The 251,760-nt window shown below is 52.5% G+C and overlaps 7 protein-coding genes and 3 long non-coding RNA genes across 25 annotated transcripts; 6 read left to right on the top strand and 4 right to left on the bottom strand.

Annotated features, from left to right (window-relative positions):
- Positions 1 to 8,320: 8,320 nt before the first annotated feature.
- Positions 8,321 to 19,690, top strand: ASPHD2 (aspartate beta-hydroxylase domain containing 2). Its single transcript, XM_003994756.6, is given in 5 exon segments — positions 8,321 to 8,451; positions 10,771 to 11,059; positions 11,062 to 11,878; positions 16,872 to 16,985; positions 17,782 to 19,690. Coding segments are annotated over 4 exon segments (1,113 nt in total). The 5' UTR covers positions 8,321 to 8,451; positions 10,771 to 10,987; the 3' UTR covers positions 17,892 to 19,690.
- A 6,893-nt stretch (positions 19,691 to 26,583) lies between these two features.
- On the bottom strand, positions 26,584 to 54,192 carry HPS4 (HPS4 biogenesis of lysosomal organelles complex 3 subunit 2). Of its 3 annotated transcripts, none has more exons than XM_019814859.3 (15): positions 54,063 to 54,192; positions 52,097 to 52,598; positions 50,317 to 50,407; positions 48,184 to 48,327; positions 44,531 to 44,638; positions 43,779 to 43,895; positions 41,835 to 41,929; positions 39,590 to 39,662; positions 38,647 to 38,683; positions 37,611 to 37,707; positions 36,201 to 37,092; positions 30,851 to 30,983; positions 30,250 to 30,358; positions 29,545 to 29,555; positions 27,691 to 27,818 (listed from the first exon to the last, which is right to left on the bottom strand). In XM_019814859.3, the coding sequence occupies exons 2-14, from the start codon at positions 52,135 to 52,137 to the stop codon at positions 29,546 to 29,548; spliced, it is 1,947 nt and encodes a 648-aa protein (XP_019670418.3). In that variant the 5' UTR covers positions 52,138 to 52,598; positions 54,063 to 54,192; the 3' UTR covers positions 27,691 to 27,818; position 29,545. The 3 variants fall into 3 exon arrangements, with proteins under 3 accessions (XP_003994806.4, XP_019670418.3, XP_019670417.3); XM_019814858.3 differs by lacking the exon at positions 27,691 to 27,818 and adding an exon at positions 27,916 to 28,321; XM_003994757.6 differs by lacking the exon at positions 29,545 to 29,555 and having other exon boundaries at positions 26,584 to 27,818.
- On the top strand, positions 54,166 to 70,317 carry SRRD (SRR1 domain containing). The gene is made up of 7 exons (XM_045042017.1): positions 54,166 to 54,348; positions 65,124 to 65,164; positions 66,488 to 66,747; positions 66,836 to 66,934; positions 68,876 to 69,030; positions 69,474 to 69,519; positions 69,906 to 70,317. Exons 1-7 carry the CDS (start codon positions 54,185 to 54,187, stop codon positions 70,125 to 70,127), a joined length of 987 nt encoding a protein of 328 aa, XP_044897952.1. The 5' UTR covers positions 54,166 to 54,184; the 3' UTR covers positions 70,128 to 70,317.
- TFIP11 (tuftelin interacting protein 11) lies at positions 69,779 to 85,907 on the bottom strand. Of its 3 annotated transcripts, none has more exons than XM_003994758.6 (13): positions 85,777 to 85,907; positions 83,546 to 83,763; positions 81,356 to 81,509; positions 80,890 to 81,046; positions 79,077 to 79,204; positions 77,475 to 77,627; positions 74,907 to 75,437; positions 74,719 to 74,825; positions 73,948 to 74,116; positions 73,365 to 73,608; positions 72,753 to 72,895; positions 72,120 to 72,285; positions 69,779 to 70,820 (listed from the first exon to the last, which is right to left on the bottom strand). In XM_003994758.6, exons 2-13 carry the CDS (start codon positions 83,752 to 83,754, stop codon positions 70,465 to 70,467), a joined length of 2,517 nt encoding a protein of 838 aa, XP_003994807.2. In that variant the 5' UTR covers positions 83,755 to 83,763; positions 85,777 to 85,907; the 3' UTR covers positions 69,779 to 70,464. The 3 variants fall into 3 exon arrangements, with proteins under 3 accessions (XP_003994807.2, XP_019670412.2, XP_019670411.2); XM_019814853.3 differs by having other exon boundaries at positions 77,481 to 77,627; XM_019814852.3 differs by lacking the exon at positions 85,777 to 85,907 and adding an exon at positions 84,318 to 84,443.
- Positions 85,908 to 96,207: 10,300 nt separating this feature from the next.
- On the bottom strand, positions 96,208 to 148,409 carry TPST2 (tyrosylprotein sulfotransferase 2). 2 transcript variants are annotated; one of them, XM_023241625.2, is made up of 8 exons: positions 148,319 to 148,388; positions 145,938 to 146,157; positions 113,943 to 114,014; positions 109,464 to 110,369; positions 106,393 to 106,591; positions 101,478 to 101,528; positions 98,678 to 98,726; positions 96,208 to 96,724 (listed from the first exon to the last, which is right to left on the bottom strand). In XM_023241625.2, exons 4-7 carry the CDS (start codon positions 110,303 to 110,305, stop codon positions 98,685 to 98,687), a joined length of 1,134 nt encoding a protein of 377 aa, XP_023097393.1. In that variant the 5' UTR covers positions 110,306 to 110,369; positions 113,943 to 114,014; positions 145,938 to 146,157; positions 148,319 to 148,388; the 3' UTR covers positions 96,208 to 96,724; positions 98,678 to 98,684. The 2 variants fall into 2 exon arrangements, with proteins under 2 accessions (XP_023097393.1, XP_023097394.1); XM_023241626.2 differs by lacking the exon at positions 145,938 to 146,157 and having other exon boundaries at positions 148,319 to 148,409.
- A 116-nt stretch (positions 148,410 to 148,525) lies between these two features.
- On the top strand, positions 148,526 to 153,732 carry LOC109493040. 2 transcript variants are annotated; one of them, XR_002147055.3, is made up of 3 exons: positions 148,526 to 148,646; positions 152,115 to 152,167; positions 152,571 to 153,732. It is a non-coding gene; the product is annotated as an uncharacterized LOC109493040 (long non-coding RNA). The 2 variants fall into 2 exon arrangements; XR_002147054.3 differs by having other exon boundaries at positions 148,526 to 148,725.
- Positions 153,733 to 154,610: 878 nt separating this feature from the next.
- Positions 154,611 to 165,595, bottom strand: CRYBB1 (crystallin beta B1). Of its 3 annotated transcripts, none has more exons than XM_011287721.4 (6): positions 165,442 to 165,595; positions 163,753 to 163,951; positions 161,817 to 161,935; positions 158,041 to 158,173; positions 155,657 to 155,799; positions 154,611 to 154,889 (listed from the first exon to the last, which is right to left on the bottom strand). In XM_011287721.4, exons 2-6 carry the CDS (start codon positions 163,918 to 163,920, stop codon positions 154,706 to 154,708), a joined length of 747 nt encoding a protein of 248 aa, XP_011286023.1. In that variant the 5' UTR covers positions 163,921 to 163,951; positions 165,442 to 165,595; the 3' UTR covers positions 154,611 to 154,705. The 3 variants fall into 3 exon arrangements, with proteins under 3 accessions (XP_011286023.1, XP_019670410.1, XP_019670409.1); XM_019814851.3 differs by having other exon boundaries at positions 163,753 to 163,939; positions 165,442 to 165,592; XM_019814850.3 differs by having other exon boundaries at positions 163,753 to 163,958; positions 165,442 to 165,582.
- A 4,066-nt stretch (positions 165,596 to 169,661) lies between these two features.
- CRYBA4 (crystallin beta A4) lies at positions 169,662 to 177,470 on the top strand. 2 transcript variants are annotated; one of them, XM_019814849.2, is made up of 6 exons: positions 169,662 to 169,751; positions 170,328 to 170,378; positions 171,005 to 171,123; positions 172,749 to 172,890; positions 175,442 to 175,584; positions 177,139 to 177,470. In XM_019814849.2, exons 2-6 carry the CDS (start codon positions 170,340 to 170,342, stop codon positions 177,284 to 177,286), a joined length of 591 nt encoding a protein of 196 aa, XP_019670408.1. In that variant the 5' UTR covers positions 169,662 to 169,751; positions 170,328 to 170,339; the 3' UTR covers positions 177,287 to 177,470. The 2 variants fall into 2 exon arrangements, with proteins under 2 accessions (XP_019670408.1, XP_006938605.2); XM_006938543.3 differs by having other exon boundaries at positions 169,719 to 169,751; positions 170,332 to 170,378.
- A 7,492-nt stretch (positions 177,471 to 184,962) lies between these two features.
- Positions 184,963 to 192,178, top strand: LOC123381204. Its single transcript, XR_006587932.1, has 2 exons — positions 184,963 to 185,647; positions 191,883 to 192,178. It is a non-coding gene; the product is annotated as an uncharacterized LOC123381204 (long non-coding RNA).
- Positions 192,179 to 197,895: 5,717 nt separating this feature from the next.
- On the top strand, positions 197,896 to 207,433 carry LOC123381203. 7 transcript variants are annotated; one of them, XR_006587929.1, is made up of 6 exons: positions 197,900 to 198,073; positions 198,700 to 198,758; positions 201,881 to 202,061; positions 202,672 to 202,831; positions 204,243 to 205,542; positions 206,563 to 207,433. It is a non-coding gene; the product is annotated as an uncharacterized LOC123381203 (long non-coding RNA). The 7 variants fall into 7 exon arrangements; XR_006587928.1 differs by having other exon boundaries at positions 201,878 to 202,061; XR_006587931.1 differs by lacking the exon at positions 198,700 to 198,758 and having other exon boundaries at positions 197,896 to 198,073; positions 201,878 to 202,101.
- Positions 207,434 to 251,760: the final 44,327 nt, after the last annotated feature.

The following is a 251,760-nucleotide window of genomic DNA, read 5'->3' as shown; positions in this document are numbered from 1 at the left end:
CAGCTTCACGAGCAGCAGGCTCACGCCTGGTTCTAGCTATTTGCACAGTAAGCAGGAAGTTCACCGTCTGTTCAAAGGCTAAATAGGTGTTAGCTTGGCCCTTTATTGAATCAGCTCAAGGTGATTTAGATTTGTTCTGGAACACATTCAACATTTGATAACATGCAAGGGTGGTTCTGTTTTCTCGACAGATAGAATCACTCAGTGTATTTTCTAACCAAGCAAAGTGCACCATCCAGTGTGATAAATCTATTTCAATCTATAAACTCATTCCCTACAATTTCTGATGCAGGCTTATCCTGATATTTCCCAGAGCAAAGCTTCCCAACTTTTATTTGCCCTACAGGGGCTACTGGGAGCTTCACAGTTAGTTGGAACACAGTTGAAACAGCTGTGTTCTTGCAAATCTTCAAATAGCTCAAGTCATGTTGGAAACCCACAACCCAAACTTTCAAAGCCAAAGTTCATCTTACCTGATCAAATTGCCTTTTCTTTTTTTTTAATAATTTTTTTACTGTTTATTTATTCTTGAGAGAAAAACAGACAGAGACAGAGTGTGAGCAGGGGAGGGTCAGAGAGAGAGGGAGACAGAATCTGAAGCAAGCTCCAGGCTCTGAGCTGTCAGCACAGAACCCGATGCGGGGCTCAAACCCACAAACTGTGAGATCGTGACCTGAACTGAAGTTGGACACTTAACCAACTGAGCCACCCAGGTGCCCCTCAAATTGCCTTTTCTAATGTATAAATGTGTCATAATTCAGACATTCATAGAGAATAATAGCACACACATTTATGTGCCTGCCACCCACCTTCAGCTAATCTTAACATTTTGCTTTTTTCCTTTTATCTTTATAAAGGAATAAAATATCACAATATGCCCCTCCCTAATTCCATTCCCCTCCCCTCTTGCCTCCTTCCCCCAAAATAACCACTACCCTGAATTTGTATCAATCATTGCCACACAAGACTTCAGTATCAATACATTTATTAACACACGTTAATGTATATATTTCCCCCAAATATATATGTATATATGCATGCATATGGAATATAGTTCTATATTATATATATATATATATATATATATATATATATGTATATATATATATATGTATACACACACACACACACACATAATATTCCCTCAACGGTATACTGTATTATTTGCACGAGTTCACACTTTATGTTATGTTTCACATGCCAATCTGCAGTTTGCTTTTCCAGCTCAATATTGTATTTTGGAGATTCATCCACGTTGATACATTTAGCTCTGCCTCATACCGTAACTGCTGTCACATTGTGCTTTGTTCGAATTTTTGTCTGCATTTTCCTCTTGAATGTTTGTCGCCTCCAATTTTGCACATGTCCCAATGTGCCTTCTTGTCCCACTCTGAAAACGTCTCTAGGGCAAAGGCTTTCAGACTTACCTGCCTGCCACCCACTATCAGAAATGGATTTCACAGAGGCAGCTGTGCAGCACACACATGCACACAAACATACAGTATAAGACACTGTCAGAAATACTCTCATAGGGGTGCCTGGCTGTCTCAGTTTGGTAAGGCATGTGATTCTTGATCTCAGAGTCATGAGTTTGAGCCCCACACTGGGCACAGAGTTTACTTGGGAAAAAAAAAAACAACACATAAGAAATAAACTTAAGAGACACCTGGGTGGCTCAGTCAGTTAAGCATCTGACTCTTGATTTCGGCTCAGGTCATGATCTCACAGTTCATGAGTTCAAGCCCCATGCTGGGCTCTGTGCTGACCGTGGAGGCTGCTTGGGATTCTCTCTCTCTCTCTCTCTCTCTCTCTCTGCTCCTCCCCAGCTCGTGCATGCACATGTGTGCCCTCTCTCTCGCAAAAATAAACAAATCAACATTTTTTTAAATGAAACAAACTTAAAAAAAAAGAAATACTCTCATAATTTCTACTGTAATTCATTCTGTTTCATTGTCTTCAATCGCGGTCATGACTTACTTTATTCATTTTAGACCCATCAGTGAGACCCCCCCAGTCTGAAAATCCGTGCCCTAGAACCAATGCCAGGAAGCTGGATGGCAGGGACGAGTGTGTGTGCTCACCTGTTGTGCTCATTTATACTTGCCCAGTGTGCAAGAGCACCTGGTACTCCAGTCTCTCTGACACTTGGCATCAGTTGGCGTTTTAACATTTGCCAGCATGATGAATGCAAGATGGCATCCCCCGGGACTTACTCTGTATTCCCCTGATGAACGGGCGTCACAGCACCTTGCCCTGGGTTTCTTGGCCATTTTGTTCCCTCTTGCATGCCTTGCCTGCTTGTACCTTTTGCTCAATTTTTATTAGGTAGCTTCATTTGATCTTTAGCCTTCTTGGCCCTTTGCTTTTCTATACAAACTTGGTGACCAATGTATCTTGTTGCACTGAAAACACTGGGATTTTCATTAAAAATTGTTTCAATTTTAAAGATCACTAGGGGAATCTGTCACCTTTATGATGTTGTCTCTTCACATCCATGAATTTTGCATACGTTGTCATTATTCGCGATTTATTCTGGGCCCCTCAATATTTTTATTTCACTTTTTCCATCTTCCCCATTTTAGTTAAATTCTTTCCTGAGTTCTTTACAATTTTGTGGCTATTGGGAAGAGTTTTTTCTGCACCTCTTTCAAATGCCTCGTATTTCTTTTTCTTGCCTTATTGCCTTGGCAGAAAATCCAATACAGTGTTGGATAGGAGTGGCAAGAGTGAACATCCTTGTCTTGGGTCTGATCTTTGAGGGAAAGCATTTAATCTCTAACCGTCAATATAATATCGGTTGCAACTTTTTCATCAATGCTCTTTAAAAATATTGTTTTTAATTTTTTAAGTCTATTTATTTATTTTGGGAGACAGCGAGGATGAGTGGGGTAGGGTCAGAGAGAGGGAGAAAGAATCCCAAGCAGGATCCACACTGACACAGCACAGAGCCCGATGTGGGGCTCGAAGTCACAAACTGTGAGATCGTAACCTGAGCTGAAATGAAGAGTAGGATGCTTAGCCAACTGAGCTACCCAGGTGCTCCTCATAAATGGTCTTTATCAAACTGACAGAGTTCCCTTCTCTTCCTACTTTGCTGAGAGTCTTTCCTCACGAATGGATGTTGAATTTTGTCAAATGCTTTTTCTGCACCTATTTTGTAGTATTTTACTTTAACTTGTTAATCTGATGAATTGTATCAAAAGATTTTTCTGGTGTTGAGCACTTGTTCGTTCCTGAAAAATAATTTTTAATGTAATCTTGAAATGTATTTTAAAAATCCATTTTTAAGACCGCCAACAACATACTAATATTTCCTTTTCGAAAGCTAAAGTGTTTCTGTATAGTATTTGCAAACACACAGCATTTTCCTAGAGGATGCATGAAAAATTGGTTATAATGATTGTCTCAAGGAAAGGGAACTGGGTGGTTGTGGGATAAGGGAGAGAGGTACTCCTAGTAACCTTTTATTTATTTATTTATTTATTTATTTATTTATTTATTTATTTATTTATTTAATCCTTTTTGCATTTTGTTCCAGGGGCATTTAAATCCTTTTGAATCAAATTACAACATTCCAGAAAATGCTGGAGTTCCTTGTGTCCTTTGTGCCTAATGGTTTTTCCATCTTGACCTCCTCCCGAAGTTACAACTCATGAATTTAGGGTGCTTCCTCTGCGGGATATTCTTCGCATTTGCCAACATTGTAATATTTTAAGTTTTAAAAAGGAGGACATACTAGTGTATTCCTCTAGTGCTTTTCTCCTGCTTTTGTATAAATATATGTATATTTATATAAAGTAGAGTAATGTTTTATGTTGTGTGTGTTATGTAGATGTAATCATACTGCAAGCATAATTCAGAATTTTTTGCTCTATTATTTGTTGAGGAGCACTATATATATATATATGTATGTATATATGTATATATGTGTATATATATACATGTATATACACACATGTATATGTGTATATATATACATGTATATACACACATGTATATATGTGTGTATATATGTATGTGTGTATATGTATATGTATATATGTGTACATATATTTTTTTAAGATTTTATTTTTTTAAGGAATCTCTACACCCAACATGGGGCTCGAAACCACAGCCCCATGATCAAGAGTCACATGCTCTATGGGGTGCCTTCATGGCTCAGTTGGTGAAGCCACCAACTCGCTTTCCAAACAGGTCATGATCTCCCGGTTCATGAGTTCAAGCCCCGCATCAGGCTCCATGCTGGCAGTGTGTAGCCTGCTTAGGATTCTCTCTCCCCGCCCCTCTCCCCCTACCCCACTTGTGCTCTCTTGCTCTCTCTCAAAATAAATAAATAAACTTAAAAAAAAAAGTGCTCTACCAACAGAGCCAGCCAGGCACCCCAGGAGCTTTACGTTGTTACATATACATCTAAGCTCCTCCTTTTAAACAGTTGTACAGGATTATATAATAGAAAACCACCACTACTTTGTAATCTATTCTAGAGTCTCTCCAGGATGGATATAGAGCAGTGAAATTGTTGGTTTTTAAGGTATACACATTTCTTGTGTGTTTGTTTGTTTTTAACAAATACTACTCAATTTCTCTCTAAAGGGACCATATTCGTTTCTTTAATGCACCAAGCAAGCATTTTCTTGAGTGACCTCGAATGAGCAAGGCATGTTTTCTCTCTGGACCCCCAGTGACTCCATCCGCAGGAGGAGGGAGCTGGGTGGACTCCATGAGTGTATGAGATGGCATAATGATAGGTTGTGCAACCTCAGAGTGGGTCGGGAAGGACTGCCCTGAGGAGACAGCCGGAGGAGGAGGGCGCGGGCGGCAGCCAAGCTGGAGGCAGGCAATTTAGACTCACTTGGCCCTTATCGTGGCTCCTCCATTAGTGCAATGACAATTTATGTGGAGTTCTCATCCAAAAGCCCCCCCGGAAGGCCTGAATACCGTTTTTCTCTGGGAGAACTCCCCTCCCCTCCCCACATCCCAGTATCTCCCACAGGCAGAAATGGCAAGCAGGGTTAGCAAAATGCATAAATGGTAACACTGCCATTGAACAAATAAATACTTTTAACAAATACGGAGCAATATAATTGCGCCGGTCACAGATAATTACAGGATTTATAGATGATATTAATTCGTAATGCACTACAGATGGTGTGATCCAGGAATGGAACACACATTTACAAGTCTATGAAGAATGCTTTCCTTTTCAACCCTGTCGGGGTGATGCTCTGACTCAACGTATAAGCACCTTTGGAGAAGTCTTCGTTTGAGCAACTTCCTGAAAGTGAGATGGACCAAATTCCCTCCCCCTTTCTCTTCCCTACCCAGGTTCAACTACTCTGAGGCTGGCAGTGAAAAGAGAGATCTTGTTTAATGTTTCTAAATCGGATGACTGTGTTGATTACCCACACGTTGAACAAATCTGGATGTATTTTATGGTTTCCCAATGTATCCATTCTGGTTATTTTAGTAGAATAAGAGAAGGGGAAAAAGGTTCTTCCTCCTTTGGAGTAAACACAAGGGAAGAGATGACAGGGATGAAATGGATTCTAAGATGTGGTAGAAAAGGGTTCGGGGCCACAGCAGATGTGGATTCTGAGCCACAGTCGAGGTGGGCTCCGGGGAACAGACAAGATGGACTCTGGGACATGGGAGAGGTGAGTTGTCAGGTCAGGGACCAAGTGGGTTCCGGGACAAGGATGAGAGAGATATGTTCTGGGACAGGGATGAGGTGCATTCTGGAACATGGTGGAGGTGGGTTGTTAGGTCAGGGATGAGAAGTGGGTTCCTGACGGGGACGAGGTGGATTCTGGGACATGGTGGATGTTGGTTCGGGACAAGGGTAAGGTGGATTCTGGGATGTGGTAACGGGAAGGTCTTAGGTCAGGGATCAGATGGGTTGTAGGACATGTGTGAGAGGGGGATTCTGGGACATGATTGAGGTGGGTTCTGGGACAAGTACAAAGTGGATGCTGGGACAGCCACCAGTAGATTCTGGGTCAGGACCCGTGGACTGTGGGCCAGCCATCCCACTCCCGAGTTCCCAGAACCTACCCATGCAGAGTCCCCCTGGAGCCCCGAACATGTCCCATGGCCGTTGTTAGCTCATCCGTCTCCCACAGGCCCGAGCTCAAACATCACTTCCTCGTGGAGTCCTCCGCGGCGACCCTCCCCGCCATCACGTTGCCCTTTTGCTTCACATGCTCATTCTCCCTGTACTTTCTCTTCTGCTACTCTGCGGGCCAGGTGATGGTGCATTTACACACCTGTGATTCCTTGGGTACCCTTGACTCCTGGCCAGACTGTGACTTCTCACGGGCAGGCGCCGCGTGTGCGCCGCCCCCCACGGAGCACAGGGCCAGGCACAGAGAGGCTGCCCAACAGTCCCTTGGAAGGAGTCTTCCATGACACTAGGGATCCTGTGTGATTTACGGTTTCTTTCAAAGTGCCTGAGCGGCCTTCTAAGTGCGCGGCGAATCAACAAATAAAGGAAAGAAGGGTGTCGGGCGAGAGGAAGTGAGGGAGGAAAGAAGAGGGAGGGAAAGTGAAAGAGACTGGAAGGAGGAAGTGTAGGAGGGGAAGCCGGGGCAGGGACGGAGCCCGGGGGAGGGGGAACAGATTGGGGCACAGAGGGAGAAACGCACAGCGAATGAATGAACGCCCGCCCGGCCGCGCGCACCACCCCCCGGCCCCGCAGGCCAGTGCGTCCTGCGCGCCCGGCCCCCGCAAAGCCGCGCGAGCAGCCCCGCGCGCGGCCAGCGCTCCCCGCGCCTGGGGGTCCGGGCTCCGCCCCGCCCGCCCCGCCCCCGCGCCGGCCCCGCCCCGCCCGCGCCCGCGCCCGCGCCCGCGCCCGCGCCCGCGCCCCCTCCCCGCGCCGGCCCGGCCGCGCACGGCATTGTGGGAGTTGTGGTCCGCGCGGCCCCGCGGAGCGCAGCGCGGCGTCGGCACCGGCGGGGGCACCGGCTCGCCTCCGGCTCGGGCTCCCGCGGCGTGGGCCGGGCGGTGGCCCACGGCGCGGGCAGGGGGCGTCTGCGCGTCCGCGCCCTCGGGCGACGGCGTCGCCCCGGCCCCAGCGTCCGCCCCCGCCGCCCGCGCGCAGGTAAGCGGCGTCTCCGGGGGGCTGCGGGGAGGCGGGGGGACGGCGCGGCGCCCACCGCCCTCCCCCCGGGGAGAGGGGGAGGAGGCGGGGGACGGGCGGCTGCAGGCCCGCGGTCCCCACGCCCGGCGGCGGCGCGGCGGCTGGGGATGCTAGCGGACGCCGGCGCCCTCCCGCGCCCCGCATCCCGGCCGGGCCGAGGGGCCCCGCCGCCCCGCGTTCGCTACGTGCTTAGCGCCGCCGCCGGGGCTGGCTGTGTTTGCGGCGTGCCAGGCATCACCCTCCTCGAAGCCCCTGCCCCGTAGCGGCGCCTTCCCCGGTGTTACCCGCGCCCCCCCCCCAACCCTCCTCCTCGTGACCCTCCTCCCCGGTCTCTTTCCCAGCCTGCTCTCCCCCCTCCTCCCAGCCCTGAGCGTCACCCACTTCCCAGATTTCCCGCGGTGACCCTCCTCCCGTCCCATGAGCCATCACCATAAGCCACTTTCCCTAATCTTTAGTTGATTGCCCACTTTTCCAGTCAATAGTCACCTTTCCGTGGCCCCATCCCCCTCCGCCCCTGACCTCCTGGTGGTCACCATCTGTGTTAACCCATCCGCTGCTCCCCCGTTTGCCCCCACTCTCCAGAGTGGGTGGATGCTGAAAAAGGTGGCCCGGAAAGTGAGGAGGAGAGGTCTCCTTTGCCCACGGGGAAGGGCTGGTCCTGGGCAGCTCAGTGGGTCCTGGGTGGAGAGAGAGTGACCTGCATGGCACGCATTGCTTGGGGTTGCTTTCCTCCTTGGGGGGCTTCTGGGGTGGCCTGGCCACACCCTGGGAGTGACCAGAAGCCCTTTAGCACAGGGCAACCACTTAGGTTGTAAGGTAAACTGCGTTAGCCAGGTTAGAGCTGAGTCTGTCCCCCAGATGTTCATCATATCAGAAGTTATATTTCATTGGACTCGCTCACCAGCTGGCAATGAATTTGGACCCTGTTCCCCAGAGCTGACTGACCTTTAAGATCTGGAGTTCTTAAAGTGCAGGACTGCAGTACAGGTCCCCGTCCCTAACGAGGACAGACATGAAACAGATGTGTGAGGAAACTGAAAGTCACTGTGGTCGCTGAGCTGGGAACTGGGGGGGGGGGGGGGGAAATCCGTGCCCTTCCCACTGGAGCCTTGGGGGTTGTTCCTGTGTCCTATTGAGTGTCAAACGTTTGAACCAGTGCTTAATACACTGTCAGTCACCCTGCAAATGTAAGGTGGTTTTTTTGGGTTTTTTTTTTTTTTTTTTTTTTAGTGTCACATTTCAGCGGTGAGCTTTTTAATCCATCTTTGGGCTCAGGGGCCTGCCAGCATAATTTGGCTAAAAGTAACTGGCAGCAGGTAAGACAAGTCCTAACTCGGCTCTCAGTGCTGTCTATGAGGACAGAGTCCGAAGCGGGGTTGGTTCGGGGTATCTGGATCTTTTGCTGCCTTTTGTTTATAGCTCAGCCCAGGGAGCGCTCATGGCTGATGTTGTGTAGAATGACGCTGGAGAGGGTAAGCGGCCCGTATGTCCAGTGGAGAGATCCCCTCATCACCCGCCCTGTCTTCCAAGTCTTCCCTGTGCTTGGGTTAAGTGATTAGCAGGGCTGATGGGAACTGACACGTAACAGGTGTTTGTTAAATTATCACCATCTCACTTCTCATTTAAGAAAAGCCTCTTCTCCTGAGAGACTCAGTTTAAAAGTTCCAATTAGAGGTTTAGCTCAGTGAAGGGGGAAATCCTTTTAGTAAAAGTGCTGGTTTATCACGCAGATGACAGTTTCCTGCTGAATTGCAGGAACCCCGGGGTTCTGTTTGGGAGACAGGCTTGCAAACAAAACAGAGGAAAACCATCCAGATTTTCTTTCCCTTTTCCTTGAGAGGAAACGTGCCAGTTATGGCTGGGACAGAAGCACGGACACGGAGGGGTCTGTTTTCATCCCGTGGGGCCCAGACCTGGGAAGAAATTGAGAACGGGTGCCAAAGAAAATTGAGCTGCTTGCCTCCCCACTCTTGTATTTTTCCTAGAAACATACAAATGGCCCCGAATATTTGGCCCCGAATATTTAGCATGTGTGTTTTTTGACTTAGGAAACCTTATAGTCAAGTGATCCTTAATTCGACCTAGGCAGGGAAAGTGCAAGTAGGCAGTTATATGAGCACCTGAGGTTTGTTCTTTTTCATTTTTAGTTTTGCAAGTCTGGGACCGAAAAAAAAAAAAAAAAATCAGATGTGTGGCGGTGAGAATGTCCAGAATTGGCCTTCAGGGTTGCTAGTCCTGAGATACCTTTCCCCAGTGCCCCACCTTTGCCTTGGGGGTGCCACATGTGTAAGCAGTCGTCAGCACATAGTAAACGCCTGCCGTGACATCCTAAGTGCTTACAGCTGTCATCATCATTCATCATTCCCTCCAGGGGCATGAGCATGACCCGGTCTGAGTGATGAGGAACCTGAGCAGGAGGGCAAACGACCCGCCCAGGGTCCAGCCCACCCCCAGTTTGGGTTCTTGGCCTCTCTGCCAACCTTGCAAGAATTTTCCAGCCAAATGCCGTCCCCAGAGAAAGGGGAGGGCTTTTAGAGTTTTTAAGGAGTTGTTTTAGTTGCCTTCTATTCCCAAGAGAGAGAAGAGAGAAGGTAGAGCACAAAGCGATTTTTCTGAATTTATTCGGCCCCTGGCGCCGAGGGAATGTATTAGGCCTGGAGGAGCTCACAGACCTGGCTGTTCTTGGATTAGAAAAAAAGCAGCCTGGATGGAGGGTTTCAGCTGGGAGACACGGCTGGGGTTTGATAGACACGGGCAACCTGACTGCTGGGCTCTGATCATACTCTTGGGCTATTAGGATAATCAGGGTGCTAGGCACCGGCCCTTAACCATTGGTGGGATATGTGGCAAAGAGACCCGAGAGGGCTTCTGTTTCCTTCTCCCCCATCCCTTCTCTCATGACCTGTGGGTGAGACCAGCGAGGAGCCTCCCAAGCAGGTAGACAGAAACGCCCTGTGTCTGCCATGGGGATGGCGTCCTCTTCCAGCTCGGTGTAAGCCCAGCCCGTGTCCGAAGGGCAAGAGAGATTTAGAAAGAATGCCCGGATTTACGGCTCCTTTGCCATTTTTAAGGATTCTTTATTTATTTGAGTGATCTCTCCGCCCAACGTGGGGCTTGAACTCCCTGACCACAACATCAAGAGCCATGTGCTCCACCAACTGAGCCAGCCGGGCGCCCCCTCTTTTGCCATTTTAAAGATGCTTTCGAACCCAGGCCGCTCTGTAAAGGTACAGAGACCAAAGGAAAACAAGCATTTATGACATAGCTCCTGTGAAAGAGCAGAGCAAAATGGATGGACCTGATGCTGAAGCCAGCGGTTGAGGTCCCTGTCCTGGCTGCGTGAACCTCTCTGGGCCTCAGCTTCCCCATCTGTACAATGGAGCTAATCACACCCCCTAAGGATGACACAGAACAGGCCGGGCGTCTGTACTTCTCAGACAGTACTAGATGCAGATTAAGCGCCACCAGCCCTTTGGGACCCGGGGGCTGTGGTAAAGGGGGAGGGGACACACAAGATTGAGAAGTGTGCCCCCTGCCAGCGGGGACCTTACAGGATGCTCCAGGACTGTGCACTTCAGAGGATTTGCCCAGGTACAAAAAATTGACTCTGGTTTACTTTCCTTTTCCCATCTCAGGTTTGGACGTCCTAAAAAAAAATCCTTTCACGGTGACTGACCCCACCTGCCAGGGTGACGTGAAGCGGCTCCTTCCAGCCTCTGTGCAGTGACTTTTGCCGGGAGTGGAGTGGCGAGCCCAGACGTCTGTCGATGCCGCCCTTGGCGGGCTCCGAGGAACAGCGGCCGCCATGCCTCCCCCCGCCCCAGCTACCCCATCCCCCCCGCGCTAAGCTGCATGGTGTGGATGCCCCCGGGACCTCCGAGGACTGACTGCTTGACCTTGCTTCGCACCCCCACCGACAACCCGCCCCCCCCAAGATGTCTCTCGAGTGGCTGGTGGCCTGGAGCTGGTCGCTGGACGGCCTGCGAGACTGCATCGCGACGGGCATCCAGTCGGTGCGGGACTGCGACACCACCGCCGTGGTCACCGTGGCCTGCCTGCTGGTCCTGTTCGTGTGGTACTGCTACCACGTGGGCCGGGAGCAGCCCCGGCCCTACGTGTCCGTCAACTCCCTGATGCAGGGTGCGGATGCCAACGGGCTGCAGAACGGGTACGTGTACTGCCAGTCGCCCGAGTGCGTGCGCTGCGCCCACAATGAGGGCCTCAACCAGAAGCTCTACCACAATCTGCAGGAGTACGCCAAGCGGTACTCGTGGTCCGGCATGGGCCGCATCCACAAGGGCATCCGCGAGCAGGGCCGCTACCTCAACAGCCGGCCCTCCATCCAGAAGCCCGAGGTCTTCTTCCTGCCCGACCTCCCCACCACGCCATACTTCGCCCGGGACGCGCAGAAGCACGACGTGGAGCTGCTGGAACGGAACTTCCAGACCATCCTGTGCGAGTTTGAGACCCTCTACAAGGCTTTCTCAAACTGCAGCCTCCCGCAAGGATGGAAAATGAACAGCACCCCCAGCGGGGAGTGGGTCACCTTTTACTTGGTCAATCAGGGGGTTTGCGTTCCCAGGAACTGCAGGAAGTGCCCACGGACGTACCGCTTGCTCGGAAGCCTTCGGACCTGTATTGGGAACAATGTTTTTGGGAATGCGTGCATCTCCGTGCTGAGCCCCGGGACTGTGATAACGGAGCATTACGGACCCACCAACATACGCATCCGATGCCATCTAGGTATGTCGCAGGGACGGGGGTCTCCTGACTCACGGCGGCCCAGGCGGCGTGAGAAGCTCGGTAGCCAGAATTGTGCCTTTTCGCATTCTTCACTGTCCCATCAAAGATTGATGAGTTGCATGTAAACGTGTCTCACAGCACAGATTGAGCCGAGAAGGGGACTTGAGATCGGTATTACCCGACAGGTAATACAGAGAAAGCTCTGTCCGGGGGACGGAAGTGGTGATGGCAATGGTCTCCATCTGCGCTGTCCAAGTACAGAAGCCACTAGCAGCGGGTGACCGTTGAGGGCTGGAAATGTGGCCAGTGCAGGCGAGGAACAGAATTTGTCACTTAATCTGAATTTAAATCGGCCCGCGTGGCTAGCGGCTACCGTATTGGACAGCGTATCTCTAGAGCCAAAGGCTGCCGTAACAGTCGCTGAGGTTCATGATGACATCCGGGAGGCCGCGAACGATGCCTTAGCGCCTCCCGAATGGAGGGCGAAGTCATGCTTGGTGTTAACACTGATTTTGTTCCGCTTCTGGGGAAATCGGTAACTTGCGTGGCGGTGGTTTCGAGAACAAGGTCAGAGTCCGCGTGGCCGTGTGTTTGCATCCCGGCCCCACCGGCAGCTAGCTGTGTTACTTTGGACAAGTCACTTCACCTCTCTGGGCCTCAGTTTCCTCATTTAGAAAAGAGGAGGGGAAAAGATCGTCCCCTGCAGAGTTGCCTTGAGGGTCTGCTAAGAGGAGCCTTTAGTCATGTGGAGCGAGGACTCACCCTTTAGGGGGGTTTCACAACAACTCCTTGTTGTCACTTCCCCAGGATGCCCTGTTCCTGGCGAGTCTCTAATGGGACGGTTACCGGGGCAAAGGCGCCACCAGTTAGCATCCCAGACTGGGGGAGCGCGCCCAGAGCCTGCGCAGGGTCCAGCTTCGGGAAGTCTGCGGCGCGGGCTGCCTTGGCTCCAGAATGGAGGAAGAGAGAGCACACGTGGGGGGTGGGGGTGGGGGGGGCGACCTAGGCTGGAGCAGGGGGTTCATGAGTGTCCCGCAGAGGAAGCCTGGGGCTGCCCAGGGGCACCTGAGCCAGACGCCTGGCCCTCCAGCCCTGCTTCCCCCAGAGCCCTCTGCTTCCCCTGCCCCCGTGTGGGGATCCCAAGGAAGAGGTGACTTGGACAGAGGGCTTTGCCGCTTTGAAAAACAGCTAGATTCGAACAGTTGACTCCTTGAATATTTCAAGAGCAAAGGGCAGGGCCGAGGCGTGCCAGAGGAGGTGTCCTGGCTCCGTGGGCAGCTGTGGGACTCTGGGCAAGTAACTGAGTCCCTCCGTGCCTCAGTCTCCTCCTCCGTAAAATGGGGAGGCGGCACTTACCTCCCCAGGATCGTTGACCGGGTTAAATAGTCTCTTCTGCGGCTGCAGAAGAGGCAGCTCTACCTTTTGTGACGAAACACGTGTTGGGCAGTGTAAGAAAGGCTGCCTAAGACGTGGGGCCTCGGGAAACTGTGGGAAATGATCAGGTTTTGGAAGCACACACACTTGGACTCTGCTCTGTGGGCCCCACCTGCCAAGTGATCTTGGCCGGGACCCCGAAACTCCGAGCCTCCGTTTTCAAGGAGAAAACGGAGGTAAAAACACCTGCCTGGGGGCTCTCTGGGGGGTTAGAAGTGGCACGTGTGAGGTATTGGCAGGTGGAGGGCAGTCAGGTAAAGGACTGATCCAGGAGGTGAGGCGGTCACCTAAGCCATCTCAGTAAAGTTACTGTGCAAGACACTGGGGCACACTCGGGTCAGAGCTCACGGGGCCACCAGGGTGGAGTGGAGGAGCCACCCCCCTTCCCCCACTCCCCCCTAATGTGGCTTGCTGTGGAGTCCACTGTCAGGCTGAGGTTAGACCGCTTGGGTGGGAGCAAACCGCGGAGGGCCCCTGTGCGGGGCTTCGGAATTGAGGCTGTGGGCCGTGGGGAGCAGTGCTGGCTTCTTGTTTGAAGGTTGCCTTTGTAGGTTTTTAAGGAGCTTCCGAGTGACACGTAGGGAGGGGCGTTTGTGGATTGATACAGAATCCAGGCAGGTGCGTTGAGTAGCAAGGGCCGGGGGCCACAATGCCTCTCGTGCGTCCACGCAGTAGATGCGTGTGTGTAAGCCGTGCCCACGCGGGCCCTCGTTACGACCTGTCGTTCCCTCCTCAGCTCAGCTCGTTCTCGCCACCAGCAAAACTGGGCCGTGTCATGTTCCCTTGGACAGCCAGCAGCCTTGGAAGAGGTCCCGCTGGATTGTGGCTGCTCCCCCACGGCCGGGGCAGGCTCCGCGGTCGGGTTTGCTCAGCATTTCCTTCTTTCCACTGTCATGCCCACGTTCACATCCACCCCGGAAGGAAACAGAGGTGTGTTAGGCTCACGTGACCTTGTCGGTGGCCAGAGAGGGAGTCCGGAGAACAGGGTTGGAAGCAGAGTGACGGGTACGTCCCTGGCAGTCACGCCTCTGCCAGCTTCCCTGGCTAAAGTGCAGGAAGCACCTGGAGTCCCTGAGCCGAGCTCCTGACTCGCCAACCTTTGTCCCCTTTCCTGCCTTCCGTCTGGGTCGGGTGAGGGGAGCTGTCCCCGCCAACAGCTGAAACCCCAGCCACTGCCCCACCTTCGCCCAGTCTCTTCATTTGCCAAGGACGGCATGGAGCCGCCTCCAGAGGTGGCGTCACTCCATCTGGACCCCACGTAGAGCCCTGGGACGAGCTGTCACGGAGCGTGTCACACAGCACATAGCACAGGGCTGGGACGTCCCGACTGTGTCACCGCAGACCTCCAGTAAACACCATCTGATGCCAACTAGGCAGATTTACTGGGGAGGCTGCTGTCCTTGCACGTGGCCAACCCTCAGGAAAGGGCAGGTGAAAACGCACGAGGGTGTTCAGCCCATTCACACTAGCAAATCAGCAGTTAGACTCTCGTCGCCTCCCGTGTGCACGCTGTTGGATCTCTCGGCCGGCCGGCTGGGTGGAACCAGCTGGTGTTCGCCTTGCCCACCTGTTCAGCATCCTCAAGTGGGGGCCGGTGGTGGACAGAGCCCTCTCTCTGCCCTTGACCTGCCTCGCTGAGTGGCTGGGGACAAAGCAGCAAGCCCTGCGCCGGAGGATGCGGGGCCTGTGTCTGTCCCCGAGAGCCACCTGAACACTCTGTCTTGGGAGTATCGATCGTTTCTGCCAACCGAGCTGGTTTGTGGGCAGGAGGCAGGAATGGTGGGCCGCCGGAAGGCGGGGCCAGAGTGAAGGGGAGAAGCCGAAGAAAGTGAGCAGGGGGCTGGCAAGCCAGCAAGCCAGGCCATTTTTCTCTTGTACCGTGGTGACTGCTGATGAATCATTCGGTGGCCCAGAGGAAGGAGGGCTGCTTTCCGAAGGCCTGAGGTGGACTGTCTCTGCAGAGAGCGGCCAGTCCCCTCAGTGAGGGGTACCCGTGGAGAGACGTGGCTTGGAGGGCCCTCTCCATCTGGGCCCATCACAACCCTAACGCCCCCTCCCTAGCCATTAACAGTAGCGGGAGATGGGAGAGCCTGGTTCCGGAGTCTGTCACTCAATGAAGTGTCCCATCCGTAGTCAAAACGTAACTACAAGAAGGGTCCCTTTCATACCACAACTCCTGATGGGTGACTAGTATTTATGCCACAGAGTCCAGTGTTACAAGAGCCCGTTCTTCGGAGCCAGGAGGATCTGGATTGAAATCCCAGGTCCCGCAAGGACTGTGCTGCAACTTCCGGCAGGTCACTGACCTTCTCTGAACCTCGGTGGCTCCATCTGGAAAATGGGTGAGGTGATGTCAGTAAGTGCTGACTTAGCCCGGACCTGCGCCCAGCTAGGCATTACATTCTTGGTCATGTGGCCCTGCAGGCAAGTGTGTTGACGTTCCCCTTCACAGATGACAAGGCCCTGGCTCAGAGAGGTTCAGTGACTTGCCCGAAGTCCTACAGCACATAGGGGTCAGAGCCAGTCATCTGGCCTCAGGTCCCATGTCCTTGTCACTCCCCCGTGCAGCCTCTTTGTGTGACTTCCTATTCTACCTGTGTTTCCAGCCATCCATTCCTGGTTCAAGGGGTGAGTTAAAATGCTCCGTTAGAGAGAACTCTGTTTCATGCTTGTCCTGAAGACTGAATTGGAGGGGGTGCCAATTGGTTCTGGGCCATGGCTGTCCCGGTAGTCACCGAAGACAGACCGGAACACCACGATCCCACCCCCCTGCCGGTTTCCTCCCAAGTCATCCTTGAGAGCCGTAGGGCCGACGCTGCCTCTCATGAATCGTAGATGGATGTGGTGGTGCCTTCATTGATAGACGTCCGTGCACCGACAGGGGCCAAGTGTTTCCTGAGACCCTCGGATGTGAAAGTGCGCGCACGGCGGCATTTCAGCCAGGCCCCCTTTCTGGGGTTACGCACCGAGCTGGGCACTGGCCGCGTGCAGTTGGGCGCATATGGCCCCTTACGAAGGTGTGGGCCTCTTTCTTCTTGGAGCTCAGGTGTTTCCTTAGGGGCGACCTCCAGTTTCTCGGAGGGAGGCTGGAGGAACTGAGACGAAGAACATGCTATCCTCAGGCCCCAAAATGCTTCTAGAGCTCGGAACCCAAAGAGGAGGACACTGTTTCAACTCTGCCAAAACAGCCCTAGAGACAGGGCTGTAGTAAACAGAGTTCCGGGACACGGCGGGCTATGAGCCTGGCCTCCCTCGATTAACGGGGGGTCCCACAGATGGGCTTCGGGGGTCTCACAAGTGCGGTGCAGAGCCTTGACGGAGAAGCCCATGACCCCAGACCCATTAAGCCAGTGGAGGAATGCGTGCCTCCAGGGAGTGACGCTCGGGGTATGCAGCCTGTATTTGCCCGGTCGAAGTACCCCCTCCCCCCACACCCCCAAAGAGGGCCCCGAGGGGTGAGGCAGAAGGCCCGGTGCTTTGGAATGGAGAGCTCACCCCAGAACAGGCCATCCCCGATCCCACCCGCCTTCATTGTCTCTTCTCTCCTTTTGCCCCAAAGGTCTCAAAACTCCCAGTGGCTGCGAGCTGGTGGTGGGGGGAGAGCCCCAGTGTTGGGCGGAAGGACGCTGCCTCCTCTTTGATGATTCTTTCCTGCACACTGCATTCCACGAGGGTGAGTGCCCGCGGTGGTGGTGGGGGTGGTTTTAGTTAGAGGCGCATGTTTTTAGCACGGTTTTAGGTTTCCAGAAGAACTGAGCAGAAAGCGCACACCATCCCCACGCACAGTGTCCCCTCTTGTTACCCTCTCGCATTCGTGTGGCACGTGTGTCCTAACTGATGAGCCGATATTGACACGTTATTATTATTATCTTTTTTAATGGATATTTTTGACAGAGAGAGAGAGAGACACAGAGCATGAGTGGGGGAGGGGCAGAGAGAGAGGGAGACACAGAATCCAAAGCAGGCTCCAGGCTCTGAGCTGTCAGCACAGAGCCTGATGCAGGGTTTGAACTCAAAGACCTCGAGATCATGACCTGAGCCAAAGCCGGAGGCTCAGCCGACTGAGCCACCCAGGCGCCCCGACACATTGTTATTAACCAGACTCTCCAGTCTCCGTTAGGGTTCGCTCTTCCTGTCACACGTCCTGTGGGTTCTGCCAGATGTATGGTGACATGTATCCACCGTGACAGGATCCCACAGAATAGCCTCGCTGCCCTAAAAATCCTCTGTGCTCCACCTACCTCGTACTCACCCCTACCTCCCTGTGCCCGCTTCCCTTTATACGCTCTGCCCAGAGCCTTATGGAGCCGTGCTAGAGTCCTTGTTGAGAAAGGAGGTGATCTTCCCGCCTATGCCAAGGGACAGGATGGGTCCCTGCCCGCAAGCTCACTGTGTGCGGTCCCGCGCTGCGCGGCTCCTGGCTCCGGGACGGTTCAGACCTCTCCTCTCTCGCGCCCTCCCCTCCCCAGGTTCGGCAGAGGATGGCCCGCGGGTGGTTTTCATGGTGGATTTGTGGCACCCCAACGTGGCAGCGGCCGAACGGCAGGCTCTGGATTTCATCTTTGCTCCGGGACGATGAGAACAGTCCCCGCGCTGGAGTCGGCGAGAGCGGCCGCGGGTCCGCCTGGGCAGGCTGGGGTCCGGTCCAGCCCCCAACCCGTGCTGGGATTCCATGCTCAGAAGCCTGCCTCGACGGAAAGTCCTTACTTGGGATTTTGAGATCACGTTGGGTCCCTCTTTCCTTTGATTACTGTAAATGGGAAATTTTTGGCTTGTATTTCCTTAGATTTGTTTTTTTTTTTTTTTCCTTCCAGTCATTTGCTCCCGCGACTCCTTCCTGCCTAATAGCGCATTACTTTGCTCCGGGGCCGGAGGCTCAGTGCCCCTGTCCTTGCCGTATCGCTGCTCGGTTTTCCCAGTGCTCTGAAACAGCGTAAGCAAACGGTTATCTGTCTGAATGTAATAACGTGAAACTTCTTGTGGTCATCTTAAGAGAAAAACAAAAACAAAACTCGACCAAAACACTGCACACCAGAGCGCTAGAGACCTTGGCCTCTGTTGCTGTCACGGCCACACAGGGGATCCTTCGGCCACGCCGGGCCAGCGGCCGGGAGAGCGTGCAGCCGCCACGCCCGGCCGGCTTCCCGGGCAGGGTGGACCCGGTCAGGGGCGGCGCGTGACGGCCGGGCCCCAGCGGGACCCTGTTGCTGTCACTCACCTCACTCCGAACCCTGTCAGGCCCCTGATGGCAGGGAGCGTCCGGCTGGTGGGACTGGCGGCTTTTCCGTAAACACGGCTTCCCCGCAGAGCTGGGGCTAGTGTCCCCAGCAGCCAAGTTGGGGCTCCCACGGATCAGCTGCGGGTCGTGTGATCCACTTACCTCACTGCCTACCGAAGCCCTACTGCCAAACCGGGCCTGGAAAATTCCCCGTGCAGCTGTTTCGAGTCCACGGTGATGAATGTCAAGACATCAACCGGCCAGGTTGGCTGGTAGGAGCCGGGGGGTGTGCGGTGAGACCTCGCTCGTGCAAGTGACATTCCAGGAACCACCTTCCTCTGGCAAAACTGGAATCGTAGATCCGACCAAAAAGTGTCCGTTCTGCTTTGGAGTTCTGTTGCCTATGAGTGTTTCCATTTATCTGTCTGTACATAAATGTTCCAGCGCCGGACTCTGAGACGGTGGAGGCATCGGCCCCGTGTCCCTGTCACCACACGGGTGCATGCCGAGCGACAGCGACCCAGGCCAGTGTGTGTGTGTGAGAGAGAGGCCACCGGGAAGACCCACGAACCCGAAAGACCCGTAGTCACGGTGCTGGCCTCTTGGTCGCCTGTGAAGGACATGGCCAGTTTGAGGCACTGATTCTAGAAACGTCCTCCTGTTAGCCGACGTGTGCAAGAGTAGCCTGTGGCCATACTCGAGACGCCTTTTTTGAATAGTGCGTTATGAGCAGTGTCCGATTTATAAAGCCGTGGGGCTGTGTGGAACATGCAGTTTGTCCCGCGGACAGGGCCGGGGCCGTGTCTGAACGGAAACCGGCAGCGCCTGCGAGGAACAGCCATCAGGAGGAACCGTGAACCGAAACGCAGTAGCTGTTACTGGCACGCGAGCGAAGAAAACCTGTCTCTATTTGGGTAAACTTTCTATACAGACATTTTTCAGTGATCAGAACACGGGACAGGGCAGACATTTCGAACACACCTGAAGTCTTTTTACTCATTAAGTATCTTGTTCCGGAATCACCGAGGTGCATGATTTCTATACATACTGACTGCTGTACGTTTACAAAGCCAACAGCCCACGCAGGTACCCGGCTACCTGAACTCATGTCACATGGTTGGGGAACAGGAGATAAATAAAGGATCTTGCCAAAAACCAGAGTGGTCAAGTCTGTTGTGGTGGGGCGGGGGGGGGGGGGTGGGCAGGTGAGGAAGAAGGGTTTGTAAGGAAGAGGCGGATGCACAGGGGAGGAAGCAGGTCCCTCAGTAGCTAGATCTTGATTTTTTTTTTTTTCCTTTTAAAGAGGGGTGGGTGACGCGGGTGGCCTGGAGCCCCAAGAGCAGCCCAGCTGCCTGGTGTCTTCCCAGCGCCGCAGTCCTGGCTGGGCTCCCTCAGCAGGCGGGAGGGAGGAGCACCACTCGCCCCGGGGCCGAGACATCTCTCACTCTCCTGAAGTGTGCATTGCCAACTAGGCAATTGCTAAAGTAATTTACACGCTACAGCTAAGGATGCTCAAGGTGAGAAGAAGGAGCCCATGTGCCCGCCCAGCTTCGGATGAGAAGCCTGCATCGGCTTCAAGGCCAGACTGCACTAGGTCACGTACTGGGTCTCCCAGGCACCTGCTCATTATCCCCCAAAGTCACCCGGCTTGTCTGGGTTCTGGGTACAGTGACCACACTTGTAACATCGAATGCCCTACAGCATACGGTCTGGGAGGGGAAGGGGGATCCTAATCTGCCGGTCCTTGACTTTGGTGATGCGTGATGCGTGATACAGTCACCGGCTTTTGAGAAACACTGATGCCCCGCCCCCACCCCAAAGCCACTCATTTCTTTGTTCAAGGGGTGGGGCCCAGGTCTCAGTGTTTGTTTTAACTCACTTCCTGCCCTGATTCTAACATGTAGCTGGGGCCGAGGGTCCCACTCAAGAATGGCAAGGCCTTTGAAACCAGCCAGCTCTAGGTGAAAGTCTGGACTGTGCCCCTGTGCAACACTGGGCAGGCTCCTTAACCTGGGTCTCTAACAGATGGCCCCTATTTATTTTTTATTAATTTTTTTTTTTTTAATTTTGAGAGAGCAGGCAGGGCAGGGGCAGAGAGAGAATCCCAAGCAGGTTCCACACTGCGGTGGAATCCCAAGCAGGTTCCTGTCACCGCAGAGCCCAGTGCAGGATTTGAACTCACGAACTGTGAGATCATGACCTGAACCGAAATCGAGAGTCAGATGCTTAACCAACTGAGCCACCCAGGCGCCCCAGATGGCCGCTGTTTTTTTTTTTTTTTTAATGTTTGTTTATTTTTGAGAGAGAGAGTGTGAGCAGGAAAGGGTCAGAGAGAGAGGGAGACACAGAATCCAAAGCAGGTTCCAGGCTCTGAGCTGTCAGCACAGAGCCTGACGTGAACTCCCGGACCGCGAGATCATGACCTGAGTGGAAATCGAGAGTCAGACACTTAACCAACTGAGCCACCCAGGCGCCCCAGATGGCCGCTATTTTTAAGACTCTCTTCCAGCAGTACCTTGTTGAGCCTCTTGTAAGATGTAACACCCCCATTCTCAGCTCTTGGGTTTCTAGGATCCGACCAGCCCCAGCTGTAGGACTGGGCTCACCATCCACACCCGGCCAGTCAGAGCCTTCCAAACCCCTGGCACTCAGGCGCTGGGTGAGTTGTGGTTGCTGTCCTTTGCCACCAGGAAGTCCTGATCCACTCTGTGAGGTTCACCTGTCAGACGGGCCTAATGCCTACTTTCATAGGCATAAAGTGAGGTTCGAATAAGATAATACTGTCAAGTTCTGGGTGGATGGGAAGGGCTCCGTTCGCATTCTTTAAATGGAAATATGAGAAGCGAAAGCTGAGCACAAAATGCTGTTTGTGAGGACCATCGGGCGCTGCTGCTCGCAACCTCCCCCTATGATTTACCTCCCAGCTAAATCTTGCAAACCAGATGTAAACACAGGGAACGGGACAGAATAAGGCCATATATTTTCGAGCTGCTGACAGATGGCAGTGAAAATACTCAAGCAGATTGGAGCATTACGTGGCAGGAGGCGACACACACAGAGACTGATTTACTTTCTGCCTCCTTCCCAGGCACCCGCCTTGGTCCTGACTTCTGATCGCCTCCCCTTCCCCCGTCTCCCCGCTTCTGATGCGTTAGCCACCCCGGATCCGAGGGGAGAGTCCGTTTCTTCCTCGGGCACAGAGAGCACCGTGCACTCTTAAGAGATTCCTTTGCAGGTGTTATCGTCCCACGAGTACTGGGGGCCAACACTGGGGTAAAGCCGAGACAGTTGTGTGCGTTTAACACAGAAGATGTGGGCTCAGAGCAGCAGTTGCCGGGAACAAGGTCATGTGGCCAGCTGGAAGAGGAGCCGGAATTAGAAGAAAGGTACCAAACGCACGGTCTGGCAGCCTTTGGAACCCCACCCATATCTTCAGGTCTCATCTTCATCGCTGGCACAGGGTCCTCCCTGGAGATGCCATTTGCCCTTTTGGGACACTCGCCGAACCCCCCACTTTCTGAGGGTCCACACAATATGCCACCCCTTTACATAATTACCCTTTCCTCTCCATTCCCAAGAAGACGACACTGAGGTTCCGGGAAATAAAGTAACTTGGCCCTGTTTCCACAGCAGTAAAGTTAAAGGGGTGTGATCTGGGGCGCCTGGGTGGCGCAGTCGGTTAAGCGTCCGACTTCAGCCAGGTCACGATCTCGCGGTCCGTGAGTTCGAGCCCCGCGTCAGGCTCTGGGCTGATGGCTCGGAGCCTGGAGCCTGTTTCTGATTCTGTGTCTCCCTCTCTCTCTGCCCCTCCCCCGTTCATGCTCTGTCTCTCTCTGTCCCCCAAAAAATAAATAAACGTTGAAAAAAAAATTTTTTTTTTAAATAAAGGGGTGTGATCTGAGCTCCGGGCCCTGTCACCAAAGCCCGCGTCCCTCAACTGCGGCAGGAACCCCTTTGGGCTGGATGGAGCAAAGGACATACGCAGTGCCTTGTCACCAGTGCGTGGGAGGTGGGGGCTGGCGTGTCTCCTCTTCTCTCCAGCCACAGGGCCTTGGGGGGTCTGGTGTTCAGGTCCCCCGGCCCTCCCCTGGGAGTGCGGGGCCCAGCTGAGCGGGAAAGCAGGGCCAAGAACACCACCGGCTCTCTGCTCGGACCCGAGGGCACACGGGCAGCCAGCTTCTTGGCTCTAACAGGATCCAGAAGCTCCGTGCATTTCATTCCCAGGAGAAAGACAGCTGATTTCAGGTTCCAACACTTAAAGTAAACAGAGGGGAAATGTCCTTTCTTTTTCGTTAGCCTTGAAGCCCTCGGAACCTTCCCCTTCAGCTTCCCAGATTCAACAAACGCACTGAAAAAAGATCCAGAGTCTCTTTTTTCCCTCCTCGGCCTTGTCGACAAGTGTCGGCCGTACACGTGTCCTCCCCAGTGTCCTCGCAGGGGCCCCAGGGGACTTGCCCCTCCCGTTGTCCTGCTTCTCATCCATTCAGGAGCCGACGGACCCACTCCCCTTTGCCCCAGGATGTTTGCATGGGGGCAATGCTGGCAGGGCGGCGGGGCGCGTCAGTCTCCTGTGGCCGCCGTGACCAGCTGCCACAAAAACAACAGAACTGCATTCTCACGCGCTCCTGGGGCCCACGTCCGCAATCCGCGTCACCAGAGTGGCCCCCCTTCCGGAGGCTCTAGGGCACAAGCCGTCCCTCACCTCTCCGGGCATCCAGCGGCCCCCGGCGTTCCTTGACTTGTGACCGTGGTGCTCCAGTCTCTGCCTCCACGTCTCCCCCTCTCGGTGTGGATCGTCTTCCTCTGCCTGTCAGATGAGGACACTTGTGGTAGCACTGAGATAATCCAGAACGTTCTCTGCCTCTCCAGATTCTTAATCACACCAGCAGAGCAGTTATCGCACAAGGTAACACAGGTGCCAGGGATGAGCACACGGTACCTTTGGGGGCCACCATTCGCACAGCACAGAGCATGCCACACCCCCTTGCTGCGGGGTGTGCAGTGTCAGAGGGGGTGCGAAGGGCTTGTCAGCCGCCGAAAGGACCGCCATGGGGTTGGCACTCGAGAGACCCCAGAGCCAGTCACTGCAGCCAGGCCTCCCGTGCTACCACTGTCAAGGTGACGGGAGCCAGTGATCCTAGATGCTTCCCTCCAGCAGGGAGCCAGTTTGATTAGGCTCAGCCGCCCCTCTAGGGACTGGAAGTCCTTTCCCAGCAGGAATCTGGTTGTCCCTATTAATCACTCCAGGGGAACTTGATCCTTAAGGTTCATGAGCTGTAAATGCTGGGCAGCAGCTGCAGACTGACCCCAAACAGACCCTTTCACTCCCTGCTCATCCTGTGTTCCCCGCTCGCATAAGGCTGTCGTCCAGGATGACTGGGGCATTCAGGTGTCACTTGTAAACCAAGGCAGGACAGGATCTGTCCTGCAGATGCCACCAGGGAGCACCTCCCTGGGGGCACGGGGCCCGCTCCGACAGAAGGGCCCCTGCTCTGGGGAGCCTTGAGTCTAGAGGCTAATTTTGAGGGTAGGGGCCCCGGGCTGTCATTAAGTGATGTCCTCATAGCCACCGGAAGCTCTGCAGTATCACCCAGGAAGACGAGGGGTTAAGCGTTCTTCTTCTAGCAGCCTTGGGGCCACAGTCACGATCAAGGCTGCTGCTGAGGTCCCTGAGCCAGGCTCCACTGCAGAAAGTAAACGGGACCACAGAAGCAAAGGGAAGGGGTGTACAACGTTTACGGACTTCACCTTTTCTGGATTAATCCCGGGTGGATGAGACTCAGTGGCGGGGGGCGGGGGGGGTGGTCCTTTTCCATACACAATGGGTATGTATTGGACAGTCCCATCTTGGTGGAGAGTGGAAGAAGGTTCTCAGCACAAATTACTTTATAAAGCTGTCTTCTTCGGTCTGGTGCTGGGGGTGGGGGTGCCGGGGGGCACTGGCTGAGGGCAAGTTGGAGCCAGAGGACCGTGTGCCAAAGCAGCTGCAGCTGGGAGCCCAGAGGGCTGGGCCAGGGTGACGGTGAGCCGTTCAAGGCGTCAGCAGTGGGAGGCCACCCTCCAGACTGACCCCAGCTCCTGGACAAGAAAAAAGGTGAGGGGCTGACCCTCACCCCCTCCTCTTGCTGCCTCCTGCCAACTCCCCCTTCTCAGCTCCAAGACACGCATTCTAGGACCAAGAAATGATCATCCAGGGACCTTCCCAGGTTCCTCCATCGTGCTACCCATGCTCCAGCTGCAGCTGATGGGTTTCCTCAAACTGCAGGGGAAAGCCTCACTGGTGCCCACTCACCTCCATCACAGGCCTCCCAGAAAAGCGGGACAGGTGGGGCCAGGAAGGCTGGGGGCTTGGGACCATTTGGGTGGACATTCACTTTCAGAAGAGGGTAGCCCGCATGGGGGCACCTGGGTGGCTGGAGTAAGAAGAGGGGCCAGGGCAGGGCCCAGACGAGAGGAAGCGGGGACCCAGCTGACTATCAGTGTCAGGCTCTGGGAGCCGTAGGGAGAAAGCTGAGGGAGTGATCACAGTATGTTCCTCAGTTGTCCAGCCCAGCTCTCCAAGGTGGGAAAGGGGGTACCCGGCGTCTGAGAAACTGCAGCTTTGTCTAGCATCAGGCTAAAAAGCAGTGCCGAAGCAGTACGGAACCTAGTTTGGTGGATGGGGTATTGGCATAAAAGTTGTCTTAATCATCTACCACCGTGTAACAAATGACCCCCCAAACGGTGGCTCGGGACCACATACGTTTATTAGGTCACATGCTTTTGGAAGGCTGGGAATCCGGAAGCAGCTTAGCTTGCTGGTTCTGGTTCAATTTCTCCAGAGGCTGCACTCATCTGAAGGCTTGACCGGGGCTGAAGCAAGACAGCTCCCTCACACGGCCGTGGGCAGGAGACCCTCACCACGAGGGCTCCTCCGTGGGCTGCTTGAATGTCAGCTTGCCCCAAATGAGGTGACCCGTGAGACGGAAGCTGCCGTGCAGGTTGTGTAACCTGCTCCCAGAAGTCATACTGTCGTCGTTACCATGTTCTATTCATTAGAAACGAATCACTAAGTACAGCCCACGCTCAGGGGAGGAGGACCAGATCCCTCATTTGTAGCAAAGCATCTGTGGATGTGTTTTGAAATGACCGTTGCGTGTGGCTGTCCGTGTAACTGTTAAGACTTAATTTGGGGGGGAAGGAATAAAGGGGGAGCATCTGGCTGCTGCCTCGAGCGTGGATTCTCAGAAACATTTTGTATTAAGTGGTTTTTTTTGAGGCTCAATGGCAGCCCTGAGAATGTAGAAGGAGAGAGAGTTCCTGAAAGCAAACCCAGCAAGATTCAGGTCTGCAGATGGCATGACATCTAGGAAAGCCAAGCAACTTGCTCGTGAAACAGATCCGGTCTGGAAGAGTCCTTGAACTCGGGCAGTTAGCTGAGCTGTGAGGAAGCAGATGACCATGGGTTCCGGGCTCCAAATTCTGTCCCCGTTTCAATACGTGACAGGTTGTGATGCCCCTGAGCTCAGAGCTGGGTCCCTCGGAATTCTGGTGTCCCAGCGAGCAAGAGGCAAAGCACGGCTATTTGAAAACACCCCACAGCAGGAAAGGACTGTGTGGTGTGTCCATCAGTCATGGGAAGGTTCCTTGGCAGGCTGGCACAGAGGCCCATAGTGAATTTCTTCTTGTTAAATTTAGCGGAGCAGTAGGACAGTACATGTCTGCCCTAGCTTGGGGAATGGTCCTCCTCCATCTGGGAACAGGACCCTTGTAGGCCGGCCAGTGGCAGCAGGAACTCCAGGGAAAGGTGAAAGGAAGGGTGGCTGGGCCTGGTGTGCTGGGCCAGCCACGCTGACCTGGCACAGCAGCTGCGGCCGGTCACCCTCACGGACAGACCATTCTGAAGTGCGCCCGCACTCACCTGCCTGCGTCGGTTCAGGCATGGCAAACTGCGTCCGTGCCAAATGGGCGCATGTGCGTGCACACACACACACACACACACACACACACACACACACAAAATATCTTTACCTTAACTTTCTCACTAGAGAAGTCACCATGACTCACAACTCAATAGCATTTTGGGCTGTTTTATTTTTAGCCCTGGGCAACTCCTTTCAAGACAAGACACGGTCACAAACATTAGGCACTTGTTCACTGACATGAAACTATTAACATTGCAGTTTCCAAACGGAAGTCTCAGGTACTCCCAGTAAACAGTTCAGACCCTGGTAAAGATCTCATCCTGTGTTCTGTATCACATTATTGTAAACTTTCTGCCTGGAGCATGGGCCTGGGAACACGGATGAATGCTGCTCCCTTTCATGCAGCCACCGCTGGAAAGCACAGCTTGGCTTTTGCCCTGTTTTGAGAACTCCTGTTTGAGGACCTTCACTGGAGAGGGGCCAGCTGCATGGCCCACGTCACACCAAAGGCGCACGGCCCGGTGTGCCATCACCCAGTTCCCGGGGCTCACGGCTACCTTAGAACCCCAGGCTCCCTCCCATGTTATCAAGACTTGCCCCCACTGTGAGTGTTCCAAAGAACAGAACAAAACTCCTGGTTTTGAATATAGTTCTAGAAGCATGCAAACGAGGTGCTTCTGGCATCCCTGCCTCCCTGCGTTGCGCGTCCAGACCCCCCGGGGGGGCCACTCCAAAGAACACCTACCTGAGGTGTGGGGGTTCGGTCTGCTGGCTGACAAATCCTACCCCTGCAGCCCTGCCTCACACCGCCCCCTGGACTCAGGACAACAGGGTTGCAGAGAAAATGCTCGTGGTACTAGTTAGGGTCCAGATGCAATAGCAGTGAAAAGTGACAGGTGCCCAAGACCGCGTGTGACGGGACAACTACCTGGCCCTGCCCCTCTTTGGTTGGGAGCCAAAAGCACCCGGCCCAGCCGCAACCTGGCCAGCGTAACAAAGCCCTTTATTGCGTGCTCTAGGTCCGCTGACCCAAAGAACTACCTGCTCAAGCCCCAACCTACAAAAGGAGTGACACGCATGCACGTATCATCATGTTCCTACAAGGGGAATGTGCCGAGGAAACTAGAACAGAGGGACTTTCAAGAAGGCGCAACTTGCTATTCGACTTGCTCATCCTCTCCTGGGGTGATGAACTTCCTGCCGCGGCCCGGTTCAGAGCAAGTTCACCCCGTGCTTCAGCAGCTTCTGCTTGGCTTTGCCGGGGAGGCTGAAGGCGCCGTCCTGCGGGCTCGGGAAGCCGGAGCTCCGTGCCGCCACCGCCAGCTGCTGGAAATAAGTCTCCTGGACGGGGCTGCAACAGGCGTACACGGCCGTGGAGGCGTTTCTGAGGGGGAAGAAAGAAGACAACGGTCCCAGGCTGCCTGGGCAGGCCTCTGACCACACAGAGACCTCGGGAGGTGCTCGGCAGGGGCCCAGCGATGCCAAATGCTGGCGGGGGGCAGGGGGGTAGCTGCCGCGGTTCGGGGTTCGACTTGCGCACTCGAGTTCCAGGCTTCGGTGCCAAGAGCTGTCTTCCTTCCTTTCGACTCTCTGGAGGCTGGCGCTGTCCGTGGCGGCCCTGGCCACAGAGCCCGAGGTTAGGGTAAGTGCAGGACTGCGCTGGCGGGTGCACGTCTGGCTGACAGCAGAGCAGCTCCGCCAAGCGCTCTCGGGCAGCCTGGCTCAGTTCTCACCCAGCCTTACACAGCAGCGGCGAGGGCACCCGGAGGTGCAGGGCTGGGCGATGCCGCCAGGCTGACGAGCACGGACAGTGTCCACGGAAGGCGGCTGGATGAGTGGGGGCAGTGAGGGCAGAGGAGAGGGCTGTGACATCAAGTGACAGGAAACCTGTCACAGAAGCGGAGGGAGAGGTGAGGGGCCCGGGCAAAGGAGGACCCACTAGGGAGGAAGTGACTCCGGGGCCAGGCAACCACCTGGTTCCCTGATCCTGCCTGTCTCGGACTATTTCCCCGCTGGGCCTCAGTTTCTCCAAGTCTAGTAAAAGGGAGTGGAGTCAGGGACCCTGGGCCCAGCTCACTGGGATTGCTGCTTCCAGGGGAGGTAGAAGGAGAATCCTGTCTTCCTCCAGTTTCCCCCTCTGGGACCTCAAGGGGCCAGAAGGGTCCACCTGGCCTACGTGTTTTGTGGCACTTGCTAGACAGCGGGATGAGTCACGGACGAGTCATCATAGGCACCCGGAGGGAGCACCGCGGCCTGGTGGCTACAGGCCTGGAGCTGGGCTCACACACGCATGATCCCAGGCCCGTGGCTTCCTAGCTGGGTGCCCCCTGGCTAAGTTACTCCTCCTGAGTCCCAGCTCTAAGTCCCAGATCTGCAAAATGGATATGACAACAGTGAATCCCATCGCTGAGACTTTCCTTGAGACTAAATGAGGAAAACACACAGAAACTGCTTAGTACATGGTGAGTGGTTAAGAAATGGTGGCCGCTGTTTCTGTTACTATTAAAATAAGCCACAGATGCCAACACAAAACCCCACTTGGCTCCAAAATACCGCAGGGCCACAAGGTGGTTAATACATCCCAAGCTGACATTTGACTCATTTCCATCCCTCTCTAAACAACCCCCCCCCCACACACACACCCTGACACAACCGGTTCCCAAACCAGTGACTGTAAATGTCCCTCTAGGTTGCCAGCTTGGGGCAGCTCTGACTTAAAGCCAGAGGAGGCACATTTATTATGGGAAAACATCCTGAAATACTGATCCCCGGGTACAGGGCATTAGCACCACGTCACCATGACGGCCGAGGCCCCCGTGTGCGTCTGTGGGAGTCCAGCGCCCGTGCCCCTCCCTCTCGACCACCCTGCCCGCCCCTGAACTGGAAATATGGGGACACAGTGGGCACTTCAGAGTCAGAGACGTGGGTTCAAATCCTGGCTCTGCCCCTTAATCAGAATGTGACCCTGGGACAAGTTGCTGATCCTTTTTGTGCTTCGGTATCTGCATCTATACAATGAAGAGGAAAAAACGCACTTTCCCAAATCGTTGCCAGGATTCGGTGGAATCACAGACATACAGTGGACCCTCCCCTTCTGCCCTCTAACTTGCCTTATGTTCTCCTACCGGTTTCATTAGAGAAGCATGTAGGGAGAGAAAGGAGAACTCAGTTGGTTAAATACTATAAATTACAATGCTAATTTATGGAGCTATACCTACCAACATGGCGATGGGTAGGATACATCATAAAATGAAAAAAGAAACTTGTAAAAACAGCACGTTAGTGTGATCCTGTTTTCTAGAAGAAAAGCTATTAGCATAATGAAAATACTGACCGTCTATGTTTTATAAGCAAAAAAGCAAACCCCAAACAACAAAACCTGGAGTACGAGACACCAAACGATTATCTGTGGGGATCTTTTGGGTGTGTGGCGGGTGAGGGGAGGCGAATGTTTTACTTCACAGATTCGGGTCAGTCTGTTTTGCTGTAAGCACATGACTCAGGTCAGATGGCAGCAACAGCACTCAGGCATCGCTCCAGGCAAGGGACAGAGGCCCCCTGTTCCCACAAGGCAGTGGGGACCTCAGCTTTCCTCACTGTTGCAGCTTATCGTCTAAAGCAGGTCCGAGCCCCAGGCAAGTCCCCAGAAAATACAGGACGTGGGAAAGCGTGACAGGAGGTGACGGCGGGCAGGGGAGCAGACCCAAAGAGAAGCACTGGAATGTTCATTTCGTGATGCATAAGGCTGTGGCCTGGACCCCTGGGAAGGCCACTCTGGGTGCAGGACTTCAAGAGGGACCCTGGGGGACGCTCACCTGATGGTCATCTCATACAGCGCAGGCAGCCGGGCAAAGTCCGAGTGCATGAGGCCGACGGCCCGGAGAAAGCGGCGGTCCTGGGCGGTGGCCACCTGTGGCAGGTTCGCTTGTGGAAGAGGACACAGAGGTTGTGGCAGGGGACTCCCCCGGCCGACCGGGCCACCCCCGGCACTGTAGGCTGGGAGAGCATGTGGCTCGCGGCCACGGGCGCAGGGGCCCAGGGTGCCGGCCACCTACGGCTGCCACCATGCAACGCAGCACGCGCTGTCCCTGTGAATGAGCAACGCCGGGTTTCCGCCCATGGATCCCACCGCTTTGAGGCAAACCTTATCACAGATATTTGAACATGTGTGTGCTTCTCTCCAAATGTTGGAGAAACAACCAAAAAAAGACAAATGAGTAAGGGAGTGTTTGCCAAGCGGATTCTAAACTCAGTGGGAGCTGGCTCCAAGCGAGAAAGCAGCCTCTTAACCGCGGTCCACAACTCTGGGCAGAGCACCAACAATGGGGCGCCGGCCCCGAGTATGAACCCACCCCCCCCCACCCCCCCGACCCCCCACCGCGAGGAGACACCCTGGCCCCGCACGCCTCTCCTTACTGGTCAGCACGTTCTGGATGCGGTCATAATGCATGAAGTTGTACGTCCTGCTGGGGAAGGCAGCGGCGTCTTTGGGCAGCGTCTCCTTCAGGTGGACCTCCAGCCCGTTCAGGGACGCCAGGCTGCTGTGGTACTGCGGACGGGCAGTGGAGACTTAGGAATATCCCCGTGGCCATCCGATTGAGCAAAAACGACCCTTGGGGTGGCGCCTGGGCGGCTCAGTCGGCTAAGCACACAACGCTCGGTTTCGGCTCAGGTCGTGATCTCATGGTTCAGGAGTTCAAGCCCTGAGTCAGGCGCCACGTGGAGAGTGCGGAACCTGCTTGGGATTCCCTCTCTCCCTCTCTCTCTGATCCTCCCCCGCTGGTACATGTGTGTGCACACACATTGTCTCTCAAAATAAATAAGTAAACTTAAAAAGAAAGGACTCTGACCGGCGTTTTTACCGGTTTTTAGGGAAGTACTAACTCTTGCCCTTATGTTTTGATGTTTTCCTAAAATGGCAGAAAAATCAGAAGACAGGTGAACGGAAAAGCTGAAAAGGAAGCAGAGAAAAATGGCCCATAACCCGACCACACAGTCGTCGCCACTGCCGGCATCTTGGTACATCTTCTGACCGTGACTTTCCCGCCCGGGCACACATTTTCACAGCACGGGTGGCCGGACCCACCCCCAGTGCTTCTCGCCAGGAGCCTGGGCTGAGAAGCCCCCCCCCCCGTCTGCAGTGAGTTTGCCTCTCTCTGGGGCGTCTAGAATAGTACCAACCACACCCCCAAACAGGGGTCAGATGGACTTCTGTGCTCTGTGGTTCAGAGGAGGAATCTGGTTGAGGAAAGCTGTCTGGGAGGGGAGGCCCAACCACCTGCATTTTAAAACAACCTCCCAGGACGAGTCACGTGCAGGTACAGCTGAGAACACAGAACTACACCATTTTGTAGGATTCTTTCTTTTTTTTTTTTTTTAACATTTATTTATTTTTGAGAGAGAGAGAGGCAGAGCATGAACAGGGGAGGGGCAGAGAGAGAGGGAGACACAATCTGAAACAGGCTCCAGGCTCTGAGCTGTCAGCACAGAGCCTGATGCGGGGCTCAAACTCACGGACCGTGAGATCATGACCTGAGCAGAAGTCGGACGCTTAACCGACTGAGCCACCCAGGTGCCCCGTAGGATTCTTTCTTTATAGAATAAAAATGGGATCAAACCATAAATAATGATTGATATGAGTTTTATAGCTTAATGATACAGCATGAACTATGCTCTCCATCCTTAAAACTATTCTCTTGCAACGTCAAATATCATTCTCCAACGGCTGTCTGGTAGTCTTTGAGTTCCGCTTTGGACTTGACCAAATACATTGGTCACAGCCTGAGGGACTCGGTCTGAAGCAGGGCCCTCTCCCGCCCCTGTCCTGAGGCTGCTTTGGTCATGAGAAGGCCGCCGCCGCCCCGGGGAAGCAGGTGGCTCATCCTAGCCAGATGATCAGGGGCAAGTTAACTGAATTTTCTGTCTCACTTTTTTTTTCCATCTGCAAAATGGGATGATAACAGGGCTGTTCAGTGCAGTAAGTGAAAATAACACACATAAAAGTCCACTGTAAGCTCTGAAAGTGCTACCCTGGGGGAAAGGCATTTTTACAGAGTCAAGAAAGCGAAAGTTATCGCCAAAGAAGAGGGATCTTTTTAATGGGCACTTTTAACCACCACTCGTCTGTGGACTGTTACTCAACAGCCATGTAGAAAAATAAGCACACATGAAAAGTACAGAGTTGGAAGTGTACTGGGCTCATGTTAGTTCTTCTCTCTGAGTGTCTTAGAAGTGATTTGCGGGGCGCCTGGGTGGCTCAGTTGGTTGAGCGTCTGACTTCAGCTCAGGTCACGATCTCATGGTTTGTGAGTTCGAGCCCCGCATCAGGCTCTGTGCTGATAGCTGGGAGCCTGGAGCCTGCTTCAGATTCCGTGTCTCCGTCTCTCTCTGACCCTCCCCCGCTTGTGCTCTGTCTCTCAAAAACTAATGTAAAAAAAAAAAAAATTAAAAAAAAAAAAGAAGTGATTTTCAAAGGCAATACATCTGCACACAAGGGTTCAACCTTTATATCCCCAGCGCCTAGCACAGTGCCAGGCCCTAGTAGGTACAAGATAAACATCAACACAGTGAGCAGATAAAGGGGCAGATCCAATGCAAGCACATCCCACTTATGGGCTATTGCGTTTAAACTGAGGTGCGTGGTAAAAAAGTCAAAGGACCCATGCTCAGGGATCTCCTGGTCCAATCATCGCTATAGCATAACAGACACAGCCCTTCACCAATGCTAACGAGCCTATCTGAATAGATGGGCGCACACACCCGCACAACCCGTCACCAGGAAATCAGACTACAGCCTCGCTGGAAGTTTCTGGACCTCAGGAACCTCGTAACCATCATCCCTTCCATCCTGAGCTGGTGCCCGAAGGAGGGGATAATGGGGACAGAAAGTGAGGTGTGCTAAAACCCGAGTTTTTCCTGTGGGTACTGAACTCTGCTTCTGGAATTTTCTGCCCAACTTGTAGTCAAGGTAAAATCACTTAAGCAAAAACACATATTCACACGATGTTGTGTCAAATGATATGCAGACGAGTTTTTACTGGGAACCAATGCTGTCATCTATATGAGGGGTCAGCAAACCATGGCCCGGGTGCCAAATCCAGCCAATTGCCTGTTTTCATAGAGCCTGAGAGCTAAGCATGGTTTTTACAAATTTATATGGCTAGGAAAAAAAAAATTAAAAGAATAATATTGTGACATATGAAAATCATACGAAGTTCCAATTTCCGTATCCATGAGTAACGTATTATTGGAACACAGCCACTACGTTTATTTACGTATTGTCTGTGATTGTTATTGTCTTACAAGAGCAAAGCCGAATAATTGTACAAAGCTGAAAATATGTGCTAGGTCTTGCTTTACATTCCAAGTTCGCCAAGCCCTGATATATGCTAACACACACGTGATCCCCACGACGGCCCCAGGATATATGAAGCTGGGCTGATTCCTGGACCCTCCAGCTTCTAATCCACGGTAAAGCAAGGGGCCTGAATGTCAGCGTGTGCCAAAATGTGCTGAAGAAATGATGCAATAACATGCACTCACCCAAAGCACTAGTTTCACGGGGGACAGGTGCATTTTCATGAGGTATTTTGTGCTAACACCGTGGCACTAACCTCAAGCCTCATCTACTGTGCACAGACAGCTCAAAGTCCTACTGTAGCGATGAACAACTGATCTGATCACTGTACTTGAAGGTCGGTGAGATTATCTTGGGTTTTGAGAAGGAAACTATTGGTGGCTCTATGCTGCCCCCTGGTGTGAGCGTACTCCGTTTTCTCTGAACCATTCCCCACCTCTCTTAGCGGCTTCCCCCACACCCCTTTCCACCTGCTCCCCACCCCCGGCCGAGGCAAACACGAAGAGGTGGCAGATCATCTGCTGAAAGACGAGTTGGCAAATGGCACGAGGATGACCTGGTGGTGTGTAACGTGACCAAGGAGCCCTTTCAAAGAGGGCGGGGGAGGGGGTGTCCTCACTGCCACATCTGAACTGTAGTTTACCATTCTTCAGGGGACTGGCTTTTCTAGACAGCAACAGAGGGTCTGGAGGGAAATCAGGTCAAGTGTTTTGGATGCAGGCCCAGGACAAAAAGGCAATAAAACATCTCTCCCAATTATAAAACAGGCAACCTCTGGGCTTGGTCAACAAAACCTGCTCTCAAAACGGCAAGCCGATCAAAGTTATTCCTGACCCTTTTTAGAAAAGACGAGTTTTTCTTCTTCATTAAGCTGCCTCTCTTTCCTGGGGCCCACCCATCTGTTTCTCCTTTGCATGAAAGCCCACAGAGGCCGCTGTCCTGATATGGAGGACCTGCTCGTGATAAACCAAGTCAGACCCCTCGAGGGTCAGATCAGTGGGGGAACAGACAGGCGGGGGCGGCGAGACGAGGAACGAACAAAAATTCCAGACCCTCCACTCCCATCGGGTCTCCCGACGAGGCTGTTTTCTTCCTGGTAGAACGGGGATTACAGTGCCTACTACCCCCAGTGCTGTTCTCAGGCTTGGCTGCAGTAACAGATGTAAAGGCTTCAGCATACAGTGAATGCAGAATACATTTTAATCTACTTCCTTCCTCAGGAGCAGCCTGTGCTATTTTTTCTTTTTCTTTTTTTCTTTTTTTTTTTGGTGGGGGAAAAGTAAAGGTATCATATCCACTTCACTGCACCTGAATGCTGGGCCTTCAAAACAACCTGTCTACGGCTTGGCACGAAGCAGAAGAGGCCATGAAAACCAAGGCATCAGGGAGAGGACGCCCACAGAACCACCACCATGCGTCCCCGTGCAGTGTCAGAAGGAGACAGAGAAGTCACTCAGAGCTGCCGGGAAGGAGGGTGCAGGAAGCGAACAGGCCGCCCTGGGTACTGCGGGGTCTGTGGAGCGGGGAGATAAGCCAGCCAGGGCTGGAGAGGGGCAGCGGCTTGCCTCGGGGCTCTGTGCAGAGGAAGCTGCCTTCCCTCCCCGCTCTGTGCTCCAAGGTGACCCGCTCACTTATGGAGGGTCACCAGCCCTGCATGCTAATGAGATCAGCTTAGAATAATATAGATTTAAGAACAAAAACAAGGCAAGCCCCAGGACACCATCTGCCCTGCAGCAACTTCTGCCAACTAAGGCAAGACTGTTACTATAGCAACTGGATCTCCAGTGTGGGCCTAAGCTCCAAGCTCGGAGCAGGTCAGTTCACTGCTACAAGCAGGGAAGGGGCTGGAATGCTCGAAGGGGAGCCTTCCGGAGCCAGTCAGCATTTCAGATGTCCAAGGTCCTTTAGGAAGGAGCTACAGATCACCGCAGTTCGGTGCAGGGAGACTACAGCCTCCAGAACACTCCCCACCCAGGCTGTGGCACGTGCAGAGGACAGACTCCAGCCGACACAGAACCCGCAGGTGCCCGGGCTGGGAAGTGAGGCCCTGGGGGACGGGGGGTGGGGGGGGTGGGGGGGAACGCACGACAACGGCTGTGCTCCCGGTCTCCACCTGCCAGTACCCCCCACACTGCCAAGGGGGAACCAGAGCATCGCAGCCCTGCGCTCTGGGAAACTGGAGGAAGCAGGGAAGGGCCAGAGAACGGACTCCTGTTGGACACCCCAGCCCCCGGCACTGTGCTCTGCGCTGGACGACTCGTCCCCACGAACCCAGGGCGTAGGTACTACCCTCATCCCCTCCGCGTAGAGCGGGACTTCGGCGCAAGGTCACGCGGCACCTGTGCACAGCCCTGAGGGGAGCACCTTCCTGCCCGTCCCCTCCCAGCAGACAGGTCTGTGCACACTCACCACCTCCTCGATGGCTGCGTCGTCGCCCAGCAGCGGCTCCTCGGCCAGCAGGGACAGCACCAGCCCGTTGACATCGTGGGTGTAGAGGTTCATCGGCACAAGCCCCTCACGGGATGTGGGGGCTGACCTCGGGTCATTTCTGTCTGCAGAGGGACCGTCGTCCTGAGACTCTGCCAAGTCAGAGCCGCCGGGTGTTGAGCGGCTGTCACGAACCCCAACAGGCTGCTCTGTGCCTCGTTCGCCCACGGGAAGCATGGTTCCTTCCTGCCTCGAGTCTGAGCAAGGCCATGACCACGGCCTGCTCGTCCTTCCAGGGAGGCGGTCTTCCCTGGGAGAGGGGGCTGGGCTGCTGTCCCCTGGAAGGTCATTGTGCCGCTCCAGGGCTCCGTTCTGGGGGCGGATCTCAGGAGTGGACAGAGACAGGAAGCTGCTGAGGGCATCAGGCGGCTTGGGTTCCTGGCTGCCAGAGTCACTGGCACATTCCTCAAAGCAAGGACTGCCACCATCTGGGGCACACGTACTCGGGAGGGCAAAATAACCCGGGCACATTCCTGTTTCCCGAGCTTCTGGAATGTGGATCTCAGACAAGTCCGGTTCCTCCTCCGCCCAGGGCAGACGAGGTTCCCTCGCCAGGGAGCCGCGGAGACCAGGACCCTTGTCCCTGGCCGGGCTGTGCTGTCTTGTAGGCTTGACGTTCTCCAGATCACGGCCAGGCAAGCGCCTGTTCTCCCCCTTGCCATCTGGCCATGCTACGTCAGGACCCGTAGGCTCGGGAGTGGTTGCCAACGTCCAGGCCGCAGATCCCACGTGGCCAGTGGCGTTTTCGGTGGGGGCAGATGTGCTCCAATGCTGGGCTGAGTGCTCCTGGAGTCCGGCCGGCGGGGCAGCCAAGCTAGCAAACCAGACAGACGTGACGGAGGGGCGCCCGACTGAGGGCAGAACAGATGCCCTTCCCCGGGGGAGACTGAAGCATCGCTTCTCTAAAGAGCAGGGCCCTCGGTGACAGTGGGTGCCCAAGGCCACAGAGCCCAAGAGGCCATCGTGGTCAATCCGCAGGAGTAAAAGTAAGGCGATGTCTGGCCCTCGGGGCTTCACGCGGTGCTACGAGACCGCGTACTGGCAACGGCAGGGCCCCTGCTGAATGAGAGCCACCCCGCCTGGAAGTCTACTCTGAGTTGAGCCTTACGCTAGATGTTGTACGTACACTATTTCCAATTTTGACTCCGAGCCTGTGAAGTAGGTTATTACTGGGTCCGATTTACAGCCAGGGAATGGACTTGCCCAAGGTCACACAGCTGGTAAGCGGCAGAGCTGGGACCTGAAACCCACACCCATCTCGCGAGGCCAGCCGCCCCAGGTGCCCCTTCCATAGCGGAGCGTGGGGAAGATGGAAGGCTGGCCTGTTTGTACCTCATTTCCTGCTCCATTGGGAACTCGTGGAGACTGATGGCTTCCTCTTTGGTCAGGAACACAGGCATGATCTGGACATTTGCGGGGAGTGCCGCTCCTAGAATCACAAAGCAACACAGACAGGGCTCTGCCATGGGCCGGGAAGATGGAGGGACAGTAACTACGCTTGGGGTGACCCATCCAAACGACACGCTGACTTGGGAGAGCCGCCCCGACACACTCCTCAGCCCAGAACAAAAGACGCGAAACCGCAGCTAGAGTTCTGTGCCCGGTGGGGAGGGAGCTCTCGTGGGCAGCTTTATTCCTCACTGTGGATAAAGGTGACTTGGGGGAAGAAAAGCTACTGGCACTTAAAAAACGAACAAAAACAGAATAAAAGCTGGAAAAATCTCCTCCAACTGACAAAAGGGATCTGCCCTAACTTATGCTTCAAACTAAAACAAAATCACCCGCTCAGGAATGCCCCTACATCCTGCAGAAGGTCTTTCTGGCAACTGCTGTTTCTCTTGGTCTCCTGTAACCATGATCCCCTGGACCTCGTTTGGGCAGTCCTGACAATGAGGTGGTGAGCATCTGAAAACAGGGATTGGAAAGGTACACGTAGACTCAGGAGCTTTACAACTAGGATTCTGATGGGTAACTTTGTTCTTTTTTTTAAGTTACAAAAAAAATTTTTTTAATATTTACTTATTTTTGGGAGACAGAGAAACAGAGTGGAAGCAGGAGAGGGGCAGAGAGAGAGGGAAACACAGAATCCAAAACAGGCCCCAGGCTCCGAGCTGTCAGCATAGAGCCTGACGTGGGGCTCGAAGCCACGAACTGTGAGGTCATGACCTGAGCCGACGTCGGATGTTTGACTGACTGAGCCACCCAGGCGCCCAGGGTAACTTTGTTCTTAAAGCTCTAGTCTGTTTCCCTAATCTCTGAGCACAGGAAGTAACGCACGGGACCGCTGGGCCTCTTCCGTGACTTGTGTAGGGACAGGCAGCATAAAAGGCTATGTTCTCAAGAGGCAGCGATGCACCTTGCTACTTACCATGTTCCTGCAGGGCACCCCCTCCTGCAGGTATTCTCTGAAAATAAACACACACAGAAGTTGGCTCCGGGTTCCGCCTTCTCCTCCGGACCGAATCATCGGCACTGTGTGGTGCCATCTGCTCGTAAAATGTAGCCAGGCCCAGAACGCTTGCCCCGGCCACATGCCAGCAGTGAAGCAGACGGCACAGAAGCTCCCCCAAGCTGCTTGCTCTCCACCACGGCCGGGGTCAGGCGAGAACCTGCGCCTCCCCAGGCCGCGGCTCCACGCAAACGCACATCAGGCTTCACGGTCTGATCTATTTCCCTCCTCTGGGAATGAGGGCGAGGATTCCCGGTGTCTTTTCCACCTCGGGAGAACTCACCTGCCGTGGTATTCCCCCGCCTGCCGCAGCCCCGGCGTGGAACGCACACACATTCCACCATAACAAATACAGAAACGTCCGGGACCCTCATGATAAAGGATGTGACCTAAACCAAATGCTGTGCTAGATCTCTCTTGTTTATTCTGATTCACAGTCAAGGTGACAAGCCTAATTTTCTCTGAAACTGGGAATTTTCTCAAAAGAGCTTTCCAGACAATTCATCCGAAGGTTCCCAAACAACCCACAAAAAAAAAAAACAAAAAACAAAAAAACGAAAACTCTTCCGGCCAGCATGACTTTCGCTCCTAAGAAACGGTGGCTTTCTTTCTTTTTTAGTGGCTTTTTAAAAAACTCATGTTTCAAGTTATATAATTGTACTTGAGACAAAAATCAGCTCCCCAATCACATAGACTTCCCTCACCCACAAGCTAATACTGTTAATCTTGGGTATATTTTCCTTCAAGGTTATGCATTTTTTTAAATGCCTTGAAATCACAGCACATAAAATTCTATTTTTCTGCTTAAGAGACTAGGGCTGTGGACGAAGCATCCCAGCCAGGTGGGTGGACTTTACAATACCTGGTGCCGAGGTGCAGCTGGATGGATCAGGACCTTAGCCGTGAGGGACGGTGGGAGCTGGGTGCTAACAATCCTAGGTCACAGGAGCAAGAACAAAAACAAGGACACCGTGAGACAAAATACACTGCAGGATTCTTAACACCCCATGTTGGCGAGGGTCTTGGGGACGCAGCCAGTGGGAGTTTCAGCTGACAAAGCCCTTATGGAGGGCACTCTGGCCATTCCTACCTAACTTCAGAATGTCCAAACGCTTTGACCTGCCTTGTACCAAGATGCATACTTAAGAGTATTCATTACAGAGGCACCTGTGTGGCTCAGTCGGTTAAGCATCTGACTCTTGATTTCGGTTCAGGTCATGATCTCACAGTTTGTGAGTTCGAGCCCCACATCAGACTCTACAGACTACTTGATATTCTGTCTCCCTCTCTCTCTCTGCCCCTCCCCTGTTCGTTCTCTATATCTCTCTCAAAATAGGGGTGCCTAGGTGGCTCAGTCAGTTAAGTATCTGACTTTGGCTAAGGTCAAGATCTCATGGTTCATGGGTTCGAGCCCCGCATTGGGCTCTGTGATGACAGCTCAGAGCCTGGAGCCTGCTTCTGATTCTGTGTCTCCCTCTCTCTCTGCTCCTCCCACGCTCGTGCTCTCTCTCTCTCTCTCTCTCTCTCTCTCTCTCTCTCACACACACACACACAAAAATAAACATTAAAAAATTTAAATCTCTCTCAAAATAAATAAACTTAAAAAAAAAGAGTTACGTGCTACAGAAAAAATGGTAAAATAGTCACAAAATGGATGAACACCTAAATGTCCATCGAAAAGAATACGCAGTGAAGTGAATCACGGCACAGCTGTAATACCAAAAACCGTGCGGCAATTACAAGAATGAAGTGGATCAGCATGGACTGATAAATCTCTACTGTACACGTTGAGGAACCGTATGGGCCCGTTGACAGAGGCAGCAAAAATAAACAGAAGCAACATCTGTGACGTTGTACTGGAACCACATGGAGAAGCAAAGCATACAGATCAAACTGCTAGCAGCAGCAGAAACGCGTTCGTGCATTAGGTGTCTGACTTAAAAATACACCACAAATGCAACATAAGGGGAAAACACCATTCTTGATGCAAGGCCACTGGTGAGCCTGGAGGCACCACAAGCAGGTTCGGAACCATCATAATGAGAGGGGCGCCTGGGTGGCTCAGTTGGTTAAGCATCTGACTTCAGCTCAAGTCATGATCTTGCAGTTTGTGGGTTCAAGCCCCGCATCAGGCTCTGTGCTGACAGGTCATATGCTGGAGCCTGCTTCTAATTTGTGTCTCCCTCTCTCTCTCTGCTCTCCCCCACTCACACTCTGGCTCTCTCTCAAAAATAAACATTAAAAAAATTTTTTTTTTAAAGAGCCATCATAATGAGACAACGGGGAAAGCATGAGGGTCTGCCATGCCGAGGGCCACCGGAAAGCAGGGCCTGTGCTCCGTCTGTTCACATCTGCCCTCTCTTTTCATTCTCCACAAAGGTTCTTTCCCAGTAGAGAAAATTCAGCAAGCAACCTGTCCGAGGCCAGGACTGGAAACCCACCAGGCTGTCAGGCCCCCAGACCTTCCCCAGTCACACATTCATCCAGGCATCAGAAAGCTCTGGACACAAGCAGCGGCCGTCCATGAGGAGAGTGGCCTCAGACCACACGTGGAGGGGCCCTCGGGCACTCGGGCTCACTCTGATGCCCTCAACCACATGAAGAGGTGTGGGGAGATCTCAGAGGCCAGCAAGAGATGGACCCAGCCAGGCGGCAGGCAGGAGCCCAAGCAGAAGCAGGTGAGGCCGCTCTGTGCTGTGCAGAACCGGCCACGGAAGGGCAGCAGGGCCCCAGGCAGCGGGAGGGGGCCGCAGCAGGCTCCCACACCCCTTCCCCTCCAGTGCTGTCAGCAAGCTGGGGCGCCCCGAGTCAGCACTTTGTAGACTGATGACTATAAAGGCACGCCCCATCACAAGACTCACGCGGATCTCTCTAAAATGTGCCTTTTACATTCCTAGCCCTTTTCTGGACATGATGGCCAATTTCCCAGTGTGGCCAAAAGACAGGTATGTGCCCTAAGTCAAATCTCGACTATCTGACATTTGCCAAAGCAGCCCTCTTGGCACGGGCCAGGGATGGGGCTCCCGGCCCGTGATCTGGAGGAGGCCGGGCCAGTCTGGTTCGGTGGCAGGGGGCTGGGGTGTGGGGGAGACGCTGGCGTTACTCACAGTCCTTTGTAGAGGATACAGCCGGCCAGAATGTGAGGTGAGCGCTGGCACGTCTGCAGAATGAGGGCTGCCTTCAGCAACAACAGGGGCTCCACCTATGCAGGGCAAGAGGCACACCCACAAATCAGCGTGCTCACCATCGGCAAAGGTGGAGAGAGCAGGGGGCTTCATAGAACACGTGGACAGGTCCTAACCCAAAACTGAGGAAAAGGACAATGTGCCACGTGGCAAAATCCGTGTCACGACTTGGGTCTACGTTCCACCTCTCTGTATCTGGAACCCTGGCCGACACGAAATGCCCGATTCCTGGAACGAGGAGGCTTCTGCAGAAGCGAGGAGGTGCAGCGAATACGGCACACGGCCACTCGTGGGGACAAGGTAGGTCTCCCTCAGGAGAAGGACTACGGATGCTGAGACCAGGAGGCAGTGGGAGACGGGAGCCCACCCCTCAAACACACGGCGTGGCACCATGTAAAGCCACACACCCCCTCCTCTCCCCTCCCTCTCAAGCACAAGCCACAGAGCTGGTTTCGTATCCCACCAAGTCCCATAACTCTGTCCCGTCACATAAAATGAAAGCATCAAGGTCTCTCACTCAGGGAAATAATCCTCAACTCGACGTTCCTTGCAAGGAGTCCATTGCCTAGAAGTCCCTAAGAATACCGGAAGAGGATCTGAACCCGGTCAAGAGTCGCCAGCAGTAGCTAAAAGCTTCTTCCCATTACCTGCTGACAGCTAGAACCTGCAAGCACCATAGTGGTCAGAGTTCAGTGCCAAGGGAGCAAGCTCTGGAGCTGAGTTTGCTCTTTCAAGCCTCAAGACAGTGCCCGGTCCCAGCCAGCCATTCCGCAAAGCTCTGTGGCCAACTCTGAAAATCCCTCCAACTGGAGCCAGAAAAGCCCGTCTCCGATTCCAGCCAGAGTCACGCTATGTGAAGGCACAGCCACGACCCCACCTGCCCGCTGACGGGACCCTCTTGACTCCTGTGGTGAGACGCAGCCCACACGCCTCCTCAGGTATTGGGGCGCAGGAGGACCATTCTTCAGGGGGCACAGCCTCGCGTCTCCCTTTGGCCTTGACAATGAGGATGTGATGTTCACCAAGATCAAGGCCACTGAGCAACAGGCAGCGTCGGTGGTCAGGCCAACCACACAAGCTGCCTATGTGTCACTGAACACCAGTGGCCAATGGAGCGGCTCCGGGACGAAACGCTCCCAAGGACTCCCTCTCAGACAGAGACACCTTGTTTGTAAAATGGTACCACTGGGGGTGGGGGGCGGGGGGCGGGGGGGGTGCCTAGGAGGCACAGTTGGTTGAGCATCCAACTTCGGCTCAGGTCAAGATCCCATGGGTTGTGGGTTCAAGCCCCACATCCGCCTGTGTGCTGACCGTGCAGAGCCTGCTTGGGATTCTCTCTCTCCCTCTCTCTCTCTCCGCCCCTTCCCTGTGTGCTCACGCACTCCCTCCTTCAAACTAAACTAAACTAAACTAAAAGTCACACTGGGCATTTTTGATGGTGAGAATACAAGTCAACTGTATCATACTCACATCAAAAAAGATGTGGGGACCTTCAGATGCCAGAGTCCAACACTTCTGGGGCACTAGCAAAATAACACCACCCTTTACTGAGTATTTACTTTGTGCCAATTTAGCTATGGTCTCACTGTACTTTCAAAACAGTCCTGGGAGCGGGCATACCACAACAGCAGTTTGCAGGTTGGGAAACCGGGGCTCTGAGAGGAGACCTGGGCTGTCCAAGTTCACACGGCTGGCGAGCGGCAGCGTGGAAGCGGAGCACGGGTCTTAATAACCCTCCCCCTCCCCACCGAGAAATGACACGTTCTAGTCTCTTCTCTGGATAGAGAGGTCACAGAAAGGGAAGAAGAAAATGTCCAGAAGCTCTGTTCCTTTAGGCGGAATGGGTAAGGGGAAGGAGGGTGTTACTTTAGTTCGGTCCAGGTTCCAGAGGGAGTTGAATATCTTGTGCAGGTCACTGGTGTTCTTTAGGACCTGAGCAATGAAGGTGTCCCAAGCAGCGTGCAGGTCTTCCGGAGAACGGTTCTACAACAGAAACCACTGGAGGTCAGCATCCAAGATTTGGAGAGACACCCCCTTTGGCAAGGATCCCTACTACTACGAAAATCATGGGATGCCTGGAAGCCTCCGCCGGTTGAAGGTCTGACTCTTGATTTCGGCTCAGGTCACAATCCCACGGTTCATGGGTTCAAGCCCAACGCCAGGCCCTGTGCTGGTGGCACGCAGACTGCTTGGGATTCTCTCTCCCTCTCTGTCTGCCCCTCTCCCACGTGCTCTCTCTCAAAATAAATAAATAAATCATTCCTGACACAGGAAACTGGCCAGAAGGTAGGGCCTGTTTTAAACTTATCAGGCACACGGGACCCCTCCCCCCCATAACTCACCCACCACAGACCCAGAGCTCGTGCTGGGGGTGGGGGGGCAACCTGGTCTTCCAGCCGTCCCAGGGAGGAGGACATGGGGACAGACGTTCGCAGTGGATGTGACCTACACCACTGGGGAGCAAAGGCACCTAGGAGGGACTCCTGGGGCCCTTGACGTTGCCGCAGGATGTGACGTGTTTATGAAAAGTACGAGAGACCCTAGAGCAATGCTGTGCACTGGCGATCCCGGACCTGCTGCAGAAGTCCGCACATGACTCCTCATCACCATCCTCATACCTGGTAAGCCAGAGAGACGGGCCCATTGTAAAAATTAAAGACACCAATGAGCTGATCCAGAAACTGCTTGCAGCTAACGTCGGGGAGCTCCACAGCACAGCCCAGCACCTAGAAAGAGGGAAACCAGGAGACAGGCATCTTCCTTTGCTCTGAGTCCAAACCTGGAATCCCGGCATCCAGGGCTCCACAGGGCTAGAAGGTATGACCCGTTGAAAATGGATGGGTCTACACCAGGCCTACCGTGTCCACTCCAGCCCCGCTGGTCTCCAAGAGAGTAAGTGCTGTTTGTATCTACTCAAGTTGTCCAACCTGGAATGTCCGCCTTTCTTCTGTCTGTCTGTCCAAGGCTCACCCATCCCCTCTGCACCCACTGCAGATTCCAGCACCTTCACGGTGCCCGTTCAGGTCACTCTGACCAATGCAGACCTCTTTGCTGACCCCTTATATTATCAGGACTGTTAGTCACACACTGGGTGTTTAATGCGGGTTCTGTTACAAACGCTGGACGGGACTCTGACTGTTTCGTGAATGGCATTCTCATCTCCCGAGCTGGACCAACTGCTTCGGGAGAGGAAGCAAACCAATCATCACACAGTTCTAGACTTCCAGAGTGCCGCGGTGCTCAGTTCCGCAGAAGAGAAACGTGTACTCCGTCAAAAAGCAATCCGGCTGCATATTGAAAGAGCCTGAGAAGAGTCTGTATTCTTTGACCCAGTCATTCAACCTCTAGGGATCTTTCCAAAGGGAATCACCAGAAACCAAGAAACAAACAAACCCTGACATAAGACAAATTCCTGACTGTAAGCTCCACTGAGGCCAGGATCTTTGCTTGGTTCACTGATGCAACCCAAGGGCTTACCACGGTCTGGCACACGGTGCTTATTTCTTCCCTCATTGATCCATTAACCTATCGAATGCAACTCTAACAATCCCACCGCCAGAAACTGACATACTGATACCCAGAATATAAAATAGCTAAAGCCGCCCTGGAAAAGAATAAGGCTGGAAGACGTGGACTATCTGATTTCTGGACGGTGCAGTACTCGTACAGAATCTTCCGATCGATCAATGGAAAAGAACAGAGCCCAGAAACAGACCCCCACTGACGTGGTCGCCTGATCGTCAACAAAGGAGCCAAAAGAAGCCAAGTGGGAGAGTTTTGTCAAGAGTGGTGCTGGAACCACTGGATATCCATATGGAAAAAGAGGACCTTTGACTCTATTTCACACCACGCACCAATAATAACCCAAGAGGGATTACAGACCTAAGTTTAAAAGCTACAACTACGGGGGCACCTGGGTGGCTCGGTTGGTTAAGTGTCCAGTTCTTGATTTGGGCTCAGGTCATGTCATGAAATTGAGCCCCATGTTTGGCTCTGCCTTGACAGTGTGGACCTTACTTGGGCTCCTCTCTCTCCCTCCCCTGCTTTCGTGAATGCACATGTGCGCTCTCTCTCTCTCAAAATAAACTTAAAAAAAATCAAAGCTAAAACTATAAAGCTCAGAAGAAAAAAATTGGAAGACAGCTTCTCCAGTAGGATAGGTAGTGGTTTTACACAGGATACAGAAGGCACCAACCACAAAAAATAAAACTGGTATGTTAGGAATTAAAATTAAATTAAAACTGAGACATCCTGGGGGTGCCTGGCTGACTCAGTCTGTAGCATGTGTGACTCTTGATCTCTGGGTTATGAGATTGAGCCCCACGTTGGGTGTAGACATTAAATAAGTAAGTGAACTTTTAAAAATAATTACGATGTTCTGCGCATCAAAAGACATCATTAAAAAAATTGACAGGCACACCACAAAGGGGGAGAAAATATCTTTAAAATATGTATCTGACAAATAGCAGATATCCAGGATATATAAAAGACTCACAGGACTTAGGACTCTGTAAAGAGAGAAAACCCAGTTTAAAAAATGGACAAACGGGCGCCTGGGTGGCTCAGTCAGTTAAGCCTCTGTCTTCGGCTCAGGTCATGATCTCACGGTTTGTGAGTTCGAGCCCCGCATCGGGCTCTCTGCTGTCGGCACAGAACCTGCTCGAGATCCTCTGTCTCCCTCGCTCTCTGCCCCTCCCTGCTTGTGTGCACATGTGCGCTCTCTTTCTCTCTCTTCAGAAAATAAACATCAAGGAAAAATAATTTAAAAAAGTAAAAATAAAAAATGGGCAAACAAACTTTGGGCAGATACTTCTTGAAGAGAGACATACCAGTGGCCATTAAGCACACGAAAAAGCCTTCACAGCATTGGTCATTAGGGAAACGGAAACCCAAACCAAAATGAGATAGCAGTACACCCCCAGCAGAGTGCTCAAACCGAACAGGCTGACAGCACGGTTGACAAGGACGTACACGAACGGGTATTCTCACACACGGTTGGTAGGACTGTAAAATGGAACAACCGCTTTGGGAAAAGGCCTGGAAGTTTCTTATAAAATCAACCTACACATAGCCCGTAACCTAGCGAATCTCTGCCTAAATATTTACCCACGAGAAATGAAAAGTTATGTCCACAAAAAGACTCGTATAGGAATGCTCCTAGCAGCCTTATTCTTGACTGTCCCTAATAGAGGTGGTTCACGTATCCAGAAAAAAGCAAGGGCGGGAGTGGAGGGATATATTCAGACAATGGACATTCAGACAATGCTGTTCCCCGATACAGAGAACAAACTGTGGATGATGCCCAGCGAGGTCACAGGAACGACAGAAGCCTGCGGACAGGAATGCTGTACGTACTCTTTCACTCCTATTGACAGTCTAGAACGGGCACAGCTCACCTGCGGTGGGAAAAAATCAGAACGATGGTTGCTGGGACGCACAAGTAAGAATTAGCTGGACATAAGGGAGCTGCCCGGAGCGACGCTAACATTCTGCACCTTGATGGGGATTCGTGACATGCAGGGTGTCATCTGTCCAAATGTATTAAGTGGCGCGCTCAATATCTGTGAGTTTCGGGGTATGTAAATCTTACCCCAAAACAAAACAAAAAACCAACACAAACCACTACTGAGCTCTAATTTACGTCATGCATAATGAGGTCCTAGGGGTGGGGAGGAGTATACCAGTGTGTGCAACTTTGGCAAGCATTAAAATAAAAACTGGATTGCCAGAAGATGAAGGCATGGATGGAGAGATGTGATAAAGCAACTATAATAAATTATAAGTAATACATATAATGAAATGGTAACTGCGGAACCTTGGAAATACACAGGACTGTTCACTGTAAGATTCCTTCAAAGGTTTAGTATGCGCCTGGGTGGCTCAGTCAGTTGAGTATCTGACTCTTGATTTTGGCGCAGGTCATGATCCCAGGGTTGTGGGATCGAGCCCAACGTCGGGCTTCACGCTTAGCGCGGAGCCTGCTTAAGATTCTCTCTCTCTCTTTCCCTCTGCCCCTCTCCCCTGCCCGTGCTCTCTCTCTCTCTAATAAAGAAATAAAAAAGAGACGTTCCGGAGAGTGCTCAGTTATGATGGCACCTGCAGAGAGTGACACAGGAAGCGCAGATGTACTGCATGAGGGACCTGGGGGTGTGGAGGGGGTCCCAGGCTCCAGAGCCACGGAAAGCACTACCTTCTACACCCTACCAGCACAACACTCATCACCAAGGCAGATGGCCACCCAGTCGGCACGGGTTCCGTCTGGCAAACTTACCCAAAGGTACTCTCCGTCAACCTTTACGGCGAACTTCAGTTTCCGCAGACGAACGAGGGTGGGAGCTGAGGCGGAGAGGTCAGAAATACAGCGCACCACGCCCGCAATCTGTCCACAGAGCAACTCCTGCTGGTCAAGCAGAGTCTGTGGGAAAGCAGCAAATTCCAGACGGGAAGGTGAAACCGCTGAACTCGTGTATCATTCATTTAAAAAAAATTTTTTTAACGTTTTACTTATTTTTGAGAGAGAAAGAGAGTACAAGCAGGGGAGGGGCAGAGAGAGAGAGAGAGACACACACACACACACACACACACACACACACAGAATCTGAAGCAGGCTCCAGGTTCTGAGCTGTCAGCACACAGCCCGATGCCGGACTCGAACTCGCGAACCGCAAGATCAAGACCTGAGCTGAAGTCGGATGCTTAACCGACTGAGCCACCCAGGCGGCCCCACTCGTGTGTCATTTCTTAGAGCAGAGGCTGGGGCAACAGCAGACTGCAGCCTGCAGGCCAGATCTGGGGGGCTGGCTGGTTTCAGATGGCCCAGGAGCTAAGCATGGTTTTGATATTTGAAGGCCGTCAGGACAACAACAAAGAACGTGTGATGTAGAGCTCACATGGCCTGCAAAGCCTCAATACTCACTCTCTGGCCCTCTGCAGGCAAAGTGTGCTGACCCCTGCCTGGGATAACAGAGCTGTCTCAGAACATCCCGGCTGCGTGCATACGGTGACTGGGCAGAACTTCATTTTTGTTCCGAGGACTCGGGGCACTTGCACAGGTAGGAGCAGGAGCCGTTCATCCCCATTCAGATCCCCTGCAGAGTGGCCAGAGCAGCCTAGACTAATCCCAACTACCCCAGCGGGAACGCGATCACATGAGCGAATGCAGAGGCCGTCTGAGCGTTAACTAAACTGCAGGACAGCCAGATGCTGTGTGACGCAAGAGAAAATGTACACGCCACCTAGGAAGAAGTCCTGCCTAAAAGAGCTTGAATCTACTCGAGGCTCTACGTCTTACTAAGAGCGTAAAGGAGACACAGGGGAAATAAGACCTGAAGTGACATCCACCACGAGGAAGTGATCGGGCAGAGATCAAAACAGGAAGGCAAAATTTGAATATAGTATCACATGATATTAAGGGATTATTGTGACCAATTAACTGGTGACGGGCACAGGAGGGTCCATGACACTCTCCTCTCTGCTTTTGTATACATTTGAATGAGACTGTTTTGTGGTTGTTGGCGTTGTTTTTAATTTTTTTAAGCTTATTCATTTTTTTGAGAGTGAGCGAGCGGGGGAGGGGCAGAGAGAGAGGGAGAGAGAGAATTCCAAGCAGGCTCCACGCTGTCAGCACAGAGCCCGATGCAGGGCTCGAACTCACGAACCGTGAGATCGTGATGAGCTGAAACCAAGAGTCAGGCAGTTAACCGACTGAGCCACCCTGGCGCCCCATGGAAGTGTTTTTGATGAGCCGATCAAGGGGTGCCTGGGTGACTCAGTTGGTTAAGCGTCTGACTCTTGATTTTGGCTCAGATCATGATCTCACGATTCTCAGTATTCCTGAGTTCCAGCCCCACATTGGGCTGTGTACTGTGGGTGCAGAGCCTGCTTGGGATTCTCTCTCTCCCTCTCTCTGTCCCTCCCCCACTTGTGCTCTCTTTCTCTCTCTCTCAAAATAAATAAACTTAAAAAAAAAAAAAAAGAGCTGATCAAAACTTGGGAGCAAGGAGAGGCAGACAGAAAATCAGGACAGTGGGATGGCCTGGGTGGCTCGGTTGGTTTAAGCACCAACTTTGGCTCAGGTCACGATCCTGTAGTTCCTGAGTTCAAGCCCCATGTCCGGCTCTGTGCCTGTCCTGCTTGGGATTCTCGATGTCTCTTCTCTCTGCCCTCCTGCCACTCACGCTTTCTCTCTCTCCCAAAATAAATAAACACACTTTAAAAAAAACAAACCAAAAAGAAAATCAGGACGGTGGCAGAAAGCCAGAGAGGACGGAAGTACGGAGCTGTCAAGGGAACGTCAAGAATGCCTGGCTTACAAACTGTCCCGATGTAAATGCTCTGCTTCTGAAAAGCCACCACGCTGAGGCAGCCGCATCCCCACCGAACAATAACGTGCTGTGGCGCTCACCTGAGGAGGATAGAAATAACAAATGCCAGCCCTCGTCGGATCGCCTTCTTCCTTCACCTTTGAACCATCATAAAGGAAAAAATAATTCCACCTGGCAAGAGAACAGAATGGAGCCATGTTTCCTTTCATCCAGCGATCGAGGCATTTTAAAACACAGCTTCCTATGCCCCAGCGCGAGAAGGGCTCATTACTCAGGATTTGAAGAGCCTTCTGGTGGCCCCAGAGAAGAAAAACATCCAGTGGCTACAAATAGATAACAAACCACTTCGAAAGTGCTGTCGAGTCCAACTAAAAATATGCCTCTATCCCGTCGTCAGACCGTCTGGCCCAAAGGACCAAAGTGTATCTGGGGGAGAGACAGAGCGCCCAGGGACATCTCTTGTTTGAGACACTGACCCTTAACCATACCACCACGTGGTTTGGAACACTGTCATTTGAGGCTCTGATAACCAAATTAGCTGGGGACGTCTTAGCCACATGCCCTGCAACTGCTGGGCACCACAGTCTCTGGAAATATCCCTTTGACCAGAAATCCACGCGTTCATTTAACAAACAACGAGGGCGACAGTGTGCTCTCCCCTTTGCCAACCCTGGGGCCATGGCGCTAAAAGAGAGACTGTAAACATTTCATTTCAGCGCAGGACAGTGAGTCTATAACAGGAAAAATGGGGCTTATGAAAGCTGACAGAGGAGCTCCAAACCCCTCTCTGCCCTCACAGTGTGTTAACTCCAACACGACCCATCATCAAACTTCTGATTTCCTTCCAGAACCCTCTGTTCTTTGGTAAGGACTCTTCTAGTCTACTCTGCAGTATAACTACCTCTTTAAGACCACAAAGCAGACCCCCCCAAAGGCTGAACCTGGGTTTTACCTCTCCAAAAGCACACCCATCAGGCTAGAGCATCAGGAGGAACTGTGACCACTCTTTTGACACCTGCGCTCTTCTCCCTGGATCTACACCCTCCCCCTACCACCCTCCCTGGCTCCCAGCTTCTCTTCCTGATGACAAGGCTAACTCTTGTTTCCAGCCGCAGTCTGCTTTCCTGAGTTGTAGAACCAGATGTGGAACCACCTGCAGGGCAAGCCCAGATCAAAAAGCCTCAAGAACGTGTCAAACCCAATTCAGAAATCCCACTGCCGGGCCCCACTGACCCTCTCCTTACGTCGTCGGGGCAAAAGCACCCTCACGCTTTCTGGCATGCAAAAGACACCCTGGGGGTCATAATGGATGGCTCCCTCTTTGTGCCTTCCACACACATAACTGGTCACTGAATCCTGCTCCTAGTTAAACCAGCCCATTTGTTTGCATTGTTCAATGAAACGTTTGCTGAGCCAAATTGGGAGAGAGGCTTAACCCGTGTGGGGCTGAGAAGGGAACGGAGTTTCAAGCAGACGTTGTGTAATAGCCTTCAAGAGGCAGACGGGCCAGACCTCTTCTTATGGTGTAATTCTGCACTGTAACCGTTTCTTGTCTCTTACAAATGAAGATTACAATGCCCACGGTCTCATCGAAGCTGACTGCGTGACCCGGCCGTGGCCGGCTTTTCTGCAGTCAACCAGTAATGCTCGACTCGCTCGAATACTGCAAGGTTTGAGCTCTGGAGAGAGACCATCGGCTCACATGCCTGACTGGGCCGTTCTGAGAAAAATGCCTTCTTTCCGCCCCCCCCACCCCCCCCTTAGTGAAAGCAAGACGGTCTGGCTGGGGATTTTCAGTTCATCCAAGGCATCGGTCCAGCAGCTGGGCAGGAGGCAAACCACACAGGCCTTGCTACTCACCAGGAGGCTGACGTCGGCTCCGTCAAGGTAGAAGTGGCCATTTACTTGCCAGTGGCCCTCATTCTACTTATTTGGGTTTTCTTGTCCAGTATTGCTTTTTGCGCCCCAGCAGTAAATCCAGACGTGAGAGATTTAAGTGTTTTCAGCCACAACTGTCACCTGCTTGGTTTTCACGCAGCATGAAAGTGCTACTTCCTTCCTCGCAGGCTCTTCGGTGCCATGAATACCTCCATGCCTCTTAGAACTCTGGGAGAGAATCTAATAAAGCGAGAGAAATCTACCAGAAAAGTCAAATCCACTAAGCTGGTTCCATGAGGATCAGCATTCTGGCTCCCTGCAGAATGGACTCTTCAAAAAGCTCCTGGCCAGGAAAGCCCAAGGGGGGAGATGCATGCTGAAGGCGGTGTTCCGAAGCGATTTTCTAGTTTGTCTGATTCAAAGCCATTTGGAAGATTCTTTTAAACATTGTGAAGCTGCCGGTTCAAACATCAGTGCCTTGGTCCTAAAATAAACACAAGGAATAGATTATTTCAGAAACCCATGAGACAGCATGTGACCCAGCAGGGTTAGGCAAACGGTATACTTCAAAGAGTCTTCTAGAAAGTTGAAAATTGTGTTTCAGAACAAAAAAAGAGAGTGGGGCAGGACTTTAGAGTAAGTTCTTCAGTTTTTTTTGAACAGTTCTGCCACACAGAAGACAAAACTACACAAGTAGTGTGAAATAGCTCTGTATGCCAGGGACAGCTATACAAATAAGGTGGTTGTTGCAGTAATCACGGAACTCAAATTAAGGAACTGTCACCTTGACAGCTCAAAAGTAATCTGAACGTTAAATCCAGAGCTGGGCAAGTTTTTCAAAACAAAAAAGAGTTTAACAAGTGGCTCTCAAACTCCAAGAGAACAGGCAACAGAGCACCATGGAATTTCAGAATCAGAAGGGACCCCAGTATCATTTACCCTGAGGCTTCTCTCTCGTACTGTCAAAAATTAGCTGGTCCCTGGCCTACTCCCTCCAGAGACACAGGCAGCTCATAGTGTTAACTTTATCCTGCCACCAAACTAAAACTGGCCTCCCAGGAACCTCCCAACGCCGGTCTGGATAACACACCAGGAAAACAAAACAGGGTCTCTAATTCTTCCTCAAGAATTAGAGTGGTCCCTTCAGAACTCTATTTCTATTGTCACTTTGTCCAAGCTGGATGTCTCAGCCACAGGGTTTCAACTGCTTGCTCACCATCTGTCATCCTCCTGAGAATACTGTAGTTTTCCTAAGGCTTTTTTCTTAGAAGTACCTAGAGAGGACCCCACTGACTCTCTGAGGCCTGTGAAATCTCTTATCTTTCCTCAGCTTTAGGCATCTTGAGGTAGGCCTCCACAGGCCATACTCATGGTGTTCTCTGAAGCATTATCTGGGGCATGTCAGCTCTTGGAATCCAGGACAGCAGCCTGACACCCCCATCCCTCGTTCCCCTAGGACCGAGCCCCACGCTGCCAAGGTCCACCCTCCTATCTCTAAAAGGTCCAGGGGAGGCCGGTAATGTCCCCGAGGTAGGGCAGGTGTTGGGGTGCGACCAGAGAAGGCTCCAGCAGCCTGGGAAGTTGCAGTAACGACCCGGAGGAGCCAAGAAGTGGAGGCAGGAAGGTGTGGTGTTGGAAGTGGCCTCAGTGAGTCAGCGGGCCAGGAAAAGGGGCGCTAACGACTGCGATCAGGAACGGGTTAAGGGCACTGAGCGGTGTCTGGCCTCAGCTCCAGGGGGCCGGGAATTGGTGGGCAAAGGCGAGGGGGGAGGTCAAGCGGGGCCGATTGCCGCGCGGAGAGGCCGCCAAGAGGCGCTCTCGGCCGGGGTCCCGCCCCTCGGTGTCCCTGCATCGCCCACCCGCCGGCATAGCCGGGCAGCCCGGGGTTTCAGGGCTCGGGCCCCGCAGGGTGGGCAGCAGCGGGGCGCCAGCGACTCCCGCCCCGTACCTACTCGCGCGGCGGACAGGCCCGAGGATCACGCGCCGCCAGCGCCTGCCGCCCCCTACGATTCCCGGAGAGCTGGCGCGCGGTGATGACGTCAGGCGGCGCGCCGCTGACGTCAGAGGGCCATGGCGGCGGCGGCGGCGTTGGAGCCCTGGCAGGCTGCGGCCCCGCGCAGGAAAAGGCGCTCGGCGGCGCGGCGTCCGCGAGGGAGGGAGGCGGCGGCGGGGGGCCTGGAGGCCGAACCAGAGACGGACGGCCGAGTCGTGCTTCGTCGCATCCGGGAGGCCCGGTGAGTGCGGAGTTGGCCCTGGGACCGAGTCTTCATCCTTGGGAGGACCGCTCCGAGCCTCCGTCTCGCCACCTGTAAAGTGGGCATATCTGCAAACCCTTAGGGTTATTGTGAGGATTTTACGGAGGTGGGGAGCTTATTACAGACTGAATCGGAGTAAAGGTCGTCATTCCTCTTGTTGCACTTCCAGCTGCGCGACCTTCGGCAAGTTCCATAATCTCTGCCTCAGTTTTCTCATCTGAGAGATGGCCCTGAAAATAGTACCCGTATAGGCTTGTTTTGAGGATTCAGTGAGTTAGTAAATGTATGTAAGTGTAAACCACGGTGCCTGGAGCTGGGTAAGTGCAGAAACAGTGTTTGGTGTTAATATCATACGAGTGTTGGTTATTGTTATTGCTGACGCCGGGGAAGCAACACGAACGTGATTGACATCTTCACGGTGATCATCATTAGTTAATTGAGGAGCTGCTGTGTGCCTGCCACTGGCTTATGCATTCTACTTAGTACATCTTTATCAATTTGAACATCTCAGACAGCTAGGATCCTGTCAGGGCTCAGAGTCTTAGAGACACCGGTAATGTATGGAACCAGATTTCAAACCCATAGCTTTGCAGCTCCAACACCTGTGCTTCAAAGTTCTCCATTATTCGGGCTTAGCCCAGACCCTCATCCCTCCATGCTTTGCTCTGCACCTTGCAGTTTAGAACAGTACCTAACAGAGGAAGCACTTTGATAAATGTTACCTATTTTTGTTACTTATTTTTGTTGCCATTATTTATTTGCACTCCTTTAAGGGCCCAGTAAATAACAGCTTTTGTTAGTGCTTCAGATCAACAACTGGGGGAAATTAGACTAATTTTATATGCTCTTCTCCCCCAGAATTAAGGTCAAGAGACAGTTGATGACTCTGAGGTTACCACTGAATAGAAAGGAGTTGGCTGACCAGTTGATTGAGCCTGAGTAAACAAACAGCAGCGACTTTTTCTAGGATCTTGGAAGACGTCTCTGAGAAGGAGTGTGCCCAGGGATTTGGAAAACCCTTAACGCACTTTCCCTACACCTTGCATTGTTATTCTTCCTCAACTTCTCCAGTATCCCCCCCTCCCTTCCTGGGAGCTCCTTGCTTCTTCTTGTACCCATAAATGTGGTGCAGACCCCACTGCTCTGAGTAGAGAGGAGCCCAGCACTTTACATGCTGTTCTGTGCGCAAACTCACCAGTTTCCAAAGCACTCCCAGTACATTAGAGCTCTCCTGTACCCTCTGTGATGAACATGAGGGCAGCCTCGGGCAGATGTTTTCAATTCTGTGTGGTAAACGCTGGTGTGTGGCTTGTCTGTTCAAATCCAATTTTGTTTAAAATTTTTTTTCTTTTTTCTTTTTTTTTTAGTATTTATTTTTGAGACAGAGAGAGACAGAGCACAAGTAGGGGAGAGGCAGAGAGAGAGCAAGATACAGAATCCAAAGCAGGCTCCAGGCTCTGAGCTGTCGGCACAGAGCCCGAAGCGGGGCTCAAACTCACGAACCGCGAGATCATGACCTGAGCCGAAGTTGGACACTTAACCGCCTGAGCCACCCAGGCGCCCCCCCCAAATTTTTTTTTTCTTATGAGAACTTTTAAGATCTACTCTCTTAGCAGCTTGCAAGTGTTATTACCTATAGGCGCCATGCTGTATATTACATTCCCATAACTTATTTTATACCTATAAGTTTGTACCTTTTGACCCCCTTTATCCATTTCACACCCATCCTCCCCTCCACAACCACCAATCTGTTCTCTATCTAGGAGCTCAGTATTTTTGTTTTTTAGATTCCGTATAAAAGTGATGTCATATAGGGGCGCCTGGGTGGCTCATTCGGTTGAGCGTCCGACTTTGGCTCAGATCGTGATCTCGCGGTTTGTGCATTCGAGTCCTGCATTGGGCTCTGTGCTGCCAGCTCCGAGCCTGGAGCCTGCTTCGGATCCTGTGTCTCCTTCTCTCTCTGTCTCTCAAAAATAAATAAATGCTAAAAAAAAAAATTTTTTTTAAGTGATGTCATCTAGTATTTGTCTGACTTATTTCGCTAAACATAAGGCCCTCAGGGTCCATCCCTGTTTTTGCAAATGGAAAGATTTCATTATTATGGGTGAATAGTATTTCATTTTATATAGATACACCACATCTTTTTTCTCGAATCATCCCTCCCTGGACACATAGGCTGTTTTCATACTTAGCTATTGTAAAGCTGCAATGAATATGGGGGTTCACATATCTTTTCAAATAGGTGTTTTTGGTTTTGTTTTGTTTTGTTGATAAATAGCCAGAAGAGAAACTGCTGGGTCATAGAGTAGTTCTATTTTTAATTTTTTGAATAACCTCCATACTGTTTCCCATAGTGGCTCTACCAACTTATGTTCCTGCCAACAGTGCGTCAGGGTTCCATTTTCTCCACACTCTTGCCAAAGTTTGTTATTTCTCGTCTTTTTGATACGAGCCCTTCTAAACTGGTGTGAGGTGAGATCTCACTGTTTTGATTTGTACTTTCCTGATGGTTACTGATATTGACCATCTTTTCACGTACCTGTTGGCTCTCGGTATGTCTTCTCTGGATAAATATCTATTTGGATAATTCCATTTTTTAACCACATTGTTTGGTTGTTTTGTTATTCAGTTGTATGTGTTCTTTATATATCTTAGGTATTAACCTTTTATCAGGTATGTGATGTGCAAATCTTTGCTCCCATGCAGTAGGTTGCCTGTTTTTTTTTTTTATTGTTGGTGGTGGTGGTTTTCTTTGCTGGGCAGAGGCTGTTTAGTTCGGTGTAGTTTTGCTTATTTTATTGTTGCTTTTGTTGCCTTTGCTTTTGGAGTCAGATCCAAAGCCAGGACCTAGGTCAAGCAGCTTGTCGCTTATGTTTTCTGCTACGAGTTTTATGGTTCCAGGTCTTCCATTCACGTCTTTAATCCATTTTGAGTTCATTTTTGTGTATGTTATAAGATAGTGGCGCACTTTCATTCTTTTGCATGTGGCTGTCCAGTTTTCCCAACACCATTTATTAAAGAAATTGTCCTTTCCCCCTAGGATATTCTTGGCTCCTTTGTCATAAGGTACTGGACCATATATGTGTGGGTTTATTTCTGGGCTCTCTCTTCTGTTCAGTTGATCTGTGTGTTTGTTTTTATGCCAGGATGCCAATAATCATTATAGCTTTGTAATAGAGTTTGAAACCAGGGAGCATGATGCCTCCAGCTTTGTTCTTTATCAAGATTGCTTTGCTGTTCAGAGCCTTTTGTGACTCCAAATTTTAAAGATTGTCTTACGTGAAAAATGTGATAGGAATTTTGATAGGAATTGTATTGAATGTGTAGATGGTTTGGGTAGTGTAGACATTTTAACACTGTTCTTCTAACCCCTGAGCACGAATGTCTTTCCATTTATTTGTGTTGTCTTCAATTTTTTTTTCCTTAACGGCTTATAGTTTTCTGTATACAGGTCTTTCACCTCCTTGGTTAAATTTATCTCTAAGTATTTTTTTTATGCAATTGTAAATGTGATTGTTGTTTTGTTTTTTAAGTTTATTTTGAGAGTGTGTGTGTGTGTGTGCGCGCGCGCGCGCACACACACACATGCACGCACAAGCGGGGGAGGGACAGAGAGAGAGGGAGAGAGTCCCAAGCACAGCTCCCACGCCATCAGTGCAGAGCCCAACACAGGGCTCAGTTCCACGAACTGTGAATCATGACCGGAGCCAAAGTCGAGTTGGATGCCTAACTGACTGAGCCACCCAGGCACCCCAAAATGTGATTGTTTTTTAAATTTATTTTTCTGATAGTTCATTATTAGTGTATCAGAATGCAACAGATTTTTGTGTATTTTTTATCCTGCAACTTATACTGAATTTGTTATTCTAGTAGTTTTTGGTGTCGTCTTTAGGGTTTTCTTTATAAAATACCATGTCATCTGAAAATAGTGGCCGTTTTAGTTCTTCCTTTCCAATCTGGATGCCTTTTATTTATTTATTTTTCTTGTGTAATTGCTCTGGCAAGGACTTCCAATACTGCAGTTGACCCTTGGCCAACATGGGTTTGAACTGTGTGGTCCACTTAATACGTGAATTTTTTTTTCAATAAATACACTGCTGTAAATGTATTTTCCTTTAGGATTTTCCTAATAACATTTTTTTTTCTAGCTTACTTTGTTGTATGAATTCAGTATTTAATACATCTAACATACAAAGTAGTGTTCATTGACTTTTTTATGTTATTGGTAAGACTTCCAGGCAACGGTAGGCTATTAGTAGTTACATCTTGGGGGAGTCAGAAGTTATACTCAGATTTTTGACTGCACAGGGGTTTGGCACCCCTAACCCCTGCGTTGTTCAAGGGCCAATTGTATGTTGAATAAAAGTGGCAAGAGTAGGTATCCTTGTCTTGTTGCTGGTCATAGAGGAAAAGCTTTCAGCTTTCAGCATTCACCATCGAGTATGATGTGGCTTGTCATATATGGCTTTTCTTATGTTGAGTTACGTTCTCTCCGTACCTGCTTTGTTGAGAGCTTTTATCAAAATGGATGTTGAATTTTGTCACATATTTTTTCTGTGTCTGTTGAGAGGTCATATGCTTTTTCTCCTTAATTTTGTTAATGTGGTATATTATTTTGATTCATCCCTGGAATAAATCCCACTTGATCATAGCATATGGTCCTCTTACTGTATTGGGTTAAGTTTGCTGATATTTTGTTGAGGACTTTTCCATCTATGTTCGTGACAGATATTGGCATCTTGGCTGGTTTGGACAAGGGCAGTGCTGGCCTCATAAAATGAGTTGGGAAGCATTCCTTCCTCTTGTTTTTCCTGGAAAAGTTTGAGAAGGATTGGTATTCATTCTTCTTGGAAGATTTGGTAGAATTCACCAGTGAAGCCATCTGGTCCTGAACTTTTGTTTGTTGGGAGGTTTTTGATTACTCGTTTAGTCTGCATACTGGTGATTGGTCTGTTCAGAATTTCTGTCCTTGTGATTCAGTCTTGGAAGGTTGTATGTTTCTGGGAATTTACCCTTCTTGATTGCCCAACTATTTGGGGTGAAACTGATCATAGTAGTTTCTTATGATCCTGTGTATATAGTATTGGCAGTAATATCTGTTTCTTTTCTGATTATATTTGTTTAAGGCCTCCGTTGTTTTTTGTTTTTTTTTAACCTTAGTCTAGCTACAAGTTTGTCAGCTCTTTTGTTGATCTTTCTATTGTCTTTTTAGTCTGTATTTTCACTTATTTCCATTCCAATCTTATTTCCTCCCTTCTGCTAACTTTAGGCTTCCTTTGTTCTTTTTCTAGTTCCTTGAGGTGTAAAGGTAGATTGCTTATCAGGACCTTACTTGTTTCTTGAGATCGGCCTGTTTCACTATAAACTTCCTTCTTAGAACTACTTTTTTTTTTTTTTAAGTAAGCTCTACACCCAGTGTGGGGCTCGAACTCACTACCACATGAGATCAAGAGTCACGCCCTCCACTGTGAGCCAGCCAGGTGTGCCACTCTGAGAACCACTTTTGCTGCATTCTATAAATTTTGCTAAGTTGTATTCCACTTTCATTTGTCGTGAGGTATTTTTCGGTTTCTCTTTTGATCTGCTCATTGACCCATTGGTTGCTCAGCAAGCTCCGTGTTTGTGAGTTTCCAGTTTTCTTCTTAGAATTGATTTCTAGTTCCATACCACTGGGGTCAGAAAAGATGCTGGATATGATTTCAGTGATCATTTTAGAAAGTTCCAGTCTCAAGTTTATTAAGGCTTGTCTTGTGGCCTGGCACGTGACCTGTCTTGGAGAATGTTCCATGTGCACTTGAGAGGAATGTGTTCCACGTACTGCTTTTGGATGGAGAGCTCTAAATATACCTGTTAAGTCCATCTGGTCTAACTTGTTGTCTGAGGCTGATGTTTCCTTACTGATCTTCTGTCTGGATGGTCTATCCAATGATGTAAGTGAGGTGTTAAAATCCCCTACTATTCTTGTACTGCTGTCGATTTCTCCTTTTAGGTCTGCTCATATTTGCTCTACATATCTAGTTACTCCTAAAATTGGGTGCGTAAATATTTACAAATGTTGCATCCTCTTGTTAGATCGATTCCTTTATCACATAATGTTCTTCTTTGGCTCGAATTACAATGTTTGGATTTTTCTTTTCCCTCCTTCATTGGACTGAGAATCAGAAGATGGTTTGTTAGCTGTGCAACCTGGAACAAAGCACACCCCTTCTCTCAGTCTGTTTTTTTCTCTGTAAAATAGAAACAACAAATTCTTCTCCCAGGCTCAAATAAGAGAGTGTGTATAAAAGAGCTTCGTGAACTGTGAGATGCTGTCCAGATACGAAAAGTGACAATGCTCATGATGATTATGCAACAACCAGATGTTCAGGAGAAGATTTTTTTTTTAATTTTTCTAACGTTTATTTTTTTTGAGAGAGAGAGAGAGAGAGAGAGCAAGCATGCACAAGTGGGGGGGGGAGGGCAGAGAGAGAGGGGGAGAGAGAATCCCGAGCAGGCTCCACGTTCAGCACAGAGCCCAGCACAGGGGGCTCAGTCCCATGAACCATGAGATCATGACCTGAGCGGAAAGCGAACCAGACGCTCAACCAACTGAGCCACCCAGGTGCCCCCTTAGATTAAATTATTTGAACCTTTCACAAAAAATTGAGCATCAAAAGATGCTATAATTGGGGGCACCCAGTGGGTCCAGTCAGTGGAGCATGCAGCTCCTGATCTCGGGTCCTGAGTTCGAGCCCCAGGTTGCAGGGTAGAGTTTACTTAATTAAAAAAAAAAAAAGAAAAAACAAAAGGAAGAAGATGCCATAATTGGACTTGTTTTCCTTTTGACCCCTTTAGGCATTTCTCCCACCTCCAACCCCTACCTCTGGCAACCACTCATCCGACCTCGGTATCTGTGAGCTTGGTTTTTTGGTTCTGTTTTTTGTTTTGTTTCGGTGTTTTGTTTTTGTTTTTTAAGATTCCACATGAAAGTTATTTAGAATATTTCTCTTTTTCTGTTTGGTCTGTTTTACTAAGCACAATGACCTCAAGGTCCATCCATATTGCAGATGGAAAGATTTCATTCTTTATTATGGCTGAGTAGTATTCCATTGTGTATATACACCATAGTTTCTTTTTTTTTTTTTTTTTTTTTTTTGTCCATTCATCCATTGGTGGACACTTAGGCTGTGTCTATATTTTCATTCATAAATAAGGCTTCAGTGAACATAGGGGTGCATGTACCTTTTCCAGTTAGTGTTTTCATTTTCTTCAGATAAATAGAAGGGGAATTGCTGGATCATATGGTAGTTCTATCTTTATTTTATTTTTTAATGTTTATCTGTTTTTGAGAGAGAGAGACAGATAGAGCGTGAGCAGGGGAGGGGCAGAGAGAGAGGGAGACACAGAATCCGAAGCAGGCTCCAGGCTCTGAGCTGTCAGCGCAGAGCCCGATGTGGGGCTCGAACTCGTGAACTGTGAGATCATGACCAGAGCCAAAGTTGGACGCTAAACTGAGCCACGCAGGTGCCCCTATTTTTAATTTTTATGAGGAACTTCCCTACACTTTTCCATGGTTGGCTGCACCAATTTACATTCCCACCAACAGCGAATAAGGGTTTTCCTTTTCTCTCCATCTTTGCCAACACTTGTTCTTTCTTGTTTTTTTTGAAAATAGCCATCCTAACAGATGTGGTGTGGTATCTCATTGTGGTTTCGATTGGCACTTCCCTTGTGATTCATGATGTTGAGCATCTTTTCATGTACTCGTTGACCATCTATATGTCTTCTGTGGAAAAATGTCTATTTGGATCTACCCATTTCTTAATTAGATTGCTTGGGTTTTCTTGTTACTGAGTTGTAGGAGTTCTTCATATTTTGGGTATTAATCCCTTATCAGATACATGATTTGCAAACGTTTTCCCATACAGTGGGTTGCCTTTTTATTTTGTTGATGGTTTTCTTTGCTGTGCAGAAGCTTTCTGGTTGGATGTAGTCCCACATGTTTATTTTTGCTTTTGTTTTTACTTTTGGTAATCAAATTTTGAAAATCACTACCAAGACCTATGTCAAGCAGCTTTTCCCCTCTGTTTTCTATGAGGAGTTTATGGTTCCTAGTCTTACATTCAAGTCTTTAATCCATTTTGGGTTAATTTTTGTGTACGTTGTAAAATAGTGGTTTCATTCTTTGCATGTGGCTGTCCAGTTTTCCCAACACCATTTATTAAAGAGGCTGTTCTCTCCCTCTTGTATATTCTTGGCTCCTTTGTCATAAAGTGTTTGACCCTATATATTTGGGTTTATTTCTGGGCTTTCTCTTCTGTTCCATTGATCTGTGTGTCTGTTTTAATGCCAATACTATATTGTTTTGATTACTGTAACTTTGTAGTAGAAACCTGAAATCAGGAAGTGTGATGCCTTTAGCTTTGTTTTCCTTTCTCAAGATGGCTCTGGCTATTCAGTCTTTCATGACTCCATACCAATTTGGGGATCCTTTTTTCTATTTCTGTGAAAACTGCGATTAGAATTTTGATAGGAATTGCGTTGTGTCTGTAGGTGGCTTTGGGTAGTATAGACATTTTAACACTGTTCTTCCAATGCATGAGCACAGAACATCTTTCCATTTACCTGTGTTTTCGATTTCTTTCCTTAATGTCTTATAGTTTTCAGTATATAGGCTTTCACCTCCTTGGTTAAGTTTATTCCTCGGTGTTTTATTCTTTTTGATGCAATTTCAAATGGGATCACCTTCTAAATTTCTTTTTCTGATAGTTAATTATTAGTGTATAGAAGTGGAACAGACTTTTGTGTATTGATATTGTATCCTGCAACTTTACTGAATCCATTTATTAGTTTGAACAGGTTTTGGGGGGGAGTCTTTAAGGTTTTCCACATGTCATCTGCAAATAGCGAGTTTTACTTCTTTCCTTTCTTGTTTTGATGCCTTTTATTTGTTTTTCTTGGTAATTGCTCTGGCTGGGATTCTAATTCTATGTTGAATAGAAGTAGCAAAAGTGGGTATCTTTATCTTATTCCTGATATTAGAAAAAATAATAACAGCTGAAACTTCTCGCCATTGAATGTGATGTTACGTTGGGCTTGTCACATGTGGCCTTTATTATGTTGAGGTATGTTCCCTCTATACCCACTTTGTTGGGAAATATCCATCATAAATGGATATTAAATTTTGTCAGATTCTTTCCCTGCATTTCTCAACATGATCATATGATTTTTATTCTTCATTTTGTTAATGTGATGTATCATGTTCATTAATTTGCATGTGTGAACTATCCCTGCATCCCTGGAGTAAATCCCGCTTGATCATAGTGTATGATTCCTTTAGCATGTGGGTGAATTTTGTTTGCTAGTATTTTGTTGAGCATTTTTGCATCCAAATTTATCAAAGACAGTGGCCTGTAATTTTTTTGTAGTGTCCTTGTCTGGTTTTGGCATCAGGGTAATGCTGGCCCCAGAAATGAGTTTGGAAGCATTCCCTCTTCTGTTTTTTTGGGTTTTTTGTTTTTGTTTTTTATTTTGGTTAGGGGGAAGCTTGGGAAGGATCAGTATTCATTCTCTGAACGGTAGAATTCACCATTAAAGCCGTCTAGTTCTGGCCTTTTGTCTTTTTGGAAGTTTGAAATTGCCGATTCTTTTGGGTTGTCCAAATTGTTGCTGTGTATTTTCACAGTAGTCCCTTTGATCTTTTGGTTTTTTGTGGTTGTAATATCTCCTCTATCATTTCTGATTTTGAGTCCCCCCTCTCTCTCTTTTGTTCTTGGTGTGTCGTCGATTTTGTTACTCGTTCAAAAAATCTGCTCTTTTGTTGATCTTTTTTCCTATCTTTTTTTGGAATCTATTTCATTTATTTTTGTTCTGGTCTTTGTTATTTCCTTTCTACTAACTTTGGGCTTTGTTCTTTTTCTAGTTTGTGAGGTGTAACATTTGGTTATTTATTTCAGACTTTTCTAGCTTCTTGAGGTAGGCCTGTATTGCTATAAACTTACCACTTAGAACCATTTTTGCGGCATCCCAAAAATGTTGGTCTGCCTCTAGGTTAAATTCTATTTTGTCTGATATAAGTATAGCTCTCCCAGCTCTCTTCTGGTTTCCACTCGCACAGAACATCTTTTCTGTCTCCTCACTTTCGGTCTGTGTTGTCCTTCTGTCCAAAGTGCGTCTTTTGTGGGCATCACATGGATGGGTTGGTGTTTTCAGTCATTGTATATCTTTTGATTGGACAAATTCATCAGTTTGTTTTAAATCACTGTTGACAGTGTTTTGCTCTGGTTTTGCATAAGCTGGTTGACCTGAATAAAGAAAGCCTAGACACTGTTTTTGTCTCTCCTTTTACTTCCACCTTGGAATTAGTTGTGATAAGGCAAAGACTGTTTATTGAGTACCTGCTGCATGCAAGGCACAGTGCTGTGTGTTGACTCATTTGATCCCTTTCATAATCCTGCTTGATAGGTATGATTCTTTTCCCCATCATAGGGGTGAGGAAACTGAAACTCAGAGAGCTTAAACCTGGGCAGCTAGCAACTATTTATGGAGCTCTGCATCTGTGCCAGGCGGTGGTGTGGACTGACCCAGACCAGTCCCTGGGAATTGGGTCGTCCTCCAGCCACCCTTCTGCCCTCTCGGAGTGCCGGCAGTGCTGGTCTGGCTCTGGACATGCACACTGTGAATCCCCGCATCCAGCTCATGGTCAGGAGGAGGGCCACTGGTGGGGGCGGCCTGGAGAAGGTTGGGAGATGACCATGCCTTTTTTTTCTTAACAGGGAGGACCTGCTTCTCTCTGATTTCTGGAGTCTGGCCCTAGGTGGGTACCGCCTGGCGAAGGCTGGGGGTGGTAGGTGTGGGAGGAGAGCCTGAATGTGGGCAAAGGAAGGAACACAGTCCTCATTGGATGATATTTTCTTCACAGAGCGGTGTCCATGCTGGGTTCTCATTCTGACTTCCCACTTATAACCGTGTGCCTTGGCACTTAACTCTGAGCCTCAGTTTTTCTTTGAAAGAGAGGTAACAAAGTACACACCCTGTGGTGTAATTTTGAGGATTAAATGAGGCTATTCAGTTAAGTGCTTGGAACAGTGTTTGCCTATGCATGGGAGACCATACGTCCAGCTGTCACTGTCATTGTTGAAATGTATACTTAGCGAGCTCTTTTCCCCGACTTTGCAGTGGAGGCTTGTTTTTCCCCACACGGTTGTAACCTCCTCCTCGACAGAATCTGTGGCCATCTGAATATTAACATGTGCGGCAAACATACCAGCAGTCACAGTCTGTATGGGGGGACATTTAATTATTTTTTTCCTTCATTTTTCAGTCATTCTACATAACGGTGCAGGGAGCACCTTTACGCATAAAGCTTTTACCAAATGTAGGGTGATTCTCTTCGGATGTATTCCTGGAAGAGGAATTATGCAGTGAAAAGGCCGTGACTGAGTTGATATCTGTTGTCAGGTTTTCCCAGAACTGCTTTTACCAATCAGTTCCTCACGTGCCCTTTCCCAGCCGGGGGTCTCATTCACAGATCTCTTCACTAAGAAGTGAAAACTGCTGTCTTGCTGTGGAAACATAGGGCCTTTTGTTTTTCGGGTGCAGGTTTGTTCAAGTAAGTTCAGTGCCAGTGAAATGAAAGGAGAGACCAGAGAACCCGCTGCTATAGGAGAAGATGTAAACAGATTATTTTTTGTTAGACTCAAAAGCCCCAGTCTACCTTTTTTATTCTTTGAACTTTTTACACGATGTTGAGAGCTCTGCTCCTCGGTTCTTTGTCATCAAAAAAGTAGGTACTTCAGAGCTTAACCCGCACTTACCAGGCACCTCCCACCAAATTAGAATGAGCTCCCATTAGAGCTTTAGGTGGAAACTGTGCCCATAAATGAAACCTATTTTTTGCTGGAGACATCTGTGGGGTTGCAGGCCGTGGGCATGCAGGGACCAGGACAGCCTGTCTGTGTGGGCGGGCGTGGCCGCATGCCCCAGGCATGTTTGGGAGTGGGGCCTGCAGCCTTCTTTCTGAGGAGCTGAAGCCTTTGCTGACCTCCTTTTTCTCCCTGGGGCTGTGGCCTCGCGTGGATGGTTGGGTTCACAGGGCCAGAGCATGCCCTCTGACTGTGTTCCGGGCCTGCTCTTTCAGAAACCATCAACGGCTGTCTGACGAAACATCTGGCACAACTGAAGGCCCCAGTGGGGACTCTCTCGGAAGTCTTTGGAAACCTGCATCTCGACTCCTCGCCAGATGAGTCGGATGCGGCCCCCGGCTGCCTCCCAGGAGAGACCCTGGTGCCGGGAACCTGCCGTCTGAAGTGTGTATGCTACGGCCTTGGGAACTTTGCCACCTGCGTCATGGCTAGAAACCAGCTAACGTTTTTGCTTCTCTTCCTGGAAAAGTGCCAGGTAAAGTTTTGGATTCTTCTTTATCGCCCCTCCGCTGGTCTTGCACACGGATCTTCGGGTTGACGGGACTTATTCTTCCCTCCCGCAGATTCCCAGAAGGCACTGCTGGGTGTACGACCCTGTGTTTAGCCAACTAGAAATTGCAGTTCTGAATAGCCTCGGTGTGATTGTCCTCAGTGAGAACGAGGTGAGTGGGGGAGGGGAAGGGGAGGGGGGCGCTGTGTAACTGACGGGACCCTGGGCTGTGCCATGTGGACACCCTCGCTCCAAGACAGCAGTCATCCCTTCCCACCACACACTTGCCTTCCCAGTGCCTGGAACGTGGGACCCGTCAGTACCCACATTGTGGCCTATGTGGTACCCATCACAGAAAAATAAATCGTACAAGTGGCGTGAACTGAAACCTGTTATATTTGCAAAATTCCTTTTATTTCTTTTGAGGGAGTGTAAGAAGGGGAGGGGCGGAGAGAGAGACAGAACGAACAAGAACCAAGCAGGTTCTGCACCAGCAGCATGGAGCCCAGTGCAGGGCTCGAACCCACGAATTGTGGGATCGTACCTGAGCCGAAAGCAAGAGTCGAGGCTTAACTGACTGAGCCACCCAGGCGCCCGTTTGCAAAATTCTTGTGAGAATTGTGTGTCCAGGGACTATGGTAATTTACTAAATTGGTATTTACTGTGGGATGAAAAAATGAAGGGCTGCAGTCTCGGTGCCTCCAATGAGGGCCTCCTGGTTGGAATTTACTATCCTAGGGGAGGGTATGGAAGGGGACAGAATAGCTCTCTCTGAACCTGTAGCCATCACACCCGTAGTGTCTGGCTGGGTGGCGGGTAGATGCTGTGCCCTGCATGCCCTAAATAGTTGGCATGTGAAATTTCTGAGCCCTGGAAGAAAGACAGTCCTTTCCTAGGCAGAGGGCAGAAGCCAGCGTACAGGCACAGACTTCTGCAAGTAGTTTTGCCTTGTTTGGGGGATTGCAGACAGAATAACCCTCTGATTCCTGTGTTCCAAAACAGCCGTCTCCTTGCTTTTTACGAAACTCAAAAGCTAGGCCTGGCTGAGAGAAGAGAATCCTTTGCCGGTGTTGGCGAGGCCCTGAAACGCTGCTGCTCCCTTCACCCCATCTTTTCTGAGTGCCTGCCCCATGCTGGGCGAGATCTGGGGGGAGGCCAAGATAAATGCAGGCCCGGTCTTCAGGGAGCCCGTGGTCCCATCAAGGCGTGTGGCCTGTAACCAGTAAACGGCGAGCAGAACAGTGAGGGGGAGCCACCACGTGCTGGAGCTGAGAGGGGAAGGCACCCCGCGCCGGCTGGAGGGAGTCCTGGGTCAGAGCCGAGCCGGGACCGGAGGTCCACCAGGTGTCTGCTGGAGGGACCGAGGCAGGGGCACAGGCCGCCTGTGCAGAGCGGCTGTTGGGGAGCCACTGCCTGTTCGTGAACACAAGGGAGAAGAGGACGGAGCGCAAAGGCCCAGGGGAGGCAGGCCCAGGCAGCAGGGGGAGGGCCTGTGTCCCTGCCGCGGGTCTGGCTATGGAGGCACGGTTCTCAAAGAGGGGACAGTTGTATCCCCCAGGGGACAGCTGGAAAGGACCGACTGTGATAGGGGTCTGCAGAAAGGGACACAGGAGGCCTGGAGTCCACCAAGCACAGTCCACGGGCACAGTAACCGTTGCCCTCCATCCTGCCCTTGCTGTCACGGACCCAAAGGCCCCTCTGCGGACCCAGAGCTGCGATCACAGGACACACATTTATTCAGTCGACACAGGTTCTTTCTGGACATCGCGATTTCCAGACTTGTAGCCCCATGTCGCTGTATAAGTTTCAGTCGTGCTACGTTAGGACAGAAGCGTTCCAGAGAGGGGGGCATCTGTTCACCTGCCTTCCCCGCAGCTCACTGTTCTTTCCGGCGAGGCTGACACAACCTGGAATACGGGTTGAAGGCGTCCGGGGTGATCGGATACACATGTCCGTTGTGAAGCGACTCCAGCGAGGTTCGTTAACACGCGTGTCCACTCACACTCGTACGCTTTTATTTACTTTGTGGTGAGAACGCTCAGCTCGGTCCTCCCCTCCCTCTCCCCTCGTGCTCAGAGCGGAGGGGTTTACACTGTGTGTGTGGCGCCCCCAGGAGGGAAGACGCAGCGTGTGGGGCGAGCCCACCGTCTTTTACATGCCCCACTGCGGGACGGCCCTGTACAACAACCTCCTGTGGAGCAACTGGTCGGTAGACGCCCTTTCCAAGATGGTCGTCATCGGGAACAGCTTCAGGGGCCTTGAGGAAAGGTGAGCGGGGAACGGGGACGTGCCCGTTCCTGACGGACCCGCAAGCGGGAGACATTGCCATGACTCTCGTGCCCAGAGACACTTTCCCGTAGGAACCCGGACGGGCTCAGAGGGGGGCGTGAACCCCGAGTCGGGCTGTGGCACGAGTTAAGGAGTCTTTTGCCAAGATTTTCTCCCTTCCCTTATGACGGACAAGTTTCCGAAAGTGGGGGAAACCGACCTCTCCCACAGCTGCTCACACCTACACACACCCGGGTGTCCACCGCCACGTCTCCCTTGATGAAATGGGGGGGGGGGGGGGGGGGCTCACGCTTTCTCTGATTACTGCACCTGTTCCACAGTCCCCCTCCTTTTTAAAACGTTTGTTGCCTTTAAGCCGCCTTGCTTTTCTGTAATACGCTCTCATTCCTCCTAGTCGTGACGTTGTTTTCTTTAATTTCTAGGTTGCTGGCAAGGATTCTGCAGAAAAATTATCCCTACGTCGCAAAGGTATCTAAACAAAGGGGCAGGGATGGGAAAGGGTGTGGGACCAGACCGCTTCTCCCTTCCTGTGAAGAACTCTGCCTGGACATGCGTGGGAGGACGCTGACGAGGGTCTCACGGAGGGCATGGTGAAGGTACTGCGCCCGCTGAGTTTTCTCCGTTGCTCTGTGTCGCAGAAAGCGATGACCTGCCCTCCATTCTCAGTATCGAGCCCTACATACTCACTGCCCTTGGACCTTCCAGTTCATCACCAAAAGCACTTGAGTTAAAATATCCTAGTCCTTTTATTTTTTTTAAGGTAACATGGGGTGACTAACAGATCACACACAGGAGCGTGGGGTTTACTGTGACCGTCCGGTTTGTACATTTTACATCTGAATGTTCCTGCTCAGGTTTTGCAGGGACTGGAGGAGCTTGGGCTGCCGGAGACGCCACAGTACGCGGACGTATTCAACGACACCTCTGTCCACTGGTTCCCTGTACAGAAGTTAGAACAGCTCCCCATGGACACGTGGGCATTTCGGGAAGAACCAGACTATGGGGACTGTGAGGACCTTGAAATCATCAGGAACAAGACAAGAGGTCCTTCGGCTGCTGACCTGAAGTCGCCATGACACGGTGCCAGCCGAGGCAGAAGCAGCTGCCCCCGGAGAGGACGGGGGAGGCTCCACGGAGGGAGTGCCGACAGCCCCCTTCTTTGCAGTGGGCCAGATTGCAGAGCACTGGGAATATTCCATTCGGTTCTCCCCCTTAGACGAGGACGTGCTGTGGAAGGGCTCGGCATAAAGATGCACCACCTCCTGAGCGTTGTGTCTTATGTCCTTTGCTGGCAACCTGACCCGATAGGGAATACTCCCGGATGGAGAGTAAGTACTCTTTCAAGGCCAGTTTCAAACACTGTTTATTCATAACCACGTCCGTCTCCAGTGCACGTGTCCAGCCTGCTGCCCTCTACTTGGCCATGTCAATCAGGCTCTGCAGGGAGGTGGGCACCCAGGTCTTCTCGCCCTGGACGAACACCACCCCGCGGTCGATGTAGATGACGATGCGGCCAAACGTATAGAGCTGCTTCCCTTCGTGTCGCTTCCCGATGACCGGCATGAAGACGATGTTGTGCTCCTCGGCCTTGGTCTCAATGAGGTCCTTGAAGTTCATGGGCACGGAGCTGGCGGCCACGCCGATGCCCCTCTGGGCCATGTTCTCAGCCTCCCGTCGCTCCTGCATGGCCTCGTACTGGAAGTCCTTCCTCCGCTCCGTGTGGGTGAGGTAGGCAATGTTCTCCCGTGCCCCGGGCTGCATGTAGGCACCTGGGAGACAGGGGAGGGGAGGGGGGGGCAGTGAGGACAGGTGTTGTGACCACAGGGAAACGGAGACTGCTTTGGCAAAACCTGCCTGTGACTCCGTGAAGGGCGGTGGGGCGGTGGGGGCACAGAGAACTGAGATGGACACTAAGCACCTTCCGGGAAGCTCAGGCAGCTGTCCGCCGCCACAAAAAAACTGGAATGATGTGTAATAACCAGAGAGATGCTGAACATAAAATACCACAAGAGATTCATCCTCCCAGGGCCGGAAACCTTGAAAGCACACGGCCTAGCCTAGTTGTATTTTAACATCTCCATACAGGCCCGGCCCCGGAAGGATTCAGAATGCAACTGGGGAGCCGAAACAGCTGCTGAAGGACAGCACGGGGCCACAAATGCCCGGTGCCAAGGGGTGTGGATGGGAACAGCTCTGGGAGGTGGCCTGGGCCCGGGGTGGCTGAGGAAGAGTTTCTAGAGAGGGTGGAAAAGGGAACGGCCCCCTGAAGGACCTGGGTAAGTAGAGAGCACAGAAGTACACCCACCTCATTAAACAGAACGTATAACCTATGAACTCAATTTTCGTAGAACAGACTCAGTCAAAGGATTAAAGGCTCAGGAAATAGAAACTACAACCCTAGCTGTCACTCTGGCTGGGTAACCTTGAACAAGCTCTCGGCCCTGAGGAGCTTATCTGGGAGGCAGCGCTGGCCTGGGTACTCCGGTGGCCTTCACATGGAGACTCGAGCACGCTGACACAGGACAGACTGACTTGGTCGGGAGCTGGGGACGGATATTAAGTGGACAAGCACCTGCCTGCTGCGGAGACAGCAGAGACCCCGCCCGCAAAGTGCGACACGCACACTGTAGCTCACTCGATCCCTGGAAGTGCGCATTAGGACTGTTTCACAAGGAAACAAAATGGGCCAGGTGGGCTTAGCAACTGCTAGGTGTCAGGCTGTGCTCCAGCTCCTGGTCGGGGGGCCATCACGCCTGAACAGCACACACAGCTGTTCACAGAGGCATGCCGGCGAACATGAAAAGCCACACGGCAGTGATCACGAAGGTGGCCCCAGAGGTAGGCCCCCTACAGTGAATCCAGCCACAGTCAGACTCGGGTCAGGGGCAGATGCCCCTCCCAGTGCTGGGAGAGCTGGGCAGCGTGTGCTGGCTAACTGTGTAACCGGGTCTGCTGGGCAAGTGTCCGCGTCGGAGCGGGCCGCCCACAGGGACTTGATTCCGTGTCATTTACGTGATCAGAAGCCTGGCGCTCAGGGCCAGGATGTCCCAAGCGGACTCCCCACTCACCGACGTTGGAGGACACCGCCCTGTTCATGATATCGAGCGCTTCGTTGAATTTGTCCTTGACGGATGGGTGTGCCAGCACTTGATCTGAGAACATGGACTTCCAACCCAGGTACCACTTGGTGATCTCCTCATAATTTGGGCTGTTACTAAGCCAAGAGCACAGCACCTGCCAAAAAGACGACAGGAACCACGCATCCATAAGGCAGAACTTCAAAGGGACCTTTTACTTTTGTTCTGATTGTGGTCCTGCAAGCCGGTGACACTTGTAGGGGTTTCTAGGGGCTGAACAGTCTGGCATTTAGAGCGTGGAATTTGGAGTCAGCTTGGCAGCTAAGTGCTTTGAACGTAAACTCCCTGAACTGCATCCGCCCGTCTAAACAAGACGCCAGTCCCTACCCCCGAGTTTCTGTGTGAGGAGTGGAGGTGACGCACATCAAGTGCTTTGCATCTGGCACATGGCAAGCGTCCAATAAACGGTGGTCACTATTACTGCTTATTTATGTTACATATCACAGCTCTGTTATCTGACAGTTGTCCAGGGATCAAGCTCCTAGTCAGACCTCGGCAGAAAACTGAGTGAAGCCTCTCTGCCTCCAGCCCATCCCTCAGAAGACACAGCAAAGCAGGGTGTACCTGAAGCCACTTGGGGAAGAAGTGCTTTTCGAGAAGCCCCACCAGGCTGGAGACAGAGATCATTCCTTCCCAGTCGATGACCCAGTAAAAAGCATCCATGTGCTGCTGGTGAGGGTTAATGACTAATTCCCCAAGACACATCCCTGCAAAAGAAGCCCGGTCTTTAAGGCAAAGCCACAGAAGCACAAAGGGCAAACTCTCCAGCGGACAACGCTGGTCGTTAATCCATTTCTATACATCAATCCCAAGCTCTTGATAGGGCAACTCTTAAAAACCATTTTCCTCTATAACCCAGAAATACTGTATATTTAAAATCAAACACCACAAAAAAAAGGCAGAACGCCAACGTTTCTCATGTCACCAGAAGCCCAAACGAGACCAGTTAGGAACCAGGAGGCACGGGGACTCTGATGTCCCTGATGCCAGAAGAACCCTGGGCACGTTTATATCCCAGCTCTGTGCACGAAGCGGCACTCGTGGTGAGCAGCACCATGTGCCGGGCTTTCTACGGAGCTCCAAGAGTGGGTCTTACAGGGCACGGATCACGTCACCGCTGGCCACAGACACGGTGCCGCGGCCGCTGGACCTAACGCACCTTCCCCGTGTGCTCACCCAGCTTGGGCACTATGTTCTTGACCATGAATGCCTCCCAGGAGCCGGGGGTGAAGACGTCTTTCCAGGGCTGGAGGATGAGCTTGGCCGAGGAGTCGCTGGGGTGCCACTTCTGCAGGGCGCTGGACAGCTTGCTGCGGATGGGGGAGTAGAGCGGCTCCAGGCGCGCCTGCATGAGGGGCAGCCACGGGTGGACCCACGAGTGGATGGGCACAGTGTCTGTCAGCGGGTTCCAGTTTTCCACCTGCGGGAGCAGTTCACGATGCGCTGTGCGGTCAGTGGCACGGAGGCCGAGTGCTCCCCTGGCCAAGGCCCACAGGCCCCTCTGCATGACCAAACTAACACCCACACAACTGCGAGAGGTCTCACAAATGGCACAAATTCTAATTAGAGAAACCAAAGAGATGAATTCCCTGCTAGGGGACCCTGGGGGAGAAGTGCCGACAAAAGGGCCCGAGTTGCCCACAGGACAGCAGCTGTGTCAGCAGATTCTGTCAATCCCAGGCCCTCCGACAGCACTGAGGGATTGGAGAGGTGCCCCTGGTCCCTGCCAACGGCTGCCCCCCACAGCTCTGGGCCCTACCTCCTTCTGCAGCTTGGGGAAGATGAGCTGGTCCAGTATGTTATCCAAGATCCACACGGGAATAATGTGCACCCAGCTGTCCAAGAAGTCCACCATCGGGTCACAGTTCCTCGGCTGCCATTGAGTGACGATATTTCGAACAAATGGCATCCAGACTTCCCATATCAGCCTGCGGGGGAAAGGCGAGGGCAGGATGGCGGCACCGATGGGGTTTCAAAGCAGACAAAGTCCACCGCCAGCAGCCCTCCAGAATAAGAAAGAAAGGGGCACGGACGTCCAGGCACAGCAAACCACCAGGCCAGCCCCCAGACTGCCCGGACCTGCGCTTGCCTCCCCCTTGCCCTGCCAGCCACCCGCTCACCCCCCAGGCCTGTCTCCCCAGCAGAGCTCACCTGCTCGGCAGCAATGCTGTGGGGACACAAGGGTCCCCTCTCCAGGGACTGCAGGCCTTCCCACCTGGAGCTCTGACGCCTCACCTCTCAGGTCACAGCTTCAACGTCCCTCCTCTCAGAAACCTCCACCTCCAACTACTCCCGGCCCCCAAGGAGGCATGTGTCCCGGCTTTATTTGTCTGCTTCCTCACCCCCACCTACCTCTCCCATTCCCCGTACACTGAGGCTGGCCACCACCTGGCACAGCACGGCCCTGACAGGTGACAAGCATGGTGTGAGCGAGCGGACTCCTGGAACGGGGCCGGCACGCGCGGAGGAGGCGGTAGAGGCCAGTGCCCGCCTTCCCCAGTGGGATCGTCCCCCCGCCTGTGCCCAGTACCTGTGAAAGGCGTCCGCCGAGAGGTCCTGCCCACCGTGAGATAAGAGCTGGTCGTTCTCAAGGAGGCTCTTCCACCTGGAGATGACCTCCGTGCCGTACGCGCAGTCCTGGGGAGAGACGCAGCCGTCAGCCGAGCTCCCTGCCCCGTGCGGCCCTTCTAGGCCGGGCCCATCCTGCCAGCCACTCACCTTGAGCGGGTCCCACTCCTTAAAGTACTCCTTCACGAGCGGGTAGACGATGGCCACAGCCAGGTCCACGCGGTCGGACATCCGGTACTCCTCGTAGTACTTGTCCTGCAGGGTCTCGAAGACGCGGGCGCACTCGTCCAGGGTGAGGGGGTCACTGCAGGCGGGCTGCATGCGCCGCTCGCACTCCTCCACCATCTCCAGGACCTTGCTGAGGTTGGCGATGACCCGCTCCTCGTGCTCCAGGACCTCCGACATCTTCTCCAGCTCATGCGACAGGTTGACCACCATGTCGCGCTCGTACTGCAGCTGCCGGTCACTCTGGATGATCTCCTGCTCCGTAAGGTCGATGAGCAGCTGCAGGTTGTGCTCCAGCTCGGGCAGCGCGAAGCCCGGCGCCTTGGCCTCTTTGCCGGGCGGCGGCGGCGGCAGCTGGGACTGCGGCGGCAGCCCGTCGTCGGGGACGCTGTGCTTGTGGCTGATCTGGCTGTAGCTGTAGTAGACCTTCTGCTCCCGGCCAGTCATGTCGATGACCTGGGGGAATGCGGCAGGGGGGACCCGGGTCAAGGCTCACCATCGCTGCCCTGGGACAGTGCGCGCCAGGCCGGGCGAGGGCAGGGCGCCAGGGCAGGTGCTCACGAACCACACACTACGGCACTGCCGTGTTTCCCACAGCGGAGCCCCTGCCACACAGACAGGAGGGTCAGGGACGGAAGCACCGCGCACAACCAGCAGTTCCAGACTCGGTCCCTCTGGACAAGACGGACAAGGCTTTTCCATCTAGGAAAAGCCGTGAAACTGGAGTGCAGACGACTCAGCTGAGGTGAAAATCTATTGCCACGCGTAGTAGAGGCTGTACTGATCAAAGCGGGTAATAAAACACGTATGACCAAAATATCACACTTGCTGTAAGAAAAATGCATATTTAGGCAGACAGATCTAGAAGGACGTGCATCAAGATGTTAAAACTAGCGCCTATAGGAAGGAAGGAAAAGAATAGTTTTGCCTCTGTATTTTCTAATTGTCTAGAAGGTACCACACACTGGTCCGTAATAATACAAAAGTTGTATTTTGATTTGAAAACAAAACGTCAAAAAAAGTTACCGGACCAAGGCAACCTAGGTGAGCATTTTGAGAAAACAGGGGAAACTGGTCTATACTGGAATATAAACCGTACTGAAACACAGTGACCCATCAGCACTTGAAGTAACAGTACGACCCAAGAACCATGTGCATTAGAATCAGCTGGAGAAAAATGAACAGAGTTCTCATGCCCTGCCTCGATCCACCGACTCCAAATCTCCGACGAGAACCCACACATTGGCATTTCTTACCAGTCCTCCCCGCCCACAGCTGGCGCACGACGCCCTGACATTTGAGAACCCCACGCGGTGACACACACAATCTGTCCTACGCCAAACTGCACCAGACAACTGTCGCCACCCTCGTTCTCTGGCTACTCAGGGGAGTAACAGGAAACCCAGGACTGGATGCACGGAACAGTGGCTGAAAATTCCATCCATTTTTACAACTGAAAATACTCCAGTGCTGGTGTGCTCTGAGGACTCTGTCCTGCGCTCCCAGTCAGAGCGGGCTCATGCACCCTTTCCAGTAGTCGGGGGCCTTAGAAAGCTTCCTATGTTTAACCTGGCGACTGTACTTCTAAGGATCTATCCTTACAAAACGTCCGAAACAAAGACAAGACTTGACACAAACCAGCCAGCCCGAACCGAGCCAGGAAAAAGCTGAAGGTCTAGGACAGAGGTAGGACCAAGTGGCCTAGTGCTTCATTGTCTGGAATCACACACTCACTAAACGTGACGTTCATGCCAGGTTTTCCATAACGGAAATGTTTTTTTTTTTTTTCCATATATGAAATTTATTGTCAAATTGGTTTCCATACAACACCCAGTGCTCATCCCAAAAGGTGCCCTCCTCAATACCTATCACCCACCCTCCCCTCCCTCCCACCCCCCATCAACCCTCAGTTTGTTCTCAGTTTTTAACAGTCTCTTATGCTTTGGCTCTCTCCCACTCTAACCTCTTTTTTTTTTTTTTTTCCTTTCCCTCCCCCATGGGTTTCTGTCAAGTTTCTCAGGATCCACATAAGAGTGAAAACATGGTATCTGTCTTTCTCTGTATGGCTTATTTCACTTAGCATCACGCTCTCCAGTTCCATCCACGTTGCTACAAAGGGCCATATTTCGTTCTTTCTCATTGCCATGTAGTACTCCGTTGTATATATAAACCACTGCTAGGAATTTACCCAAGGGATATAGGAGTGCTGATGCATAGGGGCACTTGTACCCCAATGTTTATAGCAGCACTCTCAACAATAGCCAAATTACGGAAATGTTTTTAAGTTCACGGACCGGGCGCTTCAGAGAGAAGTGGTTTTGCACCACTGCCGCATAACGAAGAGCGCCCAGTGCGGGGCACACGCTACCGCCAAGCGATAATGAACAGAACAAAGCAAGCCCAGAAGACCCCACGGGATCCGAGAGAACGTTGGGTGATTGACTTGACGCGGGTGTGGCAGTGTTTCCCAGCACCCCCCTCCCCGCCCCGTACCTTGACCTGAGAAAGCTCCTTCTGGGGGGCAGCGAGCTTCTTGCTGATCCTGCCCTTGGCTTTCAGCTCCTCCACTGTCTTGTAAGAGTATTTGGGCTTCTTCTTGCTTCCGCTGGGGTCTTTCCTCCACTGGCTCAGCTCCTTCTGAAACTCCTGAAGCAGGGGGAGGCGGCCAGTGACACAAGGCAGGCCGCTTTTCACAGCAGGCAGGGTGACTGAGACCGTTTGCAGACACTCACTAGGCACAGTCTCAGACGTACGCAAGGTTCTGCGCCAAGCGGCGTGCCTGAGGGACGCTACAACCATCTCCTGACACGCCCCTGACGCTCAGCCCCTCGTAGAAACAAGAAGGTTCAGAAAGCAGGTACTCCAGACACCCAGGCAATGGCCACCCCCACTGCGGGCAGGCACTACGCTACTTTTAAATTCACCTCACGTGAAACTTAAACAACAACATACGGAATTTAAGGACCCAAAACCTTGGTTCTAATCTAACATGAGGGCAAATCGGCAGGTCCCTAAGTCTTAAGGCCAAGACACCTTCTGTAAGCAAGGTTTGCAAGCCTCTTCCACAGGAAGGCCTACAGTAATAGAGAAGGAAGCGCGGTCGGGGGGAGTAGAGTCCAGCCCACCGAAGTGGGTTTTGTGCATGTCCTTCTTTGTTTCTTACACTGGTTTAAAACTTGTACTCGTTTTTTCCCAAAAATGTCTGGACCTCTACTCCAGGAAAACCAAAGATCAGGCACTACTGGGCCAGGTCGATGGCAACAACCGCCCGGACCTGAATAGAAACTACCTCTTTAGACAGCGAGGCCCTGGCCCGTCCACCTCACGCCTGGCTCGCCTACTCACTTCTGCTGCACACCTGCTACCTGCCATCCCACCCTATCCAACGTCTCCCGCCTCAGCAAAAGGAGAGGGTCGGCGACAAGGGCAGTGACAATACAAGGCTCTGCAGCATCCCGCTGTCCCTCATAAACGCAAAGGGGAAAAACGGTGTCGAGACAGCCGGCCCCTCGGGGGCCAGAGCAGAGCGACCCCCAGCGCTGGCTCCCCGCGACACTGGAGACGAAAGCCCGGCACCTACAAGTGGCCTTCGGGGCCGGTGCCGTGACCCGCCCGGTCGATATGCCTCGTCCCCTCCCTGCTCCGTGTGCTGCCTTCCCACCACAGCCCCCCCCATGGCCTCTCAGCCACCAGGCTCGGAGACGCGCGCTCGGTGGCCTCTGGCCTCACGACTGGCCCCACACTCGCTGCCTTCTCCTGCTGGGAGAGGCCTCTCCTCCCTGACAGGCCTTCCCTGACCGCCCTACCTAAGTATGTCACCCCTCCACAGCCCCCCACTCCCCACCTCACCTCCTACTCTGACCCTTCTCAGCACCTACCGCTCTCAGCAACCACACCACAGCTGCTTGCTGACTGTGTCTGGGCACCAGGCTCTAAGCCGTTCCTCGTGGAGGAACCTCCGGCCTCCAGCACAGCGTGACACGTCACATGTGCAACAGACATCTGAAGGCCGACTGAATGAGCGAGCGAGTGAGCGAGCGACAGTGGGAAAGGGCACAGACACCCCCCCGCCCGTGACCCCTGACTTCTGGTTACCTCTTCCGCTTCTTCTTCTGAGTCAACCACGGGGAAGTCTTGCAGGGACTGAGTGGTACGCTCAGAGCCGTAAGCGCCCACGGCACCTTTGCCCTTTCTCTGTCTGGCTTCGATTGGATTAATGATACCTGACAGATTTCAGCAAAAGATAAAAAGATTTCAGATGGTCACAGCGATTCCTGTATTCGAACAAGGCACTCAGTGAAACCACCCTTCCTCAGTCCTGACACAGAATAACACAGCCCAGGAGGGAGGGCTCTTCTCTGCCCCTGGAACCCTGTCCGAGTCCCCTGTGATGTGAAATTTCTAAGCATTTATGGTACAAGAGGATGCAGACATCAGCGTATCGATGTCCTAAATACAGATTTTCGTATCCGCTTTGGATTTGTCTTTTTGAGATACTGGGAGAAAAAAGAACTATTCACATGTAACTGGGAACTCTGCAGTACTAAATTCTACACTTTCCTTGGAAGAAGGTTCCGGTAAGGAGAGTGAATTATTCGCAGAATATACTGACTGAATGAGGCGAGGTGAAGCAGCAGTTCAGTAGGAGACCCCGTCCGTTTTCCTGGGTAGCTCCTGTCTCCTGGACTTTGCTTGCTTTATAGCACGCGTAAGCCTTGGAAATAACTATTTTCCTCTAAGAGTCAACAGACGGGACTACCGCACTTCAGTGAAAACTGCCCAGCCTCCCCTTCAGCTAGTACTGCTGAAATCTCAAGTCAGACCTTGTTCTCCTTCTGGGTCACCACTGCCAGCTCCGTGAGATTCACGACTTTTCCTCCAGCTAACGCTGGGTGAAACCTGAACAACTACGCAGGAGTGGAGCCTGGACTCTTAGAGACTATTACTGTTTCCGTCCAGTTGCTGCCTATTCACGGGAAACAGGACAAGGAGAGAGAAAGCAGGTTCCTGCAGGAAGAACCCAAGTGCTTGGCTTGTGCGGCTTTGATGTCAAGGAGACAGGGACATGTGAGAGGAGCTGTCTGGACGGGGCTAGGGCCTGGGGACAGGAGGCAGGGCTGCTGAGCGCAGACAGAGGGCCCCACGTGGGATTGCTCAGCCAAGTTTACAGCCACACAAGGGCGCATAAAAAAGCTACACGAAAGAGCACCTGGGTGGCTCAGCCGGTTAAGTGTCTGACTCTTGATTTTGGTTCAGGTCATGATCTCATGGTTCGTGAGTTCAAGCCCTGCATCAGGCTCTGCGCTGATAGTGCGGTGCCTGCTTGGGATTCTCTCTCCCTCTCTCTCCGCCCCTCCCTCACTCACGTCCTCTCAAAATAAATAAACTTTAAAATAGCAAAAAAGTTTGGGCCTACAACCCAATGCTCTAAACTCTTTATCTTAAAAAAAAAAAAAGCTACACACAATGTTTCATGGATATTCCTGGACTACAAACTCCTATGCCTCCAGGGCCCAGGAAAGCTGACATAAAGTAAGGGGTATCGGGACCAAAGACCACAGGGGACGGAGACTGCTTCCCCGAGGCCATGAGCACTGTCTGTGGCAGCTAAAACTAATTCCTGCCAAAGTCAAAAATGTCAGGTAAAATTATCTTATTTGTAAATGCTGGCAACAGGCTCAGTCTTAAAGAAGCACCGGTCAGGCCACAAAGAAGCCTCTCGTCTGCAGCCTGACTGAGCCTCTTCCTCCTGCTCAGACAAGCTTCTGTTTGGGTCTGAGAAAGCAGACAGCCGAGGAGCACAGCCGTCAGGTGCCAGCAGGCCAGGCCGCAGACTCCACGGACTCGGAGAGGAGAAAAAGCAAACCTCGCCTCCGTCCCTCAAGACTACAGGGTGCCCGCACCCTACCTTGTGCATTCTTCCCAAGCCCCCTTCCAGGGACATAGCCCATCTTCTGCAGAAGCTTCTGTCCAATTCCCTTGGTGTGTCTTTCCCAGCTGCCAAAATCCATGAAAGACTTGGTTCCTCCTGCAAAGCCTTTCTGGCTGGGTTTAAAATTGCCACCCTGAGGAGGAAAAAATAACAAAACCAAAGCTTAGTTGACAGGGAAAAAAAAAAGAAAAATCTAAGAAAGCTTACTCGGACGATGGGGAAATGGCCTGGCAGTCAGAGCATTATAAAAAGTGTCACACAAACCAAAACCAGATCTGTGACGTGTGTCAGGAGAGCAAAGAGCCCGCGCTGCCCACGTCACACCTCGCAGAAACCTGCCGCCACGAGGAGAAACCCACACAAGCCCCCCACCCGCAGATGCCTGGCCGCATGACCTTCCGAGGACGTTACTAAGGTCACAAGCCTGAAGCAAAGATGCTACCGTCTTTAACTTCTTGGGTCCGAAATCCTTAGGAAAGTCATCCTGTTTAACAGGCTTCTCCTCGTCGTCGGAATCTTCCAGCTCCGCCTCCTCTGCTGCCCCTTTCTTGAGGCCGGCGCTGATGAAGTTGACTGGCGCGGAGTAGTCTCGGGCCCTGTGGGCAAACACAAGGCCCCCAGGGGGCTGTCAAGAACCTTCCGTAGCCATCCCTTGTAGAAACTGTGCTGGCCAGGGAACCCCTTAGGGTGGACCTCCAGGGATCGTTTTAAAAGAGCAATACATTCACTTATACCCAAAGGGCCCCAGATCCTGTAATCACAATAACATTATTACCTGATGGGTTCAAGTCAACTCTGCGGCTGCAGTTATCGATGTCAGTGTAAGGGTGATTAAAAATGCAGTGTCATCTTATACAGCATGTGTATCAGTTACGTCTTTGTAAAAGTGAAAGGAAAAAATGCAAAATATGATATAACACAACTTTCTTCTACATTTTTTAAAAATGTTTATTTTTGAGAGAGAGAGTGAGAGAGAGAATCTCAAGCAGGCTCCGCTCAGTCAGCACAGAACCTGATGCAGGGCCCGAACTCATGAACTGTGAGATCGTGACCTGAGCCGAGGTCGCGAGTCGGAAGCTTAACCAACTCTGCCACCCAGGCACCCCTCCTTTTACATTTTTAAAAATTAAGCTATTTTAAAAACCATGTGTCTTGGAGGCTATTTCAAATACAAAAACCAAACAAAAATTCTAATAAAAAATCATCAAACACAGTAAAAGAAATTCTATGAATGGAAAGTATATTAACAATTATATCAAACTCTGAGAAGAAGTTCACGTTCATTACATTCATTTGTATGTGAAAACTAAAGTAATAACGAAGAAACGAACTCCGTGAGATGGCGAGTATCGATGCCGACCACGACTGTCACAAGGACAGTACTTACAGTGTCATTAACGTCAGCTCCCTTTAGAAGATGACCAGCCTAGTCACTGCACAACCCTGTGGCAGTAACAGAACTGAGAGGATTCTCTTCTAGAAGATGCAGTCAGGTAAGAGCCCAAACTCAGGAGGGAGGCCCAGATTCCCAAAGCCTGGCTGTGTGATCATGGCCTCAGTTTCTTAATGTTGAAAATGGGATGGTAACAACGGTACCCTTCTCACAGGTAAATGATACCAACCATGTAAAAAGCACAGAACAAGTAAAGCGCCAACAGATGTTGGCTATTTGGCTACCATCATCTTATGGTTATGTAATCCTTGACCTCTGAGCCATCTGTCATCCACTTTTAGATTTCTTGCCAGATGAGAAGGGGCTGTACCGATCTCCATACTCTTTCCCCCCAGGCTCCCCAGACCGTGTGAAACAGGCACAATCTCAAAGGGCCAGAGCCTACAGGCCACAGTCGAGGCCAAAGAGACAAACCCATACTGGCTACACACGCCGGTCAGGCGACTCGTGGCCAGTGCCCACGTGACTTCACGCTGAGGCGGAAGACTGTCAGCCTGAGTCCTCATCTCCACGCCACCACGCCTGCAGGGACCCAGTCTCGGCCCCACACATCTCCCTCTTCCACTGGGGCCCCGGGCCAACTTTGCACACCAAAAGGTCTCCTCCAAACATAAGCGTGCCCACGTCAGCCACTCGCTGTCTCAGACCCGGGGGCCTCTTCTCAAGCTATGCTCCCACCTGCAAAAGCTTCCATACCTCGTAGACACCTGGTGCTTCCCCTCAACGGCCTCTGTATCCTCATGCCGTCACCCTCTGTGGTCATATATGCTCAAGGATCACCTCTCTAGAGACCTCTTCCCTCGCCTCCCAGAGCAGATCAAACATCCTCTCAAACGTACTCTCTCTCAGGTCCGAAGTCAGTCACAAACTTGCACTGTGTGAGTCGTCAGTCACCACCTGTCTCCATGCTCTGGTGTCTGAGCTCTCAGAAGGCAAGGAATGGACCTGCGGCCCAAGACCCGCTACATATAATCACTCACTGAACACCTGCCGATGGTTCAGTCAGCAGAGAGCCGCCCTCCAGCCCAAAGAGGAAGCTGGGCCTCCCCGGCTGATGCTGCAGCTCCAAGACTCAGGAAGGCCAAGAGAGAAGTCTGTTTAGTGGTTATCCCCCCAACTCCCTCTCCATCTTCCCCCACTTCCCTAAAGCAACGGAAAGCAGCCCCACGCGCCCAGTACCGTTTGCCTCCAAAGCTGGGCCTCTCTTCATCCGAGTCTCGCTCTGCCCACACTCCGTACGTGGCCTCTTCCTTGGTCTGCCAGTGGCGCTGCCGGTTGGGGTTGAATTCATTCTGGAGATCCCAGTCGGTGATCTCAAAGTTCTCCCGCTCGTCCTCGTCATCATCCATGTGGCCTTCGCCGTCCCGGTACAAGTGGGACAGCGACATGGCCGGTCACTGAAGGAAGGGATAAGAAAGGCACGTGGAGTTTGTGGTGAGTTCTGGAAGCGGCAGCAGGCTTCCCTGAGTCCCCGCTCCTTGCTCCCTTTGAACGTCCTCCAAACACAAAGCTTGTTAAAATCGTCGCTACAATTCAATAAAGCAGACATTAAAAACATATTTTAGGAAATGATCCGTATTTAAACAGGCGGGACAAAAGGCTCCTCAAAGACCAGTCCCAACGATGCATGTGATTCTTAAGCATCTATTTCTCTGTCCTAGTCAATGTCATAAAACATACTCACATATATAAAAACCACATAAAAATACCTACGTATGTATGTAACTCTATTTATCATTGCCTCAGAACCTGGGTGGACATCTTCCAGGATCCCAGATTATTTTGTTGTTGCTGCTGTTGAGGAAAGTTGTATCTGGACCCTTGGCAGTCCCAGGAGTGACTGTTTTTAGAACATGCTTTCTGAACTATATTACTTGGTGAGACCCTAAAACTTAGATTTCCTCCCAAAACATGAACCTCTTCTGAAGGCAGTAGTAATTATAAACACTACCTTAACAGACATCTGTGTACTGCAACAGAGAATTCAACTCCTGAGAGCTGGATGATGAGATTCAGCTGTCTCGTTCTCATAAAATTATTTTCTTTGGAGTTTATTTATTTATTCTGAGAGGGGAGGGAGGGGCACACAGAGACAGGGAGAGAGTGAGGATCCCAAGGAGGCTCTGAGCTCTCCCTGCAGAACCTGTTCGGGGCGGGGGTGGCTCGCAACTCCGGAAGCGGTGTTCAAACTCCGAAGCCGTGAGGTCAATATCTGAGCTGAACTCAAGAGCTGGACCCTTAGGACTCTTACCCCTTAGGACCCTTAGTCAACTGAGCCACCCAGGTGCCCCACATCTCTTCCTTAAATGGATTAATTACTACTGCACCAAGCTTTACAATGCCTTGTAAGGCAGATTAAACAAGACGGTGCTTAAAAAACACTTAGCTCAGAATGAAAAACGCTCAAGGAACAATAGCTGTTACAGTAGCTCCATGATTAGCTTCATCATCATAACTATTACGGGATTAGGGAAGGAACCTAACAAACTGCTAAAATCACAGCCTGAGTTCAAATCCCAGCTCTGCCAGGTACTCAGTGAGTGTGTGAGTATCAAATACACACGAAGTGCCAAGCGTGGTGCGCTGCATGGTATACATTCAATCTGTGACAGCAACTGGGATTCTTACCAACCAGTTGCTTGCTGCAAGCAGCCCTCAGGGACAAGGAGTTCACTACTTCTGGTCGCTTCTGTAACAGAGTTCTCCCTGCTTGGGGTGCCTGGGTGGCTCAGTCGGTTAAACCTCCGACTTTGGCTCAGATCATGATCTCACCGTTCATGGGTTCGAGCCCCGGGTCGGGCTCTGTGCTGACAGCTGGGAGCCTAGAGCTTGCTTGGGATTTTGCGTCTCCATCTCTCTCTGCCCCTCCCCCGCTCTCTCTCTCAAAAATAAACATTCAAAGATAAAAAAAAAACCCCACAAAGTTCTCCCTGCTTACTCTACTCACTGGCACACTGCTTGGGTGCAGCTGGTCCCAACCTCAGCCAGCAGTGTAAAGAAGGGAAATGTTGTCAGGGGAGGTAGGGAGTCCCAGACACACGGGAGTCAGTAATATCGCTGCTTCCCGGGGCAAGAAGCAAAGGACTGTTACGAGTTACAGAGCCTTTGGCAGGTACCAAGTACTTGCCGGACGCTTCCAGCCGATAATCTAACGTAAGCAATCAAGTCACCTCTACGAGACACGTACTGTTGGCGTCCCCACCCTTCCGATAAGAAATGAGACGCAGGGACGTCGGACAACTTGCCCCAGGTTCCACGCTGGCAGGGCTCCAAAGCAGGTGGGCTTGAAGCCAGGCTTCCGGCGGGGCTCGGTCCCTAACCTGCTCAGTGGGTCCCTCGCGCACACTCCCACTGGCGGGGACCCCCTCCCCCCCGCTCCCCGTCCCTTCCCTCGCCCCGGCCCCACGCACCTCTCCCGGGTCCCGCCGACCAAAACCAGATACCGTCTCTGGGCGAGCTGCGCGCCACTACAGCAACCGGAATCCGGATGCGCCCTCGGACGGCGCGCCGGAAATGACGTGTCGCAGCGGAAACGGCGCGCTGGTTGCCATGGCAGCAGCCGAAGGCTGGAGCGTCTTGGGCTCTAGAGGGGCGGGGCTGAGATGCGAGAAAGAAGGCGGGGATTTCCAGGGCCTGGAATGGCTGAGGGTTTATTTCCTGGCCTCGCGGGCCTCCCTCCCGCGCCCGCTGGATGTGAACGGGGCCGAGCCACCTTGGCCTACGGGGACTCCCTTTGCCAGCCTGAGATTAAAAATCTGTAAAATGGCGATACAGCCCTAGCTCGCTGGGTAGGTAGTTGTAAGGAACAGCGTCAGACGGTAGAGGGGCCGGAACACATTGCCTGCAACGGGAGTAATGAAGGTCAAGACTGTCTCCTGATACTACTTGGCAATGAGAAAGAATGGAATCTTGCCATCTGCGACAAGGTGGCTGGAACTGGAAGGTGTAATGCTAAGGGAAATCAGTCAGGGAAAGGCAGATACATGTTTTCACTCATATGTGGAATTTTAGAAACGTCCCAGAAGACCGGGGGCGGGAATAGCTACAGAGAGGGAGGCAAAACTTAAGAGATTCTTAAATACGGAGAATAAACTGAGGGTTGATGGGGGGGGGGGGGCGGGGAGGAAGGGAGGTGTAAATGGATGATGGGCATTAAAGAGGGCACTTGTTGGGAGGAGCACTGGGTGTTGTACGTAAGCGATGAATCATGGGAATCTACTCCGGAAACCAAGAGCACACTGTATAGCGTATAGCTAACTTGACAATAAATTATGTTTAGAAAAAAAAAAGAAAGACTGCCTCCTGTATCTTGAGGGTCCTTTAGTGTAAGCACCGTCGTGGGCACAGAGCAGCTGCCTTCCACAGAAGCTTGAGAGAGTGCAGGAGTGAATGGGCCAACACTTAGAGGTCCCAAGTATGCCCTCCAGGAGACCTCCCCAAGCTCTTCCTCTCCAGCCAGTTGTTAAATACACTCACCCATTCACTGATCTAATAAAAATGCACTGGTTGCCTACCCTGTGCTAGGCTCAAGGGATGCAATGAACACACAGGCTCCGGAGTTTCCATCTCAGCTCTGCCACGTCCAGCTGTGGGCCTCAGGCAAAGTCACCCACACCTCTGGGAGCCTGTTGCCTCTTCTGCAAAATGGTTGAGGATCTATGAGTTAAAATACGTAAGCAGCTCCAACGGTACCTGCGACGCTGTAGGTATTTAGGAAGTGTTCGCTGTTAATTTTTGCATACGTTCTTTCTCACTCTCCTCCATATGATGAAAAGATTCAAGAGGCACTTAGAGTACACAAAGTGCACCTGACTTCTGGTCAGAGGTTTGGGTCTAACTTCCCGTCCTTGTTATGAATGGAAGAAGAGCCTACAGAAAGCCAATTAACTGCCAGCTTCATGAGAACAGGCTCTGGGACTTCATGGTCTCTGTGTCCCCACTGACCTGTAGCGTCACTGTGCCTGACACATGATACGCACTCAGGAAATAAATTAGAAAGTGAGGTGATAAGGGGCACCCGGGTAGCCCAGTCGGTGAGGAGTCTGACTCTTGGTTTCAGTTCAGGTTGTGATCTCATGGTTGGTGAGGTCGAACCCCTTATTGGGCTCTGTGCTGACAACGTGGAGCCTGCTGGGGATTCTCTTCCCCTCTGCCCCTCCCCCACATGTGCTTTAAAAAAAAAAAAAGAAAGAGAGGCGCCTGGGTAGCTCAACCGGTTAAGCGTCTGACTCGATTTCACCTCCGGTCATAACCTCACAGTTCATGGGTTCAAGTCCTGCGTCAGGCTCCATGTGGACAGCATGGAACCTGCTTGGGATTCTTTCTGCCCCTATCCTGCTCATGCTCTCTCTCACTCTAAAAATAAATACATACATACATAAACTTAAAAAAAAAAAAAAACAAGAGTGAAGTTTTACTACAAGAGAAGGGGGTGGGGGATGGGGGGTGGTGAGAGTCTAACAGACTAAAAGTTCCACCAGGCAGCAGAGGGAGGAAAAACAGGGAGACAAGATAGACTGTTTTGAGCCTGGGCCCGGAAATGTGTATGCATCTGTTTACAGGCCAAAGCCAAAGGTAAAAGTAAGCTTGTGTTCCGCACAGAACGTGTTCGTGTGACAGGCATTTCTGCCCAGAGCCGCACGTACACAATGGTGGGGGGCTTAGTTGGCTCACGTTTCTCGGGATCAGAACTGGCCCCTCTGTTCCTGATGCCCAGAGGGATGAACTTCCCTCATCGCCTTGAGCCAGACCAGGCTGGCCCCCTGGAAGGGCCCAGGGAGGGAAGAGAACTATGCGGAAAGGCATCCTCCTAAGATTGGGAGATGGGATAAGAGAAGCCGAACAAAAGCCAGCCTGCTCAGGACTGCCCTTCGGCAAACAACTTAATGACTGACCGTAGATCACAAGTGGGTACTGTGTGTATTGCCCTGGAGGGAATAGTTAGTTGGAAGCCTCACCTCAGGGGAGGATACTCTGCCCCGGGGGGCCCTCCATCAGAACTCCAACCTGGCTGTATGGAGGGGTGGGTAAGGGGGGGGGGGGCTTCCCCAGCCAGAAGGTTGGATGATGCGCATACCCGATTGGATGTATTAACCCTTCTCTGATCTTCTCTATACCCCTTTCTGTGTTTACTCTAGTTGCGTATTTCTGTATATTCCCTTTCCCCCATACTTGATCAAGCTTTCCGCCACGAAACCAAGAGTGGGTGTCGTGAATTACTATACTCAGAAGAACCCGGCTTCTCCGTAGCTACCTCTGTAGCGATCCAGCCAACTTTATTGAGCTGCCGTCACTCTGACCGCAGGGAAGTGATGCTCGTAGATTGGCTTTACCAAATGGACTCTGCCATGTGGCTTCCGTGGACTGTGGCGGAGCCACTAAGAGTACAGGCTCTCTGATCACATGATCAGAGTGTGCCTCCCTCCCCCCCCCCCCCAGCGGGACACGTGGACGTCCCTTACCGCGTTGAAAGGATGCCCTGAGAAGATCTGTGATGTTCCTGCCAAAGACGCGTCACTGGAATGGAATCGGGACACCTAAGACGAACCCAAGTAACGAGACGTTCTACAAAGCACCTGGCCTGTGATCACGCAAAGTGCCTGGGTAGTGAAAACCAGAGCAAGCCCCTGGCACTGCTCCAGACTGAGGGGTAGGTCTAAAGAGGTGTGGCAGCTCAATGCAACCCGAGACTCTGCACTGGACCGTGTTTTGCCATAAAGGAAGTTACGGGGTCAACTGGCAAAATGTGAATGGGGTCTGAGGTTTCCGTGGTCGTGATGTGTTGGTGTTCATTTTCTGATTTTGACAGTTGTCCTGTAGTTACACTGGAAACTGTCCTTGCTTGTTGGAGATACTAAAGTATTGGGGGAGTGATAGGGCATTCAAGTAGGGAACTTCATCTCGCTTATTAAGGGGGACAGAAAGTCCTCTCTAAGGATTTTTAAAATTTTCTTATTTAAACAAATTTTAAGACTTTTTTTTTATTACGATTATTGTTTTTTTAAGTTTATTTATTTTGAGAGAGAGAGCACAGGAGAGGGGCAGAGAGAGAGGAGAGAGAGAATCTCGGACAGGCTCCGTGCTGGCAGCACAGAGCCCAACGTGGGGCTCGAACTCACGAACGTGAGATCATGACCCGGGCCGAAACCAAGAGTCAGACACTTAGCCAACTGAGCCACCCGGGCACCCCTAGAGTTTCTTTTTAAATAAAACTACCAGAGTAAAACTTCAAGGATCCAAATCGCTTTGCTGCTTCCTAGATGTGGGGCGGGGGAAGATAGCTTCGCCTCGCTGCACCTCAGTTTTCCCATCCGCAAAACGGGCACAATGATGGTAGTGCACTAAAAGGGTTGTCTTCAGGACCAACAGAGGAGGGTGGCTAGTTAATGCACACGAAGCCGCTGGCCTTCGTAAGAGTAGCAAGAGCTTGGTAAATGGTTATGACTATTTTCATTTGAAAGACCCAACCTCACCGCTGGGCGTGGGAGGCCCCCGTTTTCCAGGATTCCTGAGTTCAAATGCCCGGTCTCCAGAACAGCGAGGGGAGAGGCAACCAGAGGTACATCACGGTCTCCAGCCACCGCCCACAAAAACCCCTGCTTTGGGCCTCAGGGACGCCCGGGCCCGTGTCTACATTCCCCACGAGGCGCTCAGAAAGGGCGCCATCCTGGAAGGGGTTGCGGGGCCCTCGACACTCGCCAGAGGAAGCCGCGGAAGAGGCCGTGCCCCGAGGGGCGTGCGCAGGCCGCTCAACGAGTTCAAGGACAGAACCAGCCGCGAGACCCGGGAGTCCAGACGTCCGGATGGGTGCGCGCCCCCCTGTGCCCTGCCTGGGGCCCCCACACCATTCCTGCCCACGTCCTCGAGCTGATCCGTGGAGAGTGACTGCAAAGAACAGACGCTCTGCGTACATCGTCTCCTGGGTTCCCCAAACCCGCCCGATAGTTTCTGTTACCTGAGTCCACGCTTGCCATCACCCTCCCTGCACACAGCCTATGCTCAGCGCTCTCTCCGCATTGCCTTCGAAAGATTTGGGGGCCAAAAAAAAAAAAATCCTTCCTCAGCGACAACTTTAAATAGGTTGGTTCCATAGAAACAATCTGCAAGCGACATTTCAAGGCTGATGTATTTAAAGTCTAGCACAAGTTCCTTTTCTAGGACGGTGACATTCTACAGTCGCCTGTGGCTTATTCTTAGTTCGACTTTGGTCACAAAAATATACAGCGTGCCCCGCGCTGGGGAGAATTGGAAAGCCAGATGAGCTGTGATTAGCAAACCTGGGCTCCCTTTAGATGTTTTGCCCAGATGGTTGGTCCCTTGTTTCCCTTTCAAGAGTTTGTGAAGACTCTTTTCTCACACAGAGAGCTGGGACGTGAGGTGACGCTCTCTGTAAAGCCAGCACCCTCGCAAGCAGGCAGGGAAGGGGAGGAACCGCAGCCTTCATCAGTCATTCATTCATTCATTCCTTCATCCACTAGCTCGCTCACTCACTCACAGATGTTTCACAAGCTCCCAGGGATTTCTTATCGCGGCATATTTCCTATTGCGGCATGACCCAAGTCCCTCTACACTTAGCGGCTTGGAACAACGGTGAATATTATCTCACACCATTTCTTTGGGTAGGAATTCAAGGGTAGCCCAGCTGCCTGGTACTGACTTGGGATCTCTCTTGGGGTTGCAGTCAAGCTGGGACATCTTGCTTGGCTTGATGTCCCGGGGCTTGACCACGGCTGGGGGATCCACTCACCCGGCTGGCAGGAGGCCTTGGGGAACTTGCCACGTGAGCTTCCACCTGTGGCTGCTGAGTGTCCTCATGACATAGCGACCAGACGCCCCCAGAATGAGTGACTGAGAACAAGGTGGATGCCACAACATATTTTATCACGGAGCTGGAAGTCACCCACCGCCATTTCCCTAATGCTGGTTACACATCCAGCCCTACTTAGGGTTGCCAGATTTAGCAAATAAAAATACAGGATTCCAAGGGGCCCCCCGAGGGGCTCAGTGGGTTAAGCATCTGACTCTCGATTTCGGCTCAGGTCATGATCTCACGTTTCGTGATTTCGAGCTGTCAGCGTGCAGCCTGCTTGGGATTCTCTCTCTCTCTCTCTCTCTCTCTCTCTCTCTCTCTCTCCCTCTCTCAATAAATTAACAACAAAAAATACAGGATTCCCAGTTTTGAATTTGGATTTCACATAAACAACAAATAAGTTTTTAGTATAAGTATGTCCCATGAAATACTGTAAAATACTGACAATTTATTGTTTTACCTGAAATTCAAATTTGTTCCTACACTCATACAGTCTACAGTCTAGTAAGACCAGTTTGAATCAAACCACCAGGCCAATCAATGCAAACCTTCGCTATGAGCAAGCACCTCAGAGGGAAGGGTTGGAGCTTGGGACGGGGCTGATGTTCTCACCAGAAGAGCCACTTTTATGTTTCTTTTTTAAAAAATATTTATTTAGGGGCGCCTGGGTGGCTCAGTCGGTTGAGCGTCTGACTTCAGCTCAGGTCATGATCTTGCAGCTCGTGAGTTCAAGCCCCGTGTCGGGCTCTGTGCTGACCGCTCAGAGCCTGGAGCCTGTTTCAGATTCGTCTCCCTCTCTCTCTGTCCCAACCCACTCGCATTCTGTCTCTGTCTCTCTCAAAAATAAATAAACATTAAAATTATATATATTTAAAAAAATATTTATTTTGGGGGAGAGCGCAAGTGAGGGAGGGGCAGGGAGAGGAAGACAGAGGATCCAAAGTGGGCTCTGCACTGACAGGATCCCAGCACAGAGCCCGATGTGGGGCTCGAACTCATGAACCACGAGATCATGACCTGAGCCGAGGTTGGACTCTCAACCGACTGAGCCACCCAGGCGCCCCCATTTTTATATTTCTTAGATTAAGCTTTTGCCTATGATTTTGCGCGTGCATGTGTGTGTGTGTGTGTGTGTGTGTGTGTGGAGCAGGGGGAGCATATGGAAGGTTCTACCACTGAAAGGAAATGAAACTCTGAAAATACACACACACACACACACACACACACACACACAATGGTGGAAGTGGAACAAGGTCTGTGGTCTGCAATCTAGTTCACAGCACTGCATAGGACTGTTCGTTTCTTGGTTTTGATAGTACCCTCCCACCGGTACAAGATGTCAACATCAGTGGGGGGGGGGGGGACCCTGCCAAGAAGCCACCGAAGGACCCTCAGTAGTCGGTACCTTCGCAACTTCATGAGAGTTTATCATTCTTTCAAAAGAAAACAGCCCATCAGCAACCCGTGGAAAACACCAGCTGTTACAATGGAAACGAGGTCACGTCAGAACAATGCGGACTTGTGGACGGATTTAAGTTGGTGTAGGGCGCTTGGTCAAGAGCCAGCCCCGGGGGGGGGGGGAAGGGGGGTGGACTGAGAGGGCTTTCACCCAAAGGAATGGGCTTTCTTTGTTAACTGTCCTGAAAAGTGTTCCTTTAGAAGAGAGAATGCAGGCGGGGGGCGAGAGATGTCTTCCCGGTTCCAGGCCCAGATTTGGGTTTCGGGGAGGCGTGGAGAAGCTCCATCAGTGGGAAGAATCGTCCAGTCTCCCAAGGCAGAAGCTGGGCAAACCAAAAAGCCTGGGTTTCTTAATGACGAGGCCTTTGGGGGGGGCCGGAATCACTGGGATTTAAACAGTAAAGGAAAGATATGTCATTCTTCTGCAGCCTAATGGAAGAAGGGGAACATTCTGTCCACATCACATTTACCAAAGAGAAATTTCACCATCTGATGAAGTCGTATGTTCTTTGACGCCCCTGCAGGTGAGGCTGATACATTGGTTTTGATGAGGACGGTGGCCAGCTGTATTTTCCCAAGAGGCCACAATTGTATCTCTCGCTGCGTGGTGACCTTGCCACTCCAGCACCAAGAGGAGGGATTTCTCTATTCCTTTGAATGGGGGACAACCCTCCGACTATGACAAACGGAGCATAAGTGACCCTGGGGCGGCACATCCCTGCAGTGATTGGCTGTTCTTTCTGCAACGCCTACATCGGGGCAGCCAGCCACCACATAAGAAGCCTTGGTGTCCTGGGGCGCCTGGGTGGCTCAGTTGGTGAAGCATCTGACTCTTGGTTTCAGCTCAGGTCATGATCTCATGGTTTTGTGAGTTGGAGCCCCGCATGGGGCTCTGCACTGATGGTGCAAGAGCCTGCTTGGGATTCTCTCTCTCCCTCTGCCCCTCCCCCTATCATGCTGTTTCTAGAAAGAAAGAAAGAAAGAAAGAAAGAAAGAAAGAAAGAAAGAAAAAAGAAGGAAGGAGAGAGAAAGAAAGAAAAGGAAAGAGAAAGAGAAAGAAAGAAAAGAAAGGAAGGAAGGAAAGAAAAAAAGATAAAGAAAGGAAAGAAGGAAAGAGAGAGAGAGAGAGAAAGGAAAGAAAGGAAGGAAGGAAGGAAAGAAGGGGAGAGAGAAAGAAAGGAAAGAAAGAGAAAGAGAGAGAAAGAAAGGAAGGAAGGAAAGATAGAGGGAGAAAGAAAGAAAGAGAGAGACCTGGTTGTCCTGAGATCACCGTGCCGTGAGGAAGCCCGGGCCAGCCATGTGGACAGGCTACACGATAGAGAAGCCCCTAAAAGCCTCTCCACGCTCCAGCCCCCCGGGCCCACGCACCAGACACGTGAACGAAGAAGCCTTCGGCCGACAGCGGTACCCTCCTTTCGACTGCGGGAAGCAGCCAGCTCTACTGCAGCTGACTTCCGGGACTCTCAGATTTCACAATAAGCCGCTGTAAGTCACGGAGCGTGTCCCAATAAGCCGCTGTAAATCACGGAGCGTGGGGCCGGCTGGTTTTGCAGCCGACAGGTGCCCGGGACAATGAACGAGGCTGGGTGTGTCCTGCGACCCGGGGAGCGGCGACCGGGAGCTTCCCTGGTTCAAAGCTCCATCGGCTGTCCCTCTACTATGGTTCCAAGACCGGGAGAGGTAAGAGTTGCCTCGCGCTAAGGGCTCACCACCCGGCCCCCCTCCCCCCACCGCTGCCTACAACCACCACCGGCCTCTCCCGAGAAACCCATGAAGTTTTGACTTCCCCATTTTGTAGATGAAGAAAGGAAGGCCGAAGCCACACAGCCAGTGATGTGGGGGACACAGGCAGAAGGCAACAGCAGATAGAACTAAATTTCCTTACAACCTGCAGCCCATTGACACATATTTGAGGCTCCCTACTGTCTTACTGCTAAAGCTTCGCTAGAGGGAAAACCACCCGAGTTTGACAATAGCTAGGCCTCCGGGATCCTGTGCACATGAAAATCTCTCTGGAAACTTCCCCTGAAAGTTCCCCCCAACTCCATGGTATATAACCAGTCTCTCCTCAGGGTCCCGGGGCGGCCCTTCCTGCCCACGGGTCCGGTCCCCGTGCTTCGATAAAAATCACCTTCTTGCACCAAAGACGTCTCCAAGAATTCTTTCTTGGCCGTCGGCTCCAGACCCCACAAACCCCACTATCACCCCCAAAACCTCATCAGGCCATAAGGGGGCCTGACTCCCCAAAATCTACGCTCCAAACCACAGTGAGCCATTGCCTGCCCAAATCCTGGAAGGCAAGGGAGTGTGGATAGAATACCTTCACCCTTAATAAGGTATGAAACTGCTCTGGGCCCAGCCAGTCCCTCAGCATCTGCGGGCCGTGCAGCAAAGGCCTAACTCAGCGGGCTTGTACATGCCGAAGAAAAGACTGGCCCTCGAGCAGCTTTTGAGAGGTTATCTCTCAGCTCTTGGAATATCCTAATAAAAGTTGTCTTTCCCTAGCAGGGACTCTGGGCCACAGCAGGTACGACCCAATGGGATCTGTGGGGGAGCCTGGGAGCACACTGTATCATTTGACGACTGCAGGGGCTGGAGACGGGGTCACTAAGGTCAGTCAGATGGGTGCCCCATGCCTACGGCTGACGCCCAATAAAAATGCTGCGCACCACGACTCAGGCGAGCTTTCCTGGCCGGCCATACTTAGTACACCATGTGCACACTGTGGCTGGTAGAGTTGAGCCCCGTCCGTAAGCCTCCACGGGGTGAGTGTAACTAGAAGCTCACTCCTGGTCTCTCTGTGCCTGTCCTGCCTACTTTTTTCCTTTGCAGATTTTAATCCGCATCTTTTCGCCATAATCAGCTGTGACTGGGGCGCCTGGGTGGCTCAGTCAGTTAAGCGTCCGACTTCGGCTCAGGTCACGATCTCACCGTTCGTGAGTTCGAGCCCCGCGTCGGGCTCCGTGCCGACAGCTCAGAGCCTGGAGCCTGCTTCGGGTTCGGTGTCTCCGTCTCTCTCTGCCCCTCCCCCTGCTCGCACTCTGTCTCTGTCTCTCTCAAAAATAAATAAACATTAAGGGGAAAAAAAATGTTAAAAAAAAAAAAACCCTGGGGCGCCTGGGTGGCTCAGTCGGTTGAGCGGCTGACTTCGGCTCAGGTCATGATCTCGCAGTCGTGAGTTCAAGCCCCGCATCGGGCTCTGTGCTGACAGCTCGGAGCCTGGAGCCTGTTTCAGATTCTGTGTCTCCCTCTCTCTGACCCTCCCCCATTCATGCTCTGTCTCTCTCTGTCTCAAAAATAAAATAAACATTAAAAAAAAAATTAAAAAAAAAAAAAAACCCTGTGACTGTGGGTCTCCCAGCTAATCTGGGAGTCCCTCTAGCAAATCACCGATCCTGAGTGGCCTCGGGGGACCCAACCCAGGAGCTCAGCTGTGCCTTGCTGAACCCCCAAGACGGGAACCTTGTTCGCCGGTCATCAATCCACCTGCCAAAATCTGAAATGGGGAAAAAAAAACAACAAAATACAAAAAACAAAAAAATCTGTTCGCTCTGTAAAGTAAGGCACAGACAAATGAGTCCCTGGTCACTTTATTCAAATAGTTTTTTTTTTCCTCTGAAATCTGAGAAGAACTGAGGAGGAATCAAAGAAAACCTCATATATTAAATTCTTAAATAGATTCTTTGAATTCAAAAGTAAGTCAATAGGAGAGAGGCACAGGTGTGGGCCTTGTCCCCGCCAACAAAGCCGCCAAGGCAGTCCTGCAAATTAAGAAAAATGGCAAATCCATTTCTTTGAAAAAAAGTTCTTGAGGGGCAAGATAAAAAATACCGAAGTTTCAAAAGCCAGCCTACTTCCCACACTCTTCTTCGTTCTTCTCCACCCTGGGGGGGGAGGGGGGGGTGTCCACAGGTAGAGAGTCTCCAGGTTAAGTTTTCGGTGATTCGGCTTTTTTTGCAAACATATGCAAATACATTCCTCGTTAGCAGTCCTGTTTTGGCGATTAAGAGCAAGCAATATGCTTGGATTAGAGGTCCGATTTCCACTCGAATGCAAGGTGTCTTCTCCTCTGGGCAACAATCTGCAGAGATCTGGACAGAGGATACAACGGCATTAGGTGCCGAGTAAGAATTCGGAGACAGACCTTTTGTATTTGTACGTGTGAGCGGGGAGGGGATGGTCTCGCCACGTTCACACACACGAACAGGTGCAGTTTCCTCTACGCGCCCCCCACGGCCAGAGAGAATTTAAATCGAAAAGCGTCCCTGGGGTGGCAGGGGCAGGGGGCGCCTGGTTGAGCGGTTGAGGTCATGATCTCACAGTGTGCCGGTTCGAGCCCCACCTCGGGCTCGCTGCTGTCGTGGGCGTGGAGCCCACTTTGGATTTCTAGAAGTCCCCTTCTCCTTCTGCCCCTTACCTGCTTGTTCTCTTTCTCTCAAAAACAAACAAACAAACAAACAAACAAACATAAATAAATAAATAAATAAATAAATAAATAAAAGCTTTCCTTGGGTTCTTACCCACATCTCAGCCTGGGTCCACCTGACCTCAAAGATCTCTTTTTACTTATGAAGAGACCAGTGGCAATGACGTGATAAAACACCAGTGGGATTTTTGGAGGTGAGGGAAGGATCAGCATTTAACGCCAACTGTTCACCAGGGATGAGCTAAAAAAAAAAAACCACCCTGTACGTGGTATCTCATTGAAACAGCAAAGGGAGGAATATATCTGGCTTCTGTCAACAGGAAGGTTCAAAATTCTATGAATGAATTTTGCGGAAGGAGCAAGAGGGGAAGGGGTTGAGGAGAAACGTGGAGAAGGAGTCCTCGCGGTCTGACTCTTGATTTGGGCTCAGGTCACGATCTCACGGTTCGTGGGCTGGAACCCCGTGTCGGGCTCTGTGCTGACAGCGTGGAGCCTGCTTGGGACTCTCTCTCTCCCTCTCTCTCTGCCTGCTCCTCCCCATTCTCTCTCTCTCTCTCACTCAAAATAAATAAATACATTTTAAAAACTTTAAAAAATGAAAAATAAGATCGGGAGACCAAAACACAGACGCCAGGCAGGGAGCGTCTTCATAGTCTAGAGCAACGGAGAACAAGTGGGTCGTGACCTCTCTGTGGGGTCACCCGAGAGGCAGAGGAAGTGAACTTACTGGCTTAACGCCAGTGCCCACAAGCACAGCGAGGGGGCAAGGCTTCCTGGATTCCCCATGCGCCCACCTGGGCCAGCTCACTTCACCTCTCGGCCACCCTCGCGGGGCGGACCCGTGTGAACCCCCGTTCTCCAGACGTCAGAAGCGGAGGCCGTGAGAAGTCCAATGTGAAGTGAGTGCCCGAATCTTTGACTTCCCAAGGTCAGAACCTGCGCCTCTCCCCCCTTTGCAAAATACGGGTGGATGGATATGCCCTTCAAATCGGTCCCCCAAAGCGAACTCTGGAAGAAGGTGACCTCGGGAGGGATTCTGCCGTTTGGTGACTTTGTGGCCTTGGGCAAGTCAAAGCCCTCTCTGGGCTCTAGTTTCCTCCACTGTGTCCGCTGCCTTCCCAGGGATACTGAAGGTTAAATGAGTCCCACAGGAGTAGCACTCTGTCCAATGCCCTGGGGGTTATTCTTGGACCAGACTTGCTTGGAGCTTTTATTAGAACATTAATTGCTCTGGGCCAACCTGATACTGTTTATAGAAGCAGGATCAGCAGGCAGCGTTCTGTGCAAAACTGTTCTGGAATCCCCACCCCACCCCCCATCACATTGGTCCCTGGCACCCCCGCTCCCCAAAGGCAGACAAACCTTTTCCTAGTTGGTTCGGCACTGGTCCCTGCCCCCACGGGATCCAGAGCTGGGTGACTAGTCTGTGATTCTATAAATAGCTCCCCCGGCCCGTCGCCATGGAAACCCCACAAGGGCCCTGGTCAGTCCACCTGGATGGACACTCCCCCCCTCAAGGGAGGCTCTGGAAGGACAAGCTTTTCAGGGAGGGGCTCCTGAGCTGGGAAGGGCAGGCCCTCCTCCCCAGCCCCCTCCCCCGGGAAGTCTGCAGGCCTACCTGGAAATCATGAACTTCCTAAGTGGGAGGAGGTGCTGTTCTGGTTCACCTGGAGGAAGACAACACACAGAGGAAGGGGTCACGGCCAGGTTGGGGGGCCAGGGTCTCACTGCCCTGAGGTTCAGCCCTCAGCCTCACTGAGGCAGGCACACTCTCCCTCATCAGGGATTTATTGCACACTACTACAGATGGGCCAGGTGCTGGGGATGCCGTGAACATGACCGACCTGGTCCCACTCTTCTACAGGGAGAGCCTTAACAAATACATCTGCAAGATAACGTCGCATCCACCCACTCGTGGGCTATACGAGTGACTTTAGAGCTACTTCCCATAGGGTGTCAGGAAAGGCCACTACAAAGCTGTTTGAAAAACAAATATGTGCTCTGTGTCCTGGGTTCCTGGCACACAGCTCGGAAAACCCTAGACTCTCCCTAGTGAGAACAAGCCTGTCTTGTATGCTAATGAGGTGACTGGCCTCTGCCCCCAGGATGCAGGCTGGTGGCTAGAAGGACGGAGGCATGACTCCGGGGAGGGGAGAGGGGCTGGAGGGTGAGTTAATAACCAGTGATTTAATCAATCATCCCTGCTTCACGAAAGCTCCATAAAACCCCTAAATAACAGCTTCAGGAAGCTTCCAGATTGCTGAACACAGCCCAAAGAGGGCATGGGAGTGCTATACCTCTTACCCCGCTCCCTGCCCGGGGTAGCTCTTCCGTGGTTGTTCCTGAGTCGCATCCTTTATAATAAACCAGTAATGTAGGAAGTGAAGTGCTTTCCTCAGCCCTGTGAGTTGTTCTAGCAAATTCCCAAATCTGAGGAGGGGGTCATGGAGACCCCCAAATGGTAGGTGGCTGCGCAGAAATGTGGGTAGCCTGGGAACCCCGCCGTGGCTGGCGTCTGAAGTGGGCGCGGTCTCCTGGGACCGAGCCCTGAACCGGCGGGGTCTGCCACTAACTGTGGGGGTGTCACTGTGCAAACCGAACTGAATTTAACAGCCACTTTGGTGCCTGTCTGGAGAATCAGAAACTGGTTGTTGGGGTTGGAAAACGCCCCCTAAGCCAAGATCTAAAAGATGTAAGTGAGGCCAGGCACACAAAGACCTGGCTGGAACAGCCAGAACAAACAGGGGGGGTGTTGGGTGCCTAGCGAGTGAATATCCCTTTTTGTATTCGCAGCAATGGCAATGTGCGAGCTGCTTTGGTTTGCTTGCTTACTATTCTTCCATCTTTTGGGGTTCAGGATCATCATTTTAGAGGGCTGTAGAGGACCCGGAAGACTTTTTTTGTGCCACCATTTACCTAACGGTTGAGCCACCATTTACTAACGGTTTAAGACTGAATCCAATTTATGCAATGCCCTGAATGAACTCAAGTGCACTCTAGAGGCCAGGGAGGGAGATGGGGGGAGGGAAGCAGGGGTCGGATGTGGTCTGCAGGGCAGCTCTCCTGGGTGGCAAGGTTCACGATGACAGGGCACATGCCGTGCTTTCACATTTTGCTCCTAAGCGAGCGCGAAAACAGTCCCAGGCCAGCCAGCTAGGCATCTTGAGTGTGGCCACACGTTCGGGTACAGTCCAACGTTTTTGTGAAACAATTTAGCCTGATGCTTCAAGAGTCTTCCAAAGAACTGGACCCTTGCACCCACCTATGACATTCCGTGACAATGGATTCTAAGGAAATGGCCCAAGAGAGCCCCACCTCCAGCAGGAGGGAGGCAAAATCAGGATGATGGGCACGTGCCACCCTTTCTGCGAAAACTGGACAGGACCTTAGGGCAACAGTTAATTGGTGGCCCATAATGCGTTCCAGAGAATACTATGTAACCATCGGGAAGGGCAGTAGACGGAAAATCCAAAAGATGGGAAAACACGAAGAACACACAACCAAGCAGCCCATGCAATGGAATTGCACGGAACAGAAGATAAATATTCAGGTGGGCCGAGAAAGGATAATCCGCAAAACTGAAGGGCGTTCCGGACGGTGACTAATTCCCCTCCCCCCAGCTTGGCTTGTGTTTGCTGCTCGTTACATCATCTTTTTGGTTAAACCAAGCGCTAAATCACCGCTGACTAATCTTGGCAATATTTGTTCACAGCGGCAAGACGACGGGGTCTCTGACTCCCAGAAAGGGAGCGTGGAGCCCTCCCCGAAGAACTGAGCTGTGTGCAAAAGCCCGGGACCCCGGACCATGAGCATCTGTGATTTTGATTATCAAACTGGGGATCGGCATGGGGTGGCCTGCTCTCTCTCTCCCAAATTAAACACACACAGACTAAGAGTACTAAGCTTGGTATCACCACTTCATTTAAATGGGAGCTATCGCATCCATGAAGGGGGCGGTCCTTCCCGACATGATCCATGGACTGTGCCCCTCGGACATGCCCAGGATGTGTGGGAGGCAGGGCCATGGAGATGTGCGTGAGGATGCAGGGATGTCTCTACATCTACATTCGCGGGGACGCCCACACCACGTAAGCCTTACGGGTCTCATTTTTTGGCTGACTGATGAAAATTCTGGGCTGGGTCACATGTGGGAACTGCCACTTTAAATAAAACTGAATTTAAGGCTAGAGACAGAGGGTTGGACAGAAAGTCCCCACCAGGGGCTCACGCAGAAGGGCTGTTGAGATTTGACCCTAGCTGGATCAGATACTTGGAGGGCCCCTGGCCCGGCTCCCCACCCCAAATTTTCTGACGAGGAAATGATCAGCAGATTAGAGAAGCAAAGTGTCCGAGGGCATCCGCAAGCTGGTGGGACAGCCCAATAAACCGATTTCAGAATTCCCCTTGGGGTTTCTAACCTGAAAATATCCTTTCAGATTGGCTGGTGTTTTATAGTCCCCTTTCAAGACCTAGGAAAGAGAAACAAAGTATCACTATCATAGAAATTATCAAAAATAAAATTCAGTCTGTTACCACCACCTTCCCATCTACTCATTTATCCACCCACCTATTTATCCATCTACACATCCATCCATATACATTCATCCTCCTACCTACCCATCTATCCACTCATCCATCTACCTATCCACCCACCCATCCACCCATTCACCTACCCATCCACCCATCCATCCATTCTCCCATCCATCCACCTATCTTTTCATCCATCCATCCATCCATCTAACCATCCATCCACTCTCCCATCCATCCACCTACTCTCCTATCCATCCACCCATCCAACCACTCATCTACCCATTCATCATCCATTCATCCATCCATCCTTCCATTCACCCATCCATCCACCTACCCATCCACCCATCCATCCACTCTCCCATCCATCCACCTATCTTTTCATCCATCCATCCATCCATCCATCCATCCATCCATCCATCCACCCATCCACCCTCCCATCCACCTACCCTTGCACCCACCCATCTACCCATCCACCCACTCTCCTATCCATCCACCCATCAAGCCACTCATCTACCCATTCATCATCCATCCATCCATCCATCCATCCATCCATCCATCCACCCACCCACCCATCCATCCATCCACCTATCCATCCTCCTTCCCAGCCATCCATCCACCCATCCATCCATCCACCCATTCAACTACCCATCCATCCATCCACTCTCCCATCCATCCACCTATCTTTTCATCCATCCATCCATCCATCCATCCATCCATCCATCCATCCACCCATCCACCCTCCCATCCACCTACCCTTGCACCCACCCATCTACCCATCCACCCACTCTCCTATCCATCCACCCATCAAGCCACTCATCTACCCATTCATCATCCATCCATCCATCCATCCATCCACCCACCCACCCACCCATCCATCCACCTATCCATCCTCCTTCCCAGCCATCCATCCACCCATCCATCCATCCACCCATTCAACTACCCATCCATCCATCCACTCTCCCATCCATCCACCTATCTTTTCATCCATCCATCCATCCATCCATCCATCCATCCATCCATCCACCCATCCACCCTCCCATCCACCTACCCTTGCACCCACCCATCTACCCATCCACCCACTCTCCTATCCATCCACCCATCAAGCCACTCATCTACCCATTCATCATCCATCCATTCTTCCATCCACCCACCCATCCATCCATCCACCTATCCATCCTCCTTCCCAGCTAGCCATCCATCCATCCATCCACCCATCCCATCCATCCATCCATCCATCCATCCATCCATCCATCCAACAAACATTTATTGACCTCCTCTTATTTCTAAGCATCATTCTAAGCTCTGGAGGTACAAAATTAACCAGACAATTAAAATTCCTTTTCTCCTGCAGCCACCATTCTAGAGGAGGAGCTAGATGATCCATAAGTAATAAACACAAATAAACAAGAACATATCAAACCATGAGAAGTACAGTAAAAAAAAAATAAGACAAAGGGATGTGATCAGGGGTAACCAAGAGGCTTCTTTTGCACAGATGGTCACAAAGGACTTCTCAGAACAAGTGACCTTTAAGCTGAACCTTCAATGACAAAGAAAACCAGCCAAGCCGAGCTCTGAAGGAAGAGTGTTCCAGGCACAGCACACAGGGCAAAGAAAATTCTAGGCCTTTCCATAACTTCTCCATATATAAGCCATCATATAGACCAGTATCATCCAATAGAATATAGGATGAACCAACTATGTACTTCTAATTTTTTAGTAGTCACATTAAAAACAAAGTGACCAAGGGGTGCCTGGGTGGCTCAGTCAGTTAGCAGCCAACTTAGGCTCAGGTCATGATCTTGTGGCCTATGAGTTCGAGCCCCACATAGGGCTCTGTGCTGACAGCTCACAGCCTGGAGCCTGCTTCAGATTCTGTGTCTCCCTCTCTCTCGGCCCCTCCCATACTCGCACTCTGTCTCTCTCTCTCAAAAATAAGTAAACCTTAAAAAAATATATATTAAAAAAACAAAGTGACCAAAAAAAAAAAAAGTAAATAAGTGAACTAATTTTCGTTAGATCTTTTATTTAACCTGATATATCTAAAATATTCACTCTTCGACAAGTAATTAATATAAAAATGATTAATGACAAACTTCACATACTGTTCTCCGTATCTGGACTTCAAAATCAGATACGTGTTTAACACTTAACAGCAACCCTCAATTTGGACCAGATTTCACTAGGCACATTTCAGTGGCCACACAAGGTTAACAGCTAGAGGCTGTAATGGACAGTGGAGGCAGAGACAATTTCATTAGCACTGGGGTCCTTCCAGTGCCCAAGTGTCCTGCACCCCAGGATCTGTTACAGGAACACACAGTGTCTGCATAGAAATACACACACACACACACACACACACACACACACACACACAGAGTTTTCAGTGAGGGAACGTATCTTTGCAGTGACAGCAAAACTACCAGGAAGACTAAACAAGCGTCTGGCAACCCCTGGGAAGAAACCTCTTTGGAAGAAAACCAGGAGCAGCTTCCGTTTTAAACAAACAAACAACAGAGCTTCAAAGAGTTGGTCTTCCTCTTCAGAATTTTTTAGAAGATACACAAGGTCAGGCCTTATTCTGGGAGCTTCTGACCTGCATTCTGAAACAAATCAGGGGCCTTCGCCTTTTAATGTTTTTTTTTTCTTTTTTTTTTGATGTTTGCTTATTTTTGAGAGAGAGAGAGGTGGGGGGAGGGGCAGAGAGAGAGGGAGACACGGAATCTGAAGCAGGCTCCAGGCTCCGAGCTGTCAGAACAGAGCCCGACTCCGGGCCCGAACCCACAAACCACGAGATCACGACCGCCAGTCGAAGTCAGATGCTTAACTGACTGAGCCACCCAGGCGCCCCAGGGGCCTTCACCCTTTAAAGAGGCTTCAGAGAAGTTTCCATGGGGCCCCTGGCTAAGAACACAGAGTCAGGAGAGCCCTCTGTCAATGAGGTCCTCATCCTGGTCCAGCTACTGCCCCTGAGAAGCACCCTGGATACTGGAGTTCAAGATCACGCTCCCAGCTGCCGTTTCTTCTTTTTAATCTAATTGTTTTCTCATCATATGAAAATATATGCAATACATTACACAATAAGATAGCCTAGGTACAGAAAAGTGTATGAAACACATTAAGTACAGCTTAAAGAGTACTTTATGAAAGCATAAGAATAATAAATAGCAAAGGCTTAGAATAAAAATAATGGAAAAAAAAATGGACCACATGGAGGTTGTGAATAGTCACACTGTCAGATGCAGTCTGAGCATCATGGAAGTGGACCTCTGGGTATTTCCACAAAGAGATGTTTGCAAAATCAATAGGTGTCAAGGGGGAGAGGAAGTGCTGAGACTCGCTACCCTTCCCGCTACCCTTCCCGCTTCCCCGAGGGCAGAGCCTGCATGTGTCAGAGAGGTGTGAAAGCCTTGTTAGCACCAAATGGGGTCTTTCTCCTCCGGTCACTGAACAATTAAAGGGGAAGAGGGAGAAATGGGACTTTCTCCCTTTGCCCTTCAACACAAGAAGTGTTCACTTCCTAAAATCAGCATGTGAGGGGCCCCTGGGTGACTCAGTCGGTTAAGCGTCTGCCTACGGCTCAGGTCCTGACCTTGCAGTTTGAGAGTTCGAGCCCCGCATCGGGCTTGCTGCTCTCAGCACAGAGCCCCGCCTCAGATCCTCTGTCCCCCTCTCTGGTTCTCTCTCTCAAAATAAAGAAATAAACTTAAAGGTATTTTTTGTTTTGTTTTCTATTCAGCACGTGTTTGGAAATGCTGGGCGTAGCTGGAATTAAGACTCTTGGGGCGCCTGGGTGGCTCAGTCACTTGAGCGTCTGACCTCGGCTCGGGTCATGAACTCTCGGTTCGTGGGTTCAAGCCCCGCGTCGGGCTCTGTGCTAACGGCTCAGAGACTGGAGCCTGCTTTGGATTCTGTCTCCCTCTCTCTCTGTCCCTCCCCTGCTCTGCTCGTGCTCTCTCTCAAAAGTTAGTAAACATTTAAAAAAAAAAAATTAAAAAGACTCCAGGTCTTACTGGCGTAGGAGCTAGGAGCTCACGTGTCCCCAGGCACGGGCCCCACGCTCAAATACTGTCCCTAACTTCGTGCCTCCAAGGAAGTCAGCATACAGCACCCAAAGTAAACTAGAAGCTGTGACAGTCAAGGACGGACTTGCTAACTGTTCCTTTCCCCAGGATTACCTGACTTTAATGCTTCAGAAACATCTAGTAAAGTCATTTCCCTTGACCACCTTAACCAAGGCGAGCTTAAAGAGTAATTCCAACTGCCCCAAGCTCCCATCTGTCTGAGAAATCAACATTAAAATTTAAGGGGGCAGGGGCGCCTGGGTGGCTCAGTCAGTTAAGCATCTGACTTCAGCTCAGGTCATGATCTCACAGTCCGTGAGTTTGAGCCCCGCGTCGGGCTCTGTGCTGACGGCTCGGAGCCTGGAGCCTGCTTCGGATTCTGTGTCTCCCTCTCTCTCTGTCCCTCCCCCTCTCATGCTCTCTCTCTGTCTCAAAAATAAATAAAAACATTAAAAAAAAATTTAAGGGGGCAATAAAGTGACCAAGAGTTTATTTCTATTCAGCCTCAACAAAGACTTGAAGTACTTTCTAAACAGACAAATAGCCAGGGAAATGGGGGGAGAGAGGGTAAAAGAGAACAGAGAAATAGGATGAAATTAGGACACATGGACCTGCTGGTAGAAAGGCTAGCAGTTGGATTTGAGCTTCCCTGTGGCCCAAGCAAAAACGGCCGTCATACACATACAACCACCCCCGCTCCAGGCCGGGAGCACATCTCCGTGCGAGCACACGCACTCACCCGGTGGGTGTTGTTGACCACGATGGGGTCGGGGTTGCCGTAGTTGGGTGGGTTTGCGTAGGGGTCATAGCCGAGCCGCGCCAGCATGGGGGCGATCTGGGCCATGTCCCTCACCACGTCCCCAGGGATGTGGCCGGTCCACTTGGAGAGCGCTTCAAGGTTCACGGGCTTGATGACCTGGTCTGTGGATCGCTCGATCCTGGGGAGAAAAAACAGGCCGCAGGGGGCACAGGGAGACCCAGATGGCACCTGGGTGACCTGTGCCCACCTCGGCTGTGAGGCTGCGGGCAAGTCACTTGCCCTCCTCAGCCCTCCTCTGTACGATAAGAGCCTCTGTGGCCAGAAACTGGAAGACAGTGGAAGGCGGTGAGCACTTAAAATCCTGCTCCCTTGATATCTCCAACTTTTTAAAAATAACGTTTTATTTCTGTGACTAAGATGGGTATTTCGTTCTGGAGAAATAATTATAAAACACGGACCGCCCCCTCCCAGCCTATCAGCTCCCTACCGAAACCTAATCTTAGCATTTGGGGGTCCACCTGCTCAATACTGTCTTCTGTGCTTTCAATGGGAGAGTGGCCAAGGGCAGACTCGGGGGCCGGGCCGCCTGGGTTCAAATGCCAGCTGTACCGACACTGGCTGCGTAGCTTTGGGGGGGGGTTACTTCACCTCTCTGAGCCTCCGTTTCCTCATCTATTGATGGGAATAATGATCGTGCCCACCTCACTGGGCTGTCCTGGGGAGTAAATGAGTTAATGACAGACGGGGCTATGGCACACTGTAGGGTCTCAGTAAGCACTAGCTTTCTCTCTCTCTCTCTCTCTCTCTCTCTCTCTCTCACACACACACACACACACACACACACACACACACACACACGGAAAACCTATGGTTGGTCTGCAGTTTTAAAATAGCAATAATACACTGTCTGTATTAGCTGATAACTTCATTTCGCACCCGACACCTCCTCCATTTCTCCAGCTGTGTAGCATCCCTCCAGAGCGTATTTTTCCAGCCCCTAAAGGTGGCCACTTAGGTTGCTATCACTTCTGCCGTCACCGTGGAACCACCACCACCTGGGATGTGCGTCCTCGCTCGCCCCTAGAACGGGCTTCTCGCACTGTCTGAATCACAAGGACCCTACCGGTCGCTGTCCGAGGGCCTTGTACGGCGGAGGGTGGGGCACTCCCAGGATCCAGGCCCTGTCTCCAGGTGCTTCCATCCCAACGAAGAGAGAAATTGGGAAGAAGACCAAAACCCAAAAAGATGTGGCAAAAGGAAGGTGGGACCAGGAGTGAGGAGAGCGGGGAGGCTGGGGATGGGTGGTAAGAGCAAGGGTTTGGAGCATGCGGACCAGGAGGGAAATCTCAACTCGGCCCCCTGTGTCTAAGGTCTCAACTACATGCGTGGCCTCTGCCACGCCCTTGGACCTCCAGGATTTTATGAGACAGAAGCGACACAGGTGCATCCCAGAACATGAATGGGAGACATGCTTTATCTGAGTAAAGAACTAACGTGTCCCGGGGCGCCTGAGTGATTCGGTCGGTTAAGTATCCGACTTCGGCTCAGGTCACGATCTCACGGTTCGTGGGAGCCCCTGCATCGGGCTCGCTGCTGTTGGCACGGAGCCCGCTTGAAATCCTGTCTCCATCTGCCCCTCCTCCCCTGCGTGCGCTCTCTTTCTCTCAAAAATAAATAAACATTAAAAAAAAAAAGAACCAATGTGTTCCAAAATATGGGGCGTGAGACAGAATGCTGTGCTCCGCGGGGTGGAATATTACACGGCCGTCCAAAATGACGTCACGGTGGCATGCTGGGGCCCGGCGGGCAGGTGGTCCCATACACAAAGCGAAGAAAGGTTATAGGGAAACATGTTCCTGTTTCAGGAGGACTCCGGTTTTATCAACAGCCCCTGACAAAGGACCAGTAGGTCACAGATCAAAATCTGGAAGGTGGGATTTTGGGTTCTTGTTCGTCTCAATCTCCGACAGTAAAGATATATTCCTTAAGTTATCTGATTTTTTGGCCAATTTACAAAGATCCCAGCCCCAGCACTGACTGGCTGGGGTACCGGGCATGTGGGCACGTCACTGCCGGGAGAGTTGCTGTATGTCCCCAGCTCTGCTCGGGGCTCAAGAGCTCTTGGGGATGGGGTCTGACAGGGCCCGGCCATGAGGGAAAGGAGGTGGTGCTGTCCCGGGAAGGACTGCTCTCTCACTGGCCTCTCAGGGATGCTTGGGCCAGATCGGGATGGAGACAGACAGACGGCACCCTCCGATCCTGCGTTGTTCAAGCGCTCTGGGTCTCAGGAGAGGGACGGCCTCCCCAAAGGAGGAAGGCGGAGAGGAAGGGACAGAAGGGGAGAAGGAGGAGGGGTGTGGAGAGCTTGCGAGCACACACCCTGGAGTCCAGCAGACCTGGGTTCAAATCCTGGCACTACCCTTCGCCAGCTGTGTGGCCTCAGGTAACGTCTTGCTGCGACTCAGTTTCTCCGCCTGTCAAAGGGGTATAAGAGCTGTTCTCCTGTCCTCAGGTTGGGAATTAAAGGAATAACGTGTGTTGGGGGCTTAACTCAGTGCTTACTACACCTCAGGCACGCATTACGTGGTCATGAGGGTGAGGATAATGAGCAGGCCGATAAAAGCGGTCTCTATGCTACCATGGTGACAATAATAATAGGAATAATCGCACCTGACGTGTCTTGACCTATTTGATGCTCCCAGGTAGCTAGAAGGCTGCTCGATTAGATCCCTGCGCTACAGGTAAGGAAATGGGGGGCACAGAGAGGCTGAGTCACTCATCCAGCGGCACACAGTCAGGCGGTGGCTGAGCCGGGATCGGAACCCAGACAACCTGGTTCCAGATCCGTGTTCTGAATGTAACCTTCGCCCGCTACGACTTACTGCAAAGCACATTCGCATCTGCTGGTTGGCTCAGAAACAGGGCAAGAGCGAGTGCCCCGCTTCTGCGGGTGCTGAAGCTGAGGCTCAGAGAGACAGCGGCACTCTGCCCACCCACTGCCTCTGACTCGGGCCAGGGGGCGGTGGGCGCAGGGCGAGGGCTCCACTCACTTGGACAGGGACACGCCGCCCGGCTTGCCAATGAGGTCCTCATGGTGCAAAACAGCGTCGCTCCAGGCAATGCCCAGGAAGTCCAGGATGAGCTTGAGGGAGCGCCTGGGGTGCAGCACCAGCTGCTCGTAGTACACGGGCAGGCACTTGTCCTTGCCCACCTCCATGCACTGGGCGTACATCACCTCGATGGCCTTGTTCCACTTGGTGAGGCAGTCGCGGTAGCTGCTGAGGTCGAAGCCGGCGATCGTGACCTTGCGCGTGATCATGGAGTGCACCGACGCGCGGCCGTCGCGCACCATCAGCAGGAACTTGGAGTTGGGGAACAGGCGCGACAGGTAGACGGAGGACTTGAGCGTGAAGGGGTCCTTGTTGCACAGCACGCGCGCCGGCTCCCCGTGCTTGGCGATCACCTCCAGGATGAAGGCCTGCATGGCGGCGTCCAGCACCTCGTCCGTCACGCCCGCCTCGTCCAGCCGCAGCTTCTCGCGGCCCGACTTGGACCAGGCCTGGCGCATGGCCAGCACGCGGGGGATGATGCGCGTCTCCTCGCCGCAGCGCACCTCGGGGTGGGCGTCCAGCATGGCGCGCATCAGCGTGGTGCCGCTGCGGGGCACGCCGCCCACGAAGATGAGCGGCATGGCCTTGCCGTAGCGGTACTCCACGCGGTCCGCGCCCACCATCACCAGGTCCTCCTGCTCCGGCCGCATGGCCCGCCGGGGCCCCCGCGGGCCCCCCAGCACCGCGCGGCACTCCAGCACCTGCTGCCCCACCTGGACCGCCAGCACCAGGGCCAGGGCGCAGCTGGCCGCCAGCAGCGCCCTCCGCACCGACAGGCGCATGCTGGGCCCGGGGTGGCGGGTGGGCCTTAGCGCCAGGTCAGCGGAGGGCGGGCGGGACTCGCATCTGGGGAAAGAGAGGGAGGCAGGAGTCAGGCAGGCCTGGGGGGGGGTGCTGCCGGCCCTAGCCAAACACGCTGCGATCCTATTCCTCATCCGACAGACAGAGAATAACAATTATTTAAAAAAAAATTTTTTTTAACGTTTATTTATTTTTGAGAGAGAGAGAGAGAGAGAGAGACAGAGACAGAGGGTGGGTGGGGGAGGGGCGGAGAGAGAGGGAGACACAGAATCTGAAACAGGCTCCGGGCTCTGAGCCGTCAGCGCAGAGCCCGACGCGGGGCTCGAATTCACCAACCGCGAGATCATGACCTGAGCAGAAGCTGGATGCTTAACCGATTGAGCTGCCCAGGTGCCCCGTAAGAATGATTTTTCAATTGACTACTAAAGTATGGAAAATAATAATGCCCTGGATGTCCGAATTCAGCAGCACGCCCACTTTGCAAGGACAAGGTTTCTGTGTGTCCTGTTCACGGCGGGCTCTCCAGAGTCTAGCACAGAGCCTGGTGCCTAGCAGGTGCTTCTTAAGTATTTGGGGGATGTGCCTTGGTTGAATGAGCAGGACAAGGTTCCAAGTGCTGTGACATGATGGCCGTAGAAACAGAAGGAAACCGAGGGCGCCTGGGTGCCTTAGCATCTGATTTCGGCTCAGTTCACGATCTCACAGTTCGTGAGTTCGAGTCCCACATCAGGTAAGCTTGAGCCCTGCTTCGGGTGAACAGACGCCCCGCTTTGGGTAAGCTTGAGCCCCACTTTGGGTGAGCCCTGCTTCTCTCTCTCTCTCTCTCTCTCCTTCTCTCTGCCCCTCAGGGGATTCTCTCTCTCTCCCCACCCCACCCTTCTCTCTCTCTGCCCCTTGCTCCCTTGTGTTCCCCGCCCCCCCCTAAAATAAGAAAAAACAGAAGGAAACCAAGAAACGGAGAGGCTGATCACAGGTGCCCAGCTGGGGAGCAGCCAGGCTGGAGTAGAACATTCTGGCCCGGGCCAGCCAGCTCTAATGCCTGCTCTGAAGGACCACACCGCCTTGGTGAGAGATGCTTTTCAGGAGATGGTGTGGAATATGCTGTCCTGTTCTGGGCTTCTTCTGGAATCACTACTCACTCCCTCAGTCTTCATTCGGTGAATGGGTATTAAGTACAAAAAAGATGCCGGGCACCGCGCTCAGTGCTGGGGACAGGAAAGTGGGTAAGACAGCTGGGCGGGGGAGCGATAGCACACAAGCTATAGGCACCCAGTGAAAAGGGCTTCCCCTGTGAGAGGGATCGAGGAGGGGAAGGAGGAGGGAGGGCAGGGAGGGCCCCTCGGGGAAGGTGGCATCCAAGCGGAGTCCTGGATGAAGCTGGCCATGTGAAGATGCATGGAGGACCGATCCAGACAGAGGGAACAGAGAATGCAAAGATCCCCAGATGGGAGAGGGTGGCCCCACACCTGGGAGGAGGGGGTGACAGCTTCTACCCGAGGAGGTGAGGGAAGACTTCCTGTAGGAGGCAGCCCCACAGCCAAGTTCTGAACAGTGCACAGGTGGTTTTCAAACAGCCAGGTAGGAAAGAGAGAGGAGGGTGTTCTGGCAAAGGGAATGCCCAGTGCAAAGGCCACAGGCAGGTTCCTTGATGGATGCGAGCTTCAGCCGGAACCACCAAAGGACCGACCCAGCCTGCATCCCCACCACGGGCTGTAGCAAGCAGGACGTAAATATCAGAACAGAGGGAATGCACAATCTCGGCCCTGGGGTCCAAGCTGTCGAGAGCTTCAGCATTTCCTGGCTGTGTGGCTTTGGGAGAGTCACTTCCCCCATCTAAACCACAGTTTCCTCAGCTGCAAAGAGGGGTGGGGTGCACTGACCTCAAACGCTGAGAGGATTCTAGAAGCAACGAAGAAAGCAAAGATGAATCTCAGCCTGGGGTCACTGGCCGCCGTGGACATCAGAAAATAGCTGGGGACCCTCTCCCCAGGAAACTGTGCTTATCATATGCTGCTGACAATGGCGGGGGTTCACTGGTGCCCTGAATTCAGGGTCGGGGATGGGGAAATCTAATGCCAGGGCTCCTTTCAGGGAGAAGGCAGGCTGGGCAGGACAGAAAGCCACTTGGAAATCCCTCCCAGGACCTATCAACTTGTTCAAGTGCTCACTGAAATTCTCCTCTTCGACTTGAGACTAGAATTCTGTTATTATGTCAGTGTCTGTGCTCCTGGGGACCAGTCCATCACACTTTAGTTTAAATTAGAGCAATCACCCTTTCCTCCTGACACTTGGTGGGCAACGAGAGAATGGACCAGAAGGTGATGGGAGACGCACAGAAAGGAAGAAAAGGGGTAAGCTTTGGGAAAGCTGTTTCCAGAAAGGGTAAGTACAGTGTCTGTGCCCGTGTGTGTGTGTGTGTGTGTGTGTGTGTGTGTGTGTGTATTCCCTAGTGTATATTTGGAGTCAGAAAGTGACTTGGATACTAAATATCAGGGGAAAGGACTAGAAGAATGGACAGGAAGAATAAGAAACATGTTACCAACACGCCAGTTTTGGTTAATATTGATCATTCCTGTTCAGTTTAAACCAAAGCACACGAATTTTGGGTTCTTACATTTATGACGCACATGCTCGGCTACAACTTTTACTATGCATTAGCAGCATTTAATGGGATCACCTCTATCACCCCTGGGGGAGGGACGCCTCGCCCTCAGCAGCTCAGACAGAAGAAGCCACTGGCCTAGGGCCGTGTGGCCAGAGACAGGCCTGCATCTGACCAGGCTGAGGCAAGCTGTTCACTGTCCTCAGACAGGACACAGTGACAGGCCCCTCTCTGTCGCCAGAAAACAGCTCAAAGCAGACAGGAGACAGCAAAGCCTACGGGGTACCTTGAAAAGAAAAAGTAGGGCAATGTGGTAAAAAGGACAGCCAGGGACCCACAAAACCAAAGGCAACTTCCTGGCCATCTACGGTCAAGGACCCCACTCTGCAGGGGCCAGAGCGCCCAGCCCGGGGATTCGGGCCAGTCTTCTACCCCCCACTATCCCGCTGGACCCCGCCAAGGGCAGTGTCCCAGCGTCCTGGCAGTGAGGACGGCGGGTACGAGACTCAGACGTGGCTTCTTAAAGCCCTGGGTTCAAATCCTGCCTCTGCTGCTTGCCAGCTGGTGACCGAGACAAGGGACTTCACCTCTCTGAGCCTCTGTTTTCCCCCTCAAAGAAAGGGAAGGGTAATAATAACCCTTCCTCAGGGAGCTATTCTGAGATTCGGGGAGACTCTGTGCGAGGTGCTGAGATGAGCAAGCGCACCAGAAACGCTAGTCAGATGGGACACAGGGCTTTGGATTCTGGCCGTGCCTCGAATCTGCTCAGCGATGCCGGCCAAATCTCCTGCCCGCTGTGGGATCCGGCCTTCTCCTATTATAGGAGAATCGTCTTTCTAAGACATGAAAAATAGCAGAGGACTGTCCCCGACATGCTGCTGGGACCCAGTGCTGCATTTCTAACAGAGAGAACACCGGCCAGGGGAGTCTGGCTGCCCCACAATGGAGGTCGGGGGAGTGGAGTAGCTCTAGGGCTAGGGCGGGGCGGGGGCAGGGGGACTTCTGGAGGTACTTACCTCCCCCGGGCACTGTCATCTCTGGGCTCTAGCCCTTGTGGCCGCTCACGGAGACTGCTCGCCAGCTGTCCCCTGCAGAGGCAAAGGAGATGCCGCGTTAGGGGTGGGTGCTGCGGAGGGGGCCCGGCCCCCTCAGAGGGGCAGAGGAGGGTGTCAGGCTCCCCAGGGGCATCCGGCGGTGATTTGGCGGGAAGTTTTCTGGGGGGCAAGTTGGAGTGCAGGGGGAGGCCATCTGAGCCCAAGATGTAACAGCTGGAGTCTGAACTCGCCTGGTCCTACAGGGAACGAACTGGCTTACTGTTCAGGCAGAGAGGTATGAGCTGAGAATCTGGGTTCAGGTGCTGCCGCCTTAGGGAGCTGTCGGGTGTCTGCAAACCAGGGTTCTCCCTTCCTCTTGGTCCAAGGACATTGGACTTCAGGAAAAGTAAACATAAGGATAAGCAACAACTACCACCATTATATCACTAATCACCATCTGGGGCTGCTGGGTACAGTTGAACAGGCTGTGCACTGCCCAACTCCAAAAGGGCACCACATACCTAGCCTATGATAAATAAGGCGCCCTCAGAGTAGGACAGCATCCTGCCACTGTTACCTAATACTGACCCAATGCCTACTATGTGAGGACCTTGTATCATTTAGTACCCCTACAAGGAGAGTGTGATGATCCCAATTTTCTCTTAATTTTTATATTTTTCTAAATGCTTAATTTATTTCCTTGGAGAGAGAGAGAATGCAAGTGTGTGTGTGGGGGGGGGGGGCAGAGAGAGAGAGAGAGAGAGAGAGAGAGAGAGAGAGAGGGAATCCCAAGCAGGCTCTGCGACATCAGCACTGAGCCCAACACAGGGCTTGATCTCACAAACCTTGAGATCATGCCCTGAGCTGAAATCAAGAGTCAGACGCTTAACTGACTAAGCCACCCTGGCACCCCAATCCCAATTTTTGAGAAAGGAAAAAGACCTCAAGAGGAAGAGCAACTCACCCAGGGGACCACGGGAACCAGGATCCCACCCAGATCCATGAGCCTTGGGTGCCCAGCTCTTAACTACGGTGGTAAAGGAACGGGGCCATGGATAGGATGGGGTCTGGCAGGAAGCCGGGCTAATGTGGAACCAAGGGGCTCCTGGTGTACTTGTCATGCTGTGTCCTTACCATTTGGGGGCGGGGTGAGGAGTTTTAGTCTGATTCTCACCTTCCCCCATGTTACCGGTGGGATGACTGAGGCTCGCGAGGGAAATTATTCCACAGACTTACACACGGAGTCCGGGGAGCTCCTGGTCCCTTTCCGGGAGGCGGGAGTGGTTACGAACACAGTCCTGAAGCCGGACGGCTCCCTGACTCCATAAATCACCGTTCCTCGGAGCCTCAGTTTTCCTGTTCTGTAAAATGGGTTGTTGTCTGCTGAAAGCTCACGATGGCCTATTTATGGTGAGTGCTCAAAAACCTTTAGCTATTACTGTATCTGTGTCGTGTTGGAAATTATCTGGGTGTAGACTGTTACCGCGTCTCTCTGTCCTCTCTCCCTTTCTCCTCACTTACTCCTCGCCTCTGTAGTTTGTGCCTGTCCTGGAAAAAGCGGGCTGATGAGGACTCGTAAACACAGCTGGAGAAGGGTATCCAGATGTAACCACAGCAACCAGCCACACACACGCGCACGCGCGCGCGCGCGCGCACACACACACACACACACACACACACACACACACACACACTGCCTCCGAGCCTCCTGGGGGATGGATGGCCAAAAACAGAGACCTGCCTCTTGGAACAAATAAAAACAATTAGGGACAGGGCACTTGAAGCTCTTCCAGAGTCGAGATGGCTGGGGCCCAGGTGCCCTCGGGTGGCCCTTGAAATGCCACAGTGCTCAGAGAGGCCTGCCGGGGATGAGAGCTGCCCCAGACTCCCATTATTTACAGCTGCAGTCCAGTGTGGGGCACGGACCCCTCGGAAGGCATTTAAATGTAAATTAAGTAAAATGAAAACAATTAAAAAACCAAAAAAAAGTGGTGGGAGCACCTCAGTGGCTCAGTCGGTTAAGCGTCTGACTTCGGCTCAGGTCATGGTCTCGCGGTTCGTGAGTTCGGGCCCCGCGTCGGGCTCTGTGCTGACGGCTCGGAGCCTGGAGCCTGCTTGGATTCATTTATTCATTCTCTCTCTCTCCCCCTTAACCCTGCTCCTGCTCTGTCTCTCTCTCTCTCTCTCTCAAAAATAAAAATAAGCATTAAAAGAATAAAATAAATAAATTTCAGAAAAGGAAATTAAGGAAAACGAAAGAAAATGTTAAATTCAGCTCCTTGTGTGCACCGGCCGTATTTCAAGTGCCCAGCAGTCGTGTGGTGGCCAGTGGCTACTGTGCTGGACAGTGCAGATCTAGGATGGGGTCAGTGAACCACGGACCAAATCCAACCTTCAGCCCTTAAGAATAGCTTGCACTTTTTTTTTTTTAAGGGAAAGAGGAGGGGGAGGGGCTACGGGGAAAAGGAGAGGCAGCAAAAACCACCTTACGCACTCAGCAAAACCTGAAATGGTTAATATGTGGATGCTTATAGAACAAGTTCGTGGACCCTTGCTCTGGAACATTCCCCTTATTTGCAGAAGGTTCTACCGGACAGCGCTGACTTGGAAGAAAAATGAGGTACACGGGAGGGGGTTGTGGAGAGTGTGGACATGAAGCCTCCTTTCCTTCTGGGAGGAACATCAGCATTTATTAAGCACCACTGTGCGCCAGGCACCAAACCGAGGGCATTCCGTGCTTCACCTCAATTCGTCCTTACAACAGCCCAATGTCAGGGTGGGGTGGCAAGGGGGCACCCCGGTTCTGCAGCTTAGGGATGACAGAGTCCCACGCGGGTGCGGCGTGTGCATAATTATGCCAAAAAGCAAAACCGCCAAATCGGCTGAACCGAACGGCAAACACAAACCCCAGAAGAAGAAAAAAGACAAGAAGGAAATACGACTCAAAATGCCAACAGGAGTGGTGCTTGGTGATAAGTTTTCTCCCCAAGACACACTGTCACAGTCTTTCTTTCTCTGTAATAAAATAATAAAGCCACTAGTGTGTTTTTAATCATATGCCAGGTATAGTAGGGGGCCAGGCTGCTTGGGCTCAGATCCCGGCTCCACCAGCTACTGGCTGTGTGGCCTTGCCAAGTCACTCACCCTCTCTGAACCTCAGTTTCTGCATCTTTAAAATGGGGATGACAGCAATACCTGAAAGGAGGCTCCCGGGGGGGGGGCACCTGGACACTTGAAATGTAGCCAGTGTGAACGAGGATCTCGCCTCGTAGGGGTGGGGGGAGCTGTAAATCAGTTAGAACGTGGAGCTGTTCACAGGCTGGCTTTCGCTTTCTCATTTCAGCTGCAGGAGAACCATCTAAGGTGGGGCCTTTTATCCCCATTTGATAGGCTGAGGAGATTGAAACTCGGGAGAGTTGAAGTGGTTTGCAGAAACCACACAGTTTAGTAAGAAGAAAAGTCAGTTTCCAAATCTGGTTATGTCCCTAGATCCCTGGCATCGATGTCACATGGTCAGTGGCAGCTGGGGAGGGCAGAAGGGACTCTGCTCTCTCTCTGCACTGGCCCAAGGGTTTCCCTGAATGACCGCTGGAAGGGAGGGGCAGGGAGAGGGCTGTTCAGTCTTCCAGACCCCTTTAGACCCACATTCATTCATTCCACAAATGTTTATTGAGCGCCTACTATTGCCAGGCACTGATCAGATGCTGGGACACATCAAGGGCAGCAGACAGAGACCCCTGCCCACATAGAGCTCACATCCTGGCGGGGAGCAAGGAGACCAGTGTGTGGGATCATGATGCCTGTGACACATGCTCGGAAGGAAATGCCCACAGCAGGGACCGGGAGATACGCCACATGGTGTCACAGAGGGAGGGGACATTTACACGGAGACCACACCAATCTGGGGTCGAACTCATTTGAACTTTCTAACTCAGCAGGGTTCCTCCAAGCTCAGCAGATCAACAGGTTCCCCAGGCCGGGGAGGCAAGTCGCCGGACTTACAGAGTGGCCTTGGAGGGGTGCCTGGCACCCCTGTGCCTGGGCTCAGCCACCGGCCCTGCAAACTTTCCCGGTGGGAACCAGCTTCCAAACATTCCATTACCATGGCTACTACCTACCCTGCTGACCTCACCACCCCGGGCCCCAACCCTTCCCTGGCAAAGCTGGGGAGACAGGAGACAGGTGATCTCTGGGGTAGGGTCCCTGGTGATCAGAGACCTCCGGAGACCCACTCCTGAGACAAGCCAGCCAGAGTCCAACGGGCCAAGAGGAAGAGGAAACAGAATGAATTCTGGGGCTCTGGACCAGGCTTGAGCATAGAAAGCATTCTCAGGGCTTAAAAAGGGAAGAAGAGACGGTAGGCTGGCGTGCTGCTTTAAAAGCATTAGGTCTTGGGGTGCCTGGGTGGCTCAGTCAGTTGAGTGTCTGATTTTGGCTCAGGTTATGATCTGGTGGTTCATGAGTTCGAGCCCCTCGTCGGGCTCTGTGTGGATAGCTTGGAGCCTGGAGCCTGCTTTGGATTCTGTGTCTCCCCCTCTCTCTGCCTCTCCCCTACTCGTGCTCTCTCTCTCTCTCTGTCTAAAAAATAAATAAACATTAAAAAAAAAAAGAAAAAAAATTAAAAAATAAAAGTATTAGCTCTTACTTATTAAGCACTTATTGTATGCCAGGTACTAAGCTAAGGGTTTTACACACATTACTGAATTTTGTCCTCACTATCTGGCCACCCCCATTATTTCTTTTGACCCTCCCTTATTAACCACCTGTTTACTGGAGCTCAGAGAGGTGGTGTCACCTGCCCAAGGCCACACAGCTGCTAAGCAGGGGAGCCAGGAGGAAAACACAAATCTTTGGATGTTTTTACCCAAAGTGACCAAAGCGGGGCTCCCACGTGCGGTCTGGCCTCCCCCTCAGAGGCCCAGTTCAGCCCTCTGTTAAGGCACAAGATGGGGATGGGAACTGGGGAGGCCGCGGGTCACATCCCGGCTCCCCCGCTCAGCGGCTGGGTGTCCTGGGTCACTCCGGTGTGGCTCTCTGAGCCTCGGTGTTCCCACCTGACAAATGGGAATAACACCCAGACCAAAGAGAGTCTTGAGGAACTGGACGTAACTTCTACCAAGCCAGGCACAGAGTCAATATGCAAAACTAGGCGCGTTTAATATTATGAGTACTGTCCTCACAGCACGTGGACAAAGATCTGAGAAAACGAGTGGCCCCGCGAGGTGGGATCGGCAAATCGCCTCTGTGAAGGGCCGGGAAGCCAACGACCTTGGCCACGTGGGTCAGACGGTCTCAGACGCAGCTATGCCATTCGCGAGAGCAACTCCAGACAACACAGCAAGGAAGGCGTGTGGCTGTGCTCTGATGTACAAAACCAGGCACTGAGCTAGATTTGTCCTGCGGGCCACAGTGTGCCAACCCCCTGGCCTGCACGGCAAGGTTACGGTACGGGCAGCACACGCGCCCAGCAGGGCTTGGACGAGCCCAGGACGCAATGAGCCCCAGCGGGAGCTGGTGTATATTCCGGTCCTGGCCCACCCCCCCTTCGGGGGAGGCCTCAGGTGGCCAGCCTTTGGTGGGTGAGAGGAAAACGTAAAATTCAGGGGAGCAAATAGTCCGTTAAAAAAAAAATGAAGAAGCACGTGCACAGAATGCTCTGGCATCTGGTCTGTCGCCAAGTAAATAAAGACTCAGGGGGAGAAGCTTTTGTGTGTGTCTGGTGCTTTCCTGGACACTCTGCCTGACCAACAACCGTGGGGATAGACACTGTTACCAGCCCCGTTTTACAGAGGGGGTAAGGTGAGGCTCAGAGAGGTGAGGTGCACACCCCTGGGTCCCGCGCCCAAACACTCTGATTCAGAAGTTACATGACGAGGCTCAGCGAGCTGCCTTTTACTAAGCGCCTCTCCCCTCGACGCAGCTGCTGGAGGAAATGCTACTTAGGGCCCTGGATTCGCATGCAAGGTGCCCACCCAGGCCAGGCGCTCACGCGGCGGTGCAGGGCAGCGTCAGGATGCAGCCCCGCGACGCGCTGGTCCTTCCACCTGCTCTGTGCCACAGACCCCTTCGACTGTGACATCGACGGACCCCTTCAGAGAAGAGTGGGTTTTTATTAACGTTTATTCATTTATTCTGGGGGTGCGGGGGCAGAGAGAGAGGGAGAGAGAATACCAAGCAGGCTCCGCACTGTCAGCGCAGAGCCCCACGTGGGGCTCGAACCCACAAACTGCGAGATCGTGACCTGAGCCAAAATCAAGAGTCGGACGCTCAACCGACAGCATCCCAGGTGCCCAGGTTTTAAATAGAATCAAATACAAGGATCACAAGGACACCAGTTATAGTAAAATCTGGCCAAGGACACGATTACCAAAAAACAAACAAAAGCTCTGATAAAGTGACCGCTGTGCTCATTTATCAGAAAAGAGTAAGGGGCACCTGGGTGGCTCAGTCGGTTGAGCGTCCGACTTTGGCTCAGACCACGATCTCCCGGTCTGTAAGCTGAAGCCCCACATCGGGCTGCCTGCTGTTAGCAGAGTCCACTTAGATCCTCTGTCCCTCTGTCTCTGCCCCTCCCCCACTTGCACTCTCTCAAAAATAAATCAAACATTTAAAACCAAATGAAGAATGAACGAAAGAACAAAAGAACGAACGAAAAATGAAAAAATGAAAGAACGAAAGAAAAAATGAATGAAAAGCAAAACAAAGAGAAAGAAAAAGAAAAGAGAAAAGAAAAGAAAAGAAAAGAAAAGAAAAGAAAAGAAAAGAAAAGAAAAGAAAAGAAAAGAAAAGAAAAGAAAAGAAAAGAAGAGAGATCTAGAGACAGGCCCTATAACAAATACAACGTGCACGCAGCGATGACAAGAGATGTCTGTAGCCGCTGAAATACAACATAAAGGTATGTGTGGCTCCTATTGGTGACCACGACCCAGCTGCCTGGATCTGTCACCTACAAGGACACCTGGAGGAAAAATTAAATCAGAGTCAATAAAGATATCATTGGTTCCCATCCAGACTCCCGGGCCCCTAGGGGGCCCTCCAAAGCTGCACTCCCACCTCGGGAGGGGTTCGGACTTGATGGCATAGTCCCGAGCGCGGCTTGGGTGTTTTGATTTTACATAAAAAAATAAAAGTAGGAGGGGTGGCTGGGTGGCTCAGTCGGTTAAGCACGGACTCTTGGTTTCGGCTCAGGTCATGATCTCGCGGTTCGTGAGTTCGAGCCCCACATCAGGCTCTCTGCTGTCAATGCAGAGCCTGCTTCAGATCCTCTGTCTCCCTCACTCTACTCCTCCTCCAGTCTCTCTCTCTCTGTCTCTCAAAAATAAACAAAAAAAAATAGTAATAAAATAAAATAAATTTAAAAAATAAAAGTAGGAGGCGATACAACTACTACAAAGAAACATGGCCTCCGCCCACGCTGGGCATCACGTGCCAGCAGGTGACCTTGGCTCAAGTCTGAAGTAGAGGACACCGGGGACCAGAGTCGGGGTGACTGTGGCCCCAGACCCAGAACACACGGCCCCGCGGGGAAGCTGAACGAGCTCTGCGTCTCAGCCACCAGAAGTGCAGAGACCCCAGGTGTGCACCTGCCTCGGCTCTACACCCCTAGCAGTGCCCTCTCCTGTCTCTGGGCCTCAGTTTCCTCATCTGTAAAATGGGCCCAAGAATTCTTCTGAGCAAGACCGCTGTGAGGATTCACAGAGACGGAGGCTTCACTGAGAGAAGGTTAGTTATGCAACCAAGCCCACGGTCCACCTTGGAATGTTTTCATCATCTCAAAGACAGACCCCAACTGTCAGCTATCGCCCCAATCCCTTATCTCCCCCACCCATGGCAACCATGGGATCTACTCTCTTTCTATGGATCTGCCTCTTCTGAACATTTCATATACAGTCAACCCTCGAACGACATGGGGGCTGGGGGGCCGACCCCCCATGCATCTGAAAATCTGCAAACAACGTTTGACCGCCCCTGCCCCAAACTTAATGGCCTGCTGTCGACCAGGAGCCTTACCCATAACATCAACAGTCCACCAACATACATTTTGTGTGTTACAGGTACTCTAAGCCATATTCTTACACTAAAATAAGCTGGAGCAAAGAAAGTGTCATGAAGAAAATCATAAAGAAGAGAAAATACATTGACGGTACTGTCCTATATTTATATATATTTTTAAAAATCCGTGTATAAAGTGGGCCATGTATTTGAAACGTGTACTGGCCAAGGGTCAACTGTAAACGGAACAGCACGGCACATGGTCTTTACTGGCTGGCTTCCTTCATTTGACGTGCTTCCAAGGCTCACCCGTTGGTTTCGATTTTTTTTTTTTTTGATTTGCATTAAAATGTTCTCTACCTTGATGACAGAATTTTTGGACACCCCCCTAACGTTCTGTGCCCAACGCGAGTGCCTCGCTCACCACAGCCTCCAGGACAAACCTGGGTTTGTTTCTACAAACCACAAATCGACGCATGGCTCTGTTCACACCTGTACTCAGGAGCTGGGGAGCCTGGGGACCCCAGAAATGCCGGGATGGCAGGGGCCACTGGGCATCTCTCCGGGAAATCCACGCACAGCGGTGTAACCAGCTCCCCCCACAAAGCCCTGCTCCTGGCACCACTCTGCTCAACTCGCCTTGAGAAACTCTACCACAACTGTGGCCTTGAGGTAAGCATTTATGGAGCTCCAGCTGTATACACTATGTGTCATCTCCCCCCACACCGAGCTCAGTTCTCCTTAGACAGTCACGGCACACTCACTAAGGCAGGCAGGGAGGCCAGGGGACAGACAGGGGACAGGAGCCGGGCTCGTCTCTGCCGCTCCCTGGCTCGCCAGCTCTGGGCAAGACACCGACCCTCTCCGAGCCTCGGTTTCCTCACCTGTTAAATGGGGTGTGCGAGGAGATTTTCCTCCCAGGGGGCTGAGAGAAGACAAGAGTCCACGGGGAGTTGTCACTTGATCAAAGTGAATGTGTGCTCACTCAGTGGGCACAGAGCTGAGGGCCATGTGACCATGGCACCATCTGAGGCTCCCAGCCACCCCGAGAGGAGGTACAATGACACCCCACTTTACAGACGAGAAATCAAAGCCTCGGGGAAGTTAAGTAGCTTGGCCACCACCAGGAGACTGGTAGGTGTGGGCCAGGATTTACACTGAGGTCTGACTCCAAAACACTGGATCTTAGATATCGAGCTGGCTTCATTCGCCTTTTCATGGGCCAGACTCCTTCTCTCAGAGACCTGACGCAGGACGAGGGGAAAGTGCTTCCAATCCTGCAACCAGGACATGCCTCTTCCCTCTCCGGGACTCAGTTTCCCCACCACTGACTCGCGACGGGTGGCGGAGCTCTGAGACACCCTTCCCTGCCCCACACCCAACTTCCGCAGCTAGAATCCTCTCTGATTCAACACCTCACGTGGTGCACCCTGTAAGATTTCACCCGCAAAAGGAGTTCAGGGTTCGCATTTGAAAAAAGACAAAAGAGGCCAGTGTCCTTATCTGTAGAATGAGGCAATGGCGGTGCCCACCTCCAGGGGCTGCTGAGAGGGGACAAGATAGCACATCCAAAGTGTCTTACCAATCCCCTGACTCCAGCTGGAACCCCCAATGCAGCCCAGGATGCCCCCACACTCCCGGCTCTCCAAGACAAGGGCTGTGAAGGTGACCTTGGGCGAGGCTCTTAACCTCTCTAAACCTTAAAACGGAAATCGGAAATCACTTTCCAGGCCCGCTTCGCGAGGGCTCCCCTGCTCAGTGTGGCCCGGCACAGTGTGGCAGGGCAGGTGGCCCGGCACCAGCATCTCAGAAACTCTTTAAGGCCTGGAAGCCACGGACTCCAGGGAAAGGCCTCGGCCACCCGTACTCTCCAGTCTTGGGAAAACCGTCCAGCTGAGGCCATCCGGATTTCACCCCACAGGGTTCTGGCAAATTCCCAAGGACAACCGCCTCTCAGGCCTAGGAGGGAGGGCTGTTCCGAGCAAGAACATTCACCCTCTCTTTGGCCATGACTGACGTATCAGGCCACCGCAGACCGCCGTGGCTTCTCCTAATTGGTCTTCCTTCCTTCCTTCCTTCCTTCCTTGGCCAGCACCCAGCTCAGTTGCCCGCCTCAAAGAGGACACGGGTGATGAGGCAAGGGGCAGGGTGCCCAACAGGGGTTAAGGGCATGGGGGGACAGCTCAGGAGGGGCCGAGTCCACATCTGGCTCCGCCGAGGATGGGCCATGAGACCGGGGGCGGGGGTGGGAGGCAGTTAACATCAAAAGTCTCAGTTTCCTCCTCTGTGAAATGGGCTGAGCTGCCTCCCTCAGTGGGTTGCCGGGACGCCTACTGAGGCAAGTGCTTAGGGCCAGAGCTGAGAGAAGGAGTCCAGTACATGCCAGCTATTAAAGCATCATCATCGTCTCTAATTATTCTAATTCAACATTCCGTGCTACAAACACAACAGACCCAGATGTGACCCTGTAAGAATTCATTACCCCGCAAGGCATCCTGGATAAGTTAGGGGACAGAGGTTAGCTGATCCCATGATGGTACATATTTAGGTTGGAAAAATACTCCAGAAGGGTATACCCTAAAACGCTTCATTCATTTCTCCTTCCACACCACCCCTCTGACCCCCTGAGTTTTCTAACTCCCCAACAGTGAGTATGTACCAGTGGCACGATACAAAAGAAAAGAATGGAAAAATGAAATGCGGGGGCGGGGGGGGGGGTGGTGTTCCCAGGTTCGCGGCATAACTTGGAGACCTTAAGCTCTGGAATACAGAGCCAGCTGCCGAGACAACCCACGGCAAGCCCAGAGAGGAGAGTCGGTCTGGTCAAGGTCACGGAGCAGGCCGGGCCTGGGCCCAGCTTTCCAGACACCCAGCGCTGGGCTCCTCTCTGCTGGCCTCGTGCTGGCTCACTCCCCTAACAAGATGAGGTAGGTTGACCTCCTGATTTAAAGTCTGGCTCTGAAGTCAGGGTGAAGATCTTGGCAGGGCCAGGAGCTACGTGACCTTGGGCAGGACACTCCTCTTTTGCGAGCATCAATTTCCTTTAACTGTAAAATGACAATCAGCCTTGTGGCAGTGCCAGATGGTTTCTGTGCGGATTAAATAAAACAGTGCAGGTAAAGTACTTACTACTCTACCTGGCAAACAGTAGGTGCTCTGCGTCCTATTATTATAGTTATCACTATTATTAGTATTTGGAATCTAGTCATGTCAGGCAGGCTCCTTTGAAGGGCGTGGAATGCTAACCCAGTAGGCACGGGTAGGAAATTGAGACTTAGGTACTAGGGAGCCATGGCAGGTATTTGAGCAGGAGAGGTGCAGTAGGACTCCGAAGCTGCATAGGGCTGGCAGCCAGTGCCCATCTACAGGAAACTTTCTGCCAAGGTCCTCTGTCACATCCTTGGCCATCCCCCTAGCGCTGCTGTGCAAAACCAGCACAATCCCCAAGGGGGATTTCTGGGTGCCAGCTGGGCACCGGTATATGTCAAGTGATCAACAAGCCGGGGGACCTGAAGCAGCCCAGATGGCCTCAGTCCACAGGTGCGGGGACCAGGAGGTCCAAACACCCGGCAGGGGCCCCAGGGTGACAGAGGAGAGATGGCCCCTGTCTCAGAGCCATGAAGAGTGGCTCCCTTCTACCTTCCTGTGTGACCTTGCACAAGTCCCTCCCTCTCTCTGAGCTCCTCTGCCCAAATGCAAACAAGGTCTTAACTGCTTCCTTCTGCTTCAGGGCTGCGGGGAGGGGGGGGGGGGGGGGGGCGGGGTGCTGCAAGCCTCACAATAAAGGCAACAGTGGTTTCCTCTGGTTGTTCCCAGTATGTGCCAGGCACTCTGCTGATCCCTTCAGGTGCAAACTTTAGTTAAACCCTCACAACTCCAGGGGCGCCTGCGTGGCTCATCTGGGTGAGCGTGCAACATTGGCTCAGGTCATGATCTCATGGTTCGCAGGTTTGAGCCCCTACGTAGGGCTTTTCACTGACAGCACAGAGCCTGCACTGGATTCTCTGCCTCCCTCTCGCTCTCTCTGCCCCTCCCCCGCTTGTATGCGCGCTTGCGCTCTCTCTCTCAAAAATAAATAAACATTAAAAAACATCTTCTAAACCTTCACAACTCTAGAAGAGGTCCTTGTATCATTCCTAGTTCTAAAATTTAAGTATTCAAGTCACAGGTACGATCTTCATTTTTCTTTTTTTTAAGAGACGGCTTAAGTCTCCTTGGAGCAAGATCTCCAATGCTGTTTTGGTTAGTTAGTTGGTTAGTTAATGTTTATTTTTGAGAGAGACAGAGCGCGAGCAGGGGAGGGGCAGAGAGAGAGGGAGACACAGAATCCGAAGCAGGCTCCAGGCTCCGAGCTGTCGGCACAGAGCCTGACGCGGGGCTCGAACTCACGGACCGCGAGATCATGACCTGAGCTGAAATCCAGTCAGATGCTTAACCAGCTGAGCCACCCAGGTGCCCCGTGGTTCCTTTTTCTAAGAGGTAACCACGGTCCATCAGTTTGGGGAGGAGCCGCCTGTCCTTCTTTCTATGAGGTCCTGGTCGGACATGTATCTGAATGGCCATCACACAGGGCCTCCCTCCCACCCTCCCGAGCATCCCTCCTCCCCTCCTTCCACGCGCACACCATCATCTCCCGCCAGGGACCGATTTTACCCTTCAGGGGGACAGCTGGCAATATCTGGAGACAGTTTTGGTTGTCACAGCCAGGGGCCATCTCAGGAGCAGAGGCGGGGGTGTGGCTAAGCGTCCTATAATGTCCAGCTCAGCCCATACCACAAACGATCATCTGGCCCCAAACGTCCGTGACGCCGAGGCTGAGAAGCCCTGGATCACGCACGTCCTGAAACCCGCTTGACTCCCTCCACGTTAGGTCACGGGGATATCGCACACGTGTTCGCCACTCAGTAAACATTGCTGGAGCACCTACTATGTGTTCCCTGTAGCCCAGCCAGACCCAGGTCAGCCAGGGGTCACATGAGCGAATGACAGAGGCAAAGCCCCAGTGCTCAGACGGCAGTCCATCCTCACAGAAAACAAGACCCCTCCTTTAAATTGTGCGAGAGCACCTCCTCCCCCTTCCCCAGCAGGGATGGCCCACCATCCGTGGCCAAAGCCTTCCTGAGCGACATTTAGGCTGTTCCCATCTCTGATGCAACCGGCCCCATCACTAAGGAGCAGGCCTCCTCATACCCACGTGTGAGAGGCACCCTGGGGCCTTGCTAACTGCATCAGCAGGGTTCCCTGGGAGCTTGCTCGTCCCCTCTGGCAGGTTCCAGATCCAATCTGCATTTTAACAGACCTCGGGGATTCCCATGCGTGTTAAAACTTGAGAAGCACAGATCTAGGCAGCTGCGTAAAAAGGGTCCGCTGGCTGGGGAGCCGCGCGTCTCGACACCTCAGCAGAAACTGCCAAAGCGCCTCCAGAAGGCCAGGGGTCTGTGAGTCCTCCCGCACCGACTTCGGACTGTCAGACGCTGCTGTTTTTGTGACGCTGACGACTCCTCCCCTTTTCCAGATACGAAGACTGAGGCTGAACAAGGTATGCAGACAAGCAGGACCCCTCTCAGCTCTGGCTTTCAGGATCTGGCCAGGCCCCCCCGGGCATGTTCCCTGCCAGCTTCCTGCCCACCCACTCTGGCTGGCAGAAAGCGGCTCAGAGCAGGGGGGCGGAAAGGTCACGGCTCTCCTGGCAAAGGAAGGAAAGTTCCCGAGGTGGGGCACGAGCTCCGTGGGCTGGGCATCTCCGAGTGCCACTGGGGAGGCTGCGCTGTACCCACTTATGTCCAGTCATCCAGGACGGAGGACCAGGCCCGGGGACAGCGCAAGCCCGCCCTCATCGAGCACAAGAAGTGATGTCAGGATGCTGGGGTGAGGGTGAGGACGGGGCCCGTGCCGGGGACGGAGAGGGCCCCGGGGCCAAGGAACTGGTTGGGGCCCCAGCTTCAACTGATGAGGTGCACATATGCGCCTCAGTTTCCTCCCCCTGAAAATGGGCTCACACCAGCAGCTGCAGAGAGTTGCCGTGAGGAACTGATCCGCGCGAATCGGTCCACACACAGTAGCGTTATCTGGAGGCCTATCTCCCCCCTGCAGCTGGCGCTGAACTGCCCCCCTCGGCTACCCCGTCCCCACCGCCACCGGCCGTGGTCAGCTCTGCTCTCCACCCCACTCGACAGATGAGGATACCGAGGCTCGGCGCCCTACCCTTGATCACAAACTGAGACACGGTCACAGGAGCGGTGGCCCTGCATTGACAAGGCCTGCGTTCCCCGTGTGAATTCTGCCTCTGTTGAGCTGTGTGGACTTAGGAAAGCCCCTTCTCATTTCTGAGCCTCAGTTTCCAAAGCAGGGGGCAGCGGGGACATAATCCAGAGATGGGAGATGGGGAGCCACCCAGCAAACGGGAGACTGCCATGCCCAACGTCCCCTGACGCTCCACACTGTCACCCCTCCAAGGACCCAGCCCAGGAAGACCTGTCGTCTGTGGGCATCTCTCCTACGCCCCAAGTGCGACCTGGGTGAGGCCATGCAAAGCCAGCAGCCCCCAGGGAGGGCAAGTCACTTGCTCAAGGCCACATAGCTGATAAAGCCGTGGAGGGCAGAGCAGGGCAGGGCAGCAGAAGGTGGGGAGTCAAACCTGAGTGGGGTGCAGGCTGCAGCCAGCAGGGCAGAGAAGGACCAGGTTAGGTCTGGAGTGGACACCAGCAGAAGCAGGCAGACTGGTGGGGGCGGTAGCCAAAGTCACTCCTGCTGGCTTTTAGCTGTGAGGCCTCTTTGAAGGAGTGGGCAGTCCTGGGATGTGCCCGCCCCTCCCCACAGGCTCCTCCTCCCTCCGGGGCCCAGTGTGGTCACCTGCCCCTACATCCCCAGCAGCCACTACCTGCCTGGGCATCAAGGTTTCTCTCTGTGGCCACAGCTCAAGCCTTGTAGGCTGCACTGTCTCCCTATGGCCGAACTCATCCCATCCTCTGGAATCTTCTCTTACCACTATGGCCGGAGGGTGTTAAGTCCCAAGGACACCCGACCAGGTGGCTCCCCCGCCTAACCCCTTCCACGAGCCCTCAGCCTCAGTAGAACATTCCAGCTCCTCCCCAGGGGTTATAACAGCGACATCCACGGTGAGCCCAGAAGCCACATTGAAGAAGGAAAAAGAAAAAGGTGAAATGAAATTTGATTCTAGACTTTTATTTAACTCCACATATCCAAAATATCATCGTTACGCAATATAAAAATGTAAATAAAGTCAACATAAAGCACATGTATGATTTAAAATTAGTACCAAAATTAAAATTAATGAGACATTTTCCCTCTCCCCCCCCACCCCTGCTTTAGCACTATGTCTTTTAAATCTGGGGTGTATATTTGACTTTTCACCGGGCCTCTCTGATCTGTATTTGGAGCTCACAGAATTTACGGTTGAAAAAGTACATTCGCGTCCCGAAATAGTCCCACACATGCTTCCAAGTTTTCCAAGAACGGAATCAAGTATCTGTGTTGCAATCTAAATTTAAATGATCTTGAAAATAAAACACTCAGTTCCTTAGCCACACCATCCACATCGCAGGGGCTCGACAGCCACATGGGGCTTAGGGATCCCGGAGGGTGGGGTGGGGGTTGTGGGGGACACAGGCTGATCAAGTCCTTAACTGTGTGTGCCTGGTCCCCGCGGTCCTCTCCTGCCTCATCTCCAGGCTTGAGCTTGGAGTGAAAGCCCCTGAGCACACAGGGGTCCATCTCCAAGATTCACCAGCGCCCTGCCTCAGCGGCCCCCGCTTCCTGCCTCTTCCCACTGACTCCTTCAAAATTCAGCTCCAGATTCCTCCTTCTGCAATGGCTCCTCTGACATCCTCTGGATAGGGTGATGCTCCTCGTCCCTCTGCTCGTGCCCCTGACTGTTAACGTCGCACCCTCTACTCACCAGACGACAGTAGCATCCCCTCCCCAAGGTGCACCGACCAACAGTATCTCCAGCTATTGCCAGTGTCCCTGGGAGCGCAATCACCTCGGGGTGGAAGCCAGTGCCTGGCGCACAGAAGGCACCCAAGCGTGTGCCTGAACGCAAGAGGCGTACTCAACTTTACTCAACCCCGTGAGGCTTGCCTCCTCCAAGAAGCCTCCCGTGATGCCGTAGCCCAGTTAGCGCTTCCTCTGGGTTCCCGCAGCCCCCTGCGCTCACCTCCAGAGCCACAGCCTCCAAAGGTAGGAACTGGGTCTAGTTCATTGCTATGCTTTGAACGCCCAACCTGGAGATTGGCATATAGTAGGTGCTTAATAGATATTTATAGAACTGACCTGAGAAACAGAGAGGATTTAGGTTGAGAAAGCTCCACAGGGTGAGTGTCGCCTGTTTTAGGTCAGGGTTCTTTCATCCCAGCAAAGGTTCTAAAACAGTCACAGCTCCATCTACATGTTAAGCACTGGGCTAAATATAAAGACTCTGCAGGGTTCAGAGAGGGAAACTGAGGCTCAGACAGGTAGAGGGCTTGCCCTGTCTTCAAATCAAGGATTTTGAGGTTCAAAATGTTCTTCAAACGTTCACCCATCAGGGAAATAAATGCAAATTAAAAGTACAATAGAAGACTGCTATATAGCTGAATCGCTTTAAAAAAAAAAAAAAAGATAATACCAGGTGTTAGCAAGGATGTGACGCCACCAGAAATGCATCTAACTCGTCACCAAAGGCCCCAATAGCAGCAAACGTTCCCAACAGCACCATCCACAAAAGCCCCCAACTAGAAACTACCCAAGCGCCCATAACCAAGAGACTTCACATGTAAATGCGAATAAATAAATATACACCCAACAGCCAGGCAGATGAACAAGCCAACACTTGACACAACACTCAGGATGAATCTCATAGACCTATGTTGAGCGGGGAGGGGAAAAAAGCCAATACAAAAGAGAGCATCTGCGTTTTGACGTATGTGAAGTATTTTATACTTGATAGGTCTATAGGAGATTTAAGGATGGTGGTCAGCCTTTGGGGAGACCTGACTGGAGGAGGGGTATGGACATCTTGTTGGAGGGGGTACAAGGCATGTGCTTTAAAAAAGATTTTTTTAAAGTTTATTTATGTATTTTGAGAAAGAGAGAGAGAGCAGTCGAGCAGGGGAAGGGCGGAGAGAGGTTGGGGGGCGGGGGGCGGGGGGCGGGGGCAGAATCCCAAGCAGGCTCCACGCCGTCGGGCAGAGCTGGACGCAGGGCTCGATCCCACGACCCGGGGATCCTGACCTGAGCGGAAATCAAGACTCGGATGCTTAACCAACTGAGCCCCCCAGGCGCCCCGAGGCACGTGCTTTTTTTCTCGATCTGGTGCCGTCACACGGGCACGTTCACCTGCAAATTCATCGAGCCGTCCACCCATGATGTACGCGGCTTTCTGTATGGATGAGAGCCTTTCATAAAAGTAGTCTTAAAGAGCCACACTCGGTCAGAGGCTGAGGAACGGTGGTGCTGCCCGGGCACCCCACCCCCACCCCGCACACCTTCCTGTTTCTGCTACAGCGGAGCACACAGGACTCCATTCATTCCCTCAACCAACACCCACTGGCCGGCGCCCTCCCAGGGCCAGGCTCGGTGCCGGGCGCTGGGAACATAAAAGTCAACAGGGCCGAGGCCTCCGATCCCGCCACCCACAACCCAGTTCCTGGTACACACGTCCCCAAACCCACACCCAAGAAAGGAGCAGCCAGGCTGGGGGAGCTTTTGAGGAGAGGCCAAGGAGGTGATGCCTACTTGTCTTCCTCTTTCTCTGCCACTCCTCGGAGCGAGAACATTTTCAGGCGTCTTCCTTCCGGACCCCAGACCAAACCCCAATGTTCGGGCACAGGTAGCAGGAGATTCCTACTCTGCTCCTCCAGGCTGACAACCCCTGGATTCTCACCTCCAATCCAGAACTCCCTCCCCAACACCAGACTCGGGCAACCACTGTCTCCTCATCAATGCCACTTGGGCGTTGAGCTGGTGCCCCAAGCTGATCGCCTGGTTATCCCCCCAAATACATGCTACCCTCACTTGGTGGCAGCGTATTAGGCGCAGGCCGAAAGGCTTGAAGGCAGCCCAAAGCAAGACTCCCCCCTCTCTCTCCCAACCCCAACCCGACCCAGCAGCAAATCCTGCCGACCTCACCTTCAAGACAGAGCCATGCAACGATTTCTTGGCTGTGACGCCAAAGGCACAGGTAGCAGAAGAAAAAAATAACAGGCGACCGGAACTTCGCGGAGAGAAAAACATTTTGTGCGTCAAAAGATATCCGAAGAGCAAAACGCCGACCCACAGAAGAGGAGACAATATCTGCAAGTCACGATAAGCAGAACATACGAGGAACGTGTAGCACTTACAACACGCACCGAGCCACCTGATTCGAAACTGGGCAAGAGAGCTCAGCAGACATTTCTCCAAAGATCTACAGATGGCCAAAAAGCACATGGAAAGCTGTTCAACGTCACTGACCATTAGGGAAATGCAACTCAAGACCGCCACGAGAAAGCACCTCGCATCCGTCAGGAGCAACGTGAATACCTCCCCCTCCTCCCTGGCCCCCACCTCCAGCCCCCCTGCTCGCCAACAGTGTGCATGTCAAGGCTCCCAGATATCCTCAGGATGCAATTCTTCTCATGGCTTGTGGGGGCCTCAAGATCAACACCCTGCGCGCCAGCCAAACGGATTGTCTATCGACCTGAGAGATGCCACGCACCCCTGATTTTCCTATCCATGTTCTCAGTCTACCTGCGACTCCAGGTGTGAGCACGTGTCCCAGGACACAGTGTCAGTTCAGGGACGGATACGTAACCCAGTCCAGGTCCGTGAAAGTCAGCTAGAGCCTCAACAGGATCTTCTGGGGAAGCTAAGCAAATAGGGTGCGGGGCCGGAAGTACGGGGACATCTCTGGTCACCACCTGCAGTGCCTGCCTGAGAAGCCTAGGCAAGAAGATGGAGCCACGACTCCCTGCCATTAGTTGGATTCCTGGATCCAGCCATGCCTGAAGCCATCCCTACCCCTCAACTTGTTAGTTACATGAGCCAATACTTTTTTGCTTAATTCCATGGAGCTGGGTTTCTGGCTTTGTCAATCAAGAGCCCTATCTAACAGGTACCCAAATATCCTCTACCCAACGTTATCTTGGCTTGTTATCACCTCCACTCAAGCATCACCTTTTCCAGGAAATCTTCCAAGAACGCCCAGATTAGATTAAGTACTCCCTATGTCTCATGGTTCCCTATGCCTACCCCTCACCATTTTCTACGGTAATTGCTGTTTGCCCCTTCATCTCCCGTACTTGACTGTGGGGAGCTGATGGGCTGCGGGGCCCTGCAGCCTTTTTAAAATTTCTTTTGTATTCGCATTCTTAACGCAAAGCCTGGCACACCCACAGGCGTCAGTATTTCATTTTTTTGAGCTCACTGTGTTGACTGCCAAATGTCCTCAGGTATCAGGGAGCAGAGAAAGAATGGGTTTTGCAGGAAGAAGGACTCAAGTTTGAATTCTTCCCTATCATCTTTGTGACCATAGGGAAGTCACCTGACCTCTCTGAGCTTCATTTTCTTATCTGCGAAAGGCAAACGGCAGCTAACTCCAACGGATGGCAGTGCCTACCCCCACCTTCTCCTCCAGGGCCAAAATTCTGCCTCTCTCTTCTTTCTGCTCCATTACTGGTGTGGATTATCTGTCCCGCTGCCTACCAAACGTGCATTCTCTGACCCCCTGGGATCGGTCTTTGGGACCAGGATGGCGCTGATCCCATGCCCAGGATCAGTGATGCAGGGCTGACCGACGAGGGTACAGAAATTTACAGATGGGCATGGGCAGGAAGGTGAAGAGGAGTCAATCCCAGGATTTTCAAGAATTACTAGAGAAATGGCTCTCTTACAGCCAAGACTGGTATGTATGCCCGGGAGTGTTCCTGGGGACAGCATGCCTGAGAATGAAGCCACCACAAAAGAAAGTCTATCTAAGAGACACGTCCTAATACAGTGGAGCACCTGGATCCAGCCACACCTGAAGGTGATGTGCCTTACCTGACCCAATAAATACACCTACCTAATCGTTTCTTTTGACCTCTACGTGCTTCCCACTTAGTGGTCTTCTCCCAGGCCCCAGAATGATTTTTTTTTTTAATGTTTTGACAAGCCTAGGCAAAACTGATTTCCAAAGTCTTACATAGAGACTCAGGAGCCAGCTAACCACTCGAACTTCTGCCCCAAGGGTGTAGGTAGAAGTTTTCCACATGTAGAGTTTTCCACACGGGAAGCCAACTCTTACAAAAAAGTCAGGTTGTTCCTGTATATTTTGCTTTACACAAAAGTCAGGCTGTTCCCATATATTTTGCTTAGAAGGTCTTTGGCTGCCCCCCGGTTGTAATTTATGGCTTTTTCTGACTGCATTACCTTCCACTTCTTTACTGTGGAGGTTTTGCAAGGGCTGCAGGTCAAGAGGTCGTGTCCCCAGATAAGAAGGTCCACACCTTTTTTTTTTTTTTTTTTTTATAGTTTATCCAAGAGGCATTTGACTTTCATCCTGGTGATACTGTGGGCATGTGAGTCTGGACAGAGGTAGGATTTGGGTGTTGTTGTTTTTTTTTAAGTTTATTTATTTTGAAAGAAAAAGAGAGAGCACAAGCAGGGGAGGGGCAGGGAGAGAGGGAGAGAGAGAATCTGTGCTGTCAGCACAGAGCCCGATGTGAGGCTCGAACTCACCAACCGTGAGATCACGACCTGAGCGGAAATCAAGAGTCGGACACTCAACCGACTGAGCCACCCAGGAGTGGGCGGGGGGGGTTTTAAGAACACAATTTGCAGGCTTGATTCTGAGGCCACACCAACCTGGGCATCTAGTTTCCCTGCCCCTCTATTTCCCTCTTGGACAAACACAGCCCAGGACCAGGAGAGTTTCGTCCCTCACCTGCTCATGAAGGAGACAGAACAGCAAAGGCCCAGGGTCTCAAAGTCCCCAAGAGCTGTTCAGAACAAGAACACTTAACGGATTGAAACCCGTGAGGAAGGAGCACCTCCTCACAGCTCACTGTCCTCCTGGGAGGGCCACTCCAGATTCGGAGTGAGTGAACAGCCTTTTCCTACAGAAAAATGGTTTGGACCCTAGAGGAGGCCTTCGACCCTGTTGGAAAGTATTTCCATCTGCAGACTTGCCTGGACATGGCCACACACAGGACCAGGTGTGGGGAGAGTCCTTGAACTTCTCTGAGCCTCAGTTTCTTCATCTGTTAAATGGGTAAACAATATAATCCTTATTGCCACAAATTGTCGAGCACTTCTATGCAGCGGGCACTAGATAACCTTTTCTATAATCTTCCCGGCAACCCAAGAGATCGTCATTATTATGATCCCCATTTTACAGGTAAGAAAACTGAGGCCCAGAGAGGGGAAGTGGCTGGCCCAAGGTCTCACAGCTTGAGTTCCGGGCAGGTGGCATTCTAATTCAAAAGCGTCTTACTCAAAAGGCCCCATTTCCCCACCATATCATATCATCATATCCTCTGGATGCCAGCGTCACATCACTGTGAGCTTTCAAGGACACCACACACAAAAAGATAAATGTGCACCTGTTTGCTCAGGAACCGGCAAGTCACAAGTGCGATTTGTAAGGGAGAGGATTCATTTTCAGAAATGCCAAATAAAAGCTGTGCTGCCTAATTAACAAGAGGTTTACAACCTGCTGCAAAGTGTACGAACCCCTCCCACCCCCTACGATGGAGTCCCAAGCCCTCAGACACCTCACTTCTGCTGCTTCTTCCCCTCTCCCTTTCACCAGCTTATTTTTGCGGGTTTTGCCATGAGCATGCGCCAACATTTGTTCCAATCAGACTGTTCCAATCAGCCTATGGGCATGGGGGACGGCGGGTAAGGCTGTACCCTCTGTAGTTTGTAGCCAATGAGGGATCAGGGGAGGGGCTTGCAGGCTAGGAGACAAATTGCCTGCTTTAACTGCCCCCAGTGGGCCTCAGACACCCGCTCTTGCAAGAACGTTGATTAAAGCCTCCTTCAATGTGCTCCAAGCCTCCGCGTCCCTCCCTCTATGGGGTCAGTGGGCTTACTTCTCACAATAGGTATTCAGGGATTTGAGAACTGAACAGCTTGGAGGCAGATGCAGTTCCCTGGTGTCCTCATTACCCGCTTCCTCTCGGCTCTCTCTGTCCCCAGTCCCAAGTGGAGCAGGTCCCCAAAGAGGAGAGCTGGGAAAAGGTGGCAATAAATCATCACCTTTCGATGAAGGGGCACACGCCTGGGCGTCCTTGCCCTCAAGGACATGGGCTCCCAACCACGCGTCTGGCCATGCCCATCACTCCCAGCCCCACTAGGAAGCTGCCACCCACCGGCCGACCCCACCAGAAGGAGGCCAGAGAGGCCGCCCCCCCCCCCCCCCCCCCCCCCCCCCGCTTCCCACCCATTTCTGTGCGGCTTCATACCGCACTGGCTTGCTCCGACTGGAAGGTGAGATGGGCTGCAGACCTCCCTACCCTGTCCACCCCAGGGACTCCAGCAGCTTCAAGGCAACACTTGAGCCCTCCCCATCTGGCTCCAGCCCTACCAGTCTCACCTCCAGAAGGAGGGCTAAGAACCCCGTTTCAAATCGCCACTTCTCCACTTCCCCAGACCAGTTTCTCCACTTCCCCAACTGCCATGCCCCACGTCCTTCCTCTGTCAAATGGGGACAAGAGCACCTCCCTGGAGGCCAAGATGAGTTTGTACCCAAGAGGCCCTCCGCAGACTACCTGGCACACACTAGGGCATCAGTAAGCACCGACCGCGAATATCATGGTTTTGACACCAAATACCTTCCCGTCCCCACATTGTTACTGACACTATTCCTTTTCCCTGCCACGCCTCCTGTCCTTTTTCACCTCCTCCTCCTAATTACATAATCAATCAATTACATAATAATTACATAATCAAAGGCCCTACCAAGTACCTAGGGCCTCTTCGGTGCACAGAGCGGTTCTCATGGGCCACCTCCTACCCAGCATGGCCTCCTGGAACAAGGACAGTATTATGCACGTACTTTTTCGGTGATGGTTAATTGCACGTGTCAACCAGACTGGGCTAAGGGCTGCCCTGACAGCTGGTAAAACATTATTTCTGAGTGTGTCTTTGAGGGTAGTTTCCCGAAGGGATTAGCATTTGAATTGGTAGGCCCAGTAAAGAAGACGCCATCATCAAAGGTGGGTGGGCCTCACCTAAGCTGTTGAGGGTTTGTATAGCGCAAAGACCTGGAAGAAATGCAAATTTGCTTGCTTTTTTTTTTTTTTTTTTTTTTTTGCCGGAGGTGGGCCATCCATCCGTCCTGTCCTGCCCCTGGACATTTGTGCTGCTGGTTCTGAAGCCATCGGACTCAGACTGGATTTCACTTCCAGCTTTCCTGCTCAGCTTCCTTGCAGAAGTCTCAGCCCCCTTCACCGGGTGAGCCAATTCCTCTGATAAATCTCCTCTCCTGTCCTATGGGTTCTGATTCTCTGGAGAGCTCTGACATATCTCCCTTCCTCTTCAGCTTTCCCCCTAAGCTGTCAGCTCCCCAAGGGCAGGGACAGTCTGTCTTGCCTGCTGCCGGATCTCTCGTACCTGGCACAGAGGCTGGCATACAGAAGGTGCTCAGTACTTGCTGCATAAATGAGGTCCTGCTGAATCCTCACAAAAACCCACCGATGGGACGATGGTTACCGTTTTAAAATGAAGCCGCAAACGACACAAATAGTTAAGAAAATTACCAAAGGCCACATAGCACTAAATGGGTAAAGCTAGATTTGAACTTGAGACTTTCAGATGCCTATTATTATTAATTAGGGAAATCCCACGTGTTCTTATTCATTAGGGAAATCCCACACCCCAGATGTGTGTTCCACCCTGCAGCCCTGGGAGCCTTGTCTGACCTCTGCTGCCACGGGGCCAGCCTGGGTGAAACACATCAAGGCTGTACTTTGGGAGTAACATTCCCAGGGGACTTCCTTTGCACCATCAAAGCCCCTGAGAAGTCTCATCTTGGAGGAGTTTGGGGATCAGCCCAGGAAACTGATGCTCCAGTAACTGGATAATGGGCAGAATGAAATAAAAGCTTGATCGGGGGAATAAATAAGTCATGTGACCAGGGAGGTCAAGAGGAAGGGACTGTGGATTCTGGAAGCATGCGGCAGCAGGTGGTGAGGGTCAGGCAGGAGTCAGAGAAGGATTCCTAGCATCCGAACAGATGCAGAGAGTAGGGGAAGGGAGGTCCAGAGACGTACCAGTGCACTGGGGACCGGGAATGGCAAAGGAGTCACTGAAAACACAGTGGTCTCAAGGTCAAGGTGGGGGGTAAATTATAACGGTAATAAAAATTACAATAGCAAGAACAGTAATAGTAGCAAACACGCAAATACTGCTTACTTCGTGCCCAGACGCTGTTCTAGGCACTTTACATGTATTAGCTCATTTGGTCCTCACAACCAATCTATAAGGACAGTGCCGTTACGGCCCCATCATACAGATGAGGAAACTGAGGCACCGGAAGGTCAAAGTCTTTGCCTATGAGCTCACAGGGTAGGTGGTGGAGTAGGGTCTTGCACCAGTTTGGTTTTCAGAGTATGCTTAACCTCTACCACCGGGGTTCCCAAAATGGGTTCCCAGACCAGTGGCACTGGCAGCACCTGGGAACCCATTAGAAATGCAAACGCTGGGGCCCCTTCCAGACCTGCTGAATGGGGGGATTCTGGGCATGGGGTGCAGCCAGCTGTGTGGAGCAAGCCTTCCAGAGGAAGCCGCTGCTTGCTTCAAGGTGCCCCGCTGCTATAAACATGCTCAAGAGGGGAGGGAGGCAGGAGAGGAGGGCAGCAGAGATGCCCAGCAGGTGGGTGAGGGCGAGCCAGCCTCAAATTCCAGTGTCCCACCTCCTAAGGAGGGAGTTTCCACATGACGCCCCCGGAGGGCCAGCTGAGCACCCACCAGCTAAACGCTCTCCCCCGCAGTGCATCCGCCTTGGGGACCCAGACCTGTTCTGTACTCCAGATCTGTTTCCATGACCTTAGCAAATAACCTTCCACTCTCCGCCTCTGGGAAAGGACGAGGCTGGGCCCATTTTCTTATATCCCTATTCCCACCCCCCCCCCCGCCCCGCCCAAAACTCTTAGGCAACAAAAGTGCACTGCTGGCCTACTGCGTGCCCCGGTGGGGGAGTGAACACAATGTGGGGCCTGCGCGGGCAGTTCGCGGCCACTGAGACAGAAGGAAAGGTGAAGGCAATGATCTGCAGGGCCACGCACCTGCCCACCTGCCGGGGGTCCCCAGAGGCAGGGGACAGCGCTCTGCTAAGCCCCCACACCAAAGCAAACCCAGAGCCGCACTCCACCCCCTCGCTGCCAACTCGGGCTTCCTCTTCCTCTCCCTCCCCCACAGTCTCAGGGCCTGCCCAGCCCCCACCCTCACCCCCACCCCCTCCCTGCACTAGGTGCCCCAGAGGCGGGGCTGCTGTAGGGGGCGGGCTCAGAATCCCCGCCCACCCAGTGCTGAGCTGCCTCTGCCGGGTTCCTGACCTCCCTGGGCCTTCACACCTGTCCACACCCGGGCGGGGAAATGGCACACCACCACCACCTCCCACGCCTCCAGAAGGGTGGTCGCTGAGTCCCCCGGACTCCGGGATGGTTCGGTTCCGAAGGTTCTGGGGCAGGATGTCACTCACAGCCAAAGGAAGTGGGGCAGGGAGTTTCTAATGAGAAAAAGGAAGGGCTGGGGGAGGGGGGGTGCGCGTGTGGAGGGGGAAGTTGTGCCGGTGGGGGAGGGAGAAGACAGACAGATGGGAAAGAGCCAGCCAGCCAGAGACAGAGAGAGACAGCGAAGGGGGAGACACAGTCAGGGGGAGATCTGAACAGAGGGAGAACAGGGATGGGAAGGAGACAGGGAGAGACAAAAATAGAGACCCAGACAGACGCGCAGAGAGGAGCGAGATGGGGGGGGGGGGCGGTAACAGGCTGGAACCGGAACCTCAGCTCCTAGAGCGTGTCCCCCACCCCCGTTAACTAATGGAGTCCTTCCCCACCCCTCAGTCAAGGCTCGGGGGCTTCACGGAGAACTTTAAGGGCAAGGTCACTTGCTAGCCTAGCGGCCCCACCCCCCCCCCGTCGGGCTGCCCCAATTCCCACCTGCTGGAGACCACCCTCCGCATTACTCTCACCTGTTTCATATTTTTGTTCAACGAGCTCAATGCTGTTAGAACATTTTCAAAGGGAACTAGAACCCACCGGCTTCAACGAAAAACATGCCCTAATTAAAAAGAAGCTGCCAAAATAAATGCACGGCGAGCAATAATCGTTCCGCCTCCTAGCTTGGAGGCTGCCGCCCAGGGAGGCCAGCCTGGGGAGGCCAGCAGGGGGTGTGCTCAGCGTTAAACAACAGGAGCCTGGAGAGAAACTAAGTTAGCACCCCGCGGAGACTCTTTCTCGAAGTCAGCAAAGGGCAGACAGAGGGAGACGTGGAGAGGAAAACTCTCATTCTCCAGGGGGGATCCCAGGTTCTCCAGGGTGCCACTGGCTGCTGGTGTAACTCCACTCCTTTTTTTTTTTTTTTTTAATTGAGTGGGGCGCGAGGGCGCACGCGCGGGCACGGGGGAGAGAGGGAGAGAGAATCCAAGCAGGCTCTACACCATCAGTGCGGAAGATCGATGCGGGGGCTCAAACCCCCAAACCGTGAGATCATGACCTGAGCTGAGATCAAGAGTCCGGCATTTAACCACCGACCTCGCGAGCCAGGAGCCACAGTTGTGTGGTGGCTCTACCCCTGCAGAACTCCAGTGGTAACCCCCCACTCCACCCCAACAGGCACCTACAAACATCCGGAAGGGCTAGACCACGAACTCTGTCAGGCCTACCAGGCCACAGGGTCTCACACCTCTGAATTTTTGCACCTGTGGTTCTCTCCCGGCGGAAACACATTTCCTGCCCTCCTCTACCCAGCTAACTCCTACTGGCACAATTTGTACCCCCCCCCCCTCCTCCAGGAAGCCTTCCCTGGCTGCCTCCCATCCCCCGAAGTACTTAGCTGCCTGTGTGGCCTCTCTGGCCTGCTGCCTCCTCCTCTGGAATTCACAGGGTTGGCCATTCTCCCCCCACCCCCCCCCACCCCCCGTCCTGATGGCCCCCTATTTGTTGACTAAATGGGACAACGGACAAGATGTGGAGGTACCCTAATAGCCACAGACAGTCAAAATCAAAATAAAACCTCCTCTGAGCTCTGTGAGTTTCAGGCAGGAGCTCCTGCAAAACAAAAATGAGACGACCTGGCTCCAGTGGGCCTTACCTACTCCCTGGACCACACACTCCGGGCCAGTGACCGAGCGTCAATTTCCTATAAGCCTCAATTTCCCCTCCTATAAAATGAAGGTACTAGAGTCCCTTATGATAAGAGTTGAGCTAAGAAACATACATGTGAAGAGCTAAGTACTCGGTAGGCACTCAAATATTAACGGCAATCATTGTTTTTGCTATCACCTTACAGCCACCAAACTACAAAATATCACAACTTACAGGGACCCAAGAGATGAGTAGCTCAGGGCTTGCCAGACTTTCTGCAAAGGGCCTGATAATAAATATTTTCAATTCTGTGGACCACATGGGTCTCTGTCGGAACCACCAAACTCTGCCCTGGTAGCACGGAGGCAGCCATAGAGGAAATGTAAGTGAATGAGTGTGGTTGTATTCCCACAAAACTTTATTTACAAAAACACGCCAGGGGCTGGACTGGGCCCAGGGGCTGTCGTTTGCCAACTTTCTAGGTAGGCACCTCAGGTGGGAGATGTGATTTACTTTTTATCTCGTCTGATGCCTCCACCAGAGGGTAAACTCCGGGCACCCAGGGGCTTCTTAAGTCCTGCACCCCAGCATCTAGCTGAGAAACTGCCACGCGTCCCTACTTCCTAGGAAGTTACTGAGTGCTTCTAATGACCCAGGCTCAGTGCCAGTTGCTAGGGACGCAGTGACTGCAGATGCGTGGGGGGGGGGGGGGGGCGTCACTCAGTGGAAATCTGTGCAGTGATGGGATGGATGAAAGACTCCCATGGGCGGCCTCTGGAGTTGGGCAGGTCTGGGTTCAAACCCCAATGCTGTCCCATCAGGCCTGTGTGATCTCGGGAAAGTGACTCGACCATCCTGAGCCTCGGTTTCCAGGAAATGGAATCATCAATAACAAATGCTTCCCTGACACCCTGTGAGGACGGAGACAGGGTAGGGGACGGTGTTCCCCGAGCCACTCAGGTGGTGTAGACGTGCTGGGACACAGGCAGAAATAGGCTCGCCAGTGCTCACAGCACAGGGACCTCAGCTGGCCTCAAATATCTCACTGTGGGTTCTGTGAGAACCCGAACCAGTAAGGTGGGACCCTGGGGCCCACAGACAGGGGCTTTCCTGCCTCCCCCCCCCCCCCCCCCGCCGCCGCACAGTGTGGGGAATGAGGACACGCTCCCACGTGTTAAGAGCCTTGAGGCCGACAGTGGCAGAACAGGAGGCCTCAGATAACCTCCAATGTGCTAGAAAAACAGGGCTGGAAGGACTCTTGAAAAACACGGGCACAAGTGGTTTAACATTTTTGCTTGTAAAGCAATGGGAACTGCTTGTTCAAGTGACACCCAGGCAGGCCCGTGGTGTCTTCAGAGCCCCGAAGACCCACACCGGGCCAGAGGGCCCTTGGGGCCAGACAGGTCACGTGTGTGATGATGGAGAATGGTGGAAACCATGACGACCAGGAGAGCCCAGGACATTTAAGGGGGAGCTTCAGGCCACTCCGGTTTGGCCCAAGCTCCTGAGGTCCCAAAAGAAGTGGGGAGATTGGATTATCCTCTAAAAATATTTGAATGTTGGCTCCATGTAAAATGAATCACCATGGGAGCCACACAAAAACCATGCTGTGGGTCACACGCATCGACTGCCAGCATGTTACAGCCCCATCTGCCCATTTCACAGCTGGGGAAACGGAGTCTCGGAGGGGGGAAACACCTTACTCGATGTCACAGAGTGACCTGGGAAGCAAAGCTGGGGCTCAGATGCCTCCAGGCCTCTACCCAGCCCCAACTGCTCCAGAGACGGTGGGGAATGGGAGGGAGTGGGGGTGGGGGGTGAGGGTTGGGGGATAGGAATCTGGGCTACACAAGCCAAGAGTCCTGTGTGTTCTGCCATCCAGGACGGAGCGTGGACAAATGGGCAGGAAAAGGGATGAATACGTATTAATAACACCTGATAATTTGTAGGGGCACCTGGGTGTCTCGGTCGGTTAAGTGTCTGACTCTTGATTTTGGCTCAGGTCATGATCTCACAGTTTGTGAGTTCAAGCCCCACATGGGGCTCTGTGATGACAGTGCAGAGCCTGCTGGGGATTCTCTCTAGCCCTCCCCTACTCTCATGGGAGCACGTGCTCTCTCAAAAATAAATTTACAAACTTAAATAATAATACATAGTAATTGTAACAATATATATAATACAGTAATAATAACTGATATCTTCTTAGTGTTTTCTATGTGTTGGGCATTAAGATAGGGTATCAGGAGGGGGTAAGATGGTAATTGAAAGTGAAGATGAGGGACACCTGGGTGGCTCAGTCGGTTGAGCGTCCGACTTTGGCTCAGGTCGGGATCTTATGGTCTGTGGGTTCAAGCCCCGTGTCGGGCTCTGTGCTGACAGCTCGGAGCCTGGAGCCTGCTTTGGATTCTGTGTCTCCCTCTCTCTCTCCACCCCTCACACACTCATGCTCTGTCTCTCTGTCTCTCTCTGTCTCAAAAATAAATAAACATTAAAAAAAATTTTTTTTAAAGTGGAGATGATAATTAAGAGTACAGACTCAGGATTAAAATCCTGTCTCTCCCACTTCCTAGCTGAGGGATCTTATCCAAATTAGTTCACCTCTCTGTGCCTCAGCTTGTCCTTTTTTTTTTAATTTCAATTTTTTTTTTTTTTTTTTTTTACTTGAGAGAGAGAGAGAGAGCACACACATATGCATGTGCACAGGGGCATGGGGCTTGATCTCATGACCCTGGATCGTGACCTGAGCCAAAATCAAGAGTCAGATGCTCAACTGACTGAGCCACCTAGGCGCCCCTTGGCTTGTCCATTTCATATAGCCAGGGGGAGAATCAAATCTGACTGACGCACATAAAGTGCCTCGTGCCTGGTGAGCTCTACTGATATCAGTTATAATTATTGCTTTTTGACAGATGGGGAAGCTGAGGCGTCCAGAGGGACATTCTCCAGACTCCAGCCTGTCTGACCCTGAGCCCTCACATTTTGCCTTGTACCAAGGTATGCACTTTACGTCCCCCCTCCCGCCCCCCTGCCGGTCTCCTCTGGTCCAAACCAGGAGGTAGGTCCTCGCTGCACCTCTATTCTGCAGACAAGGAAGCTGAAGCATGGGGAAGGCAGCCAGTAAACCCAGATGTGCAGCCACGAAGTGGACTAACCAGATTTAACGCACGCCCGAGCCCTCCATCATGCGTGCTACCGCTCAGCCTGCCTGATGGCCACCGGAGCCTGGTCGAAAGTCTGGTTGATGCAAGAATGCACTTGGCAGACGGGACTGCTGCCCTGCCTTGCCTCCCACCAGCTGAGCACACAGGATTACATGAAACTCCTCCCGAGGCAGCAGCCCCAGACGCTCCCCTGGGCATATGGGCGCTTCCCTCGGCAGTGCTCCCCTAGGATTTCGAGGGCTTGGCCCAGCTCATGGGCTGTTCTCAAGGAATCATTCCCACGAATCCTCCTCAGGCCACAACCCGGGGTGGAGGAGACCAGAGAAGGGGCATGGGAGGGGGCAGGATCTCAAAACTGTCTCCTGAGCGGCCCCAGACAGGGTGAACATGTGGCTGCAGAGGGCAAGGGGACCTTGCAGATGGCAGGAACAGGTGGCAGGTGGGGAGGCCAGGAGCTGCTGTTACCCAGACAGGTTTCTGCAGTGCCACGTGGCAAACCAGAGCCAGCTGGGCCATACCCAGGCTTTCAGATCACTCACACCAGCCACTTCTGACCCACCTCTCTCACTGCAAATCGATTCACAGTCACGTCGATAACACACTTGGATGGCTTTACCAGTCCCAAGGTGGCACTACATCTAAGTTGTGGCTGGGTCTACACCCACTGCCCAGGAGGATACACTGAGGCCCATGCATGCCTAGGCCCATGTTTCCCCAGGCTATGCAGGAATGCTTGATTTTAAAAGGGCGAGGAGAGGGAAGTATGCACAAATGAATAAAGGCAGGAGGGGCTGGGGCTGGATACAGCGGCCAGAGGCCCATCGCAATGGCCCTCCCAAACGACAGATGCCCGGGTAGGACAAGGCTGCTTGTTGGGAGCCCAGAACGCACAGATGAATGCTGGCTTCAGTTCCAGAGCCATCAGATGACAGGTTTAAGAACATCAGGAAGACCTGATCACCTTCGAGAAACTTGGTTACTCCATGAAAACGTCATACTCTGACCTGGGCAGCTTCACCTCACAGAAGCCAGAGAGCATGAGGGAAGAGGTGGGGGTCCCAAGCACGGGGGCAATGCCAACAGGAGGGACGGGATGTCTGTGCATCCCGAGGGGCACCAGTAGGGCGACTGCCCTACTCAGGACTGCTGGTTGCAGGCCTGGAGGGGAGCATCTCTTAAAGTAAGGAGTGGCTCACTGAGGCCACTCAGATGGCCCACCTCACATGGCCACCAGGGGAGGGCACCTTCAGAATGAGCATGGGGGGCCGGGGGAGGGGGGAGCACGGGCAGGACCAGACTCCCTTTCTCAATTGAGGGACAAGCCTTCCCCCGGCCTCTGTGGGTCTTTGCTGTGACGGGATGCCCTGTCGGCCTGGGGTGGGAAGGTCTGAGCAGTTCTTTCCACTGTGTGCAGGTTCCTAATAGGCAGCCCCAGGTCTGGGGTGGGTACCGTGAGCCCCCGGGCTCCCCACTGCCCCCGGTCCCACACAGGGCCCAGCAGGATGCCTTCAGCAAGTTATGTCACTATCACAGAAGCGATGTAAATGCACACATACCTCGGCTAAGCGCTGGCTGGGCTTCGTTACCGGTTTCCTGATGGTCCTGGAGCTGTTCCTCGTGACCCACAGAACACTCCTCATTCTGCTAATGAGGCATTTAATTCCATGCGTATTGGAATATAATTTATAATGAGCACATCAAAACCAGTGATTTCAAAGATTAGGACGGCTTCGGAGACTGTATTTAGTCCAGATTATCCACACCTTCATCGGCTGCCTGTGGGATTGTAAAATGGGGCAGCTGCTTTGGAAAACTGGCCCTTCTTCAAAAGGTTAAACATAGAATTACTGTGCAACCCAGCAATTCCACTCCTCGGGATATACCCGAGAGCACTGAAAACATCATGTGCCTGCACAGACTTGTACACAAATGTTCACAGCAGCATTATTCACGACTCCCAAAAAGTGGACAGAAAGCAAACGTCCATTAGCTGCCAAGTGGAAACAGAGTATATCCACAGTGGAATAGTATTCAGCCCTTAAAAGGTGACCAAATACTACACCTGAAACTAATAAGACACTGCACGTTAACTATATTGGAATTAAAAACTTAAAAACAGAAAGTCATGAAATAGCAAAAAAATTTAAAAAAAAAAGGAACACAGAAACCCTACATGCTACCACATGGATAAAACTCAGGCTCATTCTAAGTGAAAAGCACCAGTCACAAAAGGCCACGTTGTGCGTGACTGCATTTACATAAAATTTGCATAAAATGTCCAGCACAGGGAAATCCAGAGACGGAAAACAGATGAGTGGTTGCCAGGGGCTGGGGAAGGAGGGATTGAGCGGTGATTGCCGATGGGTCCAAGGTTTCTTTTTGGGTGATGAAAATGTTCTAGAATTAGGTAGTAGTCGTGGTTGCACACCTCTGCGAATATCCTCAAAACCAGTGAACTGAATGCTTTAAAGTCTGAATTGTATCTCAGTAAAGCTGCTGTAAAGAGGTCATATGCGAATTGGAAGAACAGTGATATAAGCACATACACTGGGTAAATAATACAATAATACAATTAGGATTCAGTAGGGTAAAAATGGTTCACGAGTGACTCAAAAAACCCAATTTCACAGTCATGGAAACTGAGGCTGGATAAGGAAGAATGACTCGAGCAGGCTACCTCACTACTAAACCAGGATGAGTCACACTGAGATCTGCCTAACTCCAGAGGCCTGGCCTAACCATCAGGCCACCTAGCTGAAGGAAAAGAGATGGGGTGTAGGGAGAGGTGTGCACAGCCCAGTAAGGGACACAGACCTACAAGGAGGTTGGTAAGTGAAGGAAAGAGCAAGTTACCTCAGTGGGTTTCAAAACAGGAACCCCCCCCAACGCCTGGGGACTGCTAGGCACCCCAGGATGGGGTGCTGCCTGAAGCTTCTGAAGGATGAGTAGGAGTTTGCCAGCTCCCCTCCCCAACATCCCGACATGACACATGAAGTCAGGAGGCCTGAGGGTAGGTTTCAGCTCTGCCACATCCTACCTGGGGGCCCTAGTAGGTTACTAGGGCCGTGGGCACATGCCTTTCTAAGCCTCAGTTTCCCCAAGTGATAAGCACAGTGCCTTGTAACAACTGCACTCCATCGGATGGCTCCCACCCTTCCTCCCGAGGGGATGTGCGTTTGAGTGGGAAAGCCAGACCTGACCTCTGTCCCACATTTAATAATAACGACTCTGCCAGGTCCAGCCTCGGTGACCAAGCCCCTCTTCCCTCGCGGCCACTCCCAGTCCCAGCTTTATCTGGCACCTCGCCTCCAGCTCACACTGCGAGGGGGAGGTTGCCGGGCGGTGGGGTCTTCTGGCCGAATTTCGCGGGGGACCCTCAAGTTCACGAGGGCTCCGCGGACCCCAAGCTCTCGGCGGCGCCCTCCCCAGCCAACGATTTCCGCCCCCCGACGCCTCCACTCTGGACACACCTCGCAACTGCACGGCGTTGCAAGTTAACTTCCACGCGCCCGCCCGGGGGTCCCCGCAAGGCGAGGAGGGGTCGGGGACCCCGACGGCGGTCACACGCCGATTTTCCCCCACCCCCAACACACACACACACACACACACACACACATACACATACACACACACACACACACACGGACGCCGAGCGCCACCCGGGCGCTGGGTCCGAGGCGGGAAGCGCGGGCCGGGGGCCGAGGCTCTGCCGCACCCCGCGGACATCGCTCCGGACGCCCGGCGCCTGCGGATCCTCGAACCGGCCGCGCGCGCCGCCTCCCGCCCAGCTCCCAGCCCCGGAGCCCCAGCAGCCGCGCCGGGCCCGGGAAGAAGCCGCCCGGGCCGAGGGCTCCCCGGAGCCCGAGGCCGACCCGCGGGCGGCCCCCTGCCGGCGGCTGCGACCCGGGGCCCCACGCGCCGCCCCAGGGCCACCTACCGTGCCGAGGCGCGGCGAGGCGACCCCGCGCGCCCAGCGACTCTGGGCTGGCCAGCCACCCCGGCCGGGGGAGGGGGAGGCACCCGCGCGCGGGGGCGGGGCCGCGGCGCCGTGACGTTGCGTGGGGGCGGGGACGGGGCGCGGCCCCGCCCACGGCCGCTCACCGCCCCTGCGGTCCGCCTCCGAACCGCGCGGTGGGGCGGGGCGGCCCCGGGAGCCGACCCCGCCCCGGAAGTCCTTGTCTGCGTGCTGGCTTACCCCCCAGGACGGGCAGCTCACCACTCTTCCTGCCAGGACAGATCTGTTTCAGAGGCGTACCCTTCTGTCTGTAAGCAGCGGGGTGGAATGGTCGCGGAGAAGTGGTGTGAGACAAGACTATGCCCTGAACAGAGGGCACTTATGCTCCGGTGTGTGTGACACAAGGAAAAAAGAGAGAGGGGCTATCATACATATTCATAGGCTTCAGGGGTTCTCAAGAAGGGGGCGACTTTGCCCTGCCCCCACCGCAAGGACATTTGACAATATCTGAAGACATTTTTGGTTGTCACAACTGGGGGATGGGGGTGTCGTACTGGTGTCTGGTGGGTAGAGGCCTGAGGCGCTGCTAAACATTCTGCAATAACACAGGGCAGCCCCGTCCCCAACCCACCCACCCCCAGCCTAAGATGTCAGCTGTGCTGAGGTTGAGAAACCCTGGCGTAGATGAGTAAAATAAAACTCTAGGCTGGTGGGACTCAGCTCCATCTAAGATATTTAACCTCTCTGTGCCTGTTTCTTCATCTGTAAAATGGGTGCGTAACAGATCTATCTCTGCATTATATGCATACTCACTGAAGGAAAGGGAAGGAAGGGATGCGGCTTTGTTCTTTGTTGTTGTTGTTTTTAACCGTCTGTATATACAGCCTATTTAAAATGAATTTCTGTTGGGGCGCCGGCGTGGTTCAGTTGGTTAAGCAATCCCACTTCAGCTCAGGTCATGATCTCACAGCTCACGGGTTTGAGCCCTGTGTCGGGCTCTGTGCTGACGCTCAGAGCCTGGAGCCTGCTTCGGAGTCTGTGTCTCCCTCTCTCTCTGCCCCTCCCCCACTCACTATCTGTCTCTCTGTCTGCCTCTCAAAAATAAATAAACATTAAAAAAATAAATAATAAACTACATTTCTGTAATAGTTACAGCCATCATGGCAAACACACACACATACACATATATACTAAGTGTGAGGCCTTTATCTAAACACTCCATCTACATTTACATATGTGCACTTTTAATATCCTGTGATAGGTGTATTGTCACCCCCATCTTACAGATAACAGCACCAAGGCCTACAGAAAAGAGGTAATTTGCCCATGTGTTCATTCATAGCTCTTCATTAATTCATTCACGTGTCCAATAAATAGTGCCTACCATGTAGAAAGTATTGGGACTGACGATATGAAATCCCGTCTCCGTGAAGCTGACTGTTATTTAAGAACGATGTCATATAGTGTTTCTTGTGCACATATTAGAGGATTTGTGTGATTAGCTGCATAGTAACTCTGCTGGGTGTTTTATAACGCCCCCTTTGTGGGCAGAGAACTGGAGATCAAGGGAAGAGATCTGAATGGGGACCATCTGTTTAATAACATTCTGGCCAGCAACAGCATTTCCTGAGCGCCCTGTTTCGGGCACTGGGATTCAGCAGTTAACAGGAGGACAAGGACCCTGCATCCACTTGGGAAACCAGACCCTTCAATATGCAGTCACGATACAGTGGGCACCTCTAATTGGGAAGGACAGAGGGGATTAACCTGGCCCCGGCAGGGAGGACCAGGAGTGTTTACACTGAGGCCTGAAACATGGGTAAAGGTCTACGGAAGAGTGTGCCAACCACAGAGACCAGCAGGTACAAAGGTCCAGCAGGGAGCACTTTCCAGACGCAGGCTTGCGTGAAATGCAGTGGACCAGATGTGGGGAGAGGGGGGGAGTCAGGAGATCAGAGGGGTCTGCAGGGGCTGGATGCTGCAGGGCTTTGCTGAATGTGGGAAGGAGTCAGGACCTCACCCGGCAGCATTGGAAAGACAGGAAGGTGTTCCGCAGGGGAAGGACATGGTTGATTTTGCTTTCCGCAGAGGTCCTCTGACTGCTCTGTGGAGGAGGACAGGCAGGGGAGGCAGGTTGAAGGCCGTTGAAATACTCCAGGGGAGGTGGCCAACCCAGGGTGGGACCAGAGGCAGGGAGGGGAGGTTCGGGCTCCAGAGATATCTGGAAGACAGGATTGGCAGATGTCAGTTGTGGGGCTGAAGAAGGGGACCAGATGATCTTCTGGTTTCTAGGTTGGACCTTCTCCTCTTGGTCCCCCAACTTGGTGAACCCCTTCAAATCTCAAGCTAGCTGCCCCTCCTTGAGGAAGCCTATCTGACCCCCAGGAGATCCTGATGAGACGGACACTGGACCATGCAGCCCAGGAATTTGATGTGGCTTTGAAACCAAATGACAGCTCTCCTCCCTTCTGCTCCTCCAATCCATGACCAACCAGGCAGGGGGCCTCTCCTGTCTTCTCTCCCCACCTGTTTCCCCAGCACCTAGATGAAGCCTGGCACTTAGGAGGCCCTCAGCCAATACTTGTCAGAAGCAGGAAGAATAAATGTGGCATACAACACATTGATTCCAGGGGCGCCTGGGTGGCTCTGTCGGTTAAGCAACCCACTTCGGCTCAGGTCACGATCTCATAGTTCTTGGGTTCTAGGCTTTGCGCTGACGGTGCACATCTCGCTTGGGATTCTGTCTCTCTCTCTCTGCCCCTCCCCCCTCTAAATAAACTTAAAAAAAAATGTTGATTCTAAAACTCTTTCCAGCTCCAACATCTGAGAAGATGATACTAATGATGATTAGGGGAAATGCTGTGCTTTAAGCTCCTTGTATGTATCCTATTCAAGTTGATCCTTTACTCCTCCTAACAAACAACCTCATCACTCCCATTTTACAGATGAAGAATCAGAGGCTCCACCAGGTCATTTGTCTTGACCGCAGGCAACGGCTTGTAAATGTCAGAGCTGAGATGCAGGCTCAGGACGGTGGTGGCAGGAGGTGCCCCACAGTGGATAGGGAGCTAGGCTTTCTCCTCCTGCTGGAAGGATGCGTAGCACTCCTAGCTCGGTACCCAAGCTTCATAAAACACTCTGATCTTAGGGATCGGATCCAGGTGACTGGCTGTCATGGCAACGAGGCTCTAAAGAGGTGCTCACCTCTCTGGAAGCTCCTTGGGACACCGTGGCACGATGAGCCTTTCCCAAAACTCGGTTGCTGTGTGTCCATCAGCATCGGGTGCCGGCACGCAAGGGATCACAGCCCTGGGTGGCCCTTCCACCCCTCACCCCGCCCCTCACGCCCACACACGCTGCTGATTTTGTGTCTGTGCCCTGATGCCCCAAAGATCGTGGTTTGCCTCTTGTTGGCTGTGGACGGGAGATAGCGTTCCATAACCAAGGCGCTTTGTCTTCCCAAAGGCCTGTGACTCAGAGATTCATGAGCTGGGATCTAATAGTGAAACAGGATGACATCCCAGCACACACTGCGTTTGGAAGCCAGCATTTAGGGCCAAACTCCCACAGAGTCCAAACCGGCCCCGGGAGGCCCCCCCAAAAAGCTGTGGGCATGACAGCCACATGACCAGGTCCGGCTCCACTGGTGGCTCCAGCATGGTGCCCATCATCAGTGCTTCTGTTGAGCACCTGATAAAGTCGAACACTCTAAGTTTCCATTTCGAGGCAAAAAAAAAAAAAAAGTGACTTCTCTTTCAGCTCTGAAATTCTGTTTCAGGTGGCGAAAAGCTCACGTTTCACTGGAAGTAGGACCCATGGCAGAAACAACAGGTCGGTCACTCTTAAATGTCCCCCTCCGTCCCCACCTTTTTACGTGGCCTTGTCTTGGGCTCACTCGTCCTTTGCGTTTGTTCTGGCTTTTTATCACGTGGTGTGTTGATTCAGGAGCTTGTTAACGAAAGCTAAATAATATACGGACACAGCGGCAAGTGAGGCATAAAATAAATTACTGGGACGCTGCCTGCCTCGTTTTTGCCTACTTGCTTGGCTTTGCTGAGTGTCGGCTCGCGTCACCGCACGGCTACCACGCACCCTGTTTTCGTAGAGCACCTGTGAGAAAATCAGGGCTTCGACACCTCTGAGTTACAGCAGCCTGGAAAATCTAGACTACGAACACGCGTCAGCTTTGTCACTCCTTAAACCAGTGGATTTCTGTTATGTTCGCCTTTTGTAGGACTCACGGGATTGGCGCACGGAAAACAAAACAAAACACCTGTTCCGCCCAAAATAGTTCTCTCAAGAAGCGTGAAATACAAGTTCTGAGCGATCAGACAGCAGCTTGGGTCATATCTGAATGGGGAGCGTGTTTCTCTTTCTTTCTCTTTCTCACCGAATCATGCGTCTTGCTGTCCGCGAGGTCTCACAGTCGGCTCTTGTGACTCTACCGAGTAGAGTGTCGGAGCTTCACCCACGGACCTTAGGAACCGAGGACGGCAATCTGTGTGGCTTGGCTTGGGAATCAGAGAGTCACGGCTGTTCGGAGATAAACTACAGAATCTTGGAGAATCGTGGGAGTTGGGAACCATGGAATGCCAGCGTCAGAGTCTTGGGCCTGCTTGAACAGTCGAGCTGCCCTCGTAGGGACGGGCAGAATGAGTCCCAGGGAATGGAAGCATTTTGCCCAACACTGCAGCTTCTAGCAGTGAGACAGGGCAAACACCCGCATCTACAGATTCCTGCCCCGGAATCTTCTAGTCCAAGACAAGAGAGCCTGTCTTCTAATAGAAGATGCTGGTCACATTCGAGGGTGGAGGCGGGGAGACTGAGGATGGGAGGGAGTGGGAGGGCACGGCTCAGAGGGCAAGGACCTTCGGAGTCAGGTGGTGCCTCAACTTTGAAGCTCAGCAAAACCACAGAGTGGGGTTTCAGGAGGCCCCACCCTTCTTCTTTCCAGCTTCATCTCCTGCCACATTCAGCAACTTCTTTCCACCCACCCACCCCCCTCTCCCTCCCCGCTTCTGCCCACACAGCCACCAAGCTAGTGCTCTCATGTCAATAAGCTTTGCTTGGGCCCACCGCAAGCTCTCTCAACCTCTGTGCCTTTCCCATGGTGCCCCAGGCCTGCCAAGTACAGCTGTGTAAGTTGGGCACAGTGCAAAGGTATCGCATTCACACTTCGGGCGTCGCAGATGTAGGCCAAGAAATTCTGGCAGATGGCAGTCAGATGTCTTGAGGGAGAGGTATCATTTTATCATTTGTACAAAGGTGCCATGTGGGATGGTAGTAAGGCCTTGCTGTTTGCTCTGCCTGGAATGTCATCGTTCTTCTTCCCCACCAAGCAGGCTCCTGTCCCACCCCTCAAGTTCCCCTCAAACATCCCCTCCGCCATGGCAACACCCCCCCCCCGCCCACCCTCCTGCATGGATTAAAGGTTAATAACATCAATCAATAATAACTGTGGATATGGGAGTCAATATGGCCTGGCACGGGTTTTCAAAGAGCAAAAGGCATGTGCCATTTGTAGTAGGAGGGGTGATTCTCAGTGGAACTTGGACCCGGGATTAAGTAACCCTGCACCGGATACAAGAAAATAAGGCTTTTTTCAATCTTCTTTGATTATATCAGGGAGAAAAAACTCTGTGTGGCGTGTGTCTCCCATCTCTGTCCGCAACACTTGGTAATCACCCATTTTATAAAAGCTCGAGCGGGGCTACAGGCTTAGAGCCTTCAGCGGGCAGGTGTCTGTCTGATACTTGGCCTTCTTAAAAAGTATATTTACACGATTGCTTTCTATCTATGGCATATGATGCTGATTCGCCACTTCCCGTGGTGCAATAAAGCTTCATTTACAAATCAATGCCTCTGAGCGCAAAATAGGAAGTCTGTTTAAATCAAAATATTAAGTAAATAACAAGACAGGTGTCGAGCAGAGAAGGCAAGAAATCAGCAGCGTGCACGAAGGAGCAGAGTTGGAAAGCACAGATTTGTTAAGAGCTCAGCAGTCAGAGGGCCTGGGTTCAAATTTTTGGCTGTGTGACCTTGGGCAAGTCACTTTTCCCTCTCTGAGCCTCAGTTTCCTCACCTGTTAAATGGGAATAATTATGCTCCCAGCCACTTAGAGTAGTGCAAAAGAGATCTGAAGAGAACGTGTGTCATGAACTTTTGCCTGTTGTGTTTATTACGAGTATACATAATTATCAAGACAGAGGAAGTCACATGCCGGCAATGATGGGGGACCCCAAAGCTCACATTTATGCACAGACCCAGGAGACAATTTGGCTTTAGGAACTTTTATTTGCACGGGAAAGATGGGCAAACCGGGTCTGGGGGAGGGGCGGGGCAAGGGAGAAGAGCAGAGTGTGGATGGCTTCACTTGGGGGGCTCGGCGGCGAGGACCGGGAAGCAGCCCTCACGATGCCACTGCCTGTCACGCAGGCGACGCACGGCCTGCATCTGCGGCTGGAAGGCCCCCCACTCGTTCCAGTGCCGGAATTCGCCTGGCTCCAGAAGGTACTGGTACCCGCGGTAGCCGGGGTATTGATAGCCGACCCAGCTGGAAGAGAAGTAAGGAGGAGAGGGTGGAGACGGTCAGCCTCACTGCCTGGCACCCAGATCCCTGCCGGGACCAGCTCCCCCCATCCCTGCAATCTGTTCTCCATCCCTCATGGGCTTTGGTCACAGGAAGGGGGCGCAGCTCCTCTGTCCTGGCTTTGCCCCTTCTTGGGGCTTCCTATTGGCTTTGGCCAGTAACTCCACCTGTGTAAAAGACCTCAGTTTCCCCTTCTGGAAAGCTATTAGGGGGCCACGTGGAAAAATGTACCTAAAGTACTTCGTGTGCTTGGGTGGTAGGGAGATCAGTGCACATCCCACCAATGGTGGTGACATGGGGCTCACACAACAGGATCGAAGGGATGAGAATAGGTTTTTGGGACTGGTTAGCAATGAGGCACAGAAGAAAGAGGAGCCTCCTTTCAAATAGTGGTTTCCTAGGTATGTAAGTGAATTTACATGTAGTGGTTGTGAACGCACGGTCTGATATCAGCAATACTTTCGTTCAGATCCCAGCACCGCTACCTGTTAGCTGTGGGATTCACAGCTAACCAAACAATTGCTAGGTTTGTTCACACTGACATGTAATTCATCAGAGTATGAGTCCACTCTCCAGGGGAATAATGCTCTGTGGGTGCAATCCCAGCCCCCAGCACCGGGGAGGGGCTGTGCGGCCTTCCTACGCACCCGATGTTATATTCTAGAAGGGGGACCGCCTTTGAGTTCCGTGCTTAAGGCAGAAGCCACGGGCCTGGCAGGAGAGATGCTTACGTTCCACTGGAGACCCTCACGCTGCCCACGCGGTCACAGAAGCCATAGACCCAGAGACTGGGCACATCATCCTCCTGGATCTCCATGGTGTTGCCCTTGAAGTTGGCACCTTCAAACAGGCAGATCTTGTGCTCCTGGGAGTCCTAGGGAAGGAGAGACCGGCTCAGGCATGTGAAGTGTGAACGGGGCGAAGAGAAGTAACATAGAGGGGCCCCCTGGGTGTGGACAGAGAGACAGCTGAGTCTGCTCGGGCTGCCATGGGCCTTGCCCGGGGCTGCCACTGTCTGGCCTGGGAGGGCCCTCCTCAGCTGTGAAAAGAAGCTATAACGGCCTGTGTTTCATGGAGCTGTCATGCGGGTTACATGCAGTAATTCACACAGCACTCTCCACACCGCGCCTAGCATACGATTAAGCGCTTACCAAACCCTGTATCCGTCAAGGTTATCGTTACAGCCAGGGATGCAGAGGCTCAGAGAGGTCAAGACTCTTGATCGGCGTCGCCCAGCCAGCGAGAGGCAGAGGCTCTCGGAGATGCAATTCATTCCTCCCATCCCAGCCTGCACCCTTCTCCCCTCCATCCCGCCACACCAACTCTTTTGTAGTTCCTGGGCTCCCAGTTCATCCTTGCTTCAGGGAATTCGGCACCCCCTTTGCAGCGGAAAAGCCCGTCCGGACTCTTGTGGCTGACTGGGTCCTCAGCCTCCAGCGAGCTGGCTTCCTTGACCACCCCTGGCCGGCTGCCACCGCCCACAGCAGAGCCCCACTAACCTCTCCTGCTCTCCTAGCCCGGGGTGCATGCCACGTGCTTTGTGATTACAGATTGATTTCTGTGATTGGGTTTTCAGTAGTGGCCTCTTGTGAGGGCAGGGGCCTGGCCTGTCCCGTGAAGAGTTGTGCACGCGGAGCCTGCAACGGAGCCTGGCGGACAGAGGTCAACTGATAGTGGTTGAATGCATGATGGTAAGTGGGAGGTAGGTCAGGTTGGACACCCATCTAATGTCCCAGGAGTGTGGGCTGGGAAGGAGCCAGGGAACCGGGCGGGGAGGGAGCGGGAGCTGCCCAAGGAAGAGACCATGGTGGCCCGCACGAGGACAGTGGCCGAGATAGAGAGGGGAGAGGGGTCTGGTGTTCTCAGCCCCGGCAACACCTCCTACCTGGTGGGCATGAGAAAGATATCAGTGCCCGTGACCCGGCCGCAGAGATTTGGATGCAATGGATCTGGGGTGGGGTGCAGGCACTGGGATTTTTTTCCCCCTAGTAATAGACTATATAGTTAAGCAAATACGTCCAACCCATTAGAATTTCGACATGCAAACAGTATAGCAATAGTAATGAGATCATTATATTCTTATTTTTATTTTGTACTACGTGGTCAAACCCTGGTTTGTGTATGTGACACTGAAAGCACACCTCCATTCAGACTAGTCAAGAGTTAAGCACTCAACAGCCACATGTGGCTACTCCTTAAGGTATTGGGCAGCAAAGCTCTAGAAGCTACGAGAGATGCCCTGGCCGGTCAACCCTCCAAACAAGCTTTGTTGACATAGATTGCCTTTTAAGGACCATTGATTGAGAGATACATCTATGAATTCTTACCAGGGGCCCATTACAGCCTGATAAGTCAGCTCCCAGTTCTGAGAAATATGTTGGGGCGATGCCAAAACAGCTGGCATCACGGACATTCATAGAAGTTCTTCGGGAAAACTCCCATCATGGAGGCAGAAGCTGGTTACCCTTGGAGATCGACACTGGTGACGGAATACACGGCTGGTTCCAGCATCGCAACCAGCACTACTCTGGAAAAACTGCCTTTCTTGGGGATCGCACCAGCGATCTTGGCTTTGAGTTTTCCTTAAGTGATAGTATTTAGCTCAGCTAAATAGTATAAAGGAGCTACTTCAGTATGTTGTCCTATCATCGTGAAGTTCAAGGTGTCCTTCTACGACATCCCTCTTCTCAGCTACCACACAGGCTTGAACCTGCCCCTTGGAGGTTTCGAACAGGCACGGGGATTGTCAGAACTTCTTAGGAGGGTCTAACGTGCAGTCAGGGATGAGAAACAGTCCACAAAGAGAAGCAAGGGAGACACTGAAGTCTCTCGTTCCCTACTAAGGTAGGGAGTCTCCTCTCTAAAGCGGCAGGGAAGGAAAAACCATGTTTCGTATGTCTCATTGGTCCAGGGCTCCTAGCGGGGGCTGGGCACACCAGGAACACCTTATAAATCGATGAGCGTCAGGGCCCAGTGCCCTTGGTCATCATCCCTCCCTGCCTGCCTTTCCTCCTTCTTTCCCTTGCTCGTCCCCGTTTGCCTTGCTTGCCATCAGACCTGACCTTTGCTCCTGCCTCCCCACTGATCCCCCAGGACGGGCTCAGGAGCCACTCACCATCTTGATAGGCCGGAAGGACATGAGCCTGTCGCTGCGGTAGCTGCTCGACCACGTGTCCCAGCGCGGGTACTCGCCCTTCTCCAGGACAAACATCTCCCCCCGGAAGTTGGACTGCTCAAAGGCGACCCAGCTGGATGTGGAAGGGATGGACAGAATGACGAGGGCCGGGAGGGGCAAAGGCAAGAAGGAGAGACCGTTAGCAGAAGCTCTCGGGTTTGAGCCTAGGCTATGTCACTTACAGGCTGTGTGACCATGGGCAAGTGGCTTTACCTCTCTGAGCCTTGGTTTCTCCCTCTACCATGCCTATTTTCTGGAGGCTGGTGGAGGATTCAATGAGACAGTGTGTGTCATTATGTGAGCAAAATGTTTCCCCAGTTGTGGGATTCACACACAACTTAAGCACTACAAGACCCTGGAGTAAAATAAGACATAAGAAGACATTTCCCTTGAAACCTGATTACAGCTAGGGGAAAGTCTCTGTTGGGTGCTGATGAACCTTTGACACTCACTAGTCTCTCTCTCTCTCTCTCTGTGATAAGGAAAGAACAGCCATCCACCCAGAGCCTTGAGCAAGCGAACGGTGTAACAGCCCTTCTTTATGTCCATCGTGTTGACTCTTCACCTTTCACTTACAGCGAGTGATACTAGCTTTCCATGTGTGAAACGGATGTCAAGGCTCTTTAGACAGATATTTAATTGTGTTCGAAAGGGTCGTTTGAAATGAAATATACTAAACAAATCAAAGTCTTGGGAGCACAGGGGCAAGGGGCATGCTGATACAGGGGCCCAGATCACACGCTGGATGAGGCCTGGTCTGGAATATGGAAGACACCCAGTAATTGGTATGGGGGCAGTGGTAGGAGCATCGCCTTCTCAGACACCTCTGACAATTCAGTGTGACAGTGCATTGGAAGATGTTCAGTCCTCTCCAAGAAAGGATTACAAGCCCGAAGTCACACAGGGCTTTTCCTGGCTTTGCCAGTGTCTCCTGATTAAGGATGGGAAGTGCGCTTGTGTTGAAGGGACCCCCTGGTTCTGGGGGAGGTTGATGAAAAAGTTGAGGCTAAGGGACCCATTTCATAGATGGGAAAGTTGAGGCTAAGGGACCCCTTGGCCTTTGCTCTGTATGTGTTCAGGGCATCTCAGGGAACAAGAGGGGACACTGACATCGGTATCACCTCTCTGGGATCTTCCTCAGAAGGAGACGGGGTGGCGCATGTAGGGGATGGGCTACCACCATGGACTGAAACACTATGAGCCCCTGGAGCCTCAGGTCCTTGTCTGGGGAATGAGCCAATGCCCCCTGGAGTGACAGAATTAAAGATGCAGTTATGGTCCTAGAACGGAGGGGAATCTGCCTCAGCCTGCTTGATCTAGAGGAGATGAGAAAAGGGTGGATGGATGGATGGATGGATGGATGGATGGATGGATGGATGGGCTGATCTACAGATGGATGGATAAATGGATAGATAGACGGATGATGAATGGATGGTTGGGTGGATGGGGAGGGAGCCTTGGAAGATGGTGCCATGTAGTAATTAAGAGCATAGACTCTGGAAACTGACCTAAGTTCTAATCCCAATTTATCATTTATCTGCTGCGTGACTTCAGGCAAATCACTCAAACTCATTAAGCCCCAGTAGAGGAGAGGAGAGATTGCATCTACTGTGAGGGTCGAAAAACGAATGCATGGACCAAGTCCAGCCCAGAGAAATCTCAACAAATACTATCTTCTATGATTAAAGAAAGAACAAAGCTGCTGGAGGTCTGAGCTGATGGAAAGACAGATTCTGATGTAACTTGCCACCCTGCCCGCCTGTACCTCAGGCGCTGGACCTCAGGGATTCTCTGAGATCAGGAAAGACTTTGTGCCCGCAAACTCTCCCTGTCACCGCTCTGGGAGTCATAATACCCAGTGAGGACCTGTTATAAGAATGAGGACTCGTATGTATTTGTTTCAATCTTTTCTCATCTCCTGTGGCTCACTGGAGCCTTACGAGCAAGGAGACAAGTAGGGCAGGGATATTAAGTTACAGATATGGAAACTGAGGCTCAGAGGGGCCCGGTCACCGTCTAAGGTCCTGGCATGGTGTCAGGTGTCAGGGTGAAGGCTCCTAGGTTTCAGGCAGGCATGCCCCTCTCTCCCCACCCCTGTGCTGAGGGCACACCCCTCCTCTCCTTCCCCTGCCCGCCTCACCCTCTACCTCCGCCTTTCCCACCGCCCTGCCGGTCCTGACACAGACTCAGGACGCTGGACCACAGCCCCTCTCCTCTCCCCGTCGGGCACAGCCCCAGAGCGCACACCGAAGACCAGCTGCATCTTTGTTGGAGGAGAAATACTCTGGGTTTGAGTCACTGTCACCAAAAAAAGCCCGAAAACCCAAATTGGCCACATCCGTAGCTTCTGTTCCCAGCTGGGCTTTGGGTCTGAGGGTGGGGCTGAGGCCGTGTTGACCACACCAGGGGTGGGGGTGGGGCAGGAGGGAGAAGTGCACCTCCTTTGCTGAATTTCGCTACACTCACAGGGCAACGGGGAGGGGAAGCAGTCGTCACTGTCACCCGCTCTGTTTGGGCAGGCACGAAGTGCCAGGCTGCCTTATCTCTTTTAGGCTTCAGCATAATTCGATGGAGGGGAGTGGGGACCATTACTCTCTCCATTTCAGAGATGAGAAAACTGAGGTTTGGAGACGGTACAGGTGAATGGGGGAGGTGGGACTTCAACTCAGGCCTGACTGACCTCAAAGCCCATCTCTGCCCTTTTGTACTGCAGTCCCACGATGCTGGGTATACAGGCTGACCATACCCCTTGGGGGGTGGGGGGCTGGTGGGACAAGAGGCAAAGCAGCCACGTGGGTCCTGTCCTGCACTCTGACCTCAGCAGGGCTTGGAGCCGGTATAGCCACTGCATCCACCAGGCTTTCCATGGGGGTCACTAAGGCCCAGAGAGGCCCGGAGAGCCAGGGGCAGGCAGTGGAGTAAGTGATGAAAACACTGGATGAAACTGACCTGAGCTGAATCCAGGAGCTGCCACTTAACCGCTGTGTGACTTTGGCCAAGGGACCTAACCCCTCTGAGCCTCGGTTTCCCCGACTGTGAAAAGGGCATAAGAAAAGTGCCTGCCTTGGGGCGTCTGGGTGCTCAGTCGGTTGAGTGTCCGACTTTGGCTCAGGTCATGCATGATCTCTCGGTTCCTGAGTCTGAGCCCCCTGCGTCGGGCTCCGTGCTGACAGGTCCGAGCCTGGAGCCTGCCTCGGATTCTGTGTCTCCCTCTCTCTCTTCCCCTTCCCCACTCGCACTGTCTTTCTCTCTCACAAAAATAAAAACACTAAAAAAAAAAAAAAAAAAAGAATAGCCTGTGCCTCATGTAGCAATCATCTAGGTAAAGCCCTCAGTCGGTGTCCAGCACCTACTGTGTGCTCAGTGGATGCTGACTGTTTCTCGTAAGGCTGCCTGAGGCCCAGGAGGGAGGCAGTGGAAGAAGCAGGGTTCGTTCCTCCTATAGAGAAAAAGCGTTTCTCCCCCAGAATCGTGACTTCCTGTGAGTGTGACCTTACGCTAATCAAATCATCTCTCTGAACCTCAGTTTCTTCACCTGTAGAATGGGAAGGGGGATAATACCGCCCCCTCGCGTTTGAAACAAGGCCTGGAAATATTACCCAGGTCTCCACTAACATGAAGCAGGTGCCCAGGAAATGGCAGCTACTGTGTTTCATTATTGTTATTCTACTGTGGCCCTGGGAGTGCCCTCCCCCACACCCTCCGCCAACACTCACGGTCCTGAGATGACAATGAGGCTGCGCACTCGGTCGAAGCCACGGTCCGCCAGGTTCAAGCACTCCCCAGAGAATTCCACACGCCGGCCCTGGAAGTTCTCCTGCTCAAAGACCACCAGCTGCAGGAGGGAACCCCCGTCCCCGGGGGGGGGGCGGAAAGGGGTACGGAGTGAGGGGGGAGGTACACCCCCCAGGTCAAAACTTCATTAAGTAACTATATAAGTAAGAGCAGACCCACACGGATCATAGGAGAGTGGGCCACGAGCCAAATTCTGTGAAAATGTCCTGTCCTCCCTTCCTTACACTTCTGGACTGAGCATCTCTGCACCATCTTTAGGAATTGATGGCTCTTCCTTCCCGCCTCGGTGCTGTTCCTTCTGCCTGGAATGCCCTCTCCAACACACGTCCCCATCCTGGAGCTCATCCATGGTCCCTGTCCTGCTCTAGGCTCAGATGTCACCTCCTCCAGGAAGCCTTCCCTGATACGCTTGCCCCATGCGGGCTTGGTTGAGTGTCCCTGCACTGTGCTTAGCCCATTATCAGCACAACCAACACGGTCCCTGCTGCTTTGCTTCCTGGCTTCTCTCTGCGCACCCCCTCCCCCTTTATACAACCTCCAAAGACCAAAGGCTCCTCCAGGGCAGGGTGTGGGGTTGATCTGGTTGTGCACCCGCAGCCTCAGCCTCAGCGCCTGTCACAGAGGTGACGCTCAGAAAGCACTTGCCAGTTCACCTGCCTCAGCGTAGGGGCCTCTGCACTGAACTTGGGCTAATCCCTCCCTTCCCTGGGCCTCCAGCATTTTGTTGTCCCGAGCTGGGAAAACCTCGCTGTTCACTTGAACTGAGGCAAGTGTCCTCCTTCTCTGAGCCTCAGTTTCCCCAGCTATACAAGGAGGAGGTGCACACACCCTTGACCCAGCATGTGCACGCCTCCACTTGCGCTCCCCAGAGGAACTCTGGCACGTGGGCCTCAGGAGACACGGACAAGAACGACCCGGCCACGCTTGTCGCCAGAGAAAAGCCAGCAGCCACCCAAATGGTCTTCAGGAGTGCCGGTCCCACTCTGACACATCAGCTGCCCAAATGAGTGACCCATAGCAACACACAGCAATGTGGCTGACTATTCTGGATCTCGTGGGAGTGGGTGGAAAGAAAAGAGAAAAACCCAAATGATGGCATACAGCATCATTCTAGAAGTTAACAACACGTAAAATACAAACACAGGAATTTCTTTTAATGGCATAATGCATAAAAATGCAGGGAGGCAGGGGCACCTGGGTGGCTCAGTCGGTTAGGAGTCTGACTTCGGCTCAGGTCATGATGTCACAGCTCGTGAGTTCGAGCCCCGCATCAGGAACTGTGCTGACAGCTCAGAGCCTGGAGCCTGCTCTGGATTCTGTGTCTCCCTCTCTCTCTGTCCCTCCCCCCTTCACACCCTGTCTCTCTCTCCTCTCAAAGATGAATAAAAACGTTAAAAAAATAATATCAAAAAGAACTAACTGCATGACAAAAGCCAGCCACACGCGGACCACATGCGAGAGCACGTCGTGAACCCAGTTCTGTGCACCCCAGTTTGAAACCTAAACCCACCCTGAGCCGAGAGGCTAGATGTTGAGCTCTACGGAAGCCCTTTCAGACCTCAGTGCCTCGAAGAATTTTCCGGAGGGGCTGAGGCCACCTGCAGCTCCTAGAGTACCTCCCAGGGGGCGGGTGGTTCCTGCTGCTAAACCAGCCCACCTCTGTCCCTCCTTCCTTTCTCAAAACTCCGAGCACAGCCGGGTGGGGCTGGCAGGACCAGCGGGGGAGGGGGGGGTTGGGGGGGAGAGGGAGGGAAAGAGGAGGGGAGAGGGGAGGAGGGGAGAGGGGAGGAGGGGAGAGGGGAGGAGGGAGAGGAAATGCAGGGGTGGAGCCCAGCCACTGCTCCTCGGAGTGCTTACCTTGTAGCTGCCCAGAGGCAGGTCCCCCGCTTTTGTCGTGGGCACGGATGCGGGGGCCAGGGCGGGGCCCGGGCCGGGGGCCGGTCCTGCCGCTGGGGCCCCTTTCCCCTTCCCATCAGGCCCTGTGTTCGCTGCCGCTGTAGCTGAGGCCTTCACAGCCTGAGACATGGTCCCCACCTGCAAACCTCTGCAAAGGAACCTTTGGCCTGGGTCATTCAGGGATGGCGCCCTCAAGCTGTGTCCCAGCTTCGCATTCCCCTCCCCCCCAACCAGCCCCAAGATGTTCGCAGCCCTCTCTGAACTCATTTGTGCGCGCTCTCGCTCTCTCTCATTCTAAGTCCCCTGCCTGGGGACCGCTCTTTCTTGGTAGGCCTTCCCCCAGGCCTCCTGCCAACCTGCTGCGCCCCCCCCCGCCCCCCACCACCTGGCACGCCGCTCATCAGGCTTCTCTGCTGGTTCCATTCAGTTCACCTCCCCAGATTCATAACAAGATGTCCCATCTGGGGGTCCTTGGGGTACCCCGGGCACGTCACCAGCATTTGTGATCATGAACGCTGAGCCAGTGCGGTGGGTTCAGTGGGGGCCATGGCATCCCCTCTGAGCTCAGAGAGGGAAGGTGACCCGCCCCAGCACACAGGGCTGCTAAGAGGTAGGGCTCCAATCTCACCTCAAGCAGATGGACCCAGCCGCCTGGTTATTACCTGCTCTGCTCTTTCCTTATTCTGATGAGCCCACCCCACCGTCCCCAGCGGCATCGGCCTTCTCTACCAACACCTGTTCCGGGAATGAGTGCCTGCGAATTCTTGACCTCTTCCCGGGTTGACCTGCTGCCTCTGGCATTGGCTGTCAAGGGTGTGTGGGTGCAGACACGGACCCGGACTGGAGCATAATGGAGGGAGCCGAGAGAGTGGGTCGAGTGTATGTAGGGGCTTCTGAGATGAAGCCCCCTCCGGCTGCGTAGGCGCTAGCTGGAGAGGGCTTTGGTCAATGCCTGTGGCTCCTCAGTGCTTTGGGGTCACGGGCGCCTTTGAGTGTTTGAAGAACGCCCTGTGATTGCCCCCCTTTCATTTTGGAGACAATTTCTGGGGATCTGAGGACCCCCTGCCAGTACAGATTAAGGCCCTCTGGTCCCTGGCTGGTTCCTGAAGGCTTTGGGTAAGAAAGAGCTAATTGGGACAAGCAGACCCTCCCCCCCACTTCCCCCAGGAGGGTTGTCGTTTCTCTGCCAAGCTCTGCCCACTCTGGGCAGGCCAGACATCTGGGCCACATCTGTGACTTCCAGGCTCTTGCTTACATCCATCACAACCCCCATGTCACTCTGGGAATCAACATTCCCCTGAGCTGGCAGTCAGGGTCCTTCCTTCCTGGAGATGTTCCTGTTCTCTCTCTCCCTCTCCCTCTCCCTCTCCCTCTCCCTCTCCCTCTCCCTCTCCCTCTCCCTCTCCCTCTCCCTCTCCCTCTCCCTCTCCCTCTCCCTCTCCCCTCTCTCTCCCTCTCTCTCTCCTTCTCTCTGTCCTTCTCTGTTTATTTTTATCTCCTCTCTCTCTCACTCCGCCTTTCTCTCTCTTCTGCTACAGCTCTCTTTGCCTCCCTCTGTCTCTCCTCTCCTCTCCTCTCCTCTCCTCTCCTCTCCTCTCCTCTCCTCTCCCCTCCCCTTGGGCTCTCAGCTGCTGCCGGGTCCCCTCTTACCTGGGGACCTGCTACTTCCTGCTAAAGGACAGGCAGGCAGACGGGCGGACTGGTGCAGTGGGTGACTGGGGGCCGACCCCCCATTTTATAGTCTGGCAGACACCAGGGCCCATGCCCTGTGACACAAAGCTGGAGCTGGCTCAGCAGGCTCTGGGCTGGGGGCGGCCCCTGGGGCCCCGACCTCGCCTAGGTTATTGTGGAGAGCAGCAGTTTCCATTGTGAGCCCAGCTCGCACAGCAGAAACCCTGGCCAGCTGCCACTTTGCCTCGCCCCCGTGCCTGGCCCCTACCGGGAGGCCTATCTCCAAAAACCCAGCTGTGCTGGGCCCATGGGGTCCCCGCTGGCTGCCAGTCCTGGGACAGGGAGAAGAGGAGCCCCTGGAGCAGGGGGGTGGTGGGATACTTGGGTGACAGGGGGCATAGCAGGTGCGAAAATGCTTTGTAAAGGCAGATGTGGGTGTGATGCCAAGAGCCCCGCCTACTGAGTGTTTGCTGTGTACTAAGCGCACCACCAAAAGCACGACTCCTGCCATCTTGGTCAAGCCCCAGGGCAGCCCATCTTATCTGGTACTTTCAATGCCCATTTCACAGATGAGCCCAGCTCTCTGAAAGAGAGGTCGGAGGCAGGAACGCGCCCAAACCGGCTGCCCCGGGGGCCTGTGTGCTTCATTCTCCTGCCATCTGATCTTGGCTCTGGCCTGACTTTCTGCCCTCAGTATAGACGTCAGGCTGTGCTCAGGCCTGTTGAAGGTTCAAAGCCTGAGTCCTGTTCCTCTATCCACATTGAGCCCAGATTCCTCCTCCACTCTTCCGTGACCTGCCTGTAGAAGTCCCCCCACTGCCCCCTCCCCGCCCTAAGCTGACCCCGGGGACAGAGCTGGTGGCCAGGAACACGACTGCCATCTGGGAGCTTCCTTGGGGAAGCCCCGAACCCCACTCCCTTCTTGTCCTCTGCTGGATCCCAGCACTGGCACAGAGGCACCCCCAGTCAATTTGGGGGGGACTAAATGGTCCCGCCAATGGCTCATGATGCAAGCTGGGGCACAGGGGGAAATAGGGGAACCAGGGTGAGGGAGAGAACCAGGGTGACTGGCTGGGAGAAGTGGAGAGGCACAGAGAGAGATGGAGACAGAAATGCAGAGCAGCAGTGGGGGAGACGGACGGTGAAGGGGAAGAGACAGAAGGCAAAATAGAGCAAGAAAAACTCAGAAAAACGGAACAGACACCAGAAGTCACATCTTCCAATTCCTTCCTTTTGCAAACGGGGAGACTGAGGCCCAGCCGGAACGGGTGACTTCCCCAAGGTCACGGAGGGTGAACACATGGTACTGCTGGGGGGGGAAACTGCTGAGCTGGGTCAGCCTGCAGCCTGGCCCCCTGGCCCCAGGTAGTGGTGACAGCATGGGTTCCTGCCCCCTGTGTGGGGGGTCCAGGGACCCAGGCCCCACGGAACTCAGCTCCGCCTGGAGGTCACGCTGGCCTGGGGCCAGCTCTGCCGGCTGCCCCTCCACCCCCCCACCCAACGTCCCCTCACTTCCCAGCCTCTCTCTCAGCCTTTCATCCTTGGCCAAGGCCTAGGAGGGTGGCAGGAACCACAAGATGGGGCAGCCACTGGAACAGGGGCCAAGATGCCTGCGGCTGGGGCGGGGGGCGGGGGGAACCACCCACAGGTCTGGGCTTCAAGGCCATGCTGGCTGGGAGAGTTCCATGCTCCCTCGTGGCAATGGGCCCCCTGCCAAAGAGTGGGGGTAGAGGTAGGGGATGGCCCCCCATGCTGGGTGGCTACACCCTGAGCATTTTTACTGACTTGGGTCCCCCAAGCCTCGCTATGAGGGGCTGTCTCTGGGATGCATCCTGTTTACAGATGAGGAAACCAAGGCAAATCCTTTTCTCTGTTCTCAGCCTGGGAGCTCATTCATGAAATGGAATTGGGAGTTACTTCTTTTTAATTCTTCAACCCAAGCTCTTGAAAGCAATGTACTCCTGCTTTTCCATGAAGAATTCTTGTATTCATGTATATAGTGATATATATTCATGTATATTCATGATGTATATTAATGATGTATATTCATGTATATTCATGTATATCTTGTATTCATGTATATAGTGATGTATATATATGTCAAAGTTTATTTATTTATTTTGAGACAGAATGCATGAGCAGGGGAGGAGCAGAGAGAGAGGAAGAGAGAAAGAATCCCAAGCAGGTTCTGCACTGTCAGCGCAGAGCCTGACTTGGGGCTCGAACTTACGAACCTTGAGATCATGCATGACCTGAGCTGAAATCAAGAGTTGGGCATTTAACCCACTGAGCCGCCCAGGCGCCCCCCCCCCATGAAGAATTATTTAATAGGAAGTCATTTTTGCAGCTTTATTGAGCTGTAATTGACACATAACTTTGTGTAAGTATAAGGTGCACAGTGTATTGATTTGATGCACGGGCGTGTGTTGCTGTTTTGTTTTGTTTTGTTTGTGCTTGAGAACAGGTAGGATCTACTCTCTTAGCAACGTCCAAGTATGTGATGGAATATCATTAGGTGCAATCACCATGCTAGGTCCCCAGACTTCTTAATCTTACAAGGGGGGCTTGCCCCCTTTGAACATCTCCTCGTGTCCCCCACCGGCCAAGCCCTGGAACACCAGTTTACTCTCTGTTTCTATGAGGGGTTTTTTTTGTTTTTTTTTTTTTGGCAGATCTCATGTTATATAAGTGATATCATACGGTATTTGTGTTTCTCTGTCTATTGCAAATGGCGGAACTTTCTTCTTGCTCATGGCTGAGTCATACCCATGTTTATACGCCACATCTTGATCCGTTCATCCGTTGGTGGACACTTGGGTTTCCCCACGTGTTGGCTGTTGTGAATAACACTGCAATAAACACGGGGGTACGGGTATCTTCATAGTAATCACCTTTATTATTAGCAATGATAATGACAGTGAGGAGGTGCATAACACTTTCTGTGTTTCAGTTCAGGAGTGGCAAGTGTTGTTCGTGGGTAATCACATTTATCTGCACATTACCCCTATCTCTTAGGCTGAGCCCAATTTATTCTTCATACCCATTTTGTACACGGGGAAACTGAGGCTCAGAGAGATTAAGCCACACGCTCAAGTTTTCCAGCCCGTAAAGGGAGGTGCGGACCCAGGCTGCTTGGCCGCAGAGGTTGCGTCCCTGGCCTTTTATCTTTCGTGATAGCCCTTCATCAGAGTCACGCATTTGATAAGGCTGCCTCTAACCAGCCCTGGAGGGAGTTAATGTTGCCATTTTGTAGGCCATAAACTTGAGATCAGACATCCTCCAGGTCACCCAGATGTTGAGAGGCAGGGCTGGATTTCACCTAGAGCGATCTGGTTTCCAGCCACACTCGTTCTCCGCTGTCAGTGGCCCCTCTTGGGTCAGCCCTCGGAGGGTGGGAGTGTGGGGACGGGTTACCCAAAGCAAATCTTACCCCCCTGGATATCTAACAGGTTTATTTGCACAGCAGCGTTCACACCCACCAGCTCCTTTGTTCTGCCTACAGAACCATCTGGACTCCTCTTTGAACTCTGTGGGTCCTGGAGATCTTGGCCCCTGCCTGCCTTTCGTGCCGGGCTCCCTCTTTCAGGGTCCTGGAACTCCAGCTCAATTGGGCTACTGGCTCTTCCTCGCACATATGCTCCCAAGTTCCCACCTCTACACTTTTGCTTAGAAAAAGCATTCCCTGGAGCTCACTTTGTATACATTCTCCTCGCCCTTCAAAGTCTCGTGCCTGCCTTCAGAGTCTTGCTAAATGCCACCTCTGACATGAAGCCTTCCCTGATTACCCCTACTGGAAGAGGAGGGGGTGGGGGAGGAGGAAATGTACAGACATTTGATGAACGTTTTCCCTGTGGTAGGCATGTTACATAACCTCACAACAACCCCGTGATATAGTTTATTCTTGTCCCGTTTTATAGGCAGAAATGGAGGCGAAATGACCTGCCCCAGGTCACACGGCTAGGAAGGGTGAGGGTTTTGGACTCCTTGTCCAGTGCTCATTCTCCTGCTCCAATCAGGAGTCTCATGGAGCTGATGAAGGTAGAACTTCCCCTTCTTCTCTTCTTCATGGCTGATCCCTGAGGGAGGCCACTTGACCCTCTCCCTTCCAGCTGTAGGCAACGCTGCTGACGCCTCTCAGTTGGGACTTCAGCCAGGACTGGCTTTTGTTTCGGCGGCTCACATGCTGAGTCCGAGCTTTGTCTCCCAGGGGCCCTCTCCCCTCCCTGCCTATAAGAGCCTGACCTCGGCTGGTCCCCGCATGTTCTGGCATATTCTCTGGGTCCGTCTTGGTAAGTCCCAGGCTTGGAGAAGGGGTGGGATCCACGTTCCGAGCGAGCACTGTGGGAGGTGGGGAGGCCAGGTCTCCCATCCTGGGGATGTCACTGTGCCATGCTGAAGGTCATCCTCACCTTAACCAAGGTCAGGCCCCAGACATCAAGGCCAATACCTCCTACCTTCATTTAAAAGCAGAATTATTCCTACAGTCCCGTTGCCTCAGTGGCCACCGTGAGAGTCGCCTCGTTGGGTCAGGTGTCCTCTTGCGGGGAGGGGGCTCTCTCAAACTTAGCACGCTGGCATTTGCTAGAGTGATGCATCCCACTGGCAGCCGCGGAGAATTTCCCATAGTGAGCCGATGAATTAGTACCGAGCAGGGCTCAGAGGCAATGGGACCCGGAACGGTGAGTTGTGAGATGGTGTGTAGAGTGGAAGTAAGGGAGATGATGTTAGTCACAGATGGGAAGAGGAGAGGGCCCCGTCGCATCTGGACGCCATCTGGCTCCCGACCCTGCCCAAACGAGACTGTAGCATCCAGAGGGACAGCGGAGGGGCGGGCCAGAAGTTTATCATGTTCTTCTCTTGCCTAGGAAGCTGGCAACATGGCCCTGCAGTGCACCAAAACCACAGGACACTGGAAGGTAGGCAGACCCACGGGGTGCTGTCTGAGGAGTGGGGGTGGGGCCGCAGAGATGGGCGACCCCCTCGGTCCTCCTCCCCTGAATCCCCACCTCATGCTGGGGCCATGTTATGAGAGCCCATTTTGTAGAGCATGCAATCAAGGCCCAAAGAGGGGAACGGGCTGGCCCAAGGTTACACACAGGGGTCTCGAATCGCACTTGGGTCTTCTGGCCCCCAGATTTAACCGTTACACAGTGGCAAACAGGTGACTGCACACAGTCTCTGGGCACGGTTTCTTTGGCCTCCTCTGTGTGAAAATGCGTTTGTTTCCAAATCAGCCTTTAAACACCTAGAGGGTCCACAGAAGAGTCCAGATATAATGATGGTCTTGAGACACTGGAAAATCTGGCCGGCATCTCCAGGTGGCAAAAAATAGGTGGCGCTGAGCTGAGACCACCCCTTGGAGGGGTCTGTGCTTTCCAGGGTGCGGCCGTTGCCCTCTTCACCCACCTGGCTCCCGGAGACATCTGAGTTTGCAATCCCTGCCCTGCCCCCGCCCCCTAGGCCTGGGGTGAGGTCCTCGTCCCTCACCCCCCACCACCGGACTCTGATTGAGGCTGGTCTTCACCTTTTCCCTCTGTCACAGATCGTGGTGTGGGATGAAGAGGGCTTCCAGGGCCGGAGGCATGAGTTTACGGCAGAGTGCCCCAGTGTGCTGGAGCTTGGCTTTGAGACTGTGCGATCTTTGAAAGTGCTGAGTGGAGCGTGAGTCTGGGCTGGGGGTGGCGGGGGCGGATCTGAGTTGGGATGGTGGTGGACAGGAAGGGATCTAGAAAGGGGTGTTCTAGGCCCTAACTTCCCAGACTCTAACGGTACCGGTGTGCCTTCCTTGGGTTTGAAGTGCTGGGGAGTGGTATAAGGTTAAGCAGGTTGTGCACTGCCCAAATGCAGAAGGCAACGTTCATGCAGAGCCTGCCCACTGGATGAGGCAGCCCTGTAGGGGCAGATCTTTCGAACCAAGTGTTGGGTCTGAAATGTCCCTCTTTTGTGTAAATTGAAAGCCACATACGGCCATTGGGAACTTATTTGGAGCCAGTGAGACTAAAGGACTGAAAAAAATTGTTTAACATTTATTCATTTTTGAGAGACATGGTGTGACGGGGGAGGGGCAGAGAGAGAGGGAGACACAGAATCTGAAACAGGCTCCGGGCTCTGAGCTGTCAGTACAGAGCCTGACGCGGGGCTCAAACTCACGGACTGTGAGATCGTGACCTGAGCTGAAGTCAGACCCCTAACCAACTGAGTCACCCAGGCGTCCCCAAAACTACAATTTTAATTTAACTTAATAGAAGTGTGAATTTAATTAGCTACATGGGGCTAGTGGCTACGAGAGTAGATGGAAGTTTCTAAAAGTTTGGGAAGTCGCTTGAAAGGAGAACAAGGTTCTAAGTGATTCGGAGTCACTTTAGACTATGCCTGTGAGTGCCACGGAGGTCATCTGGGGTGGTATTTATGCACCTCACACCCGGGGAAACACTCTTCTAGCTTCTGCTCTGCACAGATGGGGAACTGAGGGTCAGATGGGAGCAGCGACCTGTCCAGGGCTGTGTCCAGCAAACTGCTAGGCTTTGCCGGGGAGGAGACAATAACCTCAGGTTCATTACTTACATGCGACAGCTTGTTTCTTATGCAGACAGAGAAAGCAAGGGCATCATGGTGGCAGCCGCGTCTCAGGTCCCACAGGATGATGCCAGAAGGGGCCGGGTGACAGCAAGTGCGGTGGGCGCCCCGCTGTTGGGGAGCCGCTCCACGCTTCGGCTGGGGCTCGCTGCTAGACCCTGCAGGGTGGAGGGCGGTGGACAGTCCCATGTCTCAAGGGACCCCGAGAGTAATCGTCTCATGGAAGCCTTCTCAAGAAAGGGAGGTGGGTGGGAATGGTCCTTGGCCGCTCCTCACAAGACTGCCTGTCTCCCCGCGTTCCTGGAGGATCACAAGGAATCCCACCAAGGCTTAGGTCAGCCTGTGATCAAGCCGTGTCTCCACGGCCCAGAGGACCGCATGCAAGATGGTCAGGCACCGGCACAGAGCAGTTCCCCCACCCGAGGGACACACAGCAAGGCAGTGGACTACAGGGTCTGGACTAGGTTTCTTCACCTGAGCACAGTGGGTGTCCGGAGCCGGATACTTGTGTTATGGGGGCTGTCCTCTGCATTCAGGATGTGTCACAGCATGTCTAGCCTCTTCCTGCAGACACCCTCTCCTCCCTCCTCCCAGCGTGACAACTAAAAATGCCTCTAGACGTTGTTGAATGCTCCTAAATGATAACCACTGATCTTGCACTTGGGGCGAATGGTCTCTTACCTCCTGCTCTCTCTGCCCTCTGTCTGCAGGTGGGTAGGTTACGAGCACGCTGGCTTCCAAGGGCAGCAGTACGTGCTGGAGCGGGGCGAGTACCCGTCCTGGGATGCCTGGAGTGGCAACACTGCCTACCCAGCCGACAGGCTCACCTCCTTCCGACCGGTGACCTGCGCTGTGAGTCCCGCCACCACCTCGTCCCAGTGGGGACTTGGGAACAGAATATGCCAGAGTTCACATCCTCTTGTCACTTAAAAAAATTTTTTTAACGTTTATTTATTTTTGAGAGAGAGAGAGAGAGACAGAGAGAGAGCATAAGTGGGAGAGGGGCAGAGAGAAAGGGAGACACCGAATCCGAAGCAGGCTCCAGGCTCCGAGCTGTCAGCACAGAACCCAACACGGGGCTCAAACTCACTGACTGTGAGATCATGACCTGAGCCAAAATTGGACGCTTAACCCACTGAGCCACCCAGGCACCCCCATCTTCCTGTCACTTCCGTGTGACATGGCTTCCCTCCCTTCTCTGAGCCTCAGTTTCTTCATCTGGAAGTGGGGCCATTTTGTGGGGAAGAAGAATGGGTAACATCTGGACAGAGACAGGTGCAAACGTTGTGCCCTTGGCGACTTTGGTTAAGATTTGAGCCCCTGTGTGTTTGGTGCCCCTCTTTTCATGACTCGGGGATACTGGCAGATAAGACGGGGAGGAAGGTTCTATTTCTTGCTCCTGATTCCTTACCAGTGTTCCTGACTGTATGCTTTAGCTACTGTTTATGGAGTCGGGGGTGGAGGTGGGCACCGTTATCCCCATGTTACAGACGAAACAGCCGAAGCTCGAAAAGGTATATTGTTTTTCTCCAAAGGCAACTTTTATTAATTTAAAAATCATTAATCACCCAGAGTTCAGGAAAACACCTGATATGGCAGAGTAAGAAAAGTCTCTCATCTCCACACCTCTGAGACAGAAGCCCGGTCGTAAAGGTGCTGGAGACTTCCTTTGGTCTTGTTTGTTACCCGCAGATTCTGCCTGTCCCAGTCGATACTGACATCTGTGTCTGTATCTGTACGCCTATATCGTCTATATCTCTGTATCTAGGCCCACTTGTAACTTTGTTATAAAGATGGAATCACAACGAACGTCAGGCTTGGAAGCCAGCTTTTCTCCCTGGGCAAATACATCACAGTCATCCTCCTGGGTAATGAAATCTCTTTGACAGCATCGCTGTTCATGGCTCCCTAGTGTCTCAGGGTGTGAGTAAACTCATTTGCTCATGTATTTATTCCACAATGGCCCAGGCGCTGTGCCGATATAGGGACCCATGGTGGACTGTGGCAGATGCTATCCCTGATTTCACACAGTTTACAGCTTCCGATTGCATTTTGCCCTCCAAACGAACCTGACAAGGAGAGGAGGTTAGCTTCATTTTAGGGGTATGGCCAAAGGGGAGAAATGTTGTGTGACATGTCCAAGCTGGTACATGGAGTGTCAGGATTTGAACCCAGATCTCAACAGTCCTCTTCTTACCTCCGTCTACCATCGGATCCCCTAGTGGGATGTTCAGGTTGATCCTTCTTTTTCTCTTTTCCTTTCCTTTCCTTTCCTTTCCTTTCCTTTCCTTTCCTTTCCTTTCCTTTCCTTTCCTTTCCCTTTCTTCCTCTATCTCTTTCTTTCTTTCTTTCTTTCTTTCTTTCTTTCTTTCTTTCTTTCTTTCTTTTCCTCCCTCCATTTCTTTCTTTCTTTCTTTCTTTCTTTCTTTCTTTTCTTTCTTTCTTTCTTTCTTTCTCTTTCTTTCTTTCTTTCTTTCTTTCTTTCTTTCTTTCTTTTCTTTTCCTTTCCTTTCCTCCCTCCATTTCTTTCTTTCTTTCTTTCTTTCTTTCTTTCTTTCTTTCTTTTGTTCTTTCTTTCTTTCTTTCTTTCTTTCTTTCTTTCTTTCTTTTTCCTTTCCTTTCCTCCCTCCATCTCTTTCTTTCTTTCTTTCTTTCTTTCTTTCTTTCTTTCTTTTCCTCCCTCCATTTCTTTCTTTCTTTCTTTCTTTCTTTCTTTCTTTCTTTCTTTCTTTCTTTCCCTTTCCTCCCTCCAACTCTTTCTTCTTTCTTTCTTTCTTTCTTTCTTTCTTTCTTTCTTTCTTTTCCTTTCCTCCATCCATCCCTTTCTTTCTTTTTTCTTTCTTTCTCTTTCTTTCTCTTTCTTTCTTTTCTTTTCCTTTCCTCCCTCCATCTCTTTCTTTTTTTCTTTCTTTCTCTTTCTTTCTTTCTCTTTCTTTCTTTCTTTCTTTCTTTCTTTCTTTCTTTCTTTCCCTTTCCTCCCTCCATCTCTTTCTCTTTCTTTCTTTCTTTCTTTCTTTCTTTCTTTCTTTCTTTCTTTCTTTTCCTTTCCTCCTTCCATTTCTTTCTTTCTTTCTTTCTTTCTTTCTTTCTTTCTTTCTTTCTTTTCTTTCTTTTCTTTCTTTCTTTCTTTCTTTCTTTCTTTCTTTCTTTCTTTCTTTCTTCTTTCTTTCCATTCCTTTCCTTCCTCCCTTCCTCCTTTCCTTCCTTTCTTTTTCTTTGTGTACATTTCTGGAAAGGCAAATGCTATACACTTGTAAGGTTTCTGGTGCTTGCTGCCTTACTGACCTTCCAAAAGGTTTGCAAGGAAGGATGAAAGGGGTGGGGGTCAAGGGCAGGGGCTTAGCAGGGGCTCCTTGGTTCTCAGCTGGGTGTCTGGTGGCCTGACAGTTTCCTTTGCCTACAGAACCATCGTGACTCGAGGCTGACCATCTTCGAGCAAGAGAACTTTCTGGGCAGGAAAGGCGAGCTGAGTGATGACTACCCCTCCCTCCAGGCCATGGGCTGGGATGGCAATGAAGTGGGCTCCTTCCATGTCCACTCGGGGGCGTAAGTGAATCCAAGGCTCTGCCTGGCGGGGAAGGAGAGGCTGTTGGGTGGGACAAGGACACCTCTTGTGAAAACTGTGTGCTGGGGACTTTGGGGCTGTGACGCTCACAATCTGGAGGAGGACACTCAGGCACAGGGAGGTATCAGGCGGAATTTGTGGGGTTGCAAGTGGTAGATTCCCGTGTCAACCTGACATTATTCCCAAAGGATATTTATTGACCCTTGTAACTAGCTTCAGGCATGGCTGGATCCAGGTGCTACAGCAGGGCTCTCTCTTTCCTGTTCTGTCTGTCTCACTGGGGCTATAATCTCAGGCAAGCTCTCCCCATGCAAAGACAACAGTGAAGCTTCTTACCCCAGCCTGCCCCAGGAAGGGCGCCTCTTTTCAGTGATCCCACCCAACATTCTCAGAAAGGCTCTCATTGGGCCGATTTGGGTCATGTGCTCGACTCTGAACCAATCGTCATGCTGCAGGAAGGGGGTGGTCTAACTGGCTAGGAACGGTCACATGCTCTTCACCAAATGAGCATTTTCCCACGTTGACTGGGAGGTAGCGTAGGGTGGCAGGGGTCTCTCCCCAGAAGAGGAGAGAAGGGGTGTCCAGCCATAAAGAAAACGGTGTGGCTCAAGCACCGTGTTCCACGTCAGCAGCAGCTGGGTGACCAAATCTAGCCCAGGACGGACTGACCCTTCCCGCCCTTTCCCGCAGGGGCTGGCAGGTGAGGCCTGACATGTGAGGTCTTCACTTGGGGAGGACGATACCGCCCCCTTCTAGGCGCTTTGGCTCTTGGCAGGGGTGAAGGTGGGAGGGCTTCTGTTTGTTTGGTTTTGGTTTTTGGTTTTAAGTTTTCTCAGGAACTGTCAGAGGATCTTGTTGTGAGTGGGATGAACCTCTTGTGGTTCTTGGGTCCACTTCTCTCTTGCCAAAGAAGAAAGAGAAGCTCAGGAAGTGAGACACCGCGTCTGGTCCTGAACAATGTAGGGGTCCTTGGAAGGGCTTCTGGCTAAGGAAGGAGGGAAAGGAATAGGATTCCCTCCCTTTCTCCTTCCTTCCTTCCTTCCTTCCTTCCTTCCTTCCTTCCTTCCTTCCCTCCCTCCATAGTTATTAGCCCCTCCTCTGTGCTGGGCATTGCACTAGGAATCAGAAATCCCAATGAACGAGGCACACACACCCCTACACCTAGGAGCTCACCTGCTGGCGGAGGAGGCTGACATTTTACAAATAATCTGATAACTGTCTAATTATACGAGAACTACCCAGGACCCATAAGGGACTGTGTGGCCTGATTTGGAGAGCAAGTCCTTAGAACAAGCTGAGACCCAGAGGATAAATACAACTTGGCGGGGGGCCAGGCAAAGAATGGCTGGAATGGTGTTCTTGGCAGAGGGAACAGCATGATCAAAGGCCCAGTAGTGGGGGGAGCAGGGCACATTCCGGGCACTGAAGGGAGGCCAGGATGGCTGAAATGTGTCTGTAGCGAGTCCCTTCATCCCCCGTGTGCTCACCTCGCTGATGCCTCTCTAGGGTAACCGTCTGCCTCTTCCCTTTCCCAGCTGGGTTTGCTCCCAGTTTCCCGGCTACCGAGGCTTTCAGTATGTGCTGGAGTGTGATCACCACTCGGGCGACTACAAGCATTTCCGAGAGTGGGGCTCGCACGCCCAGACCTTCCAGGTGCAAAGCGTCCGCAGGATCCAGCAGTGAGCAGGGGGGGACCGGCGCTGAGGAGCCAACGCGTGCTTGTCTGGACGGAGGAGCTGTGGCGGTCCTTCCGTGCCCTCTCCTCTGCCTCCCCCTGTGCCCCGTGTGAGCCCAGCACCCATGTGAGCCAGTTCATGCACAGTCAGCACGAAAAACAAAAAGTAATAAAAAAGAAGGTCTAGTGTTAGCTTGTGCTTTCCGACGTTATTAATCCTTTCAAAGAACCGGTCTTTTGCTTGGTTGGTGTGCTTGATCATTTGCCTGAGTCTTCCTTCATTCAGCTTTACTCTTCTCTTCAGTATTTCCTTGCTTCTATTTACTTTGGGTTTACTTTATTCTCCACATCTGTAGCTTCTTTTTTTTTTTTTTTAAGTCTATTTATTTTTGAGAGAGACACAGAGTGCAAGCAGGGGAGGGGCAGAAACAGAGAGGGTGACACAGAAGCCAAAGCAGGCTCCAGGCTCTGAGCTGTCAGCGCAGAGCCCAACGCGGGGCTTGAACTCGGGAACAGCGAGATCATGACCTTAGCCGAAGTCAGATGTTCAACTGATGGAGCCACCCAGGTGGCCCCACATCTGTAGCTTTTAAGGGTAGTCTCTTGGGTCATTAATTTTGGGCCCTGTTCCCCACCCCCTGCCATATATTCATTTAGAGCTATCAATTGCCCTATGAGCACAGCTTTGGATGCTCCCCCCAGATTTGAATTGGACGTGTCTCCATTATCATTCAGTCGGGTATTTTCTGTTTTCCCTTGTGATTTCTTCTTTGACCCATGGGTTCTTTAATAAGAACATGCCTTTAATAAAGGCATGTTATCCCTTTGGGATTTTCTAGATATTTTATTGTTATTGCTCTGTTATCAAGTCCCTGTGGTCAGAGAATACAGTGTATGAGATTTCAACACTCATGCTCGCTTTGGCAGTACACATACTAAAATTGGAACGATGTAAGATTGCAAGACTCTGAAACGAATCCAGACTTATTTTATCGTCCAGCAAATGGTCTGTTTTGGATAAACTTGGATGTATACTTGAGAATTGTTTAAGGTTTGCAGTTGTTGGGTATAGCGTTCTGTCAGTGTCGATTAGGTCAAGCTGAGGTTGGTTAGTGTTTTTGGCAAATGCGGGTTAGATTTTTGTACATTTTTGCTGATTTTATTTTATTTTTTTAAAAAAATTTAATGCTTATATTTTTGAGAGAGAGAGAGAGAGAGAGAGAGAGAGAGAGAGAGAGAGGCAGAGCACGAACAGGGGAAGGACAGCAAGAGAGCGAGACACAGAATCCGAAGCAGGCTCCAGGCTCTGAGCTGTCAGCACAGAGCCCAATGCGGGGCTCAAACTCACAAACCTCGAGATCGTGACTTGAGCCCGAGTCAGACACTTACCTGACTGAGCCACCCAGGCGCCACTTTGCTGATTTTTTTAACTCAGATTTTTATCAATCACTGAGAGAGTGTTGTTAATATCTCCTACTATAACCTGGATTTATCTGTTTCTCCCTTTAGTTTCATCCATTTTTGTTTCCTGATTTTTTTTCTTTTTTCCAGAATGTTGATACTCAGTTATTAGGTGTGTGTGTGTGTGTGTGTGTATGTGCGCGCGCGTGTGTGTGTTTTCTTAAAACTAATCTGTTCATCCAACGTGGGGCTTGAACTCACAACCCTGAGACAAAGAGTCACATGCTGCACCGACAGAGCCAGCCAGGCACCCGTATGTGAACTTACATTGATGATTGCTATCTTCCTGCTAAATTGTTCCTAGTACACAAGTGTTTTATTTTTTATGTTTTTAATGTTAGCTTATTTTTGAGAGAGAGAGAGAGAGAGAGAGAGAGAGAGCGTGAGTGAGCGGGACGGCCAGCCAGTGGGGGAGGGCCAAACAGAGGGACAGAGGATCCCAAGCAGGCTCTGTGCCCAGTGAGTGCAGAGCCTGACCTGAGCTGAAATCACGTGACTGAGCCACCCAGGCGCCCCCTTAGTTTGTGTTTTTTAAAGCCACGTGTGAAGGGGGCCAGTTCTCTCCCCTAGCGACATTTCTCATATTCCTTTTGTCTTTACCCCGTTCCTTCTCACATACTACCCTAAAGTCCTCTACCCTCCAAGGGAGGTCTCTGAAACAAAGAAATAAACTCCCTTTCCGTGCTCTCTCCGGCTCTCTCCCCACCCCTGGGTTCTTTATTATGTAGATTGCCTTAACAGTCATAAGCCCTCTGGCTCTTTTTTCCGGAGTGTCTTCCTTTGCTGTAAGTCAGTCGGACAGAGACCGGACAGGGTGGGGTCTGAGCCGCCTGCTGGAAAAGATAACATTATCCGGCTCCGGAAGGGGAGGGATGTGTTTGGGAACATTTGTTCTTGGGTAATTCTTAACCCCTCGTTGGGTCATCCCGTTCATTCAGACCAGCATTTGTCGGGGTCCCTCTGCGCGCCAGGCCCCCCGGGGAGTGGTAAACAAGGCACGTGAAGTCCTTACTCTCAGATGAACCCACCATGGGTTACAACGTCCTGGGAGAGTTGGGGGGAGCCTGTGGGCTGCCGGGCTGGGATGGGTAAGAATGACTCTGGGGCAGGTGATAGGAGATGGGTGGGGGGCGAAGACCCTCCTGGGTGCTTATTTCTACGACCGCCTCTTGTCTGAACTTGATCTCTGAATGTCCAACTGCCTCCCGGGCACCTCCACGTGGACGTCCAAACGCGCATTGCAAACAGCTCATCAAAACAGAAGCTACGCGGTTCCAGCTGGGATCCATAACATGTCTCTTTCTCACTCCCTAATCCAATCCATTGCAAATGCTGCAGGCTGTCCTTGCAAACTGTACCAGAATCCAATCACTTCTTACCATCCCCACTGGGTCCAAGCCACCCCCCTCCCCTGCCACCCACCCCATGTAGTTTCACGTCCCAGGTCAAAACCAGAGCGTTCACACCCGCCATCAGGTCTGAGGCGCCAGTATGTGGCCCGGAGAGTGATGCCAGGTGGCTAAGAGTGGGAGGTGAGGGGGGCACCTGGGGGGCTCAGTCGGTTAAGCGGCCGACTTTGGCTCAGGTCATGATCTCGCGGTTCCGGAGTTCAAGCCCTGCCTCGGGCTCTGTTCTGACAGCTCATAGCCTGGAGCCTGTTTCAGATTCTGTGTCTCCCTCTCTCTCTGCCCCTTTCCAACTTGCATTCTCTCTGTCTCTCTGTCTCTAAAAAATAAAGATAAAAAATTAAAAAAGAAAATGGAAGGAAAATGGACCTTGTCACTCCTTTGCTCAAAACCCTCCTCTCCTCCTCCCCACAAAACAACACAAAACACAACACAGCACAACGGCATCTTTCTAGTTAATCGGCTGGCCATCACCTGCCTCTCCCATGGCCCGTCTCACCCCCTGTCCCTCCAGTGAGTCTTCCTTGAACATGCCAGCATCCTGCTTGCTGTTTGCCAGAACAGAGCCCTGCGAAATGGCAGCTTCAGCAATGGATAAGTATTTCTCGCTGTCCTGGAGGTTGATGTCCAAGATCAAGGTGCCATCAGAGGTAGTTTCTGGTGAGGCCTCTCTCCTTGGCTCGCAGGTGGCTGCCTCCTGTCTGTCCTCACCTTTCCTCTGTGCGTGCGCCCCCCCCCCCCCGCCGTGTCCCTTTCTTTATTTAGAAGGACCCAGTCCTATTGGGTTAGGGCTCCACCTCAATGGCCCAACTTAATCACCTCTTTAAAGACCTTTTCTCTGAATTCGGTTACTTCTGAGGTCCTGGGGTTGGGACTCGAACGTATGAATTCTGGGGAGAAGCATTTCAGTCCACAATACCAGGTTTATTCCCCACAAGTTGAGGTTCTTTGGGTTCTTGTTGTTTCCTGTTCCCTTAGATATTTCCCGCCAACCCCCCGCCCCCTTCACCTAGAGTCAAAGGTTCATAAACTGTCAGACCTGGAAGGAACCTTCTATATCAAATCTAGTGTTTCACAACCTTTTCTTCATTATTGTCCTACCCCCACTCCAAAAGTCTTTTTTAGACATTCTTTTCCTGATTGTCACCCCACCATGAAATTTTAATCCAATTTTATATTACAACTTAATACAAATTTGTGGCACAAGTTATATTACAATTTAATGCAAAGCTATATCAGAATTTTAATATAATGTGTATCTGTGTATGTCCTATATACGTATCTGTGCTTTATATATAAAAAGAATTAAGGTTGTTTTTGTTTGTTTGCTCCCAAAGAACCATTTTCACCTCCTTCCTGGGGGTGCTACTGCCCCTGTGAGAATGTATAATCCCTCACCAGCATTTCTCACAGACCTAGAACAAACAATCCTAAAATTTGTATAGGACCAGAAAAGACCCCAAAATAGCCAAAATAATTTTGAAAAAGAAAACCGAAGGGGTGCCTGGGTGATTCAGTCAGTTATGCGTCCGACTTCGGCTCAGGTCATGATTTCGCACTCTGTGGGTTCAAGCCCCGCATCGGGCTCTGTGCTGACGGCTCAGAACCTGGAGCCTGCTTCGGATTCTGTGTCTCCCTCTCTCTCTGCCCCTCCCTGCTCACACTCTGTCTCTCTCTCAAAAAAAAAAAAATAGACATTTAAAAAATTAAAAAAAAAAAAAAAAGAAAAAGAAAAAGACCAAAACTGGAGACATCACAATTCCGGGCTTTAAGCTATACTACAAAGCTGTAATCATCAAGACAGTATGGTACGGGCACAAAAACAGACACAAAGATCAATGAACAGAATAGAGAACCCAGAAATGGACCCACTGATGTATGGTCAGCTAATCTTTGATGCAGCAGGAAAGAGTAGCCAATGGAGAAAGGACAGTCTCTTCAGCAAATGGTGCTGGGAAAACTGGACAGGGTCACACAGAAGAATGAACCCGGACCACTTTCTCACATCGTCTCATCCTTTCTTTACCTGCAGGGAAATGGAACCTTCAGGAGGGATAGGGACTTGCTCAAGGACATACAGTGTGTGAGAGGCAAAGCCGGGATTAGAACACAGACTTGCTGATATTGTCCAACTGCCAATATCACTCATTCATTCATTCAACAAACATGTATCAAATATCTACAATGTACCAAACTCTACTATAGGTTCTAAGGATCAAACAGGGAAGGAAACAGACAAAAATCCCTTCTTTTAAGGGATATCAATTTGAGTTGGGGGGACACAGATGTTCTCCCCATATCTCCACAGTCCTCCAGTTAAGAGTCGTCAAAGACCATTTGGCAGACGCTGTTACATTGTTCCTTGAAAAAAAAAAAATGACGTCGAAAAGGCATGGGCATCACTGGTGTCTGTTGCAGCCCTTCGCCAAGCCTGTGATAGTTTATTGTGTGTTGTGACTCTCTGGAAGGGAGAATGGAGTATTCAGACTTTCCCAAACTAATTTGACCACACAACAATTATTATTATTATTATTTTAAATGTTTATTTATTTATTTTTGAGAGACAGAGAGAGCAGGTGGGGAGGGACAGAAGGAGAGGTGAGAGAGAGCGTCCCAAGCAGGCTCCATGCTGTCAGCACAGAGCCCAGCACAGGGCTCGAACTCACGAACTGTGAGATCATGACAGAAGCAGAAGTCAAGGGTTGAACGCTTAATTGACTGAACCACCCAGGCACCCCAACACACAACTATTATTATTATTATTAATTATTTTGGCAGAGCATCTTGCATGATGAGAGACTTGAGTAACACAGGTGGGAAATGCTCAACTTAGCCACGATAGTCAATCACAACCTAGTATAAGTTAGTTGGCAGGTTTGAGTCCTGCCATTCAGCAGGGCTTTAGGAAATGGACTGCAGAAGAACTGGGTGCTGCTGTTGATGCAGGGTGCTGTCCGGGAAGTGGCCTCATGGTCAGTCCTAGGGAATAGGCATTAGGAAGACATAGGAGGGGGGAAATTTTAGAGAGGGTAATGAAGTCAGTCTCAGATTCTGAGGCTTTGCTAAGGCCTGGGATGGGGCCTGGGCCTGGCCGCCATCTTCCAACCAGATACGTCCTCGCCCAGAGCCCCCGAGACCCTGCAAGGCACTGGATGCAGGGGTCTGTACCCCTACAGCAGTGCCCGCCATAAAGGGGTAGCTGTCTGACCCTGACAGGTGTGGGTTGACTACCAGCCTCTGGGGAAGCGGCTGTCACAGCCCTGGGTTTGCATCTTGGGCTTACCAGGTTGTGGCCTCAGTTTCCTCCTCTGTTAACTGGGAACACACAAGACCCACCTCTTTGCTTGTGAGAAGTGAAATGATGTATGACACGCGCCTATCCCCAGAACATGTATGAGGTATGGTAGGTGACACTGTGACAGTTGGAAACTGTTGGCATTATTCTACCTCTCTGTCCTTTTCCTTTGACACCTCCCATCACCGCCTTCATCCCCTGCCTTGGGCACACCTTCCTCATAATGATGATAAAGATAATATCAATGATACATACTATGTTGGTTCAATTCACGTGTCATAAAATTGAAATCTCACAGCAACTCCTTGACATCATTATTATTCCTTTAAAACCCATCAGAATCTTGAGGGTCATAGGCTCAGAGAGGTCAAGCAACTTCCCCAAAGCCAACCAGCCTGTAGCAGGATTGAGCTTACCGTGGACTGTGTAAGGTTTGGGGGAAAGATTAAGAGCTGATGGCATTTGTAAGTAGTAAGTCGCAATGCTCCTGTCCTCTCTTAATAGAGTTGAGAAAGTATAGCCCCTAACACTTTAGTATGAATAACTGGGAGCTTTCTAATCTATCATAGGAAAGTCTTAGGTTCCTGGGGGACAAAGCAGACCATATTTGCTGAATGAATGAAAGAATAAATGGATAGGGGAGGCTCATTAGAATTCGATGGCAGGCCTGTGAAGAACCAGCTGGAGTCCAAGCCCAGAGTGGGGCTGGTAACCCAAAAAAATGGTACCCCAGGTGTGAGATGACGGCTGGAGTGACAGGCACTAATGAGACAATTTGTCAGGGGTGAGCTTGGGAGGGGAGGAAAGAGAGCATGAAATTATTTTTCATCTCTTGCCAGGAGACCAATTTTCTTAGGTTATAAAGGCAAAGGGAACTTGAATTATTGACACGATTTGGCCAGAGGTGGTGGTAGGTGCAGAATACCCATCGTCCAGAGCAGCGCAGTCAGCCGGCAGGACGGACCGCAGAGTCTGGAACAGCGGAATACAGACGGGCGTCCTCTGGGCGCAGAGAGGAGGGAAGGGGGCTGGTCCAGAGCCACACAGCAAACACCACCCACGTCGCTGCTCCCTCTTGCTTCGTCACCCGGAAGCGAGCGTGGGGCAGAGGGTGTCAATACGCGCCCGGGTCCGAATCCTGGAGTTTGTCAGCCAAGGTGACCTTCCGGGAGGCCTCTTTGCCCCTCCGCGGAGAGGGGAGAGCCGTCGCTAGGGTTGGGGAGGGGGGACACCTGACACAAGGTCCTTCGCACCCACCACTCGTGCCCTCTCTGCCCCCTCTGCTCCATCCGTCCAGCGCTTTCTCTGGTCTGCACGCTCCTTTCACGGAGTCACGTCCCGGGGAGCAGAGACGCTGCGACAACCCTTCGGGTGGAAGCTGTCAGCCAGAGAGGGAAGAGATGGCCTAGAGGGGTGTGGGTTAGGGTGAGAAGCTGAAGATCTCACACACGCTGGGTGTGTTTCCCGGAGGAGGGAGCAACGGAGCGGAGAAGGGGGGGGGGTGGGGAGACAGAGGCTTGTTCCTGCGCACCTGTGGGAAGGGAACACCTGTTGGTCGCTAACAGGGACCAAAGCAGTGCCCGTGACAGTGACCCAGCCCACGCCGCGGCCCTTTGCGGAAAGGAGAAAGAAAAGCATCTGGGCGCAGAGCCAGGCCCTCACGCATCCATCGGGGCGGAGCTTCCGGCGCCAGGGGTGGGCTGACCCCCCACCTGGTCCCCGGGGGGCGGAGCCCTGTACCTGCCTGCGGGGTGGCGCACGTGGCCAGCCCTGCTTCCTGGGCCTCTGTTTACAGGGACCATAATTACAAGATCAACGGAGGCGAGATATCCTGAGGTGGGAAGGCCCTTCCTCTCCGGGTTGCGCGCCCGTGAATCTTCGGGCAACAGAGCTAGGGGAGGCAGGCCTGTGTGTCGTGACAGCTTCCCCCCAGGGATGGCAGCCGGCCTTTCACGCTTCAGGAGCCTTCAGAAGCTTCTGGGAGGAGCCCCGGGTTCAGTTCAGAGAATTACTGCTTCTCCTTTACGCATCGAATGGGCTCGGGCCACTCGGATCCCAGAGGTCAGAACGGGACCCAGGTCCGGTCAGCAATGGTCACCAGGACTGGGCCAGGGGTGGGCGCCTGAGCCAGTTGGAGCCAGGAAGAGCCAGCTCTGGAACTTTGTTGGAAGCATCTGGAAAGGGAAGCTCCCTTTGTGCCGGGCTTGGTAAGTTCTGGGAGGCAAACTTGGGACTTGCCAGCAAAGCTACACTGACAGCAAAGCCAGTGTGGGGGAGAGCGGGGGTCAGAAATGGAGAGAATGAGTCCAACCGTCTGTCCTATTATGCAGGCATCCCATGTGCCTTTTACCACACAGACTGAGACACACTCTCTCCCTGCCTTTTCTTGTTCTTGTTCTTTTTTTGGTTTAAGACATTCGAGGATGGGTTTCTGCCATCGACACTCGAAAAAATCCTGAACGTTTTGACTTCTCCAAACCCCCTTCCCCCGAGGACCTCCCCGCCTCCCGCTCCCCCACCCCGTTCACCCCCAGCTGGGGGGCCTTGGTGGGCTTTCTGGAAAAGTGGGTCCTTTTTCCCCCCACCCCCTGTAGCTCAGAAGCTCTTGGTCCCTCTGGCTATTCCAGGCTTTAGTGACACCCATCTTTCTTGATCCCCGTTTCAGGCTCCTCTCCCCTTCCCCGCCACCCTCCCCCCCCGCCCCAGCACGCATTTTTCACCCCCTTGCTCAGATGAGAAGACTGAGGCAGAGAGAGGTGCAGTGCTCAGGTTTGAGCAGAGCTGGGATTCCAACCCAGGACTCTGGCCTCAAGGCCCAGGGCTTTTCCTTCTCTCCTCCTTCCCCCGCCGTGGAGAAGCCCTGCCCCCACCAGGCTGCCTTCTCAGGCCCCTCCCGTCCTCCAGGCTGCTGGGGGAGCGAACCTGTTCTCGCATTTCGAGAACCCTCCTCCTAAGGTCTGCGCTGCACTGCCACCTGGTGGCAGCGTGCGGGAAACACACGCTCCAAGTCGCTGTCCAAAGACCGCGGCTTTCGGCCCTGGAGCAGGGAATGGAGACCGGGGAGCAAGGGACAGTTTCTGGGAAATTGAGGATCTGATATTAGATCAGGGATCCTGACGTTCCGTTTCTGTTTTCGATACCAGGCACGGCCAGGTCTGCAGAACGTGGACACTCACAAAACGAATTGCATTCTCTTTTTTTGCATAGGCTGCCAGGGTGCTCAGAAACCCATGTAGAGTCCCTTGGATGATTAGCCACTGGATAGAATCGTGTGTCAGGTATTTGGAAGAGGAACTTAATCCCTGATTCCATATTCTTTTCTCTGGGACTCATTTTTCAATCTTATTTTACATATAATTTTCTGGCTATGCTGAGCTTTCTAAGCCACCTTAGCTCCCTCTTTTGGGGGGAGGATGGGGGAGGGGGACAAAGCAAAGTTACGCATTCAGGAAGAGCTTGCTTACCTCGGGCAAGCTTCGGTCTCCTCCCCTGTAAAGTGAACACAAGAATATCTGCCTTGTAGGGTTTCATGTGGGTTTGAGGAGCCACTCCCTCAGTTAATATTAGTGCCTACCCCATTTCCCACCTTTCCACCCCCCACCCCAACCCCAGGGCTCTTCCCTGCTTGCCTATAGCAGCCCAGGATGCATCAGGGATCCAAAGTACAGATCACTTGGTCACCAGTCCCCCTCTGTGCTCTGCAGGCCAACTGGGTGGCCCTTTCAGAGCCTGGTGCCTGGGATCCAGCCCCTGCCTGCCTCCTGGAGGACTTCCTGGGCTCCAGAACCCCCCACCTCCTGTCTGCAGGCGCCCGTGGCATTCCCAGCTGATTTGCAGAGAGCCAAGATGCATCTCATAAATAAAGAATGTACTGTTCTGCAGACTGGCTGCGGCATGGCCACGCGGGGGTGGGAAAGTCTGGAACAGACAGGAGCCACAGGAGGCAGGGAGGATCGGACAGAGGCTGCGGGTCAGGAAGGGGACGGCGAGAGCCTGGGAAGGTGTAATGGGACCGGGGTGGGGAGGGGGCTTTAGGATGCCGGGATCCGGATGTAGACTGTTGGGACTGCATCTTGGTTCAGACGCCCTCTAGCTGTGTTTCTTTAGCCTCAGTTTCCTTGTCTGTAACCCGGCAATGGCATCAATCCCTGGCTAGCTAGCATCAGGCCAGAACCTGGAAGCCTGTGATGCTTAGTAAGTGTTATTATTTGCTCCAAGCTTCCTTAGCGTCTTCCCCAAGACCTCTGTGTGGCTTCCGCTATGGGGAGCAAGCAGAGTGGGGTGAGGACTGCATCTGTGTCTAGGGAGAGGGCCACAGCCTACGGGAAAGGGGAGGAAACAGGTAGAGGTGCCCAAAGTGACAGGTGAAGACACAATCACCGCTCACAAGAGGCGGAGGAGACCCCAAAAGGGGACTGCGTTTCTGCGGCCATTTCAGGGTGGGCACTTGAAATGCTTGATTGGCTTCTGAAAGAGAAGGTGACCTTTGGAAGGCAGAAGAAGCGGGGGGGGGGAGGGGGGCTGCGGGGACACTGCGGTTACACCCTCAGCTTGGCCACACTGGGAACAGAGCCCCCGGGTGAGTCATTTTCCTTGCCTGGGTGTCTATGAAATGAGTGGCCAGAACCACAGTGTTTTAAGCTTTAAGGTTTAGTTCCTCTTGGGACAGGCATGCATCGGGGGCGTCCTGTGTGTCAGACCCTATGCCAAGCCCTGGTGACGCCAATCTCACAGGGTGGTTGGGCAGTGTGTGTGTGTGTGTGTGTGTGTGTGTGTACAACAGACAAGCAAATGAAGGTATAGAATCCCAAACTGGGGTCAGTCAGGGAGTGTGTGTAGCTAATGGACTCGACTTTTGCCCGGAGGTCCGGGAAGGCTTCCCGTGACCACTGAGGCTGGGCAGGGCTGGGTCGGGAGGTGGGCGGCTGGAGGAGGAGCTTGGGGAGGGCGGAATGCGGGCAGCAGCAGGGGCCAGCCTTGCGGGTAAAGCTGGAGATCTTGCTTCCCTTGGTCCCATCCTGGGACCGGTGGGGCAGGGGCGTGGTGAGGGCAGCTTTGCATTTCAAGAGTCTTCTGGCTGGTTGGAGGGGGACAGGTTGGAGGAGCCTGCCGTGGAAGCTGGATGTCCCAGGAGGGGATGATGGGGGCTGAGACCACCGTGGCATTGGGTGGAGTGAGTGTGACTTAGTGGAATGTTCAGGAGGATATACTGATGGGGCTGGGGGTGCACTGGATCTGGGGGTGAGGGGAGATGGCTCCCCTTAGGTGTATGGGGGGGTCCTTTGTGAAGTCTTCTATGGGGCTTGTCTGGCTCCGCGGCATCTGCCCTTAAAGGGAAAGAGATGGGCGGGAGGGAAGGGAGGGGAGGGAGAGGAGGGCGGGGAGGCGGCTGGCTGAGGTCTGTGCCTTTCTCTGGCAGCAGCCGTGGGCTGGCCGGCTGCAGCACCTGCTGGGGCGGCCGGCCGGGAGGGCTGGGGAGCAGGTGCGGGGTGTCTGGAGGGGGTCTGTTTGCAGATGGATAACGAGAAGGAGTGGATGGAAGCAACACACCCTCTGCCCCCCTTCTCTGTTGTCTGGACAAGACAAGACAAAGAAGCCAAGACAAAGAAGCTTTGGGGAGGCAGGACACGGCGCACACAGGCGTGCCCACAGGGCACACACATGCTGGAGACAAAGGAGAGGCCCCCGGGCAGAGGCAGAGGCTGAGGCAGGCACAGGCAGAACTCAGAGCTCGGGGTGCAGAAGCAGGGAAGTCTCCCTTGACCTTGGCCAAAGCCTCCTTGGTTCCAAGCCTTGCTCTGGGGACCGTGTGGGAAGAGGTTGGGGGATACGAGTGGGCCCCAAACTTTGCCAGCCCCATCGGACTCTTTCTTAAAGGAAAATAGATTGTGGGCTGCACAAAGTCAAGGGTACGCTTTCAGGTCCCGAGGATGAGAAAGAAAGTAACTCTGAATGTGGTGTGGGGGAGCCTACGGTCATACCACTCGGAACGCGCCTGATCGCGTCTGAATGTGCTGTGGGGTTGATACTTGCCTGGACTTAGTCAATTCAATGGCGTGTTTGCACACATGAGAAAGGCCAAGGGCACCTGTCGACTGGACTTGTTATTTCCATGCTCTGCAGACAGCGTTGGTGTCTGTTGAGTTCCTGAGACCCCCTTCTAATGACTTCGCAGGAATAAGACACTCCAGGCCTTGAGGAGTCTCTAATGGCCCTTCCAACAGAGAGAGAGAAAGAGAGAGCCAGAATTTACTGAGCCCATGACGAGGCTATGTGTTTTCCAGGCTCAGGTCACTGAATTCTCCCCACAGCCCCGTGGAAGAGGTGATTTTATCCCCATTTTACAGAAGTGAAAACTGAGGCCCAGAGGGGTGAAGTTCCTTGCCCAAAGTCATGTGGCAAGTAAGAGCAGAGATGAAATTCGAACTCAGGTCTACCTGAATGCCCATGTCTTGGCTGAGGGGAAGGCAGAGAAAGGCAGCAAGACAGTCCGTTGGCAGAGGGTCTGGAAGTCCCTGGTGGGGTCTTCCTTACCTCTGCAGACAGCTGGAGAAAGACAGATGCCTGGTGGTAGTGTTTGGACACCCGGATGCAGCCGTGCCTGAAACCAGTGCGGCATAGCTTTGTTTCTGCTACTTGAAACTGAAAAGATCCTGAAAATAATAGTGATTGATAGTTATTCTTGTGATTGTCTTAAAAAAAATTTTTTTTAACATTTATTTATTTTTGAGAGACAGAGACAGAGCATGAGAGGGGAGGGGTGGAGACAGAGGGAGACACAGAATCCGAAGCAGGCTCCAGGCTCCGAGCTGTCAGCACAGTTCCTGATGCGGGGCTCGAACTCACGAGCTGTGACATCATGACCTGAGCCGAAGTCGGACGTTCAATTGACTGAGCCATCCAGGCGCCCCTTCTTGTAAATTTCTTATTCTTGGGATTTTCACTTCTCATTACCGAGAACAGTGTCTGACACTTGATCGGCCTTTTCTCGATCTCAAAGGCTAGTTGGGTCACTTATACATACTCCCATTAGCCCCTTGACCTTCTTTCATTATGGCATTGGTCATCATGACGTCTCTTTGCAAAGTGGCTTGTCTCTGCCCCAGACTAGGCCAGGCTAGCACATAGTGGGTGGAAGCTTCTCACACTGGGGAGGTTTGTGGGGATCAGTGTGGGCTCTGCTGGGTGGGGTTGTGCGGTGGGTGGGTAACAGGAGAATGAATGGTCCACTGTCCCCTGTGGTGGATGTCCCCTGGATACCTGCCATGCCCAGGCATAGCGGTCGGTGGCTTTGTACTGCGGCCCCCAGTGACTCCCTGCTGATGACTTTCTCTGGCCAAGGGCACACGTTTGGTCTGCTGCCATGGCCGCCTGGACGTGGCGAGGGGTTGATGCGCAAGGAGCGCCCTTCAACCATGACAGGAAAGAGTTGGTGGTTGGCTATCCAGGTGTCCTTGACCTCAAGTGGGATGCTTCAGGTGTATCCTACTCCGGCTCCCAGAGAACCTCAGCAGGATGGAGTCCCAGTTGCCCATAACAGCCAGCTCATTGTTATGGACTGAATTTCGTCCCCTCCTAAATTCGTATGTTGAAGCCCGAATCCTCAACGTGACTGTACTTGGAGATGAGGCCTTTACAGAGGTCATTAAGATTAAATGTGATCAGAAGAGTGGGGCCGTAATCAAAAGGACTGAGGTCCTTATAAGAAGAGGAAGGACCTCACGCCGGTCAGAGTGGCTAAAATGAAGCAGTCAGGAGACTATAGATGCTGGAGAGGATGTGGAGAAACGGGAACCCTCTTGCACTGTTGGTGGGAATGCAAATTGGTGCAGCCACTCTGGAAAGCAGTGTGGAGGTTCCTCAAAAAATGAAAAATCGATCTACCCTCTGACCCAGCAATAGCACTGCTAGGAATTTACCCAAGGGATACAGGAGTGCTGATGCCTAGGGGCACTTGTACCCCAATGTTTATAGCAGCACTCTCAACAATAGCCAAATTGTGGAAAGAGCCTAAATGTCCATCAACTGATGAATGGATAAAGAAACTGTGGTTTAGATACACAATGGAATACTACTTGGCAACGAGAAAGGATGAAATATGACCTTTTGTAGCAACATGGATGGAACTGGAGAGTGTGATGCTAAGTGAAATAAGTTATCTAGAGGAAGACAGATACCATATGTTTTTATTCTTAGGTGGATCCTGAGAAACTTAACAGAAGACCATGGGGGAGGGGAAGAAAAAAAAAAGAGGTTAGAGAGGGAGGGAGACAAACCATAAGAGACTCTTAAATACTGAGAACAAACTGAGGGTTAATGGGGGATGGGGGGGGAGGGGAGGGGGGGTGATGGGCACTGAGGAGGGCACCTGCTGGGAGGAGCACTGGGTGTGGTGTGGAAACCAATTTGACAATATATTATATTTAAAAAAAAAAAAAAAAGAAGAGGAAGAGACGGGGTTCCCGTGCACAGAGAAAAGACCACGTGAGGCTTCAGCAGGAAGACAGCCACCGAGAGAGGCCTCAGGAGAAAGCAATCCTGACAGCACCTTCATCTTGCACTTGCAGCCTCCAGACAGCGAGAAGAGGAAATCTTGTTTGTCTTCGTCTCTGGTACTTCGTCGTTGCAGCCACAACACTAAGACGCTCATCGATGCACCTGTTCCGACTTTCTTCCTTTCACTGTCCCTAACCGATGCTTCCTTGGATCAGCTCCCAAATAAACCACTTGCACTTGAATCCCTGTCTCAGGGTCTTGGATAGCCCAGGCTAATACACCCGTCCATGCCTCATCCAGTGGGGACACATTAAGGTAGCCTGGGGGGGGGGGCAGGACAGAGGTTAAGACCCTGAAGAACACGAAACTCTAGTCTTCTATGGCAACGACCCTGAACCAGTGATGTCTCTCTGGGATCGAGGCACAGATTAACCGCTGCTGTGCATGCCAGGGCAGGTGAAGGGACCCCAGAGCTACTCCAGCAAGGTGGCAGGGCCATTGTTCAGCTGGCTGTGGGGAGGGCACGATCCCTCACCAGGAAAGGATGGGATGCGTGTGAATGCACATGGGATTTTAGACATTCTGAATGCTGTTTTTGGAGTCAGACAGTGGTGGGTTTGAATCTCAGCCTCCCCCCTTTCTAGCCGGCTGACCTTGGGTAAGTCACTTCCCTGCTCTGAGCCTCCCTTTCCTCATCAGATGGACACGATATCAACACTCCCTCAGAGGGCATTAGGGGGCCATGTGGATAAAGCACCTGGACCAGTGTCAAGAAAGTAGGCAAAGGGTCAAGTTCGTTGCATCTGAAGGTGATTCCAAGGGGGGCAGGCAGGAGAATGTTGTGGCTGTGGGGACTTTGTGAAAGTCACGTTCTTTTTGAACGTGAAAGCCACATACCCAAACGCAGCTCTCCTCTGCCACAAAAGGCCTCCCCCTGAATTCACGGAGCACCCCCCTCACCCCGGCTGAGAATGGCTGCCTTGATGAGTCAAAACGGAATTTTCTATCTGGGTGGGACAGGGAGTTGCTTGCTCGGGGAGCGGCTGTCAGAGAGGAGCTCCCCTGATGCCATGATGGATGCCCGCAGTCTTGGTTAATAACATGGCTCGAGGGCGGACTGAATCTTTCTCCAAAGCCGTTCCTCAGGAGGTACGGCAGGTGTGGCCAGGCAGGGGGCGCTGGTGCTGGCGGTGGTGGTGGAGGGTTTGTGCGACTAGCTTAACAAGGTAAAGAAGCCCACCTTGTCACGAACTTTGGACACCCCTGACTACGTGCATGGGGACAGTGTAAAAAGGAATGAGGCACAGAGGGGTGTATTCCCCCCAAAATTGGGATGCGAGACTCCAACAAACCCTTGCACGTGCATGTTCACAGCGGCACTGTTCACACTCGCGAAAGACGGAAGCCGTGCAAACTGGATGAGTGGGCAGCGAACTGTGCTACATTCACACGACGGAATAGTATTCAGCCATGAAAAGGGATGGAATACTGGCACGTACTACAGCACGGATAGACCCCAAAAGCATTATGCTGAGCGGGATAAGCTGGACCTCAAAGATCACATATTGTAGGATTCCATTTATATCAAATAACCAGAATAGGGGGCGCCTGGGTGGCTCACTGGTTAAGCATCTGGCTCTTGGTTTTGGCTCAGGACAGGATCTCATGGTTGGTGAGATTGAGCCCCGGGGTCAGGTCTGCGCTGACAGCTCGGAGCGTGCTCGGGATTCTCTCCCTCTCTCTTTGCCCCTCCCCTGCTCATGTTCTCTCTCTCTCTCTCTCTCAAAAATACATACATACATACGCTTAAAAAAAATAACCAGAATAGGTAAAACCCATAGAGACAGAAAGCAGATTTGTGGTTGCCAGTGGGTGGGGGGGAGGGAGGACGCGTAGTAAACTACTCAGTGGGGGTGGGGTATTTTAGGGTGATGAATATGTTTTGGAACTGGATGGAGGTGGTGGTTGCACATTGTGAGTGTTCTAAGCTTCTGCACAGCAAAGGAAACTGTCAACAAAACTAAAAGGCAACTTACTGAGTGGGAGAGTGTATTTGCAAATGACGTTATCTGATAAAGGGTAACCAGAGTATACAAAGAACTGATACAACTCAATGCCCCCAAGCCCAAATAATCTGATTAAACATGGGCAGAAGACATGAACAGACATCTCTCGAAAGAAGACAACCAGCTGGCCAACAGTCACATGAAACGGTGCTCAACATCCCTCATCGTCAGGGAAATACAAATCAGAACCACGATGAGATACCGCCTCACACCTGTCAGAATGGCTAAAAAGCAGACACACAAGAAACAACAGGTGTGTTGGTGAGGTCGCAGAGAAAAAAGAATACTCTCGCACTGCTGGTGGGAATGCAAATGGCCACAGCCTCTGTGGAAAACAGTATGGACGTTCCCCAAACAAGAGCTACCCTGCTGTCCAGCAATCGCACTGTGGGATATTTACCCACCCCCCCCAACACAAAAGCTCCAATTAAAAGGGAGGCAGACACCCCTAGGTTTATTGCAGCGCTATCTACAATAGCCAAACGAGGGGTGGATAAAGTAGTGGTATATACGATGGAATGTTGCTCAGCCACAACAAAGAATGAAATCTTGCCATTTGCAACAACGTGGATGGAGCTAGAGAGTATAGTGCGAAGCGAAACAAGTCCGTCAGAGAAAGACAAATACCATATGATCCCGCTCATGTGGAATTTAAGACGTAAAACCAGCAAATCAAAAAGATGAAGGAAAAGGGATAGAGACAAACCAAGAAACAGACTCTTGGGCGCCTGTGTGGCTCAGTCGGTTAAGAGTCTGACTTTGGATCAGGTCACGATCTCGGAGTTCGTGGGTTTATCACGATGAAAAAAAAATAAGATGGAAAAAATATTTACAAGAAAAAAAAATAAAGTGGTTAGTTTTATATTATGTGAAGTTCATCTCAAAAAAAAAAAAAAAAAAAAGAAAAGAGGCACGGTCGGGTGCATGAGCGCTCTGTTGTACCCAGGGCACCCAGGTGCAAATGGAACCCTGGCCTCCAGGGCCACCCTGGTTTAGGGATAAAGAGAAACCCGAGTCCCCTCTCCTGGCCGCATTACCAACGTCAGAATTCCCCTGGGAATCTTGGGCCCCTGGCGGTGTCCTGAGCGGAAGACTATGCTGCTCGCACACGTCCTCGTGGGAACAGGTGGGCTCCCTGGTCCAGGTTTAAGGAGCAAAGTTTATTCTCAAGTGGATCTCCTGAGACGTACGAGGGCGCCTCCTCCCGTTGCCAAGGCAACCACCACTCCATCAGAAGAGGCTCAGGCCATTTTCAAGAGAGGCAGGAGACAGAACATTGACCCTTCTCTTCGGGGTTCCATCTGGTGTTCCTATCTGCTCGCGGGCTCTTGGGGCCCACGTTAGCTTTGTAAATGTCACCTGGAAGACTGGAGCTCCTGGCAAGACAACGCAAGAATGACACGTGCCACCCTGGGCTGTGCTCTGCAGCGTCCTGGGTCTCCCCACAGGATAAGGTGAGAGTCCGGGGTACATCGACGGGGGGACAGGAAGGATGCGGGACCTAGCTATCAAACCAGTGGTGAATCCCAAAGGAGGGGGTTAAGAGTGACCCGAGCTTGCAGGTTGAAGAAGGTAAGCGTGGGTTTCTAACCCTCCCTGGGAAAATGAGGGTTTCTGCTCACCACAGAGGCACTCACGAGATGGACAAAAAGAGGGCAAAGGACCAAATGAACCCCCAGGAGAGCTGGTTTGGGCCACCCACGATAAAGAAATGTGCCGGTGTTAGAGAACTGGGGCAGAGGACGGTCAGGCGGGTTCAGGGTGGTTTTGGTGACTGCTGGACGGGGTGGGGTCTGGCCCCTCCTTACTCAGTTTATGGCTTGCCCTGAATCCACCAGAGTTAGACGTGGTCTCCTCACAGGGAGCCCCCAGTAGCTTCTCAGGATTACTTCCTTTGCCTATCCCCCTCCCCCCCACCCCCGTCCTTTCTCGCAATGCTCTCCTTGAAAGGATATCCCTGCGATGAAAGAGACTCGGAAATTGGATCAGGGGCTCATTATTGCTCATCTTGAAGAAGCCCCAGGGGAAGGGAGAAGTGTTGAAAATCTAGGAGCAGGCAAAGTGCCTTGACTTCTTATCCAAATGGATATTGGAAATGATAGGCTGAGATTTTGACAGCAGATTACGAAACAGGTGGCTTGAGAATACTTAAAAAAACAAAAAACACAAAACAAAAACGGTCTTCCATTTTGTTTGTGGTCTGCTGATCCGGAGGAAAGTCCTAGACCTGGCGATGAGAACAATACTCTGGGCAATGCTGTGACCACACCCCATCTTGCCTGTTTTCTAGATGGTCCACGTGAGTCTCACTTCTCGGCAGGATGGCTAGCTCTGCTGGGGGAGGGGTGGGTAGCTGGACCTCCCCTGGGGTCTTTAGGGGTCCTGCAATGTCTTTGCACTGGGCACACTGGACAAGTGCTATAGGTTTGTTGAACGGGATTTAGATTTCCTGAAGACCAAAGCGGGGGTTCCTGGAAGGAGATACGCAATGTGGAAAACAGCCAGTAAACCTAGAACTTTTTTTTTTTTTAACCTTTATTTATTTTTTAAGAGATGGAGAAACAGAGTGTGAGTGGGGAAGGGGCAGAGAGAGAGAGGGAGATACAAAATCCGGAGCAGGCTCCAGGCTCTGAAGTTGTCAGCACAGAGCTGTGAGATCCTGACCTGACTGGAAGTCGGACCCTTCACTGAGCCACCCAGGCGCCCCAAACCTAGAACCTTTTAGAGCAGTAAGTTCAAATGCTGCCTGGGTCCCTTACTGTGGCTGTGGGTGGCTCTTAGAGCTTCTCCGGGTCTTAATGTCCTTATCTGAGCAATGAAGATGATAAATGATATACACAGAAGTGTAAAAATTAGGCAGATGTCAGAGCCCTATCACAGCAAGAATTACGTTTTGAGCCTTTGTTAAGCGGCAGGCATGTGCTAAGCATCCCTTCTCTTCCTATGCCTTTCCACACTTAACCCACATAACCCCATGAGGTGGGTTCCATTATTATGTCCACTTTGTGAACTAGGAAACCGAGTCTCAGGAATGGAGTGTCCAAGGCCATCTGTTAAGGGACACGGACAAAGCTGAAATTGAAACCCAGGACAGGCTGGCTAAAGAAATCCCTGGAATGATCCAGCACAGTGGTTCCCAAGCCCGACCGTGCATCAGAGTCCCCCGGAAGGCTAGTTAAAATACCTATCTCTGGGCCCCACCCCAGAGTTTTCCACCCAGTAGCGCTGGGGCGAGGCCCTAGAATTTGAGTTTCTAGCAAGTTCCCAAGTGATGTTTATGCGGCGGGTCTAGGACCACTTTCTGGCGTCACTGCTCTGCAGAAGAGTAGCTACTAAGCAGAGGGCCGTTCAAAACATAAAAGACCAAACCTATGAAAGCGGTTACGCCAAGGGGCGCAGTGGCACGCACAAGGGCGGGAAGCCCGAGACATGGGTTCGAATCTTGACTCTGCCATAAGCGCGTGCCCATCTCAGCAGGGTTAATTGCGAGGCATCCTCTGAGGCCACGCGGGGGACGCATCCTGGTGCTCCAGGACCAGCGTCCCGGGTCCTGTGATCGCGCCGGGCTCCGGGCTTGGCTCCCGGGCCCGCGGTCGCGCGCCCCTCTCCATCCGCGCGCGCTCGGCGGCCCGAGTCCAGCCGGGCAAGCGTTGCCATGGCAGCGCCGCGGGCGGGGATGCGGGAGGCCGGGCTCGCCCTTTTGTGCCGCGGGGGCGGCGGCGCGCTCCCCCCACCCACCCTCGTGTGCTCGGACCCCCGGGCGGGGGCGGGGGGAAGGCTGCGGGGGGTTGCGGAGGCGGGGGGGGGGAGGCGCGAGCGGGGCGCCGGGGCGCGGGCCGGGGGTGGGGCTCCGCCGCCCGCCAGCCGCTCCCGCATTAAAATTTCATGGGCGCTGCAGCAGCTACAAAGACGACGCCGGCTGCGCTCGGGGGACCAGAGGGAGGGAGGCTGCGGACGAGTGCGGGGAGGAGTTTGCGATGGGAGGCGCTTGCAGGGGCTCCCCCAGTTCTGCGCCGTGAGCCCGGGCACAAAGAGCCCTCTGCACTCGCGCCGCAGGACCGCGGAGCCGAGGTAAGCCGCCGCCCCGCGCTCGCAGCCCTGCCTCCCTAAGCGTCCTGCTCCCGCGCCGGGAACAGCCGAATTCCCCGAGGTCGGGTCGAGGGTGGGTCCCAGGCTCCCAGGCTCCCAGGCTCCCAGGCAGGGTTCAGGGGGATGGCAAAGGCTTCCCGAAGTGCCCCTCGTCTGCGGGATGAACGGCTTCTGCCGCCCGCACTTGTCCTGGGTGGGGCTTGGGGGACCGAGAGGAAGGATGCGCCGGGACTCTAGTGCGGGTGGGGGTCTTGCAGTCCCCATCCGAGGGCGAACAAAGACCCTCCCCATCCCCCCCACCCCCCCGCGGCCAGCCAGGGAGCGGGGGACCCTGGACCTTCTAGGCCCACCAGGTTAGCAGCTAACTGGCCAAGCCTCGGACAGAGCCCGCAGGGGCTCGGAGCTGGGGGTGGGGGCGGGGTGCTTGGGCCCCTCTTCCCTCCTGCCGAGCCCACCGCCCAGAGCCCGCCCCTGCCCCATCGGTGGGACTCCGCTTCCAGCTGCGCGGCGTGCTGGGTGGGTCCAGGGGGATGCGGAAGGCAGGAGAACCGCCTTCCTTGAGAAGAATAATGCCAACGACAAAGATAATGATAATACATCATTCACAGCGAGCTTACTTTACGCCAGCCTCTGCTTTGCCCGCATTACCACAACAGTCCACGAGCAGGTGAGAACCCCATTTTAAAGATGAGGACGCTGAGATCCGGAGAGGGTTAGGTACGCGTCCAAGGTCACGCAGCCAGTGATCTTGCCATCTGGGTATGCAGGAGTCCAAAAGCCCATGTCCAATCCCCAAACAGGTCTGGGGAGCCCTCAGCCCTCACTAGCCCCCTTTCCACATCTCCTCTCCAGTACCCTCTAGACAGGCTGGAAATCCAAGGGGGGGGGGGTGTGCGCCAGATCTCCGGCCCTGGGCTGGAGAAATTGCTTCTGGGACTCTGCAGGGAGAGGCCTGGGGCGGTGGCAGGGCGGTGGGGGGGGGGGGGGGGGACGGGGTGCGGCGGCTGGATTCCCTACCCTCATCCCGGGCTCCAGACCAGCGGCCGCCGCGCGCAGATTGCTTGGCGCGCACAACCCACTGCAGGGCCGCCGCGGGGAAAACGCCCCCACCTGCTGCTGGGGGGGGAGGGGGCAGGGGAGCGAGGCCGTAGTGCGGGGAGGGAAGGGGAGGGGAGGGGAGAGAAAGGCGAGAAACCGTGCGGGAAGAGGCTTTGTTTTTCTCGGTGCCAACCCCAGACGGAGCGCTAACGCGGGCACCTGGGAGCTTAGCGATCGCCTGGGTTCGGTGGGGGTCGGGCGGGGTTGGGGGGGGGAGGTGGGGATGACGGGGAAACCTGAGGACAGCGGTTCTCAGACTTCAGGGGCGTCGCTTCACATATGCAGATGTCCGTGCCACGTGGCCAGGGGATGAGTCAGCAGGACTGGGGTGGGGCTGGGCATCTGGATGTTTACTCAGACCCCTCCTCCCCCTCATCCAGCAGGTGGCCAGACCATCGGTTGAGGGAACAGTCCCCCCGACCTCTCTCCCTCCCCCCCGCCCCCGCCCCCTCAGCACAGAAACATGTCGCAGTCCTGGCAAAATGGTTTCCTCTGGGACACTTTACCAGTGCCTGGCTTCGGGTGGCATTGAACTCAGCTGACTCCGATTAATTTCCCGTTGAAAGAATTCTACGGGTAGCATCCCCTATGCCCCTCCGCACCGGCCTGTTATTATTTGACCACCCTGGCCACCGAGAAAGGTTCAGAAACGCACCCTGCATCCTTCTTGCTGCATTTTGGGGTCTGTCCCCCCACTCTTTCACGGAGGAGAGAGCTGGTCTTCAGAGTCCCCCCCTCAAAGGAACCATAACTCCTTACGCGAGTTTTAGAAGAGCCACCCTCTGTGCCCGCATTCAAAGCGAGAATTTTATAATTTTGGGTGATTTTTAAAAGGAATCAAGAAGTTTAACAAAATGGATGATAATTGTAGAAGGTTGGAAAAGACAAACGTGTTCTACTCATCCTCTACTGTTGGACCCGCCAGGCGTTTCCATGTCTTTTCCTTCCTTCCTTCCTTCCTTCCTTTTTCTTTCTCTTTCTTTCTTTCTTTCTTTCTTTCTTTCTTTCTTTCTTTCTTTCTTTCTTTCTTTCTCCTTCCTTCCCTCCTTTCCTTCCTTCCTTCCTTCCTTCCTTCCTTCCTTCCTTCCTTCTCCTTCCCTCCTTTCTTTCCTTCCTTCCTTCCTTTCTTCCTTCCTTCTTCTTTCTTTCTTTCTTTCTTTCTTTCTTTCTTTCTTTCTTTCTTTCTTTCTCCTTCCTTCCTTTCCTTCCTTCCTTCCTTCCTTCCTTCCTTCCTTCCTTCCTTTCTTTTTCTTTCTTTCTTTCTTTCTTTTTTTTTTTCAACTTCATTTTTTAAGGCCCCTTCTCTGGATCTGATCTGTGCTTCCGCTCGGGACAGGATTATGCTCTTTGAATTTATCACCCATCCAGAGGGTGTGGTGTGGTGGAAAGAGAAGGGGTTGAGAGTTACACCGCGTCAATCCTTCTCCCCACCTACTTTTTAGGTCAGCTTCAGCCAGGAAGCCATTTCCCTCCTCTGAGCCCCAGTCCCCTCATCCGTAGAGTGGGAATCAGAATCCCTGCCTTCAAAGACCGTCGTGAGGCTGTGAGGCAGTATGTGTAAAAGTGCCTGCAGCCTGTAGGTGTTGAATAAAGATATTACTGCTTAGTCTGCCCACTGTGTACCTGCTGGGGACACTTCCGTGGCCCCTGAATCTTGCGTTGACACCCAGTTATTTGCTTTTATTTGTGTTGGGGCTGTTGGTTCCTCTCCTGGGTGACCCTTGGGCTGTTTGAGTTGGGCGGGGGGAGGGTGTTTCTGGAGCCCTGGGTCCATTGTGCAAGTTCAATGGGCTGGTGAATAACTTATAGGATAGCGCTTTGTTCCCAAGGGGATCCTTCCTCTTGTCTCTGAGGCCTGGCTCATCTGTCAGCTGGAGCTCTGTGGAACAATAGCCAGAGAGACACAGGGGCAGCGGCAAAGGGCAGCTGAGAGTGACATCTCTGTACTCCTCTCCAGGCTGATCAGATCAGATGAAACAGGTGTCCCCTCCCCCCTTGTAGTCCGGGTGGGGCCCTGTGGAAGCTGGATGAGTCATGGAGGGGAGGGGGAGTCAGAGTCAGTGTGTACTCCAAGGGATGGACTAGATAACCAACGCCTCGACAATTTAGTGGCCATTTACCAGGGTTCTTGCTGGGCGCTGCTCCTGGAGACCCCGCGAAAAGCCTGGGAACTGGGCATGACAGATGAGCACTTGAGGCTCAGAGAGGTGGAGTTGGAAGGAGAGTTAGGACTGGCCCCTGGGTCTCGGCTGACCCTGAAACGTGTGTTTATAACTACTCCACCTCCTCTCCTAAATGTCAGCCTAATCAGTTGCGTCTCGAAGCCACTGGAATGAAATGACCCAAGATGGTATAGCGATCATGGACCGGGTACCCCCCAGTAGTGCTGTCCATGGTGTTGCGGTTCACACAGACCTCCCTCCGGCCTTTCCCCATATAATCCCCACCCCGTATTTGAACGCAAGCCTTCTGCCGCTTTGGGGTTCAACAAGCCTGTTGAGAATCCAACTGCGCTCCTTCCCAGCTGGGTGATGTTGGAGAAAGGCACTTGACTCCGAACCTCAGTTTCCTCGTCTATAAAATGGGGACAGTGAAACCCAGTTTATTCTTTCGGCAGGCAGGAAACTAACATTTAGTTTATCATCTTTCTCCTTCTTTGGCTCTTCCCTCCCTCCCCCCTCCCCCCAGCAGCTCAGGGGCTCCCTTGTTTGAGGAAGAGTTGAAATTCGAATTTCGGAGCTCCTCTTTTGTGTATGCCCTGCTTGCATCTGTCCAGAAGCCCGGCTTTCTGCTGCTCCACAGACGCCTCTGTTTCCCTCGGCGCGTCTCCTGCGCATCTCGTTATTCCTGGGAGGTTCCTGCTGTTTTGTCGGTACTCACTCATCCAGAGCAATTTAGGCCAACATCTCCCCGTATGCCAGCTCTCCGAGCAGCTATTTTATTCCAGAGTCAGGGGGAAAAAAAAAAGCCCAAATCCAGAGGGACCCTAAAATGCAACCAAATGCAGACTTCCCTGGCAGAACGGCACAGAGTTTAGGGGGAAAAAATAACCCACCGATGGTGTTAATGAGCCGTGTGTGCAAAGGGAGTACTCACCGCATAAGAAAATAATAGAATGCGCGCTAACAGGTAAGTATTTATCGTCCCAGGTAATCCTCACGGCGGCCTTGTAAGGTGGGCACCATTATTATCTCCATTTTGTGGATGAGAAGACAGGCCTAGAGGGGTGGTGCACTTCCCCAGTGCAGCCCAGCAGGATGGAACCCCGGGCCGGGAAGCCCTTGTCCTGTCCAATGCATCACGATGGTTTGCTACCACGATACCTCCCGGTTTCCTGTTTTGCTTCTGATCTGAGGAGATCAGTTTTGGTAAATGCTGCGCTTTTAGAACAGGACCCTGGCATCTATTTTCCAACATACTTGTGGGTGCATATTTATTCCCCTACCCTCCTCTCTCTCTCTCTCTCTCTCTCTCTCTGACAGCTGGGGGCACCTCCCTGCCCACCCACGTGGCTCCAGACATGTCTACGTGCCTACCATGACCCTGACCGCATCAAAGGAGTAACCAAGGTGACCCTGGGATAATAGACACCGGCTTCATGCTATGAAGTCCATCTGTGTGGAAAGCCCCAGAATCTCAGAGGTAGGAGGGACCTCTAGAATCTTCTGGGGCCCAACCCCTGCAATCAAAGCTTCCCTGGTGGGGCCCCTGACCTTGGCTTGAAGTGGGGGGTTGTGTGGGCCAGCGGGAGCTGAGACACCGGGGCCCTGGGGCCCACCATGGGAGAATCGGGCTCTTCTCGATTCTTATTCTCTGTGGTTACCTCTCAAGGAGTATTGAAAAACTAGCATTATTGGATTACAATTTCCATACAATAAAACGCACCCATTTAAAGCCTGTATCTCAATGTGTTTTGCCAAACGTAGACACTTGTGTAACCATCACTACAATCAACATCTGGAACATTCTCATCACCCCAAAATGTTCCCCTGTGTCCCTTCCCTGTATGCCAATCCCCTCTCAACCCCAGCCCCAGCCCCAGCCCCAGGGAACCAGCGATCCGCTTTCTAGGCCTATAAACTAGACTTGTTTTCTCTAAAGTTCCATTAATATGGAATCTTTGGTGTTCGGCCTTCTTTTGCTCAGGGTAAGGTTTTTGGAGGGGGAGGTTTTGAGTTCATACTTGTTATTGTATGGATCAGTAATTCAGTCCTTTTTTGGGTCTGACCTTATGGAGACGTGGCTTAAATGGCATAGAACTCATCTCAGGTGCACAGTTCGATGATTTTTCGTAAATTTACCAAGTCGAGCAGCCCCTGTTGTCAACCTGTTTTGGGCTATTTCCGTTGCCCCTGTAAGTTTCCCCCACACCCCCTTACTAACGTCTGCCGTCCCACTTTGGATTCCAGACGACCACGAGTCTACTCTCTGTCTCTGTAAGTTTGTCTGTTGTGGACATTTCATAAAAATGGAGCCAACCAGCACGCGGTCTCTTGTGCCTGGCTTTTTTCACAACGTGGTATGTTTTCAAGGTTTGTAGTGCACAGCAGTCATTTGTTCCTGTCGACTGCTGAGTAGATTTCATTATAAGAATGTACGAGCGTTCATTTATCCTTCCACCAAGATGGGATTTTGACTTGATCTGTGTTACCTACCTGGGGTATATGCACCCCCACCCCGGGAGGCATATCATGCTGCGGAATAGAGATGGCCCGTATTTCTGGGACATCAGCATTAGGCAAAGATTTGAGTACATGGTGAAAATGGTTTTTGGAGCACTCACGGCGTGCCAGGCACTGGCTAAACCTCTGAGGATAATTCATTTTGAGTCACACATCGGGTGCGTGGGGTTGGGGAGCCATGGTCTCACCTGGTTCATCTCACCTTCACGCCCTCGCCTTCCTCGCCCTCCTGGCGAGCTTTCGGCTTGACCCAGGGGCTGAAGTTTCCCTTGAAACCTTCATTGCCATGTTGACATCAGGGTCCGCAGGGCCAGGGGAAGGGCCTCTGTGTCAAGCGATGCTCCCTTGAGCAGCCTGGGGTCTATTTACAGCATCCAGCAAGCTCCTGGGAGAGAGGGAAGAGAAGGGGAGGAGAGAGAAGGGGATTTCTGGATTCTTCCTGAACATTCGTGACCACCCTGGGCAGCAGCCTGACAGATAAGTATTCCAACTTACCAGTGCCGCCCCCCCCCCACTGCCCCCCCCCCCCCGCCCTCTCTAGGTCTGTGCACGAAAGCATAGAATCTCTCACAATCCTGTGGGAGGGAAATTGGCGAGGCCACTTTTCAACCCCTCCGCGTCACAGACCAAGCCCTTGTCCCCATTATATGGGGCCCCAGACAGGGGCGTTCCCACTCCGCTTTTTGGCACGGAAGCCAGCATTTTGTCAGTTCCGCCGTGAGGACCTTCTGTAGGCTGGAGTTTGGCGACCTCCTCTTGAGTCCCCTTTGATCTGGTGTCAGGAGTCAGAAGGAGACTGGGGACTCCAGGCGGCTCTTCTCAGTTCCGGCCCTTTGTCATCATATTTGTGAGACTTGGCCAGGGCCCCCTTTACCTGGCAGTTGGGCGGGGAGGCCGACACTGTGATGATGGGCCACGTTCTCCTCTCCAGTTCTGGACCCGTGTCCCGAGTCTCAGGTGCCTGTAGAGAGCGCTGGGCGCACACTGAGCGGTCCCCTGACTCTCCTGGCACGGGTCTGCCAGCTGATGAAAATAGCTTAGCTGTCACCAGGAGCAAAACCCAGGACATGATTCTGGGTCAGGGTTAGCAGGCTGACGGGGACAGATGGGGGCAGAAAAATAACTGAGGGTGAGCTGTAGCCCCCCCCCCCCATTTCCTGTCCACTGCCTCAAACTGTGGGTTAGTATTGTGCACTCTGGGTGAACGCAGGGCTGGAAGGATCCCAAGGCTCAGAGAGAGAGAGAGAGCGGGGCAGGCTTCCCATGGCTACACAAGATGGCAGAGCTGAATCCGACCTCTGGATCCCTGACTCTGGTCCCTGCCTCCACTCGGCTGTTGCCAAGCTGACCTTGCCTTACTTTGTCCTGGGTCCCCTTCTGCTGTTGCTGGGGAACAGGGAGGTGGGTGAAGGAGCCCCCCCCTTATCCCGAGGACATTCTGGGGTGGGAGCAAGGAAGGTGGAAGGGGGATGTGCCTGGACCCAGCCTCCCTGGCTCTGGGGGCCTTCTCGTTAGCAGAGAGTTCTGGCCAGTTCGGGCGTGGGGAGGGGGCCTGGGTGCAGTTTCCTCCTGCAGCGTGGTGGGCTTTTTTGTCTTCCAGGATGGGATCTACACGGAGAAGGAGCGGGGAGCTGGGCCTGGGCTGCCAACATGTTGTCTGGGTGCAGACAGGTAAGCCTGGGTAGGCATGGGGGGAAAGAGGTTGCACTGAAGTTAGTTTTATGGGGGATGATTGTCCCCCTAGCCAGGCCCCTCCCCAGACCCAGGGTCTGGCCAGAACACTCGTGCTCACGAGCAGAAGGCCCAGGAGCCGGGTGGCTGGAAGGCTTGCTCTGGGTGGGGGCATGTGGGGCCCAATCAAGACCACTATGGGCGCGTTATGGCAGATTTCAGTACGTTCCTTCATTCAGTATAAACACGGACTGAGCATCATCTCCAGGCTAGACCCCGGGAATCCAGACCCTCACCCTCTCAGACCTTCACACAAGAACATGCTTTAGCACGGTCTCGGCGAGGGAGTGAGCTCCCCGTCCAGGGAGGTGTGTGTGTGTGTGTGTGTGTGTGTGTGTGTGTGTGTGTACTGGGGGAGGGTGGTACAGGAGTTCTGTCAGTGGAATGTTGTAAAGGGAATCCCAGCCTCCTGGGGACCTTGAAGGCTCTTTCTGCCCACCTGAACCCTTGTCCTTTTTCTACCCATGATGCCCTTGGCCTTGCTCTGGGCTCCCACTATTGCTTTTCTGTTCCCTGAGCCAGTCCTGCCAGGGTAGGGAAACTCTATTCCTGAGTTTCTCCTAAAAGTCAACAGTGCCTACGGGGTGCCTGGGTGGCTCAGTCGGTTGAGCCTCCGACTTCGGCTCAGGTTATGATCTCGAAGTTCGTGAGTTCGAGCCCTGCGTCAGGCTCTGTGCTGACAGCTCAGAGCTTGGAGCCTGCTTCGGATTCTGTGTCTCCCTCTCTCTCTGCCCCTCCCCTGCTTGCTCTCTCTCTCACTCTCAAAAGTAAATAAACATTAAAAAAAAACCCCAAAAGTCATCAGTGTCTAAAACCCCTACCCCCACCCTGTCTAGGGAGGCTGGGGGGGTCTCTAAACGTGCACCCTTCACCCCACTCAGATGTGGGATTATGTTGGGGGATGCGGGGTGCAGGGGATAGAGGCCGTGCTCACACCCTAACTCGCTGCATTTCCCCCAGGTGGCTCAGCCCAGCCCCATCTCCAGGACTCCTGCCTGGTCTTCCCTTTGGAGCCCTGGTGACTCTGGACTCTGGCCACAGTGACGCAGGGAGCAGCCTTTGGTGGTTTTCTCGGACTCTGGACAAGTCCCCAAAGCCGTCATCCTTCCACTGAGATAAAGGCCCCTCCTGGCTGGCGCCCGGCTGAGGACAGGCCGTAGCTCCGGAGGACAGCCTGAGGGAGAGGTGTGAGGGAGCCTGGCTGCCCACTGCCCCTCTGTGTCCCACCTGGACCCCGCCTGTTGGGGCGCCTGTTGCCGTCTGGGCCTGGAGGCTGCTTCTCGACCCTGTGCCGACTCGATTCCTCTCTGTGGCCCTGCTGGTGGCCAGCCGGAGCCCCGCCTGGGCCAGGGCCCCACTGACTGCACCCTTGCCACAGCTGGACGCTACAGGATGGTGCAGGGACACAGGGATGGGCGTCGGGGTGGAGCTGCAGGGAGGACAGACAGCTTTGTGGGCTCCGTCAGCTGGAGTCCGTCTTGCGTCCTTTGCCTTGAGTGGTTCTCATTTTTGTGGGTGCTCTTTGGATGAGGCTTTTCTGCGCTTCTCCTCTGCCTCACGGTCGCAGGGAGGAGGTGGGCAGGGTTGGGAGGAGCCCGAGCCTCCCCCCCAGTGTTGTTGAGGTCTTGGAGGGGGGCAGTTGGAGGGGCAGAAGGTGCCCGATCCTGAAAGGGGAGGGTTTGCAAGAGATGAGGAAGCCCAGGCCAGGAGGGAGACGACAAACTGAGCCTTATTCCCACCGTCCAAAGGGCCCGGGCTGGATCCAGCCTTGTCCCCAGGCTTGAGGGGTCGGGTCAGCCCGGCCTGATGACAGACCCCCTGTTTGCTGTTGCACTCGTTTTTCATTCTGTCCTGGGGGGGCAAAGGCAGGCAGGGTGCACCGCACGCACACGTGGCCCCCCCCTCCCCCCCGTCAAAGGCTTACCTCCATAAGCATCTCTCCATTCTCCCCTCGTTCTGGCCCCTCTGGAGGGGACGGTCTGATGCCTGCACAGGAGCGGCCCGTGGCCTTCCATAGGCAAGCTTCAAAGCTGGGAGGGCTTTTCCCGGGGTGGAGAGGGGGCCTGTGTTAGCTTGAGCCGCTGTGACAGAATAACGCAGCCTGGGCAGGCCTCAAACAGCAGAAATGTGTTTTCTTATAGTTGTGGCAGCTGAAAAGCCAAGATCAAGGTGCCAGGGTTGGCTTCTCCTGAGGCCTCTCTCCTCGGCTTGCAGATGGCCACCTTCTTGCTGTGTCCTCACGTGGCCTTTTCTCTGTGCACATGTACGGGGTGGGTGGGGGGGAGTGGAGTGAGGCGGAGGGACAGATGTGGGGTCACTTCCTCTTTTTATAAGGAGGCTGGTCCTATCTTATTAGGGTCCCATGCTTATGGCCTCGTTGAACCTTAATGTCCTCGGTAAAAGCCCCATCTCCAAATATGGCTACACTGGGGGTAGCCATATGGCTTCAACCCAGGAATTTGGGGAGGGGGACACGATCCAGTCCATACAGGTCGTCACGGCAAATGTGGAAAGCGGGAGCCATCTTCCCTCCGGCATCCCCAGCGCCACGGGGTGGGGAGCGGGGGGCAGAAAGAGCAGAGGAACGGGGAGTAGGGACAGAGTGCAAGGGGCACCAGGCTGGATGGTCCCCGTGCCTTGGGGACACACGGAACTGGGTGGACCAGGGCAGCGAGAGGGAGTCCCAGGAGAAGGAGGGCCTTGGAAGAGCCTGGGCTTTGGAGCCCGAGGCTGCATCTCTGCCACTTAACCTTGGGCACGTGACCTCATCTCTGCGAGTCCGATGTCCACTCTGAAACAGCAGCCATCTGCTCAGCTTGGGGGGGGGGTGGCGTGTGGGGAGGGTTCAGTGTAGGCCCCTGCCTGCCCAGGGCTGGGCTCCTGTCTGGTTGCTCACGATACACTCCCATCGCTTTCGGGGTTTAGATTTAGGGCTTGTGGAGTTTTGGTGCCCTGGAGGTGCCAACCCAGCATCTTCTGACCCAGAAGCACTTCCGTCTGACTAGCCCTTCCCCCGCCGTCCATCTCGAATCAGCTTGGGGAAGTGGCTGCACTGCATGGCCTTCGGAGTAGCTCCGAATGCCTCCCGGGGTATCCTCTTATCAGGATTGAGCACCTACTCTGGGCCTTTTTTCTGTGCTGGTCACTTGCAGCGGCAGGGGGGTGGGATATAGGTGAAGCTCTGGCCGTGATTGAAACCTTCAGGATTGCACGGCCACGCAATTGGAATTGGGAGAATCGGAGAACGGGGCAGAGAACAGTCCACTGAGGCACGGGTTCTGAGTGCTTGGGGGGATGGGGGTGGGAGTAAGATGCCAGAATGACTTGCACAGACTTCCCAGCAAGGCTGAACCCACCAGGGCCTTGAAGGATGAGAAAGATGTGGCTCAGCTGACAGGTTCCAGGTCCCTGGAAGGGAGTCCCAAAGTCAGTCCTAGGAGATCTCATTGCTCACTCTCTCCCTGTCTCTCTCTCTTTTTTAAAGTGAGTTCAAATGCAACAGGTTTCTAGAATGCAGGACTTATCAGAGCCTTGCAAGTGCTGATGGGAATTGTGAGTCCTCAAGGGCAGACAGGACTCTGTGTCCTCCCCGTTTATGGCAACAGAACCCTTTTTTTATGGAGCATCGTTTAAGACTGAGGGGGCAGGAGGCTGGGGCTCTTGGGGCTCAGAATGGGGACACCACAGCGAGGATAGGAGATGATATAGCTTGGCACACTCAGGGGCTCCGTAGGACCAGCTGGAAAGGCAGCAGACAGGAGGGGCGGGGGAGTGGGAACTGGGTTCCAGGAGTCAGGTGAGCTCTATGTAGTTTTGGTCCCGCGGGAGATGGCGGGGGAGGGCAGGCCGGTGGCTGGGGTGGCCGGCATCCTGGCAGGTGGTGGAGGATGTGCCCACCAGACGTGGTGCCTCTGGACTTAATGCCACTGGGAAGACGCTGGTGTGTGCGTGCCTGAGTGTGACAGGATCCAGCCTTCTGGGAAGGGGCTGACCAGAACCAGGCAGGGGTTTCCAGCCAGGACGAGCAGGTTCTATTTTCGGGGGACCGGAGTGTTCTGAGGGAGGAGGCCCGCGGCCAAGCAAATCGGGAAGCCAAATGCTTTGGGGCAGGGTCCGCGGGATGGGCTCGAGTGTGGTGGTGCTGAGGGGCTTGGAGGCGGGCCCCTGCCCTGGTCAGGCCCAGCTCGCTGGCTGGGGGTGGTGGGGGGTGGTGGGGGGCGCGGGAGGCCTCCGGAGCTGCAGCCGAGCGGCCGGGGCTGTGATGCATGGTGTGATTAACCTACTAACCCAGGGCTCGGCCGGGACGCTGTGGCGTGTGACGAGGTGCCTGGCCTTCTGCCAACCAACTAACCCACTAACCAGGCCCGAGCATGCCCTACTAACCCCCCGCAGCCCGACCCTACTAACCTGGCAGCTCATGGGCCTTCCAAGGGGCTGGGACGTGGGGGCAGACGACGCTCCAGAAGGCCCTGACCAGTGGCCTGGGATCTCTGTGCAGACCCGCATTCCGGGACGGGGCATGCAAACAGGACTCGCCAACTCTGCCATTTCCTGCTGAGCCATTTTGAGCAAGCCACCTCACCTCTCTGAACCCCTTTCCTCAGCAGCACAATGGGAGTACTGATTTTCACCTCAAAGGCTGCAGCGAGGATTCCCAGGAATGTAAAAATTCTTGAGACTTGGCAGATGTTTAAAAAATATATAAGGGGCGGGGGCGGGGGCGGGGGGCATGGAGAGCCCAGAAAACCCGACTGATCATATCCCCTGCCTAGGCCCTGGTCCCTCTGGGGAGTTCTGCACACAGACCCCCCCCCGCCTGGGGCCAGACTTTCGCTTTGAACCCTGTCTCTTCCCCACATTCTTCCTCCTTCTCAGCTTTCTTTCCGTAGGCAGCTCTTTTGTTCAATTACTAACCTGTCTAACCCGGGGCGGGGGGCCTCAACTGCACCCTGACCGCCCCTTAACCGACTAACGGACCTGTGTGTGTTCTTCCTTTTCTCCTAGTGACTCCTGTGTGTGTCTGCTGAGGTGCCCCCGTCCGCTGGTGCTGTGCTCTGACTTACTAACCCGGCCCCTACTAACCTGGTTTTCTCTTCTTACTAACCCCAGCCCTGCCGAGCTCTGGGCGCCCCTCCTTTTGGCAAGCAGAGGTCCTGGGGCTGGTCCTGCAGACAGGTGCCCCACTTTGCCGCCCCAAGTGGCTGGGAGTTCGGAGTCCACTGGGTCAGGTCTAAGGCAGGGGACAGCCCTATTCAGCCACGCGAGTGGCCCAGGGGAGGAGGCGGTCATGGGGAGATGGGAGGCTGGCCTCTGAGCAAGAGAGAGCGTCTCTCTGCGCAGACGTCTGGTGGCCACTGGGAGTGGGCGGGGCCAGGGAAGCTTCTGGGGTGTGAGTGTGGAGGCCTGCGGGTCTAGAACACGGAGTCCTGGGCTTTTCCCGCCAACAGGCAGAGAGATGGGGCCTCTGTAGCCCTCTTTGGAGGGAAGTGAGGACAGAATTCTCCCCCCTGGAAAGCACCAGGTGGAGGCACTGTCCTGCACCGGAAGTCAATGGGCGTGCGTGTCGGAAGTCAGTGAAGGGGGCGGGGCCCACACCGGAAGTCAGGAAGCGGAGCCTTCCCCTACACAGGAAGTCAACGAAAGGGGTCTTTCCCACGCTGGGAATCCCTGAGTAGAGCGTTCAGTACCGGAAGTCGGCCAGAGGGGCATTTCTCACACCGGAAGTCAGTGAGAGGGACGGCCCACCTTATCACCAGGCATGAGAGGGAATGACCAAGAGATCAGCGAAAAGGGCCTTTCCTACAAGGGCAGTTGGCTGGAGGGGCCCTTCCCCTCTCTGAAGCTGGGTTGGATGTGGGCCAGCCGGAGGTAGATGTGGGTCATTGTTTCACATCGGAAGTCATGGAGGAGTGTGTCCATACCAGTGAGCTTGAGAAGGCAGGGAAGAAAACAAATCTGCCCTGGGTTCGGGGTTCACAGGAAGAGGAAATGGGAAGCAAGACGTGAACCCCAGGGTCCCGCAAGGTCCTGCCGTCCCTCAGGCCAGCCAGAAGTTCATCCCAGGCTCCCTGTCATATTCCCACCCATGCCCCTGCCCCGGCTTGCCTTCCCCAGAGCCCGCCAGCCGCTAAAGCCAGGGCCACACCTGGGGGTGATTTTATGCCTCACCTCCAGTAGGCACCTTGGTCTGTCTCTTTGGGCTAATCTCTGGCTCCTTTGCACTAACTCTTGCTCTCACCCAGCTAATCCCTGCCTCGCCCTGGCTGCCCGGCGGGGGTGGGGGTGGGTGGGGGAGAGGGTTGCCCACTAACAGCCAACCCTGCCCATCTGGGGGCTCCAGGCTCCTGGCCTGGCTCTGACCGGCTCTTAATTAACCTCTCCTTCACCTTGACTAACTCCTGCCCTCCTGGTCTGTTCCTTTCAGCGGAAACTAACGGCTTGTGGATTTCTTCCTGACTAACAACAGGTCTAACACTCCTTGTTACTGTTACTATTAACAGCTTGGATGTCGGCATGGCTGGGATGGGGCTAACACAGGTTTGGAACTTGACTAACCCAGGGGGAGGTGTAGCTAGCGGTGCTGGGCTTGGTGTCTGTGCTGGTCAGAGCAATCTGTAGTTCAGGAGAGGTCGAAGGACTCTGAAGGAGGTTCTAGGGCTGGGGTGTGGCTCAGGTGATGGCGGAGTGATACCCACTGAGGGTAGGGTCAGAAGTAAATCAGCCTTCCAGGGTTTTAGCCACTGGACCTCTCCTGCCAACCTCTAACAATCTGCATTTGGGTTTCGGTTCTTTTAAATAGCCTTATAGCTGCCATAGTCCAAACGGGTGGATTCAGCTCTAGTGAACTTCAAAATACCTGTCCAGTCCATACAGAGGATATGCCATTATGCATGGAATGATCGGTCACCAGGCCAGGGCTCCACTTGAGGCCTTGATCTGGGGGCATTAGAGTTTTGGAAGTGCCAGGACATAAAGCTTTAGATGTGAGTATTCAGAAGGGTTCAGATTCCATCACCCACTTACACCTTAGCGTAAATTAGTCCAGGGTCGTCTTCTTCTGTCTTTTATGCAGTGTAGCTGCACTGAGATATGATTTTGGCTGGAAAGGAGCTTGGATTGCTTCAGGGCCGGGGGGGGGTGGTCCTTTGGGAGCAGAGAAGGGGAGCCACGGGGCCAGGGGATCCTGGGTGGGGGTAAACGCCAGCATCCGGTGGAGATGGGACCATTTTGCTGATCCGGTCTGGTAGTCAGGTTCTGTGGGAGAGGGCAGCTCATGGCTGACTTGGAGGGTTGGGTCAGCTCAGGCACGGGGTCAGAGGCTGGCCTTGAGATTTGCAGGCAGGTTGCTTGGGTTATGGGACACTGGCCTGGGGCCCAGAGCCTGTCTGACAGCCATGGGCTCAGAGCTAAGCTAGTGGAGCCAGCAGTGGGGAGGAAGCACCTCCCTGCTGCCCTCTAGTGGCCGCCGCCCCCCATTTTACTGAAGCAGGAAGTTCAGGCACCTGGCGTTCTGGAATTTCTCTTTATTCGACTACAAAGATCTGTTGTTGCTGAGGACCTACCGTGTCCCCAGCAGTGCTCTGGGTCCTGGGACCCACCTACGGGCCCTTCCGTCCCGTGCTTGTATCGCTTACTGGGGAGGTTGGAGAAGTTACCGTGTAATGTGACCGGCGCTGTGATGGGGGGCGGGGCTGTGGAAGAAGCACCAAGGAGGCAAGCAAGGATGCTGTGCACCTAGTCCGTGGCAGGCTAGGTGCTCGGCGTTGGGGAGGAGCGCTGATGAAACCATCCCCGCTTCAGGATATTTCGTGCGGGTGTATAGCGGGGGCGGGGGATAGAGTGGAGTGTAGGCAGTCCCAGCAGGCTTTCTGAAGAGGGAGGCACCTAAGCTGAGCCCTGGTTGGATGTGGTGGGGATGAGTTCCGGGTAGGAGGAATGGCAGACGCAAAGTTCTGGGGGGAAATCAGAGAGGATCGAGGAGGTTCTGGAAGGTTCATGGGGGATGTAGCTGGAGGCAGATGGGAAATGGACAAGTACCAGGCCGTGTTGCCAAGGAGATTGGGGGTTGCCCTAAGGGCAATGGGGAGCTATGGATGTGACCTCAGGAGGGGAGGAGTTGCATTTGGCTTTTAGGCTGGCAGCTTGGCTATTTCAGCCCAGATGGGATGTATGCGGCTCCTGGAGAGGATCCGAGGGGATGTGCTCACGGGCTGCAAGTCAACACGAGACCCTCACTTGTCCTGTGTGGCTGCAAGGGGGACACGCACGTGTGGAGTAAGCTTCTGAGAGGCTGATCCTGGTTCCAGCGAAGGAAACGTGGTGTGGCGGGTAACCCATCTTCTGGAGGCAGAAGGATAGGGACTAGGCCACCTTGGAGACTGAGACTTTGAGACTCTCACTGGCAGTGAGAGTCCAGGATTCCGCGTGCGAGTGTGCGTGCGTGTGCATGCGATTGCGCATGCGTCCCCAGTAGGCGCGGTCTGTGTACCTCCCGACCCGGCCCTCTGATGGTCACTCTGGCGTGAAGTCCACTGAACATCAAGCTTGTGAGGAGCAGGACATTATGAACTGGGGGTTAGCGGCATACTGAGCTCAGGGGGTGCCCGGGGTGGGTACTGGTCCCATCTCAATAAGGGATCCCAAAGACCCTTCCTGAGAGTCTATCCAGGGACCCGTTGTTTTGCTTTGACTGGAGAAGACGTTTTCCATGTGGGGTTGCTGAATGTGGGGGTAGATAGCCTGCTACAGATTAAAGACCAGAGTTTTACCTGGATCCAGCAATGGAGGGTGAACTTGGCTTTTTGTTTTTACCCATGACCGTGGCTTCTGTGTACACACCATTTTGATATTAAAAGCCAACTTACACCCAAAGGATGGCTGCTGCTTAAGAGACAGGACGGCTGCCTGCCTGGTTCGGGGGGAGGACGAGGAGCCAGGGGCACTTTGGAGGAGCTGAAGTGCGTTCTCAGCCTTGTCTCGAGACTGCGACTTTAGAAATCAAAACAGGAGGACATTTATCTTGATTTTTCATGGGGGGAAAATACAACAGATAATTTGTCATCTTAACCGTGTTGAGTGTATAATTCGGTGACAGTAAATATATTCGCATTGTTGTGCAACCAGCACCACTGTGGATGTTTAAAAAAATAGCCCTAATCTTTGCCTAGGGCAGTGTGCTTCAGAGAAACTCTGGGGCCTTAGTGCCGGGGAGCTTATATTTCACTGGGAAGGCCAAGAGTTCCCTGGGGACAGAGCAAAAGGGAGAAGGAGTTTAGCGTATGGGCAAAGGCCTGGCAAATTGCCTCTCTCCATCCCAGCGACCATGGCAGACATTGCTAGTCGATCACCCATCTGTCTTTGAGACACAAGAGGGAAGCCTTGAGAGATGGAGAGAAGCAACCAGTTGAGATGACATAGCCATGGCAGTGCAGAGTGTTTCTGTTTCAGGGCCATCAGATCAGTTCTACAGGAGGTGGGGGTACGGATGGTGGGCAGGGCGGGGTGGGCACTCCGGAAGAGGTCACAGCCGGAGCCACGAGGTGGAGGCTGGCCTGCACAGCAATGCTTGCGGTGTCATAAGGAGAATCAGGGACTCCCAGGGTTGGCAGAACTGGAGGCCCAGGATGATGAGGGATGGGGGAGGGGCAGAGCCCAATGGTCTTGTAGAAACTCTGGACACGGGGGTGGGGATGAGAGGAGCCTGAAATGGGTGTGGGGGGGGGGCAGAAGCAGGGGGCCAGGGGCCAGGATGGCACTCTGGGACTGAGCCTGCACACATGTGCACCCTCCCCCACCTCCTCCCTCCCCCAGAGTTATCAAAGCACCCTGTCCCTGTCCGTGCCTGCAGTCCTGGCTTCTGGTTTGAGTTCCACGGCTGTCCTGCCTCTGATCTTAAGGAGTTGTCTTCTCTCTCTGGGCTTCAGTGTCTTCTGTAAAAGAAACAAGTCCAGGGGTGCTTGGGTGGCTCAGTCGGTTGAGGTCATGATCTCACGGTACATGAGTTCGAGCCCCGCGTCAGGCTCGCTGCTGTCAGCACCCAAGTGGTCAGCACAGAGTCTGCTTCAGATCCTCTGTCTCTGCCCCTCTGCCGCTTACTCTCTCTCTCAAAAATAAAGAAACATAGTGCTTGCTTCGGCAGCACATAACTAAAAACAAAAACAAAAATAAAACAAAACCAAAACCATAAAAAAGAAAAAAAAGAAAGAAACAAGTCCACTGAGGGGACCTGTAAGGCTCTTCTGCCCCCAAAGGATTAGAAGATGCCTACCCAGAAGACAACTTTCTCCTACCCCTCCTGGAAGCTTCCAGGCACCCACTGGTCTCTCCTCAGCTCCTTTTTGGTTTCTCTTTCGCCCGCTCTTCACCCAGAAACCATTCACTGGGTCCTTCCTGTACACTGGGAACCGTCCTAGACTCTGGGAAGCCAGGCTTTCTGTCCCTCTAGCACACCTGCCTTGTCCTCCGGAGGGTTTCTGCACTGGCTGTTCCCTTTGCCTGGAACATATGTGTCCCTTTGTTTTTGTTTTGTTTTATTTATTTATTTACTTATTTATTTATTTTCATGTTTATTTATTTATTTTGAGAGAGAGAGAGAGAGCACAAGCAGGGAAGGGGCAGAGAGAGGGAGAGAGAGAATCTCCAGAAGGCTCCATGCTATCAGTGCAGAGCCCGACATGGGGCTTGCTCCCATGAACCTCGAGATCATGGTCTGAGCCGCAACCAAGAGTTGGACGCTCAACTGCCCGCCCCGCCCCCCTCCGCTTTTCACACAGTTGACATCTGTGGGGCTCCTGGGTCTCAGCTGAATGTCACCTCCCCGGAGAAATCTCCCCCTGGACTACTCATCTGTAGTTACTCACTTCAGTTCTCAAACATTTTGGTCTTGGGACCCCTTTATACTCTTATCGTATAGTAAATGGTTGCTCCTGACTTGGAGTGGGCACTGCCCACTTGAAAAGCTCAACCAGCTCCCCGTTTAATTAATTAATTAATTAATTAATTCATTCATAGCAATGCCCTTGGAGCACCTGGGTGGCACCTCTGACTCTTGATTTTGGCTCAGGTCACGATCTCACGGTTCGTGAGCTTGAGCCTCGAGTCAGGCTCCGTGCTGACGGCACAGAGCCTGCTTGGGATTCTCTCTCTCTGCCCCTCCCCTCCTCTCTCGCTCTTTCAAAACAACAACAAAAAAAGTTCTTGACTCCCGACTCTGCCAAGCACAATGCTGGGTGCCCAGGGTACAGCCATGAAGCAGGAAGGCATCACATCCACCCTTGTGGACTCACAGGAGCGAGTAGATCTGAAGTCACAAACCGTGCCCAGCTCTCCGGGGACAGGGAACACCTCGCAGCGAGAACGAGTCCCGGAAGAGAGGAATCAGCGTAAATGGTAAAACACTGAGTGTTTCATTTCTAATATGGTAGAATGGTGAATGGTAATAAGGCCCATATTAGACATGAAACTGAGGTGTTTTAAAGAGATTCGTTTCAGGGCGCCTGGCTGGCTCAGCCAGGAGTGCACATGACTCGATCTGGGGGTCGTGAGTTTGAGCCCCACGTTGGGTATAGACATTACTTAAGAAAAAAATCTTTAAAAAAAAAAAAGACTTGCTTGTTTATTCATTCATTGAAAACATAACAATAGCTCATTGCATGCTAATGTAACACATTCTTTATAAAAATAACTTTATTTCCCAAACTAAATAAGTGTAGCGAGAAAATTATCCCCCCCCCCCTTTTTTTTGGTAAATCTCTCCAATGTTTGGCTTAATAGAAGCCAGCTTCTGTTGGATTCTGATATCTGCTTCTGCATTCAATCTGTTGCAATATCACGTGTCATGCAGCCGCGGGAGAACTCCATCATACGCTCGCGAGGGAAGGAGATGAAAAAGACAAATGAATTGCTCTCTGGGTCCCCAGATCTCTGGACCACACCTTGAGAACCACCGCTCTATCACGAGACCTGCTTATATCTTGCTTTTCTTTCTTAAAACGTATGCGCATCTGCAATGACCTTGCTGACTTGTCTGATTTCTTGTTTATTGCCTTGCTTTTCCGTACGTTTCTGGAAGGCAGCGTCCCAGATGGAGCCCATTGTAGGTGCTTGAAGTGGCCAAGCCAGAGCTGCAGTTCCTAGATATGACCAGCAGATGGTGGTGTTGCACCAAGACCGCTTCTGCTACCATGTTCTTGGAAACCTGGTTACTTCTCCCCAAAAGGGGCAAACTATGGCTTTGGCTTCCATTTCACCGTGCTTCTTTTGACAAGGGCCACTTTATTTTGATCATGCTGGTCACCTGACATCCCCGAACGCTCTTCCCCCGAGGTCTAGAGTATTCCATGGGGTTCCGCCAGCAGGAAGAGCCCTGGTCCTCATTCGCCCTCCAGAACCCTTGCCTTCGCCCACCCAGGTTGGTGCAGGGGACCGTTGCTATGTTCTGAGTGCTTACTGTGTGTGAGGTTCTCTGCTAAATGGTTCGTCTGTGTTGATTCACGAAATGCTCACAGTATTTGAGAGACTGGCTTCGCCATCCCCATTTTTGTAGGAGGGCACTGAAACTGGGCGAGGTGAAGAGACGAGCCCAAAGACATGGCTGTCGGAGAGAGGCCTGGCTGCGAGTGTACCCGGAATGCCGACTCCATCCTCTTGGTAAGATGGGCCCAATCGCTCTGTCTACACTGGCTTGTCTCTCTCGTTACTCCTTCTTCTTGTGGGGCGTTCCTGTCCTCAGACAGCAGTACAGCAAAGCTTGTGATTTCTTTTCTTTTTCTTTTAAAGCTTATTTAATTTGAGAGAGAGAGAGAGAGAGAGAGAGAGAGAGAGAGAGAATCCCAAGCAGGCTCTGTGCTGACAGCAGAGACCCCGATGCAGGGCTCGAACTCACAAACTGTGAAATCATGACCTGAGCCGAAGTCGGACGCTTAACTGACTGAGCCACCCAGGTATCCCAAAGCTTGTGATGATTTCACATCCACTTGCTCATGTGCTGCTTCCTATGATCTGTGAGCTCCACAAGGAGGGGTGGGGATGATGCCTGCCTGCTTTGTGGCCCTACCCTGGGCACCCGGCACTGACTCAGGGGTCAAGGTTCAACCAGGGGCCAGTTCAGCCTTCTGAATAGATGACGCCCAGGTTGACTCAGGGGCCACCAGATCTACCCTTCACTGGCCATGTGACTTAGGGCTTCTCCTCTGAGCCTCAGTTTCTTCATCTGTAAAACAGGGATAACACAGTCTCCCTCTCAGAGAGGTTGTAACGATGCGGTAAGAGGGTGGATGCAGAATGGGAGCCCATGATGGGCCCCCACCCCTCCCCTGCGGTGACTCCCGTCCTGGGCAGGTGCAGCTTGCCAACGGGATCCGGGAGGAAGGCACAGCAGCCCGAGGATCAGATGGGGGAGCAGCTGAACCAGGTCACCAAGCACGCTGGCAGTCAGCCCAGCTGGGGCTCGGGCCTCCTTGTCTTCCCACCCCCTGAGCCCCACCGGAAGTGGGCACCCCAGGAGCTCCGTCGTGACGGCCAGCTCCCCTGTGGGCATCACCCGGCCCATGGCAGATAAACAGATTCTCCCCGGCAAGGTGCCCACAACAAGGCCAAAGCCACATGCTGTGCGGCTGAAACACAGCTGGCTTCCCAGGCCCAGCACCAGGGGCCTCTCCTGCAGGAAGGAGGCCTCCTCCCAGAGCAAAGCTCTGGAATGTGAAGAATGTGCTGGAGCCTCCAGCCGGCCCAGGACGGAGATGGCCTTCGAAGCCCCAGGCCGATGGGGGCATTTTCCCAGCCATCTCAGGGCCACCGGGGAGCTCATACCACACGTCACCTTTTGGCATTGGGGTCAGGCCTCAGCCTCCTCGAAGCTTTGCCCGGTTCTCAGGCTGGGAGCGCTGGAGGGTGTCCTGGGCTTGCCTTTGACATCAGCGCCCCTGGGGTCTGGACCGGCCCCGGGCGGGGCGCGAGGTGTAGAGAAAACTCAGGCTGAGCTCTGAAAGCGGAAAAGATGTCGACTCAGACACGGTGTCACCTTGGCCGAGTCACTTCACCTGTCCGGGCCTCGGTGTCCCCCTGTGGGAAAGAATGGGACTTCCTTCTCGGGGTATTTGTGATGTGACTCCAGGCACGTGAGGTTCCTGGTGCAGAGTAAGCACTGTTACTGGGGCCGGTTGAATGTGACAGAAACGGCCGCCACAGGACCCCCCGCCCCACGTGCTCTTCTGACAACGTGCTCCCTGTTGGGAGCTGGCCGCTGTGCTGCACGGAAGCCTGGAGCCAGTCCCCGGTGAGCCGCCCTGTGAACCACCTCGCAGGTGGATTTTATTGTCATATTTATTCATTTATTTTGAGAGAGACAGAACGCGAGCAGGGGGAGGGACAGAGAGAGAGAGGGAGAAAATCCACACCATCGGCGCAGAGCCTGACGCGGGGCTTGAACTCACAAACCGTGAGACCACGGCCTGAGCCGAAATCGAGAGTCGGACGCTTCACCGACTGAGCCGCGCAGGCGCCCCATGAAGGTGGATCTTTTAGCTCTAGCTGCGTTGCCCCAGCTGATCAGAGCAGAGACGAACCGTCCTGCCCAAATGGCATGTTCGGGATCCAACAAAATGATTCCGGTTCTAAGCTCCTAAAAGGTGAGGTTCCCTGGGCGGCAACGGGCAACCGGTAACCGTTCTTTCTAAGAAACCTCTGCTTCTCTCTCAGCTGAACCCTGGACGTGCCCCTCCACCCCCCCCCCCCCAAGCCTGGTCCTCAGCCGGCATCTCCCGTCTCAGTGAAGAGTGCCGCTGTCCGGTCCCTGGTTGCCCAGAGGACAGATCTAGGAAGCATCCTTCTTCTTCCCTCACCTGCTACCACCTGTCATTTTACCTCCTAAATATCTGTTGATGCTGTGCACTGCCGCCTTCCTCGGCCAAGGCACCAGCACCCCTGCCTTGGACAGCTATGGCAGCCGCCTTGCCAGCCCCCCAGTTCCTTATGCACGACAGGACTCTGCACACATACGTGATGCACGAGCAGGGAACCCCCAGGCATGCGGTTGCGTGTATCTTGAGCGCTGGGTCTCAGCTGGCGACCTGCGCTGGTGTTTTCCTGGCCTGTCCTCTTTGTTCCTCAAAGCCCAGGATAAGGCCCCTCTGGCCACCACGTCCAGTCTGTGCCTAATCCCTCCCCGCGCCCCCCTGCCCTGAGGCCGCGAGGGGGACAGACGGGAAACACGGAAGGGAGCACGTTAGTCTGTGAATTGCCATGAAAGAAATAAAGCAAGGCACTGGGACATGGTGGCCTGGGGGTGGATGAGACCAGGAGGTGGCATTTGAGCTTCTGGGAAAGAGTCAGTCGCGTGACATCAGGGGGAAGGGAGTGTCAGGCAGGGGGAACCACAAGGGCAGGGGCCCTGAGGTGGGGATGAGCTGCTGTGTTGAGACAGGGATAAGGCAGGGTCGCAGGAAGCAGGGGGGGGGGGAGGGAGGAGGGGCAGCAGGCTGGGGGGCAGGAGGCCGTGGAGGGGTCCAGGCGAGAATCTGCACAGGCATAGCTGGGCAGCGATCGCCACCCCCACCCCCACCCTGGCTCAGCTGCCCTGTGCCCGTGACTTTCAGTGGCCTGGGACTGTTTTTCTTGAAAAGGCACTCCCCACCTGCCCCCCTCCCCTCCGTGGAGAGGGTCTCTCTTAATAGACTCCTTCTTCTGGAAGCCCAGCTCAGCGGCCCGAGGGAGGTCTTCTCAGCACTGTCTTAAAAGCTGTGATTGAGCCATTTGTCACTGTCACACCCTTTGATCCTAGCCACGTCCTTGCCCCTGACCCGCCCCTTCGTCCTTGGAGGGGCTGCTTCCCCTGACAAGGTGGCGGCAGCACCAGGGTGCATGTATGCTAGACTTGTATTCTTGCCTGGGAGGACCGGCCTCGTGGCCTCTGCGGGTCACTTGACCCCACCGAGCCTCAGTTTCCCCTCTGTGCCATCAGCACAGCGTGGCCAGGTTGGTTTGACAGGATGGCTGCTGGTCAGTAGAGAGGGTTTGAGCATTGCGAGAAGACATTTAGAATTAGGGGAAGCAATTTATTTATTTATAACATTTATTTATTTTTGGGAGACAGAGAGACAGAGCATGAGCAGGGGAGGGGCAGAGAGAGAGAGGGAGGCACAGAATCGGAAGCAGGCTCCAGGCTCCGAGCTGTCCGCACCAAGCCTAAGGTGGGGCTCAAACCCACGAACCGTGAGATCATGACCTGAGCCGAAGTTGGACACTTAACGGACTGAGCCACCCCCTGCTCCCCTAGGGGAAGCAATTTAAATTATTCATGCATTGGTTTTCCCAACCAGGTTGTTAGTCTCTTGAAGGGCCAAGACAATGACCGTTGTCTCGTGGTGGGGAGTGCTGTGCATACCATTGGTGTCCATCAAAAGGGACCCTTTATGGAGACAAAGTGTTCTTTGGGCTCAGCTTGGAAATCTACTCAGTGCCAGCACCGCTTGCCCTGTGGCTTCCAGGTGACCTCGCTTTCCTTGGGTCTCACTGGACTCGGGACCAGCTCTCAGCCAAGCCCTGAGGGCTCTGACTTTTGTTTCCTCGTGTGGATCTTTCCAGCCAGTCAGGCCGGTGGGTCTCCAAATGAGGTTCCCTAACTGTATCGGAACTCCCAAGGAGGGGGGCTCGTTAAAAATGCAGAGCCCTCTGGGGGCGCCTGGGTGGCTCAGTCGCTTAAGCGACAGACTCTCGATTTTGGCTCAGGTCGTGATTTCCCACTTCGTGGGTTTGAGCCCCACATCTGGCTCAGCACTGACAGTGCAGAGCCTGCTTGGGATTCTCTCTCTGTCTCTCTCTCTCTCTGCCCCTTCCCTGCTCGCTCTCTCTCTCAAAAATAAATAAATAAACATTAAAAAAAAAAAAGAAAAAAAATGCAGACCCCGTCTGAATCAGAATCCCAAAGGGTGGGCCCAAGAGTCTGCCTTTTTAACAAGCCACCTGCCAAGTGATCGTTCTGTTCATGGATGTTCTAGAACCACTGCATGGCAGGGTGAGCTGCTATGCAGGGGGCCTGTGGCTGCCAGAACACCATGTCCCCAGGTTCCCTGCACAAATCTCACGCCCATAACTGTGTTGAGTGAGGGAATGAGGTTCTAGCAAGGGTTTATGTGTGTGTGTGTGTGTGTGTGTGTGTGTGTGTGTGTGTGGTGGGGAGGGTGACTTTTTTCCTCCTGTACCCCTCCCAACCCCCACCCCCTTGCTGCCCCCGCATCCCCTTACCAACATTCCCCAAAGATGGGCATGAAATATCACTGCATTTTCTGCCAGGGGGAAACTTCTCCACTAAGAATTCCCCCCCACCCCGCCCCCCGCCCCGGCTGTATAATCCTCTCATTAATACACAGTATTGTAAAAGTGATCTATAATTAGATGCTAACCGAGTTTGCCGTAAAATTGGGTGGGTGAGGTCAGCGAGGTAAACCTGGAGCCAGCCGATTGTTATGATCAATCAATAACCTATTTATTCCCCAACATTTCTATTAACCTCTGCCAGCCAATCACAGTTTCAATTTGAAAGGCTGGGGTCCGCTTTGCTGACTGGACAAGTCTGATTGAAAGCGGGCCCCTGACACGACCCCAGGGGCGAAATCCAATTAAAATCATTTTCACTTGTAGATTCATATTTTTAGCATGTTCTCCATCCTGGGATTCATCATTCCTGGCAATAACTAATGTCTTGTGACACAAGCAGGTGGATTAGCACTGCCATAAATAATAATTGTGATTAATTAGCTCGTCACATCCCAGACTGGCTTTGGGGTGGCGGTCAGTGCCGCTTCTGGGACCCTCTCCCGCCGAACGCTGGTTGTGTGGACCTCTCTGGGTCGTACCACTGGAACGGCCTTTTCTAAGTAGGGATGGAACTGATGTGCCTCTGGGTCTCTCTCTCTCTCTCTCACTCTCTCCCGAAACTGGGAACTCTTTGACGCCAGGTAGTATGGCCAGCCATCCCAGCAAGGCACTTACTGTGGGGCCTATCCAGCTTCCCTTCTCTGGAGACTGGGTCTTAGACTGTCCATCCACATTTTTATAACAGGAAGCCCATGTTTCCAAAACATGGCCCCACCTTTGGACGCCGTTGACTGGATCAGAGGTTGGGGTCAACTGATGAAAGTCTCATGGCCCTACCGGTGGATGCTGTTGACTGGACCAAGGGTCAGGCCCAACCCAAGCTGGGCCAATGAAAACCTCATGGCCCCGCCCCTGGATGCTGTTGATTGGACCAAACGTCAGGCCCTACCCAAGCTGGCCAATGAAAACCTCATGGTTCCACCCCTGGATGCTGTTGATTGGACCAAACGTCAGGCCCAACCCAAGCTGGCCAATGAAAACCTCATGGTTCCGCCCCTGGATGCTGTTGATTGGACCAAACGGCAGGCCCAACTCAAGCTGGCCAATGAAAACCTCATGGTTCCGCCCCTGGATGCTGTTGATTGGACCAAACGTCAGGCCCAACTCAAGCTGGCCAATGAAAACGTCTTTTGGGGAATTTGGAATTACATTTAAGGAAAGAGGGCCTGCTAGCCCAGCTTGGGTATTGAGGGGATCTGTGGGCTGCCATTATCTGTTCTGTGTACTGGGAAATAGTCACAAAAGCAGCGCTGAGGGTAGAAGAAGGGACATCTTCGTTTTTCCTAGCACACCCCGGTCCCTATTTCCAGCTCTTTCCTGAGACCTAGCTGCCTTCCACCTCCAGTTGTCTGAATCACCCCATTTGTGCAATAATCATTCTTCCTCCCTACCTTCCTTGCTGGAGTTAACTTGAGTGAGTCTGTTACCTGTGATCGGAAGTGTCCCCCCAAATTCGGAGCCCCAGAAGTGTCCCAGTGTCACCCTTCAGGCTGGTGGCAGAGCGATTCTCTTTCTCCTGGCTCCTTAAGCAAAACCTTTTGGGCAAAGAGGGGAGCAAAGAAGAAGATCTACAAAGTGCCAGGTGCTTGGGAACCTCATCGGCTTCATTTTCCCCATCCTGGGAGGTAGATTTTATTTTGTTACATTTGTTGGCAGACCAGGAACCTGAGGCTCAGAAATGTTGAAGAATTTGTGATAATAGTGATTTGGTCAGTGTGGACCCCGGGAGGAGGTCAACCAAGAGATTGGAGGTCAGCTTCTTGAAATCCTGCAGAGTCTGAGATCAGGGTGCTATTATGGTGGGGTTCTGGTGAGTTCTGGGAGCGGACTGCCTGCTTCTCTTCATATGTGCACATGGTGGGGAGAGCAAAGGGCTACCTGCCCCCCCTCCTCCCCCTCCTCCCCTTCCTTCTCCGCCTCCTCCTTCCCCTTTCCCTCCTCCCCTCTTTTTCTTCTTCTTCTTCTTCTTCTTCTTCTTCTTCTTCTTCTTCTTCTTCTATTTATTTTTGAGAGAGTGCAAGTTGGGGAGGGGCAGAGAGAGGGAGCCATAGAATCCAAATCTGAGCTGTCAGTGCAGAGCCCGACACAGGGCTCGAACTCACAAACTGTGAGATCATGACCTGAGCTGAAGTCGGATGCTCAACCGGCTGAACCACGAGGTACCCCTGCCCTCTTCTTATAAAGGCACCAGTTCCATTCACAAGGGTTCCATCCTCATGACCTCATTGTACCCCAAAGCCCCCATTTCCAAATATCGTCACAGTGGGATTAGATTTCAACACATGAATTTTGGGCAGCAGGGACATTTAGTCCACCACAGCCCAAAATTTCAGTGTCCAAGTCAGTTTAGCTGAGCATCAAAAATCAACCTGGAGCTGGGGCGCCTGGGTGGCTCAGTCGGTTGGGCATCCGACTTCAGCTCAGGTCATGATCTCGCGGTCCATGGGTTTGAGCCCCACATCGGGCTCTGTGCTGACAGCTTGGAGCCTGGAGCCTGCTTCCCATTCTGTGTCTCCCACTCTCTGGCCCTCCCCTGCTCACACTCTGTCTCACTCTCGTTCTCAAAAATAAATAAACATTAAAAAAAAAAATCAACCTGGAGGTTTTGCACCATTGCAGTTTCCTGAGCCCCACGTCGGGGGATTCTGATTCCATAGGTCGTTAGTCTGTGGTGCATTTTGCTTTTAAGGTGCTTTCCAGAGTGTTCAGACAATCAGCCAGACTTGGAGAGTCAGAAGTGCGTTGTCACATTAAAGGCACTGAAAAGTCCTGCAAACAAGACACTCATGCGATTTTATTAAACCCAGTTTACCGAAGTAAACTGAACACACACACCGATAACCTCTGTGTGTGTGCGTGTGTTTTGTTTTTGTTTTTGTTTTTGTTTTACAACACCTGCTTTTACAAGCTCCAGTGTTCAGAGACAGTCTACCAACATTTTTTTCCCCTTAATAATTCCACACTTGTATAAATTCAGTGATCCTTTCATGTCTGTCTTACAATTTTACTGAGTCCACTGTGTTCTCCCTGGAAGCAATGATAATGTCTGCTTTACTTGCAAGATCACTCAGACAAAGCCTGATTAATTGAATGTCTCCTAAAGTTATTCCTGAACAAGGGACGTGACCCTCTATCCGCTGATGGCAATGCCAATATTGGGGGAGGAGAGATTTAAAACCTAGAGCTGTTGGGGCGCCTGGGTGGCTCAGTCGGTTAAGGGTCCGACTCTTGATTTCAGCTCAGGTCATGATCTCACAGTTCATGGGTTTGAGCCCCACGTTGGGCTCTGTGCTGACGGTGCAGGGTCTGCTTGGGATTCTCCCTCTCTCTCTCTCTCTCTCTCTCTCTCTCTCAAAACAAATAAATAAAACATTAAGGACATTTAAATTTAGAGCTGTTGATTTTCCCTTAGCGTTTCCAGATTTGAATCTCCTGATATGCGTCCCGATCCTGGTCACAGCTGGGAAGCCCGGAGCATCACCCTTGGTTGACAGTTGTGGACGTTGGGTGTCGTTCACCTCCTTCCCTGAGCTGGTTTTCTGGGCTTTGCTCTTAACAAACTTGGTCCCCGGGTCGCAACCCTCCTGAGAGATTTGGTTAAGAGGAGGTTTCTCATCTCTCCATTTCCTTTGCTTTCAGCCACCAGGGGGATCGAAGAGAGCAGTGCAAGGCTATTTAAACAGCTTCTCTGCGGAGCGAGCCCTTGTGTTGGAGACTGGGTTAAATTCAGCATGCATAAACCATTCACAATGGCTCTTTACACCCCAGAAGTACTAAGATCCCACTAGTCAAAACAATTACAGCATGAAGGGTGGCATATTCATCCCAAAGGCACTAGGGCATCTGGAAGTTGGGAAGAGACTGGACCACCCACATTCACTCGGAGCTTTGACTTTCTGGTGGTGCGATCCCAGAGCAGGAGCCCCGAGACGCGGAAGATCCTGCCGGGTGTTGCGGAAAGGGGCCTGGGTCAAGGTGACTCAGTCCATCCATGTCTCCCTCCACGCGGCGAACACTTAGCAGGTGCAAGGCCCTTGAAATACACCACCCCACTGCATCCTCGAAGAGATTTGCTACCATTATCCACTATGACAGCCGAGGAAACTGAGGCACAGAGAAGTTAAATGCTGTACCTCTCGGGCCCTCAGAGGAAAGAGATGTGTCACATTCAAATTAGTCTAGTTAGAGAGGAGCTTAATCAAGGCACCAGTTACAGAGGAGAGTTGGTGTGTCTGTTTTCTGTTGTTGGGCAACAAATGGCCATGACCGAGGGGCTTTGCACAGCTCCCATCTGTTAGCTCACAGTTCGGTAGGCCAGGTTAAAGTCAATGTCTTGCCAAGGCCGTGATCTCATCTGGGGCTTCTCTTTCAGGTTCATTCAGGTTGTTGGCAGAACTCAGTTCCTTGTGGCTGTGGGACTAAAGTCCCCGTGTTCATGTTGGTTGTTCTCTAAGAAGTGCCCTCAGCAGCTAGAGGTCACCCTCAGGTCCTTGACACGTATCTCCCTCCATATGCAGCTCATGGCATGGATGTTTGCTCCTTCAAGGCCAGCAGGGAACATTCTTTCATGCTTCAAATCTCTTTCGCTTCTCTTGAGGATTGCCTGATTAGGTCAGGCTCACCCAGGGTAATCTTCCTTTTGATGAAGTAAAGGCAACTGATGAGTAGCTGAATCACAGTGTGGCATCTCATTCCAGTCACAAGCCTACGGTCAAGGGGAGGGGGTTTTACGGGGTGCACTCACCAGGAAATGGGGGTCTTGGGGGCCACCTTGGTATTCTGCCACCCAAGGACAGGAAGCCAGAGACCACCATGCATAACGCTAGAATGGTAGGGACTTGATTACCATTGCTGGTCGTGAATAGATGAGGAAAGGGGGTGGTCACTAGAACTGGGGGACAGTGAGGTTTGTGTGGAAAGGGCATGTAGCACAAGTTGGGACCTTTGGTTGAGGGACACAGCTAGTCTCCGGCAAATGTAGCAAGCAGGGAACTAGGGACCAGATACCCGAAACCCTACCATAGCTTTCCATTGGCTGATCTCAACAGGACGCCGGAGGGCGAGGGACCCAACTCCTCATGCGGTCAATAGATGTCACCTTCCCAGGGCAGACAGTAGGATGGAGGAAGACAAAGAGGGTGTCGGAAGGGACACACAGAAGATCTTCACAAGTGACATCTTGGGGGCACATTCCTAGCGACGGCAGAGAGTCAAGGTGTTGACTAGGCTGCAGTCTCATCTGAGGCTCAGCCGGGGAAGGATCAACTCCCAAGCTCACATGTTGTTGGCAGAGTTCAGTGCCTTGTGGGCTGTAGGACCAAGGGCTTCAGGTTTCTTTTGTTGTTGCTCTTGGCTGTCATTTGGAAGCTGCCCTCAGTGCCTTAGCCGGTTGTTGGCTGGGGGCCACCTTCAATTTTTTACCGTACTGGCCTCCCCAACGTGGCTAGTGGCTTCATCAAAGCCAACAAGGAGGGTGACCTAGCAAGATGGGCATTACTGTCTCATACAACGTAACTGGCACCCTCACTGTATTCTCTTGGTTAGGAGCGAGTCACATGTCCTGACCATAGGCAAGGAGAGGTCATCACACAAGTGGGTGAGTATCAGGAGGTGGGGATAATTGGGGCCACCTTAGTGTCTGTCTGCCACCGCCTATATGAAGTAGATGGAGCCGGCCAAGTGGCGATCTGACTTGTCAGGTAGAGGGACACAGCAAGAGCAAAGGCCCTGAGGTGGGAGCTTGCTTGGTGTGTTTTACAGAACAGCAAGTTGCCAAGTAAGAGTAGGGGGTGAGAGCAGGGGTTGAAGAGGTGGTGGGGAGGGGAAAAGACCTGTGGACTTTGTGGGTCAGGGCAGACACTGGGAGTGACACGGAGCCACTGGAGGGTTTGGGGCAGTGGTATGCCAAGGCCCAATTCACTTATTTATTTACTTCCCTAGATTCAAAAAATTTGTGGTGGAAATACACATTACATGAAATTTATCCTTGTAACCAGTTTAAAAGGTACCACTCCGTGGCGTTTAGCCTACATTCACAATGTTGTGCGACCACCACTGTCTAGCCTTAGGACATTTTCATTATCTCAAAAGGAAGCCCCATATCCGTTGCCAGTCAGTCCCTATTGTCCCCTCCCCCCGTAGCCTCGGCAACATACTAGTCAGCTTTCTGTCTTCGTACATTGGACCATTCTGGGTATTTCGTATAAATGGAATCACGCAATGTGTGTCTGGCTTCTTTCATACAGCATAAGGTTTCAGGGTTCATCCACGTTGGAACCCACATCAGCACCACATCCCTTTTCATGGCTGAGTAATATTCCGCTGAATGGACGTACCACCCGTTCTTCATCCATTCCACCATTGATGGATATTTGGATTGTTTCCATCTTCTGGCCATTGTGAGTAATGCTGCTATGAACATTGGTTTACAAATATCTGTTTGAAGACCGGTTTTTTTTGTTCTTTCGGGTGTATATGCACACACGCAAGACGAATTGCTCGGTCATGTGGTGACTCTAGGTTGACCTTCCTGAGGCGTGCCAGAACGTTTTCCACAGTGACTGCACCATGTCCCGTTCCCACCAGCAGCGTGCGAGGTCTCCAGTTTCTCACGTCTTTGCCAATACTCGTCATTGTCCGTGTTTTTGACCTTAGCCACCGTGTGGGTGCCTCACTGAGGTTTTGATTTGCATTTCCCTGATGACTAATGACATTGTGCATCTTTTGATGTGCTCATTGGTCATCTGCATAGCTTCTTTGGAGAAATCTGTGTTCGGGTCCTTAACCTATTTTTTAAAAATGGGGTTATTTGCTGCTTAGTTGTTCGTATCGATTGGTTTTCACGGAGTCGTTACCGCCACTCCCAGGAGGGGTCTGCCTGTACCCTCAGGCATCAGGAGCTTCCTCTCCTTAGCAGGAGAAGTGCTGGGAATGTCCCCTCCCTTGAGCAGCCTCCTCACTGGCTTGTCTCCATCAGCTTCCCTCCAGAGAGCAGAGGCGATAACCCCTTCCCCCACTGGCCCCAGCCCTCCTTGAAAGTCACTCTGAAGGCTCCCTGGGGTACTTTTTACCTAACCGCCTCCCTGGGGGGCTATTCAGCCAGCTTTGTGGGAAGCTGTCTCGCTGGGAGAAGGAGCTTTGGGGAGCAATGTGGGTGCCCAGCTGCTGTCTCACCTCCCACCGCAGATTGGTTAGAGACTCAGAGTCCCTAGAGTTGGCCTGGAAGTGTGCCTGCCTCAGGCCTCTTTGCTCGCATGCCTCTCGGTGAAGCTTGGGGGAAAATTAAGAAGTCAGTCCAGGCAGGGGAGGCTGGGAATACTGGATGAGGGGTCAGAGAACCCCTCCTCCCCATGGCTTTTGGTCTTTGGCCCTGCCGTCATTAGGCTGTGTGGCTTTGTCGAAGTCGCCAGAGTCCCTGGGCCTCATCTCTGAAAAGGGCCTGCATCCGTCTTGGAAGGAGCTGGTTTGAAACTTTCAGATCCAGGATTCTGTGTTGAGTTGAAAAAATGTTCCACTTAGGATATCACCTCCTCCAGGAAGCACCCCACACCCTCAGATTGCATGAGGTGAATGTCCAGCTACCTGAGCGCACCTTGCCAAAGGTGCCTTTTTTGGTTGTGATTGCCTGTATGTCTCTCACTGTCATTGGATTGGTGGTACCTTCAAGGTACAAACAGATCATTTCAATTCCTGTTCACAACTCGATGAGACTTCCCATTGCTTTACGATAAAGACCAAATCTTTACTCTGACCTCAGCTCCTTGGATGGGTTTGCATTGTTTCTCTTCTGCATCATCTCGCATGGTATTGCCCCTTGCTCTCTGGGTTCCAGACATGGGACCTTTGGGTCTTTTGTGCTTCCTACCACTGGGCCTTTGCACATGTTGTTTCTGGCTGCCCGGATGCCTTTTTCTTCCCCTTCTCACCTCAATCACTCCTACTCATCTTTCGGATTTCAGCACAAGCATCTCTTCCCCAGGGAAGCCTGCTTGGATTCCTCCAGATTAGGTCAAATCCCAGTAATCGGCTCAGCAGATCTCTCCTTTGTAGCACTGGTTCCTTCTCTGCTTTCATGATAAACGGCTGTCTCCCCTGGTAGAGCTCCCTGAGAACGGGGAGCTTGTGCCCCAGTGTCCAGCCCAGTTCCTGGCGTCGAGCGGGAGCCAAATAACAGGTTGCGTTTTTGCTGAATGAATGAAGGAGTTCCCTGTGACGTCTTGGATGCCCCCCTCCGCCCCGGCTTCTGGGTGGTGTCGGCGGGGCTTCGGGCGGACGGACTTGCGTTTGAATGCGGGCTCGTCTTTTCCTTTTGAAGCCCATTTCTTGGTCGGTCAACGGGGGGGGGGGGTCTTCACTGGGGGCGGCCGCGAGGACTCTCGCCGCTGATGGGTTCAAAGCCCTTCGCAGACGCGCGTCAAGAAATCCGGCTTCCCTTAGCGCTCTTGCCCAGATGGCGGCTGGGTCGGTGCCAGAGGCCAGGGCCACGGCGGCAGGTGGCCTCCCTTCCCCAGCCCTCCTCTGTCTGCGGCTCTTGATAAACAGCGACACTGGGGCCAATACCCCGGCGCTCTGAGTGAGTGGAGAGCGTGGCCACAAATTTGAACTTCCCGGATGTAATTTCTGAGTCTGGGCACCTGTGTCTCGCAGGCGGGAGGAAGGTGGACAGATTTAGCGGCGGGTGTGCCGCGAGGCCGCTTGGGCCCTGTCTCCTTGCTTTATGGGTGCGGGGTCTGAGGCATACTCACGCCGCGAGCCGCCTCCTTCCCCCCCACCCACCCCCACCCAGTTGATTTACATTTGCTTTTTCTCCTCTCTTCCTCATAACGTCATCCATGCTTGTTGCAAAAAAGTTGCCAACAGGACGGAACTGCATACGCTAGAAAATGATGGTTGTTCCGGCCTCGACTTGAATCCCCTGTTCCAGGGTAATCACCGTGGACTGCGGTGTGAACACCACCAGCGCCCTGTCTCTAGGACGCGCTTAGAACATGTACGTGTCGGCCACGATTCTTAATGACAAAGGGCTTGCTTGCTATGGGGCAGGCTCTACGCTCTGTCGCTGGAAGAACCAAACGAGTTACTTCAGGTACAGATGAGAAGACTGAGGCCCAGTGATTTTTTTTTTTTAAGTGGCTTGTCCAACGCTGTCCACACAGCTGCTAAGGGAGAGTGGGGATTTGAATTCCCCGCGTGCGTGTTTGCACAACACGGTATGCGTGCACAGGTGCACTTAGCCTGCAGATTTTTTTTCCCACCCAAGTTGGATGACACCACATTTTTCACTCTGAAACTTTCCTTCACTTAATAATACATTGTGGGCGTCTCTTTAGGTCAGGGTAAATAAATGGCCACGTAGGGTTTCAAGTGTTTTAATATCTGAAGAGTATGGAAGGGCTGAAAAAATATTTTTAGCTTTATTTTTTTTTATCTTTTAGTTTTTATTTCAGAGAGAGATAGAGAGAGAGAGCGAACGGAGGACAAGAAGAGAGGGGGAGAAAGAGAGAGAGAGAGAGAGAGAGAGAGAGAGAGAGAGAGAGAGAGAGAGTCCCAAGCAGGCTCCACACTCAGCACTGAGCCCCACATGGGGCTCAATCCCACAACCCTGGGATCATGACCTGAGCCTAAATCAAGAGTTGGATGCTCAACCTACTGAGCCACCCAGGTGCCCTGGATGGGCTGAAACTTATACAAACCAGCCCCAAAGGAGAAATGCTTAAGTTACTTCTAATTTTTGCTCAGACAATCTTTCTACGGTGACCACCCTTTCACAGATGCCTTTAAAATATTTTAAAAATGTTTTATGCACGTGTTAAATATTCAAATGGGGGTGCCTGGGTGGCTCAGTCGGTTGGGCGTCCGACTTCGGCTCAGGTCATGATCTCTTGGTCCATGAGTTTGAGCCCCGTGTCAGGCTCTGTGCTGACAGCTCAGAGCCTGGAGCCTGTTTCAGATTCTGTGTCTCCCTCTCTCTCTGCCCCTGCCCTGTTCATGCTCTATCTCTCTCTGTCTCAAAAATAAATAAACGTTAAAAAAAAATTAAAAAAAAATTCAAATGGTTGCCCAGGGTGGATGATCCCTGTGTGTCTTTTAGTCCCCCGATGGGGGAAGCCAGTGTCAACATTGTCTTCTGGAATCTTCCAGAGAGATAATGTGGACTTTCACATACACATGTATGCACACATAATACACACACATATACTCACACACACATATATACGCACACAGACATAGACACACACACTCACATATACACATACTCAGGCAAAATGTGCCCGCTGCTCTACGAGCTTGCCTCTTCTTTGTGGGACAATATATATACAAACTTGTTACACTTCGGTCCATATAGCTGTCTTGCATTCATATTTATTTATTTAATTTTGAATACATAGTACAGTCATTGGTAAAATATATATAATAAAATATATTAAATATATTTATGTGTGATGCATCTGACTATATCTGACTGTATTTGCAGGAATAAGGTGAAAAATCTCCCTCTCACTCCTAAGCCACCACTCTTCCCCACAAGTAACTATGTTTCTTAGTTGTTTATATCCTTCCAGCATCTTTTATTTATATATATGTATATGTATACATTTATATGCAAATATATCTGTATTCTCTTATTCTAGCTTCCATTTTTATGAAAAAAAAAACCCACTCTCTATACATTTCTACACCCTGCTTTCCCCCCACTTTTAACACTATATCTTGGAGAGGTTTCCTTTTCAGTACACAAATAACTTCCTCTTTCTTTTCTTTCCTTCTGTCTCTTTCTTTCAACAACTGCATATGACACAGCATCCCACTGTCTGGAGAATGTGTAGACGCTGCCATTTCCACTGCCTGGGAAATACGATTCATTCTTTTAGAAATTATGACTGCCATTCATTGAATAAGTAGTGCCAGCCTAGGTGGAAAATTCAGGAAGCGCAGAGGGGCGGCCTGTGAAAAGTCCGTTTCTCCCACGTCTGAGTCCAGATCATTCTCTTCCACCATCTGAAAGAACCACTGTTCCCAGGGGCTCCCTGTCCTTCTTGGCTACAAACACACCTGTATACACACACACTTAGACGGTCCCTCTCTTTGTTAGTCTCCAGCAATGAGGCGGCGATTGGCTCACATGACCACCTCTGTGCTCAGGTACAGACAGATCCGGACGCATCACCGCTGAGTTCAGTGGCGCGTGCATTTCCAGTTGCGATGGGTGTTGTCACCTCTCCTTCAAAAGAGGGCGCCGCGTCCGTCTGTATGCGGATCCCTCCATGCTCAGGGTCTGGGCTGGCTCAGAGGGGCTGGAAAGCCCCAGGAAAGTCTTCCCTCCAAGTCTTCACTCAGCCTTCCCCTTGAAGTGTGCCTTCCAAGATTTCTCTTAGCCTGGGCTTCAGGAACATCTTCTTCTGGGAGTGAGCTCGTTCCCTCATCCCCATCAAATTGAAGCTCCATTCACGGGCTTTATGGATCACCAAGTCCATATTTCCCAAAGAATCTTCTCTGGAAGTAAATAGGGGGAAGGTGACAATAGTTTCCCTGGTCACACACAACTGAGAAATGTTGTGTTAAACTCTATTAAGACAGGTGTCTTTGCTGCGGGACTTTTCAGAGCCTTTAATAATATATTTAATATGCCAATGTGCGTTGGGATTTCTCAGAGGTCTTAGGGTATGTAGGTTCATCAGACTGCTTGGACCACACAATTTCAGAAACGCTGATTTGGTTTCATGGTTTCACTGGAGAGGAGTCTGAAGCCCAGAGAGGGGATGTGACTTGTCCAAGGTCACACAGCGATGGCGGAGATCTGAATCTCCAGCCCCACCGTGGTGGTGCCAGCCACGAAGTGCTCAGCGTGCCTTCTCTGAGCTAGCGATTCCAAACGTGGAGCGTCAGGGTGTCCTGATGTCCTTCAGGGACACCAAGACCTATGGGTTCATTCCATTGCATTTCACACTTGACACTTGGAAGTGTCAGGATCGTGCAAATGAGAGAAGAGGAGAGATAGTCACAGACGGAGACTAAGGACACATGCTGTCTTGGGCTGGGTCCACGTTAGTGGAAAAACTACGAAATCTGAATAAAACCTGTACCGTCAGCACAGAGCCTGACGCGGGGCTTGAACTCGAACCGTGAGTTCATGACCCGCTGAACGCTTAAGCGACTGAGCCACCCAGACGCCCCGGGGACTGCCTTCTATCCTTTGCCTCACTTCCCTTCTTCCTCACCAAATAAGCCACTTGCACGTAAACATTCATCTCTGGGTCTGCTTTCAGGCTAAGATAAACTGCTAATCTGGCCTGGAGGAGGTAGAGAAGACTGCCTGGGGTAGTGTCATTTACTTATTTACGACTTTTATTTATTTTTACATCTTCAAAGAAAAAGCTATACTTTACCTTCTCTGAAACGCTCAGTCTTTAAGTACACAATTAGTCAATTTGTTAAAGGCATGTTGTTGAGGAACCTACATCCCTGTAGACAGAGGGCACGTCCACACCCCAGGAAATTTCCCTGGTGCCTCTTCCCGGGCAATGTCCCCATCCCCAGAGGCGACCACTGATCCGGTTTCTCTCACTGTAGGTTGGTTTTTTCCCATTCTAGAACTCGTAAATGAAATCATACAGTAAGTACCCTTTTGCGTCTGGCTTCTCTCACTCAGCAGAATGCTTTTGAGATTTATCCGTGCTGTAGCACGTGTCAATAACTCATTTCCTTTTACTGCTGCACCATATGACTATACCATAGTTTATTTATCCATTCTCCCGTTGATGGACAATCTGAGGTGTTTCTGGATTTTGCCTATCACGAATAAAGCTGCCGTGGGCATTCTTACACCACGCTTTGTGAGGATCTGTGTTTTCATTTCTTTTAGGCGAAGTCCTGGGAGCAGGATGAACTGCTCATGTGGCAAGCACGTGTTTAACGTTTTAAAGAAGAAATGGCTGGGGTGCCTGGGGGTGGGGGTGGGTGGCTGGTGCGGCTTAGTCGGTGGCGCGTCTGACTTTTGGTTTTGGATCTGGTCACCATCCCAGGTTCGTGGGATCGAGCCCCGCATCCAGCTCTGCTCTGAGCACGGACCCTGCTAGGGATTCTCTCTCTTTCTCTCTCTCTTTCTCCCTGCCGCTCCCCGCCTCTCTCTTAAAAAACAAAACACAACACGGAAATGGCTAAAACAGTTTCCAAAGTGGCTGTGCCATTTTGAGCTCCCTCCTACTCCAGGTGAACATTCCAGTTCCTCCACATCCCTGCCAACCTTTGGCGTCGTTGGACGTTTTCAAATAACTCACTCAGCTGGGAGCAGAAGGGCAAAGCCGGGCGTGACTTTGAAGGAGGGGGGAACACAGGCCCCCAGGGTTCCAGGCATCACCAAAGGAGCATTATAGTTGCCAACCATGGCTGGTTCTTTGACAGTTTCCGTGAACCCGGACGCCCGTCAGGTCCAGGCCAAGGGGAACTCTAGCTCTGAACTCTAGGTCTCCCAGGTGTGAGCCTGGAGCCTGCTTTGGATTCTGTGTCTCCCCCTCTCTCTGCCCCTCCCCTGCTCATGCTCTGCCTCTCAATAATAAATAAATGGTAAAAACAAAAACAAAAACAAAAACAAAAAACAAAACTAGACTCCTAGTCTTTTTTTTGTTAGAAATAAAGAATCTATCAGAGTCATAGGCCTTCCCCTCCATTAATCTCGGGGGAGCAAAGTGCCAACAACCCACCTCTGGCTTGCAGCCCTACACTTACTTCCGCTGGGAACACAGAGATACCCTCTGCAGCATCATTCCAAGGGCGGCCCATTACCGGGTAAGATAATCAGAATGCCGCGACCCTCTTGGATGTTATTTTCGCAGGACGTGGCAAGCGTTTCTAAAGCCTTAAGAATGTTTCCAATGTTTTGTTCACAGTGTACTTTCAAGGCAGTTACACATAATAACGTGAGCCTCCGTATTGCACGGAAAAAGCAGACCGTGTGCTCCAAGGAATGTTCTCAATTTCACATCTTCTGACATCTGGTTCTTCGAACTGTGTTTTCTAACGCAGGGAGGTATCTGTGCCTTGGTCGCTGCAGAGGAGAAACTTCCCCTTTCTTTCTTTCTTTCTGAGACTTCCTCTGTCTTTTTTTTTTAAAACATTTTTTAATATTTTTGAGAGAGAGAGAAAATGTGAGTAGGGGAGGGGCAGAGAGAGAATCCCAAGCAGGCTCCACACTCACAGCGCAGAGCCCGAAGTGGTGCTCGAACCAACAAACTGTGAGATCCTGACCTGTGCCAAAGTCAAGAGTCAGACGCTTAACCGGCCAGGCACCCCAAGGTGCCCCAAGACTTCCTCGATTTAATTGCGAAGACTGGTCTTGGTGATGGCCGGCTCTGCATTTCATTATTTGGCATTCTAACAGAAAAGCTGGCTTCTTAGAGCTCAAAAATGGAGAAGGGGATGAAAAAAAGGACTTTATCCAATAATAAAGAAACAAGGATCATACAACATGAATTTTTAAAGGAACTGGTCCTACTCTGTAGTTTTTTAATTTACCTATCTGGTTGCTTACTAGCTTCTCTGTTTTTCTCCATTAAATGGTGAGCTCCAGGGGCACCTGGGTGGCTCAGTGGGTTAAGCATCTGATTCTTGGTTTCTTAAAATTTATTTTTTAACCTTTATTTATTTTTGAGACAGAGAGAGACAGAGCATAAACGGGGAGGGTCAGAGAGAGGGAGACACAGAATCTGAAACAGGCTCCAGGCTCCGAGCTGTCAGCACAGAGCCCAAAGCGGGGCTGGAACTCACGGACCACGAGATCACGACCTAAGCTGAAGTCGGATGCTTAACCGACTGAGCCACCCAGGTGCCCTGATTCTTGGTTTCTACTTGGGTCATGATCTCACGGTTCATGAGTTGGAGCCTCACATCAGGTTTTGTGCTGACAGTGTGGAGACTGCTTGGGACTCTCTCTCTCTCTCTCTCTCTCTCTCTCTCTCTCTGCTCCTCCCCAGCTTCTGCTCTCCCTATCTCTCTCAAAATAAATAAACTAAAAAAAAAAATGACAAGCTCCATGGGGACAGGGCTACATATGGCTGCAGCCCCAGCAGCAAGCCCACTGTCTGGCATGTAACAGGTGCTCCGGAAGGTGGCTCAGTTGGCTAAGTGTCCAGCTTCAGTTCAGGTCACGATCTCGCGGTTCGTGGGTTTGAGCCCTGCATTGGGCTCCGTACTGCCAGCTCAGAGCCTGGAGCCTGCTTCGGATTCTGTGTCTCCCTCTCTCTCTGACCCAGCCCTGCTCATGCTCTCTCTCTCTCAAAAATAAATAAACATTAAAAAAAAAATAGGTGCTCAGGAAACATCTGATGGATGGGTGGACGGATTGTGTGCTTCTTGGATGAGATCTCACGAAAAGGCTCCCTGCCGACAGAATGTTCCTTGTATGCTTGAGTGGGTGGGGAAAGTTCTCCAGTTCTCAGCAAATCCCGGTGCTTGCCAAAGAAGGTGACTTCACGCACATACAGCACTTCCTGGGTACGCATCTGGAGGTGCCCATGGCCAACCAAGCACAGGCCAGGGGAAAGGACCCCCCACCACCCTGCACGAGGATGACCTTGACCCTTTTGTGCTCCTGTTCCTGGGATAACACCTCTCCATTCCCCACCTCCCAGACATGTTGCAGTCACGGAGGCGGGAGTGTTTTTGAAAACGATCAAGTGACCCGACGGGGAACCGGGCCAGCCATCACAGCCAGGGTTTCCTGTTTGTCCCATCCCCACTCCGCTTCCGAGTGGCCAGGCCTTGTGGGGATGCGGACGCCAGCCACATCCCTGTCCTCCCCCTCTGGAGAAGTCTGGGCAGCAGCCGACTCTCGCAATCCGGGCGCACCTAAGGGACAGCCATGGGCAAAGCTGTTTGCAGGTTTGCAAATGATGCCTTCCCAGGAGGGTGGTCAGACTTAGCAAAATGAAAACACAGGAAGCCTGGTTAAATTTGAATTTTGAGTAAACACCGATAATTTTTTAGCGCATTGCAATATTGCATGGGATGCAAATATTGTTGCAAATATTGCATGGGATGCAAATATTGTTGCAAATATTGCATGGGATATATTCATACTGAAAATTATTCATTCTTTTTTTGTCTTTTTTTTAAATTTTATTTTAGAGACAGAAAGAGAGAGAGAGAGAATCCTTTTTTTAATTTTTTTAACGTTTATTTATTATTGAGAGACAGACACAGACATGAGCAGGGGAGGGGTAGAGAGAGGGGGAGACACAGAATCTAAAACAGGCTCCAGGCTCTGAGCTGTCCGCACAGAGCCCGACGTGGGGCTCGAACTCACAAACTGAGAGATCATGACCTGAGCCGAAGTCGGTCGCTTAACCAACCGAACCACCCAGATGCCCTGAAAATTATTCATTCTTGGGACAAGGTGGCAGTTTGGAAGGTGAATGTCAAAGTCGCCATCCCTGGTCACCTGTTTTTTTTTTTTTTAAGATTATTTATTTTGAGAAAGAGCAAGAGAAAGAGAGCGGAGGAGGGGCACAGAGAAGGGGAGAGAGAGAGCCTGGATGCAGGGCTCGAACTCGAACTCGCAAACCTCGAGATCATGACCTGAGCCGAGATCAAGAGTCAGATGCTTAAACAACTGAGCCCCTCAGGCCCCCTGGTCACCTGTTTTGTTTTTCAAAGCCCCTGTCTGTCCGTTATCTCAGCCGGGAGCACTGACCACTGTCACCTTGACTCACAACACCTTCCACCTGCTACGTAGCTGTCTTGGGCATGGATGGAGACTCTGCAGGCATCCCAAGGCTATGCAAACCCTCCTTCCTGTTCCGAAGCATGGCCCTTGCTAGTCAGAGGGCTCACCCCACCACCCACCTCCAAGCCCCAGCTGGGAACGTAGAGATGCCAGGCCCCTGCCCACGAAGATGCCCTTGGGGGACATACTGCATGGAGACCAGGCACCAGGGTGAGCCCCCTGAGCCACAGCCCAGATTGCCCAAGTGAGCGAGAGTGCGACCCATTGACAGTAGAGGTGGTTTCTCGCCTTTGAGGACTGGATTTGTGGCTGCTGGAAGCCAGCAGGATTGTGAAACAAGTCAGGGGTGAAGAAAAGAAAGATAGAAGTCTTTCTCTCAGCCCTTTTCTGAGCAGGGGTGGGGTGGGGCGGAGGCAGGGGACCAAGGGGAGGAAAGGGGTTGGCCAAAGTTCTAATGTTTCAGGCTGAGAAGTAAACTGGGGGGGGGATAGGGGAACTCACCCCCTTCCTCATAGAATCTCCCCAACTGTGCCTCTGCTTAGCCAATTCCTGCTTCTTGTATTTTCTTGTCCCGGAGGTAGATGGAGTCCTGTCTCAGTCTGTGATCCCCCAAAGCGGAGCCCGAGAGCAGGGCTTGGGTGCTGAGCTTGAGAGGGAAGGAGGTGCAGGAAGCAGGGGGTGGGGGGAGCAGGGAGCCGGGGAAGGAGGCAGAGCCACATACGGGGTATTAAGGAGCTGGATGTTGCCCTTGGGCAGCGGGGCTCCATCGTGCAAGACCCCCTCTGAGGAGCTCTGTGTGCGAGAATTGTTCCTCGTAGGGATGGAGGGGTGACATTCATCTCCTACCTCCTGCCCACCCCCCCCCCCAGTGAAGGTTACCTGGGAGTGTGAACCCCTCCCACTTCCGGGGAGCACCTGCTGGAGAGCTGAGCTCTTTCTGCAGCCTTGGACAAGACCCAGAGGCAGAAAAGTGGGGCAATTTCCTGGCTCGTTCTTGAGACAGGATGTGGCCAGCATGCCTGGAACTGTCCGCCTCAGGGACACAGGAATCCCAAGGTGGGCTGGGAAATGGTGTAGGTCTAAATGCTAAGGGGCAACAGAGTTGGTGGAGAGTCGTGGTCCAGAAAGCCGGCTCTGGGTTCAAATTCAAGTGTCATTCCACTTCCTGGGGCAGTTTGTTGGCCACCCTGAACCTCAGCCTCTTCATCTGTATCATGGGAACACCCCCGGTGCCTTGGTCCCAGAGCGAACTTTGATCGCAACAGGACCCGGGGAGTTCTTAGCGTGGACGTAGGCACAGGGGAAGCCCCCAGTGAGCATTCAGTGCTGCCCATGGACGTGGGCTTTGAACCCTGTTCTGGCGGAGGCCGGAGGGCAGATATGCATGCTCCTTAGGGCACTCGTGATGCCCGGGAGAGGGGGAAACCAAGGAGGGATTTTGCCATCTTGGGCTCTTCCCCTGGCTCCTGTTCCCTGCCCTCCTCTCCAAGCATCAGGGACTCGCCGGGAGCATGGACGCTCTTCCTCTGGCCCCTCCTCCCGCATCCTCCCCAGGGCTCCCCCATCTCCCAGGCCCCAGCACCCAGGCCCATTCTCCTTGTTAACCATAAACACAAATCCTGTTATCTCCCCTCTCTTGCAGCGTTCGCCCCTTGATTTAAGCTGGTTCCCTTTCCCTTTCATCAGCCCTGGGCCCCTCCTGTCGTATATCTTCGCCTTTATCTACTTCCCCGGGTCGGCAGCCTTCCCCGCGATCGATACCTGGGGGGACATAGCTCGCTGCCTGCTCCTGACCCACTCTTCTTCCTGGGAGCCCGGGCCAGTATTTCTTGTTAAGCTTCTGTCTGGCCATGTTCGGTTTCTCATTAGGTTTCTGCCTGGGCGTGGCCGTATTTCTTGTTCCTCCACTGCTCCCCTAGTAATTCTTAACCGGCGAGACAGAGAGGCGCATCGGAAGGGCCCTCGGGAAGCCATCGGGCCGTGGCTTGAAGTGGCGTGGGGGGGCTCGTGGGCGGAGGGGTGCTGGGGCAGGCTCCCGAGGGGCTGGGGGGGGGATGGTCCTGGCGGGTCCCCCGGTCACACTGCGGGTTTGCTCCTGTGTCTGCTGCTGCCACCGCCACCTGGTGTCATTCTGCGCCTGAGACATTGCAACAGGTGCATACGCGGTTGTCTGGTGCGAGCCTCATCCCGCACCCTCCTGGCAAAGAGCTGAGCTCTGCCAGTAACTCAGGTAAGTCACTTCTCTCCCTTGCTCAGGGTGCTCCCCCGTGAGACGAGAGCTCTCTTCCTCTCTTTCTCTTTGCGCCTTTTTTTCATGTATGTGTGTGATAGGCACAAAACACGCAAAGAGCGTTCACGATGTGCCAGGGAGCCTTCTAAATACTTTACAGATGCGAACACGAGTACATTCTCCTAGCTGCCCCATGACAAAGATACAAGTATCGTCTCTGTTTTGCAGATGAGAAACCGTGGCACAGAGAGGCTAAGCCCCTTGCCCAAGGCCACACAGCTAGTTAAGGGGCAGAGCTGGGATTCAAACCCAGGCACTGGCTCTCGTGTACACGCTTTTTTTTAAAAATTTTTATTTTTTAACATTTATTCTTTTTTGAAGACAGAGAGAGAGAGAGAGAGAGAGAGCGTGAGCAGGGGAGGGAGAGAGAGAGAGAGTAGGAGACGCAGAATCGGAAGCAGGCTCCAGGCTCTGAGCTGTGAGCACAGAGCCCGACCTGGGGCTCGAACTCACAAACCGGGAGATCATAACCTGAGCCGAAGTCGGACGCTCAACCGACTGAGCCACCCAGGCGTCCATAGTGCACATGCTCTTTCTAAAAGATGGTTTCTCTTGATGGGCTGTGGCCTCCATGCAGTTCCAAAGCACGCGTGCCATTTATTCTCGGTATTCCTGACAGTTATGTTCTATAAAGTGGACACAAACAGTGAATTAGAGAACACTGAACCATTGTTCCTAGGGGAGATAGAAGGTTACGTTCCTGAGAGCCTCTGGTCGCGACATTTTTGTCACCCGATCAATACGTAACCTAGCTTTATGTGTGCTTCTGTTTAAAGATACCTGAGCTAATATATATTGTCGATTCATTAACGTTGAACTCATGGCCAACAGCACAGTAACTCATGCCTGAATGAAGCTTATTTTAACACGTGTATTTTTCTCCATAAGGCACATCACGGCCACTGCGCACTTAGGAACACCAGACAACATTTCAGCGCCACTCTGGTGGGCCATTTTAATGTTTATTTTTATTTTTGAGAGAGAGAGAGAGAGAGAGAGAGAGAGCGAGCAGGGGAGGGACAGAGAGAGAGGGGGAGATTGGGAAACACAATCTAAGGCAGGCTCCAGACTCTGAGCTGTCAGCACAGAGTCCTACGTGGGGCTCAGACCCACGAGTTGTGAGATCATGACCTGAGCTGAAGTCGGACCCTTAATTGAGCCACCCAGGCACCATGCTTGTGGGCCATTTTAAGCATCAAAACCAATCACACAAACAACAGCAAAAGACAAAGGCAGCAAAATCACCAATGAGAAGCATAAACATGTAAAAAATATGACACTTCACGGACCACAAAAATGATGCTAGTTTACAGCGTGAGGGCTGAAACAAAGAGGCAGAGCGTGGCCTTGTTTGGCCTCAGCTGGGAACATTCACAACAGGTGACTCGAGTTTTTGCTGCTCTGCACATGTCCACCAACAGCCGTGAATACTCATTTTGGGGTTCTAAGCTAATTTTACTGAGTAGGGGAATTCGCAAATACAGGTCCGTGAACAATGAAGATTGACCATGTCTTGTAGTACTCCCCTGCTCAAACACCTTCTAAGGCTCCCTGCTGCCTACCTGATCACATATGAACCCTGCCAGCCCAGCTTTCAAGGGTTTTAATAATCTGGTCCCACTTTATTAAGGCTATTAAAATGTATTTTCTTTAACTCCCGGGGCCATTTCCTTTCTCCGTGGGCCTGGGTCCCCTTCCTCACTCTCCACCACATAACCAACTTGGTCTTACCTCCACACGTTTGCTTTGATTGTTCCCTCTCTGGACATGCCCTCCCCCTTTTCACTCATCCACCCGATCCTACCTATAGTTTAAAGGTCAGCTCAAGTGCCTTTTTTCTTTCTCCGACTGATTCATCTCTTTTTGGCTGTCATAGATTTACGCCCTAGTGGAAGTTAATATAATGTAATTTAATTATTATTTTCTTAATGTTTATATGTTTATTTGGAGAGAGCGAGCACAAGCAGGGGAGGGGCGGAGAGAGAGGGGGAGAGAGAATCCCAAGCAGGCTCCGCGCTGTTCGCACAGGGTCCGACGTGGTGCTCGGCCCCACGGAACCTGAGATCGTGACCTGAGCCGAAGTCAAACGTTGGACGCTCAACCGACGGAGCCACCCAGGTGCCCCGGGGGAGGTTAATTTTTAAAGAAGTCTTCTTGTGATTCTTTTGCAAACAGCCTGCATATGGGGGAACTTTGCACACACAACACCGTTTGATGACCCTCTCACCAAAAGGGGCCATCCAAGTTGCAGTGACCGTGTTTGGGTTTGGATAGTGAGGATGTTGGGGTTAAAAGTGTATAGTGGGAGGTAACATTGTCCTTGCCAGTGAGACCTGGCCGGGACATGTTTTAATCCCTCAGAGATACCAACCGGGCTCCTTACGTAACCCAGCCGTGAGCCAAGAATAATTAGACCATCCAAGGGGTCTTAGTGAGAACTGATATGTTCAGAGAGATAAGCCTCTGTTCCTAACAGCCTCGGAGCGAGCTGGCCAGGCCGGGAGGGGTCTGGGATCTCGTGGGCACCACAGGGGGACACCAACCCCCTTCTTTGGGACCCCAGCTAAGCCCAATGACCTGTCTCCTGGAACAAGTCCCTGAAATGGGCTGGTCCAAGGTCATAGTCTGAGAGAGGGGTCACTCCTGTCTTGCCTCTTTCCCCACATCTTTATCCTGAGGGGCAAGGGCCACCACCCCGGTGCCCTGCTTGGGGACACACGTGAGGGGACAGGGGAGATGGCAAGGGGAACCTGTTCCTTCTCCACCCATCACATATGCCTTCCTCTTCCTCTCAAAGTACCCGTTGTTAACAGTATTCAGGTAGGTTGAAACCAGCCGACGGGCCAAGGTGGGTTTGGAAAAACTAGTCTTGAGTTTCGCCAGCGAATGGGCGTGTGTGTGTGTGTGTGTGTGTGTGTGTGTGACAGGTGTGACTCTTTCTTTTTGTACTTGAAAAGAAGCAGGTCCAGCTTGAGCAAGGTCACAGGACACGGAGAGACTCAGACTCAGGGATGTCATGGCGCCCTGTTCCCCTCCAAGACTGGGACCGCCCCTCACATGTCTCCACTTTCTGTCCCTGCAAAAAAGTCTTTGGACTTTTTTCCTTAGCCTTAAATTGGGTTCCCCAAGCTTGGGTGTGAGTAGGTGTGATGGAGCATCAGACAGGTTGGACATCAGGGCAGAGGTCCAATCTGGCCGTGTGATCAGCTGTGTGACCTTGAACAAATCACCTACCCTCTCTGAGCCTTGGCTCCCCAATTTGTCAATATGAGATTAGTGAGGTGCATGTCATTGCCCTGTTGTGAGATCCAATCTACGTAATATTAAGCTAATGTTTACTGATCCTCTCTTCATGGGAAGCACAAAGCAGATGCTTAAGAAAAGTTAATTTTCTTCCTTTCCCTTAAGGCCTCACTGCATCCAGGTAATTTATATCCACTCTCTGTGTTCCTTTGAGGAGTGTGTGTCACGTTTGGTACAAAAGTGACTCTTTTTTTTTAAGTTTATTTTGAAAGGCAGAGAGAGCAAGCAGGGGAGGACCAGAGAGAGAGGGAGGGAGAGAGAATCCCAGGCAGGGTCTGCACTGAGAGCGCTGAGCCTGATGCGGGGCTCAAACCCATGAACCACGAGATCGTGACCTGAACCCAAGTCAAATACTTAACCAGCTGAGCCCCCCGCCCCAGGAGCCCCCAAAGCGATTCTGATGGTGGAATTGGAGGCACCATGGGAGGCTGTTGAGACCTCGAGAGAGATGTTTTAAGGTGGGGTGAGTTGGGGGGGGCACTTTTAGAGACTCACTCATCAATCCTGAAACCTCTCTGCTAGGACTGGACTGGGAACCTGGATCCTGCATTGTTTTCCTTCCAGCCAAGAATGTTCTGAAATGGGGCCCGTGCCCCTCCCCCATCCTTCTCCCTGTTCTGATTCGGCCACAGAGGATTTTCCTTATGGTCACAAGATGATGAAAAACCACATGCTCAGACCCTCCTCTGAAGACGTCCCCTCTCTCGTCTCTGAAGCAGGGGGAGACCGGGGGAGACGCTGGGGATTTGGTGCTATGCTTCTCGGGTTCGGGTCCCAATGCTGACTCTTGGATGCCGCGTCACTCTGGGTGAGACACTTCGTGTCTCCGAGCCTTATCTCTAAAGTAGGGATAATAATTGTTCCCACCTCAGGAGGTTGTTAGGGGATGAAACGATGGCATGTGTAGCTAAGGGTAGCACACAGTAGTAACTCACTAAATATCGGCTCTTACTAGAAGCGAAGAAGGCAAGTTTCCGATTGTAGAATCGACTTCCAAAAGGCTGACGGCCCTATATATTGGACAAGTCCCTTTTTCCCACTGAGTCTCAGTTTTCCCCTCTGAAAAACAGGTGTGGGGACAGCCAGAACTGGGTGGCACGTGTTTACCTTGTATGCTGTGGTCCTTAGGGTCTCAGGGTATCAGCGTCCAGGGGCCAGGGAGCTCAGGCCACTGGCCCCACATTTGCCACTTGCAAGACTGTAAATTCCATCAGGCAAGAGCCATGCTTCTCTCCCTCCCGAGCGGATCTTCAGCCCCCAGCACCCGTCAGCTGGCAGACAATGGACGTTGGACCAATGCATCTAGAACGGATGCGAGACCTGTTTTATCTACCCGGCTTTTGCATATGATTTTGGCTGCGCAGAGAATCCCATGGCTCATTAGTTAGGGCCCTAGCAGGAAACACACAGCGCATCTACATATTGGGATAATTCAAGGCAGGTTTAATAAGAGAATTGTGCACAAAGGGGCGGGCAGGGTGCAGGGAAACCACTGGGGAGAGGGCAGTACCTGGGGTCTGGTAACAGAGGGTAACCATCATCGCTAGTAGACCGACCGGAAGGTGTGAGGAGGGCAGGAGCTCAGACCTTCTGTGAAGGTGCAGCCAGTCCCCAGACTCTGACAGGTGGGAATGAGGGGAAAAGTCACCCTGACCTCTATCTCCTCCTCCCTCTCATTTCCTTTCCAGACCTCCCATTGGCAGAATCCAACCAGAAGGCAGAGGGCAAGGGAGTCCACTGAAGTCCACACGGGTCAGCCTCCAGGGCAGAGAGTAGGGGTGCTGCGAAGGGTGGAGAGGGGATCTGGGAGGATCGAAAAGGAAGAGCTCAGCACATGGCCAACACCCCTTACCCTGCAAGATACAACCCGGGCTTAGCTGACAGACCTCCGCTCTCCTAAGGATCCTTCCAGGTCTCTCGTGTACAGATTCTTCTGTTTTATTTATGTTGAAAAAATCTTTTGAAAAGCTTATTTATTTATTTTTGAGAGAGGGAGTGAGAGAGAGCTCATAAGCAGGGGAGGGGCAGAGGGAGAGAGAGACAGAATCTGAAGCAGGCTCCGAGCTGCCAGCACAGAGCGAGACGCGGGGCTCGACCTCGCAGACCACGATCATGGCCTGAGCCGAAGTCGGATGCTTAACCCACTGAGCCACCCAGGCGCCCCTGGATCCTTCCATGTTAAATCATGGCAAAACTACATCGAGCCTTACCAAGGTCCTGTTGTAGCAGCTCTGAGCTGGCTGGGGTTGGTCTGGTACCAAGGGCATGAGTTTGTTGCGTTTCGGTCAAATCATGCCTGTGCTTTCGGGCCACGGGTTTCCTCTCTCCCTCCCTCCCTCCCCTTCCCCACCCTCCCCTCCTCCCTCTCTTTTTTCCCTCTCTCTCTCTCCCTCTCTCTGTATTTTTGAAACATGCGGAGGTATCTCCCCTGCCCCTGACAGTGAGAGATACAGCATTTTTGCCATGATAAACGGGCTGCCGCAGTGCCTGACTGTCTCCCAAGAAGGCATTACAGGGGGTATAACACTTGGCCTTTCATTCTCAGTGCTGGTCTTCATGGATGTCTGTTGACTGTTCCCCAAATTCTTGAAGGGCAAGCGGCCCTCAGACGAGGGAGTCTTGGTTCCCCCTCCCATCTCCCAGGGGACACAGGGCAATGTCTGGAGATATTTTGGGCTGCCATGACTAGGGATTTGCTACTGGCATCTGGGAAGTAGAGATCATGGTTGCTGTCTACATCCTACAATGCACAGGACAGCCCAACCACAAGGATTTGTCTGATCCCAAATGGCAGTAGGGCTGGGGTGGAGAAGCCCTATTTCAGAAGGAGGGACCTATTCATGGGGCATTGGTCTCAGAGTCTCCCGGTTCCTGAACGCCTGTTGAGTGTGTGATTACCCAGACTCTTGGTTACCTCCGGCAATGGGGAGCTCACTCTCTGTTTTGAAGTCAGGCAGGCCTGGGCTTGATGAAGGCTCTTCTACTCACAGCTGTGCGACTCTGGGCTTTCCCCACAGGTGGGAGTGGCTCCACCACCCCGAGCCTCAGTTTCCCCCAGTACTGTGGGTTGAGCAGCAACCCCGCCTTCCAGGTTGTGTGAGGTCTGGGGGCGACTATGCTTCTAAAGTCGGCCAGCTCAGCGCCGGGGGCACGGTGAGCGCTGAATAAATACTCACGGCTGTGAATGGCCCCCCGCCCCGCCCCCTTAGTTTGTCCACCTGGGTTGTGGGTGGGTCAAGGGCACGTGAACTCCAGGGTCTCACCTGCTTGGCAGAGTTCAGAAATCTAAACAAGTCAAGCGCTGAGCGAGTGACGAAGCCACTGTAGGCTTTGGGGGGGCCCTTTCCTTTTGGGGTTGTTTCCACTTGGGGGAGGGGTGGTCTCTATGCACGCGGGGAGGAGATCTCCTAGATGGTTTCCCGATTGCTCGCTGGAGAAGAAGCCTCAGAATCCCTGGTAAGGAGGATCAGAATCCCTCATGAAGGAAGTGGCAGGGCTTGGGTCTCCGCGGCGCATCCAAGAGGCGGGCTGGAGAGACCGGAAGGTGGCGGCTCGGGGAGGAGGATGGGAATGAATGGGTGACCCGGATGAGCCCAAGCATCTGGGCCCAGAGACCCTCGCCCGGCTGGAGAGCTGCTTAGCACTGACCCTCTGCTCTTCCATACGTGGGACTTCGGAGGGATCCGGAGGAAGACGATAATACCTCCGCCTTTTTTGGGGGGATGGTAAACACGATGATAAAACATGTGTAACATAAACTTGACCGTTTTAACCATTTTTAAGCCCATAATTCAGTGGCTTCAATGACAGTCACAATGTTGTGCAGCCACCGCAACTATTTCCAAAATTTTTCATCCCCCCCAAACAGAAACTCTGTATCCGTGAAGCCTCGATTTCCCACCCCTCCTTCCCTCCTGGTGCCTGGTGAGACAGAACACAGACTAAGAATTCGAGATATTTCATACAAGTGCAGCTGTACCATAGCTGTCCTTTTGGGGTGCCTGGCTGGCTCAGTCGGTGGAGCGTCTGAATCTTGGTTTCGGCTCAGATCACGATCCCCAGGTCGTAGGGTTTGGGGAGGGAGTGCACGCGGGGTTCAGGCCTGGGTCGTGGACTCTGAGAGATGACCCTCCCCTCCCCCCCTCCATTCTAAGCATTGTAGGAGGCATAAAAGCTCTGTTCCAATGCGGGCTCCCTGCTAACTCTCTCACCTTGTCCTCACAACAGCCCTCTGAAGGAGGTGCTGTTATTACCCCATCGCACAGATCTCGAGGTCGAGGCTCAGAGAAATGATGTTTCTTGCCCAAAGCCACACGGATGGGGAGGGTCACGGGCAGAACCCATTCCAGGCTGCCAGGCCTCAGAGCCCCCAGTCGCCACTCCTAAAAGAGCCTCATTCGGCTCCATCCATCTCCCCGGGTCCTCTAATCTATGCGAGAGACCAAGTGTTGAGAACGGTTAATCATGCTTGGAGTCTGATGGTGATAATTTGCAGCCTTGCCAAGGCAAGGAGAATTATTATCCAGAGTAAATCTAAAGTGAGGAAATGTAGGGGCACCTGGGTGGCTCAGTCGGTTAAGCGTCCGACTTTGGCTCAGGTCATGATCTCACAGCTTGTGAGTTCAAACCCCATGTTGGGCTCTGTGCTGACAGCTTGGAGCCTGGAGCCTGCTTCTGCTTCTGTGTCTCCCTTTCTCTGCCCCTCCCCCACAATTAAAGTAAGGAAGTGTAATGCAGGGGGCAAGGCAGAGCCAGAAAGTGGACAACCCTGCCTGCCCACACACGGTTCCCTTGAACCGGGACCGGCTGGTGTGAGGGGACAAGACAGGAGAAGGTGCGAACTGGGAGGGACGTGTAGGGTGCTGCTCCAGAGGAGGCAAGAGAAAGGGAGAAGTGAGAGTGAAGCCAGAAGGAGAAGGGAGAAAGAGAAGACGGGAGGAGGTGGAGGGTGGGCGGGTGGAGAAAGGGACGGAGAAGAGAGAATGGCAGACCAGGTGCTCATGTTGTGCACTGAGCTCCTGTTAGGTGAAAGGCGTCATGGTAACCACTTCCACATTCACAGCTTCTGGTGCTCAGGATGGCTCATTCATTCCCATCTGATAGATCAGGAAAGAGAGGTTTGGATTCAAATAAATTCGAGAACAAGCCAAAGCCCCGGTTCAGACCCCAAACTGACATCCCAGAGGAGAGAGAAATTCTGTATTCCCCCCGGCAGAGGTTTTGTCCTAGGCTGTGTTTGAAAGCACACAGAATGTGGGGTTGGAGCGACCCACGTGCCCCCTGTGGTCTCCTTCCTTACTCCAGCCCAAACAGCCAAGACCTGGGAGTTGGCTCCCTGCCCCCTTGCATTGCTGTGTGACATTCAGTCTGTCACAGCACCTGTCTGAGTCTTGCGTTCCTCGCCCCATGGAAATAATAACACACACCTTCCCAGGGCAGGTGAGCAAATGCTCTGGAAAGTGGCTAAATACTTATGGTCATCATTTCTGGTTCCAGCAGCTGTGTTTTCACGGACGGAGATCTTTGGGAGCAGATGTGCTCAGCCTCACAGGAACACCTCTGTATCTGCCGCCCGTTCTGAGCCCCACAGGCCTGGGCCGTCACAGCAGCCGAGGGTCTCTTTCCACCGCTGGGGCCTCCTGGTGTCCCCTGATGGGCCCCCGCGCTTGTGCTCGATCACCGCAGACACGCGTTGTGCCCTCCTGGGACTGTAAACCCGCGTGGCTCACGGAAGAGGTTGTCTCTTCCACTTGGTGTGATTTTTTTCATACTTTATGGCTCCCAGTGTAGTTCATTCTGGAGACCCCAGTATCCCATGTCTCTGATGTGACGTGTTTTCTGAATGGGTGGCCATGGTGAGGAGCTTGTGTGGTCTCTTTACTCGTGCGCCATTAACGGATTTATTTATTCATTCCTTTGGTTAGTTACGTGTCTGTCCACCCAATGATCAACCCACTTGTTCTGTGTATAGTTGCTGAGAATAGGAAGACGATGATGGCCCCCCTTTTTTTCTTACAATGATAAAACCTCTGTGACACAGACTTTACCATTTTAACCATTTTTAAGCCCATAATTCAGTGGCTTCAGTGACAGTCACAATGTTGTGCAGCCACCGCAACTATTTCCAAAGTTTTTCATCCCCCCCAAACAGAAACTCTGTATCCGTGAAGCCTCAATTTCCCACCCCTCCTTCCCTCCTAGTGCCTGGTGAGACAGAACACAGACTAAGAATTCAAGATGTTTCATAGAAGTGCAGCTGTACCATAGCTGTCCTTTTGGGGTGCCTGGCTGGCTCAGTCGGTGGAGCATCTGAATCTTGGTTTCGGCTCAGATCACGATCCCCAGATCATGGGATTGAGCCTGAGTTGGGCTCTGCCCTAAGCATGGAGCCTGCTTAAGATTCTCCCCTGCCACCACCCTCTCCCTCTCCCTCTCTTTCTCCTGCTGCCCCTCACCCTGGCTCTCATGCTCC

This window comes from Felis catus, chromosome D3 (genome assembly GCF_018350175.1).
Source record: "Felis catus isolate Fca126 chromosome D3, F.catus_Fca126_mat1.0, whole genome shotgun sequence".
In the NCBI taxonomy this organism is placed as follows: Eukaryota; Metazoa; Chordata; class Mammalia; order Carnivora; family Felidae; genus Felis; species Felis catus.
Note: the sequence above shows the minus strand (reverse complement) of the source record. Positions and strands in the feature narration are given on the sequence as shown.

Excerpts from the sequence above, each read along its gene's own strand:
- HPS4 (XM_003994757.6), bottom strand. The coding sequence starts at position 52,137 with ATGGCCACTTCTACCTTGACGGAGCCGACGTCAGCCTCCTG. Across the intron at positions 44,639-48,183 it reads TTGACGGAGAGTACCTTTGG|GTGCTGGGCTGTGCTGTGGA; the intron begins GTAAGTTTGCCA and ends CCCTCTTTCTAG. Across the intron at positions 43,896-44,530 it reads CCGTCTCTCTGGCTTACCAG|AACCGTTCTCCGGAAGACCT; the intron begins GTATGAGGATGG and ends TTTCTGTTGTAG.
- SRRD (XM_045042017.1), top strand. The coding sequence starts at position 54,185 with ATGGCGGCGGCGGCGGCGTTGGAGCCCTGGCAGGCTGCGGCCCCGCGC. Across the intron at positions 65,165-66,487 it reads TTTCTGGAGTCTGGCCCTAG|AAACCATCAACGGCTGTCTG; the intron begins GTGGGTACCGCC and ends CTGCTCTTTCAG. Across the intron at positions 66,935-68,875 it reads TTGTCCTCAGTGAGAACGAG|GAGGGAAGACGCAGCGTGTG; the intron begins GTGAGTGGGGGA and ends TGGCGCCCCCAG.
- TFIP11 (XM_003994758.6), bottom strand. The coding sequence starts at position 83,754 with ATGTCGCTGTCCCACTTGTACCGGGACGGCGAAGGCCACATGGATGAT. Across the intron at positions 72,896-73,364 it reads GAACATAGTGCCCAAGCTGG|GGATGTGTCTTGGGGAATTA; the intron begins GTGAGCACACGG and ends CTTCTTTTGCAG. Across the intron at positions 72,286-72,752 it reads TCTTCCCCAAGTGGCTTCAG|GTGCTGTGCTCTTGGCTTAG; the intron begins GTACACCCTGCT and ends TCTTTTTGGCAG.
- TPST2 (XM_023241626.2), bottom strand. The coding sequence starts at position 110,305 with ATGCGCCTGTCGGTGCGGAGGGCGCTGCTGGCGGCCAGCTGCGCCCTG. Across the intron at positions 106,592-109,463 it reads GGCGGCGTGTCCCTGTCCAA|GATCGAGCGATCCACAGACC; the intron begins GTGAGTGGAGCC and ends TTTTCTCCCCAG. Across the intron at positions 101,529-106,392 it reads TGGTCAACAACACCCACCGG|GTCTTGAAAGGGGACTATAA; the intron begins GTGAGTGCGTGT and ends TCTCTTTCCTAG.
- CRYBB1 (XM_011287721.4), bottom strand. The coding sequence starts at position 163,920 with ATGTCTCAGGCTGTGAAGGCCTCAGCTACAGCGGCAGCGAACACAGGG. Across the intron at positions 155,800-158,040 it reads CCTTCCGGCCTATCAAGATG|GACTCCCAGGAGCACAAGAT; the intron begins GTGAGTGGCTCC and ends CTCCTTCCCTAG. Across the intron at positions 154,890-155,656 it reads GTGAGGGTCTCCAGTGGAAC|CTGGGTCGGCTATCAATACC; the intron begins GTAAGCATCTCT and ends CTTCTCTTCCAG.
- CRYBA4 (XM_006938543.3), top strand. The coding sequence starts at position 169,721 with ATGTTCTGGCATATTCTCTGGGTCCGTCTTG. Across the intron at positions 170,379-171,004 it reads AAACCACAGGACACTGGAAG|ATCGTGGTGTGGGATGAAGA; the intron begins GTAGGCAGACCC and ends CCTCTGTCACAG. Across the intron at positions 171,124-172,748 it reads TTGAAAGTGCTGAGTGGAGC|GTGGGTAGGTTACGAGCACG; the intron begins GTGAGTCTGGGC and ends CTCTGTCTGCAG.